Genomic DNA, 231,714 nt, shown 5'->3' on the forward strand with positions numbered 1-231,714 from the left:
TACTTCCATGGACATCACAATGCTCGGGTCAAAATAAGCCTTTTTTAACTAGCTAAAATCCTGCGAATGATCTTTCTCACGTGAGCAAATATTTCTCATAGCCACGCACATATTCCTCACGTTCATTGGAAGAGCTCGTGACTTCTGCAAGTAGATAAAAAATCAATTGTTAAAAGTCCCTACTAAAAAAGGTTGGAGGAAAACGATTCACCTGCCGGGGGTTAAAACTAACCAGCTCTCAAATGCGAACACACTTTACTAGCTGGCTAGAAAAAACAGCCAGCGGAAAAATAATTTTACGACTTTCATGGCAGCTAACGCTTTCTAAGAAGAACAGAAGACTAAATTCAACAGAGAAATGAAATATGTCATAAGCAATTAAAAAAAGTACTCAGATAAAAGAAGTAAGTTTCTAAAGAACCTGTGGTGCTGCAGCGGTGGGGGAGTATAAAAAGCTAATTTGATAATTCGCCAGAGCGAATGACGAAGTGCTCACGCTCGAAACGTCTGCATTGAAACTCTTTTCTATAGCTAATTTACATTATAAAGTCAGTTGATAAAACCAAATTATTTAGTCAAATACTTAGATTTTCTTTTCTGTAGTTGTGATTAACAACATTTTACACTGAAGTGACGCCTGTATAGGATTTTGTTTTGTTGTGTTGAGAGGTTAAAAAAAAACACTTTTTACCTGCCCCACCAAAAACAGTGAATCTTACCCTTCCGTTGCTTGAGCTAATGCTTCTGAGGTATTTAATTTCAATGACACAGCCAAACAAGATCAAAGCAAGTTGTTTAAATGGGAAAAGATTGCATTGCCAGAATGTGCCTTATTGCCAAAACAGTAGAAAGTTTGTGAAATATTTGTAAAACTTGGTGGCATCCGACAGACCCTAAAGCTATCGGGTCGAAGGACTCATTAATCTTAAGGTTTGTGGGATCTTCAAAAAGGGGAATTTGGTATAAATGATGTAAATAATGGTGTAAATGATATAAAACAAGCGATTTTATCGCATGTTGTCATTAAAACGTTTACTACCTGAAGGCTGAATAGCTCCTTGAATGAATTTAGTTGATAATCCAACTTTTTCTCTTTAAGTTAAGTAACAGTGATTATCTCAACCGAATTTCTGTTACTTGGATCACTATATTGATTGGCCAGAAAGTACTGATCATGGTGTCATTAAAAGGTTAGCATCGTAAATTGATAATAAACAGTTCAAAACAAGTCAAAATAAGGATTTACCAAGGCTGTTGATCTTTTTTTACCGGGGCACGATGGTGAATGGATATTGCACAGCTGGTAAACTGCGTCTGTCTCAAATATGAAGCAGGTAGCAAACAGCACAAAAATTACCAACGCGAACTTTGTTCCGGCCATTCGATAGAAGGGAAAGAAATTTGAAGTAAAACTCGGTGAGTGATTGTGCCAGAAAGGCTGTACTATCGATCTGAAAAAACATTTACTGCGGTCTTAAATTTATAGAAAGCTTTGCACACCTCTTTTAAGCTGAGGTTCTTCAACGAATGGATTTTTCTGAGGGCTTTTGTTTTTCAATTGTACTTGTATAAACTGCATTTTTGAAATTGGTTTCTCTGCCCGGAGCTACAGAAATTCTAAACTACTTTTAATCCACTTTACTAGAGCTATGAAATGCCAAAGGGAAAGAAAAATTGGACGGTACTTGCGGTCGCGTAATAATGTTAAAAATTGCCGCTATCCTTTTTTTTTGCTTTTGATATGAGTCTGCAGACTCTTAGTGATATAGTAATCTAGCGTGTACAAGGACGAAAATGGTTTTGCTAAAATCCCGAAGTTTCTACGCCTCTGGATGATGAAAAAAATAAAAAAAAAACCTCAGCCAAAATCTGTGGCGGACTGTTGGAAAAAAAATTTAACACTTAATCATTCAAAAATGGGTACGTTTGCCGTAATACGGATTTTACGACCTCTACTTAAACTACCACATATGATGTTTCACTCAGCATCGACTCTTGGAAAAGCACCAGAAGATAATAATTGGCAAAGTATAGCAATACTTTAGGTGGAAAATATTATCGCGCGCATCATTTGTGTAGCGTCAAGCTGGTGGAGTGGTAAAACAAAAAATAAGGGGCCAAAACTATAGAGGGATCCAGTTCGAAGAAGCTCTCTAGTTTTTTTTTTTTATTTCTCGTGTGCATTTGCCTATATGCATTTCTCATAACAACAGAGTTGTCTCTTTGAATGGAAAAAATTTAGTCATTTCGTCCTTCGTTTACTCCTTTCTCGGATTCAAATTCATTTTTAACTACAAATAGCATCTTGCATCTGATCTCTCTCAAGTGGGCAAATATTTATTGGCCTCCTTGAAGAATTGGAAGAAAACGAATCACTTGTCAGGGGTCAAAACTAACGAACTCTACAGGCCAAGCATAATTTACTTGCTAGCTAGGGAAACTTAATAATCAGGTCGCTGGAAGATGAAAGAAAAATAAAACAACAAATCGAGAAACAGCCCCAAGAAATATAAATAAAAGTATACCATTTCAAGGGATATGGATCAAATTGTAAATTGAAGGCACATCTCCGTGTAAACCACGAGAAAAGGAAATAAGATTGCGAACTTGTGTTTTAAGCGACAGTTTCGAGCGAGCGAATGCACTTAGATTATTGCAATTGATGTTTTCCGCAGGCGCAATAGAAATACAATACATGCGTTGCACACATTTGAAGTGTAAAGTGAACTGATTCTATGAGGTCTTACCCTCATATACTAGCTTCAGCAAGCAATTCCTTAAAATGGAAGTTTTGTAAAGCCTTTCTCGTAAACATCTCAATGAGATGATCATCTTATTGAGAGTGCAAATGATGTAAACTACACTTCTTCTTTACGATATTTCACTTAAAGTTTAATAGAAAATGAAAAGCTGACGATACTCTAAGCGGAAAAGCTATCATCACCCAAAATATTTATTTGTGAGTCCCCTCAGCAAATCAACATCTAGCCACTCGAAACTTCTAACAAGACTGCCGCTTTATTTCATTTATGTGTCAAACGATGAAACGCAGGCAAATGCACAGCAAAAAGCTATCATCACGTGTAACCCTTATACAACAATCAAACATTGAGGGAAGGAGTTTTAAGAAAGTTACAGAGATTCAATCACGAGGAAAAAATAAAGGAAACTCTGTTTTAGTGACGAACGCCCTTGCGATACCCCGATTAGTTTCGCAAGATCAACAGTCTTTTGAGGCGTCAATGCATTAATTCAGTAAATGTTTGAATTTGTTAAAGACCACTTTTTCAAGAGCGAAAAAGAGACAGCACTTAATTGGAGGTGGGAAAGAGACTGAGTGAGCGAGGATATTCCGACAAAATCTTTCATCAGAAGACCCCGGTGTGATTAATTTGAAAATAAAAAATTAAGCATTGTTGCCGTAGTTCCATTTTAATTAAACGTAGGTTTTCATCTGAATGCAATTCTCCTCTACTATAAAAGACCTTAGTCAGTAGTACGAGCTGGGAATCCTTGTGTTAAGGCTCTCTTTCAGTTTACAAACGTCATTCATGGTCTTACGCGTGTTTCTTCTTTCCCTCCGGAAATCTCCCATCGCCTGCAAGTAAACTGAATAGATAAATAAATAAAAAGCATGTAAGTATTGCCCTATGTCAGTCATGGTCATTGATGAAATTAGGCTCTGAGGTATCGACGACTTAGTTCTAAACGTGTTTTGTAAAGATCGTTATTTTCGCAGTCGCTTGTCATCTATTAATCATTCTATGCCCATTGATTGGTCTACTGTTTAAAGTCTACAACCTCGGTTATGCGGGTGAGGCTTAGTTTCCACTTCTTCGTATTGAGACGCTTTTGAATTTTTTTCCTGGCTGGCAATATAGAGAAATCCCATACAACGAAAAGGAATGATATAAAAATTACTAGAGATCTTAGCACCTTTTCCTTGTTCTTTTTCGATAAGCTGAAAAGCCTTTGGTAGGTGCATCAAGCAAGTTGCACATATTAGAACAAATACCGGTGCAAAAATCTTGCCTTCCACTTGATGATTAAAACACGAATGAAGCACAGTCGTTTCAGTTTGCCATGATACAGCCAATGCACTTCTGTGGAGAACTCAAGTCTAAAAGAAAACGCCTTTGAAGATCATTTTTTATAACAGAAAGAGTACCATCACGAAATGACTCTGACAGTTGATCATGAAAGAACTAAGGGAACAACATCGCCGTATTTGGCATTTAGCCATAAATACTCAGTTTTTATGTAGGGAAAGACTGGTAGTAATTTTGAGAAAGTCATTATTAAGTATTTTGAAAGTCATTATTCGTATAGTCATAAGCGTTTGAGCAGTACGATGGTTTCGACATCGCAGCAGTAGGCTGAATCTTGTGGCATATCGAATTTTTTGATGACCCGGCTCACCCACAAGCTTTCGGTATAACTCATGATCAGGTTTACAATATCGAGCCGCGAAATCGGAAGGGCTAAGGATTCGATTCCTCAGGGGATATTTTTGACCCACGCCTTGAGCCACGTCCTTGTAACGAAAGGAAAAACAACTTTCGCCATCGAAGTTTTTCGTTGATAAATTTCGTAGCAATAAAGTAGCGTCAGTGATTTTATGTATTCAAAAGATAGCTGACTATTGCAAGCTACGACTTTGCAATTTGATGATGATGATGAGTCATGTGGCTGTTAAAAGTATTTAGTAGGATACAGAACTCAGCCATGAGTGAGACCAACCCATTTATAACAAACATTAACGTAATAACGTTGTAACGTACCGCTTAAATGGACAGTCTTCCATAACAATTTAAAGTGCCCCTGAGGTAAAATCTTCAGTCTTGCTTCAAATCGATGCATCAAACAAGCAACAAACTCAATTTACCCTTTAAAATATTTATAAAATACGACAAAATATATAAATCGTATTCTTTACTATCTGTGTGAGGGATTCTGAAACCTTAAATAATCACGAGGTTTTCTAAACTGAGAACCACCTTCTGTTCATTACAATCTGGCTAATAACAAAATAGCTTCGGGCGCGCTTAGATGCATCTAAGGATACAGGTCACTCGAACTAACAAACAGAAATAGAGAAGTGCTCCCTACGTGATGACTGAGACAAACAGTCAAAGTTTTAAGAAGAGTGGTAAGTGCCTGCGCTCGAACCAAGAATAGAAGAAATGCCGAAATAAAATTGACTTGGAAGACATGGAACTATCTGAGAATGACAACTACAGAAGCTATCATGTGGTGTTAACCATTAGCCGTAAAACGGAACAAAAATGTAGACGTTAGGCATAAAATATTGACAAATTTTTAGCCATTATTCGCAAAAAATGTAGCCATGGAAATTTTTTCCATCTCCGAAGTGTGTCATTTTGAAAGCGTCAAAATGACTGTTATCAGGATATGTGTGTTTTCTCGTGGTCAATGCGAGAAAACAGAACATTACTTTATATCAACCCAACAGCAGCTCGAACAGGAATTACCAATGGTGCTCGATTTCAATGGTGAAAGCGAACGATTACTGTTTAAAATTGATTTTTAACATTTCTCTTAACCTTAAAATGGCTAAGATGTTAGTTTTTAGTCATAAAAGCCATCACTCCATTAAGACCTTCTCATTACGCCAACGGATTCTGTATCTAACCGGCATGGGATAAATGAATTCAGTTTTATCCAGATATACTTCGTTCGCCCTGCTGTAATGCCATTCTTGAGGTATCTTTAAATCATTTTTTTCTTGATTTCAAGACAAAATGATCAATGAACCGATTATCACTCAAGAATTAAATAAGGTAGTTCATTGACCATTGCGAATTTTATTGAGAGCTAACTTTGTGTTCATGTCTCAAGATTTTTGATCACGAGTTATGTTTATATTCTATAACCTAATTAAAATCTTATGGAACAGAGATATTTCAGAAATCGAAAGAGATTTTCCGTTTAATTACGGCCTGGGTGGGGAACTGTGTGGTTCCTTTTTTCATCGCTTTGGACTCCTGATCAAATTAGTCGCAGATTTCGGGCCCCAGCCATGGATATGGCTGTGTACATGGATATGTACATGTTCTTACAGATGACATCTTATGTCGTGATGCCTTTTCCTAACTAAGAGTATAAGTTAGTGACAGCCGATTGTTAGGGAAACCTAACAAATTTCCGACCTGAATAAACTGCAGTGAAGGAAAAGCAATGGTCCCAGTAAGCTCTGGCAGATAATCTCCAGGGCCCAGTTGTTCAAAGGCCGATTAGCTCTAACCCAGGGTTAAATTTTAATCCAGGTTTCTAAATTTCTCTAATCAAAAGCCATTTTGGGATAGTTTTCTTAGTTCTTTTTAGGACATTCAATCATCAAATTGTAGACAAATGGAATTAAGCTGAATTTTCTTTCAGAGCTTTCAGATCTGAAATCAAATGTCACACTAACCCTGGGTTATCTTAACACAGCTTTGAACAACCCGACCCAGGGAAATACGAATGAGTCCTTTGTGTAAACTTTACTATAGTGTCGCTGTGATGTGATGGTAGACTGTCTGAAGTTGTCTATTAAATATTTACCTTTGATTTAATGTAATCAGTCACCTACAGATCTTAGGGATGCCTTCTCTTTGGAAGATAGAGATTAAGATCAGTGATCCAAGATCACTCGGATCATCCTTCGTCAAATTTCAGAATCGATCAATCGTTTTTCTGTATTGATTCATTGATTTCGCCAATGCATCATGATCTGAGTCATCTTGTATTTGGTGGATCAGGATCATATTAATGGGGACAATTGTTTTTTCCAAGTTTTTAAAATTTTCGTCGGCTATCTTCCATAAATCGAATTCTCTAAAATTACGAGACTAAAGCAGTCGCCCTTTTTTCTTAAGATAGGTGAAAAAGAAGACATTCGACGTGAGCAATACAATTGTGGAAATTTGTCACCAAAGAACCGCAAAACGAAGTTCGGTGTTAAATAACACTAATCCAAATATTCGTTACGTGCGGGAAATTTTCTCTATTACTTGTCGTACGCGTATACACTCGAGGAGTGATTAAAATTTGAAAATTTCGAGAATTAAATTTCTTCAAAACTACCAGGGTTTTTCTCAGAATTATCGCAAGTTTCACATATATTCAATCATTCCCCTTTGAAAAATATGATTCAAAAGCGGATGATAAAAAAGTGGGTGATAAAAAAGCGAAACATTTGGTCTTGATCTGAATTTAAAAAAAAATACTTATTGATCTGAAACTGTGAAAGCTTTCTTCGAAATTAATGATGTAATCTCAACAAGTACATAATCTTAACATCATTAACAAATGTATAAGGTGCGAGTGTTTTGGTGAAAAATGTTTGATGGTGATTCAAAAGAGAGAGTACGGGCATCCAGGACACATTTTCAAGAAGTCGCTGGTTGCGAAAGACGAGACGCGAAAAATGATTGAAATGACGACGACCAAATTTTTGTTTTCGACGGCAAATTCTCTTAAAGATCAAGTTTTAAAGAAACAAATTAAACCCCATATCTGATCGGTATTCATTATTGATAAACACACGCAGTGTCCTAAATGAATGTTAATCACTAAAGGTGGGAGCAATCATTGGAGCAGAGGTACAAATCGACGCGCACTTTTCATCAGGGTGATTTCAGCGAGATAGAGCTTTTTAGCCAAGACCATGTTGTGACAGTGCTTAAAAAGAGGGTTTCACCAGAGGTACTCCTCAGAGGAAATTAAGTGGTACGGTCAATTTACCCGCAGTAGCAGCAGCGATGTATCGCTATTGTTATCTTCTAATTCAAGTATTCTTTTTGCTTGTTTCCCACGAGCAGTTGTCTTTTCTCGATAATGGTAGGTAACATATGGCGTACTTTCAATGCTTCTGACGAGCTCTCCGCGAGATACCAAAATTACAAACAGAACATGTTTTTTTAATCTAAATATTCGGAGCGTTTAATACTTTTAACAATTTCAACTTCCAACAATTTCTCGACACCTTTCTAAAATTGCAAGTAATTTTCCATTTACGTAAGCAGGGATTTAAAAAAGGGGTCTGCGTTTTAAAACTCGGAAAAGGAAAGTTAGTTCTATCCTGAATTCAACCGTGAATCACTGTAAAAAATATCTCATGTATACGTCTCTTTTAAATAACTAAGGTTTTCAACCAACCATTTCATCATTTAAGTTCGTAGAAGGAATTTAGTATGTACTGCTCTTAAAGAATCAAAAGACAACCACATACTTTTTTGTAATCTTACTGTTAAAAGAAGCTACAGGCCATTTTTTCCACAAGGAGGACGACTTGATACAATTCTTGTCTGTTTAAGGTTCCTATTGACACCCACATAAGACAATTATTTTTTCCACAGGAATTTATCGGATAGGATATAGTTCGTCTTCAGTTATTTCTCCATTACTGCATTACATTCAAGTTTAGCCAAATCGTAGCAATTCTCGCACTTCCCACTGTCAATATAAACGTTTTTTTAATTATTATCATCTAGCTGCTCGAAATCTAACAAAAAATGGAATTTTTCTAGTAAAATAATTAGCGATATACCTAAAACAATAATATACATCTTATCAGTCCTATTTAAGACGAATTTTAATTTATCTTGCCTTTACGTGGGCGGTTCTGGGATACTAATTTTCCCTGAAGTTGAAGTTTAGAAATTATGATATTTTGACTGAGAAGAGAAATAATATACCGCAAATGAAAATCATCGACTCTATTTTAAACACTTATTGATCTTAAGATAATTTTTTCAACTTTCAGCTGAAAGAGTGGTTAGCCGCTTTTAAAATTTCATTTTAATTGCCTTTTACCCCTTTTTGAATAGGTCAGAAAAGGTAAACCTTCATAAGCCCAAAATCAGGGAACGAAATACTGTTTTTACTACCTCCCACTGCGGGGTTATGACAACATTTTTGTGACCAATTCTCGGTCAATACAATGAAAATTTAATCAATTTTTGGGTAAGAGAGCACAAAGTATGACCAGTGAAGAAGAGTTGTATACCTCTTGCTGAACAAAGCAGGAATCAGCGGAAGTGTCTCAGGTTTTTCAGTTCTTTTTCTTTTAATGTATGTAAAATAAATCTCAGGTATTGTAACGAAAGTGTCCTTCCATTCGTGGCCTCCTTAACTCACTTATCCACATGATCTCTCACTCATTCACTTATTCTCTCACTCATGCACCCACTCAGTCACTCACTTACTCACTCGTTTAAGCATCAACTCATTTGACTCATCTATCCATCCATTCATTCATTAATTAATTCATTTATTCATATTTCCTCACGTTTATTACTTAATCGTACACGCATTACATACTCCACTCCTTGGTTGCTCGCTCAGAGAGCTTTGTTTTGTTGAAGTTGTAATTAACATTCTTTTCAGGAATGCTGTATCAAGTGAACGCCTTTGAAACCAAACGCACTTGCCAGGACGACCTGATGCAATTACATTGTTTGGCCCCTGAGGTGCTTAAGATCTATAGTGCAACCTACCATCGAACGAAAAGTGACAATTGCATAAGGAAAACTGAGTCTTGTGCTCCGGATGATAAGACAAGTTTGATAAGTAAGCATTGCAAAGGACGCACAGAGTGCAGTATCACAGTCGGTTTGAGTACCATGGGAGACAATTGTCCGAGCATGTCTGCCCTTAAGTATCTGAATGTCATTTATGGCTGCGGTAAGTAACGAATTCTCTCAATAAAACAATAATCAGTTTTAGTGGTAAGACAGCACGAAGTAGAACAAGTAGACAATACCTGTACACTTGAGATCTACTCTTGTTGGATAAGGCAAGAAACAAAATGAGGCGTTCCTAATTTGCAGATGCTTGTAATTTAAAGCTAAGGCTTTGTAAAGAAAGTATCCCATTGCCAGAAATTAGGGACAATATGGCGGAGGCGGTTCTCGTGTTACAAGCAAAATGGCGCCGAAACAGTATAAGAAAAGGGATGGGAAAAGATTGTTTTTTCAAAATAGCTGTCTAAGAATGGGATATTCATTCGCTGCGTGGTTGGAAATGCAGCCTGCATCGGTTAAAGCGTCCATCGCTACGAAAAAGAAATACTCAAATTCAAGCCTACCTTTTCCCAAGGTGTAAGAGTAAACTCATAATTCTGACTCCATTTTCCCATACAAACTCTTAAAATCTGCTTCGACTAGGTGTCATGGGAACAACCTTGTGAAGATTCGCAAATTCGTAGTTCGATATGAATTCTGCAGAAGTTTGCTCCACTAAATCGCTCGTAAACGGCCGAATATGTTGGCCCACAAATTTTCCTTGAGCCAGGAGACTCTTCGTATTTTCACAGAGCTCAAAAGCCCAATACGCCATTTTTAAATACCCCAATTTTAGGAAGGAAGAACACGAAAAATACAAGTCCCTGTAACTGCGCAATTTGGCCGCCATTTTTCTTGTTTTGACGTCTCCTTTGGCTTTCTGGGATAGTAAGGTACCAGACCTTTCTTTGGCGGGGTTTTACGAAAATAGAAAGTTACGTGTTCACTTCACTTCCACCGCAGCCATATTGAATTGTCTGTAATACGATATACCGCTGACATTTCGTAACGGGCTCGAAATGTCCCCGATTTCCGGTGATGCACCTATTCGTGGCATGATTCATTCACTTAATGACTCGTCCAAGCACTCACTCATTTACCCGTCCATATCATTTATTCATTCACTGGTGCATTCGTTCATTATTCATTCATGCATACATTCACTTAACCTTTTTTTCTGTTCAGAGAGCTTTTTCTTTGTTCAAGTTGTAGTTCATCTCCTTTTAGGACCGCCGCATAAGATGAGCGCCATCAAAACCAAATACACCTGCCAGGGTGACTCGCTGAACATAAGTTGCTCGGCCTCAGAAGTGCTCAAAATCTTTAAGGCAACCTACTTGCGAGAGGAAAACAAGAAAATTTGCACAGGGAGGAGGATGAGTAATGTCAACACTGCTGAACATTGTGCCCCAGATGATAAGACAAATTTGCTAAAAAAGCATTGTGAAGGACACTCAGAGTGTAATGTCACAGTAGATACGAGTACCATGGGAGACAAGTGCCAGTGGATGTCAAACCCTAAGGATCTGAATGTTAAATATGGCTGTGGTAAGTAATGAATTTCCACAATAAAACACCAAAATATCGTTGTTTATCTTACATCCTATTTACATCCTATCTATTTATCTGTTCTGAAATTAGAGGAGATATTCTGACATTACAGAATTATGATGAGCCGGTAAATGTTAGAGAAGTGGTATCTTCTTTTTTTTTTTGCCTCGACATCTTTGAAAGAACTTGAGACCGATTTCTAAGAGCACAGGAACTTAAAGGAAAAGACCATATTTAAATATCTGTAACCCATATTGGGACTAGAGACAAAGGTGAAAAAGGATATCAACAAACCTTCCTAGAGACCCGAAGCTGAAACCAATTTAACGTCTGCAAAGATGTTCCCCCGCGCTAAGTCTATGCAGGCTAAAGTATCTGTCTGTTTAGGTATTGTGGAGGAATTACCACCCACGACCGAAGCCCCGTTTACGTTCGCGGAAAACAAGTCGACCATTGTATTAACAAAACCTTCCTCACCCTCTCCACCCTTCAACTACACTACTCAGCCCCCGCCGACTGCGATGACCCCGAGAATGTCCTATACAACATATCCTGGCGACGATAATGGAGAAGACGACTCCGCTGGCTATGGCTTTGTCATATTTAATACTGGATACAGCAACCAGATCTCTCATGTGATGATAGTCCTGCTATTTGGAGTAAATTTTCATTTTCAACTTCTGTAATTATGAAGTCACCGGGCAACCGCTGAATTCTACTCATGGGAATCTAAGCAAACGACAGACGAGCAGCCTGACGACCATCAAACGGGGATATTAAGTGGTCCAAAAATTTGGCGTCACTTTATTGTCTGTTTTGTAAAATAATCTTAGCGTATCGAATATTGCATATTTCTAATCAATCCAAGGTAATTCTGATCTTATATCTATGAAAAAGTTGAATATCTTCTTCGAATAGAGGTTATAATCGCTTAACCCTTTATCTGCCAGAAGTGATTAACATGTAACTTCTTCCTAGAATCATCCATACATCATGGATAATGGTAATGAGAATATTCAAACTCATCAGTTAGAAATTGTCACCTTGATCTAACAACAGATTTCCATAACTAAACTACAAGAAAATGTGTAGCAGCTGGAGTTGAAAATTAACAATCAGATCTCGGGAGTGAAAGGGTTAAATTCCTTGGGCCCGTTTCTTGAAAGTCGCGGTAACTTAACGGGCCTGAAGCCATGCTTTAAAAGCAAAGGCTAATGAATAGATAGGCAGATTCTGGCACCCTAACCAGTTCATTTCGTTTCTTCACCTGATACTTTTATCTTACTGGTATATTTCTCAAAACTTTTGAAACCCCAATCTTGAATGAAAACAGAGAGGCTTTCCGGGCCCGTTAAATTAAATTACCGGAACCTTCGCGAAACGGGCCTCAGAAAGAGTGGATAACGCCATTATTTATTTATTTATTTATTCATTTATTTATTTATAACAACTTTATTGTAATAATTAATACAAAAGGCTGCCATCAGAGAGGAACTGAATCCTCATGTAAGATGACCCCCAAAAATATCTACAAAGCTATGAAGGAAATATAAATCGGATAAAAAGTAGTTGTAAGGAAAAATGTAAAAAAATATCACCAAAATGTATCTATCAGAATGGAGTTATTAAAATTATCTAATCATCTAATTAAATATGCGATCGCAACAATTTTATATTCATCACACACTAGTTAAAAAGTGTTCTCTTAAGCCCTTTTTAAATTTTGACAATGAATCGGCACAAATTAGAGAATCTGGTAACGAGTTCCATTTATCTATATATCTGTGCCAGAAAGAGAAGTTTAAGATATTAGTTCTTGAAAAAGGTTTCCAAATCTTCCTACTACTTCTTGATCTAGTGCTAGCACGAGAGAACTATAAATAGTTATCAAGCTTAACTCTCGAGAAACCATTAATAAACTTAAATAGTTGAATCATTGATAGATATTCCCTACGGGACTTAAGTTCCATTCAGCCAAGGGATTGCAGACGTTCGGTGTAATCAATAGGTCCAGCAAGGATCCAGCGTGAGACAATTCTTTGGATTCTTTCAAGTTTGTCTGACCGGTAGGCTTGATGTGGATTCCAAACGGCATATGCGTATTCGATGATAGGACGAACCATTGTTTTTTATCCAATTATTATTGCTTCAGAGCACCTGCCAAATGTGCGTTTTAGTAGACCCAAGATCCTGTTAGCTTTAGCAGCTATCGTAAGGACATGATTTTTCCAAGATAGATCAGATGAGATTGTTACATGCAGATGCTTGTGGGTGACTACTTGTTTCAAGGGTAAAGAGTTGATGGAAAACGAACACTGTCCATTAACCTTAGATCTTGTTATTCTCATGTACTTACATTTAGCTTCACACACCTTTAAAGTACACCAGTTGGACATACAAAGTAAACCAGCTTGAATTGGAATTGAGACTTCATTGACGGTTGCTGAGTTGTGGAGTAAAGTATCATCTGCAAACATATCACTAGAATAAGGAACACATTCAGGGATTTCATTTACCTACAGTGAGAACAAAAAAGGCCCAAGAATACTCCCTTGGGGAACCCCTGAAAGTAGCCCAGCTGGAGGTGGAACCGTCAATAACGACCCGCTGACGTCTACTTGAAAGGAAGTCACACAGCCAATTTAGAATTTGTCCTTGTATACAATATTGACTGACTCTATGAATAAGACGGTTATGAGGTACCGAATCAAAAACCTTCGAAAAGTCTAAAAACACAACGTCAGTTGTTTTTCCATTGTCTAACGCTGAGGCCCAGGTACGGAACAGATGAATCAGTTGAGATGTGCATGATAATCCCGTTCTAAAACCATACTGGTGGACACTTAGTGGATTATGCTGATCAAAGAATGCTGAAATATGCCTTGCGATAGGTTTCTCCAGCACTTTAACCACAAGACATGTTAAGGAGATTGGTCGGTAGTTAGTTACAGTCTATTTAACTCCCTTCTTAAATACTGGCATGATGTTAGCAGATTTCCATTCATTGGGTAATTAGCCTAACTTCAGAGAAATGTTGAAAATCTTTGATAAATCCAGTGGATAAGTGCCAACAAAACGTACTGCGCTATTCATTGGAGGATATAGTGGGAAATGTATTCTAGAATGCATTCCATAAAGTTTGTCTTGATAAGAATTAAACTCACTCAAAATTTTGAAAGCTTTCTCCGAATGAATGATGTAATCTCAACAAATAGATAATCTTAACATCATCAACAAATGTATAAGGAGCAAGTGCTTTGGTGAAAAATGCTTGAAGGTGATTCAAAAGAGAGCATGGGCATCAATGGTATGTTTTCTGGTTGTAGAAGATGAGACGAGAAAAATGATCTAAATAATGGCAGACAAATTTTCGATGTCAGTCGTAAATTATTTCAAAGATCAAGTTTTAAAGAAATGAATTGAACACCATATCTGATCGGTATTCATTATCAAAAACACACTCAGTGTCCTAATAAATTTTTATCACCAAAGGTTTGGGAAATCATTGGAGCGGAGGTCCAAATTGACGCGAAATTTTCATTAAGGTGATTTGAACAAGATGAAGCTTTTTAGCCTAGACCCTATTGCGACAGTACTTAAAAGAAAAATTCACCAGCGCTACTCAGAGGAAATCAAGTAGTAAGGTCAATTCATCCGCACTGAGAGCGATGCATCGCTATTATTATCTTCTGCTTCAAGGATTCTTTTTGCTTGTTTCCGACGAGGAATTTTCGTTTCTCAATAATGGTGAGTAACATACGGTAGACCTTTGATCCTTTGACTATCCGGCGGACACCGAAATTACCAACAAAACATTATTTGTTTGATCTAAATTCTCGGACAGTTTAGCCCTTTTAACACCGGCAACTTCTCAACACACTACCAAAATTAAAAATAATTTCCTATTTACGTGACCAAAGTTTGTAAAAAGGGTTCAGCGTGTTAAACTCGGGCAGGCAAAGCTGCAGGTTCCATCATAGATTTGAGATTCTCTTTGAAAGGTTATATGGATACGACTATAGCCAAGGTCAGTTACCCAAACAATTCCATCCTTTCGGTTCGTAAATGGAAGTTGGTACATTGTTCTTAAAGAATCGAAATACAACCACTAACTTTTTTTTGTCATCTTGATGTTAAGGGAGACCATTAGCTATTTTTCCACAACGACGACAGAGACCTTCGTACACCTAAATGGTGATAATCATTTTTTTTTCTGAAGAAATGTATCATACAAGTTTCGTCTTCCGCTACTTCGACTTTGCTGAGATACATTCGAGTTAAGTTAAATCTTAAGAATTCTCTCACTTCCTCTCTTTGTTAAATGTCAACATAAAAGGTTGTTTTTTTTAGTTTTACTGTTAGAAATATTACTAAAATTTGAATTTTTCACGCAAATAATTAGCAATATATCTAAAACAGATATATATCTTACCGATCCTATGACTTTTTGTGGCTCTTTCTGGAATGCTGTTTTTCCCTTGAGTTGAAGCTAAGATAATTAAGATGTTTTGACTTAGGAAAGAAATAATCAAACCACAAATAAAAACCATCGACTCCATTAAGAATGCTCCATAGGGTTTTTCCCCGCGCCAGATCTGGAGGCGAACATAGCGCGAGATTTAAGAATATCTAATTTTCTAATCTCTCTTCTGAAGAGTGGTCGGCTCTAAAAAGTCTTAGAAAACGCAAAGACATAGTTATCAAAGCGGCCGATAAGGGCGGCTCAGTCGTTGTTTGGCGCACCGACCTCTACCAAAAAGAAGCTTTGCGGCAACTTTCTGACACCTCTTTTTATCAAAAGGTCGACAAAGACCTCACTGCCAGCAATTAAAACTCCGTCAAGAATAAGATCAACCAACTCATAACTAAACAAGAATTGCCGGCCACAGCAAAAAATCTCATCATAACCACTCCTAGAACTTCTCGTATTTACTTTTTACCTAAAATTCACAAACCTAACAACCCGGGTCGGCCCATTGTCTCGGCCTGCAGTTGCCCTACCGAACTTATCTTCAGCTATCTAGACAAAATTATGGCTCCCTTAATCTGAAACACTACTACGCTTAGCCGAACTAGTGCTTACACTCAATTGTTTTTCATTCGGAAACAACTTCTTCAAACAAACCAGTGGTGTAACCATGGGCACCAAAATGGGACCTAGCTATGCCAATCTTTTTGTAGGTTTTGTCGAACATCAATTTTTCAGCCAACACAACGGGTCCAAACCTGAACTCTACGGTCGATACATCGACGACTGTATCGGCGCTACCTCCTCTACCAGAGAGGAGCTCACTCAATTCATAACCGCAGTCAATTCTTTTCACCCGGCTCTGAAATATACCTGGGAAATTTCTGACAATTCTTTATCATTTTTGGACATCAAAGTTTCATTTGAAGGTAACGGTTTATGCACTAGTGTGTATTACAAACCTACAGACTCGCATAATTGCTTGTCATATTCGTCTTCGCATCCATCTCACGTTAAGAATTCCATTCCTTTTTCTCAGTTTCTAAAACTTCGTCGTTTATGTGGTGATGACTCTGATTTCCACCACAAATCAGAGTCAATGTGTTAGTTTTTCGATAAACGTGGTTACCCTGTTTCTGTCGTTCAAGCGGGTTACCACCGCGCCCAACTTATTGATCGACATTCAGCCCTACAAACGTCGCATAAGGAAGATTCCGACCGCATTTCATTCACTCTCACGTTTCACCCTCACAACCACTCAGTTAAATCCATCATTCTTAAAAACTTTAAATTACTTCAAAACGATCCAGAGACAAACACTATCTTTTCGCAGCCTCAGCTCATTTCATTCAAACGCGACAAAAACATGGGCAATTTTTTGGTCAGAAGTTCTTTTCAGACTAATGACCAACCAGGCACTTTTAAATGCGCTCGTGCACGATGCAAAACGTGTCCTTTCATTCACAACACTGATAAAATATCGGGACCTAAACGATCCATTAAGATCACCGATCACTTCACGTGCACCTCCGCCAATGTAATTTATTGCATAACTTGCACTTATTGCAAAAAGATATACATCGGCGAAACAGGCAGAAGACTAGGTGACAGATTTCGAGAACACCTTCGAGACGTGGAAAGGAACGACAAGGACACATCGAAACCAGTCGCTAGACATTTTAATTTACCTAACCATTCTAAGCAACATATGGCAATCTGCGGTCTTTCCTTACACTTAGGTAGCACGGAAAGCCGTAAAAATCTTGAACAAAAGCTCATCTTTCAAACCGGCAGTCTAAATCCCACAGGGATCAACGAACGCTTTTCATTCCACTAATTTATTCTTGTTTTTCTCGTTGCCATGTTCCCACCAATAACGTAGCTTTATTTTCTGCCTTTCAAAGCACACACAACCCACAATTCCTCTATTCGCTCCGACGAAGGGCTAACGCTCGAAACGTCAGCTTTTGTAATCGTTACGGCGGCCAATTTACCATTTCAACTTTGTTGACATATCCAAATTATTTCATTACTCCCACCGACGCAGCCCCAAACAGTTTCTTTCGAAATTATCAGCCTTTAAAGATATCAACATGTAAAACTGACATGGCAGCTCAATACGATCGCACGATTGTTGTCTAAAAAGGTATATTAAAACAGTATAAAAAATACAGTTTTTTATTAGTGAACTCTATGGTTTCCAACAACTATACCTATGATATCCATTGGCTCTCTGCACCTGAAAGAGAGGTTAGAAGAAAATAGAAAACCAGGGGAAAGATGTGAACAGATTCAAAAGTTTACACATGCTCAGATATCGATCTTGGCGAAGTGCTATTTAAGACGTAATGTTTTGGGAGTAAAAAGAGGGGATCTCTTGAGTGAGATTTATTGCGTTCCTTTTTAATGATTTTTGTTTTTTAAAATTGGCTCGGTCTTAACCACATACAGCTCCTATCAAATGGCCAATTTTTGATAAAATCTGCGAGAGCTGATCGAAATATTCAGAAAAATAACGAATTAGAGAATACTGGCAAGGGCACCTGAAAGACTGAATTTTTTTTGAAATTCAAAAGGTTGGGCAAAATCATTTCCATATTGTGGCAAAGGATGAAGAAATTTCACCGAGGGAAATATTTCTGCATGTTATTGGAGATGATATTGCCATGGTAACGTCATAAATATTAAAATACCTACGGTTGAAGGCTCAATTGAAGCCTTAAAATGATAACGATATCATATCATATCATATCGATATGATATGTATGGTAAATATCTTGAGGGAAAACTTTGAGATAATTTACTAGGTTTCCTTTGATTCGTAACTCGCGCTCTGATTATTATTACATTCGTAAATGCTCTAACGAGCCACCTTAAAAACGCTTTTTAGAACTAAGATGATTGTCTCCACTCTTAGTTGCAAGAGTGGTTAGATGCTTTTAAAATTTCATTTTAACGTTATTTTACCCCTTTCGAATAGGCCAGAAAAGGTAAACCTTTAATGAGCCAAAATCAGGGAACTAATTGCTGTTTTTATTACCTTCCATTGTGAGATTATACCGGCAACATTTTTAAGATTCATTCTCGGTCAGTACAATGAAAATTTAATCAGTTTTTTGAGTGAGACAGCACGCAGTATCATCAGTGAACAAGACTTGAACACATCTTGCTGGAAAAAGCAAGAATCAAAATGAGGTATTTCGTTCGGGTTGACTTTTTTTAATAACCGCAATATTATAAGTGGATGTATGTAATACAAAGTCGAGGCTCTGTGACGAAAGTATCCATCCATTCATGGTTTCATTTTCTCACTCATTCACTTCGTCACCTGCCCATTCACCTATTAATTCACCCGTTCATTCTTATTCATTCGCCCAAGTAACCACTCATTGACTCATCCATCCATTCATTCTTCAATAAATCATGTCATTCATTCACTCGTCCTTCTGTCCGTATTTGACCGTATAGTCATTGTTCATTCGCCCAGAGAGGTCTGTTTTGTTGAGGTTGTAATTTAATTATATCCCTTTAGGAGCGATGTATCAAGTGAACGCCTTCAAAACCAAACGCATTTGCCAGGACGACCTGATGCACATAAATTGTACGGCCCCCAAGGTGCTCAAGATCTACCATGTATCCTACTGTCAAACGAAAAGTGACAATTGCATAAGGAAAACTGAATCTTGTGCTCCTGATAATAAGACAAGTTTGATAAGTAAGCATTGCAACGGACACGAGGAGTGCAATGTCACAGTCGATACGAGTACCATGGGAGACAATTGTCCAAACATGTCGGCCCTCAAGTATCTGAATGTCATATATGGCTGCGGTGAGTAATGAATTCTCACAATAAACGATAATCACTTTTTAGGGGTGAGACAGCATGAGGTAGTAGACAAAACTTGTGCATTTTAGATCTCCTCCTGGTGGATAACCCAAGAATCAGAATGGGGGCTTTCCTGGATATTTTTTAAATTATTGCGAATCTATTTGTAAATGCATGTTATTTATACCCGGGGCTATGTTCAGAAAGTATCCGTCCATTCGTGGCTTCATTCATTCACTTAATTAATCACTCAATCAAGTAGTCATGCACTGGTGCCTACATTCATTATTTAATCATGATTGCATTGACGTCTTCATTCGTTTCACTTTTTTTTTTCTCACTCAAAAAGCTTTTTTGTTGAAGTTCTAACTCATCTCCTTTCAGGAACGCCGAATAAAAACCAAATTTACCTGTTACTGAGGGCGACTCGATGCACATAAATTGCTCGGCCTCAGAAGTGCTCGAAATTTTTAAGGCAAACTGCTTTCGAAAGGAAGACGGTAAAATTTGCACAGAGAGGAGGATGAATGATGTCAACACTGCTGAATATTGTGCCCTATTCGTGGCTTCATTCATTCACTTGATGACTCGCTCAAGCACTCACTCACTTACCTGTCCATTGCATTTATTCATTCACTGATCCATTCATTCATCATTCATTCATGCACGCATTGACTTGACCTTTTTTTTTCTTGTTCAGAGAACTTTTTCTTTATTTATGTTCCAAATCATCTCCTTTTAGGACCGCCGTATAAGATGAGCGCCATTAAAACCAAATACACCTGCCAGGGTGACTCGCTGAACATAAGTTGCTCGGCCTCAGAAGAGCTTAAAATCTTTAAGGCAGCTTACTTGCGAGAGGAAAACAAGAAAATTTGCACAGGGAGGAGGATGAATAATGTCAACACTGCTGAATATTGTGCCCCAGATGATAAGACAAATTTGCTAAAAGAGCATTGTGAAGGACACTCAGAGTGTAATGTCACAGTAGATACAAATACCATGGGAGACAAGTGCCAGTGGATGTCAAACCCTAAGGATCTGAATGTTAAATATGGCTGTGGTAAGTAATGAATATCCACAATAAAACACCAAAATATCATGATTTACATTATGATCCTGTCACAAGTTAAACTCTGTTTGATATGTTTTTGAAATTAGGGAAAAAAAATACAGAATTGGGATGATGAGTCAAGTATCACAGAAGAAGTAATTTGTTTTCCCTTGAAAGCTTTACCAGAGCTCGAGACCGACTCGGAAATAAAATCTGTATGTTTAAGCATTTTTAAAGAGCACAAGGAATAGAGACGGGAATGAAAAAAAGCATAAAGTTGGAAAACTTTCTTAAAGACCCGGAGCTGAAACCGGTTTTAACCTCGCAAAGCTGTGCCCCCAAGCTTGATCTACGCAGGTTAAAATATCTTTTTTTTTATGTATTGTAGAGGACGTATCATCCACGAACGAACCCTCGTTTACCACCGAAAAGAAGTATACCACAGTAATAGCAACGACTTCCTCAGAGGAATGGTACAGAAGTGGCTATGAAATATATAATACTGGATACAGCAATCAAATCTCTCATGAGATGATATACTTGCTGTTTACAGTAAATGTTTGGTTTCGGCTTCTGTAATTATGAAGTTGCCAAGTAACAACTGAATTCCACAACCGAGAGTCTAAACAAACGACTATGTGACACCAACTTGCCTGTTGCCCATCAAGGGATATTACGTTGACCCTTTATTGTCTATTTAGTAACAACGCGTTAAACAATTCTTCGAGTGTCGTTTATTGCATTTTTCTAATAATTCCAACTGAAGGTAATTATGATTTTAAGAAAAGGGTGAATATCATCTTCTGACAGACATTTTTTCTTGAGCCGTTTGGATTCGAGTTCATGTTCGTGTTCGAGTTCGCGTTGAACTTCGAACTAGTTCAGTTTTAGAAAAGCTTTTCATGATAAAAATTAGTGATAATAATTTTGAATATACATACATACATACATACATATACTTTATTTAATCTCGAATTTGGAGTTTCGAGTTGGAACGTTTCGACCTCGCTGAGGTCATTTTCAAGCTGATGAAAAGGAAAATTTTTACATATATGTACTAAATTCAAGACGTGGGAATGATAAAGGCGATAAAATATGGAAATATGTAAACGCTAGGCGTAAAATGGAAGTGATAAAATTACAAAGGAGACAATACGAATAAATTGATATGAGAAATGACCTCAGCGAGGTCGAAACGTCGTTCAAAATTATTATCACTAATTTTTAACTTCGAACTGGACTTCGAGTTACGTTTCGAGTTTAGAAAAAAAGTGTTCATGGACCTGCAAGCGATTTTAAATCTTCTAACCTCAATAAACTGTAGCTCTGACCAGGATATATTTTGATGACCTTCGTTCGCGATATGAAAATAGGGGTTGACTCCTTAAATATATCGTCTTGCCACTTAGTCCCTGGGTTTCTCGAAAACTCAGAGCCATTATTCTGACTTACTTGTGCTACTTCCAATTTAGATGACTTTCGTTCGCGATATGAAAATAGGGGTTGACTCCTTAAATATATTGTCTTGCCACTTAGACCCTTGGTGTCTCGAAAACTCAGAGCCATTATTCTGACTTACTTGTGCTACTTCCAATTTAGCGTGCTAAACTATTTTATAGTGAAATATAGTGCTGTTCTTATTCGCATCAGACAAGAGCTGGCTTTGGAATCACACGGTAAACATGGCGATGGAACGAAGAAATTATTGGGCGCGAAATAAACACAATGAAGTAAAGCTGGTTTAACACGACCTAAATAATTCATGACCATGAGTGAAGGCTGAAGTGGATCTTTCGTACCTTTTGGTTTCCGATAAACTATTTTCACGTCACACACTGCTCTCAAACCTTTTGCTTGTGACATGTTTTTAACCATACATTTTACAAGTATTACAAAATGTTTTATTTACAGTATGTTTGATTGATGAAAATTTTTTTGATCAATCTCAAGATGGTAATGTTACGTTATGAATCACGGAGCTAAATAAACAAGAGGTTTAGAGGTTTTCTCGTTAGCTCCCCGTACATTTTAAGTTGCAGGTAGCAGCAGGTAAGAAAAGGAAGGAAACAATAAATAGATAAATGAATAAATAAATAAATAAATAAATAACAAAAATAAATAAATAGATAAAATAAAATAATCAGTGGGGAAAAGTTAATAAAACTGTAAAAATTGGATATGAAGGTGGCTTCATTTTTTCTTGTATAATTTCTTCGTCTAAAAAAAAAAGCTTTAAGATCGTTTGGCTCACCAATTGAATATTTTTTTTTACTCATCTTCAAACCCTTTTGCCGCATCAGTGGTTTATCCTCTATCGATCCTTATATTAAAAGTGACAACAACAGCTAATTATAGTCGGCCATGATATTTAAAATATATATTTAACTGCCACTAACGAGGGAACGCTCTTATGATCGAAGTAGCAATCAGTTTTAATCTTGTAACTAATTGGTTGTGAAATCAGCGCCATTTTCACCTTCAGACCAATTCTGAGAAGTAGCCAAGCATTCCTGGATTGCTTTATACATTCAAATTTGAAGTTTCGTCTTTGCTTGTTTCCTTTCTGCCCGTGAAAACGATTAAGCACTAAGAAATAACGTGTGAGAGGAACTACTCCACAATAATCATGATAAATGATGTCAAGATTACGAAAGAAAGCGAAGATTATTGTGAAAATACTTATACAGGTGGTGAGTAGCCTCAGTGAACGGAAACTTTTATCCGAATTGGGAGGAATATGCGACGACAAACCAAGTTGTAGCATTCTTTTGACGCATGAATCTCATGATGTCATTCAAATTCCCTGCCGGAACTTGATTTTGAGTTTGCATTTTGATATTATATACACGAGAGTGCATGTGTACGTTTGTTAGAAATTTTTTTCAATCATACTGTAATGTTTACATTTTTATATCCAGAATTTAAATGATGGTTGCTTGAAAAATAATGAATTAAAGAAGTTAGGATACAAAACGACACTAAAAGTTTGTTCTGCAACCAAAAAAAAAACGTCTACAATCGACCACAGAAGTAAAGGACTGCTTTAGCCATTCGACTCTAAGTCTTCATTTAAAGCAGGAATAAACAGAGTTCCCTCTTTTAATTCTGGAATAAATGATTGTGGTTGGTAGGAAAATATTTAGGAGAGAGACAACGCACACTGTGTGCCATCAAGATATTCGTTCAATTCTGTCTTTAGTAAGACAACTGAAAGCCATATTCCTTTACGTTTCGTGCTGTTTTGCCCCCTTTTTTATCACTTTCTTGTGTGTACCCCTTTCGAATAGTCTCTCCTGTCTTACTTAAGCTGCAATATTAATAGTACAAAATGAAACATTTTGATCAAATCGAAATTAGCATCTTTTTTCAATTTTTAGACGAAGAAATTCCGCTATTACCAAAAGTCACTTAAAAGACCACCTATCGGCTTCCCAGGCGACTAACTTCTCATTAAATTTGTTCAACGTTAAGAAAGTCCAGTATTCTTACTAAGACGATCTACACTAACGGGTGCACAATGGCAGTCAGCACAATAGCTCACAATGAGAGCTCTGGAGTACCCGAAGTTTGGATAAGGGTAGATATGGGGTGAAATTACAAACAAGTTTCCTATAAAATATAACCCTGACTCAAATGTTGGCGTGTCAATTAAAGCAGCATTTCACCCCTTCTAATTGCGTGTCTTCTTTCTTACGTAGTCAATTGTATTACATAATTCATGACAGTTAGTAATTCTCGCTTTCTTAAATTTCCCGACGTGAGTTGAATATATTGTCCCTGTTTGAATCGTGCTAGTCATCATCGAATGATCTGCAAGTCCTACAACCAAGGGCACAGTACAGCCCATTCACTTAATGCGCTGTTGGATGGTTTCTTTCTTAGTTGAGAAGTGCTGATTATGAATTGGCTGGTTTAAAGCTTGAATGAATCAAAAAAGGAAACCAAATTGTGTGATGTGCAAGTTCTATAACTGAGGGGTCAATCTAGACAATTACTGTAATGAACTGTTCGATGTCTTCTAACTTAGTTGTCGAAGGATGACTACCAATTGATTTGTTTAAAGCTGGACCGAGCTCGAAACGGACACCACAAAGAACTGTCAATCTAGACATTTATTGAAAATCTCTGTATTGCTCTCCTTATAATGCACTATTCACTGTCTCCTACATGGTTGTAGAGGGGTAACTTCTAATTGACTTGTTTTAAGCTGAACTGGGCACGGAACAAACACTACCATGAAGCAAAGGAAACAGCAGCTTTGTAGGTCTCCAGGGGAGAAGTAAAATCTAGTTAGGGAATTCACAAAATTATCTTAAGCTTGTTGGATAACCCTATAGACTTGCCGCGAATAAATGGATACTTTCGTGACTTTCCGAGATGTTTCACATAGCGCTCCACAGAGAAAGTGAATGCGTTTGTTCTTAAATTAACGTCTTCCTCTCTATTCATAACAATAAGCAATTTCAATTAATTTTGATAAACGGAAAACTTGTTAGTGTCCCTGGCAAGAATTGTGCATGTTTTGTCGTGATAATCGAATAAACGATTCTTTATTTGGATGAAGTCTTGTTTAAGAATGTTTTACTACGTCGATAATGTTCAAAAGGTAGAAAACACACTGCTTTGAAAATAAATGAGCTAGAGAGGAAACACAAATTAATTCACTTATTTCGTTCAATTTAAAATTCCGCTAAAATATCTTCAGAGATGTGCCGGAATTGACAAGCTCGCACCAAGGACGAGTGTCGCAGAAATGTGAGGCTCACATGAGACTTGGCTATTCAGATATAAGCATTCTCGATGAAACAAAGCTACCAGTTAGGTTTATACAACATCGAAAAACACAAAAATACACAAAAATTAGTCTAATTGTTGACACAAAGGGTGCACCGATTTTGATATATAATTCACAAGATGTTAATTAGACGCGTCAATTTAATTTCGCCACCAGAAAAAACGTAACATTTCTGTGTTGTTAGCGTGTAGTCGTACTTCAGGTCGTATCGCTCCTTCCAACCTCAGTTCACTAGAGCTTAACTTATTGTTGTAGTGTAACATATTGACTTCGAAAAGGTAGTCGCCTATAATCACTTACTTTCAAATATGTCGGCTGGGCGGTGCTGGATTTTCCTGATATCCTTGGCTTCCATTGTCACCGTCTTTAATGGAGTAAGAGCAGGTAAGGCTTTTGTTGTGCAATAGATTAAAAGAAATAAAAAGGTTTTCTCATAAGACTCCTAAAAAATATTTTGTTTTGAACGATATCATCGTGTTTGCTTCGGAATATTTTCCATAGAGAAAAAGAGACTTATTTAGATAACGCAACATAAATATTTACACCAAGTTTGTGGCAAAAATGTATAAGATAGTATTCCTTAAAATTTTCAGCTTGTTTTATATTTTTGAGCTGTTATCAATCAATCCATTCTGGAACACAAATTTCAAATTCTAACAGAAAAATTATTTGTTTATTTTTTTGTCTTGTTTTTAACTTCATTAAAAACACCGAATGAAAGAGGAAAACTCCACAAGGTTCAACCTTGTTCGAAACATAATTAGCTTTTTCATTTTCAAACGTTCGATAAATTCTATTCATGAGAGTTACATAATCCTTACGGTTCTATTTTAATATTATTTATCTGTGTTCTAATCACCCAACAAAACCTTTCAGGCAAGACTTTAATGAAAAGAAGAGGTGTAATATTTATGTGTTTGTATCGCCTGTCTCTTTGGTATGCGCGCTTTCGTATTTGGACTTCAAACCTCATTTCTTTTGTTCTTTTTTTTTCATTTGTAACAGATGAAAATCAAGGAATGATTTAAGTCCAATTGCTTTATTATAAATGTTTCAAAGAGATAAACAAAGTTAATCCTTTTGAGGTTCTCTTTGAAAAGTTGAACGTAAATTCGAAGAAGACCTTCTACCAAACGAAAAGACAACGTCACTTATTGCCATGAATATTTAATGTTTAAAAGAATTACAAGAAATCTAATCCTGTTTTTATGTCTACCGATCAATATGTTTTAATAAAAACTGATGAAATACGATTCTGTTTTTTTAAATCATCCGCATAACTGTATCTCCCACCTTGGCAGGAAAACCAATTCTTTAACAGTAAATTAACTGTCTAAACCGCAGAAGACACTGATTTAACACCTTGAAAAGCTCGAAAGCGCTAGATCCCTTGGCAAACGCCAAACAAAAAGAAGTGTCGCATGTTTTTTATTGGGAAAAATAGCTGGGCACGCAAGAGAGATGTGAGAGCGCAGATACACCGTTAGGCAAATATTTCTTGTCGACAATTGAAGATTGAAGAAAATTCCCCTCGTTTGAAAAAAGACCCACCAGAAATTGTACATATTCATTTGCAGTGGTAAAAACTTAAATCTGACGAAAACAGATTGTGTAAGTAATTCTGAAAACTATCAATGAAACTGTATATGCTGTTCCGTTTTTTCCCTGTGACAATTTCTACACATGTCTTTTGTCATGGAAAACTCAATGATTAAATTAAAAGTAATATGGCTGAAACATCAAAAATATTTCGTACCAACTGCTGCACCGAATTAGCGAAGTATTTTTCTGTTTTCGGCACAAATATAGTTTCGTATGTTTAAAAAAGACTCAAAACTGTCGATGTAGGACGACAACTGTACTCGGCTGATTCGATATTTGTATATTTTAATTACTTTATTCGCTCACGACACTCCAAACTCAGCTCGACTCTTTTCTAAAACACATGCACATGATCCATAGCAACGAACCGACCTGTCAATTCACATAGCAACGCAAAAAAAATAAATAGATAAATAATTGTACAGGAAGCGGCAGGGACACAAAACAATTCCGTTAAAAAAAAAAAAACTTACAAAGTAAAGAAATGCTAATTTAACTGAAAGAGCACTATGGATTGAAAGATGATCATCTGAAAAAAATAAAATTACGTTCACTCCGCATATTTTGACTATAACAAATGCTAACTGTAGAGGGAAAGGTGAGTTAGGTGTTCCAGGATCTGAAACGGGTAATAAGGCAGCCGAAATCTTTTTGTACTCGCTCTTCAGTACAGCGAAGCGAGGAAATATTTTAATCAGCCACTAAAACCATCAACCAATGACCTTGAATCTTAATCTGGATGTTACTGGAAAATCATAAGGGTAATATAGGGAAAAGTAAACATTTTGCAAAAAAAGCTGATTTTCAGAGCTATCATATCTTTCTCAGCAAGAATGAACGTTTGAATCGATCAGGTGGTTTGTTGTTACTACAACGAAACTAGATTAATAATTTGTTTAAGAAAATTTCGTTCCCGTTATACACAAGAAAATGACAGAAACAATGAAATAACTCAGTACCCAGTTAACGACACTTTTGCATGGCTCTCTGCTTTTGCTTCGTTTTAAAAGGCTTGCAAATCTTCTTGATGTGCTACTGATGTACTAATTCAACCTATGTGAAACATATTAACGCGTTCTCTTAAAAGTGTTATTTGTCCACAGCGAATTTATAGTCTATGGACGTATAATAAACTGAATGACGCACCTATTTTTACTGGTTTTTAGTTCTGATCTATTGGAGGACAGACGCATAGATGACGTCACCATTAACAATTTTTTTGCTTCTTTACCATATAGCAAATACATTCTACTTGCCGTGCGTATGTCCAGTTATAGACCACAGAATACGTCAAAAAGGGATAAGGAAATCGGTGAAACACTCAGCTGGGTCTTGTGTGCCCCTCTTACAGTGAAACGAACTCGACCTGGGCCACCCAACGTTTTTTAGCCAATCACAAGACAAGTTCAAAACAAAAAAGATAGAAATTAGTTCATCAGCGGACCAATCACAATAAGGGTCAAATTTAACTGTTCGTTTGACTGGATCCGATGTAAAGATATGCGAAAGCTTATAGTTTTTTTTTAAGCAAAAAAAATTTATATATTTTTCATATCTCTTACGGTAAAGGTGAATAAATATTTACCGAATGGCGGCCGGTAATTTAGAAGACTAAACTGACTAAAGGTAAACTTACCAAATTGCGGCCGACTCACTTTATATAATATATTTTCCGAAACACGGCCCGGAATGTCGAAGGCGAGAGCTTATGTAATTTACTGAATATTGCGGCCGGGAATTTTGAACACGAATCGGGCTCGATCAACGTAAATAAATTTATCAAATTACGGCCGGCTAAACCTATAAAATATATTTTCCTAATGACTACCTGGAATGGAATGACGAAGGCGAAACGGACTCAATGTAAGTATATTTACCCCATTATGGCCGGGAATTTTCAAGACGAAACCAGCTCAACACAAATATATTTTCAAAATATTATTGAAAAACGACCTTATCTACAATTTTACCGGGAATTTTAGTAACCAATCACAAGGACAAGGAAAATTTCAAATTTAGCCTGCGAAGCAAGCCCTGGGGGAGAATAGGGGGGATTGGGGCGAGCGGAATGTGCGGAGGGGAGAGGGAGGGCTTGCCACAGACCCCCACTAACCAACGAAATTTCCGATCTCATATGGACGAAAAATTCCCGTTGGCTGAGAGCAACACGTTGTCAATCAACCCTCGAACTAAACAGTCTTCGCGGTGACTACCTTTTAGAAAATGGCGGATGAAGGTGATTTCGAGAAGTTCTGCCCTCAAGAATCGATGTCGAAGTAGAATATTCGTGGCAGCCATCCACTTGTACAAGCTCAGGGCCTTGATAAGAATGGCGTCTTCATTCTCAAACTTCCCTTAACCACAACATTGCAAAGCCGATGGACGTTGGATCCAAATCATCAATGTTTAAATTTGTATCCATCGCTGAAGTTGAGGGTTGTCCTTTCGTCGGCGAGTCAAACAACGCTTCCCTGCTAGATTTAGGTTTTGCATGTGCCGGGGAGCGGACACGCAAGCTCTTTCTACCTGGACTTTTTCCTGTCGGTGTTGAGAACTTTCGTTTCGACGAAACATCACGAGAATCCGAACATTGAGAGGCGGCCTTATTCAACAATTCATAAAACTAGCAAAAACTGTTAGCTTTTCTTGCACAAGGAAGGTATGTAATTTGCATGTGCGACTTATTTTCGAAGTGAAAACCGACCGTTCGAAGGCGATCGGCGAAGACACACTGAAATTCTTCCCTTTGAGTCTGATTAAAATTTTTACAAAACTCTTGAAGCCACTTTCAAATTTAATTCTTAAATCTAAATCTACTCCACAAAACCGGCAAACTACGTCTTTTGGATTAACTTTTGGCTTTCTCCCTCTCTTAGATTTTGATTCCAGATTCTCCTTGTCGTCCCACATTTCTCACTCTCGTGGAGGAAGTTTTAGTTGTTGTTTTGACAGTTTGCATGGTTCACTGAGCTCTCGTTAACGACGCTTTCTGATTAGTTAGTTTTAAGAGGCAATTTGAATATATCAACAAAGTTGAAATAGTAAATTGGCCACCGTTACAATTATAAAAGCTGACGTTTCGAGCGTTAGCCCTTCGTCGAATCGAATAGAGGAATTGTGGGTTGTGTGTGCTTTTAAAGGCATTTTCTGCCAATTTATCATTTCAACTTTGTTGATATATTGAAATTATTTCGTTACCCCCACCGACGCAGCCCCAAACAGTTTCTTTGGAAACTGTCAGCCTTTATTAATTTTAAGAGGCGCTGACAGACATATGCAAGACGATACAAATATGAAAATAGGGGGCGTTTCGTTGGTTAGTGGGGGTCTGTGGCAAGCCCTCCCTCTCCCCTCCGCACATTCCCCTCGCCCCAATCCCCCTCTTTTCCCCCAGGGCTTGCTTCGCAGGTTATTCAAATTTAGTTTATGCATGTATTACCGGCGGTTGATTCCGTTTGCGTTGTAGTTTGAAAGTCGGGAAGTGTTTCAAACATTTACTGATTTGAGGTAAAACCGTTTCGCCTTTAAAATTTCAGGCCGTGTCAATTCAGCAAATACATTTATATTGAGTCCGTTTGGTCTTCAAAATTCCCAGCCGCATTATTCGGTAAATTATATAAGCTTTCATCCTCGACATTCCAGACCGTGTTTCGAAATATGTATTTTATATATATAAGTTAACCCGTTCGTAATTTAATAAAAATCTTTACGTCTGAGTCCGTTCAGTCTTCAAACTTCCCGGCCCCACAATTCGGTAACTTATATAAGCTTTCTTCCTCAAAACTCCATACCCTATTTCGAAAAATATTTGTTATAAAAATTTACTCGACCGTAATTTGGTAAATTTATTTACGTTGAGTTCGTTCAGTCTTCAAAACTCCGTGCAGCAATACTCAGTAAATTATACAACTTCTTGTCCCCGACATTCCAGACCGTGTTTCGAAAAATAAATTTCATTAGCTTACCCAGCATTATTCGCTACTTATGTACGTTGAGGCTGTTCAGTCTTCAAAATTACCGGCCGCCATTAGGTAAATATTTATTCGCTTTTACCGTAAACGAAATGAACAACATATTTATTTCACCGAAAAAAACTAGAAGCTTTCGCATGTCTTCACATCGACTCCAGTCAAACGAGCAGTTTAATTTGACCGCTAGTAAACGAACTCCCATTCTTTTGTTCCGTAATCGGCTAAAAAACGTTGGGTGGCCCCGGTTGAGTTCGTTTCACTGTAATACGTTTTGACGTCATCTCTGATCTATACCTGAGCAGACGCGAAAATGCCAGGTTTGAGTGCTGCTGCATGAAAACTCAGTTTCCTTTTGAATAGTAAACTCGTCCTACTCTCCTAAGATACTTAGTACCAGCTCATTTTTTGTCTTTACAAAATTGAAAATCTAACTTCTAGAAATAGACCGACGACTTGTCCGCTCAAAGTACGTCTGTGAAAATGACATGATGCACCTGACCTGTCGTCCATCGTCTGAAGTTCTTCAGATTGCGGGTGCTGACTTTGGTGAATCATCGCTTAGTATATGTATAAAAGGAGAAGTATCAAGTCCGCGATGTAAGCTATTAGAAGTGACGGACATATTGAAGACCCGATGTGACAACAAGGAAATCTGTTCGATCGCGGCAATGAACAACAACTTTGGCAATCCTTGCGAAGGGATGAACGTCTCGGCTAAACAAAGGAGTTCATCTGTTTATCTGAACGTCATGTATGCTTGTGGTAGGTAAATTGTACCCTTGTCATGGTCATGGGTGGACCCAGGGCGGGAGAGAGGGAGCCGCGGGTCTTCGTTCTCGACAAAAAACATGACATTTCAGCGTAATCGTGCAGTCACATCATATATTGTAGGTATGGGGCCAAAACGGCTCCCTCCCCTTTCTAAATGGTTTCTTTGTTCTTTGTCCTCGATCAAAGGTAATTGATGAATAGCATATATCTTAGTGATTTAGATACTCTTTCTCTTCAAGATGTCTTATTTAAAGACTTTTAACCTTTTTTATCCTTTTATTCATATTCTATCTTTCTGGTAGCTTCTATTTCTAAATGATAACCCTCTTATTTTCAACATCCCACAGTAAAAGCAGTGAATGGTGGACAGTCAACAACGAGAAAGACAACCCTCACACAACCGACGACTTTCATTTCCACTAATGGGAATGATGCCATAAACGCCACGAACACAACTGAACCGCCGATGAACAGTACCGCGACGGCGGACGACACGCGTACGCTACCTTTGACAACGGCCAAGCCAAACATAAAAATAGCTGCCAAGTTAGACAAAGAAATACCTGTATTTGATCCGAGCATGCCCGTGTATCTGGGAACTCTCTCGGGCTCTAAGCGTGTAACGAGCTTTTCTTCTTTGAGTTTCCTCACCTGGATTACCGTATTTGGTTTAACCAAATGTTTTTGCTGATACAAGTCAGACGTGTTCAAACTGCTGCTGTTTTATTAATCCCTCTTGCCGAACACATCCCTAGTACAGACACTTTCAGATGGACGTTTCTTTGTCTCTCTTACAATTGGTATGTCGTAAGAAAGGCAAAAGGGCGTTCACTACTTGTTGGAACAGACAAGCCGGGCTAGACAATTCAAAACCGAAAAGGCCTTTATGCGAATAGTCTTTTCCGATTTCGACAAAAGGCCATTGACTTACCTTGCCAAATTTTTTGATAAATCAGATCTTTACGAATAGATCTTATCCTAGCCAGTTAACACTGACCAGTGGTGAGTTGCAGCCAGTGTTAAGCGTCTTTGGCATTGTCCTGGTTCCTAGATCTGGCGTATAGAAAGCCGTTTGCTGTCCTTTTCTGAGCGTCGTTTTTTTCTACAATGTAATCTAGTAACTGAATTTTGATTACTCAAAACGCCGTTGTCTCTTATTTTGTTGTACCTGAAAGGCAAGAATAGATACTCGGTAATGGTTCATATTAAGCTAAATATCAGTTGTAATCAAAGGTAACGAAACAGCAGATATAATTCAAAGGTTGCTTGATCTTGAGGAAATGCAAAGTTTTTCTGATTTAAGCTCTGCAATCGTTTTCGAATGCTTGCTTTTGCTATAGTGTACAGGAAAGCTTCAAGGATTTCAGGCTAAGGCAGCTAACTTTTTTTTCAAACAATCCAGTTTGAGTTAGCACAAGGAAACGAGACTCCCGTGACTCTGTGTTCCCCAGGGTAGGAAATTGTACACTTCTATTACTTACTTAATTATTATATGATTGTGCATTTCTATTCTCAGTTCAGATTCTAGTGCTACACGCAACTTTTGAAGTTGGTTTGGTATATAATCAAAATCCTTGCCATCTCCAGGTATTATTCACAGGTCTTAAGTACTCTAATAATAATGTTAATGGTTTAATTGATAGCTGGAAGTCGCATAATTTTAGACTAAGGTTCGGCTTTTTTCCTCTAATCATGAATTATCAAGCGTGGGAGTCTAAGCACCCTCAAGGTAAAAGGATTTGAACGATTTACAAGGAAACCATTGAGCTTAGGAGAGTACCGTTGACGAACGGTAATGGGGACCTTAAGCAAACCACGACTGCGACAGCGGCAAGGACGTGGCAAAACAAAAGATCTAATAGGCAGAAAAATAGCTCAGCACTTGCATTCAAAACTCTGTACATTTCTTAGCCGTCCTCTACATAACAAGCAAAACTTGCATTGTCTGCGAACGAAAACTGAATTTCTATTAGGAACTCATAACTGCCTATATGCTTCATGCTGAAGTTGAGGTGTGACGCCGTAAGAGACGGTAAGCACATCCAAACATTTTCTAAAGTCTAACTAAAAAAGGAGATTACTTTTTTTTAATTTAGCGACCTCTTCCTTAATGTTGCCTTTCCGACTGTTTAAAGTCCTTAGTGTGATTAATCGAGCACGGTGTAACAACCAAGAGAGTAATAGATATCACGAAGGCAAACGACGAAATAGACAAATTTACCAAGGGCCGTTTGCTTCCAAGGTGGGGAATGGTGAATTATGAGAGGAAGCTGCTCTTAAAATATTGTGTTGAAAAAAAATACAAATAGAAAGAACAAGAATGATTCGAGAAAATGCATCGCTAAAAGGACTTGAAGGTGAATTTTCAGCAAATAACGCAATCATGGATGAGATATGGTTTAAATTTTTTACTAATCGTCCCATGTAAATATGGAAACCTTTTTAGAAGACTAGCTTTAAACTCGCAATTTCTTGTAACTGTCCTAACTCTCCTAAGCCAAGCTTACATGGCAGTGTTTACATTTAATAACATTTGATAGATGACGAGGTTCAATAATAACTTTCTAGGGGACAATTTTCTGCTTCATGTTTATAGAACAATATGTTTAAATAAAAGGCCTTTTGTTTATGATTAACATTGTCGTCTGTAGCATATTTGGACATACTCAGTATGAATGCCTTAAGATATCTTATGAAAAATTATATTCGACATGACCATCACGACCGCACAACAGTCAACTAATAGCGAGAAATTCGTAGCTTCCCCAAGTCAGCGTTGGTTTGTATTGTTTTGAGCTTTTCAAAAAAATTAAAAGCACAAAATGATATCAGCCGAGCTCTCTAGGATACTTACAAAACAGCAGGAAAATGATACTCACCATGTAATTAGCGTCCTTTGTTTCAAGGAAATGAAACGTGCACATTCTTTCACATTTTTGCAACTTTGGAAGTTTATCTGACGCCGTCAGGTCAGATGTATTAGACAGGATTTCAACGAAGACGAAATGTTTTCTGTTACATCAATTTAGCTTGAAGAAATTTTTCGCACCAATTCTCTAATTAAATAAATTTCTACACGATAACAGCAGGAATAGTAGATCAAAATGCCGCTCTAATTCCATATAAGGCCTTATCGGCAAATTTTATGATATTTGTAAGGACAATGAATGTCTCTTGAATCCCTATATACATTGCGCGCTAGAGGAAACAGCAAAAGAGGTAGGCATCATTATTAATTTGTTATCTGAAATAAGAGGCACTTATGATCAAGCATTTGAAATTAAATTTGTATCAACCATTTGGCGGGAAGCGGCTGTCGACTTCCGATGCTTGCTTTTAAAAAACCATCTGGAGCAAATTAACCGTTCCGGAGAATCCGTCCAACACGTTGATCAATTTCGAACTTACGATACGCAAGCCTTTGGCGAGCCCTTACTTATCACTAGCCTCAGATAGGATTGTAAAGGAAAAACGATAACGACTTTTCTTTACAATCGAATCGAGGAGGAAGAACCTTGAAGTCTTTCACTTACAATATGCGACTTGTAAGTGCCCTGGTTTTACATTCAGGTCAATCACTGAGAGGCAGCTACTTTCACGGGAACAGCATTGAATTGGTTTAACAGTGAAAACTTCAGTCTAAAATCTGAACGCTGTCGAACGTCTAGAAACGATCCACGAATAAGAAACATTATCTCTGAAATAAATCTATTCTTGGATTAACCTTTTTCGACTTGACCGCATGCGACTGCCAACGCGTTATATACTGGTCAGCGGATTTGAAAAAGTTACCAGTAATCGAAGGAAGGTGAGAAGGAGGAAGTGTGGTTTCCTTTCCGGGCTCAGCGAGTCTAAGTCATGGCTTATTTTTCGGCATGTATCGTCCTTTCAGGCAGATGGTCACAACTGTATATTATTAGGGACTGCAGAAAGAAGGCAAGAATTCGATCACAATCATCTCACAGTCAACCACGTTCTAAACCCCGCATATTCAAATATGGGCGCACATCATCAGGTGCAGCAAAAGTACGTAATGGGGCTTATACAATAGCATCCTCCTTCAGGGACATAGAGATGTGATTTCGACCTAGTTACTAGGCAAATCCTTGATTTAAAACACTATCGTGTTCTGTACACTATTGCATGAGATGCAAGAGAAGGGCTCCCACAAGACAGTTGAAGGGATTTACGGATGTTTTTTAAACTTTTAACCATCAGGTTCGCCCCTATTTAAGTCTTTGACTACAAGCAGTTTACGTATATGCAGATATTGTAACACATTTTCTTACTTTGTTGAGGAAAAACATAACTCGGAAGAGAGTTATTTTTAATTCATTAAGAGACAAGCCTGTTCCAGGCTTTAAATCACTAAAACAAAGCGAAATAGTAAACCGAGCAATAGCGAAAACGAGGGAGGCTTGGGACGGATCGCGTAGAGAACGTGACTCGACCCAAACTTCCCTTGTTCATTCCCACCTCCGCCACTATCGCTATTCCTTTTACTAACTGGACACCCAGAACAACGTGTTTTGAACAGGACAAAAAGCAAACAGACAAATATGGAACTAAATTTAGAAGACCAAGATAAATTCTAAAAACAAACGAAACGGCAGCCAATGACAGTAACTATGAAATGAGGGTGATCTACCTAAAAATAACCTTATCTTTCTCATTTTTTGTGATAACATTATTCAACCTAAAAATAGGTTATGAATGAGATAATAAGCTTAGTCTCTTAGTTAGAAAACAAGCCGATCTAGCATCTGTTTTCTCACGTTTTTATTTATTACTTGAAAGAAGTTCTTTGTATATATTCCTCGAGCGGCACAGTGCGCTCTAACAAATGGCTGAATTTCTTCTTATCGCTAGTTTCAATTTCGTTTAATAATGGCTTCGGGGATAACAAAGCGAAAAAAATTACTTTAGGAAGTTTTCGTGACAGAGCTGCTAAGAGGAAACCAATAAAACCCTTTGTCATCCTCTTTCCCCTGATTTTCCGGATTATGGTTGTTTGAATTTCACAAAACTCTATTTACATTTGGCAGAAAACATCGTAATGCAGCTTAAATCATAATCTTTCTTCGTTTTCCTCTCTGAGCTGAGAACTTTCCTTAAATGGATGCTAAAGTTTGTTCTTAACCTTGTCAGGAAAAGAGGAATGACTAGTTCACTTCAGTTCTAATCGATGGAATTCCTTACCAACGTACCAAAGTCGGAGCTATTCAGGAAAATTTGTAGACATCTTTTTAGTCAGGACTTAAGGAAGTTCAATGGTAAACAAATTTCATTGACAGCAATTTGAAGAATTATTTTTTTAAAAGTTTCGTATCACCTGTTGTTTTATATCTAATTTCGAAGCAAAAAAAATTGTAAAGACAAAGTTTTTAATCAAATTCAGTTTTATCCGTACAGAACCAAATTGTTTTCAAAATTTACCCGAGAAGGAGTAAACAATTCGCCACAAAGCAAAAATATTCCAAATCCGATACAATACCTCAAAACCACACGTAGGCGTTTGAGTAGGTTTGAAAATTCCATTATTTGTTTTTTCGAACCAAAACATGGCTTGCTTTGATATCCTGCCAATGCCATCTATCCTGTGGTATTGCTGTTTGTCTGGTCTTTTAATCTTAACAAACCACAATATTCATATATATATGTTTATATACCACCAAATAAACCAGTGCAAACCAGTGCATTTATCAACAGCAGGTATATATACACTTGAGTGGCACGTGTCGCGACTTCATCTGTCTACAGGTGTTAACAATTTGGTTCCACTTACTCTACAAGATATAACAGAGATATCATGCTGGCCCTTAATGGTCAAAAATCTATTGTTTATTGTACTAGTGAGTCCACAGAAAACTGAAAATTTTTACGAAGATTTTATGCAAGCGCGATAAGCCTCCTGGCATGTCGAGAAAACTCTTCAAACCTGAGAATAACTTGAAGAATCTTACTCCATGAAACGAGGGAAAGTGTGGTCCGGCGATAGTAGAACTGCTGGTTGAATCGGGTCATCGTTACCACCGCTCGCACTTATCCCTTTGAGATGGATCACTTGAGCGCCTAACTTTTGAATTTTAATCCTCCAAATCAAAATAGTTTCCAAAACGATTGTTTTCATTTGCATTGCATGAGCGTTCTCTCTCGGCAAGTCTTGCTCTTCATAGCGACGTGACATCACTTGTCATATTAACTAATAAAATTTCGTATCAAACACAGGTAGCCACAAATGTCCTCCCATACTATATCAGTGTCTACTACGTTAATTCTTAAAACGCAAAGAGTGACTAGCATCCGATTTTTCCTTAAAGTAGCACTGCGGAATCACATTTCAAGGTCACGAGAAGAACGAAAATTTCAAAAGCTCTCGGCCGATTGTTTGACGAATTCTCCATGTCACTTCAACAGAATATGAATAGGGAACAGTATGGAGAATATGCATGCTGGTATTAAGGCGGAAGGGGTTAACATAAATCACAACGCAAACCGTCGCTTTGAGGACCCAAACGCAGGTGAAAATCAGTGCGTTTTGAATAATGGAACCCCTTTTCCCTCAAAAGTGACCAATAACCTGTCCTTCCCATATCATCAAGTGTCAGAGAGATGGATGGTGGAAATTCAAACAGAAATATCAATTACCGACGGAATGTTGTTTGATCTAAAATCAAATTCTCAGAGTTAACACATTAAGAAGATAAAGAGTGTCAGTAATGAGAATTAATAACATGATCTTGGGAGTGAAAAATTCAGCGAAAGTCGAGTCCTACAGGGCCTTAGAGTTTTCAGTAGATTCGTTTTTACAAAGTTTTTTTCGGCTATAAGGTCGTCACAACGTACATTACCGTAACACAAGAAAATGATGGATCTTTTACCGATCATGGTAAAATGGCCCAAAGCTGTCACTCCCTAATGAGCATCATTGCATTCAATCGATCGTTTAAAACGAGAAATATTCTTTATTTAATTGTTTAGATCATACCAGCAAGATATAAAAATCGGGAAAGAACCATAAAAACTTGATATTAGAAATCATAAATGATGAAAACTGGAGATATGATATCGATGTATTCAAAGATGATGTCCTACCATGGCTCCACCTGCAATTGGGCTGAAAAACAGTCCTTTTTAATTTATTTCTTGTAAAAAATACACAGTTACTAAAAAATGACCCTAAAAATTTGCTGCTTTACCTTCCGACTGTAAACGTCCTATCATTTTAAATTTTCGCTGATATTTGGCTCTTACTGTTGTATGTTTATAATACTGCTTTGCCTTACAAATTTTTAACGAGGATAAAACTTGAGTTCAAGCTTAGCACCCTGGTGAGGTAACCGCGCTTCGCTAAATTTCACTTTTTTTTCCTCAATCTGACATTTTATTTCTTCACCTAGAGTATTTTCACGATACTAAAACATTATTCTGTTTGAAGTTTTGATACTTTTGTGCTCTATAAGATATTTTTAAATAATTTTTAACAAATTCTTTCTAAGATTTATATCAGGAAAATGGTACGTGCTTGAAGCCGTGCCTCATCGGTCTGGGTTCTGAAAAGAAATTTGCCTTAAATGTATTTTATGAGAGGCGGAGAGAATAAAAAATAACGTTAGCTTCCGAAAAAGCATTGTTTGAAGAGCTGATCACGCTTGTGTAAAGGTCCGCAAGCGAGAAAAATGAGACAGTACACTTCCTATGCCAGGTTTGTTCCGAGTACTACGGAAAAAAGTTGATCAGAGAATCATGTAGTGGCTATCTGTCATTTGTATTCAGGCTCTATCTGACTCGAGAAGTCTTAAACATGACCTCTAGAAACCCGAAGGCCTTACTCAGTTATAAAAAACACTAAACAGAATAAAATAAATAATTAAAGAAGTGGAGGAATCTTCCTTGAAAGAAAGTTGCGTAACTTCGACACCCAGCGACATCTACTCTTAAGAAAGTGTAAAGAATATATTGTCTCAGAGAGTTCTTTGTAGAAGATGAAATATTTCATCTCTTTCAAACAACAAACTCTGCCATAGGTAAGTACCTCAAGCCGTGAAAATGTTCATAACTATGATTAGATTTATGTTCTTAATTGTTATCGTTTTGGGATGTTGTTACGTAATTTTGCTTATCGGCAATTTTTATTTTCATTTTTGCTTTTAAATAGTAATGCAGATTAAGATTGTGCTTGAAATTACTGAGCCTAAAAATTCCTCTTTTTTTGCTTTTTGCGCTAAAGTTAATTATCAGGTAATTGAACATCTCGTTTAAGAGATTTTCGCTTTCATAAATCATTTAGTGTGTGGGTTATGTCCGATACTAATTTCCATATAGCACTTTTAATTACTCCTTTTTATCATTATCTATGACAATTTTGACTTCCTCTTCCTTTGCCTTGAATTATTGAAAGGGCATGTTCAAGTGAACTTCCCATGGACGAGATTTTGGATAAAAAAAATTTATTGAAACCTTTTATTTAGCTTTCGAGAGGCAAAGGGATAAAAGTTCAGTGGTAAGACTACGTGGGAAGCAGATTTAGAACCTCAACACTTTGAAACACATCAGGCAAAGTATGCAACCAACTTGAGGGCGAAACATCCCTTGTTATGCTGTTCATCCACGTTCTAAAATGTAAACTGTGACCCTGAACAGAGTTATTAAGTAATCGCATATTTTTCCTATTCTTTCTTTATTTCGATATCTCTTTCTATTTTTTCTTCCTGGGTAACGGCATTCTACCACGAACTTTTCAGTTTTACCGCGCTATAACATCCTGGAAATCTTAGAAACTCTGAAAATATATTTGTATCCACAGGAAGTTACGAAATTTCGGAATCCAGTTGCCTCTCCGAAAGCACTACTCTTAAGGGAAAGGGAATCATACTATCGTTCATGCATGCAAATACGAGATTGTTGGCGGTTTGTCTTGCAGCCTATCTTGTATTTCTCCCCAAAAACAGAGAAAATATCGCAGATATATTTGTAATTCTTCTTCATTTAAACATTTTTCCCTTCCTAACAAAGGACTAGTGGTACCTCAAAATTTCTATTTTTAAATTCTGATTTAGTACCGTAGTTTGGCTTAGAATTTGTTCGTCAATTGAGAGCTATAATCGATGTTGACATATTTTTGATGATCTGTGTCAGTTCAAGGGTCTACAGTATCAAAACAATTCACCGCCGGAAATACTGGAAAGCAAACACAAAACCCTGTCCTTTCGGGCAATTTTAAGGTAAGCCAAACGCGATTTTAGTTCATTTTAAAACTTGCAAGCTTAAGCAAATCAATTGATAAAAATGAGCTCATTAACATTCAAGCACCAAAGCACCAGTCTATTATTTTTTTCGTTGCAGGGAATTTTGGAAAAAAAAAGAAAAATTGGGACTGCGAAGCATTCAACTTCTAATACTTCTCACCACTTCTAAAAGACTGAACCGGCATATCAACTGTCACGTGCCGCGCATGCGGGCCGACATCAATTAAACCGCCACTTATTTTTTCTGTCAACAAATCGCAAAGAGAAATGCAGCCAGTCACAGCTTGTCCGTCAGTGATATACAGCTACTGACCCAGAATCTAAAGCGCGACACCAAACGTTGTGCGGTCGCGACGCACGTGTCAAAACAAAACTCGCCATATTGTTTCCTTGGCCGATCAAAGTTTTGCTGAAACACGCAGCAGTGTTAAACAGCAAAAGGGGGCGCGATGTGGAGCGTCTCGACACCGTTGTTCTTGTTCTTCTGCGGGGCAAGTTTCTTCGTCATAGGTAAGTTCAACCAGTGTTTACTTCGAAGTTATTCTTTTTAAGCGCGAACCTCCAAAGCTGTGATAGTAAGCTTAGGTGGCCTGCAGACTACGCTAACTGTGTTACCGACACCGGAATCGAAATTGACAAAACAAAATATGAAAAGTTTGTTCTACTCTAAGGCGTCCAATTTAACCTCAATCTTGAGCTATTTATACCAAGACTCTGCCCTAAATCTTTCCTTGATGCGAAGTTTGTTTTTCGTGGGTAATCTTGTTTGGAATTTAGAATTGTAAGAGGGTTACTGGAAAGCCACTTTTCGTAATATTGGATTAAATCATAGCAACAAATCGTGTTTTCGAGCGAGGAAAAATTTTTGGATTCTGTTTATTTTACGACAAAAATTGCTTATTCAACATTAGTGTTTTCCAGATGTTGCGTCCATGGCCATGTTTCCATTTAAAGTTTAATTTCGTATTGATGTTCTAAATAGTAGACTATCTTTAATTGAACTCGTATGGCTGCGCATAAATTAAAAATCACCGAAGTTTCGGCAAATCTTGGAGTAATTTTAGCTCTCACAACTCAAGCTGTCTTTGGAATCTACACCGTGCTCACGCTTTTGAAAGTTAACAGGCATATTTATTTATTCTCCTTTACAGAACATAATTAAATATTTATTCGAATGCGTACAATAAGCAGGCCAGCCGATAGTAAGACCCGCTCAGAGGGATTGCCGCAAAGGAGCTGTGTAATTCAAAGAAGCCCTGATGAGCGGACTTGATTAAGTTTATTCTATTTTATGCATCGCTGTTTCGGGGTAAGACACTAGGTGATTAACTAAACTTTGGACCAAAGGAATTTTATTCAACCGGAGATTGTTCGGCAGTGTTAAACTCACAGACCACACCAACTAAAAACAAATTTGATAAATATCGCACTTAATTCATTTCTTATAACAGTCTAATGGGTTTTACAAAGTATTTTTAGCACTAGCCCAACTTCGTTTACAAAATATAAGTTTAATCCGGGTCACTTAGCCAAGGAACAATGTATTGCAAATAAAGGACTATGTTTGTCAACTTCCAGCGGCTCATAAAGAAAATAATACTTCACTGCACTGTGGGTTGCCTCAAATATTTCACCCAATGCTGTAGCGACAGTTTCGATGCATCATAAAAACCTTTTTCATTTTCTTATCAAGACAGGGCGGAGATTTTTCTTATCAGTTTGCGGCGGATCCTTTTGGCAGTTATTGGACAGTAATTGCTATACAACAACCAATCTTTGCTAAGCATCTCTAATGGAAACAACTTTTGCGCGCACGGATATCGAAATTTTTGATTCCATATCTGATTTCTTGCCATTCTTCCCTCTAAAGCGTTATGAAGGGAATAAAGTGGAACAAAACTTGATCGTAAAGGATGTTGAATGGTAACACAGTAGTTATGGTGATAGCTCAATGTAAACTACCAAGACTTTACGTTGCAATTAAATTTCTTTGTTTCCTCAAAAGATAATCTTTCGTCTTAAAATAATTACCTTTTCAATTAAGAATAATTCGTCTTTGATCCTGAAAGACAGCATTTCAAGAATTCATTTATCGAAGAACAAAGAGTAATTAAAATACTACCTGTCACAGGGAGTTTGATTCATATGCAAATGAAAAAAACCCTTTCGAGTGAGTTATGTAAACAAAGATATATTTCTATTTGACTTTGGCACGCCCTTCGCGTCCTCAAACGTCAGAAATTACTTTCACTGTGTTTATTACAGATAAATATATCACTCTTCTCAGGGAAATAATTGTGTCTTGTCTTAGCTAAGTGACAAATATTTTGTAGATTGCGTGTTTGCGGCATATTTAGAGTTAACTTTCATTTAAGGAAATGTTGAGGTAGAGTTTTGGCAAAGAATCATGCGCCTACACAATTATGAAGTCTTGGGAATTGTGGAGGCGCGGTGATTAACCATAATAGGAAGTTGTCCAAGTCTGGCAACTGCATCTGATTGCAGGGAATTCTCTGACAAGTCGGCTGCGATTAATTGCTTTGCATAAAAACATTTTTGACGAAACCTCCCACGAATAATCCTCATTCAAGTCGAAGCTGCTTAAATATTTTTGTTATTCAGGAGCAATTCGTAACTGCTGAGGAATGAAAGAGAAGGCAAATAAAAATTTTATTTGTGTTTCATGAAGACAAGCCGGTCCCCCCCTCCCCCCCCCCCTTCAAATAAAAAAATCAATCAAGCGTATTCGGTCTAATCCACAAAGGATTTTTTGCAGTTACCTCTTTTTCTGTTGTAATACATTTTAAGCTGAACATGGTGCTAAAAAAAGGGTGAAATTGACATTCAAATATGCCTGATGATTTTGGCTGTCTGAAACCGCTAGTATTACTCTCTCGGTATCCGCTCTTAAATTACCCCAATTGAATAATCAATCATAAACTCAAATTTTTATCGCCAGATGTTAATAACGTGACAGTTACTCTAGCTCCATTTTTTAACTATCTCATACCTTTTCTAATACAAATCAGGTGTTTCTTAATGAAGGTAAATACAGAGAACATTTGCTTTACAAGGTAAGGTATGCCGATGAGACATCTCGGTCTCCTTTTCAATTAGTCGGCATCAACAAGTTGGAATGAGCCCCAATATGTTTCTGATAACCTTTTGGCCTTCATTAAGGGCGAAGTAAGGAAACAGATGGCCAATTTACCTATCTTAAAAAAAAAAAAAAAAAAAAAGTGGTGGAATAAGCTGCCTGCTGTTAAAGCAACTTTCCACATTTTGTCTGTCTACCAAACTCAGAAAGGGAATGTCTCAAGACCAGGCTTTGCAGAGCACTAATGATCAAAGAGATTTTAACTGAATCCCCCATTAAGAATATAAACACATCACTCAAGGTCGCATCAAATCGCATCATGGCTTTAGAACTCTCTTAGTCGGTTGTTTACGATTGCAACAAGATCAAAATGCGACGTGACTCATGACCGATGAATCTTGCTTCAGCGCTTTTGCTGTAATTTGCATTGGCGTGTCTTTTAGACACCTCGGGATAGACAACAACTTGACAAGCTTTGAACTACAGTCCATTTTGTTTATGAGAAGCTACGTTATATTTTTAACGCGATTTTAAGAGCAGCTAATTTTGTGCTTTTTCATCATTTCTGGGCATAAGAGAAATATATCATTACTGGCATTGCAACGTCTTCGCGGATTTATTTATCATTGGCCTTTGATAAGGCGCATGTGTTTCTGACCGAAAGTTTCGTGTGGTCAGGTATAAAGCAGCTTATTTCTCCAGAGCTTATTCCTTATAAAGAAGTTTAAGTCGTTTTGATCACATTCCGTGTTTTAAAATGTTTCAACGGGAAACGTCGGAAGCACAAAAGACGAGCATTTTCTTTAGTTTCTTCCTAAAATGACAGTTGATATTCTTTAACAGCCTATAGCCTTTATATACCTCACTACCAGCGAGACAGCGATAGACTTAGAAAAAAAATTACCTTCAGCGAAAGAGTTACTCTTAATTAAAATTTTTTGTTATTTTTGTCAATGGAGAAAACATTCTTTCGAAACTGATCAGAGGCTAGCTACGGGAAACGTTAATGAAGTACAACTTCCCTCTTCTACTTTAAAAAAAAAATACATGGAGTATTGTCCTCTGACATAAACAATAAGGGAGCTCATTAATCCAAGGCCAAGAAGGAACTAAATGTCCTCCATCCCGGAAAACAACTCGGAGAAGGTTCTTTTGTTATTTTAGGAAACAGATGTTCCTCAGTTACTCGGGTTTTCAGTCAGCTACATTACTTAAAAAAAACATCAAAGTCAATGATGTAATTTCTGTACGGCGCACGACACTATCACATAACCTCTATGCTCACTATGACCAGATAATAAAGTTAGCACTAAATATGGGTGCAAACCTTTTGTGAGGTAATCGTTTGACGAGCGATAGTGTGAATTAAAATTTTCGATAGTATTTACATTTATCAATCAGTCTGGTAGGCAGATTAAGAGAGGGAAGTGAATTCCCCATTTCAAAAACGAGTGGGGGAGTGGGTCGAGTTCGCCGCGCAAGTTTGTCAGGGATCGTTACTCGGGACACGAATCTTTGTTTACTATAGATTTGTGTCCCGAGTCAATCTTAACTATCAATCTTAAAAATTGTGAAACTTAAAGAGGGAATTTTTCTCAAGGCCTCTTTGTATATGCAGGCGTCATCTATATGCAGAAAGCTATTCGAATTAATTCAATTCACGTTTTGCCTTCTGTTCGAACGCGCCGACTGCATTACAAACGCAAGCCATAAGAATGCAAAATCAAGCAAAGATTTTTTCCGAGTTGCGTCCAAAACGAAAATGTACTATGTTTTACTGAAGCCCTCAATTGAAAACGCAATTGACTAGCACGAACAATTAAAATTTTTACAAACAGATGATCATCTCAAAACTTCAATAGATTGAAGGTGCTACAAAGTGGCAATTGTTCAGAAAAAGAGACAACTTTAATTTTTTTGTTTTGTCGATGCCTTGGCAACGACAAAGGGCATACCGTTACTTGTAGAACATTTTAAGTTTAGGTCATCAAACAAATAAAAACATGGAAATAGAAGGGAGTGTACGCACCTGACTTGAGAAAAATGAGAACAAATCAATAGCTCTTATCCCAGATCCGCGTTCGCGGTGTACTTGAACAGCGGTTTCCTTAATAGCGTACGCGAAAGCGAGGCGTTCGGGTCAAGCTACTGGGAAGATTTCAAGAAGAAATATATAAAATGTTACAAGGTTGCGAAAGTTCAGACTGGCCTGTATTCAGAGTCGTTCTAGCAAGCACTACTCTGCTTGTTTGCCTCAGTTTTCTCCGGATCATTCACTCATGCTGTTTCATTGCATTCTAGCTTTCAACCTACTCATTCAGTAGGAACAATTTATGACCTTAAGTAATATTTCTTTTCGCATTTATTTTTCACCCCAGGTACTTATGCGGTGAAGTCAAGATTTGCGTGTGAGGGTGCGAAGTTACGCTTGCGCTGTGGAAGTGGCTTCATAATTCGTATATACGGCGCCAAATACGGTCGTTTGGAACGCGGGAGCTCTATATGTCCACACGAGAATATCACTGACCTAAACTGTCAGGCAGAGGGTGTGCTCTTAAAAGTTACAACAGAGTGTGGCAATAAAAAACGGTGTATTATAAAAGCAGATAGTTCATTTTTTCGAGATCCTTGCCCCGGCACATACAAATATCTGGATGTTATTTACGGGTGTGGTAAGTCCAAGTGAGATTTCTTTTTTTGTGTGTGTGCACTTCATATACCATTCCATTTCCTTTATTCAGGAAGCTGGAGGTCAACTACCCTATGAAGTTGCATAGGACTGAAACATTGTCTACACGTGGAAATTCTTCGAAGTGTGTTAGGGAAGCACTTGGGTATCGGGAGTACAGCAGTAGATATTAAATAATACTGTCAGGCAGGTTTTTATCAAGTGAGAATACCTTATAATTCGATTTTGGGTCCGACATAACATGAAAAAGGTAAAAGGGAGATCCATACTCTTACTTTCATACTTTCCATTAAAGTGTGGCGGAATACCTTTATTGCTCATATCGAATAACTGTACAGATTACAGTCTAAATCAATCCCTCAGTTACATACGGTGTTCTGGATGATTCGTTTACATCAGTCCTCAGAAGAGCGTTACCCTCAGCCTGTCCCAAAGCTCAACCAAGTCGATAGGAACTTTCAGCAGTCAAGGCAAACCCCATCAGTTATTACTTAAATTTCAACCTATTATATTCATGTCTAGTTCCTGGCGAAAGCTGGACTCCGACACCAACGTCAAAAAAGTCAAAAACGAGACCTCATTTTACCAGAACAACTCCAGTAACCATAAAGTCGCCAACCACAAAAAGACTCCGGGTAGCGAGTTCTACAGACAGCACAGCGGGCCAAAATAGTTCGATAAACAACATGAACGGAACCGATCGATCTAACACAACGGGAGAATATGTACCAACAAGAAAATCTACCACTCTTGGCTGGATGTCCACCTGGACCACGAAGAAAACAAAGCCGCCTCCAAAAGCTCCAGATTCAAAGGCTTCAGGCAGGGAAGGTGAGGAGGGCGTGATTTTTGCCCTGCTGAGATCTCTTTTCGTCACATACAGGTTCATTTCAGGTACGAAAAATTGGACTTAGGCACTAACGTTACATTCACGTTAACGAGAGCGGTTGCGTGCGCGTAAATCGCCAACCTGTTTCATCTGGCGAAGTTATATAACCATACTAATCTTTTGTCCCTACCGGTTCAAAAAAGTTGTATTTGGGAGAAAATTTTTCCCCAGAAACACATATCCAAAGGTTATTTATTAGCTGAATATATGTACTACATCGGAAACAATTCTGAGCAATGGAAAAGAGAAAATAATGGATTATTTTTTTCTCTTGGCAATGAAGTATGAAGGAAAGCTACTGCGTGTATCAATAAAGTAACCCATGTTATTCTTTACATGGTGCAAAAATTTCGTTCGTGCAGATACCGCTTGTGTTTGTCGAGCAAACGGTGAATGCGATGTTAGAGCAAGTGGCACTTCAGTGGTAGATCAATCAATAAATCAACCAGTCAGTAAGGTGATCATCAAATCTTAACAGAAATTAACAAAACAAACTATATGTAAAAAAAAAATAGAGGGAAATCTAAATTACGGTATAACAACTGTTACCATAATGTTAACCAAGTCTTATACCTTCCCAAGTCTAATTAAATGAAGAAGAAATCTGAATTAAGATGACTTTACATTACCTTGTCTACCGTGCCACTCCCATTGCCTGAGGTAACTATAATTATGAAGAAACCATTGGGAAAATCTTATCCTGTAAAAAAACGATGAAGCGTATTATCCTGCTGTAACAACTGCAAAAACAAAACTTGAAAAGTACTTTCCCGGCAGCAATAAAAAAAAAATCTACCAAAACCTTCTGCTTTTCTTATTTTTATTCAGATATGAGTCAACAATTTTAAACCATTTAGCTTTTTTCCTGAAGGTTTCTTATGCAATTAAACCTGTAAATGAACCTGTCATTACAATCATACATTTAAATTTTAACTGGTGGTAATTTTATCTTTTAAAGTTGAATAAACGTCTGCGGTTCATGTTACAGTTCAAACTCAATAAGCCCATGAGATAAGTGCTAGACTTGACCATAATTTAATATCAGAACATTAAGGCATTATGAGCTTGATAATTATGACGGAAATTTAAACATCATCTTTTTCTAAAAATTATTAATTACCCCATCAAAAACATTGAGTGAGGCTCAAGCGTTATAGACTTGTTAACGATATCACAATCAATATCAAACTATCCTCCCTAGCATCATGCAAGATAACAGAAACTAAGATAAGCAATGAATAAAAAGGGGGAGGTTCTATAGGAACTTGGTACCGCATTTGTGGAGGAGGGGGGGTATAACTAGATATTTTACTTGTAGTTATGTTAAATGAGTTGATAATGTGAATTAGCCACCGTAAAGAGTTTCTACAGCTGACGTTTCGAGTGTCATAGCCCTTCGTCGGAGAAGGACTATGACTGAGAAGGGCTTTGACTGCGTCTCAAAGAGCGCAGTCAAAGTGCATAAGATTTTATTGGTAAAAGGAAATTACAGATACCACCGATGAAGACCACAACTTTTGGACTTCACTCTTTCAGGTATCTTGCTGCCTCTGCATGGAATAGCTTATCAGATGAACTAAGAATATCGGACACTCTAGCCGCTTTTAAACGTGCAATTAGGAGTTATATATCTAGTGGGGATTAGTATATAATTATTAGCATTTTTATATGAGGTTTCATATGAGTCTTTCGATTTTAAACTTATTGTCATTTGTTTTGTAGTTATATGTTCGGAGATACTAGGGACCTTAAGAAACCACGACGGCGACGCCAAGGAATACTTCGATTAAAAAATGAATTTCTGCTCTTAGTTAGAATTTCAAAAATGGCTGCAGGAGCTTACTGTCTCATATAGCGCCACAGCTCAACTTCCGCATGACGAAAAAAAGTAGCCGCTGAGTTCCAAATGGAAATTAAAATAATTTTCCGTCGCGGTTTCGGTTCGCAGACGACGCATATTTTGGCGATTTCACGTTGTTGTTTTGCATAGGACGGCTATGAAATGTACAACGTTTAAAATTGCACGTGCTGAGTAACTGTTCTGCCAATTAGATCTCTTGTTTTCCATGTCCTCGTTGCCGTCGCCGTCTTAGTTTCTTAAGGTCCCTACTAGCGCGTCTAGTGCTATTCATAAATCCGAATGGAAATAAAGTTTATGTATGTATGTATGTAGTGATATACATTCAACCCGCTTTACCTCTCTCTAGTCTTTTTGCTGGCAAGGACGGAGTGAGTATCCAAACTTAGAGCAACATGTATCCATGTTGGTCACTCGTAAACATGATCAATTTTGTTCCACGCCCATTACAAAACGGGTTACAACTTCATAATCATTTTCTCTTCGTAACTTTGTCTGTTAAAAATAGTAATTGCTATGTACTCTGTAATACAAGGCATGTAATATCTAGCTTCTTCATTCGTTAAATCTCAAATTTGATTGTTGTTTTCAGAAAAATCACGCGACACCCTGGTCGTATTCTTGTCGGCAGTGGCTGGCGCCACTGTTTTTTTACTTTTGTTTCTGTTAGCAATTCATCTCTGCAAGAAAAAACTAAGGAGGAGAAAATTTGCTATGGTTAAGAGAGAAGACGAAGATGAAGTTAACAAAATAAAGAGCGTGACAATAGAACTGCAAGGAAGCGATGACGAAACCAAAGAAATAAACGTCAAACCAGGAGATATCATCATCATTGATCACAATGACGATGATCGAGCGGGAAGCGAGGATCTTGGTTATCTCTCGGAAATAGTCCGATTCTATAATAGTCAGAACATCGGCAGCGACGATCAGATATCGATTAGGAAGCAATTTTCCACTTGTGACAGTCCGTCAGTTATTTCGACCGAGGCGAGTGAAAGTAGAGACAGCAAATATGGTTCTGTCGGAATGAAGCAGTGTACCTGCCAACATGGGTCGTTGTTGCGTCCCTCCTCTCCACTTGGGATTATATAAGAACGCGAAAAGGTCCAAGCAGGCAAAGGAAGACGACTTATCCGTGGCTTAATTGTTCTGATCAAAAAATTATGCCAGAAAGGAAGTAAGAAACAAGACAAGTTAAAATTGAAAGATGAGAGAACTCTGCTCTCTGAACGGCTAAGCAAACTCCATGATTCAGGATTTGACATCTGATATAAGTATTCCTGTTCAGTGAGTGGCTGGTTTTGTATTGCATTGATGAAGTGCTGAGAAGTAACATTCTCTTTGCTAAACATTTTATGCGTGTGAGAAAGACATGAGTACTGTAATGAAAAAGTTAAGAAATTCCCAAAGACCCAGCACTATCCACTGTCTCCCTCCCTTTGATTTATCGCACATCAGCGTCGTTACAGTACGCTATTTTTTTGTTTGTTTTTGCTTTCGTTTTCATTCTGTTTAGTTTTGTTTTGTCTTGTTTTGCTTTATCACTTAAGGTACCGGATACCTTTTGGTAAAAAAGAGAGACTTGTCGTAACCAAGGAGTTATATAAAGTTCCTTTATTTTGGTACATTTTATTTTGCGGGCTGGCCTGAACGAGACTAAATCAATCAATATTTAAAGCAAATCTCGCATATTAAAGAATTTTGGCTTACTGAACACTAAAGAGGTGCAACACCTCTTAGTTAACTACTTTGATTATTACTCTGCTATTGTAACTTTTTTAAACGTTCGAAAAAGTATTTAATACGGTTGTGTCAGTCATTTAGCGCACCACGAAGTTGAAACGTCAAGAATGCTTTACTTGGAATTTTGAGTCCAGATGTATGACAGGACAGCAAAGAAAGGAGAAAATTCAAAATGAGGCAAGCAATCAAAGAAAACCAAATTGAAACCTGTTCTGACCAGAGGATGCAAAAAAACTGCTAGAATTATCTCAGGACATTACCAATGTATACTTAACAAATGGTAAACACCACAGCGTACACTATTGAGTTATGGATGCACGCGGGAGGTTGCTAAGCACGAAAGAAGCGTAAGAGTCGCTCGAGGCGATAGCCGAGAGCGACTCTAGCTTCTTGAGTGCTTAGCAAACCTCCCAAGTGCATCCATAACTCAATAGTGTACGCTGTGGTGTTTACCATTTGTTTTATAACATAACATTAACACACTGTAGCTAGAGTTCCCTTTTATTTAACAAATCTTACGTGACCAGAAAAAAACAAGCGCGCGCGGAAAAATAGTCTTTGCATTTGCTCACGTCAGCAGCGTACACCCATGGGCAAATGGGGGACGCTAAATTGACCAATCAGAGCGCGCGCTTTACTTTGGTTATGTTATAATTACCTTTCTGGCTTTTATGAACTATGTTAAAGAATAATCAATCATGGTTTGGATAGATTTTTGCAGTACTTTATTCTGATTAACTTTGCACATATCTTCGTATAACACCAGCAAGTGAAAATACTGAAAATGTACATGTTATTTTTGTAACAAGGGACATTTATTTTTTCTGTAAATAAATTGTAATAACATCTGACCTAGTTTTTCTTTCCAATTTATGAATGAGGAAATGCAAGCCATCATCTCAAACGAAATTATCCTTTCGAGCTAAGAATTCTCAAAATTGTTATTAGGCAAAAAGAAAGCTCACAGCACGATAAGTTGAAAGATAAATTTATATAACAGGCTTTGTAATTTTCCCCGAAAGCATTTAGAAATTAGGTCAGGATACATGTGCAAGCTCACTGAATATCTGAAAGTATATGGTGGGAGACTCTACTCGCTGAGTATTTGTATGCGGTCATTGAAACAATCTATCAGTACAATCTTATCATCACGGAGAACGGCTGAAGACGTTGGTCTCTTAAATTCTCCTGCGTTATCTCCCTTTTCCCCAAATTTTAAGACAAATGTACCATTTAATTTGAATATTTGAACTCTATGATTTAACGAATCACAAATTATCAGTTCACCTGGTCTGTAAACTGAGACATGGGACGGTTCATTGAATTCCCCATCCCCCTGTCCTCTTTTTCCTATTTTGTATTGAAATTGTCCCTTACTGTCAAATACTTTGATGCAATGCTCAGAAATGTCCGATATCAAAAACAGATTGTCATGCTGAATACAGTTGAATGGTTTTTTAAGATGGTATTCTTCGCCTATTTTCTTTAAACAAAAACCAGTAGGAGAAAAGAATTTGACTAATTTATTGCCTGAATCAGCAACTATGATATTACCCACGCTGTCCACAAACAAGCCGTGTGGATACTTTAGCTGGTGATCAAGACTTCCTTCTCCCCCAAATTGACCGAGGTAATTGCCATGGTCACAAAAAAATTGAACGCGATGGTTAAAAGTGTCTGATACTAAAATTTTCTCACCATCTTTAAAAGCTATACCTGTAGGATAGTAAAATTCTCCTTCCTTATTGCCCTTTCTTCCAAAAGACCGCAAATATGTCCCATTGTAGCTGAATATTTTAACACTGTTCGCATTGCTTTCAGTCACTGCTATTTCATTACAGGGGCTCACTGCAATGCCCCAAGGCTTGCTGAGGCTTCCAGGATGCAACCTTTGCTCTCCAAATTTTGATACAGGGGTGACGCTTCTTGCTTTGACAACTACAGCAAAAGGACTCCCACGAACATGCTCTTCATTTATAGTTACTGAGATTTCGTGCTTTCCTGTTTGCGCAAACAAATTAGTGATGAAGTAGGTGCCATCTTGATTATCGCGGACTTGCGCTGTCGTGACACTATCACGGCTGTCCCAATTTACAACCTTTACTCTTATTCTGTCATCCTCTGTGTAACACTGTTCGCCTCTAACGTTTTTCGTGGTGATAACAAACCGTTCTTTAAACCCAACTGTCGATTTTCCGCATTTTCGTTTCCCTTCAACGCAAGACTCATCAGGTGACGTCAAGGTCTGGAGAGTTTTGACTGAACCAATTCCTTGAGACTTTACTGCATCCATTAATGTATCATTCTTTTCTAAAAGTAAGTGGCAAAATACTGATAGGTCATCGTGGCTTCCAGTTTCATGTTCAAAGACACAAGGTGATTTTTCCAATTTCGATTTGTACCGTAGAAGCTCAACGCTTGCACTTTGTTCTACAAACTCTTCAGTTTCTTTGCAATCTTTCTCAATTACTTCTATTTGTTTTTCCAGACAGGACTGCTGGCGTTTAAAAAAATCGAATACTTCCTTAGAATTCTTATCCACTTTCTCAAACATTTCTTGCGTCTTCGCCTCAATGACCGCGATCATATCATCTGCAAACGCACGTGCGCTGTGTTTCGCGATCGATGTTTTATTTTGAAATTTGGTACATTTTTCTTCGACTTCATTTATTTTGCTCTTCTTTTCTTCTATTAGTTTCTTTTTGGAATTAATCAAAGATTCGACTTCTGCCTTCGCTTCATCAACAGCGTCTTCTAAGAGCATCAGTGTGTGACGCTTGTGGTCTGTAACGATGCAAATGTTGCATATGGCCCTTTCACAATTCTTACAAAAGAATCTCAATTCCTCGTTTTCGTGGTCCTTCTTGCAGCAGAATGCAGGTCCCACGATTCGCCTTGAGATCTCTTTGAAGTCGTAGTCTCGCAAATCGTTTACAAGACGAACACGATGTCCTCTGTTAGTTTTGATTGTATTATGAGCAACAACACACTCCTCACACCAGAATGAACAACAGTGGAAGCAGAAGAAACAATTCGAACTCCTCTTGTCACAATTTCCACATTTCACTTCTGTTATGTTGCCCTCTTTTATAGCCACAACGTTGAGCATGTTGCTGACACAAATGTTTGTCGGAAGGTCGCTCAGATTTCCACTGTTCTCGACAGAAAATTCTAGACGGCATTCTGGACATGTTATGATGTCGCAATCCTTACTTTGCCGTTGAATATCGTTCAAGCATTGAAGACAGAAAAAATGTAAACATGGCAGTTGCTTCGGGTCAGTATATGTGTTCATACACACACAGCAGCGCAAATCTTCCTGCAGCTTTTTGGCATCCATAATTTTCTTTGAATAAATGAGCTTTACATTTTGAGATATGATCGATCACGCAAATGTATTGTGCCGGCGTCAAACTGAAAAATCGACCAATCGCGAAATATTGTATGGATGACGCTCACCTTCTCAGAAATAACTAAAAACTAGCCAAGAATTTCTAGAAACTAACAGAAACAACGGCTGCCACGCTTTGCATTACCAGAAATCGGAGTCATTTTGTTCACACGATACTTTCTGAATGCGGTGTACTCTTAGTTGAACGGAGCATGCCCGGAGGTATCGGATTACGTGAAAGAATATGGCAAGATCGGTTCGAAGCAAAGAATGCGTAAATTATGTTGCTCTGAATAATCTTTCTTCGGCGGATTTTGAACCTTTTCTACATGCAAAAGAAATTATAAACCCGGGGCGAAATTATATCAAGTGGAGAGACTTGTCAGCAAGCGGAAATCGTCGAGTAAGGAGGTATGAATTAATTTATATGAAGCTCATCTGCAAGTAATTCAATGTGTTTACTATTAAACAGAGCTATAAGCGAAACTTAGTAAGCACTAAGATGATGTGTAATTTCACCTTTATACAGGATGATGAATATCTGGTAAAATGGAAAGACTGGCCGGCCTGGGCAAGCTCTTGGGAACCGTCTAATCACTTGTCTGATGAGTTAATAAGGTCAAACTGTTGTGCATTAGAACATAGCTAGCAGAGTCGCGCAATTAAATTCATTATACGTGAGCGTGCTCAAAATCCCGATAGTGCACTCTGATAGCGTCAGCAAATCCGACTTCGCCAGAACTTTTTTTTTCGCGCGAGCGGCCATTGTTAGCGCGGGGAAAAATAATATATTTCGCGACGATAATGGATACAAACAGAAACTCGGCCTACTAGTCCGAAAACGAAGACAATGTTTCGATCTTTTCCCTTGGGCTAGAGCTCTTAAATGAGGCAGAAAGAGAGAAAAACAAAGGAAAAGGAGACTCGGAAACAGCGCCGTCACGATTCGCTTCAACTGATATTGTTGTCCGTTTTTCGCGTCGGATTTGATGCACAATTCCACCGGCTATGTTCTTAAACAATTGGTTCATGCTTTCAGCTGTGCACTATCGAGTTATGGAGCACGTGGGAAGTTTGGAGAGCACTCAAGAAGCTAGAGTTTCCCTCGGCTATCGCCTCGGGCAACTCTTACGCTTCTTTCGTGCTCTCCAAACTTCCCGCGTGCTCCATAACTCGATAGTGCACGCTAAAGCATGAACCAATTGTTAAATAGGCTTACGCTTAAATAATAATTTTTTAGTTCTTGGTTATCCCTTTAGGCCCCAGTAATGGTGTCTTGGTAGTTTGTGCAACAGGCCCAGTAATAGTTCCCTGCATTAAATGTTTCTTTACAATGTTACTACCTAATCAAACAAACAGGTCATAAAAATGAAGGAAGTGATCACCAAAGGTTAATATTTCTTGATGTTTAAACTTTTCTTCATACCATATATAAGAAATGTGGAGAAAATGTTGAGGAGAATATGCATAGTCAAATCTGGGCTTAAAGGGTTACGTGTTATTTGATGTTTACAGTGGCCTTAAAAACTAAAATATTATTTTGATATTTTTTTTTCTGTAACTAAATCTTACAGGGGTTACTCTAATCCAAAGATCAGCAAAGAAATACTAGAGAAGGCTGCTGATGTTTTCACATATGCAATATTAGGCATTCTTAAAAGCAAGGCAGTGAAGGCAACCTACTCAGTGGAAATTGCCATTGATCATGATATCATTAGATCTATATTTAGAGGACATGGAACATTGTCAGGGGATGGGATTTCGATGCTCTATGAACTGAGTGATTTCAGTAGGTTTTGCCTTCCATCGTACTGGTATTATTATTTAAATGAATTAGGACAAGGTAGTGCTGTACGTTTTCCCCTGAAGTTAAAGCTAGTGCTGAAGTTTTCAAAGAAACGTTTTACCTTTTCAAAAGGTGCACTTAGACAGGCATCCAGGTCTCCAGTAGAAAATGTTCTTATTACAGTAAATAGAAGGGCATGTGACGGACATAACATCTAATTTAGAAAAAGATTATTGTTTTGAATGAATGTCAGGTCAAAGTTGTTGAGATTTGTTTCACTTTTAGTTTTCTCTGCTTTAATTAAAGTTTACCTATGATAGACACAAAATAAGAATATGTAAGGGTAAATACTTTAATAATACTATCTTTAACTGAAATTACTTGTAATTCTAACTAAATCTAAAGATATAACATGTTTTCTTGTAAGAAATGGTAAATATATCTCGGTGCATTTTGTCATACACATTTTGTCAAAATTGTTCTTTTGTCAGGAGGGGGCAAGGGTCAGCCATTATCTTGAATTAATTTGCACATTTAGGGTGTATACTTAAAGAGTTCAATGAGTTCTCTCTTTTTCAGTTTGGCCAATCCCTTTACTTGAATATTTTTTGATTTCATCCTTTCTTTAAGTTGAGAAACACTCAGTTTGCCAAGGTCTTCTTCTTGTTCTGTGAGCTCATCTGAAGGGCCTGGCTCTTCACTTGTGATCACTTGTGATCTTTGCCTTTTTTTCCGAGTTTCAACTATGCCTTCTTCCCAGTAATTTTTGTTTTGGTTGTTATACTTTCGTTTCTCTCTTTCATAACCTTGTAATGCTATCTGCCTTGATTCTGACTGAAGAACATCTCTTGCAACATCCCATTTATTGGATTTCTGAAAAAGTATCCTCTTTGCATCATCATTGTTCATTTCCACCCCTTGCCCTGTGAATTGCTTCATGGTGGAAAAATTTTTTATGAAATGTGGCACATGGTAGGGTATTGTGTGCATGTATGGGGTAACTCTCTTTTTGTCATAATTCATTCTCTTTCCAGCTAGTGAGCAAAACAGGTCAATGAACTTTTTCCCCTTTTCTTCAACTTCAAGATACTGTCCAGCTTTTGTATCATAGTCACTGATTATGTTATAGAGTTTGTGGAAATCTGACCAAAGCTGGACCACTGTTTGCCTTATTTCAGGGTAGGGAATGTCAATTTTTGCAAGTTGGGCTGGAAGGAGTTCCATCATTTTTTTCTTGTCAGATCCAATGAGACTTGTCCATTCATATGAACCACTGCCCTTTCCATCAGAATTTTTTTTTTCCCAAATAGAAAATGGAATGCCAATTTTATTGATAGTAGAAACAAGAGATTCCAGGTAGATCCCTTGTTTCTCCCCTCTCTTTTTTCTCATGTCAGCCTCGCCATCTCTCTCCATTACCTCAGTGATGATGTTTTCCGTCAGGCGATCAGTAACTCTCATCATCAGGTGCAGCTCATCTAATATTATGTGATCAAGTTCAATGTTGAACAAGGGTTTATTAATCACAGAATATTTTTTAAGGGGCAGCATTGATTTAATGTGATCCAGGGTTCTCTTCATCTCTCCCAAATTGTAATGGTTAAGAGGCTTTGATGTGTCCCACCTATCCAACTTGTGAATCAAACACCACAGGCAAGCATGAGTGGAAGTGGCACCACTGAGGCCCATAACCATGAGCAGGAATTTATAGTCTCCTCCCAGAAACATTTCAATTTTTACTTGTTTCCCATCAACATCAATGAAACCAGCTTCTAAGACAGTGTTGATTTCATTGATGGCTGATGAAAAAGAGTGTCATATTTTTCTGGGCCATTGACAATAGCAATTGTTCCGTTTCCTCTTGAAGACATGACTTTCTCAGCAGTTTGCAAAAGGGAAAACGACAGGATCATGAAGTTTGAGCTTCTTGATATTTTGGCCCCATCACCACTAATCTTTACCTTAACAGGCTCATTTATATCAAATGAGGGATCATTTTTCTGAAGGTCTTTTATGTGAGCTTTTAATGTCTCTGTAAATGACATTTGAGCACCTGGATAATGCCCAGGAACTCTTTCACTTGTGCAAATGTCGTTGAGCTGCTTTCGTTTTTTGCTTTATCAAATATGATTTGGGCAACTCATCACACATTATTGTCAGTTCATGGTAAAGTTCATCGCTTGCACAAAACTCATCTAATAAGTAGAGGACTTGTTCCACTTTATCATCATCTTCCGTCTCAGAACCTGCCACCAGTGTTTCTCTGTGCTCCAAATCATTGGTGTATGTCTTTCCATGTTTTTGGTCCACACCTTTTAAACAAGTCAACTCCAGACCGTAAGACCCCATAAACCAGAGTGCCACCTGAGCTCTGCTTTTCAGTTCCTTTAGTCTCCTGGACCTTTGCTTTAAGCCAAGCTCTCCAAGTTTCTTGCCAGTACATCCTACCTCACCAAGTCTTCCTTCTAAGGCGTTAATGTGACGCTGCAGCTCTTGATTTTGCTCAGTCAGTTTGGCTATGTCTTTTTCCTTCTCATTTAAGCATTCATCTTTTACTCTCAGGGCCTCCTGCAATGCCTCCACCAGTTCTGTCTTTTTTTGCTCCAAGTCTTCAACTTTTCTTTTCCACTCTTCAATGTCTTGTCTTGTGCAAATAAGTTCTTCCTCAACACCCTCTAACGAGACGATTTCATCTTTGAAAATACTAAGTTTGTATTTTTTTTTTGGTGAAGCTCACCCCTTTCTCTACTATTTCTGGCCTTTTTGTAAGTGGATTTCACCTCTCCTGCCTTCCTAGCTAAGATGCCATTTATTCGCTGCCCAGAGTCTTGGCTTATTTGTACGCAATGTCCCGGGATTAAATCATTGGCAAGACTGATGTAATCTGGGGCAATTGCTTCGGGATCGGTTTTGTCAGTGACTTTTCCATGCCATTCTTTCAACAAGCAATACGGAATTTCAACTGCTAAAGCTAGTTTAGTTGCATCGACATCATTCCGGTTCTTGAATTTTTTGTGAGGGCTACTAATTCGGAGTTTGGTGTCCGTTTTCTGCCGTTCGCGATCGCTCAAGAAGTTGGACATTTTTTTTTTTATTAAAGTTTACTTTCTCAACCAAAGTTCGTTCCGGCTTCGCAAATTTATATTTAAGCGAGCCTGCTAAGTCAATGCCCAGCGGATTTAATCTTAAAGCTGCCTGGTTACATGTGCTTTAACATGGCTTCCAAAATAGTGGAGAAAGAGATAATCATGGTCGTACGTTTTAGCAATTTCGTACAAAGTCGCACAATGGCGGTCAAGAGTATAGAGGCAAAATATATCACTATCAAACCTTTAAATTTTTCCGAGGGTTTTCATCGAGTTGCGGAATATTTCGAACCAAATCTGGGGCATTAATTCATCACGAAGCGATGGAGATCGAGGGAAGATGTCCCTAGGCAAGATTTGAGCTCCAAAATGGAGTTTTTGGTATGTAATATTTACCAAAATTATAGAGCTTATGAGACATTAAGCGACTGTTTACCGGTAAATTTTGAATCGCGATTTGTCCGAACTTATCTTTCATTAAACACCTTAAAAGTCATATTGTGAGAACACCAAAACATTGCTTGTTTGATTGAGATCAAGGGAAGTAGGCTAGTTTTTCTAATATGCGTGATATCTGAATTTTTTTATATTATGCCATACAATCCTTTGTAATCGTGGGCTGCCATTTTTAAAGTTCGGTGGAGAAGAAATTTGATCGATGTCTCCGATTTCTGGTAATGGTTTCACACAAGATTTCTAGCAAAGTTGCCACTATTTGCCGCTAGCGTCCTAAATGAAATCGGTGTAATATGATAACATCAAGGAAAGCGAACACTCAACGCAAAAGTATTGTTTAATTGAGGCTCAAATGATAAGTAGTTTTTTTGCGCTTATGCAAGGAGTTTCCTCCTCAAAAGGCAAACGCAAAACGCGAGATATGTGTGGAAACTTTGAGGGATTCGAATGGATACTAAGGGGAAAAAATTCATAGCTTTAATACAATTATAAAGAAAATGGAAAAAAGATTTTAAAAGCTAGCCAGTTGATAACATTGTCTGGGTTTTCATTGCCTCGTCATTTCAAGGCAAAAAATCCTGTGTATTGCACAATCATTATCAAGCTGCAGCACGAGAAATTTGAATCTGACTTTTCTGGGCAGTGAATAAAGGCTGATAGTTTCGAAAGAAACTGTTTGGGGCTGCGTCGGTGGGAGTAACGAAATAATTTGGATATATCAACAAAGTTGAAATGGTAAATTGGCCACCGTAATGATTACAAAAGCTGACGTTTCGAGCGTTAGCTCTTCGTCGGAGCGAATAGAGGAATTGTGGGTTGTGTGTGGTTTTAAAGAGCTACGTTATTGGTGGGTGCATGGCAACGAGAAAAACATGAATAAATTAGTGGAATGAAAAGCGTTCATTGATCCCTGTGGGATTGAGACTGCCGGTTTGAAAGATGAGCTTTTGTTCAAGATTTTTTCTGGGCAGTGAAGTCCTGGTAGCATCCCTGGGTGTTATGTGAAAATGCAAAACGCAATTTTGAAATTCAGCTGCTTTGACATTGAAAAAGGGGGTGTCACTGGCAAAAACTTTCTGAAGTGTAAATTAAGAAACAGGCCTGCTTTTGAATGGCGTTAAATAGTATGACAGCGCTCCAAGCTGCGACCATTTTGGTCGCCATGGCGAGTGAAAAAAATATTTGGCGACTAAAATTCTGGCGAAAGTCGCCAATTGGCGACCAACAGATTAAAAGAGAAACTTACTTGAAAAATTATCAACAATAGGACGAATTTAATCAATAGTACAAGCGGTGGCATCACCTGCGTTTCTCTTTTCGCCTCTCGTCGTTCAGAAACTCGACTGCGTAAAAAAATGGCAAATTCGATCGATTTGAAGGGGCAGTTGGCAATGTTGCACGGTCTCGGCAGCTTTTCATTGTTGAAATAAATCGTTTTTGCTACTAGACAGTCGCTTCATTCTCTTTCTTTTACAGTGGCAAACCTAAGTGATAAAACGTGCCGTTCGGCGCATTAGCCAACCGTGTAATATACCATAAAGTGTCCTCCCCTTCTGTTTTTCATTTTGAGGGAGGGGGGGGGGGGGGGAGAAGGGGGCGACTAAAAGTACTATATCTGAAAGTAAGGCGATGGAAATTTCTTTCATTCAAATAGCGAACATGGCGTATTTGGATGAAAGAAAACTGACGGCATTTCTCATGACTCTCATTTTCAGATCCAGAGAACCTTTTAGACATGCACTTTTCATATTCTACAAATTGTTTAGCAAATGCTCACGTTCCAAGTAAAATGAAAATTCTAACCTAAATTAAATGATCTTATGAAATTTGAATCTTAGGGCAGCTGCGAATACTTAATTATCGTTGGCATTTCTCCCTGCCGACGCGACTCGTCGAAAACTTCCCACGTCTTTTCACTCCTCCGCCCCCCTACGTTTTGCTATAGTGCTACGTTTTACCATGGCGCTACGTTTTATTATGATCGCGCTCCGTTTTATTAGATGTTACGCTCTGTTTTTCTATCGCGCTACGTTTTGTTATCTGGCCCCGTTTTATTATCGTGCTTCTTCTTAATAACTGAACGCCTGGAATAGGCTATAATTTTTTTCAAAGTCTAAGCAGGAAGAACCTCAATGCGTTGGTTTGATTTTTTACTGCAAAAAAAAAAAAAAAGTGAGACAAGGTGTCTACAATAGGGATCATTTAGTCCCTTAGTGGAAATGTTACTTAATTAAGAATTGCTGAATGAATAAGAAACAACACTGAGATACTGAAGTTAGCTTAGAAATCAATGATTCTAGTGTAACGCATCTCCAAGTGAATTCGAACCTCCCGTAGCCATTAAAGTGCACCTAAACGTAGCAACGTGCGAAATTTGCAAGAGGGTATCACGCTTCATACATTCCTCATACAATACACCTGGTCGGCATATTTCGGACAATATCGACCATAACCTTCCCAAACAAGTGAAAATGTGTGAAAAGCAGACTTTCGTGTTCTCGATTTGACGTCACATTATCCGCTAGAGCCATTCCTCTTTAAACTCGGTCGTGGGGCAAGATGGCGGCCGATTTTCCGTATTTTGACTAGGCACAGAAAATTTAAGATTTAAGCAAATTAAAAAATTTTTGCACAGAAATACTCCAAAAAATATGCTTATTTCGTTAAGCGAAAAAAAATTTTTGGGTTTAGGTGCACTTTAAGTATAAAGTTACAATGCGAAAGAACGATATATCGAATATATCGAATATATCGAAGAAAACAGTAACTAAAATACTATGTGATTGCTTGCCTAATAAAAAAAAAACGTTTAAGCTGCGCTTGATACTATTTTCTTCGGCTAACTGATTGCTTTTGTAACTTGAAAAGATAAAATAAAATTAAAACTGTAATCTTGTACCTGAACGATTCTCTTGAAATCTCACGGACCGCATTGCGTCATCCTCAGCCGATTTTTTCAAGTTTTTCTTTTCTTTTTTCGTTTTCAGGAGTCACCTTTTACACATGAAATGATCGACGTGCGACATTAAAAGCTTCGCTTCTCAATGCAGTTTCTTTTGAATTCGTTTGTTGTCTTACTGACACTCGAAATGACCATGACAAACTCGATGATAAAATGTGCTTTGCGTTAAACCTTCTAACTTTTACAAATGTTTGACTTTACCTACCTCACCTTCGGTGACTATGGTTGGGAATATAAGGTAAATTTGCAGCACCCCACCCTTCTGGATGGTTAGGGGCTGGCCCTACCTGGCGCCATTTGAAATTAAGAGTGAAGTATTGGCAGTGAGATCTCACATGTGATAAGTCCATCGTTCCAGAACTGAAATTGAGGGGGGAGGGGCATTTAGATGAGTCATCTAGGATGGTTACACAAGAATTCGAACAACTCTCCGCTTCCTATTTCGAATAAATGCCGTTTTCTGTACACCAGAATTTAAGCGAAGTACATGTGACAGCGTTTCTTAAACATAAGACCGAAGACAATGTTATCGACAGAAAAATTAGTAATTTGCAGGCTTTTGCTCGTTGTTTTATGACGGATTATAATAACAAGCAACACTAGAACATGCCTGATCGACTTCTATTTTATTCCTTCTCACTAATGTCGTACATTTTCAGTTAATAAATGAATCTGCATCCAAGGCTTCCACCGATTGTTTGAAATCGCAATATCAATACCATTTAATACTGAACATTGTTATTTTTGCCACGTTTGTCTTGCCAGTTAAGAAGGCTTCCAAACCCTTGATTAAATCTGCTTGGTCGAAACGACAAACCCCACAGGTAAACGAAATACGGTAGAAACTTGAGACTCTGAATTGAACTTGAAGCCTTAAATTCAAAACAACATCTTAACCATACGTAGGATATTTTCCCCGATTAACACTAAATTGCCGACGGCATCTCTTACCAGCTTTTTTTTAATCAAACTCGTGAAGAGCCGTTTAAAGCTTGTTCTTTCATACTTTTCTGAGGAAATCTTCACTAAGGGCGAAGTCTTCACTACCTCTCTGCGTTTCGTTCGACGGTCGAGGGAAAACGAGCTGAAACTACGACAAAGCCACGTACAAATTTCAACATGTGGAAAAGGCTTCCTTTCATTCTTCAAAATTGGCGCGAAATAGCAATGACGTGGCGGCAAGTAATTGTAGCGATACCGCGTACGCACAAGGTCATGTTTTAAGCTGTTTGATGCGCCAAACATTATATAGATTTACTTGTACTGGCCTACCTATATATAAAATAGTCACTCGATGAATGGTCTTCATAGAGTACGCTTTGAGTTCTATTTATCTAAGGCATGCACGTTCAATTCGCCCATGAGTTACGAGGCCGGCAGCAGTGACAAGTATGTATAGAGATGTTTGTTTAACAATTGGTTCATGCTTTAGCGTGCACTATCGAGTTATGGAGCACCCGGGAAGTTTGGAGAGCACGAAAGAAGCTTAAGAGTTGCCCGAGGCGATAGCCGAGGGCAACTCTAGCTTCTTTCGTGCTCTCCATACTTCCCACGTGCTCCATAACTCGATAGTGCACAGCTGAAAGCATGAACCAATTGTTTTACAACATAGCCGGTGGAATTGTACATCAAAATCCGACGCGAAAAATGCCGGGACAACAATATCAGTTGAACCGAATCGTGACGGCGCTGATGCCGGGTCTCCTTTTCCTTTGTTTTTCTCTTTTTCTGCCTCATTTAAGAACTCTAGCCCAAGGGAAACAGTCGAAACATTGTCTTCGTTTTCGGACTAGTAGGCCGAGTTTCTGTTTGCATTCGTTATTGTCGCGAAATATATTATATTTCCCCGTGCTAACAATGGCCGCTCGCGCGAAAAAAAAATTTCCGGCGAAGTCGGATTTGCTGACGCTATCAGCGTGCATTATCGGGATTTTGAGCACGCTCACGTATAATGAGTTTGATTGCGCGACTCTGCTAGCTATGTTCTAATCTATTTTAAATCGTTCGATGAGAGTATTATAAGATCCAACGTTACTTGGAATCCAAATTTCTCCTCAAGACCATAAACAATGGGACAAAACGTAAAAAATGTTCAGTTAAAATGAGTACATTTTGGACTTTAACACAGGTTCGTGCCGGAAAAAATCTTCACCAGCCTTTAACTTCCACTGAGAATGTAAACATGTGAATTCTCTGTTGACACATTTACCCTTGAGAAAACCCAACGCATGTTGGGAGAGCATACCGAAATGGCAATGAAGAATTAGGCTCTTTAAACATGTCCTTATGGGTCGATGCATCTCAGGAGCATACTTTTTCTTTTTTTTTTTTTTCGTTTTTATTTTTTTTATCTATTTTCAAAGAAAAAAAAACACAGATCAGACAGGAACGACTTCTGCAAATCGATGTCAATACATCTCTTTCACTTTCAAATCTCGGCTAACAAGCCATCCCTTCGCACAGCAGGAGAGAATCCTTTAGAAAATTGTTTCAAAAAAAGTTATTCTCTAATCAAGAGCTTATTTATTGAGTTATATGTAAGATACACAACGTTTGCATAACTTTTTCGCTGTTTATTTTTCTTCTTTCTGGCGTTTTGGCGTCAGTTTTACGTCGCGTACAGTTTCCAGTACAAACGAAATACAAGGAGCCAACGCATTATTTTGTAGTCACTAACTTGTGCTCTTTGTTAAAATTTCCTGGACTTTTATGACCCATTTCTTTTAGGTATCAACTGAGGTAAGAGAAGCGAAAGTTTCAGACGTAAGCACAGTATTTCTTGGTTTTTCTTTATCATCATTTAAGGGGGAGGGGGGGGGGATCGAGGAAAAACAAGACAGTTGCCACCGCACGAAAACTTATGCCAAACAAGGAAAGAGCTTCCAAGAGTTCTAACTCTGACTACCACTGAGTTTATACTTTTTCATGCTCTCTTATTCCTTCTAATAATCATTTCAGCCAGATTTTCTTGATGTTACACCACTGTTCAGCGCTATTGTAGCAATGAAATGAATTGCTATTAGAAGACTCTTGTTCAATCCTGCTCTCATTCAGCTGGAAATCGAAAACGAAAAGTCTTGAGAAGATCGACCGTTAGAACGTCAGTAATTTCCCTCCTCTACCCGTCATTTAAGATTTAAGGACTGCAGCTTTAAATCGCGACGACAATGGGTCTGTTGCGGCTGTAATTTACGAAAGTACTTGTCCTATATCTGAAGTAATTAAATGTCGCCGTTCCTCTTAAGGTCTCCATTTAACGTTCCCAACACCGTGGAATTGTCTTTTAAGTGCTTGGGGATCCGCCCAGTCTGAGTTAAGGTAACTGTCGTCTTCGTCTGTTTCCAGTTTCTATAGAAACAGAAACTTGTTTATAAATAAAAGGAATGTACAGAGCTTGATCCTTTGCTCCTTAGCATTAACATTCAAAAATGCATTCTTCTCACTGTTCTCTTTACAATTCATGTTCACTCTAAATTCAAGGGCGATACTGCTAGGTGGATTGAAAGCCAGTCACTCTTAGAGATCAGTTGTCATGACAGAATCTGGGTCTGTCAAATGTGTTTAGCTGCATGTTTCAAAATAGTCTAAACAACTAGATCAAAGATATCATAGCAAGACACACTTTCAGTCTAATACAATATTGTTTAAAGTTACTTTATTGATTATTTCATCAAATTTACAGGATTTTGGCAACTAAAAATATTGTTTTTTCAGGGTTCTATATAAAAACTCACCTTAAGGTCTTCTTGTTTTCTATAGGCATAAGCCATCATTTGTTTCCGTTGCTCTTCACTGAAAACCGGCTCTCTGCTGGGTGGCCCTTGTCCCTTCTGTAATCAAGAGGAAAAAATATTCTGTACACCTTTTAACTACATTCACTAACTATACATACATGAAGATTGAGGAAAGAATTTAAACGTATACTAGAATCTGAAGCACATCTTTGAAAACGTTTTTTAGACAAGGCTGTGGATCATGGCCATAACCTAAGATGTTGTAAGATGAAATCAGCACACATCAGAATACCTGCATCACGCTCTATTAGGCACCAACAATCGTTTATTCCTAGAGGTGCTAAGCTTAACTTAATTTGACACACCTTAATTGTATATATATTTGTTGTGTTTTGAATTTTCAAATTTGAATTTTGAATTTTTTTACTGTAATAATACTGTAATTCTTATCACCAAAGGTAATAAATAACGGTATTATTAATTATAATTATTATAAGTGTACAAGTTAAGAATCAAAAAGGAAAAAGCAAAATAAAAACGTAGATAAAGCCAAAATGAATCAAAACACATTAATTAGTATAACATGTACCTGTAGTATCAACCCCTTCAGATGCATTACTAATTAAAATTTTATTGCAGTTCTTAATCCATCTGAAATTGATATTCATAATTAAAGGGTTCAACCCAGTCAACATCTTTCACATAAGACCAGCTGACCTACAGTATCCCCCCTTCTTACCCTCCCCCCCCCCACAACCCACACACACACACAAGTCAAACACCATAGTGACTACCACCACTGCAGAGGCTTCCTTAACTTCAACTGTATTCACTGTAATGACAAGTGTAAGCAATAATAAAATAGTTTTCCTCATTGTTCACCTTCTGAATTTTGATAATCAGTTTTGTTTTCTCATTTTTCCCAATAAAGTCTTGCAGCTTTTTCCCTCTTTGAAGCTCTTTCCCAGCCCACCACAATTGGGTGGTGGTTTCATTCAACACTTGAAGGGAAGCCTGTTAGTAAAGAAGGTACATCAATATAAATTCATGCGTGTAAATTCAGCAGTATAATTTAGGAGAGAGAAGGGAAATATGTAATAGGGTCATTCCACAGTATTTTGCATGTCACTGAGGGGACAATTCAGAGGAGAATATCATAGATAGCTCCCCAGCTTAATATAATTCAGTTTAGTGAGGACTTCTAATGGATACAACAGCTAATGATTGTTTTAAATCAAACTATTTCCAAATGACTTCTTCCACATTTGGGGGGAATTAGTCATTTATTTAGATTGTCACAGAGGGGACCAGAGAAACTATGAAAACTGAAAGTTAAAATTTAATCTCAGATTTCTGTGAATGTATAATGGCAGCAACAATAATTTAGTACATAGTTTATTTAGATGTTAATCAACAATAAAACTGCCTTAAATGGAAAAGGCCTTCCTCGTCTCTTACATTGTACAGGAACAGTAAGTGCTTGTGGTTATTGTCACAGAGGGGACCTTTTGTCCAATAGGCAGCAGTGATCAATTTGAACCAATTTGAACCAATTTTCCAGCCTTAGTATGAGTTTGCAGCCCCAGTTTAATTTAATTATTTTCAAGATATTCTTTAAAGCTTGACCACATCAAAAGGTTGGCTGTCATACGTGTCATCAAGCCTTTAAAGACATTTAATTTATGGCTGGAAAGTATTCTGGAAAGTTGTGTCATGCTGTTTGTTCATAGGATACAACACATTTCTTAAAAGAACCTTTATGTTTTTTTCTTTTTTTAGTTTTTATTTGGAAACTTTAGGTTCATGTAAAGTACTCAAGATAAAACCAATGGTTCAATAAGACCTGGTGCATACAAAAATATATACAACATTTTTGAAACTTACATGTATAACTAAAAATGTAAGCAACTCAGATATTTCAAGGTTTTGTGTCTCTGTCTCTCTCTCTTAATAAAAAGGCTTAAAACTGCATTGCAGACTGCAAATATGCATGCATGCATGATATGCAAGATGTAAATATAATAATTATATAAGCTGAATATTGAACAAAAGTGCCACAGATTCAGAGGTGATAACGACTTACAAGTTTTAATACTTGTATATGTACAGTTCTACAGCTAACTGTTGACAATATCCAGTTCATACTAAAGTAGTCTAAAATCCAGTACACTCTAAGTGAATAAACCTCCAAAAAGCTCAAATCTCATTTTCATAAATGCTGTAAAAGACAGACAGTTATCATAGGCTTTCTTGTGCTCAGAATTAGTCCTGCTTTTTGAAAAACAGGTGCACTTTCTCAAATTCACCTTGCATTGAAAATGTAAATGGGTGATTGCCTTCCAGCATTACAGGACCATAAAAAATACAACTGCAATGTACCCTGTCCACATCATCTCATCTTGGCCAGTCATAGGTGGCAGAGCTTATGCTGTGTTAGAACTTGAATTCTACATAGCCATCTTCCACAGAAATCACCCAGCCAAAGTAAAAAGTTGTGACATAGTCTACAGCAAAGTACATCCCCACCTCAACCTCCTTACATGGTACTGGGCTGAGATGTTGAACATGGAGATCATGAATAATGGATTTCCTTACATCCCCCTTGTCCTTGTTAAGGACGAGAGGACAGGAAAGAGCAAGGGCTCTTGCAAACAAACACACCACAATCATAATCTGTTTCTTGTTGCTGTATATCATTAGAACTGTTTACATGAAAGGACCAGTCCTCTGGACTAGGCTGATTATCTGCCACAAGCAATGCACTCCACATCTTACAGACAGCTCTTTGGTGGGTGGGCTTGACAAAACTGCCAGCTGCACTCATATAGAAAAAGTGTTTTTTGTTCTTGATGAATTGAAGGGGAAAAAAGACAAGAATGATCAACATGAAATTTGGTCTCAATCTTTCTTTTTAACCATCTCATAATTTTCATCATTTTTCTTTCAATCTTTCTCTGTATTTCTTTGTCCTCTCTTTAGACCTCATTTCAGCTCTAAAGCAACTGCCAGTGCTGTGGTGATCGTGCTCAGAGCCTACAATCCCAGAATCCTTTACTTTTTGTTCATGTATTAGTCATGAAATGTGCAACTCTTTCTTTGACAGTAAAAATGTTCTACTCACATCCACTTTTGACATAAATTAACTTGAATTTTAAACTCAATAGTTACATTAATTTCTCTTTTAAGTGAGGAGAGTATAGTTTGTTGCATTGCATTTATCTTCAGTGACAGTTAATTTTTCTTCAATACAGTGATGTCCCCTCTGTGACAGTAATGTCCCCTCTGTGACAGAAAAGTCCCCTCTGTGACAAAAGTTCCCCTCCATGACATTTTTTATCTTTTTAAAGTAATTAAAAGGAAAAAGAAGTGGAAGAAACTCTTTACCACTTTTGAGTTTGTCAGCCCATACTTCAATAATTAACAGAAGTTTCTGCAGTTATCCCCATTTATTTTAGAAAGATCATAATTTTTGTGGGTATTTTTGTCACGGAGGGGACAATTCAATGTTGGACAAAGCATTACATCTCTTCCGCACAAAGCCAAGAAACAAATTTAATAACATAGGAAGTCTGGGTAAACAACTTAATGTCTTAGATTTCTTCTCAAGACAGATCTACAACATTTATTTAGTGTATGTCCCCTCGGTGACAGCTTTTTTGGTATCAAGGTTAATTTATGATAATTTATGACACAAAATTACAGTGCGGACATCTCAAAAGTATCATTTTATACAAATTTGTCATTTAACCAGTACAGAAATGGAGCTTAATAGTCCTTTTAGTCAATTTTATTTCTTAAAGCTTTATGTCCAAAATACTGTGGAATTACAAAATACTAAAGAGAAATTCGATTATATCCTACAATCCATACTGGTACTCTTGACATCCCCCCTATGAGTTTGTACATATAAGAATGAGGCATGTAATTGAAAGTAACAAAAAGAAAAGAAAACTTTACACTGCACATGCATTTGCAGGATTTTTTCAAAATGACCATGCATAACGCTCAATAGTAATTTGCCATCATTAATTTTTAATCAACCCAACCCAAATTAACTTCCCCTTAATTCATTAAGTCATGTACATGTATGAACACAAATTAAAGCAAAACATTATGCATGGTGAGGAAACCCAAGTGGCTCATAACCAGCAGCACCTTTTTTCATCTTTGATTTTTGGCTGTTTAATTCATTAACTTCATACACTTGTAGTGTATGAAGTAACACATCAACCCATACATTACTGACCAGTGCTTTCAATAAACTACACCTGTGTTCCAGATAAATCCTCTTTGTTTTCCAGTTCATGTCTGATGGGATCATGGGGAGGTAATCCCATGGGATACACAATCATTACAGCTCCTCTCATTTGATCTAAAGAATCTTTGATAATCTCATTGGTGAGAGGGATATTTGCTGCCACTTGTTCCTAAAAAATTAGGACAGTGGAAAATACATATTTAAAAAAATTCTTGAAACCCTTTTATCAATGGTCCTACAGGTATTGAAACTTGACATCAGCCTCTATCCTTGTCATATATTCAAGTTTCAAGAATCTCAAACATGTAGTATCATAATAATTATGATCAGTGATATCACATACTGTATTTTGCCAGTGTGTCAGAAATACAACACATCACGAATACCTAAAAGTATGTACATCACATGTACCATTTCCAACAAACCTTGGACACTTTAGCCTTTGCTTCTTTTCTTGTTCTGTTGATGACCTCTGCCATTTTCTCACTAGGTGCTAAAGCAAAATGAATATGATTACATTATTTATTACACGGCTTGGGCAGTCAGAGGGCCAATAACTAAAATCAACCAATCAAAATGCTCTATTGCCGGTGCAATATTCTCTAAGTATTGGACCGGGCACTGTCCCGAATGGTCCCGAATGATACCACACTTGCATCCCTTTGAACTTCAGTCGTATAATAAATCTCTTATTAACCAAGCTTGCTCTGGACCATACTGGAAGAATATCAGCCCTCGGTCTTTTTTGTACTGTCAAGACCTCGGGCCGATGTTCTCCCAGTACGGCCCTCGCGCTTGGTTAATAAGATATATATACTGAACATGTAGATACTTGTTCTTACTACCTGTATGAGCATTAATTAGATTGTAAACTTGTCATTCAATTAGCATGTGAACTTTGAACTGATTGTTACATGTCATATCCATTGTTCACTAATGACATTTTTTCTCAATCTGCATTAGACTATTAAGGGGGGTTCTAATCATAACAAGCATATGTATGATAAATTCCATGTATTGTGATTGTTAAAAAACACTACAAATAGTCATATCTCTTCTAAGAAACTATTAACAAATTATTAACTATAATTATGTAGGTAAAGAGCATTTTCTAAATAATCTGGTAAAATGCAACCGTCAGTTTACAATTGTGCATACATGTAAACAGGATTCTTTTTAAGTGCTGGCAGCCGGCTAAAAAGCTGGCTACTTTAAATTTAGAGCCGCCTGCTTTTCAGTGATAAGCTTGCCTCCTTACTTTGTATCTACATGTAGATTTCAAAGTTAAAAATTGCATGAATCAAACGAGTAATACTTAAAAGCCGTTTTCAGCAGCAAAACATATTATGCAATGCCAATGAGCGCCTCCTATCTTCTGCAAAATTCTGCTGACCGGCGTTTGTTGTCAACAAGTGCAGTGTGGCGTTCAGCATGTTAGAAGAAGGCATGAATTCTTAGTATGTAATTAATTATAGAGTACCCACGAGTAAAAGAAAACCCAGTTCAAGCCAGCCTGGAATTGATCAATATTTCTGTATATCACAAAGAATGGAAAGCCAGGTAGATGAAAATGGGAAAACAGCCAGTGATGTGGGCGATCGGCAAACACCAGCGATTCCCACAACAAGTGATTCAGTGGCACGTGTTGATGAAAGTGAGAAAACTGCCGATAACAGCGATTGACAAACACCGGCGATTCCCACTATAAGTAATTCAGCAGCATGTGTTGATGAAGGAGACAAAAACAGCCGAAAGCACAAACATCGCTCCTGTGTTGTCACAGGTACAGTGTGAAGCCTTGATAAAAGATTTTTTCACTCAAGGTAAACTTCACAACTACCATACCTGTTTCAACAAATGTTCAGAACTCACTGAGCAGGAATTGCAAAGAATCAAGACTAAAAAGTTTAACCATGACTGGGTGGAAAAAATCGACAACTGGTGGCTTTGCTATGTCGAGGGGGAAGGAATGCATGTTTGGTATCACTTGTAAAAAAACATGGAGTTACTAATCCCCAGAACAAACCTGACAAATTTTCTGGAGTAGCATCTGACCAATTCAAGTCAGATGCTATTGAAACACATAGGAAGTCAGGGCGTCATAAGTCAGAGTGCTTTTATTAGAAGCAGCGATGATCTCAAGAATGTCTGTTTTCCACAAAGAGTTTGTTGAGAAAAAAGAAACCGAAATGTCAGTCTTGGAGAAAGCCTTTTCAACAGCTTATTTTGTACTTGCCAAACAGAAAATTCTTCCCACTTATTAATTTTATAACAAATGTGATAGCTGGGGTGGCTGAAATCAAATACTTTCAACATAGATCTGAAGGGTCTTTGACTGAAATCTTCTTAACAATTGGAAATGTTGTAAAAGAACTTACTTTGAAGAAGGTTAGAGCAGCAAGCTGTTTTGGATTAATGACTGATGAGATGGCAAATTTTAGTGTCACTTCTCAGTTTATTTAATAACTTCTGTCCAGTATTTTTACGCTCAAAGTGAAACAGTCGAGACAAGTTTTCTTTCTGCCCAGAATGTGCTAAAAGAACATGATGCAGCTACTGCACAGGCAACCTATGACTTGCTCAAAGAGGAGCTTCTCTAATCACAGTTAGGCATAAAAAATTTGATGGGGCTGGCAACAGATGGTGCATCTGTTATGGTAGGCACAAGAAAAGGTGTAGCTTCTAAACTAAAGCGAGATAATCCATGCATCATTGCTATACACTGTGTATGCCACAGGCTAGCTCTTGCATGTACTGATTCTAATGAAGACTCCAAATACATTCAAGATGTATCTGATATACTAAGACAAATGTGGAAGCATTTTGAGAACTCACCCAAGCAAATGGCATTATTGATGAAAGTACTATCAAAGTGAATGAAGTGAGAGTGAGCTCAACCAAAGGCAAGAAGGTGTTGGCCAAAAAACTGAAAAAAGCTTGCAAAACCAGATGGCTAAGCTTTGACAAATCAGTAGAAGCTATGAAGCAACAGTACTGTGGTGTAATACAAACACTGCAAGAGTTAGATAGCATACACAATGATGCCACAGCAGCTGGCCTTTAAAGAAGATGAAGAATACAAAGTTTATTGGAGCATTGTACATTTTAGCAGAGGTTCTTCCAGTTCTTTTAAGTCTTTCCTGCACATTTCAAAGAAGCAACATAAATTTCTCCCTTATTCAACCACAAATCAAAGCAACCAAACAACATTTGAACAAAATCGTTGAGGATGACATCCCTCTGGACAAACTACAAGCAGATGTCAATAGCTTTACAAATCTTGGATGCAATATCACATTTCCCCACACCTCATATCAACAAATGCAAAGCCTTACATAAAAGTATGTAGCAGCTCTATCAAATAATTTGGATCAAAGATTTGTTTCAAGCTCTCAAATAATTTGGATCAAAGATTTGTTTCAAGCCCTTAAATAATTTGGATCAAAGATTTGTTTCAAGCTCTGATGTTATTAGTGCCCTCAGTATCTTTGATCCAGTTAATGTGCCAGCATATGAAGCTGATGGTTTTCAAGAGTATGGACACTCCAGTGTCAACATTTTAGCCAAACACTTTTTCCAGATTTAAACAGAAGAAGTCCAAAAGCTAAAATCAGAGAAGCTTCTAGCGGAGTGGTCTCATATGAAATACCATGTAAATGATAACATTAAGATGATTCAATAGAAGTGAAATCTGGTTCAAGTAGAACCACCACTACAGAATGGTTTCTTCTTCATCTCCTTATAAGAATTAATCTTCCTTTGTTGCATTCTTCACCCTCCTTCTCTACATTGCTGAAGTAGTTGTCAGTTTGCCAGTAACTAATGCATGGCCAGAGAGGGGTGCCAGTGCAGTAAAGAACGTTAAGACTCATCTAAGAAGCAGGCTCCAAAATTACATGCTGCAAGCAATACTAGTTGTGGGAATAAATGGACCAGATGTCCAGAGCTGCTTGCCTGTTGTAAAGGAAGCTGTAAGAGTCTGGCTTGAGGCAAAGGAGAGAAGAAAACTTCCAAATGTACCAAAGTCAGATAATCCTACTTCAGAGCCATCTGTGGTGATTGTCCAGTGTGAAACAAAGGAAATGGGAGTGCAATGTGAAAGGGAGGAGACAATTGCTGTTCAGACTAATGCAGCTGCAGATAGAGAGCATGAGGAAAATGTAAATGAGGAAGATGTTGATGAAGTTCTAGAGGCCCTCAATCTGCAATCAAAAGGTTCAGAAAGTGACACTGACTCTGACTCTGCTTTTGGATCTGACACCGATGATTTGGCATTTTAGTTCTTTCTAGCATGGCCAAATGCTGAGTAAAGCTAACTCTGGGTTAATAATTGTTTCAACCTCTTTTTGAGAGAATGAAACTACAGTTATTCAAATCAATACACACAAACAGTGACAAAAGGAGTTTCTATTTATATATTTTCTGCCTTGAATGGCCTTGACTTTCTATAAAACCTTTACTTTAATGGACTACTGCCCTTTTTGGGGTGTAGTCTGGTCTCATTATTAGGATTCCTCCAAGAAGAGAAAGATGTTCAGTAAAATTTATGGTTGTCTCTAATAAAAATTATTTCTTAAAACCAAATTTGCTTGCCAAAAGGCTCAAAATGGCAAATCTATATTTTGAAGTTTTTTGGAGGGGGGGAGGGGAGGGGGCATGCTGCCAGACCCCCTGAGAGGCTCATGCCTGTGGTATTCGCTTCTCCCGCCACTTACTTTTATATTTCAGCTGTCTACATCAGTACTTATTGAGAACCCTGAGTGTGTACACTGTAGTTGCTTTAACATTGGATGACTTTGATGTCATTAGAAGGACTACAGCCAAAGTACTGGTTATAGTCCATGGGTGTCAAAATACCTTTCCCATTCCGTCTACCAATTGGGTCCTTATTTTTAATGACTCCTCCACTGGGAACACACTCATCCTCCCAATCATCATGAAGATTGAGATCAGACAGCTGTTCATCTGTAAGTCCTTGCATGTTGGGTGGAAGAGTTATCCCATGTTTTGCAAGCTCCTCCATCTCTGAAATGACATATTCAAGGACATTTTGACTGGAGTAATATTCCCAGGCTACAACAACCTGAGCCAAGACATTTGCACTGTACACCCTGAGGTTCTAGATCTTGAATGACTGAGACTGAATGTTTGAAATACAAAAATTTATAACAATAGGACTGGTTTCTTTCAAACTGAAGTTAGTTTTGAAATTTGCGGTAGTTTCCAGTCTGTATTCTAAAACTGGTGATTTCACGGTTAATTCTATACCTTCTAAGAAATCTTTTTATTCAGGACTTAACAGTACTATCTGTCATGTTTACTGTCAGTAATTTAAACTGATTCAAGGTCAGAATTATTTCGAACACGTTTGACGCACATGTTCCATAGCTTAACGCTTTAGCTCCCATAAGTGATTAAGACAGCACTTCTCCTTATAATATCAATACAATATCAAGTAGACAAGTGACAAGAATTAAGTAAAACATCAATTATAAGATTATTAGTTGATCCAATACCAAATTCTCCAAGTAACACTATAACAATTGAATGGAAGAGAGTAAAGAGAATATAACTATAATCAGATCTTGGGAGTGAAAAGGTTAAGGGCTATGATAATGAAACTAGCATAAAGGTAAAAAAGAAACCTGATTTGTGTAAAACATAATAACGAAAATTAATGTGTACCCAAATTAGGAGCAACTACAGAATACAGGTGAATAAAGGCTGATAGTTTCGAAAGAAACTGTTTGGGGCTGCGTCGGTGGGAGTAACGAAATAATTTGGATATATCAACAAAGTTGAAGTGGTAAATTGGCCACCGTAACGATTACAAAAGCTGACGTTTCGAGCGTTAGCCCTTCGTCGGAGCGAAGAATACAAGGCCATTGAGGTCTACCTTGTCAGCATGCTTTGAAGAACGAGGCAGAAAACAAAAAGCATGCATTGTGATTCAAGGAGACGTAAATAAGTGGCCCTGTATTCTGTAGTTTAGCCCCAAATTATATCATGATCATTCTGACTTCACTTTTTAATGTGGGGATCGATCGAGACGATTGTTTCAATATGTAAACGCCTAAGACCCATAAAGTGAAGTAAAAACGAAGAAAGTTCTAGCAATGGTGATTAAGAAGAAAATCAGCTTATTCCGAAACAGTTACCAAAGATAGAGTACTCTTATGTTAAGTTCCAAATGGTTCTCTTACCGTAGAACAAACGTTCAATTTTTAGTCTACCATTCTGGATCTGAACAAGTTGAGGTATCAGCTCAGAAAGTTCTGCTTGGCAAGTTGTTTCAAAGAGGAATAAACTCTCATCTCCCTGTTTAATGTGCAATTTTACCATTTTAAAAGCGAGTGTTAGACTTCCCCTCACAATCAAAGATGGCGGAAAGTAGATGGTTGTGATGTTGCCATAGATGCCATGGAAGCTATACCACAGTGCATCACGCTTTCTTTGGGGACATCTCCATACCTCATGTATGTAGTACTCCTTAATCCACAATGAGTAAGCAGATTCGAAAATTCGATTTTTTTTCAACGAATATTAATACTTTAGGGCACATTTATTTAAACCAATGGAAACTCCTTCGTCCTCATCCAAAGTAATGTGTACTGGCACAAAAGAAAAATTTGGTTTTCAAGTAGATTTTTCCTGGGGCGTGGGTTCGTTACGACAATGTGCGGGATTCCCAGCGCGATTTCTCAACCGAGAAGATGAGAACTGCTATGTTGCCCCACTTGGTTCCCTTGTATTATGCTGGAACGTAGCAACGATGCAAAGAAAGTACTCTTTCCAAGCCCACAGTGATTTGATTACTGTCATGCTCTATAATTCCCACCTCAACGCAACTTTGACTGCGTGTTATACTGGTGAAATAAAACTCTGGAGTCCAAACTGGGAATTGTTCCTCAGCTGTAATGCAACAGTTGGTGAAGTTCATTTTGCTGACTGGTCAACAAATGGAGACCGAATTTTACTCTGTGGTGAGGATATTCAGTTACATTCAGTTGTGATCGCATTTGACCTGGTTAAGCAACACGAAAAATGGGAAATTCGAGAAAAGTGGACTGTTACCCCTAAAACCCCCGAAAGTATCCAAAGTTCTTCCAGCTCTTTCCAAGAAGAAAACGCTTCCGGATACCTCATTGAAGCACCTGCATCAGTCATTAACGAAGGCAAACCAAGTTCTACGTATGTAAAGCAGAAAGATTTCTATGACATGGCTGTCTTTACATCACAAAATAATGTTATTGCACTTCTTCAGAGACACCACAATCATTTCAGTGAAGCACACCTGTTCTCAGAAAGTGGCAAGTTCTTGAAATCTCAAACCCTAGACCCCCTAGGCGACTCAAAAGCGTCACTGATGTGTTTGTCACCATGCCACAATGGTATCATTGCTGTTGGGTTTCAGGGAGGAATCTTTCTCCTTCTTTGTGAAGCTGATCTGTCAATCACATCATTCCTTCAGGCCACAGGTTCAGCACAGGCTGCACTTTGGCATGGAGACTACCTACTTGCAGTATCTTACCTGTCAGGAATTTTTTCCTGGTGGACAATTAGAGGTGAACTTGTTCACGAAATAAGAGGAGGCCCTACAAACTCGATTATTCACCTAAATTGGGCAGTACCAGGAAGAGCTCTATGGGTGGGTGGGATCATGTCTCTCCATTACATCTCACTGGATTACATTAACCCTGGAGATAAATTTCCTCAACATTTAAAGCAGGTCCATGATATAAAATTTCTTGAGGTCACTGGATGTGGAGTTGCAATGAATGAGAAAAACTTGGTCCTGGCAGGAGATTTCACTGGGAACATCTTCATATGGCAAAAGGGAAAAACTGATCCAGTCTTCAAAACAAAGCACGAAAGCTCCATCAGATGTCTTACCTGGAACAATGACTATGCTTTCATTGGTTGTTTGGATGGTGATCTTCTAAGATGGCTACCTAGTGGAGATGTTCCTCCATGTACTGCATTGACTTGTCTTGGTGGCATCTTGACAATGGCTTGGTCACATGACTGCACCAGCTTAGCAATTGGCTTGGACAGTGGGCATCTGTGCCTTTATCTATTTCAACCAGTCCACTCTTCTCAACCTGAGGAACTCCTGAATTTTAGAGCTCATTTTATTGAGAGAGAGGGACAAGAGGTGGCAGCTGAAATCTGGAGTGTCTGTTGGAGTCCATGTGCATCAATGATTGCAACAGCATCTGAGGATCAGACAGCCTGTATATGGAATTCCTCTAATGGCAAGTACAGCTTTGTGTATTCTAAGTGATACATGTTTTAAAATCTAGCTCTGGGGTAATTAAACAGGCATCTGGTACATGTTTAAATAAAGCCCACACCTACACCTACAAGTATAGCTGTATACATGTACAGGAATCTTTCAAAACTAGCAACTTTGGGAAAAAAATCAGAAAATCAGATTATCACAGATGGATTCTCCTAGATCATGCTTGCTCATTTTTTGCCTAGCATTAATTTATAACTAAAAACAATATAAATCAAGGAAAATTCACACTTAAACCATCCCCATGAATTGTTTTATTTCTCAAATCACTTCTCCCCTTTTATGGCATGGCCTAATTTATTTTAATTTATATTTCAATCAAAGACAGCTCATATCAGAAATTCTTGACATTGCTTCACCTTCATCAATCGGTAATGATTGAGAGTTTATTACTGACCACAGTCACTGACTATTTGAATGATTGATACTGATTAACACCAGATGTTAAAATAATTAACATGGACTTGCATCTCATTCAAATGGAGGCAATTTTATAAAGTGTATATTCTCTCCACATGCATTGTAAGAAGAAAACTATTTTTGCTGGTGGTCAGGATGAGCAGAATCCCTCTTATGTACAACATACTGTATGTAAGCATAAAGCCATGGAAAAGTCTTCATCAAACTGCAAAATTTAATATACAAATGAAAGCACATTTCAAACTTTAAGGAACAATGCGAGTGAGCATTTAAAAATGCTTCGATTATGCACCTGGCCCAGGTTGTTCAAAGGGTGGATTGGATAGCGCAGTGTGTTGTGGTAACACTAATATCGGCTGGATAGCAATTTATCTGTTGAATAACATTATCTGCTCTTTAAACTGCCAGGCCCTGCATGTTATATGAACGAATCATTATATCTGAAGAAATTAATTCCTATTGTGTGTCAATTGAATACAGAAATGTTTGTTTTACTGAACATTTCATTTGCAATTGCTTATGTTACATGATTGTATGTTCTTGCTTGTTGGGTAGTGAAAGGCATACCTGTACATTACATTAGTTATGTTCTTGGTGTTGCTAATTATGATACATGTAGTTCTCAAATCTACAGTATATTGTTTAGTTTATAAAATTTGAATGGTGAAAAGTCAAATTACTCAATGTTTCAATAACATTTTTTACACCATCAGAAACAACAACAGAGCGGGTTAAAAAGTACAGCTGCTATAAATGTGAGATATATGATACAATGCCAGTGCAAAAGTATTGTTATACTTAGTACTTTCAGTTGTGTGTCTGACTATCCTGTGCTTGAGTGGAAAAGACTGATATTAGATCTGAGCTTTTTGCACATAAATTAGTTTTATTTTTTCATTCCATGCTACATGTAAATTACAATTTTTCATTACTGCATTGCAATCCACAAGTGCCTGATTGGGGAAACTGATTTTAACTTTAATTTTATCAAAAATCAAGCTGTCCATTCATATAACACAAGACATTCCAATGATCTTCATTTACCTCTTCCTCAAGCTAACTGGGGTAAACAAACATTTATCTATCAAGCTGTGAAAGACTGGAACACTCTTCCAACTGATCTGAAACACATCTCTTATCTAAATTTTAAATCCAAGCTAAAATTTTATTAAAAGATTTTGATTAATTTTAAACTTTGGAATTTGAATTAGTTATTGATTTTAAGATTTTGACTCTTTGAATTTATTTATAAACACATTTTTTATTATTTTATTTATTTTTACTATTATTATTATTATTATTATTATTATTTTATCAATTGAGGTAATGAATTAAATTAATTTAATTAATTAGTTAATGAGGGCCCCACTGAAAACCACTGTGGTGAGTTGGGCTCCCTCGTTAAATATTATTATTATTATTATTATTATTATTATTATTATTATTATTATATCTAATGTACATAATTTTGATAGATTATATCATTCACTTTTTAAACAAGTTCCACTTTAGTTCCAGTTATTACATTGTATTGATAATTTTGATAGTTTCAAACAACTTAGTTCTGAAAACTTTGCTCTGATTATGCTCATGGTTGATTCTTTGGTATGGTGATTTTAACTGCCTGGCATTTTCTAGTTGTTTCTTTTAAATAAGGAAATTGCAAGCTGGAAACTGGAAATACATGTAGATTCTCTTTGCCAAGAATCTACTGTGACCAGCTTGTCAAGTCAGTTAGGTGACTGTGCACTGGTTCTTTGATTTGTAATCATGGCCATTTTCTGTCCATTGTAAAATGTAAATGTGATAGTTTATTGTACATGTATATTATATTTGCAATACAGATCAGAGAAGTCATGTGGCTTATCATTATGCTCCTTGTTATCTGTGTTCAAATCTGTGTTCTTCTAACTTTTATTGTAGACTGACATGAGAAATGCAAACCCAAAATTGGCAAATTAAATCCTTGTAACAATCACAGGGCAGGATATCTCATTTCCCACTGATGAACATGTTTTGCACGTAATTATACAAAAAATAGTAATAATAATAACATGAACAGCTCTTTTTACTTCAGAGGTTTGCTGATGAGGTTTTTTTCTTTAATTTGTCTCGAAGAACAGTTATCAATCATCAACTCAACCATTGTATTCTTTAGGAGAAAAAATTGAAACCCTTATTGGACACACAACTGCTGTAACATCAATTGACTGGAAGGAAATGGCCAATGGGCAGTTGATATTGGCCACTTGTGCTGATGACAAGACTGTGCACATACGAGATGGTGTTACTTTTGAGATGAAGCATGTCTTCGACACAAAAGACATCCCAGGATGGTACACACTCACTTACCTGAGCTTGAACCCTGTCGAACATTGGTGTCTCTGTTCAACACAGAATGGGCGTTTGGTTCTCTGGGACTGCTTGAGTGGTGAAAGACTTGCATGCAGGAAAATGCATGCCGGTTCTATTGAAGGATTGGTGTGGAACAAGGATTATACTTTGTGTGCCACTGTTAGCTCTGACTGTGTAGTGAATGCATTTAGTGTGGATGAAGTACAATCAAAATTGTGATACGAAAGAAGAATAAGGGGACTTTTTCTAACTGTATTAGTTGGCAAATTTACATGTGGGTATAATTTTATTGTAACATCACTGTTGAAAGAAAATGTAACATGTAACATAAAGTGTACACATTTTGGCAGTGAATCTTGGTACTGCTTGTACATGTAGGTGAAAATATGTATGATGTAACACTGATGGTGATTACTGTGTTGAGATTAATGGCACAGTAATAATTTTCCATGCAGTTTTTAGCTTCATGATATCACACTGAAGCACAATAATAATACTCTACCCATGATGGTATCCTTTTTTAACTACTTTATTTGCTTTGACTGTACTGAAGGTTTATCTCTCTTGAGATTTTGCCTTTAGTAACTGCCTTGGAATGCAAAACTTCTTATTTTACATAAAGCATCATCCAGGTAAAGGCTGGATGACATTTGTGGTCAAGTACATTGCAGTCAGTCTCTCATATGAGGCGCCAAAGTGGACAAAAATGCCGTTTAGCAATTTTTCTTTCCAATTGCATAAATATGTTCTAAACTCAAGATTTTTGTCCTCAGTTTACATTTTACATTTTACATCTTTATTTACATTTTTTTTTTACATTTATATTAGATGCTAACTCAGTGAAATATTTCTGCTCTTTTTAGCATTTATTTTCTAAACTCTTCAGTTGCATTCTACTTGCAAAGGAAATGCGTTACAAATACAGAAAAAAATTATTGTAATTGAAATGTGTTTTAGATGTTCTGTTCTTATTACATTCTATTTTAAAAAAATCAAGTATTCTAATAATGTTCTTTTCATGCCAAGTTTGAAAAAAACTGTGCTCATAAGAATGAAAAATTATCCAATTCTCAGTCAGAAAATACATTGTAATTGCAAAAAATACGTTCTAATTAGTATGCGAATTATTCTCAGTTGAATTTTTTCGTGCTAATTAAACCCCGTTTCTAATTAACATGCAAATTTATGCTACACAAAGTGGTTTTACCTGACGAGTATTTTAGACGATATACGAACACATCTTTGTACGAGACGCAAAGGTTTAAATACAGAGAGTGCCTGTTCTTTTGTATACCAGTGCCCAGTGAGCAGCAGTGGCGAAAAAAGTCGTCTTCGTTTTGAAATTATGAATTCTTATGAGCAGAGTTTTTTTCAAACTTGGCATGAGAAGAACATTATTAGAATACTTTTTTTTCTTAAAATAGCATATGATAAGAATATTAAAACATCTAAAACACATTTCAATTAGAATAATTTTTTTTTCTGTACTTGTAACGCATTTTCTTTGCAATTAGAAAGCAACTGAAGAGTTTAGAAAGTAAATGCGAAAAAGAGCATAAATATTTCACTAAGTTAGCATCTAATATGTAAACTGAGGGCAAAAATCTTGAGTTTAGAACATATTTATGTAATTGGAAAGAAAAAATGCTAAACGGCATTTTTGTCCACTTTGGCGCCTCATACTATCATGCTTGAAGCAATGTAGGCGAGTAATTCATTGATTTTTATAATTCTGTAATGTGAACATAACAAAACGTAATTACAAATAACCTACCAGTTATTAATAATGACACAATGATTACAGCACTATGCAAACATGTATCCATACAATATATTTTTATGTGTTCCTAATCACAACTCAGACCACAGTTCTGAATTATCACCACGGGATACCAGGTGGGGTGGCACCAATGTTAGTGAAAGTTAATTTATGCAGACAGAGGGTTACGTGTAGGCAGGATACCCATATTTTAAGCCAACAAATGGCAGAATGAAGCTCAAGGGAGTTCGAAAGGGTTTTATACCGGGGGAGATTGGATCCAAATTAATGCAATCCAAATTAATGCATAGCACGGAAAGCCGTAAAAATCTTGAACAAAAGCTCATCTTTCGAACCGGCAGTCTAAATCCCACAGGGATCAACGAATGCTTTACATTCCACTAATTTATTCTTGTTTTTCTCGTTGCCATGTTCCCACCGATAACGTAGCTCCATTTTCTGCCTTTAAAAGCACACACAACCCACAATTCCTCTATTCGCTCCGACGAAGGGCTAACGCTCGAAACGTCAGCTTTTGTAATCGTTACGGTGGCCAATTTACCATTTCAACTTTGTTGATATATCCAAATTATTTCGTTACCCCCACCGACGCAGCCCCAAACAGTTTCTTTAGAAATTATCAGCCTCTAATGCATTCCACGCACGATCTTTTCCACGAAATTGCGCGCGCAAGTTGTAAACAACAATGGCGATCGCAAATCAAACGAAAATTGCCCGGCGTACTTTTTTCATGAGATGAATGAGGCTATCTCTGTTATTAAAAGGGAAAGTTTCGTCAAAAAGAGTGTAGAGAAAGGTGAAAGTTCGAATGACAAATAACTCAGGCAACGCCTTAAGCTTAAATTTCTATCTCTGAGGACTCCAACAAAACATCACGCACAAACGTAGAACTTCTCAAAACGGCGGTTGAATACTGTAAACTGTACAGTGAGCCATAAATTACTGAATATACACTAAAAATGGTTTTATTCGAATTTAGTTTTTGGTATTGAATGTACACGTATTCAGAAATTGATAGGCAGGGTTGAAAAGCACTTAAAGTAACCACGATAACGCTTTCCATTATGTCCGTAGAATTTTGGGTGTTAAATGACAAGAGAGTTGCCGAACGTTCAGCACACTGTAGATTTTAAGGGAAAATTTTCTCAGTTTAACGCATGTTTGTTCTATGAAACATGAGAATGAAACTTGATATACGTTGCTAAATCACACGTCGTAGGATGAATGCTGTAATTAATTATATAAATATTTAACCATGTAATTATTCATCCCTCATTGAGGATAAATGCAATGAGCAGTGTTATGCCCAAATTGTTTGTTTTCTCCGAAACAAAGGCAGGGTTTGTTTCACTGGACAAATCTGCGAGAAAAGTAAGAGCTCTTACGTATAACTTATAAAAGTAGAAATGTGATGAACGAATTCAAACAAAAAATGCCACATTTCTGCCGCGTTTTTGCGACTCAATGTGGCATTTTTCAATGTGGGGTTAAGGTGGCTGACTTTATATAATGTCTACTCTTATTGAGAAGGCTCTTATCTGTACGATTTTGGAAACATTTCCACTCGGTTTGTAGCTCATTCAGGTAAATTTGACCGTTTTCTAACCTTCCTTTTGTCCCAAACAAATGACAAATTCTTCAGAGATTGTTCTTCGCCATACATAGAAGCAGTGTATAGTGTGATTACGCATGGTTACATCAACTCTAATTCGTTCTTTGGAAACTCAAGAAAAAAAGATATCGGTCAAGAAGCATGCAGAAACAATGGATCAACAGTGGGAAGGGAATCGTACGTAATGAAATAATCATGTCAGGAAGAAAGTCTGGAGATTTGTTGTGGAAATAGTAGCAGACTAAGTAATCCAAATATCAAAGAAACTGAATTAACATTCGAAAAAGTACCGCCATTGGATTAGCTGAGATGTATGCGTTACTGCCAATCAGGATCATGGAAACTTCCGCAAATTTAAATGATTTCAGGCCTGTAATTTCTTGATAATTTTGGTCATATTTCTCTCTCTGACTAAAATATTTTATTTTATCGAACGAAAACTTTAAAATTTAGGTCGCCAAATAGATTTGACCCGCACTTTTTTCTTTAAACCTTTTTTTAATGACAAAAATGATATATCGGTTACTGAAGACATTAATTACTGTGCAATAAACAGGTTTTATTCACTTACAGCATCTGGTGCCGCTTAAAAATTTTCAATAAATTTTTATAGGCCTTTCAACAGGATTGAAAAGCACTTACTGTAACCATGGTGCCGCGTTCAGTCAGATTGTAGGCGTCAAATGAGACTGATTGAAGATGGCCAGTAGCTATCGGTACAATTTCAGGGACATTTTCATTGTTTGGTGCATTTAAAGCAAATTAACTGGAAATGTTTGTAAATTTTACACTCTCTTCTACGGAGTAAGATGCAAGGAAGAGTGTCATGCACGTGCAAAGTCATTGTTGGTTATTTTCGAAATATAGGGAAGGTTTGTCCAACTAGAAAACTCAGCGGGAACGGTCTGAGCTCATATTGTTTGGGCGTTAAAAAGTGATAAAGGAAAGCTAATCAGAGGAAGAAATGTTATAATGTCTGCTATGTTTTCACGACTAAGGACAGAAACTTAGGGGAGAACTTTAGATTTCAAACAGTCGTCTGCTTTTTTAGAACTCTTGGAGTTCAGTCGACCAACCTTATCTTTTTTCTCTTCTCATTTCGAATTGAAAGGGCTTTTGTTTGGACGTTTGTTTATATCACATTTATCTTTAATTTGCACCTTTATTTTGATCTTTTTTTCAAAGCTTCCTTTTTAGCGTAGACATAAGGAAAAATCTTAAGAAAATTCTTCGTCATGCAACTGGCAATCTCCGAGAAATGAGCATGGCGACCTTTCCGTCGAAGGACTGAAAGGCAATCGGGAGACACGCGGGAGCAGGTGGGCGAAAGGAAGAAGGGGTCATTCGTCCACGAACGGAAACAAATTACGATTGGTCAGTTGTCCGTCACTAAAAGGGAATGATGTATTCAGATCGATCTGAGTTCAAATCAGAGATCTGATCTGTTCAAATAGGAACGGAGTCGCTCTAGAAGAGATTTGAGAATTTGCTCCACGGAAACTTCGTAAGTTTGATTTCCTTGTTGTTTAGTTCAATGTTGATATTACTTCTATCGAAAAGGGGTAAGGATATTTTGAGGTAGAGACAATCTCCTCGGGAGATGTCCGATTTGGGCGGTCTTCACGCCTGGAGATCTGTCATATCTTTTCTCCCAACAAACTTTGTGCAAACTTATTTCTTTTCCTGTATGCAGTCATGGTAAGTACCGCTTGCTTCAGCGGGTATACCGGGACTACATAAGGCCATCTTTGAGGTAACTCATCTTGAGAATTTTCCTGTCACAGGAATTTCAAATGTGGTTTCAATAGTTCTCGTGCGCCATGCCGATAAACATGTCAAATAATCAATTTTCCAGATGTTGAAAATTTGTCCCGCTGATATCTTTATTTGCGGTTTCACTATCCACCGGAAGGTAGTAACAAAGGTTCCTCAGTTGACAGCTGACGCAATGAGTGATTCGCTGAGGGAGCGGAAATGTGATGCGTCTGCGCCCAGAAGCAGACTTTTCCTACTCTCCCCTGCTTCTGTTATTTTAGCCTCTTGCCTTCGCGTGAACCATATGCTTAAGACTTTTCCCGTTTGTCTGAAAGGAAGTAGAAAAGACTGATGCAGGGGCTAATGAATGGTGTGGTTATGGATTTTTTATCAGTGCTTCGTCTCTTAAGAGGTCTTAATCTTAAAAAAAGGAGATAAATTTCTAAAGAAAATGCGGTGATGCGTCGGCGGAGAATATATCAAAATAATTTGTTTTTACATGATAAACTGAGTTTATTTGATAATGTAACTTTTGCCACCGTAAAGGGTTTCTAAAGCTGACGTTTGGAGGGTTAGCCCTTCCGTCAAGCGAAAATTTGAAATTACCTCAAAAGAATGAATTGAAAAAATAAAGAGTCCAGCGGAAAGCCGGAATCCTACTTAAAGAAACAATAAATGCGAGAAAATTATTTTTAAAATTGTTTAACTTGATAAGCGAGAAATTGCGAAAAAAGTTCCAGCAGTTGCTTCCTTAGTGTGCATGCCGTACCGTGACCAATCGAGATCTTTCAAATTTCTCTAATAAGTAAGAGCTATTCCAGACCGTTTTTCCCCTGATAATTGAAGTCATGTTTGTTTTTTTTAGCCACTAAAGCAGTTTTTTTAACGACGACTTTTACATTTGGGACGCCAGCTGAACCCAATTTTATCAAAAAGCTTTCCCTTAAAAAATTTTCGCAATTAAAATATTTTTAAATTAGTCAACCTTATTCATGTTAAGCTTGTAAATTTTTATTAGGTATATCTTTTGGTGTTGTACACAAGTTTGTTAAAAAATTTTATTGCCCTTAAATTCCACTAGTCGAATTTTAGGCTGTTAACGAAAGAGGGATTCTGGCGCATGTCAAGTCTACAGGACATGAGAGCAAATTAATAGGAATTTCTAATTCATCCGTGGTTGCGTAAATGTAATGAACAGCTTTTCGTAAGCACGAATTCACTGCTACCCACCGACGTAGCACCACATTTTACAGACATGCCCCCGTTATTCATTTTGAGTTTACAGTTACCTAATAAGGGAACGCAGCACCGCAGTTTCTTTAGAAACTAGCCCCATTTATTCGTTCAGTTTTAAGTTTACATTTACCTTATAAGGGTAGATTTCAGATAAATAGACCAGCAGGAAGGACATCCTACGCAATAATACGAGACAGTCTGGAAATCTGTTTTGAAAATGATACCAGAATTAGTGATCTAGATGTCAGACAACAATTGCAAGCATTCAGTGTTCATCATTTTCTTATGATCCGAGAAGACCAACGGAAAAAGTCCTCATAAAGTTTATTTCTAAATCTATCTTCACCTGACTTCCTCGATTAGGACAGATTGTCTCGGGTAAGGATTTGAACAATGTATCCTTCCTAACATTTCCGAGGTCGTACAATGCATGTTGTGAGACCTCGCCAAATTTGCTTGATTCATTTTGACTTCCAACTGGTTATCGTGTCAATTTCTGATATGAAACGAACGACGTTCATACCACTTGCTTCAGCCGCCGTCCTAAAAATCGGAAGTGTTCTCCATTTTCAGGAACATTACAAGAGTCTTCTATCTCCATCTTTGCCCCCAAAAAATTAAACTAGAGTCTTTGTTTGTTGTTCCCTTTGAGTAACAATTCTCAGTTCTCAATTCTCTCTTCGGCAGTAAACAATCCTCTTGTGTAACTGTTATCGCGTGACAACCAAACGATAGAGCTAAGATAAAGATAATTTGATTTTATCAACTTTATTGATAATGTATATTAGCCACCGCAAAGAGTTTCTAAAGATGATGTTTTGAGCTTTAGCCCATTCTAGCCCTTTATAAACTCAGTTAATAAAACCAAATTGTCTTGAAATACCCCCCTCTTGACGCAGCAACACAGTTTCTTTTAGAAACATGCCTTTTTATTCATGCGTAGAATTTCTGTGTCGTATTGGTGACATTAAGCCTCCATCCGCCTATCCCGTGGCGTGGCTTTTGTTTCTGTTGCTTCGATATTCAAAACTTTCTGCATCATCGTTAAGGTTTCCTCGTTCAAGAGCACGATGCACCAAAATCACAAATTTAAGCCACAAAACGAACACCCGCAGCGAGACCAAGTGCTTGTCCTTTTTGAACGCGATGAAAAGTCGACAAAGTTTGGGCATTGCCTTCCTGCATCTTTTTTTTTTTTTTTTTTTTTTTTTTTTTTTTCTATCGCCAATGCTTGCACTGTAATAATTGTTTTGTTAGTGACCACAAGCATCTGTTTTTAATCGTTAGCGCTTTCAATAATACAAGGGAAATCCAAACCTTCTAAATTATTCCATTCTATCAAGTTGTCATCCCAGTCAATGGATCACTGAACCTCCCTATGGAGTGAGCCATAGGTTTACCCGGCAGTCCTCATGGGTATCTCTACGCACGCTTCAAACCAGGCTGTTGGATTCAGGGAACATTTCACCCACACTTCGTACGTGTTTCCTTTCAATGTCCTTTCGTGGTTTCGTGACTTCATCCTGATTGTTATTTCTCACCAAGATAATTTGCATTGTAATTGTTAAGTAATTTTCGGTTTGTTAGGTACATATATATTTGGAGCACATGAAGGGAAGTGAAAGAAAATCTGCATTACGTGCTTTGTGGAAAACCTCAGATATCCGCGTTGTCTATATAATTTGCACAAATGCATCCGGGTTTGATGAAAACCCTTTCTCTTTCTGAACCCTTTTATGAGAAAAAAAGCCCCTGGCGTTGTTTTTTGTTCTATTTTTTTCTAATGGCTCATTTTGAAGTCCTCACTGGTTTATGGCTAAAGGGGTTGTTGCTAAATGTTTGTTTTTACCAATCAAAAGTAAATGCAATCCACGGGTTTCAATTAAAATTGATAAGGAATAGCTCTCTGTGGGTTTCGCGGATCATTATCGACTTTAAGCAATTGTTTTCAATGACCACCACTGCGGTTCAAAAGAACGTTTAATAGAAAACGAAGGGCCATGTTAACTCAGTGGGAGTTAAAGATACAAGTTTTGTCGAAATGTATTTTAAATAGATAGTTGAGGGCTAAACATAGACAAAACCAAATCTATTTTGATGTAGTTTACAATTAATTATCACTTACGACACCCCTTGAGTCAAAAAAACTGATTAAAAAGCCAGTTCTGTCGTAACCGAAGCGAGTCAAAGAGGAGACGCTCAAACTTTGCAACCTGTCTTTAAAAGGTATGACGACATTTAAACGAACGATTCCTCGTTTACATCTTACGTAAAAAAGGGGGGAAAGAGAGAGAGAGAGGGAAGACAAAATTGCCTAAAGTCGTGAAAATATATGTATGGGGCCATTACAAAGCAACTTTCAATTTCAGTTTTGCCGTCGGCTGGATAAGTTGTGCACAAGATAAGTCAAGTCACTTTTAAAATTTTTCCATAGATGTATTTCACTTTTGAGGTTGTGAAAAAAAGGATAACATAGTACGACAAATGTGTAAATGAGTGACTAAAAAGCTGATGAATGAGAGGAAACATGTTTTGAAAGGGCACCAAGTAAGATCATAAACACACTCGCTCTTTTTACGTAAGAGGTGGAACCTTTAAGCGAGATGCATGGCGCGTTTTGTTTTATGTCTTAGCCAAAACTAACGTTTCTCCTTTTCAAGGAGAGGGACTTCCATTTTGACTAACCTAAACTTAAAGATGACGAATGAGCAAGCACATATTTCTTTTTCATGCCACAAAATGTAGATCCTGTAGTTGTAAATCAGTTTGATTATTGCTTTTGATTCGGTTACTCTCTTCTTTCTGATAAAGAGGAGAGGTTTTAACCAATCGTTTCGTTTAAACACAGATCCTTTGGGTGGGTCGAAATGAGCACCAACTGCTCAGAAAGCAATGTAACATCTCCTGTGTACCTCCTGCATAAGGAACCGCTTGCGGTAACCATCTTCCGGATTGGTTTCCAAGTTACCCTGGGCTTCTTGGGTGTCATTGGGAACGTCACAGTCTGTTTAGTTATTATCAAAAGGCCCAAGGTGCTTGGACCAGCAAGCCAGTACCTCTTCAGCCTGGCGATAGCAGATCTTTGTACACTGATCTTCAATTTGCCAATTGCCATTTTAAAGGAGGAAGATCCGTTCGGGTGGGCACTTGGCCGAGCTTTTTGCCTGTATATTATGCCGACAACAGAAACGTTCTTTGGCGCTGCCATTTTTTCTATCACATTGATTGGGTTCGAAAGGTACGTGAACATCGCTCGAACAGCAGCTCACGCCCGCAAAAGGCTATCGTGCAAGAAAAGGCGCTTTATTCTGCTCGGTGTGTGGGCTTCTTCCTTCACTGTTGGTTCCATTCCTCTGTACGTGTTTACAGAGTACGACTCGTGTCACAGAAGCTGTTACATCTCCTTTTCAACGACAATCTACATGACCTACATCATAAGCCTCACTGTCCTTTGGTACGTATTTCCCCTGACTGTCATTGCCTTTAGCTACATTAAAATTGCGCACCTGGTCTCTAAACGGACTGCCTCCCTTCAGGGTATGCCTCATGGTCCCACAAGCTTGGGAAACCTTCATTACTCAAGTGTAAAAACCATGTTACGCCAAAAAAGGAAGACCTATCGCATCCTTACACCCTTAGTAGTTTTGTTTGCAGTGAGCATGCTCCCGTTGACTTTGCTTAGATTAGTTGCGATGTTTTGGCCAGATATTACTGTGCTGCCGTACTACACCATTCTGCTTACGCTGATGGTTGTGTCAACGATAGTGAACTCTGCTGCAGACCCAGTCATCTACTGCATTGTAAACAGTGAGTTCCGCCAACAAGTTAGAAATCTTTTTGGCATTACTCGTCTTTATCAAAAGCTCGGGAGATTTATTAGCATCGGAAGTTTATCTTCAAAGGGAAGAGGAAGTTTCACAGTTTCTGTTGATAGGCAAACATCACAAACCACTCGTTTGTAGAAACTTAGGGAGAAGAGACTAAGACTTTACATAGTAGAGCAGTGTTAGGAAATAGAGAAGAAAATTAGAAAAGCAAAACATATATAACTTTAATTCCATTACACTGTTATCTTCACATGCAAACGTATAAGGCATGATGAGTAAGGATTATAGTCGAAGGATACAGCTGGATGCAATAATTTTTACGGTTGGACTTGTAGCGAAAAGAGGTGTACCATGGATGAACCATACAAATATTCAAACTCTCGCTCACATATTGTAATCTCGCTTTCAATGTGTCATGAAAGTGTAGCTCGAATCACTTGGATGACTGTTTGTCACGACATAATCAACGAACCGAACAGAACGACCCAAACTGATCAACGTTAACAAATACACTGTATTTATTGAATTCCCCTTTCACGAGCTTTTGTCTGCGGACATACATTGATGTTTGAGCACTGAATGTAAAAAGTGTGTCCTTGTGGAGATAAGAAGTGGTGCTATTTTCGTGAGATTTCCTTAAAACTGCATTGAAACTGATAGAGAAATTGTATGTATGTGTTCTATGATATCAAAAGAACGGTTTCAAAAATATGTGTTATTGCTTAATTGCCCTGATAAATCTATTTTTCTGCGTTCACTTTGTCTGTCACATCCTATGGCAAAGAGCTAATTAAGGTCGCGGCATCACCTACAAGATTCTCCCCAGTAACATTGATTGACACTGTAACTACTAAACGAAGTTGTTAGCTTGTCAGATGTGTTATTATCATTGTTTCTTTTATGCCCTAGAAGTCAGAGATATTCAGTAATGTGATTTAATGAAGTCTTTAAATATGTTAGATTAACACCAACTACAACTTAATAGGACAAAACAAGTTAAACAGGAGTTGGTCTGATGCCGGGTGTGACAAATTTGTCTTCCTCTTTCACATCTCCTTCTTCGACCTGAACTGGTTCAGTTAGAGTTCCTTCTGCCCCAGGGTCTTCGTGTTCAATAGCGTGATCACTTTGTTCGCGATCGTCTATAAGTGGAGTATTCTCTGTCGCGAGTCTGTCTCTTCCTGCTCCGCCTCCTAGGTTGTCGTAGTCATGGCGACGGGGACAGCGTAGCAACCTGTTAAACCAAAGCCACCATATAAATAGAAATATGCCCACAAAAGCGAAAAATCCCACAATTGGTGATAAGATGTCCACTTCCCAATCTGAAAAACAAACATATTTTCTTTATTTATTTTATAGACTGTTGTTGATGATTAATGGTGAAAATAGGATTATCTTTCCAGCGTTTTTCCTGCTTCCTTCGATTCGCAGAAGTTGCTTTTTCATAACGTTTGGTTCGTCGCGCGCAGCTTAATCAAGCCTGCACATATAATTATTTCATTTTTGTGGAAAGGAAGATTTTGCGAGCAGGATTGTTCCTTTAAGTAAGCGTCCCAATCAATTTAGATTATCCGCAGCTTTAGTTTATCCAATTTTGTAGACATAGGGCATAAGTTGCTTTTAAAGCGTTAAGAAACTGAATCAGAATTAAAATTTCAATATTTACTTGACATTTTGTTGGTTTCATATGATCGGTGACTTACTTTGATGAAAGGTAACGAAAAAGAGAAGATAAACTGACATAGTAGCTTAATGCTGTACCTGAGACGGACATCTTACTTGGGGGGGCGGGAGTTGGTCCTGGTTTAGCTGTGGTAGGAGACTCAGGTAAACACTGATTAGGACATCCACAAGGCGTCTCTAACTTGAATTTCTATCGAAAAAAGAAAAAGTGCGCAACTATTGGAGTTCAATGAACTCAGCGTTAGATATTTGTCCAAAGCAATTTTTTGTTAGTGATATGCATATATATCATTTACATCTCCCACAAGTTTTCTTCCAGAACACGAAGACTATTGTTTACAAAGCCCGATGAGCTTTTCCTTATTACACTGCATAAAAATATATATATATATGTCTGTACCATAATTGTTGTTGTGATGTTAATTGGTACAAGTTTAGCGGATGGATCTTTACTGCACTTGATAATGACCGTGGAAGTACCTCCTTTAAAAGCCCCTGACCTAGAAAACGGGACAAGTGATACTTCATCAACACCGCTTACATTCAACTTTATTTCACTTCCGTCCGTCCAAAACGCATAGACGTTTAGGACAAGTGATACTTCATCAACACCGCTTACATTCAACTTTATTTCACTTCCGTCCGTCCAAAACGCATAGACGTTTAGAGGTAGTTGAATATGGATGAAAATGATTGACAAAGTTGACCTAGAGAATAAAACCAAAGCAACAATTTGCTACAAACATTTTGACTACTTTGGCAACCAAAAGGAAAGACTGCAACGTGTCCGCTGTGATATCCCCTTTCTCATGAATCAGCGATCACAGACTCATTCATAGTCAGTGACTCTATCAGGAATGATTGGTCCACTTCAGAAACTTGGAGAGCAGTTTTTACATGGGAATTCAGTTTCCCCCTATTGCTTTCCTTTACCTTCTGTACCTTTTTATTGTTAATTATTCTTGTACAGTGATAAAAAGCATTATTAAACTTAAATTATTGTCAACTCACGTTATAGTATATTTCAATTCAAACGGATAATCACTAGTGGCTTCGCACTTAACGTCTCTCTGTTCACCAATGTCTCTATACACGTGTGGGGATCCCGTTGTGTCGTATTTACACAGCTGTATATGAAGAAAACAGAACAAGTCTTAGGAGCCTCTTATTCCAATTGGGTTGGGTTTTTGTCGTTTCCACATACATCTTCATCACGGCAAAGCAAATGACCTCATGTTATATTCAAAAGCCTGATAGTGGCTACAGTTGCATGCTTCATCCCAATGTTTGTTATGCAGAATTCGTACGTAATTTGTTCGCATTCATAAATAAATAAAATACAGATGCTTATTTCATGGAGAGATCAGAAAATTTTCGGTGAGCAGTCGTAGTCAGTAGCGTAAGAAGTGTAATACATGTTGTATATATCATAGGTCTTGATAATAATAATGAACGAACCAAGCTTAATTGGTTTTTTTCCGTATTCGTCGTTTTTTTGTTTACTCAACAGTCAAGTGTTTTCTATCTTACGAGAAGAAAAGGCTTCATGGATTCCTTAAACTCGAATGAGAATATTTACGCGAAAATAAAGCGCAGAACAAATTTACTATACTTACTGCCACGTTTTTGCAACTTCCCTTCGCAGATATCAAATTGTCCGGCTCGCAAGGAAAGAAGGTGTAAGTGTATTGGCCATCATCATAAATAATTCTTTCAACAGAAAGTTCACACAAGGTTACACAATTCAGAGCATCTTGCTGTAAAATTAATCGATTAAAACGATTTATCACTGACCTAATGTACTCCTAACTCTTCATCAGCCAAACCTCAAATTCAGTAAAAAATATCAACAATCTACAGCTCCTCTTCAGGTGAAGTCGTTTACTACTTTCAAATTATTTTTTGTTCACCAGTTGGTGTTAAACCGCTGACAAAGTCACGGTCTAGTGTTATGGAGATATCTTCGAAAACTTCCATTACCATTTCCTTTGGCTTTCTCGCTCTATCCCTTATTGTAATATTCTCAGATCCTTATCTCCTAAATATAGGAACCCTCATCCATGCAGCTGGCACGCATGCGCATTTGCAAGTTATTTCCTAATTTTCAATGTCATGGTCATTTACCTTCTTCGTGGCATTGTAAATAGACTGTAGGTTGGATGGCCTTTTCGAGCGCACGTACAATTGTCTGGTAACGCATCCCACTCATAAGAGAAACATCCTTCGATCATAAAAGAGACGATGACGCATACTACCATTGATACCAAGAAGTGTGAAGTCATTTTAGTCTGAGAAGAGAGGAAAAGAAAAGATAAACAAACATTGTATACGGCACGTACCTGTCACGTTATGAAATCCGTCGGACATTTCGCCCTACTACCAATCATCGGAAAATTGCTAGGAATTGGTAATTCATCAGTAATTTAAGATGCCCCAGGTGCTTGGCATCAGGAACGCAATGGTTTGATTCACGCTCTCCGCTATATACATTGAAACCGTCAATAGAATTTGCTGATTTCCTTATAGTTTGCAATAGGCCTACTCTGGGACCTTAAGTTGCCTTAAGTCGCCTTAAGGGGTAGTTTCCTTATGTCACTATTGGTTACACAATGTCATAAGGGTTCCACCCTAATCCCAATTGACCCCATTCACCCCACTTTAATCATAATGAGTATCAGATGAGGAGGCATGGTGGCTGAATGGTTAGTGCACTGGACTCGATGTTAGTCCAGTTTTGGTGTCTAGTGTTGGAGCATTGCATTTTGTTCTCGGGCAGCATAATGTAAGCTCAAAGTGCCTTACCTTTCTTAGGTGTAAATATGGGTACTGGTTGGCAGGGGGAGGTAACCCTGCAATGGACTATGAGTTTAATTATTGTTAGTGTGAGGTGGGCAGTGGCCTCCATATACATAGAAACTCCATGTGAAAATAGTCATGCACCTGTCTAGCCCTTATGCTGGCATGGGTAAAACCTACATGTAAAAAATACTGATGTAGAAATATTACAATGTATACTCTTCCTTTTTCTTACTAAAACAGCTATCTGTTTCAACAAAATTTCTGTTTTGTATTTCATGATGAAAAGGTTAATAAAAGGGTTGACACTGTGTATTATCATCAGGATGTATATATCTTATTAACCAAGCGCGAGGGCCGTACTGGGAGAATATCGGCCCGAGGTCTTGACAGTACGGACCGAGCGCAGCGAGGTCCGTACAAAAAAGAACGAGGGTCGATACTCTTCCAGTACGGTCCCGAGCAAGCTTGGTTAATAAGAGATTTATTATACGACTGAAGTTCAAAGGGACACAACTGCGGTATCATTCGGGACCATTCGGGACAGTGCCCGGTCCAATACTTAGAGAATATTGGACCGGCAATAGAGCACTTTGATTGGTTGATTTTAGTTATTGGCCCTTTGACTGCTCGAGTCCTGTAATAAAATTTAATATTGAATCACATAGAACCTGGAGTACCAGATCATCAAGATAAAAGGATAGAAAGGTATTCTGGAGAAAGGCCCAATTCTTGCCACTCACATATACCTTGAGCAGTATAAATAACATTATCAAAGGTCAACTAAACTTAACTGAAGCTAAATTTTATGCACTTAACCTACCCAGAGTAAAAGAATGACAAAAGTGGGTCATTTCTCTAGCATAAACCCATTAATCTGTACATCTGTACTAGCTACTTCCCACATTTTATTCGACCAACTGAAAACATTTGAACTTTGTAGCTCGACGAACCTACTAAAGGTGTAAATATTTATCTATCTTAAGACTTTGATAGTCTTTTTGCACATTTCATATTCGTCAGTTTGATGATAAACATACATTAACCACTTCTAAGCCAAGAGAAGCCTTTTATGGCAAACATGGCCTTCAGAAATATTTCATCACTTGACTTAAGTTTTGTCCCGTGACGAAAGTGCACGTGAGAACAACACGCACGCGAGCTTGCTGAAAAGTGTACTGAAAAATAGTTAATTTATTAGTGCAAAAAAAAATTCAAAAAGCTTTAAAAGAATTCACTCTGAAAGTTTAACTGGGCGACCGCTTCAATGAAATGGACGTACTTGGCGAGAGAAACCCTACAGTGTAGTCCCGCTGCTAATTTCGAAGCATGGAAACTAGTTAGCGGCGCAAAGGTTGCTGGGAGAATTAAAATGGCGGAGACTTTAGAGCTAGCTTTCAGCTTGGAGAATTTCGTCGTGACTCGTTAGTTTCTAGACAGTTGTAAAGTAACAATGAATGCTTTTAAACCTGTAATACTGCCACCAGGCTAAAGATAAAACTTGAATTCTTGGAAGGTGCTGCTAATCCGATCAACAGTGGAGAAAGACCTTAGTATATGGTTCTCGGTGTGGTATTGGAGTGTTTTGTCCAACTGAGGCAGGAGAACAACAAATTGATTGGGTCCCTGAAAAGGACCGACCAATTTTCGATGCTGTTGGAAAGGCATGCGAGTTGCCAAACTTTCATGCCAAAATTGACAGTGCAAGTGGCAAAAATATTGGGGACAAGTTTACTAAGATAACAATTTTTTATAATTTGTGAGGCTTTGTGAAATAATTAAATAATCAAGCTATTTTTAATTAATTATGTGGAAAATTTATTGATAGTTTTATGTAAGTCATGTCTCTTTTCTTACATTAAAAATGTGTGTCTTTATGTGTATATTTTTGATAGGTTTGTTTATGTTGGGCAGGTAACCCATGATGTTTTCCTGGCCATTTATTCACTAGCTTTAACTGTATAATTTAACAATAACTGTTGTGATAATTCTGCCTAAACATTTTAAGCTAAATTGGTTTCTTGGCTATCTATTCACTAGCTTTGGCTGTATAATTTAACAATAACTGTTGTGGGAATTCTGTCTAATTATTTTTAGCTAAATTGGTTTGAAATCTGGATATTTTATACTATGGTGACTCATGAACACACAAAAGTAACCAAATTGACTATGGTGTTTATTGCAAGGGATTCAGTTCTTTAAATATTGTAAGAAATAGACAACATTTTTGAGAGACATGTTTCGGCATGCTTATGCCATCTTCAATCAATGAGTAACAGAACGTGAGTAATTATATAACAGACAAGTAGATGAATAAAATATTTACAGTATGATGTAATACAAAAGCGGGTACTAATTACAACGTGACACCAAACATCAAAGGTGTGAACTAAAACGCTAGAAAAGTGTTATAAAGCTGTAATTGTTTGTCAAGTTCAGGTTTGATCTTATTTATATAAAAAACTTCTTTGAGTTTTAAATCAATTGAGTTGTTAGCAGAATCCAGAATACTAGAGCAAGAAAGGGAGTATATGTTCTTAGAAGAAGGAGATGTCTTGAAATGCTTAAAAAAATATGCGTTTTAATCGCTTTCCGTGTGCTCCTTTATCCTAGTAGAGAAGTGGCGACATGGTTTCGCCAATATAATTTTAGGACTTATGGAGAGACTGTTGCAAACTTTGATTTTATCACTTCAGTCAAATATAATCACTTTAAGTCGCCTTAAGTCGCCTTAAGTCGCTTTAAGTTGCCTTAAATCGCCTAAAGTCGCAATGTTTTTTCTGCCAATTTCGCTTAAGTCGCCTTAAATCGCCCAAAGTCGCCCAAAGTTAAGGCGACTTAAGGCCCCAGAGTAGGCCTTGCAATACCTAATGTTCTGAGAAATTCTGCTCTCGCTTTTGATTTCCCGTCACAGAGAAGAGCAGTTAAGAGAATCCCATATCTATTTATCGCCTCTCGATGCAGATCTATGGGTAGACTTTAGTCAAATATTTTAAAAGCCCAGTTCAAACGTCGAATTTCACATGTGCCGAACTCAACTCCTATTTTAGTCCACTAAAATAGTTAAATACGGCATTTGATTCAAACGTCGAATTTAACTCTGTCGAATTTAACTCTGTTCGCTGTCAATATTCCCAAGTGCATCACTTATTTGCCAGACGAAGACTTCTATTGAGCGTTTGCTTAATAATGCTTTACTGATGATTTTGTTTTACTCTTTGTTCTTGCTTCCTTATCTTGGATTTTCGTCATAATACTTTGACTTGATTCACGTTCCATCACTTCATTGAAACACGACCCACAATATGCCACAGATTTTTCTACTTTCCACCCAGGAGTACCCTCTTTGTTTTCAAAAACCGAACACCTCGTACAAAAGTACTTACCGCACGTCAAACAACTACATTTTGTCTTTGCTAAGCAAGAACTACAAATTCATTCGTCTCCCGCCATTGTTTTTGTCCTGCATTGGCTTTTTCACACATGGCATTCACAAAGTTCCTGGCGAGTTGTGGGTAATAAATGAATCATAAATTTTTCCAATAAATCATGCATTAGGTTCGGCACATAAGAGATGCGACGTTTGAATCAAAAGTCGAACCTAAGTCGAATCCTCGACTGTTTCAGTCGTCGCAGATACGGCGAAAGTCGCATTTAATTTAAAACAGTCGAATTTAATTTATTCAAACGTCGCACTTCACATGCATTTAACTCTCGCATTAAGTTCGGCACATGTGAAATTCGACGTTTGAACCGGGCCTTAAACACAAAGCGAAATCATAGTTCAAAGGAATTTACTATGCAATGTATCAGCACAGCGTTTGGAATCCATTAAACCCTGCCTGTCTCACTCTATCACTATGCTGAGCCCAAGAAACCGGCTGAACTCTGCGTGCACGTTCACTTTTTAACTACAATAAACAATCGAGTACCTTGATTTCGATCCCAGTTCTGCGCCTTGCTCAAGTTTGATTAATAAAGCTTTGTACATAACCTGCCGCAGGGAAGTCCTTAAGTTGGTTGATGCTCACTCTGTGGAAAATGAATATTTCATTCCACACACGATTAACTTCCGCTCTTGAATATTTCAGCGATTATATTATTCGTTTTGCAACTGCACTAACACCTCCCTTTAAACTGTCTGTACCCCGGCATTGATTCAAAAGAGTGAACTGCTTTACCTGACTGATTTTCCTTTTCACCTCTGGGAGCCGGAGTAGGACCTTTTAAGTGGACAAGATACTAGCCAAATATTCAGGGAATAAAATGGAATTAATTGGTGTACTCTACTAGCGGAATTGATCGTTACTGACCCGTCTGTCGTCACGTAAGAACTATCTTCATTACTTTCCAAAGTCGACGTCATTTTGTGGTATCGCTCGTGTGACACATAAAAATTTCAGTTAGAAACTTTGGTTTTCAGTCGACACCATGGCTTTTAGTTACGAGCCAATCTTTTGTGATGTGGTTCGGAAATAATGGACAACTGAAGTCAGTGGTTACAGCTGAGTTCAGGAATTTGGGAAAACAAAAGTAAAAACTGTGTCTGTAACGGTGTTATTTGGAGCCCTCCAATTTCGATTAGATTTTTTTCATGATCAGGAGCTTGAAAGGAAGGGTAAAAGTGGAGCACATTTATTTGACATCGATTCTTTGCATCTTCAAGCTCTTCTTTATGGATGGACGTTAATGACAGATCTTAACTTAAAAGTTTCACAGCTGATAGTCGGCTAAGCAATGGGAAAAATGATTGGAACTTTGAACCAAATTTTGAACATGCTCCTCAGTCATCAACTATGACAAACCGGAGTGACGCCCAGCCCACAGATAATTTTTTCATTTATCGTTTCATAAATGTAATTCGATAACTTTAAATTCATTGAGAGATATTATTGAGGAATGTCAGAATAACTCGTCGGCCGCACCCCAGCAATAGGGTGTTCCTGTCCAGATCATTAGAAGGTTTTGCAAATCATCAACTCTTTGGAATTTTGCAAGCACAAACAAGACGATTTTTTTTCTTTTTTTAACGCTCATTATCACGCGTAACAAATCATTGTTATCTGATTTACCACCCATTGACACTGATAGGGGTCATATTTTGAATCACGCACACTAGGGGTGCCGTCGACCTGGTTTCATAGATGCTTTGCATCCAATCGTACCTTCCTATTACATCTTTTGTCTTAAAACTACATAATCCAAAAGGGTCTCAAATCGAGATATCTAAAAGAAAATCACTTCAAGAAATCTATTTTTTTTATTTTGTAATTATTTTGCAAGTTATGAAATTGCGACCTTTTCCAGAGCAAAAATTAAGCTATCTCCTTTCGAAAACTTAAAGGGTACAAAATAATTGTCTCAGAGTGGATATCTGTAAACATTTGTATCCTTTTTAAAATGGTGATGAAATTGAGTCAATAACTATCATTGGGCTCTTACAATTAAAACATACCGCAAATTGGTGAGTATAGAAACTAACAAGAAATCGTGATACGCTTTTTAAATTTTCTAGGATCAGTGCAAATATACTTCGAAATGGCAAAAACTGGTTTTAACCGAGTCTTAGAAGGTGCTTTACCTTAAATTTGATTTTAATTATACGACAGCGGCTTTGTTGTCCTTTCGAATCAATTCAAAGTGCTGCTTAGCGACTCCCTCTTCTGGGCCCTTTGCTACGGAATCTTCTTCTCCAACAGCACTGTAGCTCTGCTGGTTCCTGAGAAGACGACTGCTTTCTGTTACACGTTCAATTCGTCCCTCTCGTTCTAAGGCATCATAGCCATCACAACATTGGCAGCATATGAGGCGCATCAGAGCATTCTTGATAGTAACATGATGCCACCACAAGCATAAAAAGATCAAGATGAGGAAAAATGTTCCAAGACATGGTACCAATATGTGGAGGGCCAGGGTAACTAAACTCAATGAAGATCCTAAAAGAAAAACACATTCTTGCATAATTATAGACAAATTAACGAAATTTGGCACAAATGATTACACCTGTCCAGGAACTTGGAGGCTCAGTTTTGTCAAAACTGGATCTGCAACATAATAACATACTGAACATTTACCTCCAGGTGTGGATTTTGGTCTCGCCTTGGTTGAAGTTGAGGTTAACCGAGTCGGCGCAACAATATCATCGAATGTTGCTGTTTTATTAGTCTCAGGTGATAAACGTTGATCTGGACAACCACAAAAGGTCTTCAAGCTGAATATCTAGGAAACAAGACTATCTTAATTCATTTCCATGATAAGACCTGTAAATCTTTACAATACATTTTTGTCCAAGCCTACAAAGAGTTATTGTCTTTAAATAACCTATGTAATCGCTCAAAGAAACTACGACGTCGATTTTATTTCAATTGGGTCATTTCCAAGGAGTTCTAGAGGTGAAACATATTGTGCTCAGGATAATATATTCCTTTCCTGAAGGGACGTTGATTTTTTTTTTCTCCGTTTTGGTAGCTACATTAAGTCAAGACTTCTAAATCAGATGCACAAATAAACGACGAAACGATGAAATGTCTATAGAAGAGCGAATGAGTGCCTTAAACCAAAAACCAAAGTAATCAAAACATCCAGAGATTACAGAAAATCGTTTCTATACCAAAGGGCAGTTAAGGACTCAAAATTAAGAACACTACATTGCTTATAGCGTGGGAAAGCGCAGGTGACTGGATCAAAATTGATTTTGGTTTTTTCATCTGATTAAACCGACTAGATGGTGGTGAGAGTTTTCCAGAACGATTACAAAGCGAACTGAAAGCAAGACCTAAGCAATAATGGATTACTTTCGAAACTATTTAGAATCGTTCGGATTCAGTGTCTTACCAAATTGTCCTCGCTTATGAGATTTAACACAGGTTTTGCGTGAGGATCATTATCGCATTCGACAACAACCTTGGAGTGACTTATTGAGTGAGAGCCCTTCCTGAAAAAAGGAAAATGATGGATCACCAACTGCATTAAAACTCCAGGTATTTAGCCAAACGACTTTGGACAGGTTATATCTTGGTCTTGTTTCATCCCTTCAAGAAGGAAATACAAAATATAGTAATGTGACGGTGGCACTGACTCTGTTCGAACCTGTGGATTCGACGATAAGGCCTGTAGATCTTAAAGATATACTTTTGTCCTGAAATCGATATCTAGTTTTTTACCAAACTTAAGCAATCACTCGAAATCACCGAGAGTAAACAAAACAAAACCATTCATGTCGCTTTTATTTCAACTGTGTCATTTTAATTAGAATTTCTGAGACGGTGTACTCGATGTGACGAATTTAAGAAAACCTTGCCAAAACTGTGTACAAATTTTGGGCTTTTCCTTTTTCCCCAAAACATCGATCTAGTTCCATGTTTCTTAGGGTAAAATTCCGTCTACGAATTTGTTTGTGGAATTTCCTCAATTACACCTCAACAAGCAAGTGCAAATGTTGCATCGTCGACCGCACCTAAAGAAGAAAATTAAAACGAGAGGAAGGAAAGGGAAGTTGAGTCGACTAAATTAAAAACAAGACTACACTCACTTTAAAGGATACATTAATGCAAATTTGTATTCATTCGTTTCTTCGCAAATAACATGTCCTTGTTCACCCAAGTCTATGAACACAGGTGGAACTCGATTCGTGTCGTATCTACACAGCTGCAATTGAATAAAGACTTTACATAACTTTGTGATCAATAAGCTAGAACAGCAAATAGTCCCTTACTTATGTTTTTGTTACACGTTTGAGTAACTTGCCTAAAAGTCGAATTAAGCCTTAGTTCTATGATAAGAACAATAATGTCTCGCAAACTAGGTACTGTTAGGTCCGCATATGCCGTAATTAATTTTAAAAATCCCTAAAATTGCAGTGAAAGTTCCTTTCCCATGAATGTTAAAGCGGGTGCAGCGGAACAAGTCTAAGAATATCTGAAGACATTGAACTTTGCAAAGCCCTTAACTCCCCAAAGTGATTGACATGTAACTTCCCACTATAACGTCCATACATCATCCAGCTATCAGGTAATGAGAATACTCATACCTATCAGTTTGAAGTTATTTCGATCCAACACCAAATTCTGGTTACTAGTTTACAAGGAAATGTGTAGCAGATAGAGTGGGGATTAACAATTCGAACTTTAGAGGATCACTTAGGGTCTATGACTAGGCAACACACCGCACAAAAGTGTTAATCTGTGATCCTTTGTCAAATTGATATGGACTCCGAAATTCCGGCGTTTCGCTTTCTTTGAGAACGAAGGGAAATAATCTGCATTGATGGCAATTCACAGAATTGAGTTTAGACTGTCTGAAGCAACAAATAATTTGAATATATCAACAAAGTTGAAATGGTAAATTGGCCACCGTTACGATTATAGAAGCTGACGTTTCGAGCGTTAGCCCTTGGTCGGAGCGAATAGAGGAATTGTGGGTTGTGTGTGCTTTTAAAGGCAGAAAATAGAGCTACGTGATTGGTGGGAACATGGCAACGAGAAAAACAAGAATAAATTAGTGGAATGAAAAGCGTTCGTTGATAACTATGGGATTTAGACTGCCGGTTTTAAAGATGAGCTTTTGTTCAAGAGTTTTACAGCTTTCCGTGCTACCTAAGTGTAGGGAAAGACCGCAGATTGCCATATGTTGCTAAGAATGATTAGGAAAATTAAAATGTCTAGCGACTGGTTTCGATGTGTCCTTGTCATTCCTCTCCACGTCGCGAAGGGGTTCTCGGAATCGGTCACCTAGTCTTCTGCCTGTTTCGCCGATGTTAATATTTTTGCAATAAGTGCAAGTTGCGCAATAGATTACATTGGCGGAGGTGCACGTGAAGTGATCGGTGATCTTCATGGATCGTTAGGGTCCCGATATTTTCTAAGTGTTGTGAATGAAAGGACAACAATTTGAAGCCACAAATAACGAACTACTTACTGCCACGTTTGTGCAATTTCCCACACGGGAATGCAAATTGTCCGGCACACAAGGCATGAAGGTGTAGGTGTAACTTGGGTGTTGGCGAGATCCTGACCCATAAATTCTATTTAAAAGCAAAGCAAATAACACCATTTAAGGCATAGCCTATTATTGAGTGTATACAAAACCATCATGTTGTTAGGTCCCAAAATGATTCCAATTTATTGAGATAAATGCGATCTATCTAGATCTGTTTATTGGAGCGGTTCTCCTTTAAGTACTGGGGCATGACAATCAAAATGAATGTTAAGCTACGTTTCGTAAAGTAAATTTATTAAGTATTTATAACTTTAGAAAACATAAGTTAGGTCCTTGATAGACGTTGATTGATAGAGATCCAAATTTTGTCCAAGCAGTAGCTATTAGCATCCCTCCTCGAAATGTTTTCGTGACATCTTTATACTTCCTCCCACCATACTGGTGAACAATTATCGCCGGGCAATTTGCAATCCTCAGGTATTTAACTGAGGTGCGACAGCCGGATGCGGTGAAGATATACCGTAATACTGTTTCTTAATCATTGATAAATGTAGAAGTATGGTGATTTTGTATTTAGCCCTTACTTATATTTATTGTCAGACGATTAAGCCTTCTTAATCTCTCACCACCCAACACGAAGAACCTCTTTACTTTTTTTAGGTGGTATGTAGATTTCTTTGAACTAACCTGGGATAAATATTGAAGAAAGGAAGGAAAAACGAATTTGTTAAGTTTTCCTGTGGTGGTTATCTTAAGTTAATGACTAGTCTTACTTAAATGTTTATTTAATTAATGAATTACCTTTGTCCTCGAAGAGAAAACAAGCTGTAAGTTGAAAGGCCAGTGCGGATACATGTACAGTTGTCTGGTGAAGCCTTCCAGCGATACGCAAAACATATTCCGGACATATATGAAATGATAACATACAGTATCACTGATGTAGATACCAAGGAAGAAAAGGTCATTTTGTCCTGAGTACCTAGAAACAGCAGTATGAAAATAATTTCAATACCTTTACCACATTACAGTGTATGAAAGCATCAAAATCTAAAATCCTAAATCTTTACAAGATTTTAGCCAAAACATAACTTATTATGAAATGTTACTTCAGAAGAAAACTTTCCTACAGCCACAGCAACAATTATATGAACTGTCACTGACTTATGCATGAAAGCACGACGGCGATTTTCACGCTAAAACATATACAATACATAGGCAAGATGTACATGAAGGAGGAAAAGAGGAGTACCGACATTTTTAAGAGACTACATAGTTACTTTAAGACACCCACTTTCTGAACAGGCAAATGAAAAGGGCAAAACAATCGGATGAACGAATTGAAGTGCAGAGAAGATGCAGCATACTGTCTTATTTCTGATAGCATCCGCATACGTCAATTCGCTCTTAGTAAACTCCACTGATGTCTTTTAGGAGGCAATGGAGCAAGTATCCATTTTAACGGTTCAGCGATGCCGTGGCTGCAATCACCGTCAAAACTTTGCATTATTCGTCTCCGAGCTCTGAAATCGATCGCCTCCAGCACAAAAGCTTTCCGGGATTCTTTAAGATCAAAATGAATCAAAATTCTTGCATCTCAGTGGCCCTTGCCTTCAGTACTCTACGATTGATATTTTCACGCTGTGAAACCAAAATTAATATCACAAGTATCTACGCCATTATTGTATTTATGCATCTTTACATACATCGCCTCTTCGCCGCTCAATGAAATGAGAGGTGAATGGTCCCATTAACGCAGGTACAAACACGTATTTTCAAAAATCGTGATCATGAATGATAAGAGAACTTGAAAATTAGAATGAAGCCATTCTCACCTCCGTTTAACTTTCGATGCTTGGTGTGCTGTCCGATTAGATCTATAAAGCTTTCTTTCAGGTTGAGCATAAGTTGATATGTTACTCGTTTCTCCAAATGAAGAGTGTCACGGTACAAAGATTGTCTTTCCGTATTTCCGAGAACAATAATTGACACCGCTCCGATAGAGGGCAATTTTAGTTAGCTCGCTAAGTTGATCCATTTCGCCCCTAACATACGAAATCGAAATTACAGTTGTCTTATGTAGTTCGACTAGGACAATCTACAATTTTTTGCCAGATTAGATCTTAAATTGAAAGGAAAAAAAATGAATATGCTTTGATCACCAAACAATTTTCATGTATGTAATCTGAAACTTTTAATTTGCCAACGTGACAAAAAGATCATTGTATATATTTCGAGAAAAAGCGGTAGTGGGCTTGTGTGAGGGGAAATTCTAAATTTTGTAAGTACAGGCAAGTAGCACGATCATGTTGAAATATTTCGTTCCTTTGAAAAACAAAAATATTTTGGCGCAAAACTGTCAAGCGTGAGTACCTTGCTAACAGTCGTTCATCTGTTACATCGTTGCGCTCTGGTGCGGTTTCTCATCTTCAAGTGTAATGTGCCGGAACAATCACTTGGATTAACTAGGAACCTGGTGCCAACATGATGCAAGAGTACAAATTAAAAAATCATATTTCCAAGGACGGTTCTTCCAATGGCCCGCCGGGATTTCTTAGGAGGGCTTCTGATTTAGTTTTACTTGCTTCCGGCTCCATTACATGACCTCCAAGCTGCCGAATAGACAAAATTGATATATTGATATATTGACAGAAGAAAAAATTGTTTTTTCAGTTTCTGTGTGAAACAGCTACTTCACCTCACCTCAAGTGGTGTTATTAATTGCTCAGGATTACTATCCATCACTATTCACCATTTTTGTGCTATGGAACCTTACTGTTTTAGTATATAATTAAACAAATATATATTTCAGCGTCGTCGATGGCTAGCGGTGGATATTTACCGTGCCGCCTTACTGCTCAGTAAATATCCACCACTAGCCATAATCACTTCGGTCAAAAGTTGTTAATTATTTTTAATTATCAGATATCACCGAAAAAGGAAATATAAATAGTGCACAAGATAATACTGGTGACAATTTTATTGATAGCTGTTGCATCATTACATACACCCTCTAAAAAATATTAAAGTTCCTTTTCAAGTAATGAATGGCAAAGGTCGTGTGTTTAAAACTTTTACTGAAAACCGGATCATTCTTTGACAATGCAATTCAAGATGTTTCGTTGACTTAGTCCACATGGGTTGTAAGCCACTATACCATGCTCTACTGACAAATTTGGTAAGTTAAGCGTCAGCTCAAAATTTTGATTAAAACCAAGCTAAAAGAAATTTATAAAGTCGGTAAAATTTATCTATATTTATCTTTTAGGGTGTTTAATATTAAAATTAATCCACTTGCGCCTTTCGATATGAAATAATTTTAGCCAACTGGGCCCTACCTACGGTCCTCGTTGGATATCTATCATCTCACACCCAACACGCACTCGTGCAAAAACTGTTCAATATGATACCGGGCGCAATTTGTTTTGAGGGAGGAACTTTGATGTGCGAATTACCAATAGGTACGATCACATTTTGATCAAGATGACGACCCCACACCTGATCTAGAGGTTTGATTTTTTTACAAGAATAGTGATAAAACGTTATCATTTCCAACAGTTTGAGTCTTGTCTCCCATGTCTTCCTCTTGAACTGGCTCGACCAGTTTCTTTTTTCCTTCAAAATCCTTGTGTTCAACAGCCTTATCTTTCGGTTTGTTTTTGATAAGTTTAGCTTCCTCCTTATTTCCAACTTCGTCGCTATCTACCTCTGTGAGTGGTTTCTGGCACTTCCCACAGCAGTGGCAGCATCTGTACCTCAGGGCCTCTTTAACAGTAGCTTTATGCCTCCACAGGCACCAACAACAACAAATCATGATGACGAGAATTACTGCAAGACTCGGGTTTAAGATGTACAGTTTCCACTTAAACGACTTTTAATCTGAAATTTAAAACACGTTTTTATTCAATTCAGATCGAAATTTCGAAGGCGTAGAGACTTTTCCTCAAATTTATAAATGTTTTAATATATGGTAGAGCACATGTGCAATTGAGGTTTTAACTGCAACTAGCGCGAATTCAATCAAAAAAAGTTTTTTCGATTCCGGTGAAAATACGTAGGCCTTTCCCACAAAACTCCAATGGTGGCTTTGAGGTGGTGGCGTGTCTGCGACTAAGTTGATTGTTGAGGTTTCTCTTTGCTGCAGTAAGCACAAGATCGATGACTTACTGACAAAATAAAAATAATAGTGTAACTGACCATGAACATATTCTCCGTACCACTAAGAGCATCCCAAGTCTGACTGAATTGACGGTATATCATTTAAATGGTGCCTAAAGCTTATATTCGTCAAATGTTACACGAAAATAATGTGATCTTTCTCGTGAAGATTGACAAGCGCCAACATAGCAAAATTTTTATCTTTGATTTTTGTTTTCTAGATTTATGGACAATGACATAATCTGTTCATATAGCTGCTTTCCAAACAAAATCCTCTCCCCCATCCTCTTCCCTCTCTCCCTCTCCTTTCTCCCTGACAATGTAGTCAGTTTTTTGGGGAGAGACATTTTAAAGAACTCTTCGTGCACTAACTCCAAAAATCTTAGTAATTACCTTTAGGAATAGGTATTGCTGAATTTGAAGTTGGCGTTGGAATTACAGTCTTTGGGCCTGGAACAACACTAGTAGGTGTAGAAGGCTCAGGCTAAGGTGTTGTTGGCTCAGGCACAGGAGGCCAACATTGATCTGGACAAGTACACTTGGTTTTTATGGTGAATATCTGTGGAGCGGGATAACATGAAACCACTGGTGAAGATAATGGTCAGTGCGACTTTTTAACCGCGATTTTACATCGTTTTTATATTAACTTTACAATAAGGACATTTAATTAACAACATGACTGCTGATGGTCAGTTCACAAAGCTATTGCTCCATTACAAGAAGTAAAAAAGCAACACAACAACAATTATATACTAACAATATTAATATTATTAATATATGAAATAAAAATTGGGTTAGAAAACTAACTTAAATCAGAAAATGGTTTACAAAGCACTTATCCAATTACAAGAAGTAAATCAGTATATAAATTATTGTACCAAATGAAGCTCATCAAGTTCACAAAATCGTGAACTTAATTGATTCTAAGATTAGCTTTCACAAACATTCTCCATTTTTCCTAAACAACTTAACATTATTAGATTTAAAAAAATATATACTTCGGAGTTCTAATTTTAGTTTAGAAAAAACCCTTTAAAGTGGCTAAAATATGTTTTTGTTTCTTTGCACCGGCAACTTCACAAGAACGTTGCCTAAGGTAAGTATATAGCACATCCCTCTCCTTTAAGATACCTAAAATCATGTCACTCGATATTCTGGCGAGAGGCTTTCGCAACTACAAAAGTTTACTTAATATTTGGTCATGGACTTCATTCCAAAACTTTTTGTTTTCGTGCATGTTTAAAATTACTGCGAAATCACCATGATCATGATTAGCCGAAATGAAGTGGATACTCTCTTACTGGCTGTCGAATCTCTGGCTTTCATCTCTTCAAGAAAAGTAAAGTTCAATGGTAAAAATTACATATCATTTTAAAACACTTGAATTATTATTTTTGTGAATTTTATGATTCTAATTTGTTCGTGATTTCCACGTTAGAATTTGTTAGCGCATCAAGGTTCAGTTTCTTTTCTAGTTGTCAAATTTCCTGGAGTTCAATAGTCAACCAGAATCGTCTTAAAAACTCTACCCCTCCTTCCCCTTCCCCCAATAAAAGGCAAGAAGAGAGGGTTACATCCCTTTTCAAAGTATAAGCAAACAAGAACGAAAACAAAAAAAAAGAACAGTTACCAGTAACCAACAATGGCAAGTCTTACTAACATATTTATCTTCATCCTTGGGTTCGAAGCTTGGATATTGAGTGGTCTCGTCACAAAAAAGCTGTACCTTTGAATGTGTAGTGCTGATTGAGCTTTCGCTGCAATGATACGTGTAAATGTTAATTACTCTTTAATCTTGCATTTTTTTCTATTAAATTGGTAATGGAAAATTCATGTCAGAGATTTTAAACGCTAGAAGAAGATGTTTCGATCACAAGTTACCTCATTCGATTAAAAAAAAAGGGGGGCCTGGTAAGTTGGCTGATCATGTAGCAACCTCAGGCTTTAACAAGGAAATTTATAAAATGGCGCCTCACCGAAAATTTAAACACAAGAGAAGGCTTGCATTTTTAGCAAACAATACCTACTTTGTTTTCTACACCAGCTCAATCTGTCCTTCTCCGTTTACTGCACATCTGACCCCATTCTGCGCACCAACTTGAAGGTAATAACGCGGTTTTTATACTTCAGGATATTTACATTTCTAGTTAAAGTTCAATAATAACAATTAGTTTTCTGTAGTTTCAAATTAGAATTTCTGTAAAAGATGCGTAGATGTGAAAGAAAAATCAGCAAATTATACTCAAAACAAAAATTTACAAAACATTAACTCAGCATTGCTGACTTGCTGAAACAAGAAAATATTAACATAACAGAACGAAAACAATGACAACATAACACTGTTAAAGTTTAGAAATTAAAGGATGAGTGATGAACTTCATGACTCCGATATCATAACATATTTTTGTGGCATGTGGATCATCTTGTCCAAATGTCATAGAAGTACAAGGATTGTAATCATGCAAACACTTAAGCTTTCCAGGAACATCAAAGAAGCTATTGTCCAGACAAAAAAATTAATTATAAGAACACATGTACAATGCTTTTATTTAGGAGGGAGGTCTATACTTAAACCAACCTCTCATTCGGAGGCATGCCAGGTTGTTTTCATCATTCTCTATTATCTCTTTTATTGACAGAGGGACATTGCATGACTATTAGGAAGCCTTCTTCCTCCCCGCCTCGTTTTGGACAGAATATTGGACAGAGCAACACCTCAGTAACGGACGGATCGCCGTGCAAATAAATGAATTTTGTGCGATCAGCTTGTGAACTGTTCACAAACTCATGAAAGCCATTGTCCATGATTATGACCGATTTTGTTCGATTTTATCTCTGATAAGAAAGATGAACATCCCGTAACAAACATCGTCTCATTTTCTCTTAAAAGAAACACGATCGAAAGTAATGGAAAAAACTTGACATACAATGGCTTTTCTATTCCTCTGAAGGGCCACGGGCTGTAAAAGCTACCAATAGATGTCTGACACGTGCAGTTGTTGATCTTCGGAACATTCTGGGTAACGCATCCGTTCATCCACCCCATCAAAAAAGAGTCGTGATAAGTATTTGGTCTGCATCTTAGCTTAAAGAAAGAAGAGAATCTATCAAGACAACATGAATAACATTACTTAAATAACCTGAATTTCGTAGATGAACCTGAAGTCTGGCAATTTGTATTTGAGATAGTATGTCACTGAAAGAGCGGAGCTACATATTTTAAAAGCCCAGTTCTTGGAATTCGAAGTTTTAGAGCCGGCCATGCCAGTTCAAGGCTTTGCGTTATTAACAATCTGCTATGTCACATTCCTTGTGAATAAATTCTTTTCGACTCAATTAAGGCCAACTGAACTGTCCCAATTGCACTCGTAATAACCCAGAAAAAAAATGATCAACGTTTTCTCTGAACACAACAGATGTTTGAATATGGCTTGTTTAGCACTTTTAAAAAGGTTTACCAACAAAGGTAAATTTCAAAAAAACATTAGGATGTGAACATCCTGGGCACGTTGATATAGCTATTTTAAATGTTTGGTTTTGGTGCATAGAATCTACGCAAATTAATCAATTTCAACACCCTGGTTTTTCTTGGGATCTCGGTGACAGAGGGTCCCCAATAGGTTTTTCGGGATCCGGGATTTGGCTTATTTGAAGGCCGGGATTCGAGATTTTGAAGGAAAAGTGGGACGAGATTCGGGATTGCATTTATGACCGGGACACGGGATTTGGTCATTTTAACAGGCGGGAATAGGGAAATGTCGCTTTAAAGAAACCGAGATTCGGGAATTTCAGAGTCTGAAATATGCAAAGAAAATCAAGCTGTCATCTTAGCTAGCTCATCTCATTAACGTTGGAAATGGTTGGAAATAGCCGAACAATGACCTAGTTGACATCCACGTTTTCCACGACCCTACCACGCTGCTCTGTGACCCCTATGGTGATCTGTGGACCATTTTCGTGAACCTTGGACACCTTGGCCGTAATGAGAATCCAATTTGACAATGTCTTTGTGACCTTTGTTATTTGTTGACCGTGATATTTCTAGTGTCAAGTTTATACAGATCCTGATCGGTGCGCGTGGGATATTCGACGCGAGGGAGACTAGCTAAGTTATCGTTTGCGTAGTTTAACGCGCCCTAGCGATGTTGGTTAACATCGACAATGATGTTGTCGATGTTATTAGCTGCGTAGCTTTGTTTTATGAGAAGGGGAAGAGCGGAAATTCGTTTCTTCGTAACGAGAAATTTCGGGCACAACTTCCACGGAAGGAGAAGACATTAAAGTCCGTCCGGGAAACAGTTAGGTAAGTTCTGTTTCTTGCCTTTACTAATTTAGACTTTTGGAACTGTTACATTGCGAATGACGATAATGAATTGCGAGAACTTCGACTATGAAAAACGACGCTTTTTTATGATCTATTAATATCAGTAATGAGTAAAGGGAAATTTCGCGTAGCATCATGTTTCCATCACGTTTCCAGACAAACCAATGACCACAGTAACCAGACTTTTCACTGCAGACCATGCTTGTTTGTTTCTGTTTAATTTTGAGGGTTTTTATTTGGTTGATTAATGTTTTCTTCTAAATACAGCCGCTTCTTATAATCCTTCCGGCATTCGCTATTGAAAGGTTCTAAGTTATGCGTTTTTATTTGTTAAACGTCCCCAGTAGCCGAAAGCGACGAGAGGCGGCCCTTTTTGCAAGCTATAAATAGTGCTGGATTATGCAAGAAACTTTGAAAATGCAGCCACAGAAAGTATCAAGAGAACGATCCATTGGGCGGTGATCTATTTTACCAATCCAAAGTCTTGGTATCCTGTGTCTGAACGCGCCATGTTTCTGTCAGCCATGCCTGTTATACAACCATTGCCAGCTGTACCAATGACACCACAGTGTGTACAAGTTATGTGGGACTGGGCGCAAACGTTTGGTGCTGCAGTGCGTCAGCCCTCTGTCAGACAAGAGACAACAATGGCAAGCGCCGGAACCCTGCCTTCCTACCTCTACCAGAGAGAGGTGCGACCGGGTGAGTCAGTCTCCCTTGAACGCCTCGGGGAACAACGGAGAAACGAAGCCGCGGAAGCAGACGAGGAAGACGGCATACTGGAGTACGATTCAAGCAGTAGCGAAGATTTGGAAGACGAGTCTATTAGTAAGGAAGAGGCCAACGATGATGTTGGTGGAATTCCGTCGTTGGATCGCGAGGCAACTTTTTTGCTTAGAACGGTTTCTAGTTTCGGAAGAACTGTTCGCTTCAATAGCAGAATTATAGTTTAATTGCAGCGAATTTCTAAAGAAGCTCCTAGATGATAGCAATCATCAAATAAATATTTCGCATTAATTTAGCCGCAGGTGACCAAAGCTTACTATAAGAGTTTGTATGGATTTAAAATTTAAACTTTCTCTGTTTTTCCTTTGAGAGCTACAATACAGTGACGCGTACTCTTTATACTCGTCAAAATCGCTCAAATGGTTTACAGAAGCATTTCGGCGACATAAAAAGGACACCACTTAGAGAAGTTCGAACTTTATCGTAGCTTTTCAAAGGAAAACAGAAATAGTTTTCGTTCGAAATTGAAATCCATACAGGCTCTTATTTCAACCTCTTATAGTACGCTTTGGTTACTGGTGATTACGGCATTTTGAGCCGGAACATGTAGCACTGGTTAAACTGGGGTCGAAAAGAATATATGTTTCAGTATCTGTTGAGCACAATTGTACTCGATTTATGGAATTTCCAGACGGTCGTTGCCATGGCTGAAAATTATGAATGAGCAAACTGTCTTCTGAATTGCGATTGACGGTGACTTGCCATGTGTGTAGTGAACAGTGAATTTGCCGTGGTACTTCGTGATCATATGTACCCTTAATGCTCTTCATTGATCACTATCATCTCCGAGAGACACTTTTTTCAGGGATCGAAGTGATCTGGGGGGCAGGTGTTATCGAACAAAAGAGGCAAAACAGAAAAAAAGAAAAAACCCAAGTAAAAAACCAGCTATAAAAACCATAAAAATGACTCATTGACTGACGAAACTCGTTTAAAACCAGTCATGAAAAACAAATTAACTAGATCATCGTTTTAGTGCAGAGAGATACAGCTAATTCAACGTAATAGTCAGTGCTTGCGTTTGCTGTGAGGGAATCCAGGGCTGCAAATAACGGTCGGTCAACGGACAATGTCCGGTCAAAATTGGGTACTGACCGGACAAATCCTTGTATTGCCGGACATCTTGTCCGGTCCTTTACCGATTCGTTCAAAGAAATTTTGATTTTTAACTGTTTGATAATCATAAGGGACAACAGTAATGTTTCCGAAAGAAAAAAAAACCAATATAAAAGTAGACAAATTAGTGGTCTAGAAATTCCCGGCAGTCGCAAATTTCCACGATGTCATCAAGTCCTGTCGCCACCGCAAATCATCGTGTATTCCGTTATTTTATTTGCTTTATTGAAGTGTTCCCAGTTAGTAGAGGGTTTTACCTTTGGCTAGATACCATAATTTACTCTTAAATAAAGTGATTGATTGTTTGATTAAGTGATCACAAACTGAGCACCCTCACGAAGAATAATCTCGCTGCATCGAGAATAATTCAAATAGCATTTGTTGCAAAGTGCAAAAAGCGAGCAAAAGGCCCAAAACCTGGAGAATCCGACAACTCTTTTACTCTAACACACATTCACAACTGTAACTTTAAAAAAAAAAGGGCTCTGAGTTGTAATGAAAACAAAAAAAGTCAAGATATATAAAAAGAGAGTTTGTTTGGCTGCATCTGCAGTAAAGAGTAGTAAAATTATTAACTTGTAATTTTCATTGCCAGACCGACTTGGATTCAGTTGTTCTTTAGTTGTAAAAGGATTACTGTGCAATCTGGGTTCACTATCGCAAGAGTTCCGACTGTTAAAATTTGACCGGCCAAAAACGGGTAGTGTCCGAGCAAAAGCATGTAGGACCGGTCAACGTGACCGGCGACTGCCCGTTAGTTATTTGCAGCCTTGGAATCTGAAACGGAGCTTCAAGGATCATTTTTGCTGAGGTAAGGAATTAAAAAAATATGACCGGGATCGGGATTAGCCGGTAGAAACCGCCGGGATTGAGGGATTGAAGGAAAATTCCGGTCGGGATGGCGGGATTGAAGAACCCTATTGGGGACCCTCGTGACACACTAGCCAGACTTGAAAAATCCTCCTTTAGCCCTATAACCACTATTTTATATCTGGCCTTCTTCTCATACCTGTGCAGAATAATTTCACACAGACACTGAATTTAGTTGGCAAAAGAAAATTCTAACTGGCCATAAATCATTTCACTTTTCCCGTCTACCGAGAATGTACGGTACACGGTACAAACAAATGTTATTCTGAGTGATAGAATCGTACATAGAGGCAGATCTCTGTCACTTTGTCACGGACAACAGCTTTTTCCTAAGAGGAAAATTCTGATTTTTCTTTTGGCTGGCTTCTCATCTGAAGCTGAGAGAGCAATGCATCGCAGATTCAAGTTTTTGCTGTGGAATAGTCATCACATGATCAACTTCCGCTCTACCCAGAGTTTATGGTTCATTAGACATCACAAGACCGGAATTAGCATACTGAGGTCGACCTTCTCTAAGAATTGTGATGATAATTCAAAGACAAATAACACCAACCCAAGGATGTACACAGGTTTACCTCAACAAATCGATCTTCTCGGTAACAAGAAGCGGCAAACTGAATGTTAGTAGCGTAACTATATTTGATACTTGGTGGATTATAAGACATTATTTAGTAAATGATTCCTGGAAACACATGCAGACATGTTGAGTCACATAAATTAAACATATCGTAAAAACAATGTTGGCTTCGATGTCTTGTTAATTCTCATGACACAAAGCTCCTATTTGCATTTTTGACCCTAAAATCCCGTTCATCTGTACCAAGTTAAACTTTTCAGTAAAAGAAAAAGAGGTTAACAAACCATTTGACTATGATGGATATTTCTCTAAAAGACTGTTATTAACAAACGTCACTAACCTTCCTCGTGACGCTGCCAAATCATCTTGATTGATCCCCATGATTCTGATATCATTCTGAGAACTGATCCGTTGACTGATGGGTCGTAATGTAAGAAACAAAATCCGGAATTTCCGAGAATAAATTCTGACCTCATTTACCGTGACATCGAGCGTGACAAAGTTTGGGAGCAGGCTTTGAGGAAATTTCCGGAAATTACGACATTCAGTGGCGAGCTTGCAAAGCCCTTCGAAATTCACTTCGAAGTAAGATGTTAGTACTTAAGAACTGACTAAGAAGCCTTTTCTTCGAGTGGGATCTCTACAACGGCGATAGATTTTTCTTTTGTCTCGTGTTCGTGACAGATAAATCCAACTCACTCGATCTCTTAGTGCGTTTAAATTCTCTGGACTGCTTAAATTTGTACTAACAGCGTGCTAACGTCGATTCACAGATCGTTTAAAATTCTAGGTAAGGCCTCCGCAGTCTTATATTTCAGTTTCAAGTTTGGTGGTTGAACCAGCAGAAAGATACAAGTTTAGGGACATCTTCGATTTAAAAACAATAATTTATTCTTTCATTTTTTACATAAAAATAAAAGGGACAGTTTGCCCCGCAAATAGCTAGAAAGCTGATCGTGGCGGGGCAAGACAAGTACCTGAATAACATGAATCGTCTAATATCTTAGGACAAGGAGTCGTTATTTACACAGTCACACACTCCTAGTCACACGAGTGCAATAATTTTAAAATACTCAACTTTGCACGATGAAGAAACCAAAACATTTGTCGAATAATAGATATACACCGGAATGGTTACGATTTGCGAAACATGTGTTTGCTATTCTAAATGTACACAATGAAGTCGGTTCTAAGAGTTTCGTGATCGTCCAGTTTTTGTGCAATCACGAGTCTGCAAACGTAACCTCCCATTGATTGATTTGCAGTCGAAAGAGTTTCTTACAATAGCCACAGTTCTAAGAATTGGTAACTGACTTAATATGCTTGTATTTGTGACTGCTCTTCAATTTCAATGCGTGATCCTTTCCAAATTTAATCGGCTTTGTACGGTGGCCCACAACTGTCACGGCAGAACAAAAAGTCACGGCACTACAAACTTTACTCACGGCAAAACTAAATTAACTCACGGCAAAACAAAATTAACTCACGGCAAAACAAAATTAACTCACGGCAAAACAAAATTAACTCACGGCAAAACAAAATTAACTCACGGCAAAATAAAGAAAACGAGTTGGTCAGCGGTTGGTCAGCGGTTGCTATTTGCATTTGAAATGGATTGTCGTGTAACAATAACACAATACTCGCTCGGAAACCGCCATTTTTCGAGTTCATCATGTTTTGCTCCGCGTGTGGTTCGGTAGTAGATGAAGATGCAAACTTTTGTAAAAGCTGTGGTAAAGGTACGTTTCTTAATTTAAAGTTTTCGTATTTGCATTTCTTTTAGTTCCAAACAACGATGGGCGCGAAGACACTGCTACAAATTAGCTGAGTAGCACGTGTCTGGAATGAGATTGTGCATGTAGCCTGTGTGTAAAAAGAAACATTTATTATGTATGTGCCTTGGTGAATTAAGGATTTTTCAACAGGTGGAAAATACTGTACGCCTGCAAAGTGTCTGTCAATTATATTTTTTCTCTTTGTTTCTCTTTGTATTGTATTGTGTTGTATTGTACATGTTAAGAGGTAGAAAAAGTGGTCTGTGTTCATCCCTATATTTTTTTTACATTGACGTTTTAGACCTAAGGCTAGAAGATTCAAGTGAAGAAGAAGACTCTAGCAATGAAGTTGAGGTGGAGATTGACGAGGAGACCATTATCAAATATTATTTTCAACGCGGTTTTAGTTATGAAGAAATCATTCATTTCCTTGCTAAGCGTCATGACCATGAAATAAGTAAGAGCACACTTTTAAGGCGATTGAAGACATATGGACTCAAGAGAAGGAGTTTTTTCAAGGCGAATGATTCTGGTGAGGTTTTAGAGGCAGTTAGAAAACGTATCCTTGAGATTATCCATGGACCTGGATCATGTGGCGGATACAGGACGGTATGGCACACCTTAAAGATGGAAGGTTTGCATGTTCCTCGTATAATAGTTCAAGATATATTAAAAGAGGTAGATCCAGAAGGTTGTCAGTTGAGGAAAGCTCACCGGTTGAAGAGGAGGACTTATCATTGTCTTGGGCCAAATGATACTTGGCACATGGATGGTTATGACAAACTGAAGCCCTTTGGGTTTTCCATACATGGAGCCATAGATGGCTTCAGCCAGAAAATATTATGGCTTGAGGTTACCAGGTCCAACAACTCACCAGACAACATTGCCACTTACTTCTTAAGTACTGTAAAAGAATTGAAGGGGTGCCCTAGACAGCTAATTACAGATCTTGGCACTGAAAACGGATTGGCAGCATCAATGCAGTCTTATTTTCATGATGATGCTGATGCCCACCGTTATGTCTCGTCACCTAGAAACCAAAGAATTGAAGGGTGGTGGTCATTTTATTCACGGAGCAGGTCAACATGGTGGCGCAATTTTTTTCAAGATTTAGAATTTAAGGGTGTCTTAGACTCTTCTTCTGAATTAAGTATGGAATGTTTGTGGAACTGTTTTGCGCCAGTTATCCAGAAAGACCTAGACATTGTTAAAGAACACTGGAACAGCCACAGAATTAGGAAAAGTAGGCACAACACAGTCCCTGGTAGACCTGATTCACTATTCTATTTGCCTGAGTTTCATGGGGCTGTTGGAAACCTTCTGCTCAACGTTCCTCAGTTTGAAATTGACTATGTATCTCAGCACATAATTCAGAGGAGAAGTGGTAATGAATATCAAGATTACTTTGATTATGCTAGAATTGCCCTTGGAATCAGCCTTCCAAACGACTGGCAAGAGGCAGAGAGACTTTATCGCAAACTTTTAACCGTAGCTGTAAATGGTGCATAATTGCCAAAATTCAGTCTAAGATTGCTTAAGATATTGTTAGACATTTCTCATTTTAAGCAAGTTATGTCTTGTTTTTTTGTCCCAAAACCACACCACCTGTCACTTGGTGTTAACATTACTGTACAGTATATCAGCCATTGAGTCAATCAGTAAAGGTTACTGCTTGGTTAAAAAAATATATATATTATCAAAGAAAAGCGACTCAAGAAGTCTTCATGGTCAAAATATAACATTAACTTAAGTATTTTATTGATCAAATTGATCTCCAAGACTTTATGAAAACTGTATTTGTGTTATCATTAACCAGAAGATGAGGCTACTCTTGTTAATGAAAGAAATGCACTGAAGAACATTGTTGTAACAGACATAAGGTCATATGAACATGTATGATTAGGAATCTCAAAAACCTTATCAATTTTCAAAGTTGATATGATAGCTGCATTTGTATGCCTCAGAAATAACTTTAACATTAACTTGTGGTTTTTTTTTTAAACTCTATAACAATGCCATAACGATTGTGAAAGCAACATCTGTTTGTCCTGTAAATCTCTTTGCAGTGGTCCCTAATGGAAAACCATTTTTACCTAAAAGTCTTAAATAGCGTTAAGCCATACCAAACGATTGTCCCTTGGATAGTGCTAACATTAAGATTTCATTGAAAGTTTCCTGTGTTTTCATGTGTGCTATGGGGAAAGTGACTTCTTTTGCACATGCTCTAACTACTGGAAAACAAATTTGGTGTTTTGGATTCCTGATAAGACAATCATGATCAAATTTGACAGTTATTGATATTTGTTCTCCACTGATAGGCTTGTGTTTCTGCCCAGTCAACCAGCCCAAAACACCTGCTGGTGTTAGGTCAGGAAGGAGCAACTCTTCCTGTGATCCTGCAGCTTCCTTGCCTGTGTCCTCACAACTTGCCATTGCCTCTGCATACCCAGAACAATTAATATTTGGATCATCTTCAAGGTGAAAGAGGAAATCTTGAAGAAGGTCCATTGTCGCCTCTTCAACTTTCCTTCGTGAGCTTCCTTCGTTAGCATGTTCTGGGTGCAGTGATGAAAACAAGTAGTTTGCATCAACTGCACCAACGTCACCTGCATTTTTCACAAAGAGTGGCTTACAAGCTTCGGGGTGGGTTTGGATAATGTCTTTCAAACCATAGGAATCTAACCCATTCAGGAATTCCTTGAGGTAAACAAGCCTCTTGGTCACTAAACTGATTGCTACAGAACTAAGGATCTCTTCAGTGTGAGAAGCCTCAACAGTCCCTGTGTACCCATGCTCAATAATAGTGTCGGTGTGTGCCATTATGTCCTCTTTGATTGCATCCAGTAATTCCCTGTCAGATGTCGTCAGATGCTTTCCACTGTCAAGTTGCTGGAGAGGAACATTTGGATCTGCCATCAAGCCATAGACACTTTCCTCCAGGAAACATGGTGCTGGCCCACCTTGGGCTATACTAGCAGCCACAATCTCTCCACAGACTTTGAAGTTTCCATTATGTACATGGTATGTGGAATCCACTGGCTGCCCATTTGGGAAGATGACAGTGCCAATGTTAGGAAGAGTGATGGTAAAGAACTCCTTTGCCATTGCTCCAGAATCAATTCCTTTTTCTCCACTGAAGTGGACTCTTATAATTTTCTTTGTGCTACCAGTGTTCTTTTTCACTTCTCTGCTCCATATTGATAGTGTCCTGTCTAATGGGGCACCTCTTCTTACTACGATGAAAAAATTACTTGACTCATCTACCTGCCTACCCAAATGGGTTACCACTGAAGATGAATCACTGATTGTCGTGTTTTCTTCCTCATGGGTGATGATATCCTCCACATCATAGCATCTTTGAAGATCAAAAGCTAAGTTTTCATCTTCCTCAAGCTGCTGAAGCTGCTGAACATGTTTAGACTGATCACATTCGTGCTTCTGATCTTGGTCGAGCTGATACTCACATTCAAGCTTCGGAGTCATCTCCATCAGCTGGTCTTGATAAAACTGACTGCATTGAGTGCTTGTTTTGTGATCACTGTTACAGGTTAGGTCAATTTCACATTTCTGGCGTTTATTACATGAACTAGGGGCATCACTGTCATCATCACCAAAGTCAGTCAAATCATGCTCATCAAAGTTACCTTCAGATATTTGAAAGTCACGATCGGGACACAAGAAAAAAGTGATTCTTTTAAAATCTTTCCCTAATTCCTCTTGATATCTGCTCAGTGTGAAGAGCTCTTTCTTTGACCCGGGTAAAAGGAGGGCCTTTTGCCCATCCTCCAATAGTAAATGGTACGGCTGACTTTCATCATAAAGATTGCTGTGGAATGTTTTCCATTTTTCTTCTGCTTGTTGTCGTAGAGTAGCATAACTTGCATTAGGTGACACTCGTAATGGCAATCTTTTACCTCTCTTTGATTTGAGAATTTGATCTTTCTCATTCCACTCCATAAGACCCAAGTGAACCACAACATCTTCATATTTTTTCTCTTCTTTACTAAACTTTGTCACTCGGGATTTCCACTCTTTCCCCTTACTTTTCCTGAAGCTTGCAAATGACTTTACTTTGGTACTAGTAAAATCGCTATCTTCAGAACTTCTTCCTTGTTTCTCCATGCTTGAGTGAATTGCTAAGTAAAAGAAAGGTTCATATATTTTAAAAAAGATCCTTCAACACTACATGTTATATCACTGTACCTAGAAAAGGGGCACTATATTTATTTTTATTTTTATTTGATTTATTTGTTTAAGCAGGTTGAATTTATTGGCAACTATTAAGCTGATGTGGACCTGCTGTTTTCCCACCCAACCCACCCCAGGGGAGGACATCCAGCACACAGTAATCTCGTGCGTGGGAAATTAACGTCTCTTACCCATTACCCTTAAGAGACGGGACCTCCGGCTTTACGTCTTATCCGAGAGACGAAGCAAAGTGGGTAAAGCATCTTGCTTAAGGATACAGCGACATGTCCCTGGTAGGACTTGAACCCGGGCCCTTCGACCCAGAGTCCAGCGCACTTAACCACTGGACCACTGACGCCCCACTAACTTTAAATTAAGAAACGTACCTTTACCACAGCCTTTACAAAAGTTTGCATCTTCATCTACTACCGAACCACACGCGGAGCAAAACATGATGAACTCGAAAAATGGCGGTTTCCGAGCGAGTATTGTGTTATTGTTACACGACAATCCATTTCAAATGCAAATAGCAACCGCTGACCAACCGCTGACCAACTCGTTTTCTTTATTTTGCCGTGAGTTAATTTTGTTTTGCCGTGAGTTAATTTTGTTTTGCCGTGAGTTAATTTTGTTTTGCCGTGAGTTAATTTTGTTTTGCCGTGAGTTAATTTAGTTTTGCCGTGAGTAAAGTTTGTAGTGCCGTGACTTTTTGTTTTGCCGTGACAGTTGTGGGCCACCGTAGCTTTGATATAGTCCGTTTAACTCAACTCTTCGATTAATCTCCTCTAGGCTAAAATCAGTGAATCTCAAACAGTTTTTAGGACTCATTCTAGTTATGGTTTTCAATGACTGTACTGGCCAGGGTATTACTATAGTCAACAATTGTACCTGTAAGACATTCGATGGAGGAATCTACAGCTTGATGCCGCTACGGAGAAATGCCCAAGTGATCATTTAAGGAGCTACTTTTACTCATGCGACTTTCCCTTCTCTTAGCAAGGCAACAACAAAGGTTAACTGCTCAATTACAGTAACGAGTGCCAATGACAAAGTTTCCAGCCGTTCTCAGTGACACCTGTATTTCCTTCATTTCCCACATCTTCGCACTCAGGCTACAATTAATTTTGATATTATTGCAGTATTGGCCTACTATGCCTGACTCCAACGGTGGGGTTGCCAGCAACTCTCTATAAGAAACTATACTGACAGGCTCTGCCCAAAGGGGGTGCCAATTTTTTTAGCTGAGCTTGTATAAAAGGGTAGGGATTTTACATGTTGGATATAGAAAAGGGTAGGAAAAACTACCCTAACAAAACGGCATTTCAAGTCGGACCCTTATTAGTTGGATAGTAGACGAAGCACACTACCCAATCAAATAACAAAGAAATACCATGAGGTAGCTCCAAGGAGCCTTTGATTTTACAAGACTAATGATTAAACGTTATCTTTTTTAACAGCTTGAGTCTTGTCTCCCACGTCTCCCTCTTGGACTGGATTGTCCAGTTTGTCTTCTCCCTTAATATCCTCAACAGCCTTATATTTTGTTTTGTTGATATTTTTGTTTTTGATAAGTTTAGTTTTCCCAATTTTTTTCAAATTGTTTATGTATTCATGGTCTGGTTCAACATTCTCTCCACAACAATGGTAGTATCTGCACCTCAGAGCCTCCCTAACAGCAGCAACACGCCACCACAGACATATAAAACAAAGCAAGAGGACTACTGTAAGACCGGATAGTAGAATGTACAACTTCCATTTCAGTACTTTTGAATCTGAAATTAGCAAAAAGTTTTAATTAACTCTGGTCGAAATCTCGTTTGTTTTCTTCATTAACATGATATGAATTTCTGCTAGATAGTTATAGAAAACGCCACCCGTGGAGTACTTTTCTCACGTTTACAGAAAAAAAAAATTTTTAGGGTTAGAAAAATTGTCCTTAAATCTTTTTCAATTTTTTTAAAATATGTTAGCTAGAGCATATGTACAACTAGTTTTCTTTTTATTTAGCGCAACGAAAGCGACGAGTCAATCGACGAGCATTTTTTCAATTCCAGTGAAAATACCTGTTTTTCCCAAATGAGAATTCAAATAGCAATGACAATTCCCCTGGTTGCTGAACAGTGCTAAAAGATGCTCCCAAGTTTAAAGGTGAGGCTTTTTTTCGTTGCGTAAAGCAAAAGATCCGGATGCGATACAGGCCAATAGAAACAATCATAACTAACCGTGAGCACTCACTGTACCACTTAAAGCAATCCAGGTCTAATTGAATCAACGGTATATTATTAACATGGTGGCTGTTATGATTTGGATCTTGAATTTATATTTTCTGGTCGCTTACCTCCCCTCTCCCCCTTTCCAGCACGAAAAAGGAAGATTGTTAAGTGGTAAGTTTTTTCGGAAAGAGGTATTTTAAAAACTGTCCACGTGCAGTCCAAAAATATTAGCAATTACCTTCAGAACTGGGTTCTGTTGAATTTGAAGTTGTCGTTGTAATTACTTTTGTTGGGCCCGGAACAACACTAGGTGTAGGAGGAGCTTTTGTTGTCTTGGACTCAGGCCAACATTGATTTGGACATGCACACTTGCTTACTATGGTAAATATCTGTAGAGTGAAATAACATGGAACCACCGATAAAGATAAAGGTCATTAGGAGTTTTTATCCAAAATCTTATATCTTGCCTTTCACTTCTAAGGTCCAAGGCATGGCAAATGTTTACCTGAAAAGAAAATAACTCCATTCTACGTTCTACGATTTCGTCGTTTTCAGAGAGTCAAGAATTTTGCCAAAAAAAAAAACAGTCACCAGAAACCAACAATGACAAGTCTTACTAACATAATTATCTTCATCCTTGGGTTCAAAATCTGGAATTGAAGCAGTCTCGTCACAAATAAGCTGTACCTTTGAATGTATAGAGGATTCGATAGCCTTATCTCTGCAATGATATGTGTCAATGTTAAGTACTTTTAAATTTTGTTTTTCTATACTAAATTGGTAATGACAGATTTAAGTCAGATATTTTGAGCGCTAGAAGAAGAGTTTTCGATCACAAGCTACCTGATTCATTGAAAAAAAAAACCTTCAGGGGGCTGGTATGTCGGCTTCTAATGTAGCAACCCTTAGCTGGGACATGATAAAATTTAAAATGGCCCCTGAAAGGCAATTTAAACATAAGAGAGGACTTGTATTTGTTTGCAAAAGATACCTACTTTGTTTTATACACCAGCTCAATCTGTCCTGCGTTTAGTGCACAACTGACACCTGTCTGCACACCAACTTGATGGTATTCCCGCGGTTTTTCTTCTTTAGGATATTTACAAATCTAATTGAAATTTACCAAATTAAACTAATATTATAGAACAATTAGATTCCGGTAGTTTCAAATTGGAATTTCTGTTAAAAAGGTGCTTACAAAAATAGATGTAATAGAATATCAACACGGTATACTTAGGAAAAAATGTTTGCAAAACATACCTTCATTTAGCAATGCTGACTTGCTACAATTATCGGACACAGGACTTGAAGTCATAGACATAACAGAACAAAAGCAATGACAACATAACACTTTGAAGTTTAGAAATGAAAGGCTGTCTGGTTAACTTACTCCGATATCATGACATATTGTTTTAGGATCTGGATCATCTTGTCCAAATGTCAGAGAAGTACAAGGATTGTAAGCATACCTCCAGTTCGGGTACTTACTTCCAGGAACAGCAGTAAAGCTATTGTCCACAAAAAAAAAAATAAACTATAAGAACATAAGTACAAGGGTATTATCCGGGAGGGAGGCTCAAATCTTACTCTCATTCGGAGGCATGTTAGGTTGTTTTCATCATTCTGCATCATCTCTTTTATCGACAAAGAGGAACGTCACAAGATTAGTAAGAACCCCTCTTGCGTCCTCCACCTTTTGAACAGAATATTGGAAGGAGCAACCCATTCGCAACGGAAGGATCACCGTGCGAATAAACGAATCTTCTGTGATCAGCTTGAGAACTATTCATAATCATGAACGCCATTCTCCGTGATTGTGACCGATATGATTCAATATTATCCTTGATAAGAAGGATGACTATCTCGTTAGAAACATCGTTTCATCTTCCCTTAAAAAAATAATAAAAAAAAAAGTCATGGAAAGCACTGGAAAAAGCTTGACGTACTATGGTTTTTCTGTTCCTCTGAAGGGCCACAAGCTGTAAAAGCTACCATCAGATGTCTGACACGTGCAGTTGTTGATTGTTTGAATATTTTGGGCAACGCATCCGTTCAACCACGACAAAACAAACAATGGTAATAGGTATTTGTTCTGCATCTTAGCCCAAAGAAGGAAGAGAATCTGTCAAGACATCATGAATAACATTATATAAATAACCTGAATTTCGTAAATGAACCTGAGGTCAGGCAGATTTATACTTGAGATAGTATGTCCCTGAAGCAACAGAGCTGCATATTTTAAAAGCCCAATTCTTAGGAATTCGAAGTTTTAGGGCCTTGCCAGTTCAGGGCTTCGCGTTCTTAACAATCTACCACTTCTCATTCCTTATGAATATACTCTTTTCAACTCAGTCAAGGTCAACTGAACCTTCCTTGTTACACTCGTGTAGCCCAGAAAAAATATGTAGAACGTTTCCTCTGAACACAAAAGATATTTGAATATGGCTTCTTTAGTGTTTGTAAAACGCTTACCAACAAAGGTAAATTTCAAAGAACATGAGGCTGTGAACATCCCGTGCACGTAAATAATGATAGCTAAATATTTGGGTTCCGTTCATAAAATTTACGACAATTGATAAATTTCAAGGGTTTGGATATGTTGAATGATAGAATCCCACATACCTTAAGTTTTATTGCAGGCCTTTGTTCGGTAGAAGAAGATCTCTATCGCTTTTTCATGGAAGACAGCTTTTTCGTAAGAGAAAAATTCTGATTCTCCTATTGGCTGGCTCCTTCTCCGAAGCTGAAACACCACTCTGTAGTTGGATACAAGTATGTTAGTGGCAAAGTCATCACATGATCAACTTCCGCTCTACCCAGAATTTATGGTTTATTAGACATCACGAGACTGGAATTAGAATGCTCAGCGAAGTTGACCCTCTAAAACCTGAATTGTAAAGATAATTCAAAGCCAAATAACACTCATTTTAAGGATGCACAAGTTTACCTCAACAAATCAATCTTCAGTTTTGTAACAAGAGGCGGCAAACCGAATATTAGTAAGATATTTGATATTAGTGGACTAAGTGACCTTATTTAGTAAATGATTACTGGAAACGCTGCAGACTATAAGGATTCTAATTGAGGTAGGCGACAATGCGTCACAATATTGAAAAACGGAGAAGTGGGTTTAGGGAAATCACCCTTCTAAACCGAGAATCATGAATCATTTTGTTGCATTGACGATGAAATGGCGATTAAGGTAATTTTATCAAGAACGTAGAACAATTAGCGATAGTTTCATGAAGAAAAACATGTAGAGTCACATAAGATAAAAATAGCGTAAAAACAATGCTAGTCATAAACGACTCTTGAGTTCAGTGACACCAACTGAAGCTTCTGTTTACATTTTTGACCCGTTAAAGCCCGTTTATCTGTCTCAAGTTAAACGTTTCAGTGAAAGAAAAAAATAGATGTTTATTTGATTTGATAAAAGATATTTCTCTTAAAGACTGTTTTTAGTAAACGTCGCCAACCTTCCTCGTTTCGCTGTCAAATCATCTTGTGAACAAGTAGTGGGAATTGCTGATGTATTCTTCTCAAACAATCACTTTTGGCATTTTGCTTGCGAAAAAAATCTTCATTATTCCATCTCCGACAAATGACCCTATTAAATGATCGTTACATTCTGATATCATTCCGAGAAACGATCCATTGACTGATAGGTCATCCTGTGCGGACATTTTCCGGAATTTCCGAGAATAAATACTGATCTCGTTTACAGAGACATCGAGCGTGACAACTTTTGGAAGCAGGCTTTAAGGGAATATCCGGAAATTTCAATAGTCAGTGGCGGGCTTGCAAGGCCAAAATTCACTTCGAAATAAGATATTAATACATAAGAACTCATTTAGAAGCCTTTTCTTCGCGTGGGTTCTCTGCAGCTAAAAGATATGGTATCAGACCTTCAGCGAGAATAGATTTTTTCTTTGTCTCATGTTCTTGACGGACGAATCTAACTCCATAGTTCTCTAGTTGCATTGAAATGCTCTGGATTGCTAAATTTTTCATTATAGTGAGCTAAATTCGATTCATGGATCCTTAAAAATTCTATAGGTAAGGCCTTTAAAATCTACATGTATTTCCATTTCAAGTCCGATAGATGAATCATTTTAAGATACATTTTTGGGCACATCTTCGATTACCTGTGGGAAATTTTTGAATCTCTGTGAAATAGTTTTAAAGTACTCAACTTTGCACGATGAAGAAGCCAAAACGTTTCTAGAATATTAAATATACATCGGAAAGGTTACTTTTGGCGAAACATGTGTTTGTTAATCTACTTACGCGATAGAGTTGGTTCGACGAGAAATTTCGCAATCGTCCAGCTATTGAGCGAGTATGAACAGTTGGACATGTTGGCTAATTCTGAGAATCGTGTTGTTAATCACGAGACTGAAAACGCAACCACCCATCGGGTAATTTGAGTCAAAAGATTACCTCAGCTCTAAAAATAGGAAATCGACTGAGGGGGGTTTTATCGAGTATGCATATGAATGTAATATGCTTGTTTTCAAGGATGGTTCTTCCAATGGCCCAGATATAATTACATATTAGTATAGATTAAAACCATGGAAAGCAATATAGGCGCGCTCTCATTGTTCACTCAAATTCCGAATATCCGTTTTGTTAGTATAGACCAAACTGATGCATCGTGCTTTTGGCGTACGATAATTGGCTGGTTCAGGAGAGACTAACAAGTACTCAGTATTCACCTCCGAGCAGCCGAATAGACAAAATCGCACGTCAAAAATTCAGTTCCTTTTCAAACATTGAGTGGCAAGGGTTCTGTGTTTAAAACTTTTTATTAAAAACTGGATCAATGGATAATGTAACTCAAAGGTTTTCATTGGCTTAGCCATTATGGGTTATGAGCCATTATACCATGTTCTACGAATATGGCAAGTGTACGCGTCGGCTCAAAATTAAAACGCAGCTAAAACATTTAATAATGTTGGGAAGATTTATTCATATTTTGGGGCGTTTTAAATATAACATTTAATCCACTCGCGCTTGTTGGATATGAAATGATTTTAGGTAACTTGGCCCTACCTACTATCTATCATCTCATACCTAACAAACAAAATAATTGTTTAATATGATATCGAGCGCAATTTGTTTTGAGGGGGAAACTTTGATGGGCGAATTACTAGTAAAATCACATTTTGATTGAAATGACAACCGAACCTGATCTAGAGGTTTGACTTTTTTTTAATTACAAATTTAAAGCAGTAAATGGCTTGAACCCGGGGGTAACATGTGAAGGTGTAGTCTGATCGTCCGGGTGAGTGTAGTCCTGAGAAGGACTGTTGTCGGTGGTAGTGACTGGCGTTTCGACAACCTGTGCGGAAGTCATCATCAGAGTCAAGGGAATTATTGTTGTCAGTAGAATGTTCTTATTCCAGTTCGTGTGAAATGATCGGTTGGTTTTGCTTTTTTGTTATTGGCTGTAAGACTCAAGTGACGTAAGTCGGTCGTGATTGGTCTGTTTCGATCTGTCGGTAAAGTTAGGTCGTTCTTTTTCGGTCGTTTGTGATGTTTATGTCGTGAATGAGTCGTTTGTATGGAGTGGGTAGTTGTTGACATCTGTTTAGGAGAGTCTGTTCTAAGTTAGTAAACCAGCTTTCCAGAGTCAGTTGTTGAAAATAGTCAGTGCTGTAGGTTAGGCATTGCGCAGAGTCCCAGTCAATGTTGTGGTTGGTAAGTCGATGGTGTTCAGCAATGTGATTGCTGACATCACCTTTCCTCGTCGCCCGTCTGTGTTCAGTCAGTCTTGTTGTGACGTTTCTGCCAGTCTCACCGATACAGGAGGCTTGGCGTCGGAACAATTGATCTTATAAATAGTTCCCTTTCTGTTCCTCGGTTCGTCTTCGTCTTTAACGTTGGTTAGTAACTGATGTAGTGTGGTGATGGGTTTGTGGGCGACGCGGATATTGAAGGGTAGTAAGATGCGCGAGAGGTTTTCAGACATGCCTTTTATGTACGGTATGGTCGCTGTAGTCGTAGGGGTTGCGGTGTCATTTGTTTCGGTAGTGGTAGTGGGTCGGCGAGTGTTTCGTCGGATGAAGTCGTTGTTGTAGTTGTTCTTCGTAAAAACACGGTGAAGGTATTTGTTCTCGTCGGATAAGCTGTCTGTCGACTCGCATACTAGTTGTGCGCGTTGTGTTAGAGTTCTGATTGTTGTGGCTTTGTGTGATGTAGGGGTGTAGGATGACTCGTCTAGTAATCTGTCGGTGTGTGTCGGTTTTTTCAAATATGGTAAGTGAAAGCGTCAGTTCAAAATTTTAATTAAAACGAAGCTAAAAAAATTGATAACGTCGTTAAAATTTATCTATATTTATCTTTTAGGGCGTTTAATATTAAAAGTAATCCACTCGCGCCTTTCGATATGAAATACTTTTAGCCAACTGGGCCCTACAAACGGTCATCGTTGGATATCTATCATCTCACATCCAACACGCACTCGTGGAATAACTGTTCAGTATGATACCGGGCGCAATTTGTTTTGAGGGAGGAACTTGGATGTGCGAATTACCAATAAGTAAGATCACATTTTGATCAAGATGATGACCCAACACCTGATCTAGAGGTTTGATATTTTTAGAAGAATAGTGATAAAACGTTACCTTTTCCAACAGTTTGAGTCTTGTCTCCCATGTCTTCCTCTTGAACTGGCTCGACCAGTTTCTTTTTTCCTTCAAAATCCTCGTGTTCAACAGCCTTATCTCTCGGTTTGTTTTAATAAGTTTAGCTTCCTCCTTATTTCCAACTTCGCCGCTATCTACCTCTGTGAGTGGTTCCTGGTACTTTCCACAACAGTGGCAGCGTCTGTACCTCAGGGCCTCTTTAACAGCAGCAATATCCCTCCACAGGCACCAACAACAACAAATCATAAGGACGAGAATTACTGCAAGTCTCCGTATTAAGATGTACAGTTTCCAGTTAAACGACTTTGAATCTGAAAATTAAAACATGTTTTTATTCAATTGAGATCGAAATTTCGAAGGCGTAAAAACTTTTCCTCGAATTTATAAATGTTTTGACATATGGTAGAGCACATGTGCAACTAAGTTTTTAAATGCAACTAGAACGAACTCAATCAAAAAAAGCTTTGCCGATTCCGGTGAAAATCCGTATACCTTTCCCACAAAATTCCAATGATGGCTTTGAGGTGGTGACGTGTCTGCGATTGAGCAAAAGCAATGTTAAATGACACTCCTAAGTTCACAGTTGAGGTTTCTCTTTGTTGCATTAAGCATAAGATCGATAAGTTACTGACAAATAAAAATAAAAGTGTAACTGACCATGAACACATTCTCCGTACCACTAAGAGCATCCCAAGTCTGACTGAATTGACGGTATATCAGTCTAATGGTGCCTAAAGTTTATATTCGTCAAATGTTACAAGGAAATAATGTGGTCTTTCTTGTGAAGATTGACAAGCGCCAACATAGCAAAATTTTTATCTTGGATTTTTGTTTTCTAGAATTATGGACAATGACACAATCCGTTTATATAGCTGCTTTCCAAACAAATCCTCTCCCCTATCCTCTTCCCTCTCTCCCCTTCCTTTCCGCTAACAATGTAGTAAGTTTTTTGGGAAGAGACATTCAAAGAAACTGTTCGTGCACTAACTCCAAAAATCTTAGTAATTATACCTTTAGGACTAGGTATTGTTGAATTTGAAGTTGTCGTTGGGATTACAGTCGTTAGGCTTGGAACAACACTAGTAGGTGTAGAAGGCTCAGGCTCAGGAGGCCAACATTGATCTGGACAAGCACACCTGGTTTTTATGGTGAATATCTGTGGAGTGGAATAACATGAAACCACTGGTAGAGATAATGGTCAGTACGACTTTTTAACCGAAATTTTACATCGTTTTTATGTAAAAATAAGGACATTTAATTAACAGCATGACTGCTGATGGTCAGTTCACAAAGCTATTGCTCGATTACAAGAAGTAAAAAAGTAACACAACAACAATTTTATGCTAACAATATCAATATATGAAATATATTGATACATGAAACTAACTTAAGTCAGACAATGGTTTACAAAGCACTTATCCAGTTACAAGAAGTAAATCAGTATACAAATTATTGTACCAAATGAAGCTCATCAAGTTCACGTAATTGTGGACTTAGTTGGTTATAAGATTGGCTTTCACAATCATTCTTCACTTTTACTAAACAACTTTATATTATTAGATTTAAAAGAAATATACCTTGGAGTTCTAAATTTAGTTAAAAAAAAAAAAACTCTTTAAAGTGGCTCAAATATGTTTTTGTTTCTTTGCATCGGCAACTCCACAAGAACGTTGCCTAAGGTAAGTTCATAGTTCGGCACATCCCTCTCCTCCTTTAAGATTCCTAAAATCATGTCACTCGATATTCTGGTAAGAGGCTTTCGCAACTAAAAAAGTTTACTTAATATTTAGTCATAGACTTCATTCCAAAACTTATTGAAAAAGAACACTTAAAGAGAATATGAGATATCATTCCTGTAGTCTGATGACAGAAGGAGCAGTTGGGGTCAGGAATATAGCTTAAGTTATTAATTTGTACATAATATAGAGTTTAACACTTTGTACTGAAAGGAATTGTAAGGCATTATCACATTGTGCTCTCGGTTATACTTTACAGAGCATCTTAGTGGGCTAAAGGTCCATTGTCAAATAGGCAGGAAAAAAAAACGCCATCAGCAATCAAAATGGAAGATCCCTCACTAGATTCTGTTAATGACACCAGCTGATTTGTGAGAGTGCCAGGAGGCAGTGCGTCAAAAATCAGCGGTGATGCCGCACAAAGAATGGAAGGAGAGCATTTCCCCAGTCACTGAATCATTTCTTATTTTCATGCTGCCCCACCTTCATGTTCAAAATTACTGCGAAATCACCATCATGATTAGCCGCAATAAAGTGGATACTCTCTTACTGGCTGTAAAATTTGTGGCTTTCATCTCTTCAAGATATGGTAAAACTCTATGGTAAAAACTACATATCATTTTGAAACACATGAATTATTATAATTGTGAATTTTATGACTCTAATTGGTTCGTAATTTCCACCTTAGAATTTGTTAGCGTATCTAGATTCAGTTTCTTTAATATCTAGATTCTGTATCTAGATTCAGTTTCTTTGTCAAATTTCCTGGAGTTCAATAGTCAACCATAATCGTCTTAAAAACTCTGCAGATTCCCTCCCTCCTCCCCCCTTCCCTAATAAATGCCAAGAATAGAGGGTTACATCCCTTTACAAAGTATAAACAAACAAGAACGAAAAAAAAAAAAAAGAACAGTTACCGGTAACCGACAATGGCAAGTCTTACTAACATATTTACCTTCATCCTTGGGTTCGAAGCTTAGATAGTGAGTCGTCTCGTCAGCTGTACCTTTGAATGTGTAGAGGTGATGGAGCTTTCCCTGCAATGATATGTGTAGATGTTAACTACTCTTGAATCTTGTTTTTTTCTACTAAATTGGTAATGTCAAGTTTATGTCAGAGATTTTAAACGCTTGAAGAAGATTTTTCGATCAAGAGTTACCTCATTCGATGAATAAAAAAGGGGGGACTAGTAAGTTGGCCGATAATGTAGCAACCCCAAGCCTTAACAGAGAAAAATATAAAATGGCGCCTCACCGAAAATTTCAATACAAGAGAAGACTTGCATTTTTAGCAAAAAATACCTACTTTGTTTTAAACACCAGCTCAATCTGTCCTTCTCCGTTTAGTGCACATTAAACCCCTGTCTGCAAACCAGCTTGAAGGTAATAACGCGGTTTTTCTATTTCAGGATATTTACATATCTAGTTAAAATTCAACAATAACAATTAGTTATCTGTAGTTTCAAAGTAAACTTTCTGTAAAAGATGTGTAGATGTGAAAGAAAAATCAGCGAAGTATACTTGCAAAACATTAACTCATCATTTCTGACTTGCTGAAACAGGAAAATATAAACATAACAGAATGAAAACAATGACAACATAACACTGTTAAAGTTTAAAATTAAAGGATGAGTTATGAACTTACTCCGATATCATAACATATTTTTTTAGCATGTGGATCATCTTGCCCAAATGTTATAGAAGTACAAGGATTTTAAGCATACAACCACTTACACTTTCCAGGAACATCAAAAAAGCTATTGTCCAGACAAAAAATTAATTATAAGAACATATGTACAATGCTTTTATTTAGGAGGGAGATCTATTCTAAAACCCTACTCTCATTCGGAGGCATGCCAGGTTGCTTTCATCATTCTGCTTTATGTCTTTTATTGGCAACGAGGGACGTTGCCATAATTATGACCGATATTGTTCAATTTTATCCCTGATAAGAAGGATGAACATCCCGCTACAAACATTGTTTCATTTTCTCTTAAACGAAACACGATCGAACGCAATTGAAAAAACTTGACATACCCCGAATGCAAATATGGCGTCCAATTTGAGTTGCCATTGTTCTGGACTGACTAGCCTCTCACACATGTAATAATCCTTTTGTATTTCCACGTGAAGACGAGGCTAGGCAGTCCAGAACAATGGCAATTCAAATTGGACGCCATATTTGCATTCGGTGTAGACAATGGCTTTTCTATTCCTCTGAACAGAGTTAATAGATGGTTCCCTCTATTAACTCTGCTCTGAAGGGCCATTGGCTGTAAAAGCTACCGTTAGATATCTGACACGTGCAGTTGTTGATTTTTTTAATGTTCTGGGCAATGCAACCGTTCATCCACCACAAAAAAACCAATCGCATTAGGTATTTGGTCTGCATCTTAGCCTAAAGAAAGAAGAGAATCTATCAAGACAACATGAATAACATTGCGTAAATAACCTGAATTTCGTAGATGAACCTGAAGTCAGGCACATTTATACGTGAGATTTCAGTTTCTGTGCGGTATATGCCGAAACAGCTAATTCACCTCAATATCGGATCACTATTTACCTCCACTTCGGTGAATAATGGTTGACTATTCACCTCCCAATAGCATCGCACCAAAAGTATTGTTATAATTGCAGGAAAAGATGCGTTAAAATTAGATTTTGTGGTATGGTATCTCACTGTTTTAGTATATGATTAAACAACTATTTATCTCAGTGTCGGCGGTGGCTAACGGTGGATATTTACCGCGCCGCCTTGCTGCTCAGTAAATATCCACACTAGCCATCATCACCTCGGTGCAAAGTTGTTAATTATTTTATCAGATATCACCGAAAAAGGAATATACAGTGGTGCACAAGGTAATACTGGGGACAATTTTATTGATAGTTGTTGTATCATTACATGCACCCTTTAAAAATGTTAAAGTTCCTTTTCAAGCAATGAATGGCAAGGTTCATGTGTTTAAAACTTTTATTGAAAACTGGATCTTTGGATAATGCAATTCAAGAGTTTTCATTGGCTTAGCTAACATGGGTTATAAGCCATTTAAGTATAATTTCAGAGCTGAGCAAAGAGTTCCAGCAATCTGATTGGTCGAGCGGTTCCTTATATGACACTATATAAACCGCTCCACGCGGTTTATATAAAATGTTAAAATAAAATGTTAATAAATGTTACTAAAATGTTATGATTTTAGAAATTTCTCTGTTGTTCAGCCCTGAAATTATACTAAAACAATTATTCGCTTCAGGTTCGGTGGATATTGTCGAATAATCCCCTCGACTTCGTCTCGGGGATTATTCGACGATATTCACCTCACCTTTGGCGAATAATTGTTAAATAACATAGCGCGCGCGCTAGTCCTATCTAATTCCTATTGCGTCACCATGAACAAAATCTTCATGTACGCACGGCCGTGCTCAATAAAATGACGTGTGCAGTTTTAAATTAACTGCAAAATTTCCGTCGTGTAAGTTCCCTAGGTCAAAGTTTCGGAAAGCGATATCAGTAAATGGAAGACCAACCAAACTTTTCTTTGGCTTTCGGCAATAACTGCTCTGTACACGGCAATGTGAACATCGTTTCAAAAATGCAAATCCCACTACTTCTGGTCTTTGACTTTTACTAACCAAGCTTGTTTAACTTGTGTAACTTGTGTAACTTGTTTAACTTGTATACTTTGACTTTGTTTGGTTACACTTTCATCGAGGAGTTTGACTTTGTTTAAAAAAATTCACTCACTTTCGAAGAAACGACTTTTGCATTTACAATTTTAGAAATTAGATGAAGCGTTCCGTTCAACTGTCGCTGAAGTGATTGTGGCGTGTTTATAGCCAGCCAATGAGCGCCTTTGTACTGCATTGTGAGAACTTTGTAATAGTAAAAAAATAAAACGTCTTTCAGAGCCCAAATTGTTGTCGTATGTTATAAAAGAATCGTTTCATGCTTTTAGCTATGCGTATATCGAGTTATGGATGCACTTGGGAAGTTTGGAGAGCACTCAAGAAGCTAGAGTTGCTCGAGGCGCAGCCTCGAGCAACTCTTACGTTTCTCTCGTGTTCTCCAAACTCCCCGCGTGCATCTATAACTCTACATACGCATGCTAAGCGTGAAACAATTCTTAATTATACCATGCTCTACAAATATAGTAACTGTAAGCATCAGCGCAAAATTTTAATTAAAACGAAGCTAAAAATTGGTAAAGTCGGTAAAATTTATCTATAATATCTTTTAGGGCGTTTAATATTAAAATAAATCCAATCTCGCCTTTCGATATGAAATGATTTTAGCCAACTGGGCCCCACCTACGGTCCGTGTTGCATATCTATCATCTCATATCAAACACGCACTCGTGAAATAATTGTTCAATATGATACCGAGCGCAAGTTCTTTTGAGGGAGGAACTTTGATATGCGAATTACCAAGATCAAGATGACGACCCAACACCTGATTTGATGTTTTTACAAGACTCGTGATAAAACGTTATCTTTTCCAACAGTTTGAGTCTTTTCTCCAATGTCTTCCTCTTGAAGGGGCTTGGCCAGTTTGTCTTCATGTTCAACGGCCCTATCTTTTGGTTTGTTTTTGAAAAGGTAAGTTTTCTCTGTATCTCCAAATTCGTTGCTATGTACCTCTTTGCCTGGCTCCTGGTACCCTCCACAACAGCGCCAGCATCTGCACCTCAGGGCCTCCTTAACAGCACCAATATGCCTCCACAAGCAACAAATCATGATGACTAAAAGTACTGCAAGACTCGGTATTAGGATGCACAGTTTCCAATTAAACGACCTTGAATCTGAAACTTAATTAAGGTTTTTATTCAATTCAGATTGAAATTTCGAAGGCATAGAACTTTTCCTCAAATTTATGGTATGAGCACATGTGCAACTGAGTTTTTAAATGCAATAGAGCGAACTCAATCAACAAAAGTTTTTCGATTCCGGTGAAAATACGTGTTTTCCCCACAAAATTCCAGTAGTGGCTTTGAGGTGGTGACGTGTCTGCGATTGAGTAAAAGCAAAGCTAAAAGACATCCCAAGTTTACAGTTTAGACTTATTTTCGTTGCATTAAGCAAAAGATCGATGAGTTACTGACAAATAAAAATGATCGATGGTGTACAATGTAACTGACAATGAATATATTCTCCCTACCACTAAAAGCACTCCAGGTCTGACTGAATTGACGGTATATCATTTAAATGGTGACTACAGCTTATATTCGTCAGGTGTTACAAGGAAATAATGTGGTCTTTCTCGTGAAGATTTGCGAGCGCCAACATATATACCAAAATTTTTATCTGGAATTTTTATTTTCTGGATTTGCGGACAATTACACAATCCGTTCATAGAGTCAATGTCCAAACAAAACCCTTCTTCCCATTCTCTCCCCTAACCTCCTCGCCATCCTTTCCCCCAACAATGTAGTCAGTTGTTTGATAAGAGACATTTTAAAAAACTGTTCGTGCACCAACTCCAAAAATCTTAGTAATTACCTTTAGGACTAGGTATTGTCGAATTTGAAGTTGTCGTTGGGATTACAGTCATTGGGCTTGGAACAACACTAGTAGGTGTAATAGGCTCAGGTGTTGTTGGCTCAGGCACAGGTGGCCAACATTGATCTGGACAAGCACACCTGGTTTTTATGGTGAATATCTGTGGAGCGGGACAACATGAAACCACTGATAAAGATAATGGTTAGGGCGACTTTTTAACCGAAATTCTGAATCGTTTTTATGTTTACAAGAACGACTTTTAATGAACAAGTTGAATATGACTGCTGATGATCAGTTCACAAAGCTATTTCTCAATTACAAGTTAGAAAATGGTTCACAAAGTACTTATTTAATTACAAGAAGTAAATTAATATATTATTGTACCAAATGAAGCTTATCGTATTCACGTAGTTGTGGACCTGGTTGATTATAAGATTAGCTTTTACAAACATTCTCCATTTCTTCCTAAACCACTTTATATTATTAGATTTAAAAGAAATATACTTTTTAGTTTTCTATTAAGTTAAAAAGAAACTCTTTTAATTGGCTTAAACATGTTTTTGTTTCTGTGCACCGGCAACTCCACAAGGACGTATTACCTAAGATAAGTATATTATTTAGCACATCCATCTCCTCCTTTAAGATACCTAAAATCATCTCAGGATATTCTGGCGAGCTAGAGGCTTTCGCAACTACAAAAGTTTATTTAATATTTAGTCATAGACTTCATTCCAAAACTGATTGAAAAAGAACACTTAAAGAGAAAATAAGATATCGTTCCTGTAGTCTGATGACAGAAGGGGAAGTTGGGGTTAGAAAAATATTTTGCAAATTTATTAATATGTATATAATATAGAGTTTAACACTTCGTGCTGAAAGGAATTGGAAGGTATTATCGCACTGTGCTCTCAGTTATACATTACAGAGCATCTTAGTGGGATAAAGGTACATTGTCAAATAGGCAAGAATAAAAAAGACGCCGTCAACCATCAAAAGTGCAGGAAAATCCCTTCTATATTCTGATTTGTGAGAGTTCTAGGAGGCAGTGCAGCAGAAGTTAGCGGTGAAGCCGCGCAAGGAAATTGGAAGGAGAGTATTTCCCCAGTCACTGAATCATTTCTTATTTTCATGTTGCAGCACATTCATGTTCATCCATTACTATAAAATCACCATCGTGATTAGTTGCAATGGAGTGGACACTCTCTTTCTAGCTGTCAAATTTCTGGTTTTCATATTTTCGAGACATAGTAAAATTGTTTAGTAAAATTACATATCACTTCAAAACACATAAATCACCATATCTGTGAGATTTAAGATTCTAATTTGTTCGTAAATTCTATCATAGAATTTGAAACCAGTTCTAGCTAGATGCAGTTTCTCTTTTAGTTTTCAGATTTCCTAGAGATTAATAGTCAACCAGAACCGTCTAAAAACTCAAAATATTCCCTCCCTTCCCAAACCCTCAACCCCTCCCTCCCCCCCCCTATAAAAGCTAAGAATGGAGGGAGTCACATTCCTTTCCACAGTATGAATAAACAGAAACGGAAGCAAAAATCACCAGAAACCAACAATGAGAAGTCTTACTAACATAGTTATCTTCATCCTTGGGTTCGAAGCTTGGGAATTGAGCAGTCTCTTCACAGATAAGCTGTACTGTTGAATATTTGGGGTCGATAGTTTTATCTCTGCAATGATATGCGTCAATGTTAATTTTGTTTTTTCTACTAAACTGGTTAAAACAAATTTAAGTCAGATATTTTGAACGCTTGAAGAAGAGTCTTCGATCACAAGCTACCTGGTTCAATAAAAAAAAACCCTTTAGAGGGCTGGTATGTCGGGCTGAGGATATAGCAACCCTTAGCTTTGAAATAATTGAATTGAAAATGGCGCCTAAAAGACAATTTAAACATAAGAGAGGGCTTCCATTTGATTGAAAAAAAATACCTACTTTGTTTTATAAACCAGCTCAATCTGTCCTTCTTTGTTTAGTGCACATGTGACCCCAGTTTGCACACCAACTTGATGGTATTCCCGCGGTTTTTCGACTTTAGCATATTGACATATCTAATTGAAATTCATCAATAACAATTAGCTTCCTGTCGTTTCAAATTGGAATTTCTATAAAAGGTGCTAAAATGTAAAAGAAAATAAACACATTTACCCAGAAAAAAAAATTTTCCAAACATACCTTGGTAATGCTGACTTGCCAGAATTATCGGAAACAGGAAGCAATAAACATAACAAAACAAAAGCAATGACAACATAACAATGTAAAAGTTAAGAAATGAGAGTTTGTCTGATGAACTTACTCCGATATCATGACATAATGTTTTAGGATCTGGATCATCTCGGTCAAATGTCATAGAAGTACAAGGGTTGTAAGCATACAACCAGTCCTTGTACTTCTTTCCAGGAACATAAGGAAAGCTATCGTCCAGAAAAAAAAAACTATTAGAACATAAGCACAAGAGTGTTATTCGGGAGGGAGGCTTATACTTCAAAAACCCTACTCTCATTCGGAGGCATACCAGACTGTTTTCAACTTTCTGCATCATCTCTTTTATTGAAAAAGACGGGGACGTCACATGATTATTAAGAACCCCTCGTGATTCCTCCTCCCTTCCCCCCTTCCCCCCCCCTTCCCCCCTTTTGAAAATAATATTGGACAGAGCAACTACTCAACTGAACGGACGGATCACCGTGCAAATAAATGAATTTTCTGTGATCAGCTTGAGAACTATTCATGATCATGAACGCCATTCTCCATGATTATGACCGATATTATTCAATATTATCCCTGGTAAGGAGGATGAACATCCCGTTACAAACATCGTTTCATCTTCACTTCGAAAAAAAAAACACACGATCGAAAGCACTGCAAAAAAACTTGACATACCGTGGTTTTTTTATTCCTTTGAAGGGCCACAGGCTGTAAAAGCTACCATTAGATGTCTGACACGTGCAGTTGTTGATTGTTTGAATGTTCTGGGCGATGCATCCGTTCATCCACCACAAAAAAACCAATCGTAATAGGTATTTGTTCTGCATCTTAGCCTAAAGAAGGAAGAGAATCTATCAAGACATCATGCATAACACTGTGTGAATAACCTGAAATTCGTAAATGAATCTGAAGTCAGGTAGATTTATACTTGAGATAGTATGTCGCTGAAGGAACGGAGTTACATATTTTAAAAGCCCAGCTCTTAGGAATTCGAAGTTGTAGGGCCTTGCCAATTCAGGGCCTCACGTTCTTAACAATGTACCTTTTCTCTGTCATTGTTCTTTTAGACTCTTGAACCGTCCCTATATATTGCACTCGTAATAGCTCGGAAAAATTTTTTGAAGGTTTTCTCTGAACACAACAGATATTTGAAAATGACTTGTCTAGTGCTTAAAATGACTTGTTTAGTGTTTAGTGATAATTTAAAGAACGTTAGACTGTGAACATCCTCGGCACGATAAATAGCTAATGTTTGGTTTCCATGGATAAAATCTACACAAATTGATCAATATCACGGCCTTGGTTTTTCTTGGAATCTCCATGATACACTTACCAGACCTGAAATATCATCCTTTAGCGCTGTAATTGCTATTTTATATGAGTTTTTTTTATCTTATACTCTTGCCGAACAAATTTACACAGAGATTGAATTCTGTTGACAAAAGAAAATTCAAACAGGCCATAAATCAGTTCAGTGCTTCCGTTTAGCGTCAGAGAATGCACGGTTCACTCTACAAACATTAAATGTTATTCAACAATGCTGAATGATAGAATCGCACAAACCTTGAGTGTTTTTGTATGTCTTTATCGTGTAGAAATAGATCTCTACCACTTTGTCGCGGACAAAAGCTTTTCCAAAGAGAACAATTCTGACTCTTGTTTTGGCTGGCCCCTTATCCGAGACGGAAACATCACTGTATAGCCAGATACAAGGTTTTTAGTGGAATAGTCATCACATGATCAACTTCCGCTCTACCCAGAGTTTATGGCTTATTAGACATCACAAGACCGGAATTAGAATACTCAGTTAAGTTAACCAACACTAATCTTAAGAATGCTCAAGTTTACCTCAACAAATCAATCTTCAGATCGGTATCAAGAAGCGGTAAATCGAATGTTAGTAAGGTTACTGTATTGGAGACTTAGTGGACTGTGACCTTATTTAGTAAATGATTACTGGAAACGCTGCAGACTATAATGATTCTAATTAAGGTAGGCAACAATGTATCACGATATAAAACGCAGAAGTGGGTTTAGCGAAATCACCCTTCTAAACCGAGAATCGTGAATCATTTTGAAGCATTGACGATAAAATGGCGATTAGGGTAATTTTATCAAGAACGCAGAACAATTAATGCTAGTTTTATGAAGGCAAACATGTTGAGGCACATAAGATAAAAACAGTGTAAAAACAATGTAATTATAGACGACTCTTGAGTCCAGTGACACCAAGCTTCTGTTTACATTTTTGACCCGTAAAAGTACGTTTATCAAGGGAAACTTTTCAATGATAGAAAAAGAGCTTACCAAATTATTTGACTTTCTCCTCGTTGCCCCGTCAAATCATCTGGCGAACAAGTAGTGGCTATTGCTGATGTATTCTTCGCAAACAATCACTTTTGGCATTTTGCTTACGAAAAAAATTCATTATTTGATCTCTGAGAAATAACCCTATTAAATGATCGTCACATTCTGATATCATTCCGAGAAATGATCTGTCGGCTGATGGGTCGTCATGTGAAAAACATCATCCGGAATTTCCGAGAAAAAAAATATTGATCTCGTTTACAGTGACATCGAGTGTGACACCGTTTGGGAGAGGGCTTTATTCTCGTGTTCCTGACGGATGAATCTAACTCATTGGTTGTCTGGTAGCAATTAAATGCGCTGGATATCTAATCTTTTTTATTTAAAACCCGCAAAAGTCGATACACGGATCTTTAAAATTCTACTTAAGACCCTCGCAATCTGTACTTCCATTTCAAGTTTGGTGGTTGAATCAGTAAAAATAAACATGTGTAATAGTTCTAAAATACTCAACTTGCACGATGAATAAACCAAAACTTTTCTCGAATAGTAAATGTAGATCGGAAAGGTAACTATTTGCAGAACATGTGTTTGTCATTCTACTTAAGCGATGGAGTCTGTTCGACGAGAAGTTTCACAATCGTCCGGTTATTGCGCAAGTATGGAACAAATTGACATCTAGGCTAATTCTGAGAATTGAAACTTCGAAAATTCTGAAAACGAAACTTCCCATGGAGTAAAGGGGATAAGGGGATAGCTCCCAATGTGTGGTTAATATTTATTTAAGGTAGAGTATTAATTTGTAATAGTTCGGAGCTTTTTACAATTGAACTATTAAACTAATTGAAAATATTGCATTTGTTTAGTCTTCTGCAATGGTTTCGGCTGGAAAAGCGTGGCGGCCTAACGGTCATAGCGCCCTAGACATTCTACATGTGTGTAAACGGGTGGAGGCGAATTTAAAACAAGGAGTAACCATGTGATGGACTAGCATCCCAACCAGGGGGAAGGGAGAGCAGAAATATTTCGTCGCTTAGGCTGTATGGGCCACTGGCCTGACGCAGACCTTTTTTAATTCTAATACGTACATCTCCATGAACAGTGCCAATAAGTGTTTTTTTTGGGGGGGGGGACCCTCAGAGAAAAATTTCGTATTAAATTATTTAATTAGGCTGTGAACTTATCATTAGTTTTAATCATCAATATTCTTATTTATTTATTTATTAGTTTACTTCTATTTTTTTTAAAATTTATTATTTTTCAGTCATTCCGGGAATTCCGGGTATTCCGAGTATTCCGGTTCCGGTTCCGAATTCAGGCATTCGATGTTTTCCAAACTACCGTGCTTACCAAAGGGCCTTTTATCAAATATATTGAATTACACTTAAGAGCGCGTGACGAGCCACCTAGTGTGACTTTAAAGGTTATTAACCAAATCAAACAATGAACAGAAGGATAATTCTATAAAAGACCGTTATTAGCAAACGTCACTAACCTTCCTCGTTGCGCTCTCAAATCATCTTGTGATCAAGAGGTGGCCATTGTCGATATATTCTTCGCAAGCAATCACTTTTGACATTTGACACAATCATTCTTCAGTGGAGTGATAACCCTTTTAAATATAATGATGGTTACATTCTGATATCATTTCCAGAACTGATCTGTTGACTGATGGGTCGTCATGTGAGAAACAAAATCCGGAATTTCAGAGAATAAATAATGACCTCATTTACAGTGACACTGAGCGTGACATCGTTTGGGAGCAGGCTTTTAGGAAATTTCCGGAAATTTCAAAATTCAGTGACGAGTTTGGAAAGCCAAGATTCACTTCAAAGTAAGATATTAATACTTAAGAACTTGCCTAGAAGCCTTTCCTTCGAGTGGGATCTCTGCGGCGGGAATATATCTTTTATTTTGTCTCGTGTTCCTGACAGATGAATCTAACTTACTAGTTCTCTAGTTGTATTTAACTGCTCTGGATTGATAAAATTTGCACTAAACAGCGCGCAAAAGTCGCTACACAGATCGTTTAAAATTCTAGGTAAGGCCTTCGCAGTCTCATACATCCATTTCAAGTTTGTTAGTTGAACCGGCAGAAAGATACAAGTTTAGGCACATCTTCGATTTCCTGTTGGGAATTTTTGATTCTCTGTGCAATAGTTTTAAAATACTCAACTTTGCACGATGAAGAAACCAAAACGTTTGTTGAATATACATCGGAAAGGTTACGATTTGCGAAACATGTGTTTGCCACTCTACATGTACGCGATGGAGTCGGTTCGACGAGAAGTTTCGCAATCGTTCAGTTACTGCGCAAGTATGAACAATTTGACATCTAGGCTAATTCTGAGAATTTTGCTGATAATCACGAGACTGCAAACGTAAACTGAAGTTGAAAGATTTCTTTTCACAATGACTGCTTTTCAATTCCAATGTACCGTCCTTTCTAAATTGAATCGGCTTTGATACAGTCTGTTTAACTTAACTCCTCGATTAATCTCCTCCAGGCTGAAATGAATATCAAACAGTTTTTAGGACTCATTCTATTATGGTGTATCAATGACTGTACTGGCCAGGGTATTACTATAGTCAACAACTGTACCTGTAAGACATTCGATGGAGGAATTTACAGCTTGATGCCGCTGCGTAGAACAGACGGGAAACCAAGGTACACAAGGTTCTACGATCGAAAGTTCACGGTTGGAATGTTCATATTGGTCACCGAAATGAGTTTCTTAGGCTGACGCTTCGCGCGTTAGCCCTTCGTCATTCGCTCTGACGAAGAACCAAAACTCAAATGTCAGCTTTAGAAACTCTTTACGATGGCCTATCTACATTATCGACTCATTTGATTAAACCAAAATATCTTAAGTTTTTTAGCTGATGATATCCTGTTAAAATCAAGTAGATACTGGACCTCAGTTTTGCCCATGTATTTCGGGAGACAGCTCATGCTTACTGAGTTCAGCAACACCATGATAGTGTGATCCAGTTGGTTTCTTTTCAATGTTATTAAAATAGATTTTTGATTCCTGGCAAGAAATATCCTGGTTGGCGATACACGTACAATCCTTGTACACCTGTAGATGTGGGAGAACATGATCCTGATGCCGATCCTCACAAAATATGTCGAGATGTTGCTGTGAGTTTATCCCATGAGTTTATCCCATGAGTTTTGGATGATTTCTCCTCTAGACGCTTTTGCCACTGCTTTTATCGCAATTTTGCTTTTGTTTATTTTTTTTCTGTTTTTCCATTTTATTTTGCTGATATTTTTATTATTTTCACGGTTTCTGTTGTTGCTTCCTCTAAATGCAGTTTTCTAGTGTTCTAAGTGTAGTTCTTCCTGCCTCTTCTTTTGCATATCTTCCTTTTTAACTACCTGTTGTTGCCTTATGAATACAGTATTTTCATTTAACGTTACTTAATACAATTATATAGCAACTTCATACTTTGAATAATTGCTCATTCCATTATGACATAGTCATTTTGGGAAAGTCTTTTGATGATTTGATGATTTTAATTATTGAAAAAGAACTATATTTTTATGCTTATGATTGATTCTTGGAAATAAAGTGTCCTTTCGACCACTTCAGATTTGCAAATACGCCGAGATTGAGAAACCACGTGAGTACTTTGAGGTTGGTTTGCAGAAAGACATCATGTGTCAGATAAATCAAGAGGGACAGATAGAGCTGGTGTATAAGACTAAGTAAGCTGTGTTTCGATATCTTACCATGAAATTAATTCTGTTAAGCTTGTTTTTTGACTAAAGGTCAAAGACTTTCTGATATCACAAATCATAGTAATTCACATCTTGACCCGGAATCCATGTGAATACCGTACATCGACAATAATTATATTTACAGTTTCCGATGCGCAAACTGTTGCCAGGCAACCCTCCTCTGCATTTCGGGGAGAGAATAAATAACATGTAACCCTTGAGAAACCTGACGTGTGCCAGAAAAGAAAATCAGTGGACATTTTCGACCAACCAAAGTTGTGCGTGCGCGAAAAAATGATCATGACATTTTCCTGTCAATTCATGTGGATGTGACATGTCTCATTAAAACAGCTTTACCAGGGTTGGTTACATTTATATGGATAAATTTGATCAAACTGCCTTCCTAAACATATGGTGAATAGGCAAAAAATATCATGTCTCTTATAGCTAGGTCAAATTTTAGAATTTTTTTAAATCCTTTGCTTTCCAGCGATCCCAGCATAGATAATCCACATTCTAGAGTGGTGTTCCTTTGCGATGAGTCAGCTTCAGAGCCAGATTTTGAGATCGTGGATGAAGACAACTATGTTAGTATATCTCCTCATAACACCTCTCCTTTCCTACTTAAACTTCAGTACTTTACACGCGTACTTTATTGTACGTGTATTTGCAGCCCTATAGAATGTGGATTTAAGGGTGTACATGCATTACTTCTAAGATGTGATAAGATCAGTTGCTTCTTCATCTTTTGAACGCAGTTGGACAATTATACTTCACGACCAAATACACTCATAGCTTTTATTTAGGAATGTTTAGTTTTAAACTTTTAGGACTCTAAATGAGTAATCTTATCAGAACTGGGTCTCCTCGAGCTGGTTAAAAGGATTTTAATTTACGATAGCAGGGATTGCGGATTGGATAAAAGGCTTGGAAATTGGAACTCCACAAAACTTAATACTTTCAATACCACCCCATCCCATCCTAGATACCCCAAACATTCAGATTATTTTTGTGCTATTTATGTTTTTGCATTACTAGATAATAGTGGAAATCAATTCATTAACTTTAATCTTTATATTTATGCAATCAGATTTTTTCCATTAAACACTACTGTGCCTGTCGAAACCGCTGCCCAGCCCTCTATGGATCCGCACCAGATTCTTCTCCAGGCTTAGTGGAAGCAGAAGTTCAGTTGAAGACTTCCACAGACGCTAAAAACGGTAATCCATTGTTATCTGTTTGGTTAGTGGGTAAATCTGCCTTTAAATAGGGGAAATGAGAAGGATGCACAGATCATGACTTGACAAAACATATTGGTATTCTTCTACTAAAAAGGGTCTGAAAAGGCTATCACGAAGGTCACTACAAGAGTAGGGTTAACAAACGCCACACCATGTTATCTCCGCATTCCATCGAACGCAGTCCTCATTAATACCGTTTAGATGGAATACGATGACCCATAAGAAATAAAGCCGCTGTTGAAATGAGCTTTTGAACCGCTTTTGAATTTTTTTCATTTCTTTATTTATTTTATTTGATCTTACCTATTTGTCTATATTTTATTTTCTCCGCAAACCATGATTGCTTCTTGGTCATCAAATGATGCGATTGGTATAAATTCTTTTGCTGTCAACTTTTTGAAGCATTTGATTTGTGGGCAACTGTTTTGTGAGGTGTATCCTTTTTACACTGGTTTTGCTACCTCTGTATTCCGCTTTCTTCCAAAATTTATAATTATTACGAACATTAATCCACATCTGCTTTTTCACTCAGGGATAGGAACCACTTTATCAGTGTTAGGGGTTGCGATTGGAGCCATTGCTGCTGCCGTCATCGGAGTAGCTCTGTGGCGAAAATTTCGAGACCATAGAGAAAGTCAAGAAGCACAACACCTTGTGGATTATGATGAAATTTCACTCAAATGAAGTTAAAGAGTCATGATTAATTCATGTCTCCCATTTATTTCCTGAACGAATGTTTCCCTCAGGTGGGATCATTTTTTATTAAGTTGCTCAGGCTGTAGTAATTTCGCAAATTAAGAATGTGAGTTTTAGAACTAAGTTTGCGCTATTTTGCAATATAATCAGGGCAATCTGATGTAAATTTTATAAGTACTATTTCTTGATCTCCTTGCCAGGTCCATTTACATTTTTTGAATGAAGGAAGTTGTCCACTTAAGCCTTTTTCAGGAGATTTTTTTCCAAGGCTAATGATAAAAATTAAATAGCTTGATCAACACATATTCATTTTACTAACTATTGTTATTAATAATTATACTATTATTATTATTATAAGATAACATGAGTTAGAACTCGAAACTCCAGCGGCTGCGGCAGTTATCAATGATAGGTCTTTTGAAAGCCTTAGAGAATTTCCACACTTAATCCTAATTCATAGCCATTTCTGGATAGCCACTTGCTGTAATGGTTCAGCCGTGCTAAGGTGGAGGGTGGAGGGGTATTATCTGAGGTGATAGTTTTTCCATTGTCCTATTCACAATGACAGTACACAAATACACGTTTTCAGGCGAAATTGAGTTATAATTATGTCTTTTCCAGTGATGAGCTGTTTATGTTTGTGAATTTAATCGCATATCCCCTCCGATTTAACATTCTTTGAGGCAAAAGTGCTCAGTTTTAAGAAAAGGAGCCACCTTAAAGTGCATTAATTCCTTTAAATCTTTTAAAGGTGGAATCCATCTAATTAAGGGCCTTGGTATTTTGCCATAACAGAACCCTTAGCTTAGACCTCCTAGTGATATCATCTTGATGAAGGATGATGGATAGACCTTTCTACCGGTCACGTGGTTTGAAATGGGTAGAATTCAAAACGGCTGCTCAAGCATATGACCACGTGACCAATGTACAACCTATGAGCTTCAAGCTTAAAAGGTCTATCGAGGCAGGAATTAAAAGAGATACTTGGAATCCAATATCTACAGTAATTAATCTCATGCGAAGGTTGCTTGATTCTTGTTCCTTATATTTGGAATAGGCACAGGCCTGGACCTGCTTTCCAAGTTTGGTTCTCCGAATGTATTGTATATCATTGTTCCATTATCTCGCAATGTTCCTCTCTCATCGTCATCGTCTCCTTCGTTGTTGCCGTTGTTGTTGTTGTTGGTGTTGTATTTTCCCCGCACTAAACAACCCGCGAAGACCAGAAATAAACAACCAAAAACAACTGAAACCGCGACATAACCGGCTGGGTTTCCTACCAATTGACATAAGAGAGCAAAGTTAACTTCCTATGAGGCATTTTTCAAAAAAGTCAAAAATTATTTAAAACAGAAGGCATCATTTCATTCTTTTCATCATAATTAGTGGTACTTTTTTCAAAGGGAAAATTGTCCTAAGCCGCGTAGTCAACTATAACTGGAGAAAAATACTACCCAAAACTGGAGAAAACATATCAACAAAAAAGTTGGTTTCCAAGAAAATTAGTGATATAAAAGATGAGAAACGCAATATGATTATCACAGTAACTTGAAAATCATTAAATTTAACCGGCTGATAAACGCTTAAGATTAAAGAATATGAGTCGTGTCGATAGTCTGCGCAGCTAGTGGTTTTGCGTCTGTCTTAGAGACCTTAAAGCTCAAGCTACGAAGCCGTGTAAAAATTTTTTTGGACTTACCCCCTCCAGGAATATCAGGAGGAATCCCACATGCGTGCTTGTGATACAGCTCAAATCTCTGAAGAATTGAGAGAAGGCATGAAGAAGCTCTCCATTCGAGCATTTAATATCTGATTAAACTATTCACCTTCTAATGGTTTCTATTGTCTTATCCAGATCTTTTACTGTATCTATTTCCTTTAAGTAAATTCACAGAGGCTCGTCACAGTTGTCGATGTTTTTTTCGATCGGTCCTGTGATTTCAATGGCGTCATTAGTTTCCAAACTGTTTATGAAAACAAGTGACTTTCCTCATTCGACAAAAGGTACGGGGGAGCGAATCGAATTGCCATATCAGTGGTCCCGCGAGGAAAGATACTACTATTCCCCCCGTTGGGAAAGTTGAGTTTAAAACCCCTGTTTAAAACTTACAGCCGAAGTGGTGAAAATTTGATTGCTCGACTCTACACCCTCCCGAAATCCTTTCTGTTTGTTCCCAAAAGCCTATCTAAGATTCTTGTGCTGCCTTTTATCGATTGAAATTGGGTACTTTTGGCTTGCCTCCAACAGTAGAGCCTACGACAAAATAGTCCCTGACAGAACCAAACTAAATATGGTATCAATATACAACCGCGTACCTATCAATGAGTAAAAACGATGGATTGCTAATATTCTCTCGCTAATAGTTATTTGTAGACTATTAACTGACGGTTTCCTTTGAGTAAAGTATAAGATAAATTTTGAATATTATCAACTGTCACTGGGTCATTTTTTATTCTACAGTCGAAGGCACAACCGCGAAATGATTTGTTTCTTCCTTTGGCAAGGCCTCTTTTGGTCAACTTGAGCTCTTCTCGAAAATTTGTCGAAAAATAATTTACCCAGTTTGAGTCTTCGTTGGTTACCAGGAACTTCGCATCATTCTGGTGCACTTTGTCTTTGTCACACTTCAAAATGACAGTTGATGACCGATTCCTGTATTCTCTGAAATAAATACTATAATTACTCACTAAAAGATCTACAAGTTCCATTGGGAAGGGTTGGCATAAAAGCAAAGAATAGCCAAAAACTGTCTACATGTTCGTTAGCAGGAACAGTCAAACACCGATTCACAAGCTGATGTTTAGCCACGTTCAGACAAACGGATTTAGCCCGGCTCACTGAGTTTATAATTGTTATCTTAAAACACAATAGGCTACCATTAAATTCACGATGTAAAACTTTGAATAAGCACTGCGTAACCAGTCATAAAGATAAATATTCATTAACATGTGCACCATTATTAACGATGCTCTCGAATGTTTCTTTCACTCATCCACAACTATCGCGCTGTTTCAGCTATTTCGCTCCGTTTCACTGGGTAAGGATATTGTTTCACCTTAAAAGGGGTCCTTTGGTATCAAAGATAAAGCTGATAAACAAAATCGGAAAAACAGTAATAGGAAAAAAAACACTACCCATCTGATATTGTGTACTTTAGATGAACGTCATCATGTCTTATTGTGCATCTTGGATTCCCATTTCCAATCGATCGAAATTCATCGCTCTTATTTCCAGCCGTGGGCCACCTACAAATCTTAACGATAGTAACACCATTGGCACATTAATATTTAACAGCCATAAAATAAATAAAGCTTGATAATAGAAGAGGATACACAATAAAAATTGATCAGCGAACAAAAACCGTAAAAATCGCTTTAAAGTGGTTGGGATACCCGCGGGATAGTTTAGGGAGAATAGGGAAAAATTGTTAGTGTCGAAGTAATATTCATAGCATTTAGTTATCTTACGTCATGTACTTGATCATTTTGCCCGTACAATTTTTGCAAAACAAAATCAGACCTAGAGTGCGCATAACACTCTGATAGAACTATTCAGCCCAAAACTATTCAAAGGCAAAAAACATGAAAACTAATGCAGATCAAACGATAGTCATAAAACAATTTCCTTTAAAAATATCGTCATGACGTCGTCCAAGTTACAACAGAGCGGGCTGCAGCCATGAACAACTGCTTCGTTCTGAGCGGAATTCGTCAGTGCAGCTCTATTTGTATAAATAACCCTGACGGAACAGGTGACCTGGTTTGGGGTTTAAAACAGATTGTGCAGGTTTAACCGTACATTTTCATCTACTAACCCATAGTTACAACCGTTATGGGTAAAGTTGGATTAGGCACGGCAAGCTGCTACTACCTCAGAAAATAGTTTCTCTTCGCCTAACTTGCGTAAAAACCATTTTAAAAACGAGGCACCGCTATGTTGGAGGAGTGAATTTAGTTACAATGGCAGCCAGGCAGAAAAATATGCGTTAAGGACAAAGACTAGCAGAATCCTCTATTTATGTAGAGTTAGGAAATTACAAAGACTACTCTTTCATTCCTACAAGCCTGTCTCGTAATTATTCACTCATCAGGGGATTTTATTGACAAGAATATTCGTAACCATCGTTTATGTGCGACACAAATTTAGGAAATTACAATTGAAGACTATGCCGATTCGCTGGAAAGTAACACTAAGAGGAGATGCATTGAGAAGATATCTTTTATTGGCATCGATGTGCTCTATTATAAATCAGTTGGTGCTTTGATGCATGATGTCGACCAAGATCTTGTACCTTTAAATCTGAAGAACCTATTCACCAGGGTAGCTTCGATTCACTCATAACAACAGAGCAAAAATTTTAAGGTAAATTTCATGTTATTCATTCACGGACAAAACCACAGAACCAATCCTTCTTAAGGCTTGGAGCTAGAATCTGGAACAAAATCTCCGAGTCTTTGAAATCAAAACCAAAGTAATCATTAAAAAACCCTTTAGACTGAATTGTTGCAATTATTTTTTGGTTCGTGAGGAGATTTATGCTGATGTATATAATCTTGCTGATAAATTAATCCTTAATTAGAAGCTTAACATTTTTATTAAAAAATAATATCTATTCGCCTTCCTTTCTTAATATTGTTCTTATTTAATTCCTTTCTTTTGTATGTGATGATCTTGTTCTCTCTTTATGTATCAATTTTCTAGCAGATATGCATATGTATATGTTTTTCCATATTTCTTAATTTATGTTGTAGAGATCTTATATGTGACTCTACACCGCCTAGGTTAGCTATGTTCTTTACGGAGTACAGTTACCTCCCTTTCATCGGTGAACTTTCATTAGCTATTAATAATAGTAATAATAACAGCAAAATATGTAGTTTAACTGCTTGAAAAAATTTAGATTTAGATTTATTAAATTTGCTCCTATTTCATTTCATTTCATTCGCAGCAGAAATACACCCCATGCCCAGAATGTCTTCCTCTTTTTGAAGCGTGTGATCTCCTATCGTACCTCGAGCTCGAGACCAGCTTCTACACGAAGGATCAGTTTAAAAAGTTTAGGAGTGTTCTGGCGTATAATCCACCTGCTATCCGGGTTTATCACAAGTGTTCTTATACAATTTATTTGAGAATCATACGTTGTTCTTGCCAAAGTGAGGAATTCTCAAAGAATGAGTGACCCTCATGTGTACCTATGGACCATCACAACAAAAGGACCTGGCACTTGTTAACGTCTCTTTATGATGTTCATCGTTCGCCAAACCCATACTCTCGTACATTAATTGAAAACTTAAGTTCGTAGTGGAAGGGGACAGGAAGGGCCGTGAAAGGGGTTGTGAAATTGTTTTAAATACTCCTATTGCAAACGTACCGCTGCCATATTTTTCTTGTTACATTCGCCTCCTCTCCAGTGCCATTGGCAGGGATTGTAGCCGAAATACCATGTTCCATTGTATTTTGATCCTTTCCTGCGGAACCTGCGGAGGAATTATTTGGAAGGATACCATGGCATTCCGTTGCGGACAAAATATCCACATGGTAAAATATGAAGTCAGAAAACAAAAAGTGATCTAAAAAGCAAACTATCAATCGAAATGTATAGATCATTAATTCGGAAAGTTCAAACGATTGATTTAAAATAAAATATTTATCAAAACGACTAGTGCTACAGCGATACTTCGGGGGGAAAGAAGAGTCGAAATGTCGAAAAAATATTCGAAGTTGAGAAAAAGGAGGAGATTGCTAACCAGTTGTGACACCAGTTCGTTGATCCATGCAATAAAAAGTCTTAATTCTTTCTTCCCCCGATCGTGACAGTAAAGCTCAAAGCGTTTTGTTTTTTTTTTTTTTTTTTTCATAGTTATCTAGGCGCCGAAGGGAAAAAAATCAGGAATTTTCAAAAAGTTATATTTCAAATTTCCGTCACTACAGTAAAAGACTAGAAAGAGAGCGTGTAAGCTCTTTAATGTTTGGTTGCCAACCAACTGTCATTTTTATTCTTACCTCAACCCCATATGCATGATTCAACGAGCTTGTGTCACAACTGATCAGCGTTCGCCCTCTTTTTCTCGACATAGGATTTTTTTCTCTGTTCGACACTTTAATTTTCTTTTTTCCGCCGAAGTATCACTGTAGCGCGCGTCGTTTTGATAAATGTTGTTTGAATCAATTATTTGACTTTTCGAGAAACGGATTTTTTATTTCGACTAACTCTGATTACACTTTCCTTTACTGACTTCTTGTTCTACATGTATCATCTGGATATTTTTCACGCCACGGAACGCCATAAGATACGTTATAATGACGAATGGGCTCTCGAAACAACCCTTTCTTAGTGAAAACAGGTTGAATGTAGAACTCTCCACGACCGTAACTTGTTATTAGAGTAATGAGAAGAAAATGCATTTCTGCATTTCAGTTGAAAGATTACAAACATGATGAAAGTTGTCTTCTTAATTACTGAAATAATAATTGAAAGGAACAAGCATGTTTTCCACTATGCATCAAATTACCCCTGTCACGACTATTCTTTCCTTACCACTTGTTCAGCAATGTAAGATTATATGTGTAATTGTTTTCATCGCGCCAAACACAGGGCTCGTGTTGGAGATGGCATTTATATATCACTTGTGCCTCTCGCCGTGCTGTGACATTAGGATGATGACTCTCAAAAGAAGTATGCAGGAAAACCGTCCACCATAAAAACTTTATGCAGCTCATCCTTTTGCAACGACTAAAAATTGAACAAATAAATTAAAAAATAAGCCAGGTCAAACGATGAATGATTTTTTTTTTCTTATCTGAGCATTACAAAATGAAGTATTGGTATGTCCAGTAAAATCTTAACCATCTCCTAGAAGCAATTTGCCTTTGGATATTATATTGTACAACTGTTTATAAAGGTGACAGTGCACAGAGGAGAGCAGTGAAATAACGCAATCAGTTAATAGCATAAAAAGTATTTCGGTTTCTTCTTGTTTGACATTCCTCAAAACAACAATGCCCTTTCTATGCACTTTCGAAACGTCATTCGGAATAATCTCCGTCGCTTATTTTCATCCAACGCTTGTTATCTAAAACCTCTGATATATAAAACAAAGATCAACACTTTAAATATAAAACAGATCATCACTTTAGCCGTGATTTTAGAGCATTTGGTTTCTTTCCATTTAAGATTACTAGAAGAGAAGTGTACCCTTTATTGGGCGTAAATCGCTGGTTCTTGAAAGAGTCAAACGATCTGAAGGTTCCCACATCGATTCATATCAACCACATGGAGAGACTTATTTCGGAACAGAAAGAAACGAAAATGCTAGAGCACGTCAAGTTTCAGGTGACACTATGTCACGCTGTAACGCTAAACACGTCCGTAACAATTATTAAATAGACCTCAAAAAGAAATTTCGGGAAAATCCCTTGAAATATGATGCGCTCCAGCCTGGAGAGATTCGAGTTTTGAAGGTAAAGAGACTGAGTTGGAATAAACTCTTCTCATTTTTCGAAATCAAATATATTGTCCTGACACCTAAGATAAGTATCATGCATTATCGAGTTTGACTAATGGTCGTGGGTCGTGGGTCGTGGGTGTGGGTGTGGGTGTGGGTAAAAGTCGTGGGTGTGGTTAATACTTAATAATAAAAATAACCATTTAAAATATTAAATATAATAATACATAAATTTTATACAACCCTGTCATTCATTAATTTAACTGTTCTTTCTTCTAGTTATTTTATTTTGTTTATTCAATTTACCCTACTTTACGTCTATTTTTATCTGTTATCTCACTATCAATGAAATTAGTTTCAGTTTCGCGACGGGAAGAGAGATGAATCTTGTAATTACATTAAATTAGTTTCACAACACGATAATTCCGGATCTGTCACCAGCGCGATCGACGACGAGCGTCCATTGGTCGGCTACTCTGGGATTTGATTTTTCCCTTTTTCTGCTTTTTAGGGTAGTTGTCAAGGGAAATCCACAGGACATTCTTTTGTTCTTTAGCGGTTTTCAAGCCCCAGACGATAAAACTTTCCCGAGGTAATTTACTTAGGGAAAAATCGGTCACACTTGCAAATTTGAGTTTCTATAGAGAATCTGTCAACAAGTCAAGTTTTCCTAGGACAAAACCCTGTAGTGTGACCACAGCTAATATCGCGTTTACGATCCTCCACTGTCGAGTTACCAGTCTGGCAGAGGTTATGTGTGTGCCTTTTGAGTCAGTAGACTTGTGCACAATCAGTTTTCCTTTGTGAATACAGTGTGTAATTATCAGATTTATCTATCATTCTTTTGTCATTGATGTTGTCAGACGAGATCTCGGAATTTCTGTTCCTTGGCCCCTGACTTTAGCCGAAAATATAGAATTCACGAGCGCTGTCGCAATTTTAACGTTATAGTACTTCTACTATATGAAATCATTTTTAGTACAATCGTACAAAGCAACTCAGGTGTCTCGTTAACACAGACCTCGAAAACGCAGAACGCAGACCGCAGACCGCAGACCACAGCTCGAAAAACGTGTACACAGTGTGTAATTACAAGATTTATCTCTCTTCCCTTTGTTATCAAACGAGATCTCGGAATGCGTCGCGAAACTGAAACTAATTTCATTGACAATGAGATAACAGATGAAAATAGACGTAAAGTAGGGTAAATTGAATAAACAAAATAAAATAACTAGAAGAAAGAACAGTTAAATTAAAGAATGACAGGGTTGTATAAAATCTATGTATTATTAAATTTAATATTTCAAATGGTTATTTCTATAATTAAGTATTAACCACACCCACGACTTTTACCCACACCCACACCCACACCCACGACCCACGACTTGTACCCACGACCCACGACCCACGACCATTAGTCAAACTCTTATCGTACTTTCGCTTTTCCTCTAGATGCGCAATTACTTTTCTGACTTACAAGAGTTGTTGCTTGGCGGTGATCGTACCTGTTAAGTGTGAAATTATGCTTACAGTGGTACCTTAAGTCATTTTCAATTTTGATTGTCGACGTGGAGTCTGTAAAGTGAAGCCGATCGATCGGTCAGTAATACGTTGTTTACTGCAGTAGGTTAGCAATGATTTAACGGGAAGAACACTGGCCGGTGCCGTTTGTTTTACCTGATTCAGATGAAAGCCTCTATCTGCATTTCAACCTTTCTTTACATCACTCTGTTCCATCTGCTTATTTTAGCAAATGATGTCAACAAATAATTCAACCGCGTCCGGCGCGGACACGAAACTAGAGTAACAAAGCTAGGGTAACAGTTCAAAGTACTAACAGCATAAAACCCTTTGTTTAACTTCCAATCAAACTGAAGAACGTAATTCTATAAAAATAAAATCGATTCGGCTCAGCTGAAACAAGAACTCAAAAACTTCCTGTGTTCATGCTTCGGTAGCCGGGTTATTGATTTAGTGTATTGTTGATTTGACTGCACTATAAAGGGAAGAGAAAGTAGTAGGCGCCGTTGATATGATGGAAATTTTATAGGGAGATCTAATTCCGCATAAACTAATAGCGCTGCGCGGACGAACTAAAAATAGATTTGTCACGCTATGGTCACGCCATGTGGTATGTAACAAAGCACACATGTCTTTGATGCTTGCACTGGCCTGGAGAGGGAGGGCCGACAGAAGAGTTTGATGTTCCTCTAAAGGCAACTCTTAAACCGAAAGAAGTTGTGAAAGCTTCAAGACCAAAGCAAAGGCGGCCATTAGAACGAGCGATCCTAGAATCTTTGACCATCACACTAACACTTATATTCCTCTAGAACGTAAGGAATTTATTAAATACTTGGGAGGGCTTATTGATGAAACTCTTTCATGGGGTCACCATATTGCTCATATTGCATCCAAAAGAAGTAAATCAATCGGCGTTATCTCTAGATTAAGACACTTTGTACCCCTTAGTACTCTAAACCACATTTACGGGTCACTTATCCAACCCTATTTGTTGTATGGTATAGTCGCGTGGGGTCAAGCTGCTAAAATTCTTAGAGATAAAATTCTAATCCTTCAAAAACGAGCCCTTCGCTTAATGTACTTTGGTGACTACAGATCTCATGCAATCCCGTTTTTTGTTTCTTCTCGTTTTCTTCCTTTGGATATGCTTTACTTTAAATCAGTTGCCATCATGATGCATGACATATCCAATAATTCGTCACCTTCTAACATATCTAACTTATTCACTTATCAAGCTAATATTCATCCCCATAAGACAAGATCATCTTCAAGAGGCGACTATTTTTTTTGAAAGTTCAAGATTAGATATACAAAAAAGGGCATTTTCAAGAAATGGTGTTAGAATCTGGAATAGCTTGTCTTGTGAAGTGCGCCAGCTATCAAAATACAACTTTAAGAGTAAAATTCATGATTTCCTCCTCCAGAGACTCGAAAAATATGGCGATCATATTGATTTGTCTACTTTAATAGCACAACTATAAGACCCCAGCTTGTTCTGTTTTCTTGCCGTATCTTAAATGTCTTAAGGTGGTTGTAATTTGTCTAGAATTTTGAATCTCTTGCTCTGTAAATCTTTCTATTTTATATTTTATAATATACGTATTAAACACTGCCCGCCTCGACTAGCCTTTGCTAACTGCGGGCAGTGCATATTTTTTGTAATATTGTAATATATTATTAATATATATCATTAAACTATCAAACTAGGCTATCAAACTATAATGATGCTAAGATAAGGCGCGTATCTGAAGACACCGAACCAAACGTCTCTCAGGATTTGAAGGAAACAAATGAGCTCGACAATTTAGACAACGACGATGTCTTGAATGAGTCGAAAACACGTGAAATATCAACTCAAACCAATGTATCCATATCCAAGCACGAACTTTCTTTCAAGTTGGACGCCTTGATTCAAAGAAGTGCTCGCTCAAATGAAGACATGTCTGTAAATAGAATCCAAAGTAATGTGTCTTATGAAGTCATCAAGGATAATTCGGATCTTATGAAGCACTTTGTGGGACTAACATGTGAATAATTTGAAGTTCTCTATGAGTTTTTAAATGACATTTGCCCTTTAGACAAACTTTCTTACTGGAGCTATGCCAGTAAAAAGAAAGAGAAGAAGGTTCGTGCAAGAAAATTGCGTGCTTACAAGAACATCTCTAGATGGTCACCCAGAGAAAAACTTTATTTTTTCCTTCTAAGACTACGCACCGGTTTTACCATCAAGACTATGTCTGTATTATTAAGTACACCTGACAGACCGATAAAAGAAACAACTGCGAGAGATATGTATGATGCACGATCCTTCGCAGTAGATAGCGCTATTTATGCAATAGCGAAAATCAGACCTGTAAAAAAATCAGGCCTGTACGGGATTCGAACCACTGACCTCAGCGATACTAGTGCAGCGCTCTACCAATTGAGCTAACAAGCCAACTGGGAGCAGGCCGTTTAGTTGATTCGTAATAAACCCGTGATGATAAATCAGATACAATGAATATATGAAGTTCATATATTTGAACTGCGGTATTAAATACGTATGATGCACGATCCTTCGCAGTAGATGGCGCTATTTATGCAATAGCGAAAATCAGACCTGAAAAAAATCAGGCCTGTACGCATCTAATACCGCAGTTCAAATATATGAACTTCATATATTCATTGTATCTGATTTATCATCACGGGTTTATTAAGAATCACCTTAACGGCCTGCTCCCAGTTGGCTTGTTAGCTCAATTGGTAGAGCGCTGCACTAGTATCGCAGAGGTCAGTGGTTCGAATCCCGTACAGGCCTGATTTTTTTCAGGTCTGATTTTCGCTATTGCATAAATAGCGCTCTCTACTGCGAGGATCGTGCATCATACGTATCACGGTCTAGAGTTATGGAGATTTCCTCGAAAACTTCTATTACCATTTCCTTATATTCTATATATTTACCTTCTAAAGTTGTCGTTTTTGCTCCGTGATGGTCCAACGCGAACTAGCCTCCTTTCCATTTTTGGGTCTCAGGAAACATCGAGGATTGCATAGAAACCTTCCTGGCCTAGGACATCATGTCGCAATAGTCGCCTCTCGTTGGGCGTTGTTGTATTAAAAAAAACATGCTATTGCACAGATTTGTTTTACTTAAGAGATATAAAATAGCAACTCAAATATTTAGCATCTAAGGTCGTCATTTTTGCTCCGCGATGGCGCAACGTGAACTGGCCTCCTTTCCATGCTTGGGTCTCGGGAAACATTGAGGATTGTATAGAAACCTTCCTGGCTTGGGTCATCATGTTTCGTCGCAATGGTCGCCTTTCGTCATTTTCTTGGCGTTGTTGTTACGGTTCATCATTTTACAACTTTTCCAGCTTATCTTCAGAGGCACTAATACGCAGAGCAATAAAAGGACCCCAGCGATTGGAAGCACGATTTTCACAGTAATGTTTACTGCACAAAGGTTAAAAAAAAAAATAGAGACAAAATATCAAATTAGTTAGGGCATAGTCTCTGTGATATTTTTTTATTGACCTTCTTCTCAAAAACTTAAACGATTATAGAATAAGTGGAACGATTCAATCCAGCAAAATTTTCCAAGAGAAAGTCTCGGCTAATAGAATCACACCAATTGCCTCCTACAGTACTATGCAATCACCTTATCAGTATTTCTTCCTTCTTCTAGTGGATTCCATTTCTGACATTTTTTTCCTATTTTGGGTTCGATAAATATTTTTGAGTTAATCGGTTAAGGCCTTCATAAATTTCCCAATTCGAGAATAGGATTTATCTGTGTAGTCTGGGGATTCGCAAATGGCTTTTTTTCAGCGGTGCTCGTTAAAGTCGATAAAATTGAGTTATCTGAAAAGAATGTGGAACGCCTGAGTCCGGTTTGCCCTTTCAATTAGCGTGACTATAAAGTCATTTTACATTCATGATCTGGTGGACAACCATCCCCGAATGCGCATAGGTGGGTCAACTGAAATATCTGAAGTTAAGAGGAAGATAAGAGTTTGATTTTACACCTAGGAATCTTTCCTTTAAAATTCATCTTTAATTGTTTTAAATAGCAATACAGGACCCGTAGGCGTTATTTACAAACGACTGTGACTGTTATAGCAGTTACTTGTGGTCTGCGACACAGCTTTAATGACAGCTTATGGAGTGATAACAACAACCTGTTTGGTCTGTGCTCCACTTGAAATATATGCTTTACGGTCCAAGATATTCTATATGATTGCGTCAAATTCTATTTATAAATCAGTATCAGCATGACTAAGCATCATGGAGTAAATTACGGAACATTCAATCTTGGGAACATCATGGAGTGTTCTAGAACCTTCCTTTGCATGCGTATGATATGAGGTTGCAAACCCGTAAAGTCGTCAAATGGTAAGCCAGTACAGATATAAAAGTGCTTGCTAAGTAGTAAACACATCGGTGAATGCTTAGACTAGCATATTCATACGTACCCAGTTATCTCCGTCAAGTGATGCAAATGCGGCATCATCTTTGCGTTTCCCATTTTCAGCACACTTTAGTGCGACAGTAACTGATCGATTGGGGAGTATTCTCTTCTAAATTGCGAATTTAACACTAGTATAAAGTATAAGGGTATAACAAGTTGATTGATTTAGACTGCTTCGAGTCCCGCGGTTTAACTGAAAATAGCCCAGCCGATGGACTTTACAAGAATAGTTCTGCACTGCATTACGGTAATACTACTTCATGCAAACACATGTTTAATACGAGAAGTCTTCGTACTGATACCGCGCTATTTTCCTGGTTAAATTTTCAACTCTGAATGTAATCTGTTAGCTTTGAAAGCTAAATACTTATGGAGACCCATACACCAGTCTTTTTTTTTGGTTGTTTTATTTATGTAACAGCTTGCCCTCCCTTGTTTTCCGATTACTCTATATGTAGAAGGTGAACCTTGTGGAGTCCAACAGCAAAATCTGTACCTAACATGCATCATAATGGTGAGTGATGATATAACGAGAACACTAAAACTATCATCCAGTGGGTATCGCACGGCGTGAACAACGGTCCGCTACAAGGAATGCTTTCGTGGATCTAATTTACATGGTGGCAATTTTGAACGTTATGACATGAATATAACATTTAAAGTTTTCCTGGCTAGCACTTGTCAACTCATCAAGCGCGTGCCATTTCAGTTGGTTGGAGCAGCACACTCTGGATATTCAATTTAGATATCTTCATTTCACAGTCCATACGTTTAGGAATCATGCTCAATTTAGATGTGTAAATAACGGCGATGATAGTTGAAGAAATTTCTCTTTGATTTTCTCTTGAGATAAATGAAGAGTTGAACGATTAGAATGTTTATCATATTAATGCTGCAGCGGATAACGACGATAATCAGTAGGGCAAAGCAATCTTAGTACCTAAGGTGACGTGCTCCTTAACAACTTGACGATAACGTTTGTAAAATACTCGACAAAACTTACCTCAATGTATATCAAAACTGCAAATCTTGTCTTCTCAAAGGGCCTGGTACTATGGGTGCATTCTTCCACCTTCAAAGACTTTCCGGGCAAATATTTTCATGCTTCTTAATTCTCCTTGTTCATTTTTGTCGATCTTGACAGCATGCGTTGTTGACTGAATAACAACATGTAGGTAAGCGACTTACATGTAGCCATAAGAACCAATCAGATCAATGGTTCTATTTCATGCTGAGATTTATTCATTAGCATGACAATTTGGTTTCGATCATTGCAATTGTATAACTAAAATAAGGGGATATCGGTACGGCAGCGCGATTCAAATTCATTCCTCTTATGAGATTTTTCGTCAGAAACTTTATCTTTTGAATATATCGAGCATAGCATCTTAATACTTCTGGGAAGAAAATTCCGCATGCTTGCTTCAGATTACTAGCAGCACCCTATGTCTGTAGACTACAGTCAGTATGGGTACCTTTAAGAGCGTACCTTACGTTGTATAAATTCACGTTTTTGGCGACTGTTTTTCATAAGGTTTTTGGGTCATTTCATGTTTTTTCAACAAAAAAAACCTTGCTTAATTCAAAACCAGAGAAAAAAGTAGCGAACACTATACTCGATAGTGAAACAACCACAAACTACCCCTCTTTTGCGTTTAGAAAATATAGAAAAAGTGATCATTTTAAAATAAACGCGCAGTCATCTTTCATAAATTATGCGCGCTAGGACTAAGAGCTAGGATAATTCAAGGATTTTCCTTCTTACAAGAGGATATCCCTCGAGATTACGCTTTCAAACTTAGTTCCTCTTTCCAAATATCGAATCTCTCGACCATCAATATCATATAATTTATTATGTTCACTCTGTCTTGCAACATTATCGTTAAGGCCTCAGTTGACATCTGATCCCAACAACAACAACAACAACAACAACAACAACAAAAACGTTTTTATTCACATAAATCAACTAAATCGAATCATAGTAATTGTTTTATTTTACAATTTTGCTGATTGATTAAAAATACATTTACTACTATCGAGGCGGTAATGTTACATTCTGAACCAGGAAGCAAATGAACCAAAGGTTTTCTTGTTAGCTCCCGGGCGTCATACAGTTGCATCTTTTTGTTGATTTTAGATTCTTGCACCGAATAAGCTCCTTTCAAGGCACTTAGACAAAATTGATTTTCAGTAACTGAATGTAAATTTATGTTTTTAATTCCTTTTTAGTTACTAGTAATATTCAGATCTTCCATTAAACTATGTTTTCATGAGCCTTGGGTTTTTTGCCCCTTACATGTTTGGGACCTCATCCTCTACATTCTTAATTACGGTTCAGACATTAGCTACAGTGCATTATCTATAGTGTCCAAATTACTTATAATACAAAAACCACTTACAAAACCAACTTGACAAGCAATATCAACGTAATTTTCAAAAGTAACACTTTTTCAGCACCAAAAATTCTGAAACATTTTTTATAACAGTAATATTGTGTACATTCTTCCTAGGAAGATTAAGTATATATTCATAATCACGAAAAACTATTACAAATTATGTAAGACGCTATCATACAAGTTGCGAATCGATTTGCTATCGAACATAACCAAAGCTGCAGTTACCTAGACATGCCTTGGATGTTCTTAGCAAGGGTAGTGACGTGATTTGGCTTTTGAACCAGTGTTATTTTTATTCCGCTACCAATCATTCAAATCATTCAACTCAAGAAAATAGGTCAGATCTGAAACTTTCAGCTCTATCCAAAATATTAGTGACTAAGTAAAAACAAGTTAGCATTCTTACAATTCTTGAAATTCTAAAACTTAAGCAAGAGCAAGAGATAATTAATGTCTTCAGTGGTAACAGCTAATTAATGGGGACATTCTTATCTACATTTAGGGTCAAAATTATTGTTTGAACAGTTTTTATGTGTAGAATATGACTATTATTTGTTAAATGCTGTAAATCATTTTAGCTAAAAGATCACGGACACAAGATGCAACATTGTTTTGCGGGAAGGAGCAAAAAAATTAACTTAGCAAAGATAAAATAGACAAAAAAGAAGTAAATAAGGCATGGAAAAGGTCATTGTTTTAACAGTTTTGTCACCGATTTTAACTAACAATAAACATCGTTTTGGGAGAAGTTATCTTAAGAGAAAGAAGGATTGGTACACGCATTAAGAAATACATGCTATCGAATAGTTCCATTTCCTTAACATTAGCTACTCAAATAGATACACGTCTGAGGTTGTTGTCTTTTTTCCGTGATGGTTCAACGGGTGCTGGTCTCCTCTCAAAGTCTGATCCATGGGACACATCATGGATTATATCTGCACCTTCCTGGCGTGGGCCGTCTTGACGCAGTGGTCGCCTTTCGTCATCTCGTTGGTTGTTCCTCCATTTCCACCATATCGTCACTGCTAAGCCAATCAGCAAAAGGCCCCCAGCCGTTGGAACCGCAATTTCCACAGCAATGTATGCTGCACACATAAAAAAGAAACCAGGAGATTTTATTTTCAACGATAAATTATTTCTTTAACTTATAATTGATTAAAAGTGAATTGGCTTTCACTGAGCAATTACGAGCCCGTCCATTAACTTTCAAAATTTATAATATTATTGACATTGAGATACAATGAAATATATGAAGTTCATATATTTTGTACTGCGGTATTAGATACATATGATGCACGATCCTCGCAGCAGATAGCGCTATTTAAGCAATAGCGAAAATCAGACCTGAAAAAAATCAGGCCTGTACGGGATTCGAACCACTGACCTCTGCGATACTAGTGCAGCGCTCTACCAATTGAGCTAACAAGCCAACTGGGAGCAGGCCGTTAAGTTGATTCGTAATAAACCCGTGAAAGTGATAAATGAGATACAATGAAATATATGAAGTTCATATATTTTGTACTGCGGTATTAGACACATATGATGCACGATCCTCGCAGTGGATAGCGCTATTTAAGCAATAGCGAAAATGATTTTCGCCACTTTCGCTATTGCTTAAATAGCGCTATCTACTGCGAGGATCGTGCATCATATGTACCTAATACCGCAGTACAAAATATATGAACTTCAAATATTTCATTGTATCTCATTTATCACTTTCACGGGTTTATTACGAATCAACTTAACGGCCTGCTCCCAGTTGGCTTATTAGCTCAATTGGTAGAGCGCTGCACTAGTATCGCAGAGGTCAGTGGTGCGAATCCCGTACAGGCCTGATTTTTTTCAGGTCTGATTTTCGCTATTGCTTAAATAGCGCTATCTACTGCGAGGATCGTGCATCATATGTATTATTGACATTGTATGATTTTTGTGAAAGCAACAATTGAAGACATTATTTGATGCGTGGCACTGTAAAGTCAGTGCCAGATCTTTATTCTTTATTTTGTATCTGCAACTTTTCCTTCTCATCACTTTCCTGTAATAACGTTGGTACTGTTTGACTTTATATTTACTTACAATTTTCCTTCGCTGCTGATGACGTCAGAGGTATCTCCGAACGACAACCATTCCCACAACCACACAAGTGACTCAGGCCAAATTTCTAAAGTATGATAGAGACGAAACAAGAGGGAGTTTCCAAGAGCCTAACTATACCATCAACATGCGATAACCCTTGTAATTCATTTTCTTACGCAACAAGACCCTTGGTAGGAATGATGAAAAGCAAATAAAGTCGCCATGGGCATTAAAAAGTTCCATAGATTTTATAAAGCAAGTCTGATAAGATATTTATCAAAATGCTAATATATTTCAACCATGTTTTGCATAGCACTTCGAAGACTTCGCATGTCTTAAAAAGTTCGTAATGATAAAACAAATTGAGAAAAGCTATTTTCATGTTTTTCGTGAAGCCTTGTAATGGTTTAAATGATTGATTTGTAGAGTTACTATCAAAATAAAATCGCGATGATTCGACAGCTATACTGTCAGTCTTTGACATATACTTTGGTCCAGTCGCACTCTGGATTGACAATGGATTCTTTTAGACCTTCAAGATGCCTAAGGGAAAATTAATGAGTGACGCATACTCTTTCAACCTGATCGCCTAACGAGGATAAGCTATAATGCACTCATAACTTCGCGATCTACAACACTTTTCTATATTTATAGGGCATTTCAGTAGATAATTTGTGTCAGTGAATTGAGTCATTTACCCATTCATATTCATTGAATACATTAAAGATTGCATCTTTGATGTCTACTTTGGTCCGATCGCACTTCACATAGACGATGGATTTTTGACCCTCAAGATGCCTAAAAGAAGATAAATTAGGAAGTTAGCGCCTTCTAATATAATCGAATTCTGTGTTAAGTTTGGGTTTGGGTTTCTGATAAAAAAAAAATATCCAATTGCTTAACCAATACAGCTCTCCACATCATTTTTTGAGAAAGGTAGATTTGTTGATCTTGATGATTGTTAATTGTCTGCTTTTGTGTGTTTCCAAGTAGTAAAATTCATATGTTATTCAAAGTGTTAAAAAGTTGTCTCTAAGCCTATATAATATGTGTTGTACCCACTAAGAAATAGACACCACCCTAGTTAACTTGTATACACACATAAAAACACTGGCCTGATTCACTCGCCTGTACGCTTGAGGTTTCTTTTGTTGCTTAAAGCCAATCAGAATTTCACCCGCAGATTTTTGTAAGGCTGCATAAATTATCTTGTCAGACAAAGTTTTCAAAACAGTGGACGATGATGGATTGATGAATGTAGCATGTGGACGAATTTTAGAGACGATTAAGATCGAAATTTTGAAATATTTACAACAAAAAGCTCGAGAGAAGCTTGTTAGCGGCCAGCATGTCTTCATGATTCCAACCAACGGAGTCGGGAAGTCGCTGATTTTTCAGTCCGCACCGATTGTTTTCGACACGGAGAGACTTGATATATCAGGCCTTTGTTAAGTGCGAAGTCAAACGTTCTTGTCATTTCTTCTCTGATGTCACTTTTGGAAGATCAAGTTCGATTTCTTAAATCTATGGGAACTACAGTGAAGTTTATATGGGACGAACAAACAAGTGAAGAGACCAGTAGAACGTGGCGAGTGCCAAATCTAGTCCGGTTCATCCGAGGCGTTTCTGTCAGCGAAACGATGGCGGTCCATGCCCCTCCAAACCGAGCTTATGTCTGATTGCAATCCACGAGGCTCACTGCATTTCACATCGGTAAGCGGAGCCATATTCAAAGCACGTTTCGTGTATAATTCATGGGTTAGTAATTCTTAACACTTAAACATAAATAGCACAGGACTTTCGTGCACGACGGAACATTTCAAGCCCTGGGTGCTATAAGATATCTGCGTGTAGTGTTTGTTGTTGCTTTAAAACTTGGATTTTGATAGATAACGAAGGGGCTGTAACTTTGAACAATATCACGCCAAGTTATGGAAATCATTCTGTACTGTAAGCTTTAACAAATATAGCTTTTCAGTGATCATTTGTAAGAACGACTTGAAGCCTAATTTGTCATTATTAATTTTCAAATACAAGCAAGCAGTTCACTAGACTACGGAGAGTGAAAAGAAACCACTCTATTTGGACCCCTTGAAAGAACCCCATAATATTTCTCAGTGTATATTCTATACAAGGCTAAAAGATTAGGGAAAAAATTAAAATGTTTGAACCAAACGTTTTCGGCTGTTTGCCATCATCAGGGTTGAAAATAATGACCGTCTGCACATGCATATATATCTTATGTAATTCCCAATGGGAAAAGTTTGTAGACATAAGAATCTTATGTAATTCCCGATGGGAAAAGTATGGAGACATAAGAAATAACTTGTTTGTTCAAACTGAGGAGGAATTGTTGGATCATTACCCCCTCGACGATCCTATGCTTGTGGAATGTTTGTGCTGAGGAGAGAACACGCCAAGTGAAAGAATGTGATGGATTTTCCCACAAGTATTTTGCAGGTTCAGAGGTGTGAGCAGGATTTGAATGCTCCGCAATAAGTACTGCTAAATTTCTTACAGTCTTGCCAATGTAATCTACGCCACAAGAACAATCTCCTTTGTAAACAACTTTGGATCTGTGAGTGTTTTTGTGTTTGTTGTTAAAGAGGCTTTTGATTTGCCTTGTTTGCCAGAGGATTACAAAGATGAAATTAAAATTAGTGAACTCGTTGAGTTTTGCAACAAACATCTTACCGAGCTTTTCGTTTTTACCACAAAAAGGAAGCTTAATGAAAACTTTCTTTCGCTCTTCGAAGAGAAAATTCGGAATGATGTTTTCATCTTGTGATGAGTCGTTTAGAAAGTTGTTGACTGTATGCGAAATAAAACGTAGCGAAGTTGACGGCGCGGCAACACTTGGCGAAACAGTGGAGTCGGAGGGCATGCCACGCTTCGTTCTATTATTCGTTTCAAAATTTTTCTACAATGAGGGATGAAGGGTATTTGTATCTTCTCGGAGCCTTTCAAGGCGCTGGGAGAGTTAAAAAGACTGACCCCCGCTCCGCGGACTACCAACTGACCCCCGCTCCACAGACAACCCGGCAGACTACCCCACGGACTACTCCGCGGACTACCCTGCGGACTATCCCCACGGACTACCCTAAATAATCAACCAAATTTACTTTTACAGGGGAAGAGACCTGCTCAACTTGTACGATCAAAACAGCCGCCATTTTCTCTTCACCGACTTCATGGACCCAGTCTTTTTTTCAATTTCGCCCCTTCCTTCATCGGCCATCAGTCTAAACACTGTTTCCACAGTGGACGATCAATAAGCGCTGTGAAATATTATTCTTTTTAAGCGGCTTCGAGCCGGTTTGCCATCGACATTAACATTTGCTAAAAAGTAGCTCTTTTGAACCTTCCTTACAATTGACGCCCCGCAGGATGAAAGGACTACAAACAGGTGAACTAAATTAGCTTTTTGACATTCTTGACTGATATGTATTACAAATGAACGCAAAATTTGCCCCTTTTAGTTTAAAATCTTTGTAATCATTTTGTCCAAGTAATCGTGGAAACAGTGTTTAGACTGATGGCCGATGAAGAATGGGGCGAAAATGAAAAAAAAAGACTGGGTCGAGGAGGTTGGTGAATAGAAAATGGCGGCTGTTTTGATCGTGCAAGTTGAGCAGGTAGGCTTGTGTCTCTTCCACTGTAAAAGTAAATTTGTTTGATTATTTAGGGTGGTCCGTGGGGGTAGTCCGCAGGGTAGTCCGCGGAGTAGTCCATGGGGTAGTCCGTGGAGCGGGGTCAGTGGGTAGTCCGAGGAGCGGGGGTTAGTCTTTTCAACTCTCCCCAAGGCGCTTGACTTGTCGATGGCAGTGATCGTTACAAATGTAACCTTCCACGCCTGTACGAGAAAGAGGAATCTCCAATACGCCGCAAATCCTTTTCCGCTAATCAGAAACCTTGGATTTCTTCCTAGAATCTTTTTCTTCGCAGCCACAGAAGACATATCCAGTTTTCGAGTTAAATTTAGTCGGCGTATTAGCGATTATATGTACACCATCCCTTCGAATTGGAGTCCTATTTCACTTTCGGTGACATCTGAGAACGCATAAATTAATATTTTCAAATTACGTCATAGACATGGATGACCGCTAGAGCGGCGGAAATCGAGCCTAGATTTATGCTTAATTTAATTTTTATTGCTGAGCCTGGTCATAGGAACGTGCAAATACACATACCGTCCCCCTGCGTTGTAGGTAAGTTGAATGCCGTTGTTCGTTTTGGTACATTTTGGCACCTTATTTCCAATTGATTGATAATTGTCAGGATTATGGTTGTTTGGAGTCCACTTGCATATCTGAAAAGATACGAGAAATAGTACGACTGCTGCCACAGGGCCACCAACAAATCTCAATGTTAGTCTGATGTTTGAGACAAGGAAGAGAAACAAGATTCCGGTATGTGAAACATAAAATTTGAAAGGGTGGTGTGGCTGCTATTTTATTCATTCCCTTGTTTTATTCGTGTCCAGTCTGTGTTCTCAAAATGTCACGGTCGCCAGTTAATATCTGATGCTAACTTCGACGTGGGGGCCTACAACGTAAGATTTTATGGATCTTATTTCTAAGATGGAGATCATTTTGTTTTTCGAGTAACCTGTGCTTTCTTCAGAGCAGCTGAAGACAAAGAATATTGAAACAGCGAGTCTTTCCACCATCGAAAACTCAGGTGTTCTTCTAAGAGCTGTAAGATGGCTTTACTCATGTATTTACGTTATTGATAAAAAATAAGTAACTCTTACACGTCCCAATGGACAAAGCTGGATTGCTGCACAAAAAAAAGCTCAAATATCCAGATTTTCCAAGAACAACAAAAACGCCGAAAACGTCGAGCTTCATATCTATCACGGTAAAAATAATTAGATCATTACTTACTGCTGTTTCAAATCCCCGTTGACAGTCACCGGCTAAACTGAGCCAACTGCATGGATTATAGCTGTACGAATAGTATTGACTATATTTTCCATGAGGTGTACCATTTACAACGAACCCTCTAGAAAAATATTCATGAGAAAGCATTGGTTAAGCAAAAGGCTGAATAGCATCGAGTTATGATAAACTAATAGAAGCTACTAGAATCATTTTGAAATGCAGGGATCTCCTAGTCATCACACTCAAGTATACTCACCACTGATTTATTTAGTCGAGTTCCTCACAAATCACAACTGATTTATATAGTCAAAACTCCTCAAACTCTCTCTACTGACTCGGTCGCTTTACAAAAGATTGTTTTCGCGTCATTCTATTCCCTTGTGTCAGTTATGTGGTTTCAATTTGCTACAAAGATCGAAAGTTCAATTATCTCTATTTCTTGTCGGCTTCATATGTCAATCATCAGATTTGCTAGGATTACTTAATAAAAACGAAAGTGAAAAACATGTCTACACATGTCACGCTAGACAAGTAATACTGGACAGAGTTGCTCGAAAATATACTTTTGGTTAGCTGTTTAGCTCACATACATTTACCATTTCCTAGCAAAAACGATCTGGGCCAAATTTTCCTGAGAAGACTTTTTTGATCGCTGATGTTAAACATCGTTCTGTTACGACAAAAGCTTGGTTGAAAAGAGCTTTTGTAACCGAGCTTTGCTATTTCAAGTTTACTCTAACAGGAGGCAGAAAGAAAGCCTGAAACGAAACAAATGAAACAGTGTGCCCTAAATTGAACACAGCAGTCTACAAAGAGATTATATCGAAGTCACGAGCAATTTCACTTTAAACTAACTTGCTTCGAGCCGCGCTCGAGTGGAAAAATTAGGCACGGATGGTAGTACTTACCATGAAATATTCAACGTCTTAGGATAATTATATAAATATATTCTGTTTTCCTTTAAATTAAAATTTTTTCTTTGCTTACCTATGGATCCTTTCGTTGCTTGAATATATCAATGGGGCCAGATTATAGATACTCCCATTTCCATCTTGCCAAGCGCAGGCCATGTTGGGGACAGGAGAGCATTCAGAGGAGCTTGCATAACCCTTTCCGTATCGGAAAAATGTTTGCAGAATTGTAGCGCACAACAAAATGATGGACAAACCCATCTTTCCGCCGTAGAAGTTTGAAGGAAATACAGGCAGAATATTAATGACATCACTTCTTACTTGAAAAGTTTGGGGGATTCCCCGTGAAAACTGATAAACTTCACTTCCTCAAAACAATAGTAACAAATATATTCTGCGAAAATTTCGACATTTCTTGTAGAGTAGCGTGCTGAAAGAGTACCTATGTTTTCTTAGGAAAGCTTGAGATACTTCCGGATTAGATACCATTTATATCTCCTTCAGATGTTATTGTATTCCATGAGAGAAAATGAGAAGGAATTAGCTTTAAACTAGTTTATGACATGCTTCGAACCTTTTCTCTAGGACTTTTTCGAATTATTTCGGATTATTCGGATTTCTTCGGGTTATTTTAGGCACACACATAATCTTATGATTGAGATTGTCTCCTCTAAAATTACCAAAGGTGAGATTTGGGTCAATAGATACCTACTAAACCAGAGTATGTAAAGTCAGCCTGATTGTTACCCGTCACAGATGTGGCAATCTTCAGATTGATTTACCTTCAAGTACAGTGAAGCCTGGAAAGCAAGCTGTATATCTATTCGCCAGCCTTTGGAAATCCGTAGAAATCTTCTGTTAGTCTTGTTGGCCAGTTAGAATGAAATGCGACTTTCGGAAAGGATTTTTTTTTCCCTCCACAATGATTAATCATCAATAAGATTTCTTTGCCAGTGAGAAATGACTAGTCCCCAGTCCTTTTTCATTGGTCTTTTAAAGAGTGAGAGAGTTGAGGACGAGTGATGAGAGACCGCAACACCGCTAGAAGAAAGCTTCTTCATTAATACCCTGATCCATTGCAGCTAATCAATCGCTACCTAGATCATGTAGCAACTAATGTTCTTCCACCGAGATGTTGTAATAATGCGTGACAACAACAGACGAAACAACGACTACTAAAAAAAACTGCATAAAGCAGACTGAGAGCGACTAAGCGCCAAAATACTTTACCCAATAACCTCTTTTCCCTCATTACCAATAAGTCTGCTAAAGGAGGAAATGGCTCTGATATTTACCACTAACCATTAAATTGATAGCAATTTTCTGACGGGCGATTCAGAATGACGAAGGACTTCACCGCCGACTGCATATCAATGCACGCATCACGAGAACTGACGATGCCACTGATAATTTTAAAACCTATTATTATGTCTTTTCTCGTAAATATTCACCCTAGTGAGTTGGGAAGTCTTTTTAAATTATTTGAACTTTGAATTGAACATGTCAGTGCATATAACATGGATAGATAGATAGATAGATAGATAAATCGTTTATTAAAAAGAAACACCTCGCAGTCCGAAGACTGAAGTACGTGTATAATATACAATACAAGAAACAAAATTCATAATTAAAATGGTTTGAAAATCTTAATAATAAAAATATACAAATCTAATAAAAAAGTTTCACTTAGGATGATCTTGTGTTAAAAAAATATACATACTTAAACATATATATTTACATCCTTAGGCTATGGCTAACAATAAAGGATTTTTTAAAACGATCAGTCTTGCACACTGGCACGTTAAACTTCCTATTGCTGCGCAGCTGCCTGTGGTGCTCAGCTTTAGGTGGGAGCAGACCAGCGAGCTTGCGATTAATGTCAAGAACAATGTCATTAAAAAGATCAAACGATAGAGATGCTCTCCTGTCGTAAAGAGAGGAGATGCCTGCCTCTTTGAGCGCGCTGTTGTAGCTTGCACAAGGAAAGATAATGCGCAAGGCGCGCTTCTGAATACGTTCCAGCTCTTAGGATAAATAGAACAGAAGGCTGGAGTGAAATACTTGAAATGCGTATTCTAAAACCGATCTTATGGTACTACAGTAAAATAAAACAAGATCACTCGCACAGATACCAGCACGTTTGAGTTGACTCAGATGTACAATCTTTTGGCAGCCTTTGAGGTTACATTAAAGATGTGATCGTTTCATTTGAAATCATCTCCTATGGTAACGCCGAGCACTTTAGCCGAGTTAACAGACTCGAAAGCAAAGCCATCGAGTTCAACTGGAGAATGAATTGGAGGAGATCTCTTAAAGCATGACTGCAGTTCCTTACATTTACATTTAAGATAAGAGTCGGTATCTGAGCGATGCTGATCCACTAATCCAAATGTAAGCGCGATGTAAGTTTAAGAAGGACAGTGGGCCTCACCCACCCGACACAGAGTTAGGTGAATGGTTTTGCAGCAGTGTAAGGATATCAGTATCATAGGAATGGTACTTGATAAACAGGCAAGTTGATGTTAAAGACGCCATTTTCTGAGTTTCGGTTTTACCCAAAGGATTGTTACTATCAGGATTATCCATCGACTTTGTGCAAAAACATTATTTATTTATAGGTCCTAGAACTAAAGTTTGTCATTTGAAAGAAATTAAGTTAAAATTTCTCAACTTATCCTGTACAAGTCATTACAAACCCTTTTCTCCATTCATTCTGTAACTTTAAAGTACATCAGAAGACAAACGTGTGGGTCTGAGTAACCACCATTGAATCGTTAATATAAACTTGATCAAACAAAAAATCTCTCTTGTTTCTTTCTTTTTTATTAGGGGGGTCCTCTTCGTTCTTTCTTTGGATTATGTTTTTCTTTCCATTCTTAACTTTCTGATTTGATGTCTTCTAGCTAGCAATGAGAGTTGTTGCCCCCTAATGAGATTAATGAAATATACTCCATTCTTACGCAAATAAATCTTTTTTTCGCCTTTAATTTGTTTTAGAGTGAATAAACAAACTAGCCTTGCGTTGTCTCATGGCTGGAAGCGATTCTAAACGTTTCATTCTCAAATTAAAGCTATGTTTTTAATTGTTTTTAATACCAGTATCAACTGCTCAATTACATGATCAGAATCTTTCGCCATCTAATTGCCTCCGCCAGCTCGCAAGGAACCAAATAATTTCCTATAGTCTGAACGGTGAGCGGCTGCTGAACTCATCAACGTGCCTTCCTCAACAGACATATGACCTGTTTTCGTTTTTAGAACTTTCTTTAGAAGACACTCTGATATCACTACACGATGATGAGCTCGTTGACGCGGGCTTTGTTGAACTAGAAGACTCACTTCCCGACGGGGGTTCACTTGCACTGGATGGGTTATCAATTCCACCAACTGCACCATAATCAGTTCGAAGGTTTTCACCCAAAAGCGGGTTGCATATCTGATCGTGAAGCGGTGCCGGTTCCGGTGCCCCTGCCGGTGCTGGTGCCCCTGCCGGTGCTGGTGCCCCTGCCGGTGCTGGTGCCCCTGCCGGTGCTGGTGCCCCTGCCGGTGCCGGTGGAACGTCGTTGGGAGGCTGTCTGACAAGTCGCCAGATAATGTAAGGAACAGCAAATAGACAGATGGCACCAGCGACACTAGCGACCACAGGAACTACAATGCCTTCATCATCTGCTTTAACACAGAGAAATACTGTAGTTGATACCAAAACATGGAGGGGAAAATTACCAATGAAGACTAGCTGGGTCATAGGACATTTATTTCATAATATTGGTAATTGTCCGGGTAAAATTACTCGAAACTGATTGGTTCCTAGGACGCTGAGGCCGCTATATTGGTCGTTTTTCATCTTCCTAATGAAATTATACTTTTCCCTCTATGTCATAATTAATAACTGCAAGATTTCTCGTAGAATTAAGGATTCATATCACTTGTGTTTTCTGCAACTTCCGGAAACAATAGCGATAATAATCCTTAATTGTTCTTGGCCCCATTCAATTAATTTTATGTAAACAGTTCTTTTCTGTCGTTTTTCAACTTCAGCATGTGTCATTACCAATTCCGCAAGGATGACTTGTAAAAGACATTAACAACTATGACAATGGATAGCTCTTAAAATCAATAAAAATTATTGATCATTTATACAATGTTAGTTTAATTTAGTGCAACTAAAAGAGAAAACTTTATTTAACACTACGCGTTTCTGGTTTTCAATTCTGGCTAAGGTTACTATCTGAGGCTAGATTTACTTTGAGCATTTTATCCTCTGAGTTTCTCTAGAAGATCATTTCAAAGCTTAATAGAGAAGCTCGACCTGTTGGTGAATCTGATATCGTAGAATTTTCTTTAGAAATTGCAAAAACTTGTGAAATGTAAGGACATAATGGTTAGAATTATTTCACTTACCAGGGGCAGCTGTAGTTCTCGGTTTCGTTGTAGGACTGATTACACACTTATTCGGGCATGCACACTTATGGAACAGATTAAATTTCTGAAGAGAAATGGAGTAATAGACAGTTGATCGTGTACTCTCTTCTTCTGTGGTGCAACCCCTCGGAGACTTAGTAAGTAAAACTATGATTAAAAACTTGAACACACCGCTTACTATTTAAAAAATTGAGAAAATGACACAAAATTCATCGCTTGAAAGAAGTAGCTAAAATGTCAGTTTTTTGTTTAAAGTGTTTTGTCATATTGCTCGTTCTGGACATTAAAATTTTGAAGAGGAGAACTAAGGAGGATTTCATAACTTACTGATCTCCCTTAAATGTCTTTCAAATTAGGCAAACAAGTCGTTTAAGAGAGTCACTTACCATGTCTCCAGACTCTAGATCCGTCACAACTTTGAATTTGCCTTTGTTTTCAGATAATTCGCACACCAGTGATACAATGGATATCCAGTTACCACTGAACGAAAAGAAAATTGAATCGGTACAATATAAAAAATTGTATATAATGCAAAATTGATTACGAACACGCTAAAAACTCAGTGTAATGAGCTTATAACTGTGGATCGCAGATGGCCAAGTCGGAGGTTAATAAGTCAAGCTAAGGTTTAAAAGTTGGTTGTAAGATGTTAGTAACATTGGTGGCTATCATGCTAGCGATATATAGCCATGTATGAAATGTGGACAGTACTTCAGATGATAACCAAAGTAGCAACTGCATGTTCATCCCCAGAAACTCGCACTTTTGTAGAAACATGAGAACCTTAGACGGAAAATTGATCCACTTTGTTTTCACTCGGTAAATACAGATACTCACCGATTATATCGTAGCTTTGGAATTTTACCTTCTCCATCGAAATGCATTGAGCTCTGATGGCCAATATTCACGTAGGAATCTTCATGACCTTCAACCCATCGACAAATCTGAAACAAGTTTATGAATTGGAAAATTCAACACCCAAAACTATTCTCCGTCTGACGGAGGTTTTCGCCATGAACCATAACATTTTTCTAGGAGGAGAACATTTCGCAAAATTTGATTCCATGGTCCCTAAGGGAGACGTTTCGTCAACTGATGTTAGATCATTACCCCGCATCTCCAAAACTTTGGCTGAAAAATAATTCATTACAAAGCCACCCGAGAGCTTTACGTGTTTTGCGTGCCCTATTTGCATACAAGATAACACACTATAGACAGAAAAAAAATCTGAGTCAGATAGAATAAAAAGCCCGAATTGGAAAATATAACAAAAAGACATTCTATCACTATTTAGTCTTTTTAAATCATTCCAAGTTGCTATGTAAATAAACTTCTTCCTAATGTAATTTGTTCAAGAAAGTGACCCGGCAGCAGTAAAGGATGTTTCCTTCTCTAAACACCGTTTTTAATTATAAGTTCGGACGTCAAAAGGAAGGAACTACGCTTTTCAAGGTGAACTAACGTTCCAAGGACGTCTCTTCGGGTAGCCTCAAGTCTTCTACTGTCCATATTAATTCAACAAAAGACATCTTATTTTTCTTCCTATGATAAGTAACGGAATAAAATCACTTTTGTTTCATCTTTCATGCTGGCTATTCAATATTTTCTAAGCTTCCCTCGGTTCTCCTTACCGCAACATTAGAGCGACATGAGCTTTCTTTCTTCGGCCCTAGCTTGAAAGAGAAGCATGGATTGTAGCTGTACCTATAACCACCGCGGCTTTCTGTTCGAAATCTGCTTAGGAAAAGGAGACACATTGTTGTTGGAATTATTTGATTATGCAAGCGTGGGATTGATGATACGCCTGCACTCACACGGCTTTGTTGCAAAAACTTAAGGAAAAAAAGTGAAGAAAAGTCGCGTTTTTCCATGAATTAAGGGTTTTTGTGGTTGTTACTCGAGAAGACAAAGGACAAGTATTTATTGTAGGATCTTTTTTGTGGTTGTCTCGTGAGCGTGCTTCTGTGGCATACTATCTACAATCGGCGGCAAAATTGTTGGCTTAGTGACCTTTTCAACCTCCCATTACTTCGATTTTAACTCTTTTGCACTTGTTAAGTTAACCTATTCGCTCCCTCCGCCCCCCTCCCCCCCACCCCAAAAAAAACATTGTTAACGTTGTATCATGATTCCGTGAACTTTTAGCTACAAGGAAACATTAATTGAATGGGGAAGGGGGTTCTTGTCAATGATTCAAAGTGTCGTACAAAAAGGAGGGTTATTCTACACTCAAATAAGACTCTTTAAACATGATCTGTCAACTATTTTTGACGCTGATTGTAGGCTGAAACAGAACTTTCGGAATTTTCAACACTTAGTGGTCATATGATTTAATACTTATTGACCGTGTTTGTGTGGGCCGGACCGGAAAATACTTGGGTCTCGGTCATGTACGTCATGATCTCGATCGAGCTAAATATTTTCCCGTTCGACCCTTCAGCTCAGTCAATAAGTGTATGGTATGCGTTAGATATACAAACCTAGGTTTGTGATTGATGTTTGCTAAACTCGTGAGATTGTATACTTCTTCTTCGGAAACCATGTAAACACATGGAGCTTGTTCTGATGTATTTGCCTCGTCCGTTACTTGATATTTTGAGGAAGTCAGTACGGTTACGAAAGATACGACCAAGCTCAAGTAAGGCATTTCGGAACGGTCCCTAAGATGGAAAACAATGCATGCTATCATGGCTGTGTCTATTCATAGTACCCGTACTAACGAGGGAATAAAGCATGTTTGTATGCAAACGTTTACTCCTACAAAATGATCATAAATCAACCCTTCAAGTTATGAACACTCAGCTTCTCCTGACGATTCCCTTTAAAAGGTTAAGAGAAGAAGACACAGGTATATAAAATGGAGAGTTTCATCTTGATATACCACCAGATTCTCTCTTCTAACTTACAAGAAATGTTAGGGAGTTAAAGCGGAAAAAAGCTCATTGACTCGTGGGGTGTAAATGGCAAAGGAACATAACCTTCCCTTAAATATCAAATATGCTTTTGTCAGTAAAAACGCATTTCTAACTACTTGGCAAGGATCATGTTTAAGTCTGAACAACAAGCTATCAAACACCCCTTTAAGAGATAACTCTGACGTGTAGCTTTCAAAGAAGGAGAATAAAATTAATGGCATCTTTCTAACCCGTGTAAATTGTACTTCATCTTTTTAGAAAAAGAGGATGCGACTCGAGCCATTGACGGGGCAAATGTATATTTGAAAGGTAAAAGCCAAAATTTTACGCTCTTGGACATCAAATCATCAATATAAATTTTCAAAGTTAATTTTTTAACCTAGGCGAACTTTGTGGACAGCATTTGATCCGTTAGAAAACTTTTATATTTTCCTTTAATTCACTTTTGGCGCCTAACTGAAGATACTTTCCTGTACCAAACTGGGTGATTTCAAGAGAACCTACACTAGCTGTGATAATTTGATTCTTACTTAGAGAAGTTGGATAGTTTTTGAAGAACAAATCTTGGCAACTTCCTTAGAATTCGTAGCTTCGATTGATTTTACTTGGCTGTTTGATAGGAAATTAGAACAACCTTAAACCCACGGTGCAGCTGGATATCTTGAAGAATTCGAAAGAATCATCAACGAAGATTAACAAAAAATGAGTGCAGAAATTGTTGCAATTACAAACAAAAAAGTGGTTATTCAGTAGCACTTATTCAAATGAAAAAAAATATTTCTCGATAATATAACCAAGGGCATAAGCAAAAGAGAGAGAAAAATGTAAGATTACAATTAAGCAAAGAGATATTTATGAATACTTCTCCGTGAAATGTCGCTTGGTTCACTGCACCTGAAATGAAGAATCTTTGATCCCTCATTAGCTAGCGAGTGAAAGCTTTTTATATTTTTACATACACAGAAATTTATGAGGTTTTGGCATGGAATTTACGTTTCTGTTTTCTGTAACTGGAACTTTCCACAATAAACACATGAATTAACAAGCTACGATCGCACTATGATGTTCATTTCCGGGAAAAAATGGCAGCACTTGGGATCTTCGTCTGACATCTGCTAAGTATGCATGGAGCTAAAATTGGCCGATCTATAACACATCTCGCCTAAAAACTTAATCCAAGACTCCATCTTCGCTAAAAAAGGGAATAAGACTCTGGAATCACGACCAACCATTTTAATTTAGCTTATTTTTAGATGCATAACGAAAACATAGGTTCTCGGAAAGCGCCTGTTTTACTTTTAACTTTGTACTTACACTTTATACGGCTATCGATCATAGACCATGCAAAGTAGAACGTCAGTGTCGATGATTTAGCCTAAAGATTTAGAAGTAATTAGAATTTAATGTTTTTTTCCACATCATAAAATCAATGCTAAATGATTATAGACAAACAGGTAACAGTACACCAGCCCATACACAATAAGTGGATATTCCGAGAACATCTTTATCCCGGTTCTGAGTCGAACATATAAGATCAACTATGTGTATATGATGAAAGTTTTGCGTACGGTTTGTTTACCCTCGGTGGCGTTTACAGCACCAAGGCCAAAAGAGCTTTGAAATGAGCGAAACATAGCAAAATTTAATAATCGTAACTGTCGGGAGGCAAACCGGTTTAGTAATTATGCGTTTCCATGTATCTGTCTAACACTCTAACGATTCATTAACGCCTGCTCCTTCAAATAAAGTATACTTCAACGAAGTAATTGCTTGAAATCAAGCCACCTCAATCAAACAATGCGAGAATGAGTTGTTTGTTTATATGAAAACCCTGTGGTCTGTCACGGTAGAATTCAATCCGCCATCTCAATTTTCAAAGCAAATTAAATGCATAGACGGCCTTGCATGTACTAAATTAGAGTAACAAACATAAACCTACTTTTGAACCAGTAACTTATCGATTTCGGACGTAAGTTAATCGGGATTGCAAAGAAAGAAGAAGTGCTGTGGAAAGCTAGTGGATCAATTCTGAGAATGAAAGCGGAAGCCAGCATCGATGAAGCGTGACCTCTATAACTTTCCATCTTTTCGAAAATGGGCTTTGATATTATCAAGTTGTGTCCTTTTTGTCCATCAGTGTTGTTTGGCAATGTGTTTTGCAATTTATAAGGTAGACTTTTGGTGTAAAATTGATGACTAATGCTTGATCACCCGGCTTTTGTACAGATAACGTCAGTAACCTACTACGTCTGTAAATTTGCTTAAGGTGAATAATTGTGCGAGAAAAGCGTACCTTTAGTGGCTAGGGACTTCTACTCCCTGCTGACGCCGGAAAAGCAAAAGTGGTTGAGACTCGAAGGGACTTTTCACTCTCAGATCTTTTAGTAAACAATTTGCTTTAAGGTTCACTGGCTACCAACTCGTCTTAGTCCTCCGATCCGATCACAAAAATTACATGTCAATTGATGTAAATCATGCAACATGATCTCGAGACCGAAATAATGATTATCGTTACTTCTCAATTGGCACCAAATTAATGATTATGGTAATTTCATGACATGCGTTCTTGACGCTTTAAAATGAAGAGGAGGCTTCAGTTCCACACTCTTACAGCATCCAACATGGCGGAAGAAGGTGCGTTCAGTTGTGATGGATTATTTTGTGAAAGTCTTTACTTCAGTCGCTACCGTAACTCTTACTTTACTAATTTAGAATCAATCTTTTCCTCGACCCTTTTTAAGCTGTAGTCTCATTAATGATAAAGTATTATCGTTTGTCTCACGATGTTGTCACTTTTGATGTGAATCGCGACGTTTGGACAGTCTGCATACTGCTTGTCTTCCTCAGTCTTACTCTCGTCTAATTATTCCTAGGGGAAAACCGAAAGAGAAAGCTGCCCTCAATGTCCGAGCTTCTCAGTAAAGGGAAAGAATTGTTGGGTTTGTCAAAGAAGAAACAGCGGAAAGCTCGACAGTATGAATTTGCTAGTGACCCCGTTTCAGGACTTCGTAATAATAAGGGAACATACTCTGGTCAGTCGAAAAGAAGACGAAAAGATACAAATTCTATCCTTGAAACCTCAGTTCCTCATGAACGTGATGGTAAGCGTATCTTCCGGTGAATCATCATGTCAGCTTTCATGAATGAACATGCCACATCAACTTTTTCTCCGCTCAAAATAATTTGTTAGCTCTGAGTCGATCGTGTTTCTTCTCAGTTTATCTGAAGACCTTTCAGAGAATGCGAGTGCAAGTTATGGACATGAAAGTGCGGATCAAACCACGCGCGCGTCCAGTACAGTAGGAGGTTTGTAATCATCAATATCGAGGTTGATGTTAATGTGCGCTTCTGTGGCGGAGTTACTTGTGGAGTAATTCAACTAACCTTTTAACCCACTAAGAGTGACTAGCTAGCATCTAATTTCTCCTTACAATATCACGCCCAATTCACACATGAAGGTAATTAGATAAAGGAAATGGTCACCAACTAGTGGGAAGCTGTGGATTATGAAACAATGTCTCCTCATCAGCCTCTATGGGAATGTATAGGGGACAGTAAGGAGAACATGTATACTGATGTGAGGGTGGGAAGGGATAATGTCAGATTATTTACGTGGTGGCTCATTAGTATAGGTCTAGGATAGAAAATAAATACAGTAGGGTCACTCAGTCCCACATTACTTTAGTTATAAAAGGTCAGAGTTGTTGTGGCAAGGCAAGAGGAATTTAAACCTCCTTAAGTCGGTTGGAGGGTGAAGAGATTTTGTTGCTAAAAACCTGATGATCTAATCATACATTTCCTTGAACAGGGATGTCCGGTGCTTTTGGCTTAACCCTCTAACCTCTAAGAGTGATTAGCACCTAATTTCTCATTAAACTATCATCCCTAGAACACACACCTAGGTCACAAGAATAAAGGAAATGATCATCAACTCAAGAGGCTCTTTATTTTGCAACAATTCTCCTTGACAGCACCTTAGGAAATGTAAAGAGCATACTATGGAGAGTTTGTATACTGGTGTTCTGGTGTAAAGGGTTAAAGCTTCTTTTAGTTCTAAGTGTAACAATATGATTTTACACTTTCTATTTTGTTGTCATAATCATTGTCCTTGTTGATTGTATTTCCTGAGCTGTTACTACAACATAAACATGTTTTTGTCATTTTGGTAAAGGAGAAATGAAAGAAATCCTGCTGGAGGCACAGGAGCTTTTGCAGAGGTTGCAAGAAAGCAACCCACCAAAAAGACAAAATTGGGCAGAAAGGCAGACACTCTTGACTGAAAGCTGGGAAGAGCAACGGTCATCAATATTTAAAGAATTACTGGAAGCCACTTATGCTGTTCCTGAAAATATCATGTGCAGCAGATGCTTAGATAAAGCTGCAGTTGTGAGATGTGACATGTGTTCCACCATGCGACACTTGTGCTCTGAATGTGACCAGCAAGTTCATGAATGCTGGCCATTTCATGACAGGGATGCCATAGTTAATGGGCACTATTTCCCAATACCTACAACAACGACATGGAGCAGTAGTGGACAGTGGGAAATAGTTGGTAATCTTTCAGTTGTTTACAATGTATTTGTATATTCGTAGGATCAAGAAATTCCTCATTGATTTTTTCATTATACAGTGCTTGATACATAGAAATAGAGTGTGATGTATATTGAGATGGGAAAAAAGAGAGATTATACTTCATCCCTACAAGCCTGTTATGTGCTTACTTACTCGATCATCAGAGGATTTTGTAATAAAATACCCTGATGAGTGGGTAAACAGCCTTGTAGGGATGATAGTATAGTCTCTTAGAATTTTCTCTATCTCAATGTATGTATATATGTATGTATATATGTGTGTGTGTATATGTATATATATATATAAATACATAATGTCTGCAGTTAGATATAGCTCTTTTAGCATACAAATTGAGCACTTTGGGGTGAGTCATTGCCACTAGCATTGCGCTTAGCTCACTAGGCTTTCCTAGTTTGAGCACTCTGGCATGGCTCAGACGATACCACAAATGTGGGATCGTTCGGGGTAACCATATCGGTTCTCCCCCATCCTAGCATCAGCACTGCACTGATGAGGCCCAGAAGGCCGAAACAGTAAGTCCAGAGTGTCTGCAGTTAAATACATAATTATATATACATTATACATGCACCCATATATACATACACATATATGCATAGATATGTAATCTATGTATATATAAACATATATTTATATATGTGTATATACACACTAAGTGTGGTGGATTTTCTTTCCTTCTTTTCTAGCCAAAACTCTACCTCTTAGAGACCTTTGTTGCACTACGTGTGGCGGAAACTGTGAAACAGACATTATTCTACCTAATACTCACTGCATTTTGGTCTCCCTTCGAGGTATTGACTAATATGGATTTTCGTGAGACATTCCTGTAAGATTAATTGTATGGAATTTAAAGGAATATTTTTACATTGAATTTGTTGGTGATACAATTTGCAATTACCAGTTTGCCCTTCTTAACAGACTTTATAATTGTACAGTACATATATTTCAAAATTTCAGGTCGGTTTGATGTAAACCATAGAAGATATAAGTGCCTTCAGTGTGGGAAAATGCTTCGCACCTCAGAACCACTTGTCATCGTCCAGTCTGGCTTTTGGCCAGGGAGTATCAAAGATATGACTTATGTCTTTGATAAGGAGCTTTTCTTATTCTGGGACATTCTTCAGAAGCAGCTCCCTGGAGTGTCTGAAGGTGCATTTCTCAAGTCACTTGAGCTCTTTTCAAAGCGGAAAGGACGTGTGAGTATTTTTATCAGAGGACACTGCCCTTCAACATCTAATTCTGGTTTGGAAGTTTTGTAAAGAGGAGAACAGCTTGTGGAAAATATCGTCACTTTTAATTATATTAATTAGCACTACTAATGCTATAAACAAATCTTCAAGTTAGAATCCCAAAGAGCACAACTTATGTGAGCATCATTTATTTTATAAGACCTCTGAATATAGATAGGTTGCACAATCATTGCTAAAATTTTCATATCCATAAACAAATAATAGCCCTGTTGATGTGGAGAGTCATTGAGCCAAAGAAGTCTTAATCAAACTTAACTTTATCACTTATTTTACTGTAGTATGGTGCAACAGAGAAAACATGGATATTTGTTTACTGTTTACAGGTTGCAACTGTTAATGCCACAGCCTTCAGAGTGTCATTTAAGGAGTGGAAATATTGTCAAGTTGAACTTGATAAACTGCGGTGCATTGACTGGATGGAATGCCCATCATGTAGCCAACATCAGCACTCTGTTCATGTTGATGGGAACATGAAACTTTACCGTTTTAAATCTGCAGGGATGTAAGTTCCAGATATTAATTTGAAACTCAAAGACAATTTGTTTCTGCTTAGATTAATGAGTTTGATTGTTTATCAACCGCAATATTTGGGTAGTTGGCTCGTTGTACAATCAACATCGGTTGGAGTTGTGCAATGAAATCATCATTACCAGACGGTTTCAGTATTACCATCATCCTCAAGTTGTAAATCATGCTAACTTTCTTCATAATTGATCTCTGAACAGTATTTTTTGAGGGATCAATACTAATCCAAATTCAAAATGATTCTAAAGTACCATTAGGTAACACTACTGAAGAAGCTTGGTAAGTTTGGACATAAGAAGAGCCTGTACCACTATCATACACTCATCTTTACACCGGAGTGCATGTAGAAGACTTGGTTATATGTATTAGGTTATTAAAGAATACCTATTTACATTTGTATTCAGAAGGAAAAGAGAGTGTTACTATGGAGAAACCTTTGTGGTCTCAAATGAGAAAGTTGATAGTCACATTCATAAGGTCTATCAAGGTTCAAAGCAAAGGGTAAGAGCTGTGAGCATGTGTAATCATTAAGCATCTACTAGATTTAAAAAGGTACATGCAATGTTCATTTTGGTTTCTTATAGGCAATGTTTTGTCATAAAACGTAACACAAGGTACAATCAAAGATACTGTAGTTTACATGTGGAAATTATAGTCATTAATTGTCATTTGAAAAAAATTCTATGGTTTGATTCAGCATCCATTATTGTAAGGCAAAGACTTGTCAATATCTCTGATACTCTACTCACAGAGCAATTAATGCTAACTTAAAGGTAGTATCATGTAGCAATATTATTGGACCAAATCTCTTGAAACCTACCTTTTGCTATTAAAACACTGGCAGGCATTCCTATTAAGCAATAGGATGTTTAGACATATGTTACTAAGTTACAACTTGTTGATTTTTCAACAAGCATCAGATATCTATACACTGTACACTTGGATGTACATTATTTTTAATCCAGAAATCAGATGAGCAGGGAAAGTGTGGAGAGTCCAACTGGCGAGCAGCAGGAAATACTGTCAAAAAACGGAAGAATCTGAGTGAGTGTGGTCTGGAGATTGCTGGATGTAGGCATGGTTTGGCACAACATGCCATCAACATGATGTATGGAGAAGTTTATGGATATGCCCATTATCTCCAAGTGAACTACTACGTTCCCAAGAATGTGGAGTTTTTCTGGTACGATGTCATCTGCAAGTACTGGCCCTGGTTAAAAAAGAATGATCTGGCAACTTCCAAGAAAATGAGTCCTGCATTGTCAGTTATGCATGCAAAAGCTCATGATTGGTCTTGTCAGGTACTGGTATGATTATGTCCAATTTTGCTTGCATATGAATTCTTTTACATGAATACAATTTGGTTTTGTTCTAATCGTGAAATTTTTCTGTGTCCTAATTTATATCTGCTGGATAGCATTCTGTGTACGTCAGTAAGTGTAATTTTCATGTAGGTCTTGTGGGGTGGCCGTTGGCAGAGTGGGGCAGCTGCAACTACTGGGGAGGAGGTTGAGCACATCAATAGCCATTTCTCAAGATTAGGCTCTTCTACAAAGCATATGCTTCCTGAAGGTACATCACCCAATTTCCATCCACAAAATGGTGTCAGCAGTTAGAGGATGCTAAATGTATGTTCTGTAACAAACTCCTATTAGCAAAGGTACAAGGTGACACACCAGAGGGTTTATTCTAGTGCAATGTACTACCCTGTATCCAAGGAACCAAAACAGCGTGATAACAGCAAAATTTCAAATGCTGAATTGGCTAAGGTTTCACAGAGAAACTTTACATAAATGGTGAGAACTTGGAATGGTTGTAGTGTTGCTGGTTGGTCTGAAAATTTCTTTTCATTGACAATCTGACAGGTAGGGAGGAACTTCTCACTGAGCATTCTTTTTATTGGAACAGACGGAAAATTGAAGGACTTCCTGGCTCACTTGCAAAACGATATGCCAAGGTATAAAGTGCATTTTATTTCCTATACAGATTTGAGTGTTGCATTTGTTCTTCCACTCATTTGGTTCTTGGTTATGAATTGGAATAACAACTATAGGCTATAATTATCAATTTCGACTTGTGACCCTTCTGCTTCTCTGGTTTCAGGCAGAGAATCAGCTCAAGCAGGTGAACAAAGAGATGGAAGAGCTGTTGAAAAATCGTCTAATGAACCAAAGAGATGTGTGCCTAGAAAGATGGAAATCCGATGTTTATCAGGCCGCAAAAGGTTAATTTATACACATGGGCCACTGATATAATTTACAGTTGTTTTTCCATTTTTATCACTGATCTGATTGTTGCTGCAGTTACTTGCGTGACCTTCTGAATATATTTTTCCATCCCAGGAAATATTGCTGAGACAGTTTAGCTTCTATGCAATTCTTTAAATTAGTTTAAAAAAAAAGATAGTGGCAAGCATAACCATATCATGTTGGCATCTCTTGTGTCCCTTGAAGCCTACTGCCTCTCAAAACAGAGGAAAAATGGAGAATAAACACCGTTCATAAATGTAGGTCTACATAATTTGGAGTAGCATGACATTACTTCGCATAACAAAAATGAAGTAATTTCAACATCATACGGACCAATATGTATACTTACTGTTTCGAATATCTAACAGGTTTTTAACTGCATGGTAATTGTTCTGTTTTTCTTTTTTGTTTGTTTATCTATTTTCAAATTTGATCAGAGGACGAAATTTCCTACCTAAAAAAGCCTCAACTATCTGACGAGGAGAAGCTATATCTGTGTAATTTGCTGACATTGCAAAACTGCACTCCGAAACAAAAGTTGCTTCTTGAGACTGCCGATCACCTGTTTGGGAAGAAGTTCCGAGAGCTTGAAGCTAAACCTTGTGACAATGTCAGTGTTGGTGAAGTCGTGTTAATTGAAAAGGAGGTTGCATATTTCCAGAAGCAAATGGAGCATTTCCACCTCTCGATTACTCAGTTGGCATTTAATATGGGAAAGCTGGCAGGTGACTTTTGTTTCAATATAAAGATTGTTAGATCTAAATACTCGTATGGAATGCCTCAGTATTTGTAGTTTGCTCATTGTGAGTGCCCTTTCTCCTGTTAATGAAGTTATTCGCAGTAATACTTGTTCAATGGTATGCTTTTTCTGTAGATGGATCAAAGCAACGTCAAAGGCTACGCACAAAAATATCGGCAGAGAAGACAAAGCTGGAGCAAGTGATTGCTAAGTACAATCGACTTTCAATCGCTGATTCTGTCCAACTGCATGAGATAGAGAATGGTACATTTCCTTGGAAAGCCGACACAGATACACCGTTTTGCACAGGTGTACCTATCCGTACAAAACGGTTGGTTGTTGAGAAACAGATGGAAGCATCCAGGTTTCAAGAGGAAATAGAACTTCTCGAAAAGGAAATGCTACGATTCATGAAGTTCTACAAGAACAGTCTTTTACCATACTTGTTCAAAGAACAGGAGAAACTGCAGGAAGTGTTAAAAGGTAGTTTAATTGCCCGTTTGACTGGTCTGCTACCTTTGTGATCACTTTTTGCCCAATAATTGACAGAAGTGGATGAGTAGATGTAAATAAACCGATTGTAACACGATGACATTCGAGTTCAAACCACACATCCAATTAGACACCTGTGTAAAAATTCTCATTTTTGTTTTATCGACCTATCTACTCTAAAACACATACACGCCCAATCTGTAGGTCGGTCCGTCAATCACTAATTGCCACAGTTCACCAGATTTTGTTCTCTCTGTAGGCGTGTAAGTCATAATCAGTAAAGTGACAAATTTTCAGGGCCCTCAGTGCACATTTCCATTGAGCTGAGAAGTCATGGGTGGACTTTGTCATGTCGATTCTTTGGAGTTATTAGACGCTACTTTTTTTGTTTCATACAGTATGTGTGAAAGATGGCAACAGAGGACTGGGTATTGAACCGGAAAGATCTTCGGAGGAGATTTCGGTAAGTGGCGAGATATACACAGTACAACCAGGTGGACAATCGGACATGGTTGGCCTTGTTGTAGCAGGTCCATGCACTCAAGTGTATTTCTAATGTGCGTTATTTCTACTGAACTAATATACTGTTTGTGTGGTAAAATTAGATAGTTGGGTTTTTAAGATAATATTCGCAAATGTCACTCCTGTTATGCTTTCTGTGTCCCACAAATCTGTAGATTCGTCGGTACGCCACCGCATCAACCCAGAAGCCAGTCATAATGGCAAAACTTGCCCTTATCAAGGAGGGTATGAATTTCGCTACGAAACAAATCGCCGCTGGAATAAGTGCGTTTGCTCCTGTGTTAACTGAAGAGCTAGATGTTTTTCGTAAGTATCTCCTTACGCACGAGGTAGAAGAGGAGGAAGACGTTGATGACGAAGAAAGCTTGAACGGTGATGGAGATGGAGATGAAAATGAAAACATTATTGAGCTGATCGGTGGTAATGCCAGTGACTTGGCAGTCGGAAGCGCAACTGGAAATCTTATCCTTCAGGCACTTAGTACTTTAAGTGTACCGGTGTTGGATTCTGTATTCCCAGAGGTTCTAACTCCGGGTGTGTCTTGCTGGAAATTTCCAAAAGAAATAAGTCAAGGCCTCTACAAAGGCAGAAACGGAAGTAATGCCTGTAGCCTAATTAGTATCCTTTTAGGATATGCTTTAAGTTTCCAGAAAGTTGCGCCCCCGGAGTGCCAATCATGTATTACAAGTGCCATCGTAGACGTATTGTGCATTTGCATCGAAATTGGCAACCGAGTTTACGATTTCTTTCGGGAGAGTTTACCTTCAAGGTACCTCTCTATCCAAGAGGCTGCTAGTGTGCTAGAGATGTGGTGCACGATGGATGTTGGTGACAATTTACCTGTGCGTTTAAAAGACCACCACGTGATGTCTACTGTCTCTGGTCAGTTAAAAGAGGCCATCTCGTCGTGCAATGCGTTCACGGCGTTTCTTATTCTTAACAATAAAACTTCTTTGTTTTATTTCACTGGTAGTGTCGTAATGTATATTGACACTCACTGCCATGGCCCAAGCGTTGCCGTAGTAGTCGTAGCTGAGGAAAAGGAGCTTGACTCGTTCTGTACCAATGTATGGGAACTAGAATGCAACGACGAGTCTACTTACGGAAACTTGGTATTTGTTGATTTTTGATACTGTATTAATAAAAGAAAAAAGTAGCTCCAGTAGTACAAAGTGCCACGGAAAGAAGCAGAGGACCATGTAAATAAGGATTACACAGTGGAACTTAAGCGTATAAGGCTTTTTTTTAAATGTGTGGCTAGTGGCAACTGAACTCAAATTGAGAACTCTTTTGTTACCAAACAACATTCTAAGGTACTTAAAGCATAATTTTAAACATGGATTTTTACCATATCCTTCTAACAATTTTTCCATGACTCATACTCGAAAGAAAACCAATGTACCTTAGTGAATTAAATTTATCCTGCTATGTATCCTCTGTGAAAATGTAAAGATTAAAGCAAGCGTGTTCGTCAGGTGTCTGAAAAACGAATCTAGTTTAGAAAAAAAGATTCTGAAACATTTGCAAATATTAAATTGGTCTATTACTTACGTATTCAGCGTGTGCTTCGTGATTGTAAACATGCAATTTTGCTGATAAGTGAAAAGTAGGAGCCAAAATGGACGGAAGGGAGAATATTCTATTAGTTGATCTGCTAAACCTGCGAAATCCTTCTTAAATCCAATGTCCTGTTAAGTGAATAATAGATTCTAAAATAGACACTTTGGAAGAGTCTGAGCGAATCAATCTCATTTTAATAATAAAATATGAGTCCCAAAATTGACCATTCGAGAAAGAATCTATTCATGAGCTGATGTGCGAAACTCGCCTAACCCCCCCACCTCCACCCCCCAGCTCCCCACCTCAATTTGCTGGTAAATGAAAGATAACTCCCAAAACAGACAACATGGAAAATAATCTATTATTTGCTGCGCCAAAATCGCATAATCAACCCCTATTTTGCTGGTAATTGAACAATAACCCAAAACATTCACAACTAAAAGACATCTATTAGTTCATGTGCTAAACACGCCTATTCCATTTCATTTTGATTATAATTAAAGAAATAGGACACAAATTGTACATAACGTACTAAAATGAATCTTTTATCTGATGTACAAAACACGCGTAATACACTCCATTTTGCTGGTAATTGAAAAATAGGATACAAAATGTACATAACTAAAACGAACCTTTCAGCCGATGTGCTAAACTCGCGGTATTCAATTTTACTGGTAATTGAAAAATAGGACAAAATGTACATAAATAAAAAGAATCGTTTAGTTGATTTGCTAAACTCGCGTTATTCATTCCATTTTGCTGATTATTGAAAAGTAGAACACAAAATGTACATAAATAAAAAGAATCATTTAGTCGATGTGCTAAACTCGCGTTATTCATTCCATTTTACTGGTAATTGAAAAATGGAACACAAAATGTGCACAAATAAAAAGAATCATTTAGTTGATGTGCTAAACTCGCTTTAACCATTCCATTTTGCTGGTAATTGAAAAATAGGACAAAACGTACATAACTAAAAAGAATCTTGTAGTTGATATGCTAAACTCGCTTAATCCATCCCATTTTGCTACAATGAAGAAAAACGAAAAATTCAAACAAACCATTTCTTTGTGTACTGGAAGTTAATGCGACTCCACCTGTTCTGTCCTGCACTCTATTGTTCCACGTTCATAACTAAAATTAAACTACTGGTTGATGTGCTTAAATCGCATAATCCACCCCATTTTTCTAGTAATTAAAAAACATAGGTCCCAAAACGGAACATATACAAAAGAGTTACTTACTTCGCGTAATTCACCCCATTTTTCTGATAGTGATAATAAATAATAATTTTTTCAATTTCTATATATCACTGTCAATGAAATATGGGACCCAAAAGGGACATTACGAAAAATAATTTATTAGTTGGTGTGGTAAATTCGCGAAATCCATCCCGTTTTGCTGGTATGTGAAAAATAAGAACCACATTGATAATACTTGTCCATCATTTATCAATTTTTGTTGGTTAGTGTATTTTTTTTATTTATGAGTTATTACTAATCAAAAATCGATTAATTAGTCAAATTATAAAGTAAGTATTAAATTGTCAATCTGTTAAATTTTTAAATAATTGACATCAATTTATTATTGCTCACGAGGTATTTATCAGTTTGTTATTAATCAAATTGTTAATTTAGTTATGGAGCACGCGGGAAGTTTGGAGAGCACGAATGAAGCGTAAGAGTTGCCCGAGGCGATAGCCGAGGGAAACTCTAGCTTCTTGAGTGCTCTCCAAACTTCCCACGTGCTCCATAACTCGATAGTGCACAGCTGAAAGCATGAACCAATTGTTTTAGAACATAGCCGGTGGAATTGTGCAGCAAATCCGACGCGAAAAACGGACCACAATATCAGTTGAAGCGAATCGTGACGGCGCCGAGCCGAGTCTCCTTTTTCTTTGTTTTTCTCTCTTTCTGCCTCATTTAAGAACTCTAGCCCAAGGGAAAAGGTCGAAACATTGTCTTCGTTTTCGGACTAGTAGGCCGAATTTCTGTTTGTATCCATTATTGTCGCGAAATATATTATCTTTCCCCGCGCTAACAATGGCCGCTCGCGCGAAAAGAAAAATTTCTGGCGAAGTCAGATTTGCTGACGCTATCAGCGTGCACTATCTGGATTTTTAGCACGCTCACGTATAATGAATTTGATTGCGCGACTCTGCTAGCTATGTTCTAAAATGCATTAGTTTGCTATTCAATGTTTTTAAGGCATCAAACCATTCAATTAAAATTATTAAATTGTTGAATTGTTATCGAGGCAGTTGTTTATAATTACTTAATTATTTCTTAAGTATTTATTAATCAATTTACATATTAATGTGCATGTATTATTTAGTATATATTAACTTAGTTATTGAGTTAAAGGAATTAATTATTCATCTATGCTTTTTGGGCATTTCATTTTTAATATCTTTTTTAAAAAGGAAAAAGATATCTACTTAAGAGATCGAAAAGAGATGAGGGAAGCATGGAAAATTTCTAGCAAAGGTAAGCCAACATTTCTATTGAGTACTGAGAAATGTTATTTAGGGTGTCGCAGCTGTTTATAACAATTTTCTCTTGCAATCGCTGGACAAATCCACAGATACAAATTGTAAACAATACGAGGGTTTTTGTGGAATTTAAGTAAGGAGCATTAAAGTGTATTCAATTCAATTTCGTCATTACTATCCAGAGATATCTGTGGTGCTGTTCCAAATGAGTTCTCTGAGTAGCTTCATGTAACATTGAAAATTTAAAGGGGCGCCGACTGAGGGACTATGCTCAAGAGATTGGATAATCATATCTTTAAGGACCACAAAGGTGTTATTAGTGATCAGCCACATATCCATGTTTTGGAAAGTTTGCCGAAGCCTAGACTTGTTGCCTGGATGTTAGAAAAAGGTCATCCATTTCTCTTAACACCCAAAAATTATCCACTACATTTTAGTGTGTATCGTTCCAAGGTTGGAACAGATAAAAAGGGAGGGGGAACGGATATCACTCACCACACTGATAAAAATTGATTACAATGGACATGGAGAGGGAAAGGAATCAGAATGGAAAGTGCAAATGGCTGTCAGGTGAAGAAAAGGATGAGAGCCACTCAAATGAAGTACTTGTGGAACGACATGAATGCATCATCTCTGGGGATGGCATTAATTGCGTTGGGCGTGCTATCACGGGAACATGCTGTGTCAGTGTCAAGTTCAAATTCAGAACAACTGCTTGTCGATTGACTCCCACGTATGTCAATGTGATGATGGGCCCTTCTGATACTTAATACACAACACCTCATTAGATGGGATGATTTTTGTTTCAATAGCGATCACGAAATTAAAATGAAGGTTGGTTGGATTTCATCGGTCGAGAGTTGTCAAGTAGTGTTCAGGAAAATGCCTTTTCCCACCTTTCAAGATATCTAGGTACTAACATCATAAACATTCAACCATTTTTTATAGGATAAGGACGCATTATCTCTACCCTGACAAAGGTGCCTTACATGTGGTGCAACACAAAGAGGGAGCTGTCAATGTTCTGTTCGTCTGGAAACATTAGATGTCTTCTGCTGACACCAGTCTTCATAGGCATACAACTGCAGAAAGTGTATTCATTTTGCTGGTAATTGCATCCAGTGTTTGTTTTGATGTCTTACCCAGTGACAGATGCCAGGAGGATTACAGAACACCTTCCCTACCTAAAATCACTCTCCTCTGTGAAAGAATGTGTGAGAAATATCACCGATTGAGTTCAGATGTACAACTGATGTATGAACACTCAACAGTCCTTCTTTTGGATGTCCACTTACATGCAAGAGAAGGAAGACTTTCTAGACCGGTTATGGTTTGAGGTTGTACCTTAGTAATCCCATATGTGACTTAAAACAGTTGAACTTGAACTTTATTTTTATTTAGACACGGTAAATCTATCAGATAAAATAATATTATTACAATCTATTATTACAGTTACAATCTATTTTAATCTATATAAACATGATCTAAAATTTAAAAGTGAAATAGAAAAAAATAAAGAAATTCTGCTTTACATAGATGCCGTGTGTGTTTTGCCGATTCAGACGAAGAAATTGCGACAACCATTTCGGAAGGATTGAAGTGATTTTGCTTGCCGCAATTCAGGGGACAAGCTATTCCAGATAACCGCACCGTTATAGCTAAAGCTATTTTTCAGGAAATTGGTGCGGGGCAATGGAACAGCTAGTTTGTTTTCAGAGTTCCTTAGATTATATGGAGGATCATATTTAGTGAAAAGAGAACCAAGATAGTCGGGCGCAAGACCATGTATAGATTTATAGACCATGGTGGCCACTTGTATTTGTCGCTGAGTATCTAACCGTCTCCAGTTAAGTTGCACAAAAAGAGGATCAGCGCTTGTGTCATAACTGGAGAAGGTCAGAATACGGGCAGCCCGGTTTTGCAACTTTTGGAGCTTATTCGAAAGACCCTTGTTACAATGCCCCCAGACCTCGCTGCAGTAATTAAAGTACGGTTGAACTAAGACATTGAAAACGGACTCAAGCGTGGTTCGATTAACAAAAGGCCTACAACGTTTAATTGCTTCAATGCCCGATGCGATTTTCTTGGCTATTTTTTCAATGTGCATATTCCATGAAAGGTTTTCGTCTATATGTACACCCAGAGATTTGACTGAGCTAACTTGTTTAATTATGTCACCACCTATGATTAGTTTAGGGGAAGTATCGTAGGTACCTATCCTTTGCCGCGATCCAATTAACATGAATTCAGTTTTAGATGAATTTAGAGTCAATTTGTTTGCAGTGAGCCATGTGTTAACATTGGATAGGTCGTGATTCATAACATCATTGATCATTTCTATGTTGTTACGGGCAAAGGTCAGGTGAGTATCGTCGGCATACATACGTGCAACTGAATTAGACAGGCAATTAGTTACAACAAGTAGCATCAAAAATATTTGTTTTCTTCCTTGCTAATCCCTATGGTTGTTCCAGACTGCTAGTCCTCCAATGTTAATTCTAATAATTTCTTTCAATTTTGTACCCTTTTTGCTTAGAGCAAGTATGAATGCGAGTACAAATAAAGATTATTGGTTATCCGTGTTATTGATGACAGAACATGCTTAGGCAGAACTGTAACTACTCTAGTTCTGCAAATCAAAATACCATCAAATTTGAGAAAAGTGAAAGTATTATTGCTGGTACTATTATCATGTATATTTACATTTACGTAACTGAGAACAGAAACATAGACCTGCTTAGCCATTCATATGCCCTATTACTAAGCATTTCAGAAGTTAGAGCAAGTCACCTCTGCAACAGCAATGAGTGAGTAAAATACCACTTTCTTGCTTTAAATAAAATCTGACATACTTGATTACAATCTGGTTATGGTGGTTTTAAATAAAAACTAATTCCTCAAAAACTATCTTCATAATACTGTTCTTTTAACTGATTGTTAGTGATTCAAAATACTGCTAAATTTTGACTTGATACACAAGATAGGAAATGATGAGAATGAAATATTTGCAGTTAGACAGTTTCTTTCAGAAAAAAAATGGTAGATGCATGAAAAGGGACAAGGAAGGCTTAAAAATAATCATTTTTGTGTCATGTTACATCATTTTCTGACCCTAAAAATACAGCTTTTTAGTGACAATTTATGATTCATGTTCTCACCTCACTTTGCTGTTGCAATATCACCTTCCTGACTCTAATGCAGAATCTCTCAAAATGAATGTAGAGACCATGTATTTTTATCAATGACATGTTTTGTGTACACTTCTCTCAAATTATGTTTTTGGACCCTATATTTGACACAAAAATTGATGATTACTAGCCATTCCTGTCCCTTTAAGGTGGAGCATTATATGGTGCTAACTGGAGAGATCCATTCAGAAGACTTGCTCGGTATATGAATTGTTTAGGGAAAGCAAAAAACTTTCCTTTCTCCAAAAAAGAGTTTTCATCTGGATCGCCAGCAATAAATGGTGCAATAACATCAGGCTTTGCTGTTGTTAACAGCACACAAACATGATCTGTTGGTACTCTCTTGCCATGAATTTCTCGTCGACTTTCCTCTAAACGGCCACCTGCCAGGACAACTGAGTCACGTCTGTACACCACCATGACTGTTGAAATCAAGAAAACAGAACATAAAATTAAGAACAAAAATTAGTATGCAACCAACAGGGATTTCATAGCATACTATTTACTAGATCAACTTTACATGTACATGTACACAGGTCTTGAAATAAAATTTCAGTTTTTGATGAAAACATCAGAAAGTCCTGCAAAACAATACCGCTATGCATTCACAGCGACTTGTACTTACTTCACTACAAAAAAGAAAAACAAACAATTCAAACAAACCATTATTGTGTGAGCTGGAAGTTAATGCTGCCCCAACTGTTCTGTCCTGCACACTCTCTAGTGTTCCACCTTCTGTACTTTCAGACTCTGTATCTGAGAATCAAGTATATTAGATTGTTCCAAATCCATTTGGGGTGCTCAAACAAAATCCAGAAACACAACAAAAACAAGCCAAAAAATAGCTTGCATTGCAAATGAAACTAACCCCACTTCACAATATCGGTAAAGCAGGCATTACCTTGTTTTGGACTCTTCAAATTACCAAAACTGCCCTTACACTTCCCTTTGACCAAATTGAATATCTTGGCAATTCAAATGATGTGTTTTTTAATAGGGTATTTATGGTGCATACTCAAGTCTTGTTACACAAAACAAGGATGATTTTACAGCCAAACATGCAATGCTTGTGAGATGTTCTCTGAATGTTAGAAAAATTGAATGTTTAAACTTTTTACTACTATTGACTCTTTTCTTACCCTAGCTTCCTAAATTACAACTGAGAGTGCACCCTGAACTTTGTGCTAATATTATGAAAAAAAATGATCAGTAGCATAGTGACCCTTTGTGACTCCACTCGCTTATAATTTCTTATCTCAATTACCTTTAATGGGACATCAATTTGAAGATTTCATGGAATCAGAGATATGAAGGCAAAATTTGATATACATGCAAAAACTACATTATCACCTATAGTTTTTTAAGAAATAACTTAATCCTAAAATGTTACCTTTGTAGATACTTTTGCATAAGTTGTTAAAATCCATACAAACAAACATTACAAACCATTATTTGGGGGACTAGATTCCACTGCTGCCCCAGCTGTTTTGTCTTGCACTCGATCTAGTGCTCCAGCCTCTTCACTTTCAGACATGGTATCTGAGTATCAGGTAGTTATATTGAACATATTGTGTAGATGGTGCTCAATAGGAACCAAAAAAGAGCACCTTTAACAAACCAAACAAAAGTAGAAACGAGGAAACAAAAACAATCAACAACAAAACAAACCTGCATTGCAGAGAGTAGATGGGGCTGCAGGTAACACCTCATTTAAATCTTTGGGAGTTTCACAACTGCTAGAACTTTCAGAATGATCTAAATGTGTGAATAAAAAATGCCTAAGAGATAGCTATGGGGTGTAACAATCACTGTAAATTATTGTAAAACCTGATTAGATGCACTCTAACATTTGAAATATTTCTGAAACATTAAATTCATTGCCTAGGAACAAACAGTTCAACTACCTTCCTGGGAAGAGGTAAGCAATTCACTTGTAAAGTCATTAGTGGTAGATGCAGTTGTTAAATGTTCACTGCCAGACCTTGAATAGTAATCTAAATAAAGAAGAAGTTAGCCAATAGTCACATTACAAACTTATATACAATGAGGAAGGTCACGTCTGATTACATAGAAACTGGAATAACATAACTTGCAAAACTGCTACTGGAAAACAACATGAGTACATGCTGAGATGGTGGAATACATTTCTCGTTGCCAATTCACTTTTATTAATAAACATCATTAACATTCAAAGTGATGATGTTTACAAAATTAATGCAGCCAATCAGTTTGCTTTATTTTGTTTTTTTTTGTTTTGTAAATTTTTTTTGTCAACCCCAGTAAAAATATCATAATGATAAAATAGTAACTTGACATAGGTATTCAATAAGTATAATGCAAGTGTCTGTTTTGGTAATTCATACAGTATGTAGATCTGATTGGCTTCTATATTATCAATGGAAAAGTGTTGGTTTAGAGCACCTTTCATGAACTTCATAAACAGCTGTAATGCCACATCTCCACCTTCTGAAATCTTAACGTCATTCCTATTTCCAATGAAGGCAACCCCTGCACCAGCAGTGCCATACACAGTTACAGTGTGACCATCACCATGCCTGTTTCGCATCATGATGACAACATCACAGTTGTGCTTCATGTTTAGAATATCAGCCTGGAGTACAATGAAGATCAAAGCTAGCTTTTTGTGTTCAGTGTCAAGACCTAGTATCATAAAATCTGCTAATGCATATAATACACACTTATAACAAATTTGACAGGGTTATACCAGTACAGGTGTGTAACTGAGCTTCACATGTTTTATTTTACAAGAGAACATTGAGGAACTTTTCTTGGTTTTCCTACACATATACATGTAGGGTAGAATATCATACATGTAGGAAAAAGGTTGTGTAACTCATGTTATCTAACAAAGTAATGATATCAACAAGAATATGACCTATATTTTTAATGCAGTGTATATTACATTTAATGCTGCTTACACGCTTTTCCATCAAGTGCCTCTGGTTTGTGAGATTTGTTTGTCCCATTTTTTTAATCTTTTCTAGTTGTGCAGACTTCCTGATCTTAGGAAAGATGGCTGAGCATTCTTCACATTGCCTCCGAGCCGAAGGCTGCTCTGCACCACAATCAGAGCATGCCTATCGACCAAAAAGGGAAGCTAAAAACAGTTAAAATATTTCTCACAATACCTCAAAAAAGGATTTACATATAAAAATGTGGAACGTGAATGATGAGAATGGTGCTTAGAAAAGACTATTCAGAAAAAAAAAAAAAAAAAATATATCATACTGTCAAGATCAACCAAGAAATCAAATTTTTTAATCCCATTTTTTAGATGAGAATACAATTTGGTACCTAACCTGTTCGCCAAACTCATCAATAGATTGTCCTTTAATTGAATTGCAAATAATAACTTTTTGTCTAATCATTAGGCACCTTTCCCTAACTATTTTGTGTCTGCTTTGAATTTCTTACAACTGTAAAATTACCTTTGATGATCTATTTCAATTGGCTAAAATAATTTTATCCTCCCATTGGGCTACCTGATTTTTGCCTTTAGATCTTGTGATCTTAAGCTCACACAAGTACATAAACATATGGCACTTGCCTTTCTTCCCTTCTTCACTCTTGAAGTTCCTAGATGGAGAGGTTAGAAAGCAGTAAAAGTTTCAATGCCACAAACAGCCCACAAATTGACAAAGTTTCTATCTAGTAGTAGTATGTCTTATTTTATTACTAGTGCAATGGTCAGTGCTATAGCTGAATGACATTATACTTAACAGAGCTAGAGTGATCTGCCAAGTAATGCCTGAAGGAGGGTACACAAGTACGCCAACATTGGGTGTGCAAGGACTGCTGTTGGGCAACGAGTCCCAAGATGCAGAAAAACTGAATAGAAATGGGACACTTACCCATGTCAGGTAAGTATCGTGTCTTCTATGTATGTGAGTGCTGGGTAACAGAAATCTAATGCCAATTAACAAACTATGTTTGAGGTATAGTATAATCTAGGAGATTATACTATACCTCATAAGGGTTAACGATCTTTAGCATGAGTTCAGGTGTGCCCAAATTATACAACTAACATTATCAAGAAAATCTCAACTTCTGCGACAATAAAATGCATCCATAGAAAGAGCACAAATATCATAGTTTTAGCAGCTAGGGTATCTATACAAATCCTCTATGTTAAAATCCAGTTAGTAAGTAAGTAAGTAATAAGTCTGTGACATTATGCTATTTCTGAAAATTACTATCCTGTGTCTGTAGTTTTTCAAAATAAGGCAATGCTCGTTGTTCTAATTACCACAGTGTCATTGTTCATGTGAGACAGTATGCACAAGTAAGAAAGAAACCTCATTAAGTCTATGACTTTTCACAAGCTTTCAGATCAGTCTCACAAGAACTAGGGCAGTAGGATATCAGCAATTGCTGACAGGTTTACCCTGGCTAAAGATGTAATTATTACTATCACGTCCTAAGGACTTACTTTAGTTCTGTCATCTCATTTCTGCCCTTAACATGTAAGTTCTAATTGAATAACCCCAGCTTTCAAAAGGTAATACTTAGCAAAGTTACATCAAATGCCTCTTTTTGAGAGAACAAAAAAATTTAATCTAGGTACAAACCAAACGCTATGAATTGCTTCACAAGCCCTCTGAACAGTTAAAAGTCAATGGAGGATTAATTACCATACGTAAGGTTCCATATAACCCCATACCTCATTATGCATACATGCATACAATTCTTGTTGTCTTCTGCTTTGTTTTTGATAGGTATGGGGTTATATGGAAACTTTACCAACAATTCTTTCATGCATATCGCTTATTTTACTCAGTAAAGAATAAGTTACGATCACAAGTCGAGACAGAAGGCTGAGAGATTTCTTTCAAATTACAAGCAGAAGAGAACCATGCAAACAAAGATCATGGCGTATCATTCGCCCAAACTATCCACTGATATATGAAGGAGAACACAGAACGATCATACACGCAAAAACACACCTAAAACCGCATTGCACTACTCTAAGTGTCTATTTTTCTGGGCTGAAATAGTCGTCTTTGGAAAGAGTGAGGACTGCAGTATCTCCTACGCACACAGATAATAGAAGTAAAGCTCAATTTAAAGTCCTTTTCTCTTCAGGTAGACAATTTATAATTACAAAGACATTCCATATGATCGTAGCCCATATCTCCGCCTAAGCTCTTTAATATTCTGCCCCTCAAAATGGTCTGAACGGTGCCAGCTGAAGCACGTGAACTGCGCAAGTAGGATACGACTCTCACCAAACAGTTTCGAAATGCATCCAAGATATCTTAATAAAAGGCGACCTCTTTGGCTCGACAAAGCTTTATAGCACTAGTCCGATGTCACAACTAGTTATTCACCCAAGCGTGACCTTTATATTGATTTTTTTACCTAAAAAGAGACGAAGACAAAAGCTAAATTAGCTTACCGGACGTGTCAGCCATTCTCGCATAAATTACTCATAGCACCGGCTCGGCCATTCCTGGAACATAGATTTCTGCTAGCCTGTTTGTGAAATTACTATAATCATTAATTTGGTGCCAATTAAGAAGTAACGATAATCATTATTTCGGTCTCGAGATCATGTTGAAATCATGACACTTCCCTTCCAGTGACTTACCAGGTCACGCAAGCTTAGTAGGGAAACAGTTTCCAACTTTATTAACAATAGCCCATTTCCGAATTACCCTTGGCCTCATTTTCAAAACGAGTCCTGGTGTTCATACTTTCATATGATAATAAGTTTTCATTCACATGCAAATTAAACTCATTTTCACAAGAATGATTGAGCACCTGGCCTCGTTTTGAAAATGAGGCCAAGGGTTATTCGGAAATGGGCTATTCACCATAAGCTTTTTAATTTATCATGGTAAGAGCAATTAATTATTTTTATAATATTTTCATAGATGACTGAAAGACTTTCTTTTACACTGAAAATCATTATATCAATTAAGATAGTCTTTTCGTCACAGCAACAGAATATCTCTAACTGCAGTTACTTAATCTCCTAAGTTTTATCCATTTATTCGTACTCCACACTGTAAAATTAGCACGATGAATTACAACCGCAATTGAGTTATTCTATGCTCATTAAGAACCGTTCTATAGCTAGGGACTACGAAACAAACAAATATATCAGATAGCCTTATAACAAGCAAAGTTATTCCTAGGGTACGGTTACCGTTTCCCATTCATTGACTGGATGAGACGTTTGGAAATCTCCTTTACTACCTGGCCCCAGTTGTTCAAAGGGTGTATAACGCTATGCACTGTATAAACATCTATCTAATATATAGAGCAGTAAAGAACAAAAAACTTACCCACCGGATAGCGATTTATCCGTTGGATAGTGTTATCCGCTCTTTGAACAACTGAGTTTCGGAGTTAAAAGTGCATTTAATCACGGGTACTAATTGTATTTCCCTAACCCTGGGGATTATTGATAACCTTCCATGCATTGTCGTTGAAATAGCAAATCTTATTGTTCCGCTGCTATTTAATTTTGCCAAGAAAGTTCACGAGAACGCACAAATATTCACGTTATTATATGGCTATGTCTCATAAGGACTGGGAACTACTGAATTCACGAATTTGATTGGCTGAAATCAATATTGAAAGCGGTCTTGATTTTCCCATCTAGACCGGCATCTAGACCGGTCCAGAAAAAAAAGTTACAAAGAATATAATGAGATAGAATAAATATATGAAAATCATATATTGCGGTATTTGATACGTATGATGGACGATCCTCGCAGTAGATAGCGCTATTTGAGCAATAGCGAAATTCAGACCTGAAAAAAATCAGGCCTGTACGGGACTCGAACCACTGACCTCTGCGATACTAGTGCAGCGCTCTAACCAGTTGAGCTAACAAGCCAACTGAGAGCAGGCCGTTAAGTTGATTCGTAATGAACCCGTGAAAGTGATAAATGAGATAGAATAAATATATGAAAATCATATATATGATTTTCATATATTTATTCTATCTCATTTATCACTTTCACGGGTTCATTACGAATCAACTTAACGGCCTGCTCTCAGTTGGCTTGTTAGCTCAATTGGTTAGAGCGCTGCACTAGTATCGCAGAGGTCAGTGGTTCGAGTCCCGTACAGGCCTGATTTTTTTCAGGTCTGAATTTCGCTATTGCTCAAATAGCGCTATCTACTGCGAGGATCGTCCATCATACGTAAAGAATATAATGTTCCGTTGCTTTCTAGACACAGCCATATAATAAACATCTTATCGTGTGGCTCCCGAAATATTCCGGGCGCACGTGTTCGTCCATGTGGACGGGTTCGGAAATATTCCGGGTTTCCGAACATCATCGTTTTATTGGCGGAGAAGTTCGGAAAATGTCGGGCTTATATAGGTTTATGGTCATTGGCCAACCCAAGGGACATAAATTAAGCATCCGGCAGAGTTTCGAAGACCCGAGTAGAATAAAAGAGTTAATTAGTATGAAATATAATTTGTTGCGCGGTAACACTGATAAACAAAGATGGCGGCCAATATTGTATTTGTTGATGAAGGAACTATTGATGAAGTTGTCGGCGGAGAGGATAGCGATTTAGATGAAAATACGGATAATTCTGAAAGCATTGAAGAAGAAGATGATAGAAGAGAAGAAGACATTGATGGCGAGGCGGACAGCGAAGAAGAAACCGAAGAAGACAACTGGGTCCTTGGCGATCGCATCCAGCGAAGGCTTGACTTCACAGCTGATCGAGGGTTGAATGTGGAGCTTCCTAACAATCCATCATTCTCTGACTACTTTCATCTCCTCCTCCCCGAAAACCTATTCGACGAAATTGCATCCCAAACAAATAAATATACTACGGAAACAATCGCATCTTTACAGCGAAGAGGTCGTTTACCTCAGCACTCGAGGTTTAGATATTAGCCTGAGGATGGTGTGACAGCTGGTGAGATGAAAGCTTTTCTTGCCATGATCATTGCAATGGGCCTGGTGAATCAAGAGAATATCCAGGATTACTGGTCCACCGACGAGGTTTTATCTACTTCCTTTTTCCCTCAAATTATGTCAAGAGACAAGTTTATGAATATTTTAACATTTTTTCACTTGTGTGATAATGATGATTATGTTCCTCGAGGACAGGAAGGGTATGACCCAATAAAAAAGCTTGGCACTATATACAGCGTTGTCACTGGGAAATTTTCAGATGTCTGGAAGCCAGGCAAAAATATTTGCATTGATGAGGGAATGATTCCATTCAGAGGAAAGGTGCATTTCAAAGTGTATAATCCTGACAAGCCAGATAAGTATGGTGTTAAGTCATACCAGTTGTGTGACTCAAGTAATGGGTATTGTTGTAGGTTTGAAATTTACACTGGTGTAAACCCAGAACTACCCGGTGCTAAAGGCAAGACATATGACTTAGTCATGAGGCTCATGCAACCTTATTTGAATGTGGGTAGGTGTTTGTATGTTGACAACTACTACACATTACCTACTTTATTTGCTGAGCTCTATAGGCAGAACACTGGGGCCTGTGGAACAGCCTGCTACAGGAAAGGTATCCCCCAGCAATTTAAAAGGGCACAAGTGAAAAAAAAATGGTGAAAAGTATGTTATGAACAATGGAACTTTGCTGGCAGTTAAATTTAAGGACCGCAGAGTTTTCCAGATGCTGTCATCAGTTCATTCTGCTGCGGATGTAGAAGTTGGCCGAAATCACCCTGGAACTGGCCGCCCAATAAACCTGAGATTATCTAAACCTGAGATTATCCATAACTACAACAAGTTCATGGGAGCAGTTGACAGGTGTGATCAGATGGTGGCCTATTCTTGCCTCAGAAAACGCACCATGAAATGGTGGAAGAAAGTGTTCTTCCACCTGTTTTTCTTAAGCATCCTGAATGCTTACATCCTGTACAATCAAAGAAGCCGGTCACCTGTGCTGCAAAGGACCTTTCAAAGGGAGCTTGTGAAGGAGCTTGTTAGGAATTCTGGCATCTCCTATTCTCTCACCCCGAGAGGCCGCCCAAGGAGGTCAGCAGAAGGCTTAACCCGTCTTTAAGTTGGAGTTAGAGGTCACTTCCCAGAGAAAATATTGGGCACTGGGAAGAAGTCCAACATCACCCAGGCATGTGTGGTTTGCTTTCCTGCTCAAAAGAAGATCCTGAAAAGGGCAGGAGAGAAAAGGAAGAGGCCAGGAAAAGAGTCTAGCTTTCAGTGCAGTGTCTGTAAAGTAGCCCTCTGTATACAGGACTGCTTCCAGTTGTTCCATACTGTTCACGACTATGTTGCTGCCTACATTCGAAGACACGATGCCAATAATGACAATGAGGATGCTGAAACTAACTGATTAAATGATCATAACCATTATTCATCTTTTGTTTGATTTTGTTAGGTTTTGAAGTAAAATCAAAGACAGAAATACATAAATTTACAACATAGACCCAACAACTGAGCTGACAGTTTTGAACTAATTCAAAACCAAACAATGTACATAAATTCCTAATTTTGATTATGTGTTGAATTGACAAGTATGCAGTCTTGCTACTGTATTGAGAGAAACAAATGCTGTCAGAGTCACAGGAATTATTTTATTAAGCTGGTGGACTAGGGCTTAACTTTGATTGCCATTTTAGGCTTGTACAGATAATTTTTGAAAGAAATTAATATGATTTGTTTTTTGTTAATGTATGATTTTTGTCAAGCTTTTCCAAAAGCATGATTTCATAGCTAAAATTTTAAAAGCAACATAGGTTAAAAGTTTATTGTAATAACATAATCAGAAAGGCAATTTCTTAAGCTTTAATTTGATATATAGGTTGTTGAGATTTAATGAAATGTAAAGCTTTCACTGCTGATGAAGGGATCAACTGTCGTGTATAATTGCGTTACTAAAAATAAAGTCAGTTTAGGCAATTGTAACCTGAACTCGAACTCAGCATGATAAGGGTTAAGCGAGCTAAGTCGGTCTGTATGGGAGAATCTTGACCTCGGTCGCTGGTACAGACCTCACTGCATTCGGTCTGAACTGGCGACCTCGGTCAAGATTCTCCCATACAGACCTCCCGCTCGGTTAATAAGAACTAAGTATTACATTGTAGAAGAGGGCAAGAAGGCGTTAACCATAAACTTCTTTAACAACTCGTAAAATATCCGCACTTATTATATGTTAAACCATCAATTTATAAAAGAACATAATGGTTCTCTTGGGTGCATAAATATGTACTTTGAAACTGTCCCTTTTATTCGATGATGATTGATTCTGTTGATTTGAAAGCTTCTCAAGCTTCAAAAGCGAGCTCTTCGCTTTATCTATTTCTCAGAGCGAAATCAACATGCAATTCCTTTATTTATCGACACCTTTAAAATTTTTGTATTACGAGCATTTAGCTAACCATATGTTTGAAATAAGATACAGTAATGCTCCTGGAAACATTCAAAATCTTTTTCGAGATGTCTCTGATATACATTCTTATAATACTCGATCCTCTGCCTCTAATAACTTTTACGTACAAAGTTCCAGACTCTCAATTCAAGTGAATTCTTTTTCTAGAATCGGAACAAAAATATGGAATGAAATGCCTCTATCTTTTAGAAAACTTTCAAAAAATGTCTTCAAGAGGAAAACAAAACAAACACTTTTTGAGATCCTAGCTTCAGAAGATTGTTACATTGATCTTCCAGAAATCGTTCAAAAAGTTAAGTTGAATTTATCTTCCTCTTGATTGATCAGTTGATAAGTATTCAATTATATCTTTTAATGCATCAGTAATATCCCGTCAAGACTGTTGTCATTTATTATAAGTAATATCATTAGTTTATCAGTAGTCTCTAATCATTGTTGTCAATTCTAGCTTTTTTAGTTCTCTTGTTACTTTTAGCTGTATTTAGTTGTATCTATTTCCTGTCAACATGACCCGCCTAGATTAGCTAAGCTACCCGCGGGCATGTTACTGTACTTTTATCCCAAAACACAATAAAATGTATATATGTATGTATGTATGTATGTATGTAAGGTTCACTGGCTATCCACTCGTCTTAGTCCTCCAATGCGATCACAAACATGTAATGATTACATGTCAATTGACGTAAGTCATGACACTTCCCTTACAGTGAACTGCTAGGTCACACAAGCTTAGTAGTGAAGCAGTCTCCAACTTTATTAATATTTCACTATAAGCTTTCTTATTTATTATGGTAAGAGCAATTAATTATTTTTATAATATTTTCATAATATTATTATTTTACACAATGGTATGATTGTCAACGAAACTAAACATCAGGCCTGGATCCTTGGTGATACGGAGCATACATACTCCTTTCCAGTGAAAGACTCCATCGACACAGTTGGTACGAACATTGACAACAAACTACAGTTTGATAAACACGTATCTTCGATATGCAAAAAGATCAATAATCAGTTAAATGTCATGATAAGATTTAGAAAACTGATCTCTAAAGCCACTTTGGTCAAATTGTGTAAGGCCTTCATCTTACCGCACTTTCAGTATTGTTCATCGGTGTGGCATTTCTGTAGTGTACGAAACACCGAGAAACTAGATGCTCTTAATAAAAGAAGTCTTAGGTTCATTCTAAATAATGTTGAATCTGCGTATAATACTTTATTGGACAAAGTCAACTTTGTTTCTTTACATAACAGACCATAGTTAAGTAGTTTTTACAAACTGCTCTTAAATTCGAGAAAAAAAAGTTTATGTATGTATGTATGTATGTATCTGTGTATGTACACTTAAAATCATTATATCAATTACGATAGCCTTTTCGTCACAGCAACAAAGTATCTCTAACTGCAGTTACTCAATCTTCCAAGTTTCATCTATTTATTCGTAGTCAACACTGTAAAATTATCACGATAAATTACACCCGCAGTTGAATTATTCTTTGCTCATCAGAAGTCGTTCCATAGGGACTGCGAAACGAACAAATATTTAAAGAGTACCAAGTGTCATATAGCCCTGTACTAAGCAAAAGCTATTTATAGAATTACCGTTTTCCCATTCGTCGACTGGATGAGTCGTTTGGAAATCTCTTTTCTGATTAGCTGGCCCCAGTTGTTCAAAGGGTGTATAACGTTATGCACTATATAAATATCTATCTAATATATAGAGCAGTATTATATAAAAAAACTTACCCGCCGGAGAGCAATTTATCCGTTGGATAGTGTTATCCGCCTTTTAAACAACTGGGCTTCGGTCGTTTAAAGTGCATTTGATCAAGCGTACCAAATGCATCTCCCTAACCTTGGGAATTATTGATACCCTTCCATAGTACAACTGAAGTGAATCTGTACCACATGAGCATTATCGTTAAAATAGCGAATCATATTGTTCCGCTGATGTGTCCTTTTAAAAAAAGTTCACGAGAACGCGCAAATATTCCACGGTATTACATTGAAGAAGAAGGCAAGAAGGCTTTAACCATAAACTTCTTTAACAACCCGCAAAATATCGGCGCGTGTTATATGTTAAACCATCGATTTATAATAGAACATAATGGTTCTCTTGGGTGCATAAATATATACTTTTAAACTGTCCCTTTTATTCGATGATCTTTGATTCAGTAGATTTCTTTACAAACTTTGATATCGGTTACTAATACACTTAGGCTCAATTTAGCACGTAAATTTTCTTAGATGTTTGGCCTTGCACATATTTCCCACCTGTTCCGAGAAGGAAAAAATTATTTTTGACATAAGGCTAAATAAATAATCTCTTACAGCGGAGGAAAAATTTGACTTGTTCAGGTCCCAGAATGTTGGCTGAAAACTTTTTTAACTTCATTGTTCTCTACTATTACTTCATAATTGTCATTCTTTTCTTGCAGTGACAATTAAAAGGCTTTCTTCCTTGAAATAAACTTGGGATGAAGATTGAAAATTGGAGTAGATTACCAGATTTTCTCCGATTTCCACTTGGGCATATATAGTGTAGACTGCAAGTCATTTAGTAAGTAATTAAGTAAGTAAGTAAGACTTTATTCAATGGGGGTAACATTTGAAAGTAATAAAACTGATGACCTAATGGCTCTCGTTTGCCATATTCTGAGCAATTGCATGCCAGAGAAAATGTTTGTTGGATGATGGGCTACACACATTATTCAGACACTATCAGTAAACCTTACCTCGGGCTTTATTCAGTCCTCCATTGAGATCCAGACACAATTTTTTCCTGTTGATATGTATATGGAGGTCTCAAAATTCTCGAGTTGGTACAAATTTACACTGCTGACTATAGGAAAAGGCTTGATCCCCTTGAAATTTAATTACACAGTTGCTTTAATCTTCATTCTTTGAATTCATTGATCGTTGAAAGATTATCTCTACAAACCAGCTTTTTAACAAACTCAACCATATAGTTATTTGCCGAAAGGATTGTTACTATCAGAATCATTCATCAAAGATTGAACAAAAACACTATTTATCTATTTCTCTATAAAAGGTCCTAGAATTACAGTTAATCACTTCAAATAATTTAAGTTAAATATGTGCAAGTCTTTTCGCTATCGAGTTACTTCTAGCTAACGAGAAACCAAATGATATCCTTTGGTCTAGTGATCTGCTGAGCAAGTGAACGTGTCTTCTTCAACAGACATATGGCCTGTTACCTTCTTTATAACTTTCTTTAGATGACGCTATGATATCACTACGCGATGATGAGTTCGTTGACGAGGGGTTAGTTAAACTTGGAGACGCACTTCTCGATGTGGTTTCACTTCCGCTGGTGATGGGGTTATCACTTCCATTAGCTGCACCATAATTGGGTAAATTATTTCTATCAAAAAGGTTTTCAACCCGATCATCGGGAGGCTGCGCTCTGAGAAACCGCCAGATAAAGAAAGGAACAACACATAGACCGATGACACCAGCGACACTAAGGACCACAGGAATGGCTATCCCCTCACCTTCTTCAAGAGATATACTGTATGGTCAGGGCTTTGTGTCACTAGTAATTAAAAAATTGTGACTTGTCAAAACACTCCTCAAGTTTGTGAATATGATTCTATACACCTCTTGAACATTTACAAGTTATCTATTCACGTCGGGGCAAAGAGAAAGCCCGTTCACTTTGCAATAACCATTTCTCGTCATCACTTCTAGCAAGGATTACTATATTAGACTATATTTATTTTGAACCGTATTTAGTTGCTTACAGGTTTAAACAATATGGCAAACTCTAAGTGACGCAAGGCACTTCGGTTGGTAGAAATTTCGGGTCTTTTGTCATGATTGTTTAGCTATATCGTGTGTTCTGAATTGGAAGAAGGGGATATGAGAAACCTAAAAAGAAGACTTCATGCGCATATCGCGTGACTGTTGTTTACTGTGGAAGACTTAATAAAGGCGGGAGTGTATTTTCGTTTAGTTACAAAAGCTGACAAGTTGGCTTGAATTAATTTTCGCGCAACTCACTTCCTGTTGTTTTGCAAGATATAAAATGCAGTGATAGCCAATTACAGTATCTTTGTCAGTCATCATTAGCCTGTGTAATTTGGTCACTAAGACGATTACAAAGATCATTACTTTCTTACTTTAGCGGCAACATTCTGTGTTGCCACTAAGGCCGCATTCTGTGTTGCTGCTCAGTGTTGAATACCGACTTTGTTATGCGTGTGAAAGTGATTATGCGTGGGTGTGTACGTTGCATGTTACATTAGTATTTTCCGCTCGAACCACAACAGAGAGATGAGGCAGTCACGCTGGTGATTCTATTAGCCTTCTCGGGCTTCATCCCTCTGCTCTTTCTAGGTGGAAAGAGTAGAGGATGGATTAGAAAATCATGCCTTTCGGTCGACGATCAGAAAATTGAAACTTTCATTTTGCATTGGAGAACTTTTACTTAACTGACTCGCACGACAAAGAATGATGAGGTTCTGGTCAGTGACTGAACACAACGAACAGAGCTGTGTTTTGAATGTAGCCCAGAAAACAGCAAGTACAGGAAATTATTTTAGTGAGTTGGCCGATTTATTTTACTGGAAGCGTGAAATGGCCTCCATATTTCTCTTTAAAGGGATATTCCCTTATACCATCCTTACAAGACCGATCAAACACCTTCCAGTAACTTACTGTGCCAGTGCGTTTTCTAAACTTCACAAATCTGAAATCGCCCTCGTCGTCAGAGCAATTGCACAGTAGTCATACGATGCGTTTCCAGTCACCGCTATACGAAAAAACGAAGCAAGTAACACGTTTTTAATATGATATCTAGGTTAGAGCATCTTTACACAGTTTACCGAGCATCAAATTGTGGATCGTAAATGGCCAATTAGGCTACGGAGTCTTACTGAACTATATAACTCGAGGGCGTCGATCTGACATCGTTTTCTCACATCTTCAACGACAAAGCTCTCCGAAACTTGTGGCAAATAATTTTATTGTTCATTTTGTAAAAGAGAATAAAGGACGAAAGAAAAGATACAAAAACAAAAATTCAAAGCAGTAGCTTTCAACATTTGCAGCCATTCGTTCGAGCATTATCCGGTATAATCATTCTTTTAGTTTCTTTACGTTGAGCTGGCTAGAGGTCGGGTTTGGTTTATGTTCGATTCACAAATTTGAAGTACCGTTGCTACTTGCTATTATGAAAATTCACTTACCGTCATTAAATGATCTCAGGCTGGCTTCACGAGGAATTAGCACTTTTGTAAGTGCCCATGCTAATAATAGATGAAGTATGTATTTGAGGTAGGTACTTAGGTATCATAACCAAACAGCAACTTCATGTTTATCCCAATCTTTACTTTGAGCCACAAATTGGGACTCACATTTACTTTAAGACCCCATAAAATTTAAAAGTCCAAGAAATTATGCTACTTATGTCTCCCTTAGTAAATACAAGCACCCACGTGTTATCCCCATTATGATAATTTAGTCTTGGATTCGAGTCTTTGTGAAACGACTCTGAGGTCTGAAGTCCAATGTTTACGTGGTAATCAGCTCCAAACCACCTACAAATCTGAAACAAGATTATGAGTTGAAATATTTTCCATTTAAAATTATTCTCCGTATGAGAGAATGAGACATGATGCGAATAAAGAAAACAACTTTCTAAACACTCGCAAAATAAAAGAACTTGAGTGTAAAGATTATCTTTTCATGAGTAATGATCTGTGCAGAATGGAAGGGTTGATCAATTATTTTAATGCTAATTCGAACGAATTGCGAATCAACGAGCAAACTACATGCAAAACCGACAAGCTTCTATTGCCCCCAAAAAAATCTCAATGAAAAGAGAAAAGTATTGGTATATTGACGGAAAATTCTCGATAACTGAAAAAGATAACTAAACTACTTAGTTTAGATAACTAAAAAAATTCCCGATAACTAAGTAGATTGGTGCAAGTAAAGCAACTCTGACTTTGGACATCAAAAAGGACGGACTACTTTTGTTTTTTTCCAAAATTTACAAACTTCCCAACATCACTGCTAAAGGAAGCTGCAAGTCTTATTTTGTCCAGAATCCCTAAACAAAAGACCTATTATTCTACTCTCTACGATCAGTAACAGAAAAAATCAACTTTTGTTCCATCTACCACCCTGGCTACTCAATATTTAATAAGCTTTCAATAATTATTCCTTACCGCCACATTAGAACGACCTGGGTTTTTCTGCGGTCCAATTTTGAATGAGAAGCAGGGATTATAGCTGTATGTATAACTGCGGTGGTCTTTTGCGCTAAATCTTTTCAGGAAAAAGAGACAACTGATTAATGGAATTATTTCATTATGCAAGTATGTGATTGGTGATGTGCCATAGGTGAACCAAACATTATTTATAATCCATTAGAAATATAGAAGAGATTTGAAGCCATGCAAATTATGCGTGAATAAATGTCTCATCCAACAGGCTTTTCTGGTAAGTAACAGTTGGTCTATATGTAGAGGAGTTTGGAAACGTGTAATTTGTTCTGTGATGATAAAACTGATTTGACAAATTTCATGTTGAGAGCTATTGTAATGTACTGCCAGTTCATATGTTCTTCTATTATTAAGCATACTTGATTTGTGATTGCGGAATCTAATTTAAACTCGGTCGATGTAGACCCTACATATTGTAAATTACATTCACGACATGTTGCAAGGTAGATGACATTTTTGGAGAAACAGGTTACTTTCTTAGAATGAGATATATCCTGCCTGTGGAATATCCTGCTTTGGAATTTAGAAACTTGAAGTAAGAAAATCTTGCACAAGTCACACCTTTTTCTGTTGCAATTAAAGCAACACTCTTCAACCTTCTGATTTGCAAAAAGCTGGGTCGAAACTTAGAAGGTGCTAAAATTTCTTTGAAGTTTCTGGTTCGGCGGTAAGCAGGAAATATAGATTTGGCATGAGAAAATTCTGTGACTCGAGTAAAAGATCGTAATAAATGAAAGTGCTTCTTAATAATGCTTTGCTTTGAACGTCCAGCAAAATAGGATTATAATCGAGCATCAAAGGAAAAACTTTCTTGTTGGCTTTCACCTTTTTACTTAAAAGTTCAGATCTTGGAATTTAAAGGGCCTTATCAAACTGTTTGTCAACTAAACGTGTGGGGTAACTTTGCGACTTCAAATAACTCTTGTATACTCGACATATCTTTTTCACGAAATCATCGTTGGGACAATTACGTTTAACTCTCAAATCCACCCCAAAGGGAAAAACTCTTTTGCAATGAGACGGGTGTGAGTTAAAAAAAGGCAAGTAAAGGTGGCTATCAGTGGGTTTGGAGTAAATGTCAGTAACAATCAACCCATCCTTAAGGTGTAATGTAAGATCTTAAACATGCATGTAGAATAATTATCCAAATGTACTAACTCGAATTCGTTGGTAATTGGGGTACAGAAAATCTATATCATCAGTGAATGGAAGCAGTTTGGGCAAACCTTGGGTCCAAACGTCAAAAGTGTCATCTCTATATTTCCAACAGAGTATAGGTTTTAGACTACCTTCAAACTTGGCTTTTTTGTCAATTGTGCCTATTGCTAAGTCAGCATAACTACATGAATTTTTTTTTTGTTCCTGGCAGTGCCCTGCTTTTTCACAAAATTTTGATTGGAAAATGGAAAATTGTTCATACTGAGACAAATTTCAAGAGCCTCAGTTACGAAATAGGTGGAGGGAAATTAACGAGATCTAGAATCAAGGGCTTTCCAAACGGTGGTTATACCTACGTTGTTGTCAATGTAAGGAAACATAACACTACCTCCTTGGACACAAGCAAAGAGCCCACTGGGAGTAGACCCTTAGTGTTGAGGGTCTTGTCGATTATATCAATTCCTTAAATTCTACAAAAGCAGAAAGTCGTTTAATTGCTGTGCCACAACGAGATGTAATGAGACGAAGGGGATTGTCCTGTTTGTGTACTATAAAAAGGTTCAACCAGAGTTGATGCAGGGTAAGATAACGCATTGCAGTTACAGATAATAGAAAGTGATCATATTAAGTAAGTGTGTGTATTATATATGCAAATCTAGGCGTCCCATTGGTGTTTGCCAAACTTGTAAGATCGTATACTTCTTCTGCAGAAACTCTGTAAACGCATCTAGCTGGTTCGGATTTCGTCTCTGCCTCATCCGCTACTTGATATTTTGAGGAAGCAAGTATGGCTATGAGGCACACGACCAAGCTCAAGTGATGCATTTCGGAACAGTCCCTAACAGGAAAAACCAAATATGGTTGGCACACTCGCACATCATACCTGTGTCTATTCATACTGACAACAGAGCAAAATATGTTTGTATGTAAAAGTTTTAACCAGCTTAGAAAACTCAGTTTTGCTTAAAAAATGCACTGACAAATTGAGAATGCGTCAGGAGACGAGAACACTGAGCGTTGGGAAATTAATATTAAAAAAAATATACCAAATTTTAATATAACCACAACTTGACCTATATGAAAACTTGGGTATTTCTGAGCCATACTCTAAGAAGTTACTTTCTTAACCGACGTCGAATTTGAAACCACGTTTACTCCTAGAAAAATAATTAGCACCGAAGTAAGCTTTAGCTAAGATACACCTAATCTCAACCCTTTACCTCCCAAAATGTGTTCGACCTTCAACTTCTTCTCGTGATTCCTATTAAGAGGATCTCAATGAGGTTAACCGATAGCCGTAAAACGGCCGAAAAAAAACCGTTAGGCGTTAACATTGATTCATTTTAACCGTAAGGCGTAATTATAGTTTAACGAAGATTTTTCGTTCTAAGATGTGACATAATTTTAAAATTATTAATAAAATAAACTGTTATGTCTTGTCTTAAGACTTACGCGTTTACAACTGTAACACTTTTTATCCTGGTACCGAAAACAAAGAAACTTTGCTCAGGTCCCTCATATGACACGAACCCGAAGTGTCTTGTTTTCGCGCACGAGATGCATTGACAGACAGCAGACTGTTATAAAGATATTCGGTTTCTTCTTTCAGTGTGCTTGTAATCGCGGTTTTGAAAGTAATAGTAGGGAGCTTAAGCAACCACGACGACGAACGGAGGAGGACGACCGGAAGTAGCAAGAACGTCACTGCGCAAGTGCGAACCAAGAATTCCGTCGTCGTCTTGTCGTGGACGACTTGAGAAGGACCTGTTTACCTGTTTCACGTCGTCGTAAACTTTCGAACTTCAAAGCAGTTTTTCTCATCAAAAGGTGCGGGTTTATTGTCAGTTTTTAAACAGTCTATGGCCGGTTGGAGTTTGTATTCGCTTCTTCGTTTGATTGAAACCACCCTGTTCAGTTTTCTAAACAAATAAAATTCGAAAACCCACCAACTCATATTCCTTCCTCCGCACAACAGATGTAAAGTCAAGCGGTGAAAGCGACCACGTAAGGTTTAAATTTGTTTAAGTATATTTTATGAAAGAGTGCTGTTTATCATTTTTATTGAATGAAAAGTTTTAAATGGCAGTGTAACACGCCTCTGCGTTCGGTCAAAAGCTGTGTATGGAACTGCCGGATTATTGCTACTTAAAAATTTTGCGTGTTGCTGTTCTTCAATCGAGACGCTTTATGAAGCGAACTCCTCGATTGATTTGGTTTAATCACAACGATGAAACTTATCTACAGGATAAATCACAATATCCATACACTAGGTAAAGCGAACTATAAGCTAAACGAAACAGAATATAATAGACTTACGATAATAAGTTCGATTCCCAAGATATCTGTTGATGTTCATGAGTTCGAGTGTCCGAAACAATCTGGCTGACTAGCACAGGTCAGCGGTCCTAACGAGTCCTCAGTATGTGGCCAGCAGTAGTCCCCTCATCTCCCCCAGTCCGAGAACCGAGAACGGTACAACGTATAGCGTCGGTTGTAGGACTCAAGTGACCCATTGTCCTGTTTCGGGTTCGTACCGTTTGGGCGGCCGTGTTAAGCGGCGAGGACGTGCAACTGGGTCGGGCGGCAGTTGAGGTGGCGTAATGGGCGTTGTGGAATCCTTATCAGCAGCTACTGGTAACTGGGGTTCTCGGGACTGTATGTCGGGAACGGGGCTGTTATCCTGTGCCGGGGCGAGGGGCGACATCGGTGCTGGGTCGAGGACCGCAGTTGGTACGTTGAGCTTTGCCTCAGTGGTTCGCTTAGACTAAGCAGTAGGTTGTGTTGGCACAGGGGGCTGTGGGTGTGGGCTCTGGTCAGCACTGCTGGTGGGCTGGTGGGCAGGTGGCTGTGGTGGACGGATAGAGAGCGTAGCTGGTGTATAGGCTCGCAGAAAGCGGCGGTTGATTAGTGTGATTCGCCCAGATCCGTCCACCTTGACACGATATTGGTCATGGCCGGCTGATTCCACCACTACCCCTGACCAGTCCCATTTGGTGGGGTTGGGTCCTTGTTGATTCTGCAAGAACACTCTCTCACCAAGGGATAGAGGGCGGAGGGGGCGTGAGTGGACTTTCAGAGACTCTGTTGTGTGAGTGATGCGTGTGCGAAGGGTTTCCTCCTTTGCCTCACATGCTTGACGTCAAAGGGGTCTGATGTGCGGGTTCGAGAACTTCTCAAGGCGGTTTACGAATGATAGGGAGTCCCTTAGGGGGCGACCGAAGATGATTTGCGCCGGTGACAGGTTGCAGTCTGGGGTGTTGCGTAGGTGTAATATGGCACGCAAGAAACGATCATGGTCGAGGCTGCCTGTCGGGCCGGTATTGGACATCAGGAGGCGCTTGGCAGTTTTCACTGCGACTTCTGCTCTGCCGTTTGATTGAGGGAAGCTGGCGGAGGACACGCGATGTCGTACGCGCCAGAGGCGTAGGAAATCCTGTGTGTTCTTAGCGGTGAACTCTGGGCCGCCGTCGCTTGAGATCTCCTCCGGGACGCCGAAGGTGGCGAAGAAGGAACGGAGATGGCGAACCATGCCGGCTGAACCCGCGAGGGTGGTCCCAGCTGTTGAACTTAGGACTTCCACCCAGCCAGAGAGGCGATCACCTACGACCAGGTAGTGGCAGCCGCTGAAGTGAAAGAAGTCTGCAAAGACGGATTCAAATGGGGATAACGGTGGAGTTGATGGCAGAGGGGGGTTGCTGCCTGTGAGGGTGCATTTCTGTTGCAGTCTGCGCAGCCCTCCCGAGTGTTGCATGTATCCATTGACATCCCTGGCCAGTAGACGATGGCGCGGGCTCGTTGTTGCATTGAAGAGGTTCCTTGATGGGCTGCGTGCAGGCTCTGTAAGACTCGACGGCGTAGGGACGGGGGGACGACGATGCGGTCCTGGTAAAGTAGTACGCCCTCTGCTGCGTAGAGAGACTCGCAGATGGGCCGAAGGCTTGTCAGGGTAGGGTCGTCACTGGTGATTGGTTTTCTTTGCTCGACTGAGGTGAGGAGGGGGCCCAGGAAGGCGTCTACAGCTGTTTCTGTTGCAAGGAGAGACCAAGGGATGGCGCCTAGCTCGTGGGTGTCGTTGCGGATGGTGTTTATCAAGGCCGATTCTGCGATGTCGGGAAAGCTGGGTGATCCAAGAGAGACAATGTTCTCTGTGCAGGATGGGGAAAGGTGTCTTGAGGCGGCATCGGCCGCGTGGTTACTCTTGCCGGGTAGGTGTCTGATCTCGAAGCGCCATGGGAGAGTGCGCTGTTTTAGGCGGAACATGCGCGAGTTGGTGATTTCATCTAGAGTGCGGTCACCAAAGTTTTTTACAAGTGGTTTGTGGTCGGTGACTATCACGAGGTTGTCGCAACCTTGTGCGAAGTAGCGTGTCTGCTCTAAACCCCAGGAAACTGCGAGGGCTTCTCCTTCAATAGCGGCGTAGCGCTGTTCAGCAGAGTTCAAGAAGCGGAAACCGACCAATGTGATTTTCCATCCCCCAGGGCAGCAGTTGGGAACGCCGGAGAGGCAAATGCAGTGTTGTTGAAGGAGGAAGTAATCGATGCCACGCTTGGACCAGTCAGGGCGAAGACAGGTGCGCCTCTGCATGTCGAAGATTTCTACCCCCTGGCGGATAGCTGCAATGATGGCTGCCTTGGAAGCTTGAAACGCTGCCTCAAGCTCAGGGGACCAGGAGAATATACAGCGGGGGCTGAGAAACGGCTTGAAGGGAGCCATTGAGTTACGTAGCTGGGCGTAGTTGGAAACCTGGTTGACCAGGCCAAACCAACTCCTGATATCTGTGGTAGTGGTAGAAGAGGGGAGGTCCTTTATGGCGTCTAGGTACTTGGGGAGTGGTTCTATGGTGCTATCAGACACTCTGGACCCTGCGAAGTCCACGCTCCTCTCTGCGAACTGGAATTTGTCAGGGTTGAGCACTATCCCTGCATGGCCAACGCGGGTGAGGAAGTCGATGGTCTTCCACCAGTGTTCTTCTAGGTCTGTGTCAAAATGGACTGTGTCATCTACGCATCGTTCTTTGCGCTCAAACTCCGCGAGGACAGCATCGAAACGGCTATTGTAGCCGTCCCCCGAGGACAGGAAGCCTTGAGGTGCCCGTGTGTAGCGCCAGCGGCCAAATGATGTGATGAAGGTGGTCAGGTGGCGGTCAGAAACGCGCAGAGGAACTCTGTGATAGCCGTTCCAAGCATCTGTAACGGTCTTCCAAGTGTCCTTGGGGATACGACGGGCGAGGTGGAAGGGCGACTCCATGGCAAAAGTCTCACGTTGACAGAATTTGTTCAGTGACGAGATGTCTACAGTGCGGCGTGGTGAGCCGTCGTGCTTTCGTGTGATGACCATCCTATGACACCACGTAACGGGTTCGCCGTAAGGCACACGCTCGATGACGCCAAGAGCTTCGTCGCGCAGGAGGTCATCGTACACCCGTTGCTGCCAGTGGAGGGGTATGTTGGCCGGTGTGTGGCAGGCCTTAGGTGTGGCTGCGGGGTCAGCATGGATCGCTATGGGTGGGCCCTCCATACATGGTAGCGCTCGATGAGGGCAAGTGTTGAAACTGGATGAGGCATATCTGTCGAGAAGCCAGGCTTTCATTTTTGCATTGTTCTCTGGCGTACAAGGGAACGGCAGCTCGGAGGGACGTGGTGGTGTTGCTCCGCGCTGTGGACACGAGCACGTAGTGTTGCGCGCAATGGTGGGTTCCGGGCAGCCATTGCCATTGAGGGCCCTCGTAGCGTTGATTTCTGGTGAGACGCTGGGAACATGTGGCTGTTTATCAGGGGTATCACTTACAGAACGGGTGCTAGAAGAGTTGTCAAGGGATGGGAAGGTACGCGGCAGTAGACCAAGGTTTAGTAGTGAGTCGTAAAACAGTTACACGTCTTTGACAGAGCTGCTCACATAGACCATAGAGTGGCATGCTGTAATGTCCCCGCTGCTGGACCGTGTAGCGAGTTTTGCGAAGAACGCTCCCTCTATCGAGATGAGCCAGCGGTTAGCTGCTGATAGGCTGAGGCTGATGGGGTGTAGTTGGTCACGAGAGAAACCGCAGGCTATGAAGTCGGATAACAACCACAAGTCTGATTGGGCGCCAGTGTCGGCTATGGCGGATACTTCAGCGTGGATGTCTGAGGAGGTGTTGGAGATGCCACTGTCGGTCCCGCCAGGTAGGAGAGGGATATGGTGATCGGGAGCCTAGGATGATCTCTCAAGCGAGCCCTTTTCCACCCCCCCTTGGAGAAGATATGGTGATCTAATCGCGCTGCGAATGGTTTGGTGACGGTGGCGTGTGTGGTCGCCTTCCGGGTGTGACGATGTCGTTGGGAGGCTCAAGGGGATCCTACACTCTTGGTTTGGAATGCGGCTATCTATGAAATTGGCTCCGTTTCTGTGGCATGAACCCCTGGAGCCTGGGGCGGGCGCTGTGGAGGTTGACGCTGGTGACGTTTTTTACGGCGATTGGCCCTGTAGCATTCGATGCACATGTGGTGGGGTTTCTCGTTCCAACCACGGGCTCCTTCCGTGAGGAGGTTAAAGGTGATATGACAGCCGGGACATGTTGCTTCCTTCGCCCGATCCGCCTGAGAAGGAGGGGGGGAGTTGTTCAGTGGCGATGTCTTTTGCTTCACGAAGGAGGAGACAGCTGAGAGCGAAGGAGAGGGGAGGGCATTGCGTGCCATCTCTTTAGTTTCTACCAGGGCGATGACCTCGTTTACTGGTTTCTCTAGTATACTCGATATGCCCAACACCTCCCTCCTGATGTCAGAGTCGTAAAAGCCATTCAGGATGACGTCACGGATGACGTGGTCGGTGTAGTCGACCGAAGCGCCGTAGGTGCATGAAGTAGTGTAGGAACAAGTTTCCGCCTTCCCCCGCACTTTAGCTGTAAAGGTACGAAAGGGCTCATCACGTTCCTGCCGCAACTGGAGAAGCTCTCTACGTAGCACACAAGTGGCGACTGGGATTATCGCCAAAGAGCGCATGGCGGCCAGCAGCTCAGTCAGGTTCTCAGACGCTGCATTTCAATTGGCTTTAAGAAGGCTGTCCTCAAGTTCAGGTCCTGCACACTGGAAGAGCTGGGAGGGCGCCGAGGCATCGTTGATGCCTGAGCCTGAGTTGAAAATCTCCCAGCGTCTCGTGAAGACATTCCACTCTTCTATCGTGACTCCGATGTTTACTTTCGGCCGCTCTAGTTTCGGGCCGCTGGTTGTTGTGGGTGCTGGAGGTCCTGAAGGCGCAGGGACGCGGTGGGCCAGGTCGTGATTTGTGATGAGGGCAATTGCCAAGGCCTCGGAGACATCCTCTGTTGCGAATGTGCAGTCGGGCACGGAGCATTCGACGACTACCATAATAACTTACTATCATCTGCAGTAAATGGTTTGAACCCGGGGGTAACATGTGAAGGTGTAGTCTGATCGTCCGGGTGAGTGTAGTCCTGAGAAGGACTGTTGTCGGTGGTAGTGACTGACGTTTCGACAACCTGTGGGGAAGTCATCATCAGAGTCAAGTGAATGATTGTTGTCAGTAGAATGTTCTTATTCCAGTTCGTGTGAAATGATCGGTTGGTTTTGCCGTGATGTTATTGGCTGTAAGACTCAAGTGACGTAAGTCGGTCGTGATTGGTCTGTTTCGATCTGTCGGTAAAGTTAGGTCGTTCTTTTTCGGTCGTTTGTGATGTTTTTGTCGTGAATGAGTCGTTTGTATGGAGCGGGTAGTTGTTGACATCTGTTTAGGGGAGTCTGTTCTAAGTTAGTAAACCGCTTTCCGGAGTCAGTCGTTGAAAATAGTCAGTGCTGTAGGTTAGGAATTGCGCAGAATCCCAGTCAATGTTGTGGTTGGTAAGTCGATGGTGTTCAGCAATGTGATTGCTGACATCACCTTTCCTCGTCGCCCGTCTGTGTTCAGTCAGTCTTGTTGTGAGGTTTCTGCCAGTCTCACCGATGTAGGAGGCTTGGCAGTCGGAACAATTGATCTTATAAATCGTTCCCTGTCTGTTCCTCGGTTCGTCTTTGTCTTTAACGTTGGTTAGTAACTGATGTAGTGAGGTGATGGGTTTGTGGGCGACGCGGATTTTGAAGGGTAGTAAGATGCGCGAGCTGTTTTCAGACATGCCTTTTATGTACGGTATGGTTGCTGTAGTCGAATGGGTTGCGGTGTCGTTTGTTTCGGTAGTGGTAGTGGGTCGGTGAGTGTTTCGTCGGATGAAGTCGTTGTTGTAGTTGTTCTTCGTAAAAACACGGTGAAGGTATTTGTTCTCGTCGGATAAGCTGTCTGTCGAGTCGCATACTAGTTGTGCGCGTCGTGTTAGAGTTCTGATAGTTGTGGCTTTGTGTGATGTAGGTTGTAGGATGACTCGTCTCGTAATCTGTAGGTGTGTGTCGGTTTCCTGTAAGCTGTCGTCCGTAATGAGTTGTCGTTGTGGCTTACCAGGCAGTCTAGAAAAGGAAGTTTGCCATTTTCTTCGACTTCTCTGGTAAACTGTGTCAGTGTTTTGTTCGTTAAGGTGGCGGTGGAATGCGTCAATTTCGTGTGTCGAACGGCGGTGAAGGTGTCGTGAACGTAACGTAACCAAAACGGTATCGTTTGTCGGCAAGTCGAAAGGGCGCGTTCCTCGATGTTCTGCATCACAATTTCTGCTATAACAACAGAAACTGGAGACCCCATAGCAGTGCCGTGTAACTGTTTGTAGTGTTTACCGTTGTACTGAAAGTAAGTAGACGTTAGGCAAATGTTTAGCAAGTCCATAATGTCGTCTGTTGGTAGCGGTAGTGGGTCGGTAGATTGTCGGATTGCAGTCTCAGTGCATTGTAATGCCAATTGAAGTGGAATACTTGTGAACAGTGATTTCACATCAAATGACACTAGTTTGTAGTCGTCAGGTATCTGAACAGTCTTGGTAGCGTTAATGAAGTCTTCAGTATATTGGAGTTTATGTCTGGATTTGTCGGTTAGCGGTTGTAGTCTTGTCGTCAGGTACTTGGATAGTTGGTATGTGGGAGAGCCACAGAAAGAAACAATAGGTCGCATCGGGAAACCAGGTTTGTGTAGTTTCGGCAAACCGTAGAGTTTCGGTGGCTGTGGTACCGAGCACCTCAGTCGATAGTACTGTTGGGTGTCAAAGGCGTTCGTTTTCTTGAGTGTCAGTAGTTTACTGTTGAGTTTACGTTGAAGTGCAGGAGTTGGGTCACGTTTGAGTTCTTCGTAGGTTCGTTTGTCGTTAACTAGTGCGTCCATTTTGTCGTGATAGTCAGTTTTGTCCATAACAACTGTAACTCGTCCTTTGTCGGCTGGTAGGATGACTATGTTCTCGTCGTTTCTCAGTCGTTTCAGTGCACGTTGTTCGTCTTTAGTCAAGTTGCTGTCATTTAGTGACGTTGATTGTATAGTGGAGGCAATTCTGCTTCTGATGTTATCCTTGGTCGGCTCAGATAGCTCTCGTTGCCGAGACAGGGCCGCCTCAACACTAGATACAATAGCCTCGGTCGGTATGCGTTTAGGTGTTACTGAGTGTTTTAGTCCGTATGATGGTACCTGAGTTTCAGTCTTGTCTAAGGAACGAGAAGAAATGTTACTTACCCAGTTGTCGTCCGGTTTGCTTCGTCTCTTTTCTTTGTCGCGTAGCAGTCGTGTCAATTTTTGTTGATGTCCAGTGCGGGCGCGTTCAGTCGTCTTGTTGGCTCGTTTGTCGGCAGTTGTCGTAACGGTGTCAAGCAGGACAGGTTGGTATCAGCTGTTTCAGTTGGTCGTGTACTTGTCGTAGTTTGTTTCTGTGGCGTTTGAGTCTTCTTTGGCAATCATTTATCCGCGCTTTGACCAGTCGTCTGCAGGTGGCTTTGACGATCTGGATGGACTCCTGTGTGTTCAACGGGGACTTAAGTTTGAGCCCGGCCGGAACAAGGCCGTGATCTTTACAGCGGTGATTGAACCAGAGTTGTTGTCGTATTCGCCTGACAGTGCTTGCGTAGGTGATGTAGTCGTTCGCAAGTCTTTCGCTCTGTCTTCCAAGTGAACGTACTGCAGTATAAGATCAATTGTTCCGACTGCCAAGCCTCCTACATCGGTGAGACTGGCAGAAACCTCACAACAAGACTGACTGAACACAGACGGGCGACGAGGAAAGGTGATGTCAGCATTGCTGAACACCATCGACTTACCAACCACAACATTGACTGGGACACTGCGCAATGCCTAACCTACAGCACTGACTATTTTCAACGACTGACTCTGGAAAGCTGGTTTACTAACTTAGAACAGACTCCCCTAAACAGATGTCAACAACTACCCGCTCCATACAAACGGCTCATTCACGACAAAAACATCACAAACGACCGAAAAAGAACGACCTAACTTTACCGACAGATCGAAACAGACCAATCACGACCGACTTACGTCACTTGAGTCTTACAGCCAATAACATCACGGCAAAACCAACCGATCATTTCACACGAACTGGAATAAGAACATTCTACTGACAACAATCATTCACTTGACTCTGATGATGACTTCCGCACAGGTTGTCGAAACGTCAGTCACTACCACCGACAACAGTCCTTCTCAGGACTACACTCACCCGGACGATCAGACTACACCTTCACTTATTATCATCTGTTTCATGAAGCGAACTCCTCGATTGATTTGGTTCAATCACAACGATGAAACATATCTACAGGATAAATCACAATATCCATACACTAAGTAACGCGAACTATAAAGCTAAACGAAACACAATATAATAGACTTACGAAAATAAGTTCAATTCGCAAGATATTTGTTGATGTTCATGAGTTCGAGTGTCCGAAACAATCTGGCTGACTAGCACAGGTCAGCGGTCCTAACGAGTCCGCAGTATGTGGCCAGCGGTAGTCCCTTCACTTTAAACAACAAAGAATTCTTCAGATCGGTGTGTTAACATGAGCTTGAATACCTGTCAGGTTTTCCAAATCTACTTTCAAAATGTTTGATACAGATTTACAGCCATAAAAATTGTTCCGACAAAATCACACCGGAAAAAATAGTATTCTTGGGTGAAGCGTGACGACCGCTACCTGTGCCGATCGCTAGCCAGCATTGATTAAATTGACAGACTTACGTCGTTTGCTCGCCAAAGGAAGGAGCATCAAAGGTAGAACATATCGGGCTAAAGCATGTTGAAATCAGACAAACCTTGTGCAAAATAGGTTTGTTTATATCAGCAACACTTTAAACTGAATTTAAATCTCAAATAACTTGCGTAAAGTTTAATATTTTAAACTTTTGCGATGCGTAAATTATTGTAAATAAAGCTAAGGCTTCATAGTTCCTTGGACTGTTGATGTTCAAGAATTGAATAACCTACTCTCGAACTTTCCATATATATGTGGAAATTTGATCCAGGAGTTAGAAGAAGGTTTTGGACGTCTATGAACGATGTCATTTCTTAAACTGACGAAGCGAGAATAAACAAGATTTCAGACGTCGTCGTCCTTGAGCAACTTCACTGCTTAAGTTTCATTTTCCCGCCAAAAACGACGTCCTCGTTCCAGACCCTCCGCGGTTACTTGACGTCGTCGTCGTCCCTTTCGTCGTGGGTGCTTAAGCTCCCTAGTAATTGGTTTGTATCGCCACTAGAGGGGGTAGCGGGGAAGCCAATCGTAAGGTATAACACGAGGAAAATTATTGGAGAGGAACACCGCTCCATGTCATTATTTAAGACAATGTTATCGATTTCCCTGGAAGTTTGGTATGGGGTCATTTGACCTGAAACTACACCGTCTAGCGAAAGTCACCGAAAAGAAAAAAACAGAAAACTAAGCCGATTTCAACGCAAAAACAACTCGATTAAGAGTTACCCTTTTTGCTTCACTCCTGTGGTGAAAGCGAGCTGAACGGTAAGAAGTCTAATCAGTGACCTTAGGGCTAAAATAGGCTAGATGTAGTTATATGGTTTATATTTCCTATTTCGCAGCAATTGCACATGCCTGCTGCCAGGCAGAGCACTAAGTCTACCAGTGCAGGTCTGGTTACTCCGGCAAATGGCAGAAAAATTCCCTCCGGTGCATTAGTATTTCCAGTCGATAATGTTGGCATCTCCGAATAGATTTGAATACATAGCGCCCTGAATAGGTCCAGTTCGCTTCGTATGTTAATGTGGTACAAAGTTCAAATTAAACAAAGAAACAGTGACGTTTACTTCTTTTGATTCAAATTTGGTAAACCCTTTTAATAGTTGGTTAACTGCATATGGCTGCTTTTTCATCATTCTTTGATGTTTCATTAGGCAGTGATTGAGAGATTCTTATACTACCTTCATGCTTTCTGTAGGTGAAACTTTCCTCGATTAGTACATGAACTTCATTTTGATAGAAACTATGAACGCGTTAGGATGTTCATTTCCGGGAACAAGTGATACACAAAGATCCCTTTTGACAATTTCTAATTGCACATGGACCTAAAGTTGGCCGATCTATAACACAGATCGTGTAAAAATTTACTCCAAGACTTCATCTCCAGTTAGAAGGGAGTAAGAGTCTATAATTAGGACCAACTTTATCATTTTAGCATACCATTAGATATATAACGAACATATAGACTCTCGGAAAGCGTGTCATTCCTCATTTCGTATTTACACTATATACGACGATATATGATAAATAGTGGTAAATATAGCATCGCTGCCTATGATTTAGCATATCAATTTAACAGTTATCAGAATATAACACTTTATTCTTTTCAGTACTGGTTGATTACAAGCAAACATTTAACTGTACACTTGCTAATTCACAATAAATGATATTCAGGGAATATCATGTTTGTCTCACTTCTATTTTGAATACATAAGGTAAGTATGGGATGCAAATGCACGTATAATTTGTAATCCTCAGCAGTGTTTATAGTACCAAGACCAACAGAGCTTTGAAATCGGTGAAGCATGCTGATCAACATTTAACAATCTCAACTGTCGCGAGACAAACGTGTCGGGTAAACAAATATTTCAAATGATTCCTATATGTGCCCTTACGCTCTAACGATCAGTTCTGAGAATGCAGAAAGTGGGAACTAGCGACAAGTAAAGCTTTTCTTTTATATCATAACATTTTATTCGATCTAGACGTTGATTGTATTAAACTGTATCGGTTACGTTGATAAGCGCTGTTGAGCAATATGTTTTGCAAATTACCAGGTAGACTTTTGGTGTAAAATCGATAACGTATGTTTAATGGCCCAGCTCTTTGACAGACAACGTCATAAACGTACTACGTTTGACAAATTCCCCGGGACGTTTTGAGTAACGGGCCCCAGGGGCCCGTTTCTCGAAAGACCCGGTAACTACCGGGCCCGATAACTTATCGGGATGTTTAACGGGAAACTCTACCGGGCCCGAAATAGCGTTTCTCGAAGCACCTGTAAATTTTCCCGGTATTTACCGGGCACGATGAAATAGCGGGTTGTTACCAATCTGCTGCGCACGCTTCACGCTCGTGCACGAGAGAAGGAGAAAGACTTGGGACTATAACGTATTCGACGGTCTAGACATTCGCCAATCATATTTGCTGTCGTGACGCTTTTTGAAAAACACTGCGAAGTTTTCGACGGTCTCATCATTCGATAACGTATTCGACGGTCTCAACGTTCGATTGTTGTCGTTCCAACTGTGATACTTTTTGAAGAACACCGCGAAGTTTAACTTCAAAGTTAACGTTGTAACAGAGGAGAGCAACTGAGAGAGATCGTCGAGATTCCCGTATAACCCCATACTTCATTATATATACTTCATTGATGGATCATTGATAAAGACACTCCGTATGAAGACCGACTGAAATCCTTGAAACTAGCGACACTAGCTCAGCGCAGAGAGTTTCTTAGTTTGGTTCAGCTTTTTAAGTTCATTAAAGGACACTCTTCTGTAAACACTAATAATTACATATCCTTCAGTAACAGGCAACCAAGAAAAAGTCATCAGTTTAAACTATATAAACCATTTAGCCGTACAGACATCTTTAAGTACTCTTTTTGGCACAGACATATCGACACATGGAACAGTTTACCATCATCAGTAGTTGAACTTGACTCAATTAATGCTTTTAAGAAAGCTCTTAAATCAACATTTTTTAACTAGGTCTATGACTAAAAATTAAATTATTCTATGTATTATACATTATTTAGTTATAATCTTAAACAAAATAGTTATCTTAGATATGTCTTCTTTATTTAGATTTTATATTTATATAGATATATGCCTGTATGTAAAATGTTTCAGTATGTATATGTATATTGCATAGCATTAAATTTTTATATCTGGGGTATAGTTTACAATGAGGATTAAGTTCCTCCCTTCTATAACCCTTTTTTAATAATAATATGTTACATGTTATTATTTAAATAAAGTTGTTATATATATATATATAACATAACCAAAGTAAAGCGCGCGCTCTGATTGGTCAATTTAGCGTCCATTTGCCCATGGGTGTACGCTGCTGACGTGAGCAAATGCAAAGACTATTTTTCCGCGCGCGCTTGTTTTTTCTGGTCACGTAAGATTTGTTAAATAAAAGGGAACTCTTTAGCTACAATGTATCAATGTATTGTTATGAAACAAATGGTAAACACCACAGCGTACACTATTGAGTTATGGATGCATTGGGGAGGTTTGCTGGATCAATGTTACTATAAGTAGTGTCGGCCGACATGGCGACCGACATGGCGACCGTCGTGGCGACCGACGTGGCGACCGACATGGCGACCGACATGTCAACCGACATGTCGACCGACATGTCGGTCGACAGTCGGTCGACAGTCGGTCGATAGTCGGTCGATAGTCGGTCGACAGTCGGTTGATAGTCGGTCGACATTCGGTCGATAGTCGGTCGATAGTTGGAAAATAGTCGGTCGACATGTCGCTCGATATGTCCACCGATATATGTCGGCCGATAGTCGGTCGACATTTCGGTAGACAGTCGGTCGAGACTTGACCGACACTTGGCCGACACTCGGTCGACACTTGGCCGATGCTTCACCGATACTTCCCTCACACTTAATCATATACCTGAAAGTTTATGCCTTCAAATCAAATTTTTATTGAAATCAAATTTTTCAATACCGACACTGCAACAATACACAACCACACAAGCGACGTTCAAACTATATTTACCGATAAAGTTCAGACACTTGACCGATAGACTAACGACACTCGGCCGATAGACCACTGACACTTGACCGATATTCCACCGACACTTGACCGATATTCCGCCGAGACGCGACACTCCATCTGTCGGTCGACATATCGACCGACATGTTGACCGACTATCTTCCGACTATCGACCGACTATCGACCGACTATCGACCAACCTGTCGACCGACTATCGACCAACTGTCGACTGACTGTCGACCGAGTTGTCGGTCGACATGTCGGTTACCATGTCGGTCGCCATGTCGGCCGACACTACCTATAGTAAAATTGATCCGGTTTGCTAAGCACTCAAGAAGCTAGAGTCGCTCTCGGCTATCGCCTCGAGCGACTCTTACGCTTCTTTCGTGCTTAGCAACCTCCCGCGTGCATCCATAACTCAATAGTGTACACTGTGGTGTTTACCATTTGTTAATTATGCATTCAATTCTTGGAGAAAGAAAAGCAGAGGCAAAACGACAGATTTCCTTTGGGACCTCAGCTTTGTTTTTTATTGGTATGGAGTTAGACGGAAATATTTCCAGATCGTCATTTTGCGTAGCCACATTATTTGAAAGTGAGGATCAATTGCCTTTTTTG

The 231,714-nt window shown here is 38.2% G+C and overlaps 20 protein-coding genes, 3 long non-coding RNA genes and 1 pseudogene across 56 annotated transcripts; 12 read left to right on the forward strand and 12 right to left on the reverse strand.

Moving 5' to 3' along the window:
• The first annotated feature begins 7,620 nt into the window (after positions 1-7,620).
• LOC111325274 (L-rhamnose-binding lectin SML) lies at positions 7,621-12,769 on the forward strand. Of its 2 annotated transcripts, none has more exons than XM_088730646.1 (4): positions 7,621-7,731; positions 9,391-9,687; positions 10,794-11,114; positions 11,505-12,769. In XM_088730646.1, exons 2-4 carry the CDS (start codon positions 9,393-9,395, stop codon positions 11,801-11,803), a joined length of 915 nt encoding a protein of 304 aa, XP_088586772.1. In that variant the 5' UTR covers positions 7,621-7,731; positions 9,391-9,392; the 3' UTR covers positions 11,804-12,769. The 2 variants fall into 2 exon arrangements, with proteins under 2 accessions (XP_088586772.1, XP_022784796.2); XM_022929061.2 differs by having other exon boundaries at positions 7,627-7,842.
• Positions 12,770-12,915: 146 nt separating this feature from the next.
• LOC148725516 (uncharacterized) lies at positions 12,916-25,656 on the reverse strand. 2 transcript variants are annotated; one of them, XR_015990754.1, is made up of 3 exons: positions 15,550-16,152; positions 13,490-13,584; positions 12,916-13,274 (listed from the first exon to the last, which is right to left on the reverse strand). It is a non-coding gene; the product is annotated as an uncharacterized LOC148725516 (long non-coding RNA). The 2 variants fall into 2 exon arrangements; XR_015990755.1 differs by lacking the exon at positions 15,550-16,152 and adding an exon at positions 25,561-25,656 and having other exon boundaries at positions 13,256-13,584.
• Positions 14,663-25,024, forward strand: LOC111325248 (protein eva-1 homolog C-like). The gene is made up of 4 exons (XM_088730655.1): positions 14,663-14,864; positions 19,118-19,414; positions 20,154-20,474; positions 20,854-25,024. Exons 1-4 carry the CDS (start codon positions 14,786-14,788, stop codon positions 21,042-21,044), a joined length of 888 nt encoding a protein of 295 aa, XP_088586781.1. The 5' UTR covers positions 14,663-14,785; the 3' UTR covers positions 21,045-25,024.
• LOC111325309 (uncharacterized) lies at positions 25,409-34,240 on the forward strand. Its single transcript, XM_022929120.2, has 3 exons — positions 25,409-25,644; positions 31,272-31,595; positions 31,952-34,240. The coding sequence occupies exons 1-3, from the start codon at positions 25,569-25,571 to the stop codon at positions 32,293-32,295; spliced, it is 744 nt and encodes a 247-aa protein (XP_022784855.1). The 5' UTR covers positions 25,409-25,568; the 3' UTR covers positions 32,296-34,240.
• Positions 34,241-40,635: 6,395 nt separating this feature from the next.
• Positions 40,636-51,982, forward strand: LOC111325308 (uncharacterized). 2 transcript variants are annotated; one of them, XM_022929117.2, is made up of 5 exons: positions 40,636-40,828; positions 40,950-41,362; positions 46,328-46,621; positions 47,161-47,532; positions 49,978-51,982. In XM_022929117.2, the coding sequence occupies exons 2-5, from the start codon at positions 41,302-41,304 to the stop codon at positions 50,478-50,480; spliced, it is 1,230 nt and encodes a 409-aa protein (XP_022784852.2). In that variant the 5' UTR covers positions 40,636-40,828; positions 40,950-41,301; the 3' UTR covers positions 50,481-51,982. The 2 variants fall into 2 exon arrangements, with proteins under 2 accessions (XP_022784852.2, XP_022784854.2); XM_022929119.2 differs by lacking the exon at positions 40,636-40,828 and having other exon boundaries at positions 47,161-47,469.
• Positions 51,983-54,766: 2,784 nt separating this feature from the next.
• Positions 54,767-56,769, forward strand: LOC148725517 (uncharacterized). Its single transcript, XM_088730657.1, has 2 exons — positions 54,767-54,933; positions 56,097-56,769. The coding sequence occupies exons 1-2, from the start codon at positions 54,767-54,769 to the stop codon at positions 56,524-56,526; spliced, it is 597 nt and encodes a 198-aa protein (XP_088586783.1). The 3' UTR covers positions 56,527-56,769.
• Positions 56,770-65,364: 8,595 nt separating this feature from the next.
• Positions 65,365-77,217, reverse strand: LOC111325279 (cilia- and flagella-associated protein 298). Its single transcript, XM_022929067.2, has 7 exons — positions 77,008-77,217; positions 75,662-75,829; positions 71,230-71,297; positions 70,815-70,973; positions 67,429-67,560; positions 66,547-66,642; positions 65,365-66,160 (listed from the first exon to the last, which is right to left on the reverse strand). The coding sequence occupies exons 1-7, from the start codon at positions 77,144-77,146 to the stop codon at positions 66,053-66,055; spliced, it is 870 nt and encodes a 289-aa protein (XP_022784802.2). The 5' UTR covers positions 77,147-77,217; the 3' UTR covers positions 65,365-66,052.
• An 80-nt stretch (positions 77,218-77,297) lies between these two features.
• Positions 77,298-83,735, forward strand: LOC111325294 (uncharacterized). 3 transcript variants are annotated; one of them, XM_022929101.2, is made up of 3 exons: positions 77,298-79,059; positions 80,237-80,278; positions 81,682-81,821. In XM_022929101.2, coding segments are annotated over exons 1-3 (1,725 nt in total). In that variant the 5' UTR covers positions 77,298-77,378; the 3' UTR covers positions 81,684-81,821. The 3 variants fall into 3 exon arrangements, with proteins under 3 accessions (XP_022784836.1, XP_088586764.1, XP_022784834.2); XM_088730638.1 differs by lacking the exon at positions 80,237-80,278 and having other exon boundaries at positions 77,298-79,063; positions 81,685-81,814; XM_022929099.2 differs by lacking the exon at positions 80,237-80,278 and having other exon boundaries at positions 77,300-79,059; positions 81,682-83,735.
• A 138-nt stretch (positions 83,736-83,873) lies between these two features.
• On the forward strand, positions 83,874-93,758 carry LOC111325272 (adenosine receptor A3-like). 4 transcript variants are annotated; one of them, XM_088730640.1, is made up of 3 exons: positions 83,874-85,029; positions 86,456-86,774; positions 91,110-93,758. In XM_088730640.1, the coding sequence occupies exon 3, from the start codon at positions 91,129-91,131 to the stop codon at positions 92,221-92,223; it is 1,095 nt and encodes a 364-aa protein (XP_088586766.1). In that variant the 5' UTR covers positions 83,874-85,029; positions 86,456-86,774; positions 91,110-91,128; the 3' UTR covers positions 92,224-93,758. The 4 variants fall into 4 exon arrangements, with proteins under 4 accessions (XP_088586766.1, XP_088586768.1, XP_088586767.1 ...); XM_088730642.1 differs by lacking the exon at positions 86,456-86,774; XM_088730641.1 differs by lacking the exons at positions 83,874-85,029; positions 86,456-86,774 and adding an exon at positions 88,507-88,639.
• Positions 93,010-100,901, reverse strand: LOC111325273 (uncharacterized). 7 transcript variants are annotated; one of them, XM_088730652.1, is made up of 9 exons: positions 100,749-100,901; positions 100,500-100,599; positions 96,574-96,630; positions 95,896-96,059; positions 95,388-95,481; positions 94,783-94,898; positions 94,172-94,271; positions 93,850-93,961; positions 93,010-93,410 (listed from the first exon to the last, which is right to left on the reverse strand). In XM_088730652.1, the coding sequence occupies exons 4-9, from the start codon at positions 96,051-96,053 to the stop codon at positions 93,085-93,087; spliced, it is 906 nt and encodes a 301-aa protein (XP_088586778.1). In that variant the 5' UTR covers positions 96,054-96,059; positions 96,574-96,630; positions 100,500-100,599; positions 100,749-100,901; the 3' UTR covers positions 93,010-93,084. The 7 variants fall into 7 exon arrangements, with proteins under 7 accessions (XP_088586778.1, XP_022784790.2, XP_088586779.1 ...); XM_022929055.2 differs by lacking the exon at positions 96,574-96,630; XM_088730653.1 differs by lacking the exons at positions 100,500-100,599; positions 100,749-100,901 and adding an exon at positions 99,954-100,188 and having other exon boundaries at positions 93,868-93,961.
• A 907-nt stretch (positions 100,902-101,808) lies between these two features.
• On the reverse strand, positions 101,809-114,382 carry LOC111325283 (uncharacterized). Of its 3 annotated transcripts, none has more exons than XM_088730645.1 (11): positions 112,587-114,382; positions 111,687-111,802; positions 111,320-111,416; positions 110,053-110,218; positions 107,875-108,113; positions 106,306-106,483; positions 105,484-105,589; positions 104,099-104,214; positions 103,402-103,501; positions 102,642-102,786; positions 101,809-102,503 (listed from the first exon to the last, which is right to left on the reverse strand). In XM_088730645.1, the coding sequence occupies exons 6-11, from the start codon at positions 106,467-106,469 to the stop codon at positions 102,166-102,168; spliced, it is 969 nt and encodes a 322-aa protein (XP_088586771.1). In that variant the 5' UTR covers positions 106,470-106,483; positions 107,875-108,113; positions 110,053-110,218; positions 111,320-111,416; positions 111,687-111,802; positions 112,587-114,382; the 3' UTR covers positions 101,809-102,165. The 3 variants fall into 3 exon arrangements, with proteins under 3 accessions (XP_088586771.1, XP_088586769.1, XP_088586770.1); XM_088730643.1 differs by having other exon boundaries at positions 107,337-108,113; XM_088730644.1 differs by having other exon boundaries at positions 106,796-108,113.
• Positions 114,383-118,200: 3,818 nt separating this feature from the next.
• On the reverse strand, positions 118,201-129,920 carry LOC148725518 (uncharacterized). 2 transcript variants are annotated; one of them, XM_088730636.1, is made up of 8 exons: positions 129,796-129,920; positions 128,131-128,264; positions 127,455-127,630; positions 126,899-127,016; positions 126,504-126,616; positions 126,130-126,229; positions 125,747-125,897; positions 118,201-123,243 (listed from the first exon to the last, which is right to left on the reverse strand). In XM_088730636.1, the coding sequence occupies exons 3-8, from the start codon at positions 127,604-127,606 to the stop codon at positions 121,220-121,222; spliced, it is 2,658 nt and encodes an 885-aa protein (XP_088586762.1). In that variant the 5' UTR covers positions 127,607-127,630; positions 128,131-128,264; positions 129,796-129,920; the 3' UTR covers positions 118,201-121,219. The 2 variants fall into 2 exon arrangements, with proteins under 2 accessions (XP_088586762.1, XP_088586763.1); XM_088730637.1 differs by lacking the exons at positions 128,131-128,264; positions 129,796-129,920 and having other exon boundaries at positions 126,769-127,016; positions 127,455-127,485.
• On the forward strand, positions 118,931-121,044 carry LOC148725519 (uncharacterized). Its single transcript, XM_088730639.1, has 2 exons — positions 118,931-119,071; positions 119,409-121,044. Exons 1-2 carry the CDS (start codon positions 119,005-119,007, stop codon positions 120,614-120,616), a joined length of 1,275 nt encoding a protein of 424 aa, XP_088586765.1. The 5' UTR covers positions 118,931-119,004; the 3' UTR covers positions 120,617-121,044.
• LOC148725520 (uncharacterized) lies at positions 122,519-124,000 on the forward strand. Its single transcript, XR_015990756.1, has 2 exons — positions 122,519-122,654; positions 123,368-124,000. It is a non-coding gene; the product is annotated as an uncharacterized LOC148725520 (long non-coding RNA).
• Positions 128,260-136,602, reverse strand: LOC148725521 (uncharacterized). 2 transcript variants are annotated; one of them, XM_088730658.1, is made up of 5 exons: positions 135,197-136,602; positions 134,847-134,928; positions 133,167-133,311; positions 132,135-132,466; positions 128,260-128,395 (listed from the first exon to the last, which is right to left on the reverse strand). In XM_088730658.1, exons 2-5 carry the CDS (start codon positions 134,850-134,852, stop codon positions 128,372-128,374), a joined length of 507 nt encoding a protein of 168 aa, XP_088586784.1. In that variant the 5' UTR covers positions 134,853-134,928; positions 135,197-136,602; the 3' UTR covers positions 128,260-128,371. The 2 variants fall into 2 exon arrangements, with proteins under 2 accessions (XP_088586784.1, XP_088586785.1); XM_088730659.1 differs by lacking the exon at positions 128,260-128,395 and adding an exon at positions 132,648-132,691 and having other exon boundaries at positions 132,329-132,466.
• Positions 136,603-136,847: 245 nt separating this feature from the next.
• LOC111325285 (uncharacterized) lies at positions 136,848-145,546 on the reverse strand. Of its 5 annotated transcripts, none has more exons than XM_088730649.1 (8): positions 145,407-145,546; positions 143,168-143,298; positions 142,280-142,437; positions 141,693-141,810; positions 141,332-141,447; positions 140,972-141,068; positions 139,384-139,543; positions 136,848-138,692 (listed from the first exon to the last, which is right to left on the reverse strand). In XM_088730649.1, exons 3-8 carry the CDS (start codon positions 142,429-142,431, stop codon positions 138,352-138,354), a joined length of 984 nt encoding a protein of 327 aa, XP_088586775.1. In that variant the 5' UTR covers positions 142,432-142,437; positions 143,168-143,298; positions 145,407-145,546; the 3' UTR covers positions 136,848-138,351. The 5 variants fall into 5 exon arrangements, with proteins under 5 accessions (XP_088586775.1, XP_088586773.1, XP_088586774.1 ...); XM_088730647.1 differs by lacking the exon at positions 145,407-145,546 and adding an exon at positions 143,912-144,090; XM_088730648.1 differs by lacking the exon at positions 145,407-145,546 and adding an exon at positions 143,453-143,748.
• Positions 145,547-145,607: 61 nt separating this feature from the next.
• On the forward strand, positions 145,608-149,877 carry LOC111325243 (uncharacterized). 2 transcript variants are annotated; one of them, XM_022929013.2, is made up of 7 exons: positions 145,608-145,745; positions 146,419-146,579; positions 146,933-147,053; positions 147,508-147,623; positions 148,126-148,222; positions 148,726-148,855; positions 149,409-149,877. In XM_022929013.2, the coding sequence occupies exons 2-7, from the start codon at positions 146,425-146,427 to the stop codon at positions 149,558-149,560; spliced, it is 771 nt and encodes a 256-aa protein (XP_022784748.2). In that variant the 5' UTR covers positions 145,608-145,745; positions 146,419-146,424; the 3' UTR covers positions 149,561-149,877. The 2 variants fall into 2 exon arrangements, with proteins under 2 accessions (XP_022784748.2, XP_022784749.2); XM_022929014.2 differs by lacking the exon at positions 145,608-145,745 and adding an exon at positions 146,182-146,228.
• On the reverse strand, positions 149,558-158,544 carry LOC111325242 (uncharacterized). The gene is made up of 7 exons (XM_088730656.1): positions 158,524-158,544; positions 156,112-156,306; positions 154,945-155,050; positions 152,708-152,826; positions 152,132-152,234; positions 151,272-151,329; positions 149,558-150,848 (listed from the first exon to the last, which is right to left on the reverse strand). The coding sequence occupies exons 2-7, from the start codon at positions 156,291-156,293 to the stop codon at positions 150,586-150,588; spliced, it is 831 nt and encodes a 276-aa protein (XP_088586782.1). The 5' UTR covers positions 156,294-156,306; positions 158,524-158,544; the 3' UTR covers positions 149,558-150,585.
• Positions 158,545-164,919: 6,375 nt separating this feature from the next.
• Positions 164,920-174,395, reverse strand: LOC111325287 (uncharacterized). Of its 2 annotated transcripts, XM_022929083.2 has the most exons (7): positions 174,038-174,395; positions 173,332-173,516; positions 172,348-172,465; positions 171,652-171,770; positions 168,160-168,259; positions 167,462-167,546; positions 164,920-166,470 (listed from the first exon to the last, which is right to left on the reverse strand). In XM_022929083.2, the coding sequence occupies exons 2-7, from the start codon at positions 173,514-173,516 to the stop codon at positions 166,217-166,219; spliced, it is 861 nt and encodes a 286-aa protein (XP_022784818.2). In that variant the 5' UTR covers positions 174,038-174,395; the 3' UTR covers positions 164,920-166,216. The 2 variants fall into 2 exon arrangements, with proteins under 2 accessions (XP_022784818.2, XP_022784817.2); XM_022929082.2 differs by having other exon boundaries at positions 173,332-174,395.
• Positions 174,396-174,789: 394 nt separating this feature from the next.
• Positions 174,790-183,050, reverse strand: LOC111325293 (uncharacterized). Of its 4 annotated transcripts, XM_088731889.1 has the most exons (9): positions 182,886-183,050; positions 181,907-181,967; positions 180,158-180,337; positions 179,309-179,411; positions 178,515-178,621; positions 178,064-178,157; positions 177,657-177,741; positions 176,779-176,924; positions 174,790-176,706 (listed from the first exon to the last, which is right to left on the reverse strand). In XM_088731889.1, exons 3-9 carry the CDS (start codon positions 180,322-180,324, stop codon positions 176,482-176,484), a joined length of 927 nt encoding a protein of 308 aa, XP_088588015.1. In that variant the 5' UTR covers positions 180,325-180,337; positions 181,907-181,967; positions 182,886-183,050; the 3' UTR covers positions 174,790-176,481. The 4 variants fall into 4 exon arrangements, with proteins under 4 accessions (XP_088588015.1, XP_022784828.2, XP_022784832.2 ...); XM_022929093.2 differs by having other exon boundaries at positions 174,790-176,924; positions 182,886-183,049; XM_022929097.2 differs by having other exon boundaries at positions 174,790-176,921; positions 182,886-183,047.
• A 13-nt stretch (positions 183,051-183,063) lies between these two features.
• Positions 183,064-192,513, forward strand: LOC148725522 (uncharacterized). 4 transcript variants are annotated; one of them, XM_088731878.1, is made up of 16 exons: positions 183,064-183,226; positions 183,466-183,693; positions 183,821-183,898; positions 184,764-185,144; positions 185,869-185,973; positions 186,140-186,378; positions 186,756-186,934; positions 187,362-187,458; positions 187,923-188,258; positions 188,412-188,529; positions 188,823-188,914; positions 189,061-189,181; positions 189,644-189,931; positions 190,081-190,428; positions 190,836-190,900; positions 191,115-192,513. In XM_088731878.1, the coding sequence occupies exons 1-16, from the start codon at positions 183,172-183,174 to the stop codon at positions 192,087-192,089; spliced, it is 3,705 nt and encodes a 1,234-aa protein (XP_088588004.1). In that variant the 5' UTR covers positions 183,064-183,171; the 3' UTR covers positions 192,090-192,513. The 4 variants fall into 4 exon arrangements, with proteins under 4 accessions (XP_088588004.1, XP_088588006.1, XP_088588005.1 ...); XM_088731881.1 differs by having other exon boundaries at positions 183,065-183,226; positions 183,810-183,898; XM_088731880.1 differs by lacking the exon at positions 189,644-189,931.
• Positions 192,514-196,379: 3,866 nt separating this feature from the next.
• LOC148725523 (uncharacterized) lies at positions 196,380-203,765 on the reverse strand. 4 transcript variants are annotated; one of them, XM_088731884.1, is made up of 9 exons: positions 203,615-203,763; positions 201,767-201,795; positions 201,138-201,296; positions 200,620-200,809; positions 200,103-200,192; positions 199,867-199,953; positions 199,645-199,737; positions 198,862-198,954; positions 196,380-198,620 (listed from the first exon to the last, which is right to left on the reverse strand). In XM_088731884.1, the coding sequence occupies exons 1-9, from the start codon at positions 203,628-203,630 to the stop codon at positions 198,343-198,345; spliced, it is 1,035 nt and encodes a 344-aa protein (XP_088588010.1). In that variant the 5' UTR covers positions 203,631-203,763; the 3' UTR covers positions 196,380-198,342. The 4 variants fall into 4 exon arrangements, with proteins under 4 accessions (XP_088588010.1, XP_088588012.1, XP_088588013.1 ...); XM_088731886.1 differs by lacking the exon at positions 199,867-199,953 and having other exon boundaries at positions 203,615-203,765; XM_088731887.1 differs by lacking the exon at positions 201,138-201,296 and having other exon boundaries at positions 203,615-203,762.
• LOC148725524 (uncharacterized) lies at positions 198,949-202,080 on the forward strand. The gene is made up of 2 exons (XR_015991242.1): positions 198,949-200,116; positions 201,204-202,080. It is a non-coding gene; the product is annotated as an uncharacterized LOC148725524 (long non-coding RNA).
• A 15,813-nt stretch (positions 203,766-219,578) lies between the features above and the next one.
• Positions 219,579-223,321, reverse strand: LOC148725525 (uncharacterized; annotated as a pseudogene).
• Positions 223,322-231,714: the final 8,393 nt, after the last annotated feature.

Source organism: Stylophora pistillata, chromosome 8, assembly GCF_964205215.1.
Source record: "Stylophora pistillata chromosome 8, jaStyPist1.2, whole genome shotgun sequence".
Taxonomy (NCBI): Eukaryota; Metazoa; Cnidaria; class Anthozoa; order Scleractinia; family Pocilloporidae; genus Stylophora; species Stylophora pistillata.

Excerpts from the sequence above, each read along its gene's own strand:
- LOC148725522 (XM_088731878.1), top strand. The coding sequence starts at position 183,172 with ATGAAGAGGAGGCTTCAGTTCCACACTCTTACAGCATCCAACATGGCG. Across the intron at positions 183,899-184,763 it reads CGCGTCCAGTACAGTAGGAG|GAGAAATGAAAGAAATCCTG; the intron begins GTTTGTAATCAT and ends ATTTTGGTAAAG. Across the intron at positions 188,530-188,822 it reads AAAGCATATGCTTCCTGAAG|GTAGGGAGGAACTTCTCACT; the intron begins GTACATCACCCA and ends ACAATCTGACAG.
- LOC111325283 (XM_088730643.1), bottom strand. The coding sequence starts at position 107,406 with ATGCTCAACCTGAAAGAAAGCTTTATAGATCTAATCGGACAGCACACC. Across the intron at positions 106,484-107,336 it reads GCATCGAAAGTTAAACGGAG|GTACTCAGGACAAAATGACC; the intron begins GTGAGAATGGCT and ends TGCTGTTTCTAG. Across the intron at positions 102,504-102,641 it reads ACCAAAATCCACACCTGGAG|GATCTTCATTGAGTTTAGTT; the intron begins GTAAATGTTCAG and ends TTTTTCTTTTAG.
- LOC111325243 (XM_022929013.2), top strand. The coding sequence starts at position 146,425 with ATGAATATCAAACAGTTTTTAGGACTCATTCTATTATGGTGTATCAAT. Across the intron at positions 147,054-147,507 it reads AAATATGTCGAGATGTTGCT|ATTTGCAAATACGCCGAGAT; the intron begins GTGAGTTTATCC and ends CGACCACTTCAG. Across the intron at positions 148,223-148,725 it reads TCGTGGATGAAGACAACTAT|ATTTTTTCCATTAAACACTA; the intron begins GTTAGTATATCT and ends TTATGCAATCAG.
- LOC111325273 (XM_022929055.2), bottom strand. The coding sequence starts at position 96,053 with ATGACTTCACACTTCTTGGTATCAATGGTAGTATGCGTCATCGTCTCT. Across the intron at positions 94,899-95,387 it reads GAAGTTGCAAAAACGTGGCA|CTGTGTAAATACGACACAAC; the intron begins GTAAGTATAGTA and ends CTTCATATACAG. Across the intron at positions 93,962-94,171 it reads ACATCACAACAACAATTATG|AAATTCAAGTTAGAGACGCC; the intron begins GTACAGACATAT and ends TTTTTTCGATAG.
- LOC111325293 (XM_022929095.2), bottom strand. The coding sequence starts at position 180,324 with ATGCCTTACTTGAGCTTGGTCGTATCTTTCGTAACCGTACTGACTTCC. Across the intron at positions 178,158-178,514 it reads CCAAAGCTACGATATAATCG|TGGTAACTGGATATCCATTG; the intron begins GTGAGTATCTGT and ends CTTTTCGTTCAG. Across the intron at positions 177,742-178,063 it reads ATCTAGAGTCTGGAGACATG|AAATTTAATCTGTTCCATAA; the intron begins GTAAGTGACTCT and ends ATTTCTCTTCAG.
- LOC148725519 (XM_088730639.1), top strand. The coding sequence starts at position 119,005 with ATGTTTTGCTCCGCGTGTGGTTCGGTAGTAGATGAAGATGCAAACTTT. Across the intron at positions 119,072-119,408 it reads TTGTAAAAGCTGTGGTAAAG|ACCTAAGGCTAGAAGATTCA; the intron begins GTACGTTTCTTA and ends TTGACGTTTTAG.
- LOC111325242 (XM_088730656.1), bottom strand. The coding sequence starts at position 156,293 with ATGAGCTGCATAAAGTTTTTATGGTGGACGGTTTTCCTGCATACTTCT. Across the intron at positions 152,235-152,707 it reads AAGTACACAATATCAGATGG|AGAATACAGGAATCGGTCAT; the intron begins GTAGTGTTTTTT and ends TATTTATTTCAG. Across the intron at positions 150,849-151,271 it reads TCCTGATATTCCTGGAGGGG|GAAACCCAGCCGGTTATGTC; the intron begins GTAAGTCCAAAA and ends GTCAATTGGTAG.
- LOC111325285 (XM_088730649.1), bottom strand. The coding sequence starts at position 142,431 with ATGCAGAACAAATACCTATTACGATTGGTTTTTTTGTGGTGGATGAAC. Across the intron at positions 141,069-141,331 it reads GAGCTGGTTTATAAAACAAA|AGATAAAACTATCGACCCCA; the intron begins GTAGGTATTTTT and ends ATATCATTGCAG. Across the intron at positions 138,693-139,383 it reads GACAATACCTAGTCCTAAAG|TTTCAGATTCAAGGTCGTTT; the intron begins GTAATTACTAAG and ends ACCTTAATTAAG.
- LOC111325309 (XM_022929120.2), top strand. The coding sequence starts at position 25,569 with ATGTCGGCTGGGCGGTGCTGGATTTTCCTGATATCCTTGGCTTCCATT. Across the intron at positions 25,645-31,271 it reads CTTTAATGGAGTAAGAGCAG|AAATAGACCGACGACTTGTC; the intron begins GTAAGGCTTTTG and ends TCTAACTTCTAG. Across the intron at positions 31,596-31,951 it reads GAACGTCATGTATGCTTGTG|TAAAAGCAGTGAATGGTGGA; the intron begins GTAGGTAAATTG and ends AACATCCCACAG.
- LOC111325308 (XM_022929117.2), top strand. The coding sequence starts at position 41,302 with ATGTGGAGCGTCTCGACACCGTTGTTCTTGTTCTTCTGCGGGGCAAGT. Across the intron at positions 41,363-46,327 it reads GGCAAGTTTCTTCGTCATAG|GTACTTATGCGGTGAAGTCA; the intron begins GTAAGTTCAACC and ends TTTTCACCCCAG. Across the intron at positions 47,533-49,977 it reads CACATACAGGTTCATTTCAG|AAAAATCACGCGACACCCTG; the intron begins GTACGAAAAATT and ends TGTTGTTTTCAG.
- LOC111325272 (XM_088730640.1), top strand. The coding sequence starts at position 91,129 with ATGAGCACCAACTGCTCAGAAAGCAATGTAACATCTCCTGTGTACCTC.
- LOC148725517 (XM_088730657.1), top strand. The coding sequence starts at position 54,767 with ATGGCAAGATCGGTTCGAAGCAAAGAATGCGTAAATTATGTTGCTCTG. Across the intron at positions 54,934-56,096 it reads GGAAATCGTCGAGTAAGGAG|GGGTTACTCTAATCCAAAGA; the intron begins GTATGAATTAAT and ends TAAATCTTACAG.
- LOC148725518 (XM_088730636.1), bottom strand. The coding sequence starts at position 127,606 with ATGCAGAACAAATACCTATTACCATTGTTTGTTTTGTCGTGGTTGAAC. Across the intron at positions 125,898-126,129 it reads CCAAGGATGAAGATAATTAT|ATATTTACCATAGTAAGCAA; the intron begins GTTAGTAAGACT and ends TTCACTCTACAG. Across the intron at positions 123,244-125,746 it reads AACAGAACCCAGTTCTGAAG|CAATTCACTCAAGCATGGAG; the intron begins GTAATTGCTAAT and ends TCTTTTACTTAG.
- LOC111325274 (XM_022929061.2), top strand. The coding sequence starts at position 7,764 with ATGTATCGCTATTGTTATCTTCTAATTCAAGTATTCTTTTTGCTTGTT. Across the intron at positions 7,843-9,390 it reads GTTGTCTTTTCTCGATAATG|GAATGCTGTATCAAGTGAAC; the intron begins GTAGGTAACATA and ends CATTCTTTTCAG. Across the intron at positions 9,688-10,793 it reads GAATGTCATTTATGGCTGCG|GACCGCCGCATAAGATGAGC; the intron begins GTAAGTAACGAA and ends ATCTCCTTTTAG.
- LOC111325287 (XM_022929083.2), bottom strand. The coding sequence starts at position 173,516 with ATGGGTTTGTCCATCATTTTGTTGTGCGCTACAATTCTGCAAACATTT. Across the intron at positions 171,771-172,347 it reads AACGGGGATTTGAAACAGCA|ATATGCAAGTGGACTCCAAA; the intron begins GTAAGTAATGAT and ends GTATCTTTTCAG. Across the intron at positions 168,260-171,651 it reads ACCTACAACGCAGGGGGACG|GCATCTTGAGGGTCAAAAAT; the intron begins GTATGTGTATTT and ends ATCTTCTTTTAG.
- LOC148725523 (XM_088731884.1), bottom strand. Across the intron at positions 201,297-201,766 it reads GAGTGAAGAAGGGAAGAAAG|GCATGCTCTGATTGTGGTGC; the intron begins GCAAGTGCCATA and ends TTTGGTCGATAG. Across the intron at positions 199,738-199,866 it reads ATCTACTCTCTGCAATGCAG|ATACCATGTCTGAAAGTGAA; the intron begins GTTTGTTTTGTT and ends CCTGATACTCAG.
- LOC111325279 (XM_022929067.2), bottom strand. The coding sequence starts at position 77,146 with ATGGTAAAATTGCACATTAAACAGGGAGATGAGAGTTTATTCCTCTTT. Across the intron at positions 70,974-71,229 it reads CAAAGGCTAAAGTGTCCAAG|GAACAAGTGGCAGCAAATAT; the intron begins GTTTGTTGGAAA and ends CTAATTTTTTAG. Across the intron at positions 67,561-70,814 it reads AGGATTTATCTGGAACACAG|GCTTCCCTTCAAGTGTTGAA; the intron begins GTGTAGTTTATT and ends CTTTACTAACAG.
- LOC111325248 (XM_088730655.1), top strand. The coding sequence starts at position 14,786 with ATGCATCGCTATTATTATCTTCTGCTTCAAGGATTCTTTTTGCTTGTT. Across the intron at positions 19,415-20,153 it reads GAATGTCATATATGGCTGCG|GACCGCCGTATAAGATGAGC; the intron begins GTGAGTAATGAA and ends ATCTCCTTTTAG. Across the intron at positions 20,475-20,853 it reads GAATGTTAAATATGGCTGTG|AGGACGTATCATCCACGAAC; the intron begins GTAAGTAATGAA and ends TATGTATTGTAG.
- LOC148725521 (XM_088730658.1), bottom strand. Across the intron at positions 132,467-133,166 it reads AACAATACCTAGTCCTAAAG|ATTCAAAGTCGTTTAACTGG; the intron begins GTATAATTACTA and ends TTTAATTTTCAG. Across the intron at positions 128,396-132,134 it reads GACTCAAACTGTTGGAAAAG|GTTTTAGAGGGTCAACTTCG; the intron begins GTAACGTTTTAT and ends TTTACAATTCAG.
- LOC111325294 (XM_022929099.2), top strand. The coding sequence starts at position 77,379 with ATGGAAACTCCTTCGTCCTCATCCAAAGTAATGTGTACTGGCACAAAA. Across the intron at positions 79,060-81,681 it reads TATATGGAATTCCTCTAATG|GAGAAAAAATTGAAACCCTT; the intron begins GCAAGTACAGCT and ends TGTATTCTTTAG.